The 288,358-nt window shown below is 47.4% G+C and overlaps 1 protein-coding gene across 1 annotated transcript; it reads left to right on the top strand.

Moving 5' to 3' along the window:
• The first annotated feature begins 88,457 nt into the window (after positions 1-88,457).
• On the top strand, positions 88,458-205,540 carry LOC137366248 (NACHT, LRR and PYD domains-containing protein 3-like). The gene is made up of 7 exons (XM_068028205.1): positions 88,458-88,663; positions 123,384-123,470; positions 192,917-192,972; positions 193,741-195,463; positions 201,328-201,414; positions 201,553-201,720; positions 201,874-205,540. The coding sequence occupies exons 1-7, from the start codon at positions 88,458-88,460 to the stop codon at positions 201,959-201,961; spliced, it is 2,415 nt and encodes an 804-aa protein (XP_067884306.1). The 3' UTR covers positions 201,962-205,540.
• The last annotated feature ends 82,818 nt before the right edge of the window (positions 205,541-288,358 follow it).

The following is a 288,358-nucleotide window of genomic DNA, read 5'->3' as shown; positions in this document are numbered from 1 at the left end:
GGTGAGAGTGTGTGTGTGTAGATTGATTAGAGGGTGAGAGTGTGTGTGTGTGGATTGATTAGAGGGTGAGAGTGTGTGTGTGTGGATTGATTAGAGGGTGAGAGTGTGTGTGTGTGGATTGATTCGAGGGTGAGAGTGTGTGTGTGTGGATTGATTAGAGGGTGAGAGTGTGTGTGTGGATTGATTAGAGGGTGAGAGTGTATGTGTGGATTGATTAGAGGGTGAGAGTGTGTGTGTGTGGATTGATTTTGAGGGTGAGAGTGTGTGTGTGTGGATTGATTAGAGGGTGAGAGTGTGTGTGTGGATTGATTAGAGGGTGAGAGTGTGTGTGTGTGGATTGATTAGCGGGTGAGAGTGTGTGTGTGTGGATTGATTTTGGGGGTGAGAGTGTGTGTGTGTGGATTGATTAGAGGGTGAGAGTGTGTGTGTGTGGATTGATTAGAGGGTGAGAGTGTGTGTGTCTGGATTGATTAGAGGGTGAGAGTGTGTGTGTGTGGATTGATTAGAGGGTGAGTGTGTGTGTGTGTGGATTGATTAGAGGGTGAGAGTGTGTGTGTGTGGATTGATTTTGAGGGTGAGAGTGTGTGTGTGTGGATTGATTAGAGGGTGAGAGTGTGTGTGTGTGGATTGATTTTGAGGGTGAGAGTGTGTGTGTGTGGATTGATTAGAGGGTGAGAGTGTGTGTGTGTGGATTGATTAGAGGGTGAGAGTGTGTGTGTGTGGATTGATTAGAGGGTGAGAGTGTGTGTGTGTTTATTGATTAGAGGGTGAGTGTGTGTGTGTGTGGATTGATTAGAGGGTGAGAGTGTGTGTGTGTTTATTGATTAGAGGGTGAGTGTGTGTGTGTGTTTATTGATTAGAGGGTGAGAGTGTGTGTGTGTTTATTGATTAGAGGGTGAGTGTGTGTGTGTGTGGATTGATTAGAGGGTGAGAGTGTGTGTGTGTTTATTGATTAGAGGGTGAGAGTGTGTGTGTGTTTATTGATTAGAGGGTGAGTGTGTGTGTGTGTTTATTGATTAGAGGTTGAGAGTGTGTGTGTGTTTATTGATTAGAGGGTGAGAGTGTGTGTGTGTGGATTGATTAGAGGGTGAGAGTGTGTGTGTGTTTATTGATTAGAGGGTGAGAGTGTGTGTGTGTTTATTGATTAGAGGGTGAGTGTGTGTGTGTGTGGATTGATTAGAGGGTGAGAGTGTGTGTGTGTGGATTGATTAGAGGGTGAGAGTGTGTGTGTGTGGATTGATTAGAGGGTGAGAGTGTGTGTGTGTGGATTGATTAGAGGGTGAGAGTGTGTGTGTGTTTATTGATTAGAGGGTGAGAGTGTGTGTGTGTGGATTGATTAGAGGGTGAGAGTGTGTGTGTGTTTATTGATTAGAGGGTGAGAGTGTGTGTGTGTGGATTGATTAGAGGGTGAGAGTGTGTGTGTGTGGATTGATTAGAGGGTGAGAGTGTGTGTGTGTGGATTGATTAGAGGGTGAGTGTGTGTGTGTGTGGATTGATTAGAGGGTGAGTGTGTGTGTGTGTGGATTGATTAGAGGGTGAGAGTGTGTGTGTGTGGATTGATTAGAGGGTGAGAGTGTGTGTGTGTGGATTGATTAGAGGGTGAGAGTGTGTGTGTGTGGATTGATTAGAGGGTGAGAGTGTGTGTGTGTGGATTGATTAGAGGGTGAGAGTGTGTGTGTGTGGATTGATTAGAGGGTGAGAGTGTGTGTGTGTTTATTGATTAGAGGGTGAGAGTGTGTGTGTGTGGATTGATTAGAGGGTGAGAGTGTGTGTGTGTTTATTGATTAGAGGGTGAGAGTGTGTGTGTGTGGATTGATTAGAGGGTGAGAGAGTGTGTGTGTGGATTGATTAGAGGGTGAGAGTGTGTGTGTGTGGATTGATTAGAGGGTGAGAGTGTGTGTGTGTGGATTGATTAGAGGGTGAGAGTGTGTGTGTGTGGATTGATTAGACGGTGAGTGTGTGTATGTGTGGATTGATTAGAGGGTGAGAGTGTGTGTGTGTGCATTGATTAGAGGGTGAGAGTGTGTGTGTGTGGATTGATTAGAGGGTGAGAGTGTGTGTGTGTGGGTTGATTAGAGGGTGAGAGTGTGTGTGTGTGGATTGAGTAGAGGGTGATAGTGTGTGTGTGTGGATTGATTGGATGGTGAGAGAGTGTGTGTGTGGATTGTAGAGTGCTGTCGAGAGGGACAAGTTTGGAGAGAGAGAGATTGATCTGATGGTTTGAAAGGGTGAATGTTCGATGTATTAATTTAGTATAATCCTTCTCTGCACAGAACTACAAGAGATAGGTATGGAGAGAGAAGCATCAGGAGAGCTCCAGAGGGAATATGCTCCAAATTAAACATCCATCAAGCCATTCCTCTGTGGGAACCATCACACCCTCATGATATTGGTTTTGGACATTTTGAAATCTATGTCCCCGCTTGTGGACCTCTGGGGTAAGGGAAATATGTCCTTACTATCCGCTCTATCGAGGCCCCTTATAATTTTATACACCTCAACTCAATCTCCACTCAGACTCCTCTTTTCCAAAGAAAACAATCCCAGATTGTCCAATCATTCGTTTGGATTTCTTTGCAATTTTGGAACTCTCTTCTGCTAACAGGGATTCATGCTGGTGTAATTGTTAATTTTTAAATTTTGTGATTGGTAGATTCTTGTTAACCAAAGGTATTAAGAGATAAGGGGCAAAGGTGGAATATATGGTGTTAGTTAGATCACAGATCAGCCCTGATCTCACCGAATTCAAGAGGGTTGAGGGGTTAAATTGCCTCCTCCTCTGCCTATGTCCGATGTTAAATATCCTTCTTTCACTCTGTCACCCTGTCTCTCTGTGTCTCTCTATTTCTCTCTTTCCATCTCTCTCTCTGTCTGTTTCGGACAGCACAGAGCGAGATTCACTCTGTATCCACCCCATGATGTTCCTGCCCAGGGAGACGTCCCTGCTTATGCTGAGTTTCACCCGGTCTCAGTTTGTACTGCACAAGACCATTTCTATGTTTATAATACAAAAGGCCCTGTCATTACTCTTTATCTAACCCCATGCTGCCCCTGCCCTGGGAGTCTGTGATGGGACAGTACAGAGGGAAATTTACCCTGTGTCTAACCCCACACTGTGCTTGGCTTGGGAGTGTTTAATGGGACAGTGTAGATGGAGCTTTACTGCGTATCCCTGGATTTTAGAAGGTTAAGTGGTGATTTGAACCCCTGTCCCCAGGCCATCAGGTTGGGCCTCTGGATTACGTGACCAGTGATGTTATCACGACACAACTGCCTCCCAAATGGATGTGGACACTGTCTGTCCCGTTATATCACTCACTGTAGTTTCTGGGCTGTAACCCTGAACATGGTCCCGAATCAGAGACTCAAAGTTCACATTTTAACTGGGAAAAGGCAGGAACAGAGTGAAATGGGATTGTTTTTGTCCCTGGATTCAGTGTCCACTGCAGACAGATCAGTTACATTTACAATAGAAATGCCAGGAGTGAACAAGGTCAATGCAATAATATGGAAAATGTTAATGACGCCTCTCAGAATTGCTATCTATCCAGTATGAGTACAGATTTCAGGTTTATTCCCGAGAGAGGTCTTCCTCAGAAACTGTCATTGACATTGAAATTATTGTGTTTAATCCACCACATTATTTACATCAGAGTCAAAGCTGCTGATGTAATGTGTTTGTTCAGGTGAGTGTCACAAAGAGCAATGATCAGGGGTATTACCGTGTCAGTGGAGACTTATCCCCTTTCGTGGGCATGATCAAAAAGATTGCAGGCGATACAAAAAAATGGCCGTGTGGTTGAGAGAGAGCAGAATAGCTGCAGACTGCAGGAAGATGTTAATGGACTAGTCAGGAGGGCAGACAAGTGGCAAATGGTATTCAACGCAGAGACGTGTGAGGTGATGAATTTGGGGAGGTCGAGCGAGGCAAAGGAATGCACAATTAATGGGAGAATCCTTCCAGGTGTAGAAGAAGTGTCGGACCTTGGAGTGAATGTTCACAGATCCATGAAGATAGCAGGGCAGGTCGCGAAGTGAGTTAAGAAGACATTGGGAATACGTTTCCTTTACAGGCCGAGGTGTAGAATAGGAGAGAGGTTATGCTGTAACTATTTACGTCATTGGTTGGGCCGAACCGTGAGTACTTTGTGCAGTTCCGGTTACCACATTACAGAAAGGATTTCATTGCACTAGAGAGGGTGCAGAGCACATTTACGAGGATGTTGCCAGGTCTGGAAAATAATTTTGCTGTGAGGAAATATTGGATAGGCTGGGGCTGTTGTGCTTGGAACAGAGAAGTCTGAGGTGAGGTTAGATTGAAATGTCGTAAGTTTTGAGGGGCCCGGATAGAGTGTACGTGATGGGCCTAATTACCTTCGCAGAGAGTTCAATGACAAGGGTGCATAGATGTAAAGTGAAATAAAAACAAGAAATGCTGGAAATACTCAGCAGGTCTGGCAGCATCTGTGGAGAGAGAAGCAAAGTTAACTTTGCATGATGGTGACCCCTCATGAGAACGTTCATCACTGACCTGAAACATGAGACAGGGAAGGTTGTAGGGGTGGAGGAGGTTACAGAGATCAGGAGTGTTGTAGGGCTGAGGACGTTACAGAGTTAGGGAAGGTTGTCGGGCCTGGAGGAGGTGACAGAGATAGGGAGGGTTGTCTTGGTGGAGGAGGCCACAGAGATCGAGAGGGTTGTCTTGGTGGAGAAGGTTTCAGAGATAGGGTGGCTTGTAGGGGCTGGAGGACGTTGAAGAGATAGGGAAGGCTGTAGGTGCTGGAGGAGATTAGAGATTCGGAGGGTTGTAGATGGTGGAGGAGATGACAGAGATATTGAGGGTTGTAGAGGCTGGAGCAGGTTAGAGAGATAGGAAGGAATATAGAGGCTGGAGGAGGTTACAGAGGTATGGATGGTATTAGGGGCTGGTGGGGGTTACAGAGCTACGCAGGGTTGTGGGGGCTGAGGAGGTTACAAAGAGAGGGAGGGTTGTAGGAACTGAGGAAGTAATAGCGATAGGGAGTGTTGCATGGGCTGGAGGATGTTACAGAGCTAGGGTGGGTTGTAGGGGCTGAGGAGGTTACAAAGAGAGGGAGGGTTGCAGGAGCTGAGGCAGTAATAGGGCTAAAGAGTGTTGTAGGGGCTGGAAGAGGTTACAGAGATAGGGAGGAAGTTACAGAAATACGGAGTGTTGTAGGGGGTGAAGGAGGTCACAGAGGTAGGGAGTGTCGTGGGCTGAAGAGGTAACAGAGATAGGGAGGATTATGGGGGATGAAGTAGGTTACAGAGGTAGGGAGGGTTGTCGTGGTGGAGGAGGTTACAGAGATCGGGAGGTTTGTAGGGGCTGGAGGAGGTTGCAGACATGGCGGGGGTGGGGGGTGTTCTAGGGGCTGCGGGGAATTAGAGAGATAGGAATCGATTTAGAGGCTGGAAGGGTTGACAGTTATACGAAGGACTGTTGGGGCTGGAGGAGGTTACCGAGATAGGGAGGGTTGTAGGGACTGCAGGAGGTTACAGTAATAGGAAGGGTTGTAGGGGCTGGAGGAGGTTACAGAGATAGGGAGGTTTGAAGGGGCTGGATGAGGTTACAGAGATAGGGAGGGTTGTAGGGGCTGGAGGATGTTACAGAGATAGGGAGGGTTGTTGAACTGGAGGTGGTTACAGATATAGGGAGAGTTGGACGGGCAGGAGGAGGTTACAGAGATAGGGAGGGTTGTAGGGGCTGGAGGAGGTGACACATATTAGGGAGGGTTGTAGGGGCTGGAGTAGGTGACAGAGATAGGGTGTGTTGGACGGTCAGGAGGAGGTTACAGAGATAGGGTGTGTTGTGGGCGCTGGGGGAGTTTACAGAGATTGGGAGCTTGGAGCGGCTGCAGGATGTTAGAGAGATCGGGAGGGTTGTATGTGCTGGAGGGGAGTACAGTGATAGGGAGAGTTATAGGCACTGGAGGCGGTGACAGATTTAGGGAAGCTTCTAGGGGATGGAGAACGTTACAGAGACAGGGGCAGTTGTTGGGTTGGAGGAGGTTACAGAGATATTGAGTGTTGTAGGGCTGGTGGAGTTTGGAGAGATAGGAAGGGATGTAGAGGCTGGAGGATGTTACAGAGATAGGGAGGATTGTAAGGGCTGGAGGAGTTGGCAGAGTTAGGGAGGGTTGTAGCTCTGGAGGAGGTTACAGCGATAGGGAGCGTTGTCGGGGCTTGAATAGGTGCCAGAGATAGGGAGGGTTGGAGGGGCTGGAGGAGGTTACGATGATAGGGAGGATTGTAGGAGGCTGCACAGATGGGGAGGGCTGTAGGGGCGAGAGGAGATTACAGAGTTAGGGAGGGTTGGAGGGGCTGGAGGAGGTTAGGGAGATAGGGAGGATTGTAGGAGGCTGCACAGATCGGGAGGGCTGTAGGGGCGAGAGGAGATTACAGAGATAGGGAAGGTTGTAAGGGCTTGAGGAAATGACAGAGATAGGGATTCCTCGAGGGGCTGGAAGACATAACAGAGTTAGGTAGTGTTGTAGGGGCTGAGTAGGTTACAGAGATAGGCAGGGTTATCAGGTTTGCAGTAGTTGACTGAGATCGGGAGAGATGTAAGGGCTGGAGGAGGTTACACAGATAAGCGGGAGGGGAGTTGTGCGCACTGGTGGAGGTCACAGAGATAGGGAGGGTTGTAGGGGCTGGAGGATGTTACAAGATAGGGATAGATGTGGGGACTGAAGGACATGGCAGAGATAGGGAGGTTTATGCGGTCTGGAGGAGGTTACAGAGATAAGGAGGGTTGTAGGGGCTGCAGGAGGTTACAGTAATAGGAAGGGTTGTAGGGGCTGGAGGATGTTACAGAGATAGGGAGGTTTGAAGGGGCTGGATGAGGTTACAGAGATAGGGAGGGTTGTAGGGGCTGGAGGATGTTACAGAGATAGGGAGGGTTGTTGAACTGGAGGTGGTTACAGATATAGGGAGAGTTGGACGGGCAGGAGGAGGTTACAGAGATAGGGAGGGTTGTAGGGGCTGGAGGAGGTGACACATATTAGGGAGGGTTGTAGGGGCTGGAGTAGGTGACAGAGATAGGGTGTGTTGGACGGTCAGGAGGAGGTTACAGAGATAGGGTGTGTTGTGGGCGCTGGGGGAGTTTACAGAGATTGGGAGCTTGGAGCGGCTGCAGGATGTTAGAGAGATCGGGAGGGTTGTATGTGCTGGAGGGGAGTACAGTGATAGGGAGAGTTATAGGCACTGGAGGCGGTGACAGATTTAGGGAAGCTTCTAGGGGATGGAGAACGTTACAGAGACAGGGGCAGTTGTTGGGTTGGAGGAGGTTACAGAGATATTGAGTGTTGTAGGGCTGGTGGAGTTTGGAGAGATAGGAAGGGATGTAGAGGCTGGAGGATGTTACAGAGATAGGGAGGATTGTAAGGGCTGGAGGAGTTGGCAGAGTTAGGGAGGGTTGTAGCTCTGGAGGAGGTTACAGCGATAGGGAGCGTTGTCGGGGCTTGAATAGGTGCCAGAGATAGGGAGGGTTGGAGGGGCTGGAGGAGGTTACGATGATAGGGAGGATTGTAGGAGGCTGCACAGATGGGGAGGGCTGTAGGGGCGAGAGGAGATTACAGAGTTAGGGAGGGTTGGAGGGGCTGGAGGAGGTTAGGGAGATAGGGAGGATTGTAGGAGGCTGCACAGATCGGGAGGGCTGTAGGGGCGAGAGGAGATTACAGAGATAGGGAAGGTTGTAAGGGCTTGAGGAAATGACAGAGATAGGGATTCCTCGAGGGGCTGGAAGACATAACAGAGTTAGGTAGTGTTGTAGGGGCTGAGTAGGTTACAGAGATAGGCAGGGTTATCAGGTTTGCAGTAGTTGACTGAGATCGGGAGAGATGTAAGGGCTGGAGGAGGTTACACAGATAAGCGGGAGGGGAGTTGTGCGCACTGGTGGAGGTCACAGAGATAGGGAGGGTTGTAGGGGCTGGAGGATGTTACAAGATAGGGATAGATGTGGGGACTGAAGGACATGGCAGAGATAGGGAGGTTTATGCGGTCTGGAGGAGGTTACAGAGATAAGGAGGGTTGTAGGGGCTGGAGGATGTGACAAGATAGGGATAGATGTGGGGATTGAAGGACATGGCAGAGATAGGGAGGTTTATGCGGTCTGGAGGAGGTTACAGAGATAGGGAGGTTTATGCAGGCTGGAGGAGGTTACAGAGATAGGGAGAATTGGAGTGCTGAGGAGGTAACAGAGCTAGGAGGGTTTTAGGAGCTGGAGGAGACCGCAGTGATTGGGAGTGTTCTGCGGCTGAGGAGTTAATAGAGATTGGGAGTGCTGTAGAGGATGGAGGCGGTTACAGAAATAGGGAGGGTTTTAGGGGCTGGAGGAAGTTACCAGGGTTGGGAAGATTGAATGGGCTGGAGCAGGTTACAGAAATAGTAAGTGTTGTAGGGGCTGGCGGAGTTGACAGAGATATGGAGTCTGGGTGCTCACTGGACACAGGTGTGATACTGGAGTATTGGAGAACAGCTGACATTGTACCTCTGTTTAAAAAGGGAGCGAAGGATACACCGATTAATTACAGGCCAGTCGGTATAACCTCAGTAGTGAGCAAATAATTGGAATATTTTCTGAGACAGGATAAACTGTCACTTAGAAAGGCATAGCTTAATCACGGATATTCAGCATTGATTCATTAAGGGAAGATCTTGTTTGACCAACCTGATTGAATTTTTTGAAGAAATAACAAGAAAGGTAGTGCAGTTGATGTGGTCTACAAGAATTTTAGCAAGGCTTTTGGTAAGGTCCCACAGCACAGACTGGTAAAAAAAAAAAAAATCCCATGGGATCGAGGGAAATGTAGCAACGTGGATACAGAAGTGTCTCAGTGGCAGGACACAAACGGTAATTGTTGACGGGCGATTTAGCGAATGGAGGGATGTTGCAGAGGCCTTCTGCAGGCCTCAGTACTGAGTCCCCTGCTTTTTGTGGTATATATTAAAGTTTTGGACGGAAATGTAGGGGGCATGACAAAGAAGTTTGCAGACGACACAAAGATTGGCCTTGTAGTAGATAGCGAGGAGTATAGTTTTCGGCTGCAGGAAGATATTGATGATCTGGTAAGATGAGCAGAAAAGTGGCAAATGGAGTTCAACTCAGAGAATTGTGAGGTGATGCATTTGGGGAGGTCAAACAAGACAACTGAATGTACGGTTTATGGGAAAATACTGAGAAGTATCGAGGGACCTTGGAGTGAATGTCCACAGATCCCTGAAGGTAGAAGGACAGATCAATAAGGTGGTTAAGAAGGCATATGGAATCCTTTCCTTTATTAACCGAGGTATAGAATATAAGAGCAGGGAGGTTATGCTGGAACTGTATAATTCATTAGTTAGGTCACAACTTGAGTACTGTGTGCAGTTCTGGTCGCGTTACTAAGAAAGGATGTAACTGCACTGGAGAGGGTACAGAGGGAATTTACGAGGATGCAGTCAGGACAGGAAAAATGCAGCTATGAGGAAAGATTGGATAGGCTGGGTTTGTTCTCCTTGGAACAGATCTGATTGAAATGTACAGAATGTTGAGGGGCCTTGATAGATTGGAGGTGAAGGTTCTATTGCCCTTAGCAGAGAGGTCAGTGACTCGGGGAATAGATGTAAAGTGATTGCCAAAATAATCAGAGGGGAGATGAGGCAAAATGTTTTCACCCAGAGGCTGATGTGGGCCTGGAACTCGCTGCCTGAAAGGGTAGTTGAGGCAGAGACCCTCATCTCATTCAAAAGGAGTCTGGATATGCACCTCAAGTGCTGTAATCTGCAGGGCTACAAAACAAATGCTGGAAGGTGGGATTAGAATAGATGGATCGTTTTTCGGCTGGCACAGACACGATGGGCCAAGTGGCCTCTTTCTGTGCGTTAAACTTTCTCTGATTCTATTTCAATGATTCAACGTTTCTGATCAATTAGCCAAGAACGGACGTTCTCTTGTTAATATTTAGCCGTCCAGCCAGAATAATACCTTTGCTCCAATAAATTTAGCATCGAATTCCAATGGTCAGTTCCAGCTCCTCTCTCTGGCCCAGGTAACAGACAGTTCCACAATTCGGGAATGAGCAACTCAGAACTCCCCCATTTCCAATGAGCATCACCAGCTTCTCTCTTTCTCTCTCTGTCTCTCTATCTAGTCCAGTAACATAGCAATTCCACAATGTGGGAATGAACATATATCAAAACTCCATTTAACTATGTAACCTGTTCTCTCTGGCCCAGAAAAAAGGCAGAGCTACAATGTGGCAATGTATGGATAACAAAAAAAAAGAGAGAGAGAGAGAGAGACGAAAGAGACGGGGTGCCAGACCGTATGGACGAAGGAGACAGGTTGTCAGACTGCATTCACGAAAGAGACGAGGTGACAGAGAGTGAGATAAAGAAAGCAGGCAGATTGATACAGAAATACAGAGAGGGAGTGAGAGGGAGGATTGAAGAGAGAGATAGAGAGAGTAGAAATGTACAGAGCATCAAACAGAGTGAGATACAGACGTGGACAGAGGGAATGAAAAATGGAATAAAAACACGAAATGCTGGAACCACTCAGCAGGTCTGGCTGCATCTGTGAAAAGAGAAGCAGAGTTAACGTTTCGGGTCAGTGACCCTTCATCGGAACTGACAAATATTAGAAAAGTCACAGGTTATAAGCAAGTGAGGTGGGGGTGCGGCAAGAGATATCAAAGGAGGTCTAGATTGGACCAGGCCACATAGCTGACCAAAAGGTCACGGAGCAAAGGCAAACAATATGTTAATGGTGTTTTGAAAGACAAAACATGAGTACAGATTAGCTGTTAATATACTGAATATTGAACAGCAGCAAGTGCAAACCTGAAAATAAACAGTGGGTAAGCAAACTGAACAAACTGAGATGAAATGAACTAAATGCAAAAAAAAGATTGTAAAAAATGTAAAAAAGAATGTAAGAAAAAAAGGAAGAAATAAATAACTAAAAATGAAAGTAAAATGGGGGGCTGCCATGCTCTGAAATTATTGAACTCAATGTTCAGTCCGGCAGGCTGTAGTGTGCCTAATCGGTAAATGAGATGCTGTTCCTTGAGCTTGCGTTGATGTTCACTGGAACACTGCAGCAATCCCAGGACAGAGATGTGAGCATGCGAGCAGGGGGGAGTGTTGAAATGGCAAGCAACCAGAAGCACGGGGTCCTGCTTGCGGACTGAGCGGAGATGTTCCGCAAAGCGGTCACCCAGTCTGCGCTTGGTCTCCCCAGTGTAGAGGAGACCACACTGTGAGCAGCAAATACAGTACACTACATTGAAAGAAGTACAAGTAAATCGCTTCTTCACCTGAAAGGAGTGTTTGGGGCCTTGGATAGCGAGGAGAGAGGAGGTAAATGGGCAGGTATTACACCTCCTGCGATTGCAGGGAAAGGTGCCATGGGATGGGTACGAGGTGGTGGGGTTAATGGAGGAGTGGACCAGGGTGTCGCGGAGGGAACAATCCCTTCGGAATGCTGACAAGGGAAGGGAGGGGAAGATGTGACTGGTAGTGGCATCACGCTGGATGTGGCAGAAATGGCGGAGGATGATCCTTTGGATATGGAGGCTGGTGGGGTGAAAAGTGAGGACAAGGGAAACCCTGTCACGGTTCTGGGAGGGAGGGGAAGGGGTGAGGGTAGAGGTGTGGGAAATGGGCTGGACACAGTTGAGGGCCCTGTCAACCACAGTGGGGGGAAATCCTCGGTTGAGGAAAAAGGAGGTCATATCAGAAGCACCGTCATGGAAGGTAGCATCATCAGAGCAGATGCGTCGGAGACGGAGAAACTGGGAGAATGGAATGGAGTCCTTACAGGAGGTAGGGTGTGAAGAAGTGTAGTCGAGGTAGCTGTGGGAGCCGGTGGGCTTATAATGGATATTACTAGACAACCTATTCCCAGAGATGGAGACAGAGAAGTCGAGGAAGGGAAGGGAAGTGTCAGAGATGGACCATGTAAAGGTGAGAGAAGGGTGGAAATTGGAAGCAAAGTTGATAAAGATTTCCATTTTGGGGCGGGAGCAGGAAACGGCACAGATACAGTCATCGATGTACCGGAAAAGGAGTTGGGAGAGGGGGCCTGAGTAGGACTGGAACAAAGAATGCTCGACATATCCCACAAAAAGACAGGCATAACTAGGACCCATGCAGGGACCCATAGCAACACCTTTTACTTGAAGGAAGTGCGTGCAGTTGAAGGAGAAGTTGTTCAATGTGAGAACAAGTTCAGCCAGGTGGAGAAGGGTGGTGGTGGATGGGGACTGGTTGGGCCTCTGTTCCAGGAAGAAGCGGAGAGCCCTCAAACCATCCTGGTGGGGGATGGAGGAGTAGAGCGATTGAAAAATGGAGATAGGCAGACGGAGTGTGTAGGAGAGACAGACAGGGAATGAGGTAGAGAGAGAAAAAACGAGAATGGAAGTGAGAGTGAGTCAGACAGAGCACAAAACCAAGAGATAGAGAGGTCAAGGGAGAGATCGAGAGAGAGGTCGAGAGAGAGGTTGCTAGAGAGAGAATGAGACAGACTGACAGTAGGAAGAGTGATAATTTGAGAGAGACAGGTTGGCAAAGAAAATGAGAGAGAAAGAGTGAGAGAGAATGAGAGGGAGAGAAAGAGGGCGAACGAAAGTTGGACAAGTAGAGCATGAAATAAAGAGAAAAAGACTGACGTGGCATGAGAGAGTTAATCAGACACGGAGAGAGACAGACATGGAACAAGTGAGAGAGGGGGGGAGTGACAGTGAGACAGACAGAGCATGGGAGAGAGAGAGACAGACACAGAGAGAAAGTCAGACAGATGGATCTGAATTTGTTCAACGTGAGTTTTGAGCTGAGGTTGGAATTGACATGTGTCACTGCCTCCCGAACATTTTCCAATTCCTGTGTGGGGCCTGTAAGGGGGATCAGACATTTTCAAACTGCAGTAATGTTCCCGACACGGGCTAAGAGTTAAATGTTTTACATCAACAAAACAGGTCCACTGGTCAAACTGGTTCTGTCCTCATTGTGCTGAATTAACATGTCAATGGACAGGACCTCGAGGAACATATTGAACAACATCCCAACGAGTAACATTTTTTTTTTCTTTCATAGGATGTGGGCGTCGCAGGCCATTTATTGTCCATCCCTAATTGCCCTTGTTCTGAGTGGCTTGCGAGGCCATATCAAGGGCAATTAAGAGTTAACCACATTGCTGTGGATCTGGAGTCACATGTAGGCCAGACCAGGTAAGGACAGCAGATTTCCTTCCCTAAAGGACATTAGTGAACCAGATGGGTTTTTACAACAATTAACAATGGTTTCATGGCCATCATTAGACCAGCTTTAAATTAAAACATATTCACTTGTGAAGCAAACTGTTGAGCTGGGTTGTGTCTGTGTGGAAAGGAATCCCCGTTCAAATCCCAAACCCTCTCCCTCCCTCTGTCTCCAGTGGAAAGGATATTTCTATCAGTCTGGTGTGTGTGGGTTGAGTGCTCGCATTCTGAGCTCAATTGATATCACTTTTGTTGTTTTACTTTCAAACCGGCATTTGTTTGTATTGGGATGTTACTGAGAGATTGTCAGTACAACTGAGAGAAAACAGTTTTTGGATCTTGCTGCAACTATTCTTGAGAATCTTTTCCTTTGTTTTATCCAATTTAATTTATTTTACTTCCCTGCTCCTGGGTTTTGTTTGTTTTACTTTGAAAACAATAAAGGCAATAAATGAAGAGAGTGAGAGAGTTTTGGGATGAGGAATATTATTGGACAGGCTGTCCATCCGCTTTGGGCAGTGTTCTTCACCCAGAGGCAGGATTCAATGTGTCTACCTGCATTTATGTCTGGCTTTTGATCCCTCATTTCAACATGCACCTGTTTGATTGTGGCCCTTGATTTTTAAAATGGAATAAAGTTTTGGTTAATTTATGTCTGGCCCGTCATTATGACATGAACATGTTAATCCTCGATGCAGTCGTTTAGGAAGGATAGGTGGAGGGGAAAAGGAGGTGTGATAACGCTGTTAATGCAGGACGAGACAGTACATTAGTGAGACAGTATCTTAGATCAAAGGAGCATGATGTAGAATCAGTTTGGGTGCTGCTAAGAAACAGGAAGGGGCAACAAACATTGGTGGGAGATGTTTTGTCGACCACCAAACTACAGTGGTAATGTTGGACTCGGTAAACATCAGGAAATTACAGCTGCATGTAACATGGGCAAGACAGTAACAATGGACATCTTCAATTTACAGATAGATTGCCTCATCCTAATTAGCACTAATTCTGTGGAGGATGAATTACCAGTATGTGTACGAGATGGATGCCTGGAGCAGTATGTTGAAGAACCAACTAGGGATCGAGCTATTTCAGATTTTGTATTTTGTAATGAGAAAGGGCTAATTAATAACCTTGTTGTAAAGGAGCCATTATGAAATCGTGACCACAATATGAAGGGCAAGTTGCCTATGGTGTACAGGGAAAATGCATTGAACGATTTGACAGTAGCCAGACAATGGCTAGTAGTTCAAAAGGTTATGTCACCGTTGACAACAAATGTACATCCCTCGAAGAAACAAAATCCCAACAGAAAAGGTGAATCAATCGTGGCTAACAAAATGAGTTAGTTATCATTAGGGGTCAAGTTAAATCACAGACAAAATAAACACTTCACCTGTCTGCCCCGGAATTAATAGCAAAATGTGTGGATATTTTATGTCTGTATTCAGACAATATAGACTGCAAAGAATGGTGGGATGCTGCAGTACGGTAGGGAAATCAACTTAAAAACAATTATTCACAAGTCTCGTCCAACTTAACTACAGATTAGACCCCGAAAAGTAATAAATGTCAGCACTCTTGAGTACCTTAAGCTTTACTCTGTATGGTTTTCAGAAATTAAACATGACACATGCACTACAAGATTAAAGGTTACACGTAGGTTAGGTGACATAGAATTCCAGTAAAATAGCACTAAATTTCCTGTGAATATTCCTGGAAAAATCAATGCTGGAAATGATCACCACAGACTCTCACCAAGTTCCCACTGATCACTGATCAGTCGTTCAGGAGGGACCTTCTTCCAATAGCTGGCCCGGCTATCTGGACTGCAGTGTCCGATAACGGAAAGGGACCTCTTATATCCAGGACTGGCCCTCAATCTCACCTCGTGCACCATGTCACTGGGCTCGGTGTTAGGGTCTTTCCCTGCATGAGCAAGCCCTCTGTGTGATCAATATATTTTTCTATACTGCCTGGACCACCCCACACACACATTGCATTTGCTTCTACATTCCAAGCCTCACCCGTACCTAATTTCTTGTCATTCAAAGACTCCATTTTATTCTACATATCCTGCCTTCTTGTAATTCCAGGCCTTTGGTCATTCACTGTCCATATCTTGTCTTAGGAATGCAGCACATGGGATATTCCAGACCCATTTCTGTTGAGTGTTTACTTGTAGAAGTGTATTTGCCATTTTAATATTTTTAACTTACTTAAACCTCGTCTTCCCACAAAGATCAAGCTCGCAAATTCAACAGTGTCCACTTTGACTTCATACCATCGTGTCTTATGTGCATTCTCACAGGATAGCAGGTATAACTGACCAGTGCTGTACTGCAGGGATCGGTGCTGGGACCCTTGCTGTTTCGAATGTACATTCATGATTTAGATGTGAATATAGGAGGTATGATCAGTAAGTTTGCAGACGCCACGAAAATTGGTAGTGCCGTAAATTGTGAGGAGGAAAGCCTTAGATTACAGGACAATACAGATGGGCTGGTAAGATGGGCGGAGCAGTGGCAAATGGAATTTAATCCTGAGAAGTGTGAGGTGATGCACTTTGGGAGGACGAACAAGGCAAGGGAATATATAATGGATGGTAGGACCATAGGAAGTACAGAGTGTCAGAGGGACCTTATTGCACTTGTCCACAAATCACTGATGGCATCAGCACAGGTTGATAAGGTGGTTAGGAAGGCATATGGGATACTTGCCTTTATTAGCTGAGTATAAGAGCAGGGAGGCTATGATGGAGCTGTGTAAAACACTAGTTCAGCCACAGCTGGAGTATTGTGTACAGTTCTGTTCAACACACTATAGGAATGATGTGATTGCACTGGAGAGGGTTCAAAGGAGATTCACCAGGATGTTGCCTGGGCTGGAGCATTTCAGCTATGAAGAGAGACTGGATAGGCTCGGGTTGCTTTCCTCAGAGCAGAGAAGGCTGAGGGAGGACATGATTGAGGGATACAAAATTATGAGGGGAATTGATAGGTTAGATAGGAAGAAACGTTTTCCCTTAGCGGAGGGGTCAATTACCAGGGGGCACAGATTTAAGGGTAAGGGGCAGGAAGATTAGAGGGCTTTTGAGGACAATTCCTTTCACCCTGCGAGTGGTTGGAATCTGGAATGTTCTGCCTGAAGAGGTAGTAGAGGCAGGAACACTCACAACATTAAAGACTTATTTAGATCTTCACTTGAAATGCCATAGCAGACAAGGCTACGGGCCAAGTGCTGGAAAATTGGACTAGAATAGGCAGGTGCGTGATGGTGGGCAGAAACACGATGGGCCGAAGGGCCTGTTACTGTGCTGTATAACTCTATGACTCTTGAACTGTCGTCATAGAATTCAGCTGACAATTGATCAGTTACATTGTTATTTCAGTCATTTCAGTCCATATTTACACTACACACGGTTCCTTACTGTTGTAATAAAGTAATATAGTGTTTATTCATCCCACTGGGGCAAAATTTCACTGGCTCAACATTCTCACCAAATACTAAAACATTCCACAATGCAAGTCTCACAAATTCAACACAAGTTTCCTTTTCTGAGTCTCGATGGTCTGTTCTGATTCTCTGAGGGATTACTGATGCTTATCCTGCACATGAGCAGTCGTCCTAATCCCGTGTGCCTGCCCAGCTCCCAAACCCGGCATCCGCTTACATTAAGGCAAGTGATACAGCAGTGTTTGAGTGACTGAGGCTGGTGAGTCTTGAGGCGGAGCCGGGGACAGTGAGTGACCCGGGTTAATCCGACACTCCAGGGAATGTTTAAATGGAGCTATACTCTGTATCTACCAAGTGCTGTACCTTCTCTGAGATTGTTAAATAGGGCAGTGCAGACGAGGAGACTTATTCCTTATCCACTTTATATATGGAGAAGTCATTCCTTCAAGTACATATCCAAGAGATTGTTTTAAATGTGATGAGGGTTTCTGCCTCTACCATCCTTTCAGGTAGTGAGTTCCAGACACCCACCAGCCACTGGGTGAAGAAACTATTGATGTGTTTCGTTCAGTTAAGTTTGATGTCAATGTTTCCACAGGATGTTGATGCTGGGGGATTCAGCGATGGGATAATGCTTTGAATGCCAAGGGGAGGTGGTTGGATTCTCTCTTGTAGCAGATGGTCATTGCCTGGCACTTGTGTGACGTGAATGTTACTTGTCACTGGTCGACCCAAGTCTGAATGTTGTCCGGGTCTTGGTGCATGTGGCTATGGATTGGTTCATTATCTGAGGCAAAATACTGTGTATGCTGGAAATCTGGAAACCATCGAGCTGAATCATTAACTCTGTTTCTCTTTCCACAGACCTGCTCAGTATTTCCAGCATTTCCTGCTGGTATTTCATTATCTGAAGAGGTGCGAATGGAACAGAACACTGTGCAATCATCAGTGAACATCCCTACTTCTGACCTTAGGATGGAGGGCAGGTCATTGATGAAGCAGCTGAAGATGGTTGGGCCTCGGACACTACCCTGATGAACTCCTGCAGTGATGTCCTGGGACTGAGATGATTGACCTCCAACAACCACAACCATCTTCCTTTGTGCTCGGTATGACTCCAACCAGCGGATTCCTACTGACTTCAGTTTTATTCGGGCTCCTCGATGCCACTCTCGGTCAAACGCGGCCTTGATGTTAAGGTCAGTCTCTCTTCCCAGTAGCAGACAGGAGGGACTCGGTCCCTTTGACCCGTTGTGTACTGAACATGCTCTGCTTCTTCACAGCCTGATACAGGACTGTACACGGCCGATTAATGTAGCCCATCAAACACTCCCTGAGCAGGTTCAGCACAGCTTAGGAACAGAATACAGTTCCTTCAACATTCTCTCTGTCTTCCTCTCTCCGTCTCTCCCTCCTGCTATCTCTGGCACTAGAGGGAGAGAGGGTTAGATATGCAGACAGGGAGAGTGCTGCAGAGAGGGACAAGGTTGGAGAGAGAGAGAATGTTGGGGTGGATTGAAAGGGAGAATGTAAGATATATTAATTTGATATAATTCTTCACTGCTGTGTGCACAGCCATATCAGAGATAGGTATGGAGAGAGAAACATCAGGAGAGATCCAGAGGGAATATCCTCCATTTTAAACATCCATCAAGCTATTACATTGTGGGAGCCATCACACCCTCATGATATTGGTTGTGGACATTTTGAAATCTATGTCCCCGCTTATGGACAATCTGTGCTAAGGGAAATAGGTCCTTCCTATCCACTCTATCGAGGCCCCTCACAATTTTATACACCTCAACTCAATATCCCTTCAGCCTCCTCTGTTCCAAAGAAAACAGCCCCAGCCTCTCCAATCATTCCTTTGGATTTTTTTTGCAATTTTGGAACTCTCTTCTGCAAATAGGGATTCATGCTGGCTTAATTGTTAATTTTTAAATCTGTGACTGATGGATTCTAGTTAACCAAAGGTATTAAGAGATAAGGGGGGGTGGGGGGATATATAGTGTGAGTTAGATCACAGATCAGCCCTGATCTCACTGAATGCTGCAACAGGGTTGAGGGGTTAAATTGCCTACTCCTCTTCCGATGTCCAATGTTAAATATCCTGCTTTCACTCTCAGTCACCCTGTCTGTCTGTGTCTCTCTATTTATTTCTTTCCATCTCTCTCTGTCTGCTTCGGAGAGTGTAGAGCGAGATTCACTCTGTATCCACCCCATGATGTTCCTGCCCTGGGAGTCGTCTTTGCTGATGCTGCATTTCACCCGGTCTCAGTTTGTACTGCACAAGACCATTTCTCTGTTTATAATACAATAGGCCCTGTCTTTACTCCTTATCTCACCCCATGCTGCCCCTGCCTTGGGAGTGTGTGATGGGACAGTGCAGAGGGAAATTTACTCTGTGTCGAATCCCACACTGTGCTTGGCTTGGGAATGTTTAATGGGACAGTGTAGACGGAGCTTTACTGAGTATCCCTGGAATGTAGAAGGTTAAGGGGTGATTTGATCAAAGTTTTCAGAATAATAAGGGAAAATGATAGAGGCCTTACTCAGAAAATGTCATTGACATTGAATTGATTGTGTTTTATCCACCACATTATTTACATCAGAGTCAAAGCTGCTGATGTAATGTGTTTGTTCAGGTGAGTGTCACTAATAGCAATGCTCAGGGATATAACCGTGTCAGTGGAGACTTATCCCCTGTCGTGGGCATGATCAAAAAGATTGCAGGCGATACCAAAAAATGGCCGCGTGGTTGAGAGAGAGCAGAATAGCTGCAGACTGCAGGAAGATGTTATGGACTAGTCAGGTGGGCAGACAAATGGAAAATGGTATTCAACGCAGAGACGTGTGAGGTGATGAATTTGGGGAGGTCGAGCGAGGCAAAGGAATGCACAATTAATGGGAGAATCCTTCCAGCTGTCGAAGAAGTGTGGGACCTTGGAGTGAACGTTCCTAGATCCATGAAGATAGCAGGACAGGTCGCTAAGAAAGTTAAAAAGACATAGGGAATACGTTTCCTTTATTAGCCGAGGTGCAGAATAGGAGAGAGGTTATGCTGTAACTATACAAGTGATTGGTTGGGCCGCACCGTGAGTACTTTGTGCAGTTCCGGTCACCACATTACAGAATAGATTTAATTGCACTAGAGAGGGTACAGAGCACATTTACGAGGATGTTGCCAGGTCTTGAAAAAATGTTGCTGTGAGGAAATATTGGATAGGCTGGGGCTGTTGTGCTTGGAACAGAGAAGTCTGAGGTGAGGTTAGATTGAAATGTCGTAAGTTTTGAGGGGCCCGGATAGAGTGTACGTGATGGGCCTATTTACCTTCGCAGAGAGGTCAGTGACAAGGGGGCATAGATGTAAAGTGAAATAAAAACAGGATATGCAGGAAATACTCAGCAGGTCTGGCAGCATCTGTGGAGAGAGAAGCAGAGTTAACTTTGCAAGTCGGTGACCCCTCATCAGAACCTTCATCACTGACCTGAAACATGAGACAGGAAAGGTTGTAGGGGTGGAGGAGGTTACAGAGATCAGGAGGGTTGTAGGGCTGATGACGTTACAGAGACAGGGTGGGTTGTAGAGCCTGGAGTAGGTGACAGAGATAGGGAAGGTTGTCGGGCCTGGAGGAGGTGACCGAGATAGGGAGGTTTCCCTTGGTGGAGGAGGCTACAGAGATCGAGAGGGTTGTCTTGGTGGAGAAGGTTACATTGATAGGGAGGTTTGTCGGGGCTGGAGGACGTTGAAGAGATAGGGAAGGCTGTAGGGGCTGGAGGAGATTACAGAGATTCGGAGGGTTGTAGCTGGTGGAGGAGTTTACAGAGATATTGAGGATTGTGGAGGCTGGAGGAGGTGACAGAGATCGGAAGGAATATAGAGGCTGGAGGAGGTTATAGAGAGTTGGATGGTTGTAGGGGCTGAGGAGGTTACAAAGAGAGGGAGGGTTGTAGGAGCTGAGGAAGTAATAGCGATAGGGAGGGTTGCAGGGGCTGGAGGATGTTGCAGAACTAGGGAGGGTTGTAGGGGCTGAGGAGGTTACAGAGCTAGGGAGGGTTGCAGGAGCTGAGGAAGTAATAGGGCTAAGGAGGGTTGTAGGGACTGGAGGAGGTTACAGAGATAGTTAGGGTTGTAGGGGATGGAGGAGCTTTCAGTGATAGGGAGTGTTGTTGGACTGGAGGTGGTTACACATATAGGGAGGGTTGTAGGGGCTGGAGGATGTGACAGAGATAGGGTGTGTTGGACGGTCAGGAGGAGGTTACAGAGATAGGGTGTGTTGTGGGCGCAGGGGGAGTTTACAGAGATAGGGAGCTTGGAGGGGGTGCAGGATGTTAGAGAGATCGGGAGGGTTGTGTGTGCTGGAGGGGAGTACAGTGATAGGGAGAGTTATAGGCACTGGAGGCGGTGACAGATTTAGGGAAGCTTCTAGGGTATGGAGGACATTACAGAGATAGGGACGGTTGTCGGGGTGGAGGAGGTTACAGAGATAGGGATGTTTTTAGAGGTTGGAGGAGGTTGCATTTATAGGGAAGATTGTCGGAGCTGGAGGAGTTGGTGGAGTTAGGGAGGGTTGTCGCTCTGGAGGAGGTGACAGCGATAGGGAGCGTCCTTGGGGCTTGAATAGGTGCCAGAGATAGGGAGGGTTGGAGGGGCTGGAGGAGGTTACGGAGATAGGGAGGATTGTAGGAGGCTGCACAGATCGGGAGGGCTGTCGGGGCTAGAGGAGATTACAGAGATAGGGAGGGTTGTAAGGGCTTGAGGAAATTACAGAGATAGGGATTCTTCTTGGGGCTGGAAGACGTAACAGAGTTAGGTAGTGTTGTAGGGGCTGAGTAGGTTACAGAGATAGGCAGGGTTATCAGGTTTGCAGTAGGTGACAGAGATCGGGTGGGGCCTGGATTGAGTGGAGGTGAAGGTTCTATTGTCCTTAGCAGAGAGTTCAGTGACTAGGGGGAATAGATGTAAAGTGATTGCCAAAATAATCAGAGTTGAGATGAGGCAAAATGTTTTCACACAGAGGCTGATGTGGGTCTGGAACTCGCTGCCTGAAAGGGTAGTTGAGGCAGAGATCCTCAACTCATTCAAAAGGAGTCTGGATAAGCACCTCAAGTGCTGTAATCTGCAGGGTTACGGACCAAATGCTGGAAGGTGGGATTAGAATAGGCGGATCGTTTTTGGGCTGGCACAGACACAATGGGCCAAGTGGCCTCTTTCCGTGCATTAAACTTTGTCTGATTCTATTTCTATGATTTAACGTTTCAGATCAATTAGCCAAGAACTGACGATCACTGATTAATATTTCTCCCCCCAGCCAGAATAACACCTTTGCTGCAATAAACGTAGCATCGAATTCCTGTGATCAGTCCCAGCTCCTCTCTCTGGTCCAGATAACAGACAGTTCCACAATTCGGGAATGAACAGTACAAAACTCCCCCATTTCCAATGAGCAAGCCCACCTTCTCTCTCTCTCTCTCTTGTTCAGTAACATAGGAATTCTGCAATTGGGGAATGGACATATATCAAAACTCCATTTAACTATGCAACCTGCTCTCTCTGGCCCAGAAAACACGCAGTTCGAAAAGATAAATGACAAAAGTCTACAGTGTGTCTTGTACAATGGGAGGTCCTCTCTCTGGACCAGATAAAAGGCAAAGTATGGATAACAAAAAAAAGAGAGTGAGAGAGACGAAAGAAACGGGGTGCCAGACCGTATGGACGAATGAGACGAGGTGACAGAGAGTGAGATAAATGAAGCAGACAGATTGATACAGAAATACAGACAGGGAGTGAGAGAGAGGATTGAAGAGAGAGCGAGAGAGAGTAGAAAAGTACAGAGCACCAAACAGGGTGAGGGAGAGACGTGGGGGGAGACGGGGGGAGAGACAGAAAGTGAGAGTATGTCAGACAGAGCACAAAACCAAGAGATAGATAGAGAGAGAGAGGGAGAGAAAGAGGGAGAATGAAAGTTGGACAGGTAAAGCATGAAATAAAGAGAGAGACTGACGTGGAATGAGAGAGTAAATCAGACACGGAGAGAGACAGACATGCAACCAGTGAGAGAGGGGGGGAGTGACAGTGAGACAGACAGAGCATGGGAGAGAGAGAGACAGACACAGAGAGAAAGTCAAACAGATGGATCTGAATTTGTTCAACGTGAGTTTTGAGCTGTGGTTGGAATTGACATGTGTTACTGCCTCCCGAACATTTTCCAATTCCTGTGTGGGGCCTGTAAGGGGGATCAGACATATTCAAACTGCAGTAATGTTCCCGCCAAGGGCTTAGAGTTAAATGTTTTACATCAACAAAACAGGTCCACTGGTCAAACTGGTTCTGTCCTCATTGTGCTGAATTAACATGTCAATGGACAGGACCTCAAGGAACATATTGAACAACATCACAACGAGTAACATTTTTTTTTCTTTCATAGGATGTGGGCGTCGCAGGCCAGGCCAGCATTTATTGTCCATCCCTAATTGCCCTTGAACTGAGTGGCTTGCGAGGCCATTTCGAGAGCATGTAAGAGTTAACCACATTGCTGTGGATCTGGAGTCACATGTAGGCCAGACCAGGTAAGGACAGCAGATTTCCTTCCCTAAAGGACATAAGTGAACCAGATGGGTTTTTACAACAATCGACAATGGTTTCATGGCCATCATTAGACTAGCTTTAAATTAAATCATATTCACTTGTGAAGCAAACTGTTGAGCTGGGTTGTGTCTGTGTGGAAAGGAATCCCAGTTCAAATCCCAAACCCTCACCCTCCCTCTGTCTCCAGTGGAAAGGATATTTCTCTCAGTCTGGTGAGTGTGGGTTGTGTGCTCGCATTGTGAGCATTTGTGTCTGGCTTTTGGTCCATTTCAACATGCGCCTGTTTGGTGGTGGTCCTTGTGTTTTAAAATGGATTAAAGTTTTTGTTAGTTTAGGCATGGCCCGTCATTAATACACGAACATGTTAATTCGAGATGCAGTCATTTAGGAAGGATAGGCGGAGGTGAAAAGGAGGTGCGATAGTGCTCTTAATGCAGGACGAGACAGTACATTAGTGAGACAGTATCTTAGATCAAAGGAGTGAGATGTTGAATCAGTTTGGGTGGAACTAATAAACAGCAAGGGGCAGCAAACATTGGTGGGAGATGTTTTGCAGACCACCAAACTACAGTGGTAATGTTGGACTCGGTACACATCAGGAAATTACAGTTGCATGTAATACGGGCAGTACAGTAACAATGGACATCTTCAATTTACAGATAGATTGCATCATCCTAATTAGCACTAATTCTGTGGAGGATGAATTCCTAGTATGTGTACGAGATGGATGACTGGAGCAGTATGTTGAAGATCCAACTAGGGATCGATCTATTTCTGATTTAGTATTTTGTAATGAGAAAGGGCTAATTGACAACCTTGTTGTAAAGGAGCCATTATGAAATCGTGACCACAATATGATAGAATTTTACATTTGAGAAAAAGGATATAGTTCATTCTGAAACTAGGCTTGTAAATCTGAACGAAGGAAACTATGAAGATATGAAGAGCAAGTTGCCGATGGTGTATTGGGAAAATGCATTAAACGATTTGACAGTAGCCAGGCAATGGATAATAGTTAAAGACGTTATTTCACGGTTGACAGCAAACGTATATTCCTCGAAGAAACAAAAACCCAACAGAAAATGTGAATCAATCGTGGCTAACAAAATGAGTTGATTATCATTAGGGGTCCAGTTAAATCACAGACAAAATAAACACTTCACCACAGGCATAAATAGCTAACTTTGTGGATATTTTATGTCTGTATTCAGACAAGATGAACAACAAAGTATATTATATTGTGGGATGCTGCAGTATGGTAGGAAAATCAACTTAAATACAATTGCTCACAAGTCCAGTCCAACTTAACTGCAGCTTCGACATGATGAGTTAATAAATGCCAACAATCTTCACCTTGTTGGAGTACCTTAAGCTCTACTCTGTATGGCTTTCAGAAATTAAACATTACACATATACTACAAGATTAAAGGTTACACGTAGGTTAGGTTACATAGAATTCCAGGAAAATAGCACTAAAATCCCAGTGAATATTCCTGGAAAAATCAATGCTGGAAATGATCCCCACAGACTCTCACCCAGTCTGTGTCTTTAATCTCACCAAGTTCCCACTGATCGAACGCTTGTGTTCCCAGACAGATCAAGCTCGCAAATTCAACAGTGTCCAATTGACTTCATCCCATCGTGTCTTGTGTACATTCTCACAGGATAGCAGGTATAACTGACCAGCGGTGTACTGCAGGGATTGGTGCTGGGACCCTTGCTGTTAGTAGTGTACATTAATGATTTAGATGTGAATATAGGAGGTATGATCAGTAAGTTTGCAGATGACACGAAAATTTGTGGTGTCATAAATAGTGAGGCCGAAAGCCTTAGATTACCGGAGAATATAGGTGGGCTGGTAAGATGGGCAGAGCAGTGGCAAATGAAATTTAATCCTGAGAGGTGTGAGATGACGCACTTTGGGAGGAATAACAAGGCAAGGGAATATATAATGGATGGTAGGACCATAGGAAGTACAGAGTGTCAGAGGGACCTTGGTGTACTTGTCCACAGCTCACTGAAGTCAGCAGCACAGGTAGATAAGTTGGTTAGGAAGGCATATGGGATACTTGCCTTTATTAGCCGAGGCTTAAAATATAAGAGCAGGGAGGTTATGATGGAGCTGTGTAAAACACTAGTTCGGCCACAGCTGGAGTACTGTGCACAGTTCTGGGCGCCACACGAGAGGATGGATGTGATTGCACTGGAGAGGGTGCAAAGGAGATTCACCAGGATATTTCCTGGGATGGAGCATTTCAGCTATGAAGAGAGACTGGATAGGCTGGGATAAAAACAGGAAATGCTGGAACCACTCAGCAGGTCTGGCAGCATCTGTGGAAAGAGAAGCAGAGTTAACGTTTCGGGTCAGTGACCCTTCATCGGAACTGACAAATATTAGAAAAGTCACAGATTATAAGCAAGTGAGGTGGGGGTGGGGCAAGAGATAACAAAGGAGGTCTCGATTGGACCACGCCACATAGCTGACCAAAAGGTCACGGAGCAAAGGCAAACAATATGTTAATGGTGTGTTGAAAGACAAAGCATTAGTACAGATTAGCTGTGAATATACTGAATATTGAACAGCAGCAAGTGCAAACCTGAAAATAAACAGTGGGTAAGCAAACTGAAGCTATCTCGACCTCCTTTGTTATCTCTTGCCCCATCCCCACCTCACTTGCTTATAATCTGTGACTTTTCCAATATTTGTCAGTTCCGATGAAGGGTCACTGACCCGAAACGTAAACTCTGCTTCTCTTTCCACAGATGTTGCCAGACCTGCTGAGTGGTTCCAGCATTTCTTGTTTTTATTTCAGATTTCCAGTATCCGCAGTATTTTGCTTTTATTTTACTGGATAAGCTGGGGTTGTTTTCCTTCGAGCAGAGAAGGCTGAGGGGGGACATGATTGAGGTATCCAAAATTATGAGGGGAATTGATAGGTTAGATAGGAAGAAACTTTTTCCCTTAGCGGAGGGGTCAATAACCAGGGGGCATAGATTTAAGGGTAAGGGACAGGAGGTTTCGAGAGGATTTGAGGACAATTTCTTTCACCCTGAGGGTGGTTGGAATCTGGAACGCTCTACCTGAAGAGATGGTAGAGGCAGGAACCCTCACAACATTTACGAAGTATTTAGATGAGCACATGAAATGCCATAGCATACAAGGCTACAGGCCAAGTGCTGGAAAATGGGATTAGAACAGGAAGGTGCTTGATGGTGGGCAGGAACACGATGGGCCGAAGGGCCTGTTTCTGCGCCGTATGACTCTATGACTCGAACTGTCGTCATAGTATTCAGTTGAAAATTGATCAGTTACATTGTTATTTCAGTCCATATTTACAGTACACACGGTACCTTACTGTTGAAATAAAGTCATATTGTATCTATTCATCCCACTGGGGCAAAATTTCACTGGCTCAACATTCTGACCAAGTACTAAAACATTCCACAATGCAAGAATCTGAATTCAACAAAAGTTTCCTTTTCTGAGTCCCGCTAGTCTGTTCTGACTCTCCGAGGGATTACTGATGCGTATCCTTCACATGATCAGTCGCCCGAATCCCGTGTGCCTGTCCTGCACCCAAACCCGGCATCCACTTCTTTTAAGGCAAGTGATACAGGAGAGTCTCAGTGACTGAGGCAGGTGAGTCTTGAGCCTGAGCCAGGCACAGTGAGTGACCCGGGTTAATCCAACACTCCAGTGAATGTTTAAACAGAGCTGTACTCTATATCTAACCCGTGCTGTACCTTCTCTGAGTGTATTCGATGGGACAGGGTAGATGTGCAGAAGTTATCCCTTCATTTCATCTCTGGGAAATTGGAGAAGCCAGGGTTGTTCTCTGTGTCTCTCTCTGTCCTCCTCTCCATCTCTCCCTCCTGCTATCTCTGACACTGGGAGAGAGACAGAGGGAGAGAGACAGAGGGAGAGAGGGTTAGATATGCAGAGAGAGAGAGGGCTGCAGAGAGGAACAAGGTTGCAGAGAGTGAGATTGATGGGATGGATTTAAAGGGAGAATGTGAGATATATTCATTTGATGTCATCCTTCACTACTGTGTACAGAAACAGAGAAAGGTCGGTGTAGAGAGTGAAATATTGGTAGAGAGGGAGAAATGTAAATGAAGTTGGGGCCCAGGCGGCCGGTTCTGATGATCCAGAAGGAAAATGCTCCTTTGTGAACCTTCAGCAAGCTATTCCACCATGGGAGCCATCACACCCTCATGATTTTGGTGTGGAAATCTTATAATCTAAGCCCCTGCTAAATCCAGCCTATCCAATCTTTACTCATCGTTAAAATTATCCATTCCTGACAACATCCTCTGTAAATCTCCTCTGTACCCTTTCGAGTGTGACCACATCCTTCCTGTAGTGTGGTCACCAGAACTGTACACAGTACTCTAGCTGTGGTCTAACTAGTGTTTATACAGTATTAACATAACCTCCATGCCCTTATATTCTGTACATCGGCCAATAAAGGAAAGTATTCCGTAAGCCTGCTTAACCACCTGATCCACCTGTCCTGTTACCCTCAGGAATCAGTGGACATTCACTCCAAGGTCCCTCTTTTCACAGACGGAGAGATTGTTCAGTTAGATTGTAAGAGCAAATGTAAAACATTATAATTTGATGTAATCCTTCACTGCAGTATACACAGACAATCGAGCGAGAGGCATGGAGTGTGAAAAATCGGGGTAGAGGGAGAAAAATAGACGGAGAGGCTAACAGATAGGAAAGGAGTGATCGGCACGGAGCGAGAGGTAATCTCTGGTAATATCTCTCGCTGGTAATCTCTCTCTGTGCCTATCTCTCTCTTCCCCTCTCTTCTACTCTCTGAAACCCTATTTCATCTCTCAGTTTATCATTTTCCAAGTGTCTCGCTCCCTTTTAGAACATCGAACACTACAGCACAGTGCAGGCCCTTGGGCCCACGATGTTGTGCCGAACATTTAACCTACTCAAACATCAAACTAACTACCTACTCTTCATTCTACTATCATCCATGTACCTATCCAAGAGTCGCTTAAATGCCCCGAATGTATCTGCTTCTGCTACCACCGCTGGCAACGCATAACACGCACCCACCACTCTCTGTGTAAAGAACCTACCTCTGACATCTCCCCGAAACCTTCCTCCAAATCACGTTAATATTATGCCCCCTGGTGATAGCCCTTTCAACCCTGGGAAAAAGTCTCTGACTATCCACTCTATCCTTGCCTCTCATCATCTTGTACCCCTCTATAAGTCACCTCTCATCATTCTTCGCTCCAACGAGAAAAGCCCTAGCTCCCTCAATCTTTCTTCATCGGACATGTCCTCCAGTCCAGGCAGCATCCTGGTAAATCTCTTCTGCACCCTCTCTAAAGCTTCCACATCCTTCCTATAACGAGGCGACCAGAACTGAACACAATATTCCAAGTGTGCCCTTACAGAGCTGCAGCATAACCTCGCCACTCTTAAACTCAATCTCAATCCCCCTGTTAATGAAAGCCAACACACCATACGGCTTCTTAACAACCCTATCACCTTGGGTGGCAACTTTGAGTGATCTATGGACATGGACCCCAAGATCCCTCTGTTCCTCCACACTACCAAGAATCATGTCTTTCAGCCTGTATTCCGCATTCAAATTCGACCTTCCAAAATGAATCACTTCACACTTTTCCAGGTTGAACTCCATCTGCCACTTCTCAGCCCAGCTCTGCATCCTGTCAATGCCCCGTTGCAACCTACAACAGCCTTCCACACCATCCACAACTCCAGCAACCTTCGTGTCATCGGCCAACTTGCTAGCCCAGCCTTCCACTTCCTCATCCAAGTCATTTATAAAAATCACAAAGAGCAGAGGTCCCAGAACAGATCCTTGTGGAACACCACCGGTCACCGAGCTCCAGGCTGAATGCGTTCCATCTACTACCACCCTCTGACTTCTATGGGCCAGCCAATTTTGTATTCAGACAGCCAACTTTCCTTGTATACCATGCCTCCTTACTTTCTGAATGAGCCTACCATGGTGAACCTTATCAAACCTTTTCTCTTTCTATCTCTCTCTGTACACGATCTCAGTCTCTCCCTCTTGCTCTCAGGATGGGAAGAGGTAGAAAGAGAGCAGAGAAAAGGTGTCGCAGGTAGTGAGAGAGGAGGAGAAATAGACAGAGGAAGAGTGAGGCTGGCATTGGGAGAGGGAGCTTTACTCAATATCTAACCCCGTTTTTTTTCTAACCCCATGCTGTTTGATGGGGACAGTGCAGAGGGAGCTTTACTCTGTATCTAACCCCTGTGTTTTTTTTCTTTTTTTGGGGAGCTTTACTCTGTATCTAACACCGTTTCTTTTTTCTAACCCCGTGCTGTTTGATGGGGACCGTGCAGAGGGAGCTTTACTCTGTATCTAACCCCGTTTTTTTCCTAACCCCGTGCTGTTAGATGGGGACAGTGCAGAGGGAGCTTGACTCTGCATCTAACCCCGTTTTTTTTCTGACCCCATGCTGTTTGATGGGGACAGTGCAGAGGGAGCTTTACTCTGTATCTAACCCCTGTGTTTTTTTCTTTTTTTGGGGAGATTTACTCTGTATCTAACCCCGTTTTTTTTCTAACCCCGTGCTGTTTGATGGGGACCGTACAGAGGGAGCTTTGCTCTGTACCTAACCCCGTTTTTTTTCTAACCCCATGCTGTTTGATGGGGACAGTGCAGATGGAGCTTTGCTCTGTATCTAACCCCTGTGTTTTTTTTTTTTGGGAGCTTTACTCTGTATCTAACCCCGTTTTTTTTTCTAACCCTGTGCTATTTGATGGGAACAGCGCAGATGGAGCTTTACTCTGTATCTAACCCCTGTGTTACTTTTTCTTTTTTTTGGGAGCTTTACTCTGCATCTAACCCCGTTTTGTTTGTGGTCTTTATACCCCAGGCCCCTTTTATATTTTTCATGATAAGGTGGCCTTTATTGCCCAGGCCCCCTGCAAACACATACTTATATTTTTTTTTTAATAACTTTATTAAAAACAGAAATAAACAAAAACTCAAATTAAAATGCCATTCTCGGCGTCGACAAAGCACTCCAGTCCCTGCGGTGCCCACCAGTCATGGAAGGCCTCAAGCATACCAGCGGACACCGCATGCTCCCTCTCCAGGGACACCCGGGCACGAATGTAACCGTGGAAGAGGAGCAGGCAATCGGGAAGGATGGACCCCCCGACGGCCCGCAGCCTGGACCTATGAATTGCCACCTTGGCCAGGCCCAGGAGCAGACCAACGAGGAGATCCTCCTCCCGGCCCACGCCCCTCCGCACCGGGTGCCCAAAGATCAGGAGCGTGGGACTGTAGTGCAGCCAGAACCTAAGGGGCAGCCCCTTCAAATACTCAAAGAGGTGCTGCAACCTTGCACACTCCATATATACATGGAACACGGACTCGTCCAGGCCGCAGAAAGTACAGGCAGCCTGGGAGTCCATGAACCTACTTTAAAGTCTATTGCACGGGACTGTCCTGTGCAACACCCTGCACCCCAGGACCCGATGTAAAGGGGGAAAGCTCCCGCATAGAGAGACCTCCATCGGGGTTTACCCTCGCCGCCAGATGGCAACCCAGACCGCCAAGGCGTGTCCGGCCAGCTGACGAGAGCGAGGAAGTGGAGAGTGTACAGGGGCAGCCCGTACAGGAAACCCCTCCGCGCCGATTGGAATGGTATGGAGGGCATTTCCGAGAGCCGGCTCAGGTTGTGCAGGACTGGCTCTCAAGGAGGGTTTCGGGGCCTGGGTCCGATGAGCAGTTCCGGCCAAGCGGGGGTCAGCTCGGCCGGGAGCGCTCTGCACTCCCAAGCCCCCTCGCCGCCCACAGTGAGAGGCGTCCCGGGGGCTTCGGCTACTCCTCCACCCGCCGGACCGTCCCCGGAGTCGGCCGCCCGGGCTGCCGAGGCGCTCAGCTCCGCCGGCGGGGGAGCACCCTGACTGGAGGCGACCATGTTCCAGACTGGGAATAGATCCCGGTAAAAGACAGGCAGCTCCCTCAGAGAAGCGTGGCTAACGGTCTCCACCGGGAGCTGCGTGTCGTCCTGAAGGCAGTGACACTGGTGGAAAAAATACATCGCCAGCGCTCACCAGCTAGGAGGACGCTCGACGTACAGGTATCTCTGCAGGGTCTGAAGGTGGAGAGTCGCAGGCTGGGTGCGGACGCACACCAGCGACTGGCCGCCCTCCTCAATCGGGTGGCTCAGGTCCCCGGCAGAGACCCAGTGTTTCCTCTTGCCCCAGAAGAAATCGACGAGTTTCTTCTGGGTCATGGTGGCAAATGCAGGGGGCGGGGCCAAAGTGACCAACCGGTAACACAACATGGAGGCCACCAGTTGGTTTATGACCAGCGCTCGGCCCCTGTAGGAAAGCACTCGTGGCAATCCTGACCAGCGCCCCAGCCGAGCGGTGACTTTCGCCTCCAACCCCTGCCAGTTTGCTGGCCAGGCTTCCTCAGCGGGGCTAAGGTGGACTCCCAGATAGAGGAGGTACCATATGCTCCACGCAAAAGATGTCATCTCCTCCGGCAGGGAGTCCACCCGCCAATGACCCAACAGGAGCCCGGAACATTTCTCCCAATTGATCCTCGCAGAAAAGGTCTGCTGGCAGTCGCACATCCTCTGCAAGCCAACGGGATCTGTGAATGCGAGGAGCACGACGTCAGCATAAGCCAAGAGGACGACCCGCATGGCCGGCTCGTGCAGAGCCAATCCCGTCAACATCCTGCAAAGCAGGCACAGGAAGGGCTCCACGCAGATGGTGTACAATTGGCCGGACATGGGGCATCCCTGACGCACTCCTCTCCCAAAGCGAAGGGGCGCCATCAAGGACCCGTTAACCTTGACTGAACACTCTGCGGCGGCGTATAAACGTCGGACCCGGGCCACGAAATGCGGCCCGAGCCTGAAAGCGCGCAGTGTCCCTCAAAGGTATTCGTGATCCACCCTGTCCAACGCATTCGCCCAATCGAGGGAGAGAAAGGCGACCGACTGACCAGTCCTCTGGGAAAGATGGATCAGATCCTGATCCAGGTGGATGTTGTCCTGGATGGACCGGCCCGGGACAGTGTAGGACTGGTCGGGGTGGATCATGTGGGCCAGCAGGGAGCCCAGGCGGGTAGACATAGCCCGGGCAAAATCTTATAATCCGTGCTGAGGAGGGAGACCGGGCACCGGTTTTTGGGCAGGCGGAGATCGCCCCTCTTCGGCAGCAGGACGATGACTGCCCTGCACCACGAGAGGGGCATTTCCCCGGTCGCCAGGCTTTCCCCCAGGACCCGCGCGTAATCGTCCCCAGTTCGTCCCAGAACGCCATGAGGAACTCCACGGTCTGCCCGTGCAGCCCTGGGGATTTGCCCCTCGAGAGCTGGTGGAGGGCGCCGGACAGCTCCGCCAACGTGCGCGCAGCCTCCAATCCTTCGGCGCCCTCCTGGCTGACCTGCGGCAGGTCCTCCCACAAAACTCTGCACGCGTCCTCGCTGGACGGATCCGGAGAGAACAACGCACTGTAATAAGTACGGACCAGGAGGCCCATTCTCTGTGGATCCATGATGGAGGTTCCGTCGTTGGCCAGCAGCTCAACGAGCTGCTTACAGATCCCCTGCCATTTTTCCAGCGAGTAGAAGAAGAGTGAGGCGTGGTCCAAATCTTCCAGGAGCTGGATCTGCGACCTCACGTACGCGCCTCTGGACCCTATGAGCTGCAGGTCCCTCAGCGCGCCCTTCTTCTCTTTGTACGCCTGCCACAGGGCCGGGTCCGTGACGGCATGACCGAGGCGGGACTCCAAGTCGAGCACCTCCCTCTCAAGGCGCCCGATCTCGGCTTCCCGCTTCCTGGTCACCCACCCTGCGTACTGCTGACAGAAGACGTGGATGTGAGTCTTGCCCACATCCCACCATAGCCTCAAGGAGGGGAAGCCCCGCTGCTTCCTTCTCCAGTCAGCCCAGAATCGACAAAACGAGTCCCAGAATTGCTCGTCTTCCAGCAGCCGTTTATTAAAGTGCCAGTATGCGGACCCCGCCAGCGTGCGGAGCGGAGTGAAGTCCGCCCACACCAGACAGTGGTCCGAGCACGGCACCAGCCGCATGGAGGACGCCGAGACGCGGGAGACGTATGCCTGCAAAACGTCGAGGTGGTCGATTCGCGAACAACCTCCTCCCGTCCTCCACATGAAGGCGCTGGAGTCGGGATGGAGATTCCGCCAGACGTCCACCAAGTTAAGGGTACTGATCAGTCCCCACAACATGCTGAAGCATTTGCAACAATCTTCAGCCAGAAGTGCCGAGTTGATGATCCATCTCGGCCTCCTCCTGAAGTTCCCAGCAGCACAGATGTCAAACTTCAGCCAATTCGATTCACTCCACGTGGTATCAAGAAACGACTGAAGGCACTGAATACTGCAAAAGCTATGTGGCCTGACAACATTCCGGCAATAGTACTGAAGACCTGTGCTCCAGAACTTGCTGCGCCCCCAGCCAAGCTGTTCCAGTACAGCTCCAACACTGGCATCTATCCTGCAATGTGGAAAATTGCCCAGGTATGTCCTGTACAAAAAAAGCAGGACAAATCCAACCCAGCCAACTACCGCCCCATAAGCCTACTCTCAATCATCAGTAAAGTGATGGAAGGTGTCATCAACGGTGCCATCAAGCGGCAATTACTTAGCAATAACCTGCTCAATAAACTGAACTGGACCAGCCATATAAATACCGTGGCAACAAGAGCAGGTCAGAGGCGAGGAATTCTGAGGCGAGTAACTCACCTCCTAACTCCCCAACGCCTGTCCACAATCTGCAAGGCACAAGTCAGGAGTGGAATGGAATACTCTCCACTTGCCTGGATGGGTGCAGCTCCAACAACACTCAAAAAACTCGACACCATCCAGGACAAAGCAGCCCGCTTGATTGGCACCCCATCTACAAACATTCACTCCCTCCACCACCGACGTCCAGTGTCAGCAGTGTGTACCATCTACAAGATGCACTGCAGCAATGTACCAAGGCTCCTTAGACAGCACCGTCCAAACCCGTGACCTCTACCAACTAGAAGGACAAGGGCAGCAAATACATGGGAACACCACCACCTACAAGTTCCACTCCAAGTCACACACCATCCTGACTTGGAACTATGTCGCCATTCCTTCACTGTCGCTGGGTCAAAATCCTGGAACTCCCTTCCTAACAGCACTGTGGGTGCACCTACACCACATGGATTGCAGCGGTTCAAGAAGGTAGCTCACCACCACTTTCTCAAGGACAATTAGGGATGGGTAATAAATGCTGGCCTGGCCATCGACGCCCACATCCCGTGAATGAATAAAAAAAAACTTCTGCACCGACGCTTGGCCGTGCTGGGGACCGGAGCGACTCCCCACCTCGAGGGTGCAGTTAAAATTCCCCCCGAGGATGCTGCACTCTCCGCTATCGATGGAGTTCAAGAGAGCGGACACTTCTTCAAAGAAGCACGCTTGCAACGCGCCGGGCCTGGGCGCGTACACGTTCACAAAGTGGAGCGGCACGCTACCCAAGCGAACGGCGAGGTGGAGAAAGCGGCCTGGCACTAGCTCCTTGACCCCCAAGATCTCCGGCTGAAAAGTAAGGGCCAACAAGATAGCCACCCCACTAGAAATAGGGCTGAGGTGACTTATGTAGACCCCACCTTGCCGCTCCAGGAGCCAGGTGACTTCGTCTCCCGGAACGGTGTGGGTTACCTGCAGAAAGCTCACTGCGTATCTGCCTTCCCTGAGGACTGAGAGATTGTGAAATCTGCAGTGAGACCCCCTGCTGCCGTTGATGTTGAGGCTGGCTATTGTTATCTTCATGTCAAAGGTACTTAAAACCGGTCACCAACACCTCACTGTGAGGAGGGAGTAGAAGTGCACCTGGCCTTCCACTCCCCAGCAACCCATTGAGGAACACATTAAAACTGCGCCTCTCAACCAGTTTCACGCCCGCGCTCTTGCCCGCTTTCTTCAGGACGGCACGGACGAACTGTATGATCAGCGCCAGGTTCGACCAACGGCCGAGGGACAGCTGAACTTTATTGTGGCAACCCCTGCAAGCCGTGAGGAAATCCCGGCGTTCCGCCGTGGGGAGGAGAGGACATTCATTGGGAGGCACGAAGGACTCCAGCACAGCACTGGTGATGGAATCAAGGTCGTCCTCCGTGCCCCACGCCGAATCCCCATCCTCCTCCGGGTCATCACAGCCAGTGGCTGATACATCCACCACACACTGGAGCGGACGTCCCGGCCGAAGTGGAGCTGGCGGTCTAGAGGTTGGGGCAGTTCTTACAAACATGACTCACCCCCTTGCAGATGTGGCACTGCGCCCCGTCCGAGGTCCAAAAGACGGGATAGGCCGTCCCCTGGAACTCTACGCTGAAGTGGCCGTCCAAGACCACTCCCCACGCCAGCTGCATGAACAGCTGGCGGCGGAAGGAGTAGACATGTCGGAGGCTGTTCTCCCGAAGACTGAGCGGGACTGGGATGATCCCCGACCTCACCTCCCCCAGATGGTGCAGGTGGGGGAGGAGGAGCTCATCAGGAATGAAGGGTGGGACGTTTGACAAGATTACCCGATGTGCAGTGGCCCCCAGATGGTCCACTGGCAGGAAAATCCCACCCAGTGTGAGCCCCGTACTTTGGACGAGGGACACCGCCTGCTCGGTCTTCAGGAAGATCGCAGCCTTCCCATACATCTTTGAGGCTGCCACAATGGCCGAGGGGCCGACAACCTCAGCCATTGCCTTAACACAAGCCTCAATAGTCATGGTAGGGTGGGTGTAACTCTTCACCTCATGGTTTGTTGTTAAGATTTTAAATGGTGATGGGGCCACAGGAGCGGCTGCCGCAGCTGCTGCAGCTTCGGAGGACCCCACCACCAGAGAGGACTGAGAAGTCATGGGGTAGAAGAGTTACACGCACTGTGTTTAGAGCAAAAAAAAAGAGCAAATACAATAATAAATCAAAAATGTAAACACTTAAATGATGTAACACAGGGGAAGAGGCTGAGGGAGAGGAAGGCCAAGAGGAATCAGTCTTTGTTGGTATTTGCACAAGTCTTTTAGCTGGTCCTTCAGTTGGGAGGGTGGGGTGATGTCTTCATCTGGGTCAGCTGTAAGCTGCCCAGGCACACGCCTCTTCCGATGTAGACATAATAAGTCTCTTCACCTGGGAAGCTCCAGCTGTCCCAGGCTTAGTAGTTGGGATGGGAAGGGAGCTCCCTATCCAAAGATGTTAAACACAGCAGCTCCCTATTGAACAATACAGCCCCACCCAAGGTCTTCAGGTCTCTTCTTTCCCCAACCCCAGCAATCAATGAAAACGACTTCAGTATAAAACAAACTCACAAAAGAGCTTCCAGTTCTTCCAGTTCTCTGCCTTCCTTCCTTTGTTGAAAAAGTGGAAAAACCTTTGTTTCAGTTTGAGTCTCTCCCTCTTGCAGCAGTCACACGGCCTACAGCCTCCAACGTCTGCACACAGCCATAGTCAGCTACACCTCGTTGATGCACTCAGGATCCCAAATCAGAGAGCAGCCAATCCCAGTGCTGTACCTGTCCTGGGAGTATTTGATGGGGACAGTGAAGAGGGAGCTTTACTCTGTATCTAACATTGACCAAGACACAGAAAGCAGAGAATAGTTGTGAACGGTTGTTTCTCAGACTGGGTAGAGATGTACAGCGGTACATCCAATCGTGCACAGCAAGCTCCCACAAACAGCAATGTGATAATAAGCAGAATCATGTTTCAGTGATTTTGGTTTTGTTATAAATATTGGCCAGGACACAAGGGAGAACTTCATTGAGCCCACACGGGTACGATGGGTGACTGGCCTCTTTCTGTGCTGGAGCAGTCTGTGATTCGGTGAGTTTACAGCGGACTGTCCTCGATCACATTTAAAAACTATTACCTCTGTTTTGTGATTCTCCCTCTTAGCTTAACCCTTGGAGTCCAGGTATCCTGCTACTCTCTTTATACCACCCAATATTTCACATTCATCCTTAACCACAACGTCTGCATCATCCCCCTCTTTTTTGGCTATTTCACAATATTGTTGCTCCTGTGTTTAAAGGGACAGTGACAGAGGGGTTGAGACATTGGGTAAGAGACAGAACACAGAGAGTTGTGGTGAATGGTTGTTTCAGACTGGAGGGAGGTATAGAGTGGTGTCACCCAGAGGTTTGTATTGGGACCACTGCTCTTTTTGATGTCTATTGATGACTTGGGTTTACAGAGCAGAACTTCAAAGTTTGCAGACGACACAAAACATTGGAAATGTAGTAAAGAGGGAAGAGAATAGTAGCAGACTTCAGGAAGCTATTGGCAGTCTGGTGAATTGGACAGACACATGGCAGGTTAACTTCAATGCTGAAAAATGTGAAGTGATGGATTTTGGAAGGAAGACTGCGGGAGAGGCAATCTAAACTAAATGGTACAATGTTAAAATGGGTGCAGGAACCGAGAGGCCTTACACATACAAGAGCTGACAGTCTCTCTCTCTCTCCCCCCCACCCCCCCCCCCCCCCCCCGCCATTTAACTCTCTCTCTTTCTCTTTCAATACGGATCCTGACTTTTCTCAGAATCCTTCTTGGTTGAATAGTACCCCGAAATGTTTCAGTCTCATTGTTACCAAGAACATGTCACATTTCTGTGGTATTTTCTATATCTTAATGATTCAATTTGGAGTTTGGATTGTGCCAGGTAAATGTGGTATCTCATTCAGACATTCCTGCATTGTGGAACTGTCAGTTATCTGTGCAGGGAAAGGATATCAGGTTGTTTGAATGGAGTTGAAGGTGTTGGTTGCTTGAACAGGGTGTGAATTAGATTGCGGATTGCGTCACTGAAGGTCTTTAAGCCGATGTCCTGAGAGAATGAAGTGGTTTACCAATGTCTGAATAACATCAAAGTCTTTAAACACGTGAAAGAACAGGATTGGGGATACAAAAGCTGAGACAGTCAAGTAACATTAGTAGGAAGGTGAATGTCTTTTACAGTTTGTAATCTGAAAGCCTGAGCCAATGACTGAAAAAGCAGGAGTCCAAATCCCACATTGGGCTCTTGTGAATTTGAATTTCTCTGAAAATAAAAAATAAGTCTGGAATAATAAATCCTCCAAGATGAAATGATTCAATCTCACTGCTCTGACACTGATTTACCTTCAAGTAGCTTTTTCCAGTCCACTTTTTCTAAATTACCTTCCACCAGCCCGGCTTCATTCCCTAAAACTAAGTGTAAAACTGATCCATCTCTTGTTGGCCTTGCTACGTACTGGCCTGAAAAAGTTCCCCTGAATTCACTTTTAGAATTCTGTATCCTCGATACCCTTTACACTAGTCTCAGTTATCAATGCATTAGTTAGGTCTGCACTACATCCCGTCTTTGTTGAGATTACACATGGCCCTGTATCTGCTATAAAAAATGTCTAAAAGAATGGAGAGAAAACCCGCCAATTTATACACAAGATTCTAAGAAATATGAGCAGGTGTAGGCCATTCAGCCCATCGAGCCTGCTTAGCCATTCAATACAATCATGACTGATCTGATAGTGACCCTAACTCCACTTAACTGCCTGCACCCCATCATCCTTGACTCCCTTGTCGATCATAAATCTATCGAACTCAGCCTTGAATATATTCAATGACCCAATCTCCACTGCTCTCTGGCGGAGAGAATTCCAAAGTCTAACCAGCGGCTGGGAGAAAGAAATCTTCCTAATCTCAGTCTTAAATGGCAGACCCCTTATTTTTAAACAGCACCCCCTAGTTCTAGACTCCCCCACAAGGGGAACATCCTCCCAGCATCCGCCCTGTAAAGTCCCCTCAGAATCTTGTATGTTTCAATAAGATCACCTCTCATTCTTATGAACTCCAATGAGTTCAGGCCCAACCTGTTCAACCATTCCTCATAAGACAACCCCTTCATCCCAGAAATCAGCAAGTGAACCTTCTCTGAACTGATTCCAATGATCCAAGCCTGACCATTTCTCCACTTTCAAAGAGACCAAACACCTTAATATTTCCCGCTCTCTCTGTTTATCCCATACAATATTTCACACTCTTTCTCTTTAACTACAATGTCTGCATCGTTCACGCTCTTTTATGAAGATAGGTACAAATTATTCATTATGAACCATGCCCACATCTCCCACCTCCGCACACACATTCCCTTTCTGGTACTTAATACTCTATCCTTAGTTATCCTTTTGCTCTGAATATATTTATAATGGATCTTTGTGATTTCCTTGACAATATTATTTTCCGGCCCTCGATTTGCTTTCCTAATTTGCTTTTTAATTTCAGCCCTGCACTTTCTTCACGCCTCTTGTCTTTCCGTGGTATTGAGCTCTCGGTATCTGACATAAGCTTCCCTTTTGTGCCTTATCCGATCCGGTTTGATCCTTGTTATCCAAGGGGCTCTAGATATGGGAGTCTCACCCTGTTTGTTTAGTTTTAGTTTAGTTGAGTGATACAGCACTGAAACAGGCCCTTCGAGACTGTGCTGACCATCAACCACCCATTTATACTAATCCTACCCTAATTCCATATTCCTACCACATCCCCACCTGTCCTTATATTTCCCTACCACCTACCTATACTAGGGGCAATTTATAATGACCAATTAACCTACCACCCTGCAAGTCTTTGGCATGTGGGAGGAAACCGGAGCACCCGGAGGAAACCCACACAGACACAGGGAGAACTTGCAAACTCCACACAGGCAGTACCCAGAATTGAACCCGGGTCACTGGAGCTGTGAGGCTGCAGTGCTAACCACTGCGCCACTGTGCCGCCCACTGTGTCTTTGTGGGAAAATATTTGTTCACAACCCTCACTAACTCTCACTGCTCTGACATTCATTTACCTTCAGGTAGCTGTTTCCAATCCACTTTGCTAAACCCTCCCCTCCCTGAAATTGCCATCTCCTCTGATCGCCCTGAAGGACCCTCACATCCTTCCTAATGTGTGGTGACCAAAACTGGATGCAACATTCTAGTTGTGGCCTAACCAGAGCTTTGTAAAGGTTCAGCAAATCTTCCATGCATTTGTACTCACAACACTTTATGAAGCCTAAGAAGCCACATGCATTGATGACTGCTCTCTCAATATGTCCTGCCACCTTCTAAGATGTATGTACATGTATTCCCAGGTCCCTCTGTCCCTGCACACTCTCTAGAATTGGGCCATTAAGTCTATATTGCCTCTCCCAATCACTTCTGCCAAAATACATCACTTCACTTTTCCCTGTATTAAATTCCATCTGCCACTTGTCTGCCCATTCTGCTCACCGATCTATGTCCTGTTGCAGTCGATTGCTATCATCCTCACTCTGCATCTCCTCCAAGTTTGATATCGTCGGCAAATTTCCTCAAACACTGAAACATTCCAAAACGCGAGGCTCTCAAATTTAACACAAGTTTCCTTTTCTGAGTCTCGCTGGTCTGTTCTGATTTTCTGTTGCATTGCATCAGCCTGGATTTTGTGTTCTGTCCTAAACGCACAAGCATATAACTCAGAGGCAAGATTATTACCCACGGAGCCACAGCTGGCTCCAATGTTCCCTGAAAATTTAGATGTTGTGCAGGGCCAGTTATTCTTGCGCTGTCCCTTTAAGAATCTTTGCAGACCTGTTATTTATCAGGGAACAGAACCTGCATGGTACCTTCCCGGCTGCTGCACACAGATTTGCAGGAACACTGAATGACATTCTCCATTGAAATCTCTTCCTTTTTCTCTCCGATAATCTCTCCCCATTGCTATACTTCCCTCTCTGTGTTATTCTCTCTGCATATCTATCCCTGTCTTTCTCACTGTTACTCTCCCCATGTGGATGGAGGAGGAGAAAAGGATGCATAAATAGTGGCACCTTTCCTCTGTACCTAGCCCCACACTGTACCTGCCCTGCGACTGTTTGATGGAACAGAGAAGACAGAGATTTACTCTGTAGATAACTTGGCTTGGCAGCATTTGATGGGACAGTGTAGACAGAGCTTGACGCTGTACCTTGGAGTTAAGAAGGGTAAGGATTGACTTGATCAAAGTTCACAAGATAATAGTGGAAACTGATTGGGTCGATAAAGAGAAACTCTTCTCACTGGTTGGGGGAGCCTTGGACGAGGCGGACTGTCTAAAAATCGAACATTTGTTGAAAAGCCATTCAAGGGTGAAATTTATTAACACTTCTGCACACAAAGGTGATGTAATTTTGGAACTGACTTCCACAAATAACCCCACCCGAACTCTGCCATCTCCTCCAGCTCCAAAATCACCCAATATTTGCGATCCACTAATTCTGATCTCTTGAGCATCCCCAATTTGAATCCGTCCACCATTGGTGGCCGTGCCTTCAAGCTGCCAAGGCCATAACTCTGGAATTCCTTTCCTAAACCTGGGGGTAGCTGTTGAACAGGCAGATACCGAGTGCAGAGAGTCTGTGAGGAAGGTTAGACAGTTGACAGGGCAAAGTTGCAGCCAGTATGATGGGTTGAAATGTGTCTATTTTAACGCAAGAAGTGTCAGGAATAAGGGTGATGAACTTTGAGCATGGATCTGTACTTGGGGCTACGATGTTGTGGCCATTACGGAGACGTGGATAACACAGGGGCAGGAATGGATGTTGGATGTTGCGTGGTTTAGATGTTTCAAAAGGAATAGGGAGGGAGGTAAAAGAGGTGGGGGAGTGGCATTGCTAATCAGGATAGTATCACAGCTGCAGAAAGGGAGGTCGTCGAGGAGGGTTTGTTTACTGAGTGATTATGGGTGGAAGTCAGAAACAGGAAAGGAGCAGTCACTTTGTTGGGAGTTTTCTATAGACCTCCCAATAGCAATAGAGACATGGAGGAACAGATTGGGAGGCAGATTTTGGAAAGGTGCAGAAGTAACAGAGTTGTTGTCATGGGTGAATTCAACTTCCCTAATATTGATTGGAACCTCCTTAGTGCAAATGGTTTGGATGGAGCAGTTTTCGTCAGGTGTGTCCAGGAAGGTTTACTGAGTCATTAAGTAGATAGGGGGGAGACTATGTTGGACTTGGTGCTTGGCAACGAACCAGGCCAGGTGGCAGATCTCTCGGTGGGAGAGCATTTCGGTGATAGTGATAACAACTCCCTGACCTTTACTATAGTCATGGAGAGGGACAGGAGCAGACGAGATGGGGGAGGGGGAATTACAATGCAATTAGGCAGGAACTGGAGAGCATAAATAGGGAACAGATGTTCTCAGGGAAATGCATGACAGAAATGTGGAGGTTGTTTAGGGAGCACTTGCTGCGACTGCTGGATAGGTTTGTCCCGATGAGGCAGGGAAGGGATGGTAGGGTGAAGGAACCTTGGATGACAAGAGATGTGGAACAGCTAGTCAAGAGGAAGAAGGAAGCTTACTTAAGGTTGAGGAAGCAAGGATCAGACAGGGCTCTAGAGGGTTACAAGGTAGCCAGGAAAGAACTGAAGCATGCACTTAGGAGAGCTAGAAGGGGACATGAAAAAGTCTTGGCGGGCAGGATTAAGGAAGATCCCAAGGTGTTCTGCACTTATGTGAGGAACAAGAGGATGGCCAGAGTGAGGGTAGGGCCGATCAGGAATAGTGGAGGGAATTTGTGCCTGGAGTCGGAGGAGGTAGGGGAGGTCATAAATGAATACTTTGCTTCAGTGTTCAGTAGTGAGAGGGACCTGGTCGTTTGTGAGGACAGCGTGGAACAGCCTGATATGCTCGAACAGGTTGAGGTTAAGAGGGAGGATGTGCTGGAATTTTTGAATGATATGAGGACAGATAAGTGCCCGGGGCCAGACGGGATGTACCCAAGGATATTACGGGAAGCGAGAGAAGAGATTGCTGCGCCTTTGGCGATGATCTTTGCGTCTTCACTGTCCAGTGGAGGAGAACCAGATGATTGGAGGGTGGCAAATGTTGTTCCCTTGTTCAAGAAAGGGAATAGGGATAACCCTGGGAATTATAGACCTGTTAGTCTTACGTCGGTAGTGGGCAAATTATTGGAGAGGATTCTGAGAGACAGGATTTATGATTATTTGGAAAAGCATAGTTTGATTAGAGACAGTCAGCATGGCTTTTTAAGGGGCAGGTCATGCCTCACAAGCCTTATTGAATTCTTTGAAGATGTGACAAAACACATTGATGAAGGACGAGTAGTGGATGTGGTGTATATGGATTTTAGCAAGGCGTTTGATAAGGTTCCCCATGGTAGGCGCATTCAGAAAGTAAGGAGGCATAGGATTCAGGGACAGTTGGCTGTCTGGATACAAAATTGGCTGGCCCATAGAAGACAGAGGGTGTTTGTTGATGGAACGTATTCAGCATGGAGCTCGGTGACCAGTGGTGTTCCACAAGGATGTGTTCTGGGACCTCTGCTCTTTGTTATTTTTATAAATGACTTGGATGAGGAAGTGGAAGGCTGGGTTAGCATGTTTGCCGATGACACGAAGGTTGCTGGAGTTGTGGATAGTGTGGAAGGCTGTTGTAGGTTGCAACTGGACATTGACAGGATGCAGAGCTGGGCTGAGAAGTGGTAGATGGAGTTCAACCTGGAAAAGTGTGAAGTGATTCATTTTGGAAGGTCGAATTTGAATTCAGAATACAGGCTTAAAGACAGGATTCTTGGTCGTGTGGAGAAACAGAGGGATCTTTTGGTCCATGTCCATAGACCGCTCAAAGTTGCCACCTAAGTTGATATGTTGTTAAGAAGGCGTCTGGTGTGTTGGCTTTCATTAACAGGGGGATTGAGTTTAAGAGCGGCGAGGTTATGCTGCAGCTCTATAAGGCCCTGGTTCGACTACACTTGGAATATTGTGTTCAGTTCTGGTCGCCTCATTATAGGAAGGATGTGGAAGCTTTAGAGAGGGTGCAGAGGAAATTTACCAGGATGCTGCCTGGACTGGAGGACATGTCTTATGAAGAAAGGTTGAGGGAGCTGGGGCTTTTCTCATTGGAGCGAAGAAGAATGAGAGGTGAGTTGATCGAGGGGTACAAGATGATGAGAGGCACAGATAGAATGGATAGCCAGAGACTTTTTCCCAGGGTGGAAAGGGCTATCATCAGGGGGCATAATTTTAAGGTGATTGGATTAAGGTTTGGGGAGATATCAGAGGTAGGTTCTTTACACAGAGAGTGGTGGGTGCGTGGAATGCGCTGCCAGCGGTGGTAGCAGAAGCAGATACATTAAGGGCATTTAAGCGACTCTTGGATAGGGACATGGATGATAGTAGAATGAAGGGTAGGTAGTTAGTTTGATCTTAGAGTAGGTTAAATGTTCGCCCCAAAATCGTGGGCCGAAGGCCCTGTACTGTGCTGTACTGTTCTATGTTTTATGTATGTAAACCTCTCCGTCTCACCAATGCTCTTTCCTATTTGATGACGCTCCCTAAATTCAAGCTCTTTGACCAAGATTTTGGTGCTGAAATCTGGAATTCTGTACCTCAGATTTGTGGAAGCCAGGTCACTAATTGTATTTAAGGAAGAGATAGATACATTTTTGAAATCGCGAGGTGTGGAGGGTTATGCGGAGCAGGCCTGAAAGACGAGTTGAGTCCTGGGACAGATCAGCAATGATATTATTGAATGGCAGGGCAGGCTTGAGGGGCTGAATGGCCAACTCCTGCTCCTACTTCTTATGTTCTTCTGTCTAGTTTAAGGTGCGTGGGGCAAAGTTTCGAGGGGATGTGCGAGGCAAGTTCTTTACGCAGCGGGTAGTGAGTGCCTGGAACCTGCTGCCGGGGCAGGTGGTGGAAGCAAGTAAGATATCGACGTTTAAGAGGCATCTTGACAAATACATGAATAGGATGGGAATAGATGGATACGGTCCCCAGAAGTGCCGAAGGTTTTAGTTTAGACAGGCATCAAGATCGGTGCAGGCTTGGAGGGCCGAATGGCCTGTTTCTGCGCTGTACTGTTCTTTGTTAGTCTAATATCTCCTTCAGTGACTTGCTGCCAAATCGTTATTATTCTTTATTCATGTGTTAGATGTGTGCGTTACTGGCTAGGCCAGCATTTATTGCCCATCATGAATTGCCCTTGAACCTTCTTGAACCACTGCAGTCCATGTGGGGTAGGTACACCCACAGTGCTGTTAGGAAGGGAGTTCCAGGATTTTGACCCAGTGACAGTGAAGGAACGGTGATATAGTTCCAAGTCACAATGGTGTGAGACTTGAAGGGAAACTTGCAGGTGGTGGTGATCCCACTTGTGTTTGCTGTTTGTTTGCTTTCTCTCAGCCTCCTTTTTACTAGACCTCCCTGTCCTCCTGTCCCTCTCTGTTACGAGAACCTAAGAACAGAGGAAAGTGGGTATAGGAACAGAGAGACCTGGGACATATGTGCACAAATTGAAGGTGGCAGGGAAAGTTGAGAAAGTGGTTAAAAGGCATATGGGATCCCAGGCTTTGTAAATCGAGGCTTAGAGTATAAAAGCAAGGAGGTGATGATAAAGCTTTATTAAACACTGCTGCATCCTCAAGTAGTATTGTAACCAATTCTGGACACCACACTTTAGGAAGGATGTGAGGGCATAAGACATGGTGCAGAAAAGGTTTACGAGCAAGGTTCCAGGGATGAGAGACTTAGTTATGTGGATAGATTGGAGAAGCTGGGGTTGTTATCTGTGTCTCTATCTCTGTCTTCCTCTCTCTGTCTCTCCCTCCTGCTATCTCTGACACTCGGAGTGAGACAGATGGAGAGAGGGTTAGCTATGAAGCCAGGAGAAAAAGACCAACAAATTCAGCAGCCATTTCAGCAGGATAAAAGCCTCTAACAAATTCAATAACATCAGAAGGGGGGAAAAAACACTGATAAATAGGGCAATGACACACGCTGTTGGAGGGACAGGAAATCGTTTGCGAAGGGATAGAGTATCTGATCACACCTTGGATGGTGTTGTTCTTGCCAACGCAGCCTATTTCAGCCTGCAATATGAAAAGGAGGGAACGGGAGCTGAGACGGAATGAGTTAATTTTGACTGAGTTAATGAGGGGGCAATGGCGTCCTGCGGCCCCCACAAGGCCGCGCGGCTGGCAAAAGCCCCTAACTGTGGTACGGGCCGCGCTGCACCCTGGGAGGAAGCTCTACACATGCGCATTTCGACAAGCCCGTTAACTGCCGCTTTTTACATTCTCCCGCGGCTCAGACTTTCAAGTTTCCTCCATTGAGATAGACAACTGAAGCCGCGTCTCCTTTTCCTTGCGGCTGCTTTCTGATGGAAATAAACAGCCGGCGGGACGTCACGCAAACATGGTGGCTGAAGACGCCGCGATCCCTCCACGCGCCTCACTGAGCCCTGATTGGCTGCGTCACTCCACGTGTTTGGAGGTCACAGGGGTCAAAAGCCTCCGCGCAGCCACGGTTTGGGCGGCATGTGACCACCCGGGGTGACGCAGGGGCCAGCACTCGACTCTTAAAGGGACCCTGCACCGCCAGAACTGTCCCAATCTCTTAAAGGGACCCAACATGGACAGACAGAGCAGCAAGAGAGTATGATGGGGAGAGAGAGAGAGTGATAAATGAGATTGAAAGTATAATAGAGAGATGGAGAGGCTCAGAGAAAATAGGTGATTGGAAGAGAGTGAGAGAGCAAGAGATGGTGAGAAATGGAGTTTCAGTGCTGTATCTCTAAACTAATTTCCTCAATTGGACAGAGATGGAGAGAGAGTGATAGAGAGATGTGAAGAGAGATCAAAGAGAAAGGAAGGTGGAGAGTGTGGGTGAGATAGATTTTGAGAGTGAGGAAACAGATCAATGGAGAGACAAAGGTGAGGAGAGAGAAAGAGAGCGAATGAGAGAGAGATGGTGAGAGAGTGGGAAGGAAAATGAGAAATTAGAGGAAAAGAGCAGACACTGGGTGTACAGAAAGTGTGAAAAATGAATGAGAGATAGAGTGCCCATCAGAGAGAGAGGGAAAGTCCGGGATAGATGTGGACAGAGAGAAAGGCAGATGTTATATGTGTGTGTGTGTGTATTGTATGTGTGTTGTCTCGACAAGGGAGAGATCAGCACACGTTCACAGTTAAGAAAGTCTTGCGGTGTCAAACAGTGATTTAATTGGGTGCACAACCAGACAAAATTAACTTTATTCCCCCCGCATAATGAGTGGAGTCAGACATATAAAAATAGATTGCAGGTTAATGCCCAGATAAGCTTTATTAAAGATTAAAAGTTGCAGAGAGAAATCACCCAATAATCCTGGTTGCAACCCATTGGACTCAATGCAATGGTCCAAAGATATTATCACTGCCAATCAAACAAATTCATCAGCTCAACAAAAAACAGTGAAATGATCCATAAACTGCAGTGTTCAATGATTCAAGGAAGATTAAAGAGCATGGTCGAGAACATGTAGACAGACACAGAGTATTTCTTTAGCTTCTCTGCCATTGTCCTATGATGAGAGGCTGAGTAAACTGGACCTGTATTCTCTGGAGTTGCGAAGAATGAGAGGTGATCTCATTGAATCATATTCTAAAGGTACTGGATAGGGTCGACACTGAGAGATTATTTCATTTGATTGGGAAAAGAAAGTCTCCCTTACCCCTTCCGAACCAGCTTATCCACCTGTCCTGTCAGCCTCAGCAATCAGTGAACATTCACTCCAAGGTCCCGCTGTTCATAGACACAGAGAGAATGTTGGAGACAGCCACGTTGTTAGATTAGATCGAAAGGGCAAATGTCAAATATAATCAGAGTTTGATGTAAACCTGAGTACACAGAGGTACAGGAAATAGGCATAGAGTGTGAAACATCAGGGGAGAGGGAAAAATATAGATAGAGAGAGTGCAACAGTGAGAAAGGGAGAGATAGGCATGGAGAGAGAAGTGGAGAGCTACTCTTACTGGTAATCTGTCTCCATCTCCTTCTTCCCCTCTCCCCTACTGATTCAGTCAGTAGTTTCCCTCACTGCGACACTCTCCATGAATGGGGCTGTTATTATAGTATCTCCACAGGGAGAGTAAATGAGTGGAAATGAAATAATAGACTCTCCGCAGGGAGAGTCACTGAGTGGGTCTGTTATTATAGTATCTCCAAAGGGAGAGTCACTGAGTGGGTCAGGTATTACAGTATCTCAACAGGGAGAGTCACTGAGTGGGTCTGTTATTATAGTATCTTCACAGGGGGAGACATTGAGTGGGTCTGTTATTATAGTATCTCCACAGGGAGAGTCTTTGAGTGGGTCTGTTATTATAGTATCTTCACAGGGAGAGTCACTGAGTGGGTCTGTTAATATAGTATCTCCACAGGGAGAGTCACTGAGTGAGTCTGTTATTCTAGTATCTCCACAGGGAGAGTCACTGAGTGGGTCTGTTATTATAGTATCTCCACAGGGAGAGTCACTGAGTGGGTCTGTTATTATAGTATCTCCACAGGGAGAGTCACTGATTGGGTGTGTTATTAAAGGATTTCCACACGGACAGTTGCTGAGTGGGTCTGTTGTAATATCTCCACAGGGAGAGTCACTGAGTGTGTCTGTCGTTGTAGTTTCTCCACAGGGAGAGTCTCTGAGTGGCACTGTTATTATAGTGCCTCCAATGGGCGAATCACTGAGTGTGCCTTTTCCCATAATAACTCCACAGGAAGAGGCACTGTGTGGGTCTGTTATTATTGTATCTCCACAGGGAGAGTCACTGAGTGGGTCTGTTACTATAATATTTCCACAGGGAGAGTCACTGAGTGGGTCTGTATTCATAGTATCTTCACAGGGAGTGTCACTGAGTGGGTCTGTTATTATAGTATCTCCACAGGGAGAGTCATTGAGTGGGTCAGTTATTACAGTATCTCCACAGGGGGAGTCACTGAGTGGGTCTGTTATTGTAGTATCTCCACAGGGAGAGTCACTGAGTGGGTCAGTTATTATAGTATCTCCACAGGGGGATGCATTTAGTGGGTCTGTTATTATAGTATCTCCACAGGGAGAGTCACTGAGTGGGTCAGTTATTATAGTATCTCCACAGGGAGAGTCACTGAGTGGGTCAGTTATTATAGTATCTCCACAGGGGGATGCATTTAGTGGGTCTGTTATTATAGTATCTCCACAGGGAGAGTCACTGAATGGGTCTGTTATTATAGTATCTTCACAGGGAGAGTCATTGTTTGGGTCTGTTATGATAGTATCTCCACAGGGAGAGTAAACGATTGTGTCAGTTGTTTTAGTATCTCCACAGGGAGATTCACTGAGTCATTCTGTTATTACAGTATCTCCAAAGGGAGAGTCACTGTGTGGGTCTATTATTATAGTATCTCCACAAGGAGAGTCACTGAGTTGGTCTGTTGTTGTCATTTCGCCTCAGGGAGAGTCACTGAGCGGGTTCGCTACAGTATCTCCACAGGGAGAGTCTCTGTGTGTCTGCTATAATGGTGTCTGCACAGGGAGAATCACTGAGTGGGTCTGTTGTAGTATCTCCACAGGGAACAGTCACTGATTGTGTCTGTTATTATATTGTCTCCAATGGGCTAGTCACGGATTGAGTGGGTCTTTTAGTATAGTATTCCCATAATGAGAGTCACTGAGCGGGATTGGGGTGGGGGCGGAATGGGATTTAGTTCCAGTGTTTGAAATCCTTCAGCTCTTTCTATGATTTCACTAATTTAACAATGAGATTGAGAGGGTATTTCAGCGCTTTCTTTAGCTCCTGTCTGAATTTAGTCTGGTTCACAGTGTAAATACATGTGTTGGTGCAGGAACTGAGAAGCTGCAGCATCTTTGATGTTTGATATGTGATCAAGAGAGGGTCAGTGGAGGAGTGAAGAAACTGAATATCTGCAATTCGCCTATAAATGTTAAACACAACCCGGGTCAACCATAACAGTATAAAACTGCCGGAGATACTGAACAGTAAAATAATTGATTTCCTGCGATTCTCCATCTCTGGGTCCTTGTGATTCTCTGCATTGCTGTGGCGCCGGAATCCCCTGCGGACTTTACTGGAGAATAAAATCCGTCTGACAGTCAGAACATTGAGCAGCACAATCAGAATAACAGGGACACAAGGGGTTAAAATGAGGTCAAACAATTCAAATGCCTTCCATAAGGGGGAATTAAAGAAGTTCAGTTTATAACCACAACCCATGGGAACATTATCAATAATGTATTGTTGTTTCAGTGTAAAGTACCAGGGGAGAGACTCTAAACAGCCCAGCACACTCACTGTTCCTACAACCACAGCCGCAGTTTTCTCGATGCAATATTTTGTTTTCAGCTTCTCACAACAAATGGCCACAAATCGATCAAAGGTGAAAGTGACTGTGAGCCAGACAGAAACAACTGTGGATGCAGAAATCAGAACGATAATGAGAGAACACACAGGAGTAATTCTCAGGAATGAATCTGGGAAATAAAATATAACAATCCATTCCAATATGGGATCAGTGATAACGACCAGGAGATCAGCCACTGCCATTCCCACCAGGTAGACAGTGATACATTTGGAGAGACCGCACTTTCCTCGGGACAGGATCACAATCGCCACCAAGTTAACTGGAAGAGAGAGAAGGAAGCAGAGAAATTACTGATCAAACCTGGAGACAAAGCAGCAGTTTGACAGGATCTGGGCTGAAATTTCCAGCTTTGTTGCTGCATCGAGCAGTGAAAACTGATTCATTGACCTGGGCAGTGCTTTGTCACAGTGAAATGTTTGAAAACACAATTATTAATAATGAATTGGGAAATGGATGCAGAAAGTGAATAAAGTCAGCACCGGATCTACTGGAAGTACTGAGTGAGGATGCAGTGTGAGTGGGGAAATGAGAAGGGCTTTTACAGAGAAGGAATCCAATGGGTTAATTGGGAATTTATCTCCAGACTGTTGGTTGGGAAGGTTTGGGGAGAGCGGGATGTGTAGCTGGTTTGTTGCTCTGGGTTCAGGGAACCGACAGGGACTGTTATCAAATGGGAAAAGGCTGAAAACTGCAGCGCTAAGTTTGAGGATCAGCCATGATCGAGAATGGCAGAGCAGGCAAGAAGGGCTGAATGGCCTCGTCCTGCTCCGATGTTCCTGTATTCCTATATGGTGGGACAAGGCAGCTGGATGTGGAGCCAGTGAGGGATATTGGGAGGGAGAGAAGGGAAAGGACATGTTGGAGCAGGAGGGGAGACTGGAGCAGATGTTTTGGGAAAGTGGATAAACTGAAGCAATGGATGAGGAGAATGAGGATTCAATATAGTGAGAGGAGAGGCTGGGATTCACAGGGAGAGACTGCAGCAAGAGTGTTAGAGGAAATCTAATCTATAGATCCGAGTAATACAACTCAATTAATACATACAAACAATAATCCCTGTGGTTATTAGAGTTGGAGAACAGTTTATTGTTTATACAATATGGTCAATATATTTAGATTGTACAGGCAATTAAATATAAATTTAAATATATTTCTGATATCAGCTTCGCTCTTTATTCAATTCAGCAGTCACAGAGATTTTAAAATTCAGTATTTAAATAATGAATTACCATAAGTGAAGAACTGATTTTATTCTGTTTATTCAGTCACTAAGTAAGGAATAGGAACTTTCTACAAAACAAAATGAGGAACTGACAGAAATCAACACAGAGGATCAAGTCCAACAGGAAAATGAGCACAATCTGACGACAGACAAGTTCAACTCCCAGTTTCTCTCACTAATTGTTCTGGACATTCCAGCACTTGATGATAGTGAATTATTTACACTGCTGCTTCTTTCTCTTTCTCTTTACTTCTGCCTATCTCTTTCCCTCGGTCTCGTTCTCCCTGCTCCTTTTCTCCTTCCATATTTCTCTGGAGCACTCACACCCTGTAAATTGTTACTTACTGCTACTTTTCACATATGATTTATTCCTAACATTCTGCGTCTGTGTTCTGTTCACCAGCCCCAGGTTCAATGATTCTATTCTCAGAGTCAGTTTGTTCAATGGTGAAACCTCTGTGAATAATTCAATGTATCTACAGGACACCCAAGTCTCCACCTGTTCACTTACACTCTTCACTTCATCTACAATACATGGAATAATCAGGATCGAAAGCTACTTCCAGACAAACCTCTCAATCATTGAAATTCCTTCCCCTGGAATTATAAAGTAATCTGTTAGAATGTGGGATTGTTTAATTAATAAAACAGCAACATCAGCGCTGCAGCTGATAATATACAGATAAATGGAAAGACTCTTGATTCCACCTGATAGAGTGAAAACCAATAAAACATCACATCGATACTTTCTATTTTACAATGTAGTGCAGTGACAGTGAAGGGTCCACAGTGAAGCAGAGAAGGAGAAGTGAAAGTGTTAGCAGCAAACTCAGTTCAGTAGCCAGACGTCTGAACCAGTGTCAGACACGCACATAATGAAATAATATTTGATAACAGTGATAATCAATAAACACATTGAAATCCCAGTTCAACTGAGCCATGTTATTGGGGAAGGAGGACATTGTTCTGTCCCCTTGTAACACTGAGACTGAGAGATGTCCCTTTATCAATCACTGCAAAAAAATCATAAAAATATTCCAGGACCGGTTAGATCCACATTATGAAACAGTTAAAAACTCCTGATAGTCTGATTATTTATCCAAACTGAAACATCTCATTCAAAAACATTCAATACCCAGAATAATCCAGTATTAATGCCACAGTTACTTAAAACAATGCCATTAAATACATAATACAACTCCTGCAAGAATGAAAGAGTAGACAATGAGGAGATTCAATCAGTAAGTTGCTGGAAAAGAACAAGCGGCTGTGTAACACACACAGAGGGAAATAATACCCAGTACAGCAGCACAGTTAACATCGATTTATACCATTAACTGCTGAGATACTGCTTACCAGGAACTCCAATTGCTGCAAGTATGGAATAGCAAATGTCTTGTATCTGATACATTACTGGATATCCCACTTCTGTGAGAAGCAGAGTCTTCTATTAGCCTGGAATCCACAGCTCCAGCAGGTACTCTGAGCTGATCCATTCCAATGGGTCCTGATTTATACAGGGGATAAGTCTCCACCGACACGGATATACCCCTGATCATTGCTATTAGTTACACTCACCTGACCAAATACATAACATTTGCAGCTTTGACTCTGATGTAAATAACGTTGTGGATAAAACACAATCATTTCAATGTCAATGACATTTTCTGAGTAAGACCTCTCCCGGAATAAACCTGAAATCGCTACTCATACTGGATGGATGGCAATTATGAGAGGCGTCATTTACATTTTCCATATTATTGATTGACCTTGTTCACTCCTGGCGTTTCTATTGTAAATGTAACTGATCTGTCTGCAGTGGACACTGAATCCAGGGACAAAAGCAATCCCGTTTCACTCTGTTCCTGCCTTTTTCCAGTTAAAATGTGAACTTTGAGTCTCTGATTTGGGACCATGTTCAGGGTTACAGCCTAGAACCTACTGTGAGTGATATTACAGGACAGACACTGCACACATCCATTTGGGAGGCAGTTGGGTAGTGATAACATCACTGGTCACGTAATCCAGAGGCCCAACCTGATGGCCTGGGGACAGGGTTTCAGATCACACCACGGCAGCGATATAAAACAGAGGGAGCTACCTCTCTGTGTATAAAGTAGAGGGAGCTCCGCCTCTACGTATAAAGTGGAGAAAACGCCCTCTCTATGTATAAAGTGGAGGGATCTCCCTCTTTATTTATAAAGTGGAAGGAGCACACTCTCTATTTATAAAGTTGGGGGCGATGAAGGAAAGAGCAGAGAGGGAAATGGAAACAAATGGGGAAATGGAGAGAGAGGGACAATGTGGAAGACAGTGAGAGACAGAAGAGATAGCGAAATGAGACCTTGACGGAACCCCAGTAACAATCCCCATTTTCTGCCCAGTCCGGTATTAGGGGTTTAATGTCAGGGTTTTAGGGATGAGTGTTAGATGAGTGTTTGATATTTTCAAACTGCATTGACATTCCCAACAAAAGCAAGAGTGAAAGATTCAAAATTAACCAAACAAATGGCTCAAAGCATTGCTGTCCATGTACCGAGGGACGGAGAGATGGAGGGTGTGAGACACAGACAGAGACAGACACAGACAGAGTAGGACAGAGACAGAGGGAGAGAGAGAGACAGAGCTAGAACGATGGAGAAAAAAGGAGAAACACAGACAGAGGGAGAGAGACAGAAAGGGAGGCAGGTAAATGCAGAGGGAGTGAGACAGGGAGAAAGATGCAGAGTGAGAAAGGGACAGTGAGAGAGAGAGGGATCGAGACAAACAGAGGGAGAAACAGAGACAGAGGGAGAGACAGACAGAGAGAGGGAGGGCGAGATTATAGGAAAAACTTTACATCCAATAATGTTGAAAAAAGATAGAATTAAAAAGTAAAACAGGCTGTGTGCCAGAACTAATTTTGAAAGGAAAGATCAGGGGTTTAGTTTGAGTGTTTTGGGGGACAGTGTTGGATCAGTGATTGATATTTTCAAACTGAAGTGACATTTAATATTATTGAAATACAGATTATTAAACGCTAACAAACTTTAGAAGCAGGGTAAATGGGATACAGTGTGTGAGAGGACCTTGACAGAACCTCAGTAACAATCCCCATTATCTGCACAGTCCTGTATTGGGGAATTAGTGTGAGAGTTTAGGAGGCAAGAGTTGATCAGTGTTTGATATTTTCAAACTGCAGTGACGTTTCCAGCAAGGGCAAGATTTACAGGTTCAAAATTAACCAAGAAATGGATAAAAACATTTCTGTCCAAGGAGAGAGAGATGGTGTTGGAGACAGAGTCATGGAAAGAGGCAGAGAAAGAGGGAGAGGGCGAGGGAGAGAGAGAGAGAGAGAGAGAGAGAGAGAGAGAGAGAGAGAGAGAGAAAGATGGGAAGAAACAGACATGAGAGAGAGAGACAGAGAGAGAGGATGAGACAAGTTGTAAAAATCATTAACATTCCTCATTATCTGCCCAGACCTGTTTTTGAAGGTTAGTGTGAGCGTTTTAGGGGTGAATGTTGGATCAGTGCTTCATATTTACAAACTGCAGTGATATTACCAACAAGGCTGTTAAAGTATATCAGAGCAGGGAGGTTATGCTGGAAGTGTATAACTCATTGCTTAAGCACCATAATGAGACCTCCCAGGGCAGGTACAGTGTGAGTTTAGATACAGAGTAAAGCAGTGGCTTTAGAGAAGGAGGGAGAGACGGGCAGAACGAGTGAGTAGATACGGGGAGGCAGTCACATTGTAGGAGAAACTTGACATCTAACCACGTGAAAAAAATAATTAAAAATTTAAATGGACTGCGCACTGAAAATACTGTCCGCACGCAACAACTAAAGTCACACACCATCCTAACTTGAAACCATATCGCCATTCCTTCACTGTTACTGGGTCAAAATCCTGGAACTCCCTTCTGAACAGCACTGTGGGTGTACCTGCCCTACATGGACTGCAGCGGTTCAAGAAGGAGGCTCAACACCACCTTCTCAAGGGCAGTTAGGGATGGGTAATAAATGCTGGCCTGGCCAGTAACGCACACATCCAACAAATAAATAAAGAAAATAAAAAGTTGTCACCGAGTCACTTAAAGAGATATTACACTAGACGAACATAAACTTGGTCAGAGGTTGGTTTGAGGGAGCGTTTTCAAAGAGGAAAGAGAATTAGTGAGACGGAGATGTTTAGGAAAGGAATTCCAGAGTTAGGGTCTTAGCAGCTTGAAGGCACGGCCACCAATGTGGGAACAATTCAAATTGGGGATGCCCAAGAGGCCAGAATTAGAAGATCGCAGAGATTGGTGGATTGTGGAGCTGGAGGAGATTGCAGAGATAGGGAGGGGTCATTTGTGGAAGACAATTCCAAACTTCTACCACCCTTTATATGTAGAAGTGTTTCTATAAATCATCTTTGAAAGGGCTTTCGACTTATTTTTGATTTTTAGACAGTGCCCCCCCCCCCACCCCGTCCGAAACTGTCCCCATCGAATACTCACAGGGCAGGTACGCACGGGATTAGATACAGAGTAAAGATCTATCTAACAATGCCAGACTCACTGTTCCTCTGTCTCTTTCTCCTCATCTCTCACTGCCTGCAAAACCATTTCTCTGCCTCTCTTTCTCCGTCTTCCCATCCTGAGAGCAAGAGGGAGAGATTGAGATAGTGTGCAGAGGGAGATAGAGAGAGAAATGGGAGATATGGACTTGGAAAGTGAGTAACAGAGAGAATAAATAGGGTTTCAGAGAGTCGAAGAGAGGGGAAGAGAGAGATAGAGATGGAGAGAGATTACCAGCAAGTGAGTTTACCAGAGATTACCTCTCTCTCAGTCCCAATCACTCCTTTCCAATTTGTTTCCATCTCCATCTATTTTTCTCCCTCTACCCCGATGTTTCACACTCGATGCCTCTCGCTCGTATGTCAGTGTGTACAGCAGTGAACGATTACATCAAATTATTATGTTTTACATTCGCTCTTTCAATCTAACCGAATAATCGCTATGTTTGGCAAAAGAGGGGCCTTGGCGTGACTGTACACTGATTCCTGAGGGTACCAGGACAGGTGGATAAGGTGGTTAAGAAGGCTTACGGAATACTTTCCTTTATTGGCCGATGTAGAGAATATAAGAGCAGGGAGGTTATGCAAGTACTTTATAAAACACTAGTTTGACCACAGCTAGAGTACTGTGTACTGTTCTGGTCACCACATTACAGGAAGGATGTGATCACATTAGAGAGGGTACAGAGGAGATTTCCAGAGAATGTTGTCAGGAATGAAGAATTTTAACTATGAGTAAAGATTGCATAGGCTGGAATTGTTTTCTTTGGAACAGAGAAGGTTGATGGGAAGATTTAATTGAGGTGGATAAATAATGTCGGGCAAGATAGAGTGGATAGGAAGGACCCATTTCCCTTAACAGAGGGGTCAATAACCATGGGCATAGATTTCCAGATTTCCACACCAATATCATGAGGGTGTGATGGCTTCCATGGTGGAATGCCTTGCTGGATGTTTACAATGGAACGTTTTCCTTCCTGATCATCAAAACTGGCCGCCTGGGCCCCAACTTCAACTACATTTCTCCCACTTTACCAATATTTCACTCTACATACCTATCTTTCTCTGTTTGCGAACACAGCAGTGAAGGATTACATGAAATGAAGATTTCTTACATTCTCTCTTTCAATCCACACCAACAATCTCTCTCCCTCCAACCTTGTCCCGCTCGACAGCCCTCTCTTTGCCTGCATATCTAAGCCTCTCTCCCTCTGTCTCCCTCTTAGTGTCAGAGATATCAGGAGGGAGAGAGAGAGAGAGGAAGACAGAGAGAGAGACAGAGAACAACCCCAGCTTCTCCAATCTATCCACGTACCTGAAGTCCTTCATCCCTGGAACCAGGCTTGTGAATCTTTTCTGCACCCTCTCTAATGCGCTCACATTCTTCCCAAAGTACGGTGTCCATAATTGGACAATGCTCCAGTTGAAGGCAAACCAGCATTTTACAAAGGTCATATTTTCCTTGCTTTTGTATTCAATGTGTCTATTTATAATCTCAGGACGCCTTATGCCATTTAACCACTTTCTGAACCTGTTTTGCCACCTTCAGATATTGGTGCACAAATACCCCCCAGATGTGTCCGTTCCTGCACCTCCTTTAGAATTGTATCCTTCACTTTATATTGTCTCTCCTCCTTTTTGTGAACCGTGGAGGCGGAAGATGCGGGCATGGTTCTTAATGAATACATTGCAGCTGTCTTCACAAAAGAGGGGACGACACAGACATTGTGGTCAATGAGGAGAGGCTGGAAATATTGAATGGGATAAACAGTGAGAGAGGAAATATTCAGGGGTTTAGCATCTTTGAAAGCTGATAATTCACCAGGCTCATACTGCTTAGAAGTGCAAGGGAGGAAATAGCAGAGGCTCTGACCATCATTTTTCAATCCTCTCTGGTTATAGTCGTGCTGCCAGAGGACAGGAGGATTACGTATGTTGTACTGTTGATTAACAAGAGAGAAAGTAATAGACTGAGTAATTACAGGCTACCCAGCCTAATCACAGTGGAGGGCAAATTATTGGGTATAAGGGAATGATTAATTCCTTTCTAGTACTGTGTGTCTCAGTGTCTCCATGTCTGTGTCTCTGTTACAATTTGAACACTACCCTTACATTGGTGAGGAGTCGGTCTCTGGAATAAATGTCCCAGTTACAGAGTTACAGTTACAGAGATACAGCACTGAAACAGGCCCTTCAGCCCACCGAGTCTGTGCCGAACATCAACCACCCATTTATACTAATCCTACACTAATCCCATATTCCTACCAAACATCCCCACCTGTCCCTATATTTCCCTACCACCTACCTATACTAGTGACAATTTATAATGGCCAATTTACCTATCAACCAGTGTTGTGGTAACATAAAATGGCCACCGAGAACCAGCCTAAAATGGCTGACTAATGTTTATGGATTTCCACAGATGTTTGAGAGAGGAGAGAGAGACAGACAGACAGACAGAAAGAGAGGCAAAGAAAGAGACACAGAACAAGACACAGAGTGTGGTAGCAAGATATTTGTCACTGGGCAGAGGAAGAGGAGGAGGCCATTTGGCCCTTCAACCCTCTTCTGTCATTCAATGAGCTCATGGCTGATGTGTGATCTAACTCCATGTCACTATATTGGCCCCTTAATAACTTTGGTTGACAAAAATCTATCAAACTCAGATTTAAAAACTAACAAGTGTCTCAGCATCAATTGCCGTTTGTAGAAGAGAGTTCCAAACTGATACCACACCTGGTGTGTTGATGTGTTTCTTCATTTCAATCCTAAATGGTTTTTAGACTGCGTTTAGATTTTTAGACGATGCCCCCAAGTTCCTGACTCCGCAGCGAGTGGGAATTGTTACTCTCTGTCCACCCATCCGGTTTCCCTTATTATCTTGAAACCATTCATCAAATCACCCCATAAACTTCTAAATTCCATGAAGGCTCCACAGCAGGAGGGGAGAATGGAGCAGATGGTTTGGGATAGTGGATAAAATGAAGCAATGGATGAGGAGACTGAGGAGACAATACCAGTGAGAGGAGAGGCTGAGATTCACAGGGAGAGACTGCAGCAGTGTGTTAGAGGAAATCTAATCTATAGATCCCAGTAATACAACTCAATTAATATATTCAAACGATAATCCCTTTGGTTATTGGTGTTGGAAAACAGTTCATTGTTTCTACAATATGGTCAGTATATTTAGTTTGTACAGGCAGTTAAATATAAATTTAAATATATTTCTGATATCAGCCTCGCTCTTTATTGAACTCAGCAGTCACAGAGATTTTAAGGTGCAGTATTTAAATAATGAATTACCATCAGTGAAGAACTGATTCTATTCAGTTTATTCAGTCACTAAGTAAGGAATAGGATCTTTCTGCAAAACAAAATCTGGACCTGACAGAAATCAACACAGCAGATAAAGTCCAACAGGAAAATGAAAACAATCTGACAACAGACAACTTCACCTCACAGTTTCTCTCACTCATTTTTCTGGACAATACTGCACTTTATGATAGTGAATTATTCACACTGCTGCTTCTTTCTCTTCACTTCTGCTTTTCTTTTTCCATCGGTTTCGTTCTCCCTGCTGCTTTTCTCCTTCCCTATCTCTCTGGAGTGCTCACACCCTGTAAATTGTTACTTAATGCTGCTTTTCACATATGATTTATTCCTAACATTCTGCATCTGTGTTCTGTTCACCAGCCCCAGGTTCAATGATTCTATTCTCAGAGTCAGTTTGTTCAATGGTGAAATTTCTGTGAATAATTCAATGTATCTACAGGACACCCAAGTCTCCACCTGTTCACCTGCGCTCTTCACTTCATCTACAATGCATGGAATAAACAGGATCGAAAGCTTCTTCCAGACAAACCTCACAATCATTGAAATTCCTTCCCCTGGAATTATAAAGTAATCTGTTAGAATGTGGGATTGTTTAATCAATAAATCACCAACATCAGCGCTGGAGCTGATAATCTACAGATAAATGGAAAGACGCTTGATTCCAACTGATAGAGTGAAAACCAGTAAAACATCACATCAGTACTTTCTATTTTACAATGTAGTGCAGTGACAGTGAAGGGTCCACAGTGAAGCAGAGAAGGAGATGTGAAAGTCTTAGCAGCAAACTCAGTTCAGTAGCCAGACTTCTGAAGCAGCGTCAGACACACAAATAATGAAATAATATTTGATAACTGTGATAACCAATAAATACATTGAAATCCCAGTTAAACTGAGCCATGTTATTGAGGAGAAACGACATTGTTCTGTCCCCTTGTAACACTGAGACTGTGAGATGTCTCATTCTCAATCACTGAAAAACAATAGTCATCAAAATATTCCGGAACCGGGTTAGATCCACTTCATCAAATTGTTAAAAGCTCCTGATGATCTGATTCTTGATTCTCTCTGATTTGATATACACAGAACGATCAGTAACAATGCCAATTTCTTAAAACAATAATACTCAAGACATAATCTACCTTCTGCAAGAATGAAAGAGTAGACAATGAGGAGATTCCATCAGTAAATTGCTGGAAATGAACAGGTGGCTGTCGAACACACACCGTAAGAATTAATACCCAGTACAGCAGCACAGTTAACATCGATTTACACCATTAACAGCTGAGATACTGCTTACCAGGAACTCCAATTGCTGCAATTACCGGATAATAAATGTCTTCTATCTGATCCATTACTGGATATCCCACTTCTGTGAGAAGCAGAGACTTCTGTTAGCCTGGAATCCACAGCTCCACCAGGCACTCTGAGCTGATCCATTACAATGGGTCCTGATTTATACAGGGGATAAGTCTCCACTGACACGGTTATACCCCTGATCATTGCTATTAGTTAAACTTACCTGAACAAACACATTACATCAGCAGCTTTGACTCTGATGCAAATAATGTTGTGGATAAAACACAATCATTTCAATGTCAATGACATATTCTGAGTAAGACCTCTCTCGGGAATAAACCTGAAATCTGTACTCATACTGCACGGATGCTACAATTATGACAGGCATCATTTACATTTTCCATATGATTGTATTGACCATGTTCACTCCTGGTGTTTCTATTGTAAATGTAACTGATCTGCCTGCAGTGGACACTGAATCCAGGGACAAAAGCAATCCCGTTTACCTCTGTTCCTGCCTTTGCCCAGTTAAAATGTGAATTTTCAGTCTCTGATACCGGGCCATGTTCAGGGTTACAGCGCAGAAACTACTGTGAGTGATATTACGGGACAGACACTGCACACATCCATTTGGGAGGCAATTGGGTAGTGATAATACCTCTGGTCAAGTAATCCAGAGGCCCAACCTGATGTGATGGGGACAGGGCTTCAAAACCGACCATGGCAGCTGATTAAATAGAGACAGCTCCCTCTCAAAGTATAAACGGGACGGAGCCCCCACGCTATGCATGAAGTGGAGGGAGCTCCCTCTCTATGCAGAAAGTGGAGGGAGCTCCCTCGCTATGCATAACTTGGAGGGAGCTCCCTCTCGATGCATAAAGTGGAGTTAGTTTCCTCGCTATGCAAAAAGTGGAGTTAGCTCCCTCTCCATGAATTAAGTGGTGTTAGCTCCCTCTATCTGCATGAAGTGGAGGGAGCTCCCTCTCTATGCATGAAGTGGAGGGAGCTCCCTCTCTATGCATGAAGTGGAGGGAGCTCCCTCTCTATGCATGAAGTGGAGGGAGCTCCCTCTCTATGCAGGAAGCGCAGGGAGCTCCCTTTCTATGCAGGAAGCGCAGGGAACTCCCTCTCTATGCATGCAGTGGAGGGAGCTCCCTCTCCAAGCATGAAGTGGAGGGAAGTCCCTCTCTTTGCAGGAAGTGGAGTTCGCTCCCTCTCTATGCATGAAGTGGAGGGAGCTCCCTTTCTATGCATAAAGTGGAGGGATCTCCCTCTCTATGCATAAAGTGGTTGGAGATCCCTCTCGAGGCTTTAACTGGATGGAGCTCCCTCTCTATGCATAAAGTGGAGGGAGCTCCCTCTCTCTGCATGAAGTGGAGTGGAACTCCATCTCTATGCATGAAGTTGAGGGAGCTCCCTCCCCACGCAAAAAGTTGAGGGAGCTCCCTCACTTTGCATAAAGAGGAGGGAGCTTCCTCTCTATGCATAAAGTGGAGGGAGCTCCCTCTCTATGCATAAAGTGGAGGGAGCTCCCTCTCTATGCACAAGGTGGATGCAGCTCCCTCTCTATGCATAAAGTGGATGCAGCTCCCACTCCATGCATAAAGTGGAGGGAGCTCCCTCTCTATGCATAAAGTGTAGGGAGCTCCCTCTCTATGCATAAAGTGGAGGGAGCTCCCTCTCTATGCATAACGTGTAGGGAGCTCCCTCTCCATGCATCAAGTGGAGGGCGCTCCTGCTCTATGCATAAAGTGGATGGAGCTCCCTCTCTGTGCTTTAACTGGATGGAGCTCCCTCTCTATGCATAAAGTGGAGGGAGCTCCCTCTCTATGCATGAAGTGGAGGGAGCTCCCTCTCTATGCATGATGTGGGGGGAGCTCCCTCTCTAAGGATAAAGTGGAGGGAGCTCCCTCTCTCTGCATAAAGTGGAGTTAGCACCCTCTCTCTGCATAAAGTGGAGGGATCTCCCTCTCTCTGCATGAAGTGGAGGGAGCTCCATCTCTATGCATGAAGTGGAGGGAGCTCCCTCTCTATGCATGATGTGGTGCGGGCTCCCTCTCTATGCATGAGGTGGAGGGAGCTCCCTCTCCATGCATGAAGTGAAGGGAGCACCCTCTCTATGCATGATATGGAGTGAGCTCCCTCTCTATGCATGAAGTGGAGGGAGCTCCCTCTCTATGCATGAAGTGGAGGGAGCTCCCTCTCTATGCATAAAGTGGACAGCTCCCTCGCTATGCATAAAGTGGAGTTATCTCCCTCTCTATGCATAAAGTGGAGTTAGCTCCCTTTCCATGGATGAAGTGGGGTGTGCTCCCTATCTTTGCATGAAGTGGAGGGAGCTCCCTCTCTATGCATGAGGTGTAGGGAGTTCCCTTTCTATAAATGAAGTGGAGTGAGCTCCCTATCTCTGCATGAAGTGGAGGGAGCTCCCTCTCAATACATGAAGTGGAGGGAGCTTTATCTCTAGACATGAAGTGGAGGGAGCTCCCTCTCTATGCAGAAAGAGGAGGGAGCTCCCTGTCTATGTATAACGTGGAGGGAGCTCCCTCCCTATGCATAAAGTGGATAGCGCTCCCTCTCCATGCATAAAGTGGATGGAGCTCCCTCTCGATGCATCATGTGGAGTGAGCTCCCTCTCTATGCAAGAAGTGGAGTGAGCTCCCTCTCTATGCATGAAGTGGAGGGAACTTCCTCTCTATGCATGATGTGGGGGGAGCTCCCTCTCTAAGGATAAAGTGGAGGGAGCTCCCTCTCTCGGCAGAAAGTGGAGTTAGCGCCCTCTCTCTGCATAAAGTGGAGGGATCTCCCTCTCTCTGCATGAAGTGGATGGAGCTCCCTCTCTCTTCATGAAGTGCAGGGAGCTCCCTCTTTATGCATGATATGGATTGAGCGCCCTCTCTATGCATGAAGTGGAGGGAAATCCCTTTCCATGCACGAAGTGGAGGGAGATCCCTCTCTATGCATGAAGTGGAGGGAGCACCCTCTCCATGCATGAAGTGGAGGGAAGTCCCTCTCTGTGCAGGAAGTGGAGTTAGCTCCCTCTCTATGCTTGAAGTGGAGGGAGATCCCTATCTGTGCATGAAGTTGAGGGAGCTCCCGCTCGACGCATAAAGTTGAGGGAGCTCCCCCTCTTTGCATAAAGAGGAGGGAGCTCCCTCTCTATGCATAAAGTGGAGTGTGCTCCTCTCTATGCATAAATTGGAGGGAGCTCCCTCTCTATGCAAAAAGTGGAGGGAGATCCCTCTCTATGCATAAAGTGGAGGGATCTCCCTCTCTATGCATAAAGTGGATCGAGCTCCCTCTCTATGCATCATGTGGAGTGAGCTCCCTCTCTGTGCATGAAGTGGAGTGAGCTCCCTCTCTATGCATGATGTGCAGTGAGCTCCCTCTCAATGCATGAAGTGGAGGGAGCTCCCTCACTATGCATGAATTGAAGGGAACACCCTCTCTCTGCATGAAGTGGAGGGAGCTCCCACTCGATGCATGATGTGGAGGGAGCTCCCTTTCCATGCATGAAGTGGAGGGAAGTCCCTCTCTATGCATGAAGTGGAGTTAGCTCCCTCTCTATGCATGAAGTTGAGGGAGCTCCCTATCGATGCATTTAGTGGAGGGAGCTCCCGCTCTATGCATAAAGTTGAGGGAGCTCCCCTTCTTTGCATAAAGAGGAGGGAGCTCCCTCTCTATGTATAAAGTGGAGTGGGCTCCCTCTCTATGCATAAATTGGAGGGAGCTCTCTCTCTATGCAAAAAGTGGAGGGAGCTCCCTCTCTGTGCATCAAGTGGAGGGATCTCCCTCTCTATGCATAAAGTGGTTGGCGATCCCTCTCTATGCAGAAGGTGGAGTGAGCTCCCTCGCTATGCATAAAGTGGAGGGAGCTCCCTCTCTATGCATAAAGTGGATATAGCTCCCTCGCTATGCATAAAGTGGATTTAGCACCCTCTCTATGCATAAAGTGGAGTTAGCTCCCTTTCTATGGATGAAGTGTGGGAGCTTCCTCTCTTTGCATAAAGTGGAGGGAGCTCCCTCTCTATGCATGAAGTGGAGGGAGCTCCCTCTCTCTGCATGAAGTGGAGGGAGCTCCCTCTCTATGCATGAAGTGGAGGGAGCTCCCTCTCTATGCACAAAGCGGATATAGCTCCCTCGCTATGCAGAAAGTGGAGTTAGCTCCCTCTCTATGCATAAAGTGGAGTTAGCTCCCTTTCTATGGATGAAGTGTGGGAGCTTCCTCTCTTTGCATGAAGTGGAGGGAGCTCCCTCTCTATGCATGAAGTGGAGGGAGCTCCCTCTCTATGCATGAAGTGTAGGCAGTTCCCTCTCTATGCATGAAGTGTAGGGAGTTCCCTGTTTATGCATGAAGTGGTGGGAGCTCCCTATCTATGCATGAAGTGGAGGGAGCTCCCTCTCTATGCATGAAGTGTAGGGAGTTCCATCTCTATGCATGAAGTGGAGGAAGCTCCCTCTCTATGTATGAAGTGGAGGGAGCTCCCTCTCTATGCATGAAATGAAGGGAGCTCCCTCTCTATGCATAAAGTGGAGGGAGCACCCTCTCTATGCATGAAGTGGAGGGAGCTCCCTCTCTATGCATGAAGTGCAGGGAGTTCCATCTCTATGCATGAAGTGGAGGGAGCTCCCTCTCTGTGTATGAAGTGGAGGGAGCTCCCGCTCCATGCATGAAGTGGAGGCAGCTCCCTATCTATGCTTAAAGTGGAGGGAGCTTCCTCTCTATGTATAACGTGGAGGGAGCTCCCTCTATGCATAAAGTGGAGGGCACTCCCTCTCCATGCATAATGTGGATGGAGCTCCCTCTCTGTGCTTTAACTGGATGGAGCTCCCTCTCTATGCATAAAGTGGAGGGATCTCCCGCTCTATGCATAAAGTGGAGTGAGCTCCCTCTCTATGCATAAAATGGAGGGAGCTTCCTCTCGATGCATGAAGTGGGGGGAGCTCCCTCTCTCAGAATAAAGTGGAGGGAGCTCCCTCTCTCTGCATAAAGTGGAGTTAGCTCCCTCTCGATGCATAAAGTGGAGGGATCTCCCTCTCTATGCATGAAGTGGCGGAAGCTCCCTCTCTATGCATGATGTGGAGTGAGCTCCCTCTCTATGCATGAAGTGGAGGGAGCTCCCTCTCTATGCATGAAGTGATGGGAGCATCCTCTCTATGCATGAAGTGGAGTGTGCTCCCTCTCTATGCTTAAATTGGAGGGAGCTCCCTCTCTATGCAAAAAGTGGAGGGAGCTCCCTCTCTATGCAAAAAGTGGAGGGAGCTCCCTCTCTATGCATCAAGTGGAGGGATCTCCCTCTCTATGCATAAAGTGGTTGGAGATCCCTCTCTATGCTTTAACTGGATGGAGCTCCCTCTATGCATAAATTGGAGGGAGCTCCCTCTCTATGCTGAAGGTGGAGTGAGCTCCCTCGCTATGCATAAAGTCGAGGGAACTCCCTCTCTATGCATAAAGTGGATATAACTCCCTCGCTGTGCATAAAGTGGAGGTAGCTCCCTCTCCATGCATAAAGTGGAGTTTGCTCCCTTTCTATGGATGAAGTGGGGGGAGCTCCCTCTCTTTGCATGAAGTGGAGGGAGCTCCCTCTCTATGCATGATGTGGAGGGTGCTCCCTCTCAATGCATGAAGTGGTGGGAGCTCCATCTCCATGCATGAAGTGGAGGGAGCTCCCTCTCTATGCATAAAGTGGAGGGTGCTCCCTCTCTATGCATAAAGTGGAGGGAGCTCCATCTCTATGGATAAAGTGGATGGAGCTCCCTCTCTATGCATAAAGTGGAGGGAGCTCCCTCTCTATGCACAAAGTGGAGGGAGCTGCCTCTTTATGAATAAAGTGGAGTTAGCTCCCTCTCTATGCATAAAGTGGACTGAGCTCGCTCTATGCATAACGTGGAGTTCGCTCCCTCTCTGTGCATGAAGTGGGGGGAGCTCCCTCTCTATGCATTAAGTGGAGGGAGCTCCCTCTCTATGCATGAAGTGGAGGGAGCTCCCTCTCTATGCATGAAGTGAAGGGAACACCCTCTCTCTGCATGATGTGGAGTGAGCTCCCTCTCTATGCATGATGTGGAGGGAGCTCCCTCGCTATGCATGAAGTGAAGGGAGCACCCTCTCTATGCATGAAGTGGAGGGAGCTCCCTCTCTATGCATGAAGTGGAGGGAGCTCCCTCTCTCTGCATGAAGCGGAGGGAGCTCCCACTCTATGCATGAAGTGGAGGGAGCTCCCTTTCCATGCATGAAGTGGAGGGAAGTCCCTCTCTATGCATGAGGCGGAGTTAGCTCCCTCTCTATGCATGAAGTTGAGGGAGCTCCCTATCGATGCATTTAGTGGAGGGAGCTCCCGTTCTATGCATAAAGTTGAGGGAGCTCCCCCTCTTTGCATAAAGAGGAGGGAGCTCCCTCTCTATGAAGAAGTGGAGTGGGCTCCCTCTCTATGCATAAATTGGAGGGAGCTCCCTCTCTATGCAAAAAGTGGAGGGAGCTCCCTCTCGATGCATCAAGTGGAGGGATCTCCCTCTCTATGCATAAAGTGGTTGGCGATCCCTCTCTATGCAGAAAGTGGAGTGAGCTCCCTCGCTCTGCATAAGTGGAGGGAGCTCCCTTTCTATGGATGAAGTGTGGGAGCTCCCTCTCTATGCAAAAAGTGGAGGGAGCTCCCTCTCTATGCATCAAGTGGAGGGATCTCCCTCTCTATGCATAAAGTGGTTGGAGATCCCTCTCTATGCTTTAACTGGATGGAGCTTCCCCCTCTGTGCATAAATTGGAGGGAGCTCCCTCTCTATGCTGAAAGTGGAGTGAGCTCCCTCGCTGTGCATAAAGTCGAGGGAGCTCCCTCTCTATGCATAAAGTGGATATAACTCCCTCGCTGTGCATAAAGTGGAGTTAGCTCCCTCTCCATGCATAAAGTGGAGTTCGCTCCCTTTCTATGGATGAAGTGGGGGGAGCTCCCTCTCTTTGCATGAAGTGGAGGGAGCTCCCTCTCTATGCATGAAGTGGAGGGTGCTCCCTCTCAATGCATGAAGTGGTGGGAACTCCATCTCTATGCATGAAGTGGAGGGAGCTCCTTCTCTATGCATAAAGTGGAGGGTGCTACCTCTCTATGCATAAAGTGGATGGAGCTCCCTCTCTATGCATAAAGTGGATGGAGCTCCCTCTCTATGCATAAAGTGGAGGGAGCTCCCTCTCTATGAATAAAGTGGAGTTAGCTTCCTCTCCATGCATAAAGTGGACTGAGCTCGCTCTATGCATAACGTGGAGTTCGCTCCCTCTCTATGCATGAAGTGGGGGGAGCTCCCTCTCTATGCATGAAGTGGAGGGAGCTCCCTCTCTATGCATGAAGTGGAGGGAGCTCCCTCTCTATGCATGAAGTGAAGGGAACACCCTCTCTATGCATGATGTGGAGTGAGCTCCCTCTCTATGCATAATGTGGAGGGAGCCCCCTCTCTATGCATGAAGTGGAGGGAGCTCCCTCTCTATGCATGAAGCGGAGGGAGCTCCCACTCTATGCATGAAGCGGAGGGAGCTCCCACTCTATGCATGAAGTGGAGGGTGCTCCCTCTCAATGCATGAAGTGGTGGGAGCTCCATCTCTATGCATGAAGTGGAGGGAGCTTCCTCTCTATGCATAAAGTGGAGGGAGCTCCTTCTCTATGCATGAAGTGGAGGGAGCTCCCTCTCTATGCATAAAGTGGAGGGAACTCCCTCTCTATGCATGAAGTGGAGGGAGCTCCCTCTCTATGCATAAAGTGGAGGGAACTCCCTCTCTATGCATAAAGTGGAGGGAACTCCCTCTCTATGCATGAAGTGGAGGGAGCTCCCCCTCGATGCATGAAGTGTGGGGAGTTCCCTCTTTATGCATGAAGTGGAGGGAGGTCCCTATCTATGGATAAAGTGGAGGGAGCTCCCTCTCTATGCATGAAGTGTCGGGAGTTCCATCTCTATGCATGAAGTGGAGGTAGCTCCCTCTCTGTGTATGAAGTGGAGGGAGCTCCCTCTCTATGCATGAAATGGAGGGAGCTCCCTCTCTATGCATAAAGTGGAGGGAGCACCCTCACTATGCACGAAGTGGAGGGAGCTCCCTCTCTATGCATGAAGTGCAGGGAGTTCCATCTCTATGCCTGAAGTGGAGGGAGCTCCCTCTCTATGCATGACGTGGAGGCAGCTCCCTATCTATGCATAAAGTGGAAGGAGCTCCCTCTCTATGCACAAGGTGGATGCAGCTCCCTCTCTATGCAGAAAGTGGACGGAGCTTCCTCTCTATGTATAACGTGGAGGGAGCTCCCTCTCTATGCATGAAGTGAAGGGAACACCCTCTCTCTGCATGATGTGGAGTGAGCTCCCTCTCTATGCATGATGTGGAGGGAGCTCCCTCGCTATGCATGAAGTGAAGGGAGCACCCTCTCTATGCATGAAGTGGAGGGAGCTCCCTCTCTATGCATGAAGTGGAGGGAGCTCCCTCTCTCTGCATGAAGCGGAGGGAGCTCCCACTCTATGCATGAAGTGGAGGGAGCTCCCTTTCCATGCATGAAGTGGAGGGAAGTCCCTCTCTATGCATGAGGCGGAGTTAGCTCCCTCTCTATGCATGAAGTTGAGGGAGCTCCCTATCGATGCATTTAGTGGAGGGAGCTCCCGCTCTATGCATAAAGTTGAGGGAGCTCCCCCTCTTTGCATAAAGAGGAGGGAGCTCCCTCTCTATGAAGAAGTGGAGTGGGCTCCCTCTCTATGCATAAATTGGAGGGAGCTCCCTCTCTATGCAAAAAGTGGAGGGAGCTCCCTCTCGATGCATCAAGTGGAGGGATCTCCCTCTCTATGCATAAAGTGGTTGGCGATCCCTCTCTATGCAGAAAGTGGAGTGAGCTCCCTCGCTCTGCATAAGTGGAGGGAGCTCCCTTTCTATGGATGAAGTGTGGGAGCTCCCTCTCTATGCAAAAAGTGGAGGGAGCTCCCTCTCTATGCATCAAGTGGAGGGATCTCCCTCTCTATGCATAAAGTGGTTGGAGATCCCTCTCTATGCTTTAACTGGATGGAGCTTCCCCCTCTGTGCATAAATTGGAGGGAGCTCCCTCTCTATGCTGAAAGTGGAGTGAGCTCCCTCGCTGTGCATAAAGTCGAGGGAGCTCCCTCTCTATGCATAAAGTGGATATAACTCCCTCGCTGTGCATAAAGTGGAGTTAGCTCCCTCTCCATGCATAAAGTGGAGTTCGCTCCCTTTCTATGGATGAAGTGGGGGGAGCTCCCTCTCTTTGCATGAAGTGGAGGGAGCTCCCTCTCTATGCATGAAGTGGAGGGTGCTCCCTCTCAATGCATGAAGTGGTGGGAACTCCATCTCTATGCATGAAGTGGAGGGAGCTCCTTCTCTATGCATAAAGTGGAGGGTGCTACCTCTCTATGCATAAAGTGGATGGAGCTCCCTCTCTATGCATAAAGTGGATGGAGCTCCCTCTCCATGCATAAAGTGGAGGGAGCTCCCTCTCTATGCATAAAGTGGAGGGAGCTGCCTCTCTATGCATGAAGTGGGGGGAGCTCACTCTCTATGAATAACGTGGAGTTAGCTTCCTCTCTATGCATAAAGTGGACTGAGCTCGCTCTATGCATAACGTGGAGTTCGCACCCTCTCTATGCATGAAGTGGGGGGAGCTCCCTCTCTATGCATGAAGTGGAGGGAGCTCCCTCTCTATGCATGAAGTGAAGGGAACACCCTCTCTCTGCATGATGTGGAGTGAGCTCCCTCTCTATGCATAATGTGGAGGGAGCTCCCTCTCTATGCATGAAGTGGAGGGAGCTCCCTCTCTATGCATGAAGCGGAGGGAGCTCCCACTCTATGCATGAAGCGGAGGGAGCTCCCACTCTATGCATGAAGTGGAGGGTGCTCCCTCTCAATGCATGAAGTGGTGGGAGCTCCATCTCTATGCATGAAGTGGAGGGAGCTTCCTCTCTATGCATAAAGTGGAGGGAGCTCCCTCGCTATGCATGAAGTGAAGGGAGCACCCTCTCTATGCATAACGTGGAGTTCGCACCCTCTCTATGCATGAAGTGGGGGGAGCTCCCTCTCTATGCATGAAGTGGAGGGAGCTCCCTCTCTATGCATGAAGTGAAGGGAACACCCTCTCTCTGCATGATGTGGAGTGAGCTCCCTCTCTATGCATAATGTGGAGGGAGCTCCCTCTCTATGCATGAAGTGGAGGGAGCTCCCTCTCTATGCATGAAGCGGAGGGAGCTCCCACTCTATGCATGAAGCGGAGGGAGCTCCCACTCTATGCATGAAGTGGAGGGTGCTCCCTCTCAATGCATGAAGTGGTGGGAGCTCCATCTCTATGCATGAAGTGGAGGGAGCTTCCTCTCTATGCATAAAGTGGAGGGAGCTCCTTCTCTATGCATGAAGTGGAGGGAGCTCCCTCTCTATGCATAAAGTGGAGGGAACTCCCTCTCTCTGCTTAAAGTGGAAGGAGCTCACTCTCTATGCATGAAGTCGTGAGAGCTCCCTATCTTTGCATTACGTGGAGGGAGCTCCCTCTCCATCCATAAAATGGAGGGAGCTCCCTCTCTATGCATAAAGTGGATGCAGCTCCCCCTCTATGCTTTGACTGGATGGAGCTCGCTCTCGATGCATGAAGTGGAAGGAGCTCCCTCTCTGTGCACAAAGTGGAGGGAGCTCCCTCTCCATCTATAAAGTGGAGGGAGCTCCCTCTCTATGCATAAAGTGGAAGGAGCTCCCTCTCTCTGCATCAGGTGGAAGGAGCTCCCTCTCCATCCATAAAGTGGAGGGAGCTCCCTCTCTATGCATAAAGTGGATGCACCTCCCTCTCTGTGCTTTAACTGGATGGAGCTCCCTCTCTCTGCATAAAGTGAAGGGTGCACCCTCTCCATGCATGAAGTGGAGGGAGCTCCCTCTCTATGCATGAAGTGAAGGGAGCACCCTCTCTATGCATAAAGTTGAGGGTGCTCCCTCTCTTTGCATAAAGAGAAGGGAGCTCCCTCTCGATGCATAAAGTGGAGGCAGCTCCTTCTCTTTGCAGAAAGAGAAGGGAGCTCCCTCTCTCTGCATGAAGTGGAGGGAGGTCATTCTCTATGCATAAAGTGGAGGGAGCTCCCTCTCTATGCAAAAAGTGGAGGCAGCTCCCTCTCTATGCTTGAATTGGAGGGAGCTCCCTCTCTATGCATGAAGTGCAGGCAGCTCCTTCTCTATGCATGAAGTGGAGTGAGCTCCCTCTCTATGCATGAAGTGCAGGCAGCTCCTTCTCTATGCATGAAGTGGAGGGTGCTCCCTCTCTATGCATGAAGTGGAGGGAGCTCCCTCGCTATGCATGACGTGGAGGGAGCTACCTCGCTATGCATAAAGTGGTGTTAGCTCCCTCTCTCTGCATAAAGTGGAAGGAGCTCCCTCTCTATGCATAAAGTGGAAGGAGCTCCCTTCTTATGCATAAAGTGGAAGGAGCTCCCTCTCTCTGCATCAGGTGGAAGGAGCTCCCTCTCTCTGCATAAAGTGGAAGGAGCTCCCTCTCTATGCATGAAGTCGAGGGAGCTCCCTATCTTTGCATTACGTGGAGGGAGCTCCCTCTCCATCCATAAAGTGGAGGGAGCTCCCTCTCTATGCATAAAGTGGATGCAGCTCCCTCTCTGTGCTTTAACTGGTTGGAGCTCCCTCTCTATGCATAAAGTGAAGGGAGCACCCTCTCCATGCATGAAGTGGAGGGAGCTCCCTCTCTATGCATGAAGTGAAGGGAGCACCCTCTCTATGCATAAAGTTGAGGGTGCTCCCTCTCTTTGCATAAAGAGAAGGTAGCTCCCTCTCTATGCATAAAGTGGAGGCAGCTCCTTCTCTTTGCAGAAAGAGAAGGGAGCTCCCTCTCTTTGCATGAAGTGGAGGGAGGTCATTCTCTATGCATAAAGTGGAAGGAGCTCCCTCTCTATGCAAAAAGTGGAAGCAGCTCCCTCTCTATGCTTGAATTGGAGGGAGCTCCATCTCTATGCTTGAATTGCAGGCAGCTCCCTCTCTATGCATGAAGTGCAGGCAGCTCCTTCTCTATGCATGAAGTGGAGGGTGCTCCCTCTCTATGCATGAAGTGGAGGGAGCTTCCTCTCTATGCATGACGTGGAGGGAGCTACCTCGCTATGCATAAAGTGGAGTTAGCTCCCTCTCTCTGCAGAAAGTGGAGTTAGCTCCCTCTCTCTGCATAAAGTGGAGGGAGCTCCCTCTCTATGCATGAAGTGGAGTGAGCTCCCTCTCTCAGCATGATGTGGAGGGAGTTCCCTCTCTATGCATAAAATGGAGGGAGCTCCCTCTCTATGCTTGAATTGGAGGGAGCTCCCTCTCTTTGCATGAGGCACAGGGATCTCCCTCTCTATGCATGCAGTGGAGGGAGCTCCGGCTCTATGCATGAAGTGGAGGGAGCTCGCTCTCGATGCACGTTTTGGAAGGTGCTCACTCTCTGTGCATGAAGTGGAGTTAGATCCCTCTCTATGCATGAAGTGAATGCAGCTCCCTCTCTATGCTTTAACTGGATGGAGCTCCCTCTCTATGCATAAAGTGGAAGGAGCTCCCTCTCTATGCATGAAGTGGAGGGAGCTCCCTCTCTACGCACAAAGTGGAAGGAGCTCCCTCTCTGCGCATAAAGTGGAAGGAGCTCCCTCTCTATGCATAAAGTGGAATCAGCTCCCACTCTATGCATAAAGTGGAGGGAGCTCCATCTCTACGCATAAAGTGGAGGGAGCTCCCTCTCTCCACATAAAGTGGATGGACCTCCCTCTCCACGCATACTGTGGAGGGCGATTAAGGACAAAGGAGAGAGGGAAATGTAAACAAATGGATAGAGGGACGAAATGAAAGTCAGTGGGAGACAGAAGATACAGTGAAATGAGAGCTTGACAGAATCCCAGTAACAATCGCCATTGTCTGACAATTGTGGTATTGGGTATTTACTGCGACTGTTTCAGGGCTGAGTTTTGGCTCAGTGTTTGATATTTTCAAACTGCAGTGACATTCCCAACAAGGGCAAGAGTTACAGATTCAAAATTAATAACGGAATGGCTCGAAGCATTGCTGTCCAGGGAGAGAGGGAGGGGGTGATGGAGGGAGTCAGACACAGACATAGTGGGACAGAGACATTGGTGGGGAGAGAGAGTGAGTTAGAGGGAGAAAGCCAAAGAGAGAGACAGATACAGAGGGAGAGAGACCAACAGAGAAAAGGAGAGTGAAAGACAATGGTTGAAACAGAGACTGAGGGGGACACAGACAGAGAGTGTGTGACAGGGTGAGATTATAGGAGAAACTTTAGATTTAACAATGTTTGAAAAAAGATAAAATTAAAAACTAAAACTCGCTGTGAGCAAAAACTAAATCTGAAAGGAAACGTTGGGGGTTTAGTGTGAGTGCTTTGGAGGCAACTTTTGGATCAGTGTTTCATATTTTCAAACTGCAGGGACATTTATTGTTGTTGACTATAGATTATCAAAAAATGACAAACTTTATAAGCAGGGGAGAGGGGAGACAGGGTGTGAGGGGACCTTGACAGAACCGCAGTAACAGTCCCCATTATCTGCACAGTCCTGTATTGGGGGTTTAGTGTGAGAGTTTAGGGGGCGAGTATTGATCAGTGTTTGATATTTTCAAACTGCAGTGACGTTCCCAGCAAGGGCAAGATTTATAGGTTCAAAAGTAACCAAGAAATGGATTAAAACATTCCTGTCCAAGGAGAGATAGAGGGAGAGATTGTGTGAGACAGGTGCAGGCACAGTCATCGACTGAGGTGGAGAAAGAGGGAGAAGAAGATAGAGGGAGAGAGAGAGAGATGGAGAGAGACAGACATGAGAGACTGAGACAGATAGAGGATGAGACAAGATGTAACAGTCAGTAACAATCCTCATTATCTGCCCAGTCCTGTATTGAGAGTTTAGTGTGAATGTTTTACGTGTGAGTGTTGGATCAGTGTTTGATATTTTCAAACTGCAGTGACCTTTCCAGCAAGAGCAATAAATAAAAGAATAAAAGAGCAGGGAGGTTATGCTGAAACTGTATAACTCATTGGTTAGACCACAACTTGAGTACTGTGTGCAGTTCTGGTCTCCTCACTACAGAAAGGATGTAATTGCACTAGAGAGGGTACAGAGGAGATTTTCGAGGATGTTGCCAGAACTGGAGAAATGCAGCTATGAGGGAAGCTTGTACAGGCTGGGGTTGTTCTCTCTGGAACAGAGAAGGCTGAGGGGAGATCTGATTGAAATGTGAGGGGCTTGGATGGAGTGGAGCTGAAGGGTCTATTCACCTTGGCAGAGAGCTCAGTGACGAAGGGGCATAGAATTAAAGTGATTGGTAGAAATATTGGAGGGGAGATGAGGAAAAACTTTTTCACCCAGAAGGTGGTGAGGGTGTGAAATGCACAGCCTGAAAGGGTAGATGAGGCGGAAAACCTCAACTCATTCAAAAGGAGTCTGGATATGCACCTCAAGTGCCGTAATCTACAGCGCTACGGACCAAATGGTGGCAGGTGGGATTAGAATAGGTGAGTCGTTTTTCGGCTGGCACAGACATGATGGGCCAATTGGCCTCTTTATTTGCCTTAAATTTTTCTATGATTCTAAAGGAAAGAGTTACTGGTTCAAAATTAACCAAGAAATGTCTGAAAGCATTGCTGTCCTGGGAGAGAGAGAGGAAGGGAGAGATGAAAAGAGAGAGAGAGAGAGAGAAAGAGAGAGAGAGAGACAGGCAGAGAAAGAGGGAGAGACAGAGAGAGAGGGAGACACAGACAGATCGGGAGGGGAGACAGAGAAAGAGCGAGAGGGAGAAACAGAGACAGCGAAGGCGGGAGATACAGAAACAGGGGAGATAGAGACAGGGGAGACAGAGGGGAGGGAAAGACATACAGAGAGGGAGTGGGAGAGAGAGAGAGGGACCAGTAGAGTGATAGAGAGGGAGGCACAGAGGGAGAGAGAAAGACATACAGAGGGACAGATGGAGATGGAGATGCAGAGTGAGAGAGGGAATGATTGGGAGAGACAGGGAGTGTGGGAGACAGGGATAGAAGGAGAGACAGAAACAGAGAGAGAGGGGAGAGACAGGGATTGGCAGAGAGAGAGACAGGGAAAGAGGGAGAGACCGAGAGAGAGAGAGGCAAAGCGAGAGAGAGAGAGAGAGAGAGGGAGGGACAGAGGGAAGGACAGAGGGAGGGACAGAGGGAGGGACAGAGAGAAAGATGGGGAGACCGAGAGAGAGAGACAGGACAAAGAGAGAGAGAGAGATTGAAAGAGAGTAAAGATAGAAACATAGAGAGAGACAGTGACAGAGAGTGGGGAGACTTCAGCAGCAACTTTAGGTCAGTTATTTTAACTTCGGTGGTGGAAAAGATTTAGAAAAAATAATTCGGGTTAATATCAATAGTCACATGGACAAATGTGAGTTAATTAAGGAAAGGCAGTATGGATTTCTTAAGGGAAAATCATGTTTAACGAACTGGCTGGAGTTTTTTGAGGAGGTAACAGAGAGGGTTGATGAGGGCAATGGTGTCGATGTGGCGTACATGAACTTCCAAAAGGCGTTTGATACAGTGCCACACAACAGACGTGTGAGAAAACTTGTAGCTCATAGAATAAATGGGATGGTAGCAACATGGATATGGAATTGGCTGAGTGACAAGAAACAAAGAATAGTGGTTAATGGATGCTTTTCAGTCTGGGGGAAGGTTTGTAGTGGAGTTCCCCAGGGGTCAGTGTCGGGACCCTGGCTTTTCCTGACCTAGACCTTGGTGTACAGGGAACAATTTCGAAGTTTGCTACGAAACTTGGAAGCATTGTGAACTGTGAGGAGGACAGTGACGAACTTCAAAAGGGTATCGACAAGTTAGTGGAATGGGCAGGCAGGTGGCAGATGACGAACAATGCATAGAAATGTGAAGTGAATCATTTGGCAGGAAGAACATGGAGAGACAATATAGAATAAAGGGAATAATTCCAAAGGGTGTGCAGGAGCAGAGGGACCTGGGTGTATATGTGCATAAGTCATTGAAAGTGGCAGGACAGGTTGAGAGAGCAGTAAATAAAGCATACAGTATCCTGGGCTTTATTAATAGGGGCACAGAGTACGAGAGCAAGGAGGTTATGTTGAATCTGTATAAGATACCAGTTCGTCCTCAGTTGGAGCATTGCGTCCATTTCTGGATGCCACACTTCAGCAAAGACGTGAGAGCATTGGAGAGAGTACAGAAGAGATTCACGAGAATGATTCCAGGGATGAGGAATTTCAGTTATGAAGATAGACTGGAGAAGTTAGAACTGTTTTCTTTGGAGAAGAGAAGGCTGAGAGGTGACTTGATCGTGGTATCAAAAATCATGAGGGGTCTGGACAGAGTAGATGGAGAGACACTGTTCCCACATATGAAAGGATCCAGAATCAGAGGACACAGATTGAAAATATTTGCTAAGGGAAGCAAAAGTGACATGAGGAAAAAAATGTTCATGCAGTGAGTGGTTCATGTCTGGAATGTGCTGCCTGAGAACGTGGCGGAGGCAGGTTAAATTGAAGCATTCAAATGGGAATGAGACTGTTATACGAAAAGGAAGAATGTGCAGGGTTATGGGGACAAGGTGAGGAATGGAACTGAGAGAATTGCATCTCGGAAAACCACTGCAGACATAATGGGACGAATGGCCTCGTTCTGCACTGTAACAATTCTGAGACAGGCAGAGAAAGAGAGACAGAGAGAGGCAGAGAGAGAGAGTGTGCGAGAGCGACAGAGAGACAGAGACAGAAAGGGAGAGACAGAGGGAGGGAGACGCTACAGCAAAGATAGAGAAGGAGAAGCAGAGCATGTGGAGATAATATAAAAACGGATCCATTCAGTGACTCTTCCTGTTGAAATAGTAAAACAACAACCCCCCTCAGTGACTCTCCCTGTGGAGACACTATAATAACAGACCCACTCAGTGACTCTCCCTGTGGCGATATTATTATAACAGACCCACTCATTGACTCTCCCATTGTGGAAATACTGTCATAACAGACCCACTCAGTGAGTCTCCCAGTGGCGATACTTTAATAACAGGCCGACTCGGTGACTCTCCCAGTGGAGATACTAGAATAAAAGACCCAGTCAGTGACTCTCCCTGTGGAGATTCTATAATAACAGATAAATCAGTCACTCTCCCTGCGGAGTTACTGTAATAACAGACCCACTCAGTGACTCTCCCTGTGGAGATACTACAACAACAGACCCAATCACTGACACTCCCTGTGGAGATACTAGAATAACAGACCCACACAGTGAGTCTGCCTGTGGAGATACTAAAACAACAGACCCACTCATTGACTCGCCCTGAGGAGATAATATTATAACCGACACACTCATTGACTCTCCCTGTGGAGATACTACAACAACAGACCCAACCACTGACACTCCCTGTGGAGATACTATAATAACAGACCGAGTCAGTAACTCTCCCTGTGGAGATTATATATTAACAGGCCCACTCATTAACTCTCCCTGTGGAGATACGAAGACAACAGATCCACTCAGTGACTCTCCCTATGGAGATACTATAATAACAGAACAACTCAGTGTCTCACCCTGTGGAGATACGATAATAACAGTCCCACTGATTGACTCTCCCTGAGGAGATACGATAATAACAGAACCACTCAGACACTCTCCCTGTGGAGATACTGTAATAACAGACCCACTCATTGACGCTCCCTGAGGGGATACTATAATAACAGACCAACTCAGTGACTCTCCCAAGGGAGGTACTGTAACAGCAGATCCACTCAGTGACTCACTCTGTGGAGATACTATAATAACAGATCCACTCAGTAACACTCCCTGTGGAGATACTACAATAACAGACCCGCTCAGTGACTCTCACTGTGGAAATACAACAACAACAGACCCACTCAGTGACACCCCCACTGGATATACTATTACAACAGGCACACTCAGAGACTATCCTAGTTGAGATACTATAATAACAGACCCACTCAGAGACCCTCCCTGTGGGATACTATATATCAGACCCACTCAGTGACTCTCCCTGAGGAGATGCAATAATAACAGACCCACTGAGTGAATCTCCATGAGGGATACTTTAATAACAGAGACACTCAGTGACTCTCCCTGTGGAGATAATATTATAACCGTCACACTCAGTGACTGTCCCAGTGGAGGTACTATAATAATATACCCAGTCAGTGACTCTCCCTGTGGAGATACGAGGACAACAGACCCACTCAGTGACTCTCCCTATGGAGATACTAAAACAACAGACCCACTCAGTAACTACCCCTGTGCAGATATTGTAATAACAGACCCTGTCAAAACTCTCCCTGTGGAGATTATACATTAACAGACTCACTCATCAACTCTCCCTGTGGAGATACGAAGACAACAGACCCACTCAGTGACTGTCCCTGTGGAAATCCTATAATAACAGAACAACTCTGTGTCTCTCCCTGTGGAGATAATAGAATAACAATGCTATTCAGTGACTCTCCTTGTGGAGGTACTATAATAACAGAACCACTCAGTGACACTCTCTGTGGAGGTACTATGATACCAGACCAACTCGGTGTCTATCCCTGCGGAAATACAATAACATCAGACCCGCTCAGTGACTCTCCATGTGGAGATACTAGAATAACAGACGCACTCAGTGTCAATCCCTGTGGAGATACTATAATAACATACCCACAAAGTGACTCTCCCTGTGGAGATACTAAAACAACAGACCCACTCATTGACTCTACCTGAGGAGATAATATTACAACCGAAACACTCAGTGACTGTCGCAGTGGAGATACTATAATAACAGACCAAGTCAGTAATTCTCCCTGCATAGATTATATATTAACAGACCCACTCATTAACTCTCCCTGCGGAGATACGAAGACAACAGACAGACTCAGTGACTCTCCCTGTGGAGATCCTATAATAACAGAACAACTCAGTGTCTCTCCCTGTGGAGATACTAGAATAACAATACTACTCAGTGACTCTCCCTGTGGAGATACTATAATAAAAGACCCACTCAGTGACTTTCCCTGTGCAGATACAATAGTATGAGACCCACACAGTGACTCTTCCTGTGGAGATCCTATAATAACAGAACAACTCAGTGTCTCTCCCTGTGGAGATACTAGAATAACAATACTACTCAGTGACTCTCCCTGTGGAGATATTGCAATAAAAGACACACTCAGTGACTTTCCCTGTGGAGATACTATAGTATCTTTCCAAATATCGACTGGAAATACCATAGTTCGAGTACTTTAGATGGGTCAGTTTTTGTCCAGTGTGTGCAGGAGGGTTTTCTGACACAGTATGTAGACAGGCCAACCAGGGGCGATGCCACATTGGATTTGGTACTGGGAAATGAACCCGGCCAGGTGTTAGATTTAGATGTTGGTGAGCACTTTGGTGATAGTGATCACAATTCGGTTAGGTTTACCTTAGCGATGGGCAGGGACAGGTATATACCGCAGGGCAAGAATTATAGCTGGGGGAAAGGAAATTATGATGCGATTAGGCAAGATTTAGGATGCGTAGGATGGGGAAGGAAACTGCAGGGGATGGGAACAATCGAAATGTGGAGCTTATTCAAGGAGCAGCTACTGTGTGCCCTTGATAATTATGTACCTGTGAGGCAGGGAGGAAGTTGTTGTGCGAGGGAGCCGTTGTTTACTAAAGAAGTTGAAGCGCTTGTCAAGAGGAAGAAGAAGGCTTATGTTAGGATGAGACGTGAACGCTCAGTTAGGGCGCTTGAGAGCTACAAGCTAGCCAGGAAGGATCTAAAGGGAGAGCTAAGAAGAGCAAGGAGAGGACACGAGAAGTCATTGGTGGATCGGATCAGGGAAAACCCTAAGGATTTCTATAGGTATATCAGGAATAAAAGAATGACTAGAGTTAGATTAGGGCCAATCAAGGATAGTAGTGGGAAGTTGTGTGTGGAATCAGAGGAGATAGGGGAAGTGTTAAATGAATATTTTGCGTCAGTATTTACAGTAGAGAAAGAAAATGTTGTTGAGAATACTGAGATTCAGGCTACGAGGCTAGATGGGATTAAGGTTCACAAGGAGGAGGTGTTAGCAATTTTGGAAAGTGTGAAAATAGATAAGTCCCCTGGGCCAGATGGGATTTATCCTTGGATTCTCTGGGAAGCCAGGGAGGAGATTGCAGAGCCTTTGTCCTTGATCTTTATGTCGTCATTGTCGACAGGAATAGTGCCGGAAGACTGGAGGATAGCAAATGTTGTCCCCTTGTTCAAGAAGGGGAGTAGAGACAGCCCTGGTAATTATAGACCTGTGAGCCTTACTTCGGTTGTGGGTAAAATGTTGGAAAAGGTTAGAAGAGACAGGATTTATAATCATCTTGAAAAGAATAAGTTCATTAGCGATAGTCAGCACGGTTTTGTGACGGGTAGGTCGTGCCTCACAAACCTTATTGAGTTTTTCGAGAAGGTGACCAAACAGGTGGAGGAGGGTAAAGCAGTGGATGTGGTGTATATGGATTTCAGTAAGGCGTTTGATAAGGTTCCCCACGGTAGGCTATTGCAGAAAATACGGAAGTATGGGGTTGAAGGTGATTTAGAGCTTTGGATCAGAAATTGGCTAGCTGAAAGAAGACAGAGGGTGGTGGTTGATGGCAAATGTTCATCCTGGAGTTTAGTTACTAGTGGTGTACCGCAAGGATCTGTTTTGGGGCCACTGCTGTTTGTCATTTTTATAAATGACCTGGAAGAGGGTGTAGAAGGGTGGGTTAGTAAATTTGCAGATGACACTAAGGTCGGTGGAGTTGTGGATAGTGCCGAAGGATGTTGTAGGGTACAGAGGGACATAGATAGGCTGCAGAGCTGGGCTGAGAGATGGCAAATGGAGTTTAATGCGGAAAAGTGTGAGGTGATTCACTTTGGAAGGAGTAACAGGAATGCAGAGTACTGGGCTAATGGGAAGATTCTTGGTAGTGTGGATGAACAGAGAGATCTTGGTGTCCAGGTGCATAAATCCCTGAAGGTTGCTAACCAGGTTAATAGGGCTGTTAAGAAGGCATATGGTGTGTTAGATTTTATTAGTAGGGAGGTCGAGTTTCGGAGCCACGAGGTCATGCTGCAGCTGTACAAAACTCTGGTGAGACCGCACCTGGAGTATTGCGTGCAGTTCTGGTCACCGCATTATAGGAAGGATGTGGAAGCTATGGAAAGGGTGCAGAGGAGATTTACTGGGATGTTGCCTGGTATGGAGGGAAGGTCTTACGAGGAAAGGCTGAGGGACTTGAGGTTGTTTTCGTTGGAAAGAAGGAGGAGGAGAGGTGACTTAACAGAGACATATAAGATAATCAGAGTGTTAGATAGGGTGGATAGTGAGCGTCTTTTTCCTCGGATGGTGATGGCAAACACGAGGGGACATAGCTTCAAGTTGAGGGGTGATAGATATAGGACAGATGTGAGAAGTAGTTTCTTTACTCAGAGAGTAGTAAGGGCGTGGAACGCCCTGCCTGCAGCAGTAGTAGATTCGCCAACTTTAAGGGCATTTAAGTGGTCATTGGATAGACATATGGATGAAAATGGAATAGTGTAGGTCAGATGGTTTCACAGGTCGGCGCAACATCGAGGGCCGAAGGGCCTGTACTGCGCTGTAATGTTCTAACTATAGTATGAGACCCACACAGTACTCTCCCTGTGGAGATACTGTAATAACAGACCCACTCATTGACTCTCCCTGAGGAGATACGATAATAACAGACCCACTCAGTGACGCTCCCAAGGGAGGTACTGTAACAGCAGATCCACTCAGTGACTCACTCTGTGGAGATACTATCATAACAGACCTACTCAGTTACACTCACTGTGGAGATTCGAGAATAACAGACCCACTCAGTTACTCTCACTGTGGAGATACTATAATAACAGACCCACTAGGTGTTACTCCATGATGAAATACTATAATATCCGACCCACTCAGTGTCTCTCCCTGAGGATATACTATAATAACAGCCGCACTCATTGACTGTCCCAGTGGAGATACTATAATAACAGACCCACTCGGTGTTACTCCATGATGAAATACTATAATATCCGACCCACTCAGTGTCTCTCCCTGAGGATATACTATAATAACAGCCGCACTCATTGACTGTCCCAGTGGAGATACTATAATAACAGACCCACTCAGTGACTCTCCCTGTGGAGATCCTGTAATAACAGACTCTCTCAGTGACTCTTCCTGTGGAGATACAATATTAACAGACCCACTCAGTGACTCTCTCTGTGGAGATACTATAATAACAGACCCATTCGGTGTCTCTCCCTGAGGAAGTCCTATAATAACAGCCGCACTCATTGACTGTCCCAGTGGAGATACTATATTAACAGACCCACTCAGTGACTCTCCCTGTGGATATACTATAATAACAGACCCACTCAGTAACTCTCCCTGTGGATATACTATAATAACAGACCCACTCAGTGACTCTCCCTGTGGATATACTATAATAACAGACCCACTCAGTGACTCTCTCTGTGGATATACTATAATAACAGACCCACTCAGTAACTCTCCCTGTGGATATACTATAATAACAGCCGCACTCATTGACTGTCCCAGTGGAGATACTATAATAACAGACCAACTCAGTGACTCTCCCTCTGGAGATCCTGTAATAACAGACCCACTCAGTAACTCTCCCTGTGGATATACTATAATAACAGCCGCACTCATTGACTGTCCCAGTGGAGATACTATAATAACAGACTATCTCAGTGACTCTTCCTGTGGAGATACTATATTAACAGATCCACTCAGTGACTCTCCCTGTGGAGATCCTGTAATAACAGACTATCTCAGTGACTCTTCCTGTGGAGATACTATAATAACAGACCCACTCAGTAACTCTCCCTGTGGATATACTATAATAACAGACCCACTCAGTGACTCTCTCTGTGGATATACTATAATAACAGACCCACTCAGTAACTCTCCCTGTGGATATACTATAATAACAGACCCACTCAGTGACTCTCTCTGTGGATATACTATATTAACAGACCCACTCAGTGACTCTCCCTGTGGATATACTATAATAACAGACCCACTCAGTAACTCTCCCTGTGGATATACTATATTAACAGACCCACTCAGTGACTCTCCCTGTGGATATACTATAATAACAGACCCACTCAGTGACTCTCTCTGTGGATATACTATAATAACAGACCCACTCAGTAACTCTCCCTGTGGATATACTATAATAACAGCCGCACTCATTGACTGTCCCAGTGGAGATACTATAATAACAGACCAACTCAGTGACTCTCCCTCTGGAGATCCTGTAATAACAGACCCACTCAGTAACTCTCCCTGTGGATATACTATAATAACAGACCCACTCAGTAACTCTCCCTGTGGATATACTATAATAACAGCCACACTCATTGACTGTCCCAGTGGAGATACTATAATAACAGACTATCTCAGTGACTCTTCCTGTGGAGATACTATATTAACAGATCCACTCAGTGACTCTCCCTGTGGAGATCCTGTAATAACAGACTATCTCAGTGACTCTTCCTGTGGAGATACTATATTAACAGACCCACTCAGTGACTCTCACTGTGGAGATACTTTAACAGACCAACTCATTAACAAGCCCTGTGGAGATACTATAATAACAGACCCACTCAGTGACTCTCTCTGTGGAGATACTATAATAACAGACCCATTCTGTGTCTCTCCCTGAGGAAGTCCTATAATAACAGATCCAGTCAGTGACTCTCAATGTGTAGATATTATAATATCAGAACCACTCAGTGAGTCTGCCAGTGGAGAAACTATCATAACAGACCCACTCATTAACTCTCCCAGTGGAGATACTACAACAACAGACCCACTCAGTGACACCCCCACTGGAGATACTCTCATAACTGACCAACTCTCTGACACTCCCTGTGGGGATAATAAAACAACAGACCCACTCAGTGGCTCTCCGTGTGGAGATACTAAAACAACAGACCCACTCATTGACTCTTCCTGAGGAGATACTATAATAACAGACCCACTCACTGACCCTCCCTGTCGAGATACCAGAACAACAGACCCACTCAGTGATTCTCCCTGTGGAGTTAGCATAATAACTGAGCCACTCAGTGGCTGAATTCTCTCTCACGCACTGAATTCTCTCTCGCACACTTAATCTCTCTCTCACTCAATCTCTCTCCCTCACTTTGTGTTTCTGTCTCTGTTTCTCTCTCTGTTCCTCAATCTCTCCCGCTCTCCCTCACTTTGTGTTTCTATTTCTGTTGCTCTCTCTCTCTGTTCCTCAATCACTCTCTCTCTGTTTTTCTCCATCTCTGAGTTCCTCCATCTCTCTCTCTCTCTCTCTCTCTCTGCCTCACTTTGTGTTTCTCTGTCCTCTCTCTCAATCTCTCTGTGATTCTCTGTGCCTTCCTCACTGGCTTTCTGTCTGTCTCTTTGGTGCCTGCAATTTCTTTGTGGCTCTGTTCTTTCCATTCACTTTTTTCCCTCCTCTTTTTCTCTCTATTTCTGTCCTTTTTCAATTTCTGACTTTCTGTCTTTTCTCTATTTCTGACTATTTCTATCTTTTCTCTATTTCTGTCTCTCTGTCTTTTCTCTATTTCTCTGACTTTCTCTCTCTTTTCTGTTTCTGTCTCTTTCTATGTTTTCTATCTTTTCTCTTTCTATTTCTATCTTCTCTCTTTCTCTCTTCTCTATTTCTATCTTATCTCTCTTTCTTTTACTCTCTTTCTTGTCACTTTCCATCTTTTCTCTCTTTTTCTACGTCTCTTTCTATCATTTCTCTCTCTCTCTCTCTCTTTCCGATCTTTTCTGTCTTTTTCTGACCTTCCCCCCCCCCCTGCAATTTATTTACACACACCCCCACTCCCGCAATTTTTATCCACCACGCAAATCTTTTCCCCTGCAATATTTCCCCCCCCCTGGAAACATCCCCCCTTGTACAGACCCCCCAATCTAAATAATCCCCCCCGAACAAGCTCCCATCTAAATACCCCCCAGGAACAAACTCCCATCTAAATACCCCCAGGAACAGACCTCCATCTAAATACAACCCCCCCAGGAACAGACCCCCATCTGAATACCCCACTGCTATGAAGAGACCCCCATCTAAATACCCCCAGGAACAGACACCCATCTAAACACCCCCGGCATTAACTAACCCCAATCTAATTCTGCCCCCTACCTTCCACTGTAAACACTCCCCCTTTATAAATACCCTCCCTGTCCTGTAAAAGCCCCCCTCTACTAATTCCACCCTGTATCATCTCCTCCGTGAACAGCCCCCACCCCCACCGTGTTATTCCCACCTCCATCACTTTCCTGGGTTTGGCTCCATCTCCCGACAATCTTTGATTCACTTTAATTCCGAATCTGGATAAGCCACTGGAATTCCATCAACTGGCTCCCAGACCCCCGGCACCTTTAACCCCTGTCTGGCCAAAATCAGGGCCGGGCATAGAGCAAGGACCTCCTGCGGCTAATTGGCATTCTGAGCTTTTAACGCACAGGAAAATCCCAGCCCCAGACACAGCCCTCTCTGCAGAAAGGTGTTTCACCCGTTCTCCCCATCGGCTTCAGGAAATCAAACAGAGGGAGACACACGCAAACACACACACACTGACTGGCACAGGGACGGGAGGAGGCATTTCAGCCCTTTGAGCCTGTCCCACCCATGTTAGATCATGGCTGACTTGTCCCTTCCCCCATTGAGCCACAAGGAGACAGGCAGAGACAGTCGGGGAGCAGATACACAGAGAGTCAAAGAAACACTGGCTGGACTCGGACTTGGTGCCAATGGTGCAAACCAGGGTGGAGGGGAGGAGAGTGGTTGTGTATCGGCTGTCCGTTCAGCAACTCTCCCCTGTTTTTACCTCAATGGGAGCAAAACCCACCCCCAAACAGAGGTACAGAGATTCAGAAAACAGATCCCGGCATTAGGACAGAACAGAGAGAGAGAGAAATAAATAAAAAAAGAGCTGGAGAATGAGATGCAGGGAGTCCGAAATCAGTGAGAGAAATGGAGAACAGAGGGTCAGAAATACTGAGAAAGGCAGAAAGAGAGAGAGAAATGGAGACATACACAGAGATGTAGATATTGAGAAAGAACCCAGACCAACAGAGAGATGCAGAGACAGAAAGAAGTGGAGGGGCAGAGATACAAAGTAAGATGTGTTTACAGAATAGAGAGGAGTGTCCCGGGATGGGGGAAATGCAGAGATAATCTTGCAGGAAAGGAGGAGCAGAGATGGAAAGATTCAGGCATTTGGAAGTGAGTGAGGGAAGAAATGGACAGAGAGAGACAGATAAAGATGCAGAGAGTCGCAGAAAGAGAGTGACAATGGAAACCTGTGAGACTCCAGAGAGAGGCAGAGATGTTGAGAGGTACAGAGAAAGGGATTTAAAGATGTGAAGAAACAGAGCTGGGAGCAAGAAGGAAGGTACAGAGAACAAGTGGCAGCAAGAGATGGGGAGAGGGAAATCTACGGGATTACATTGACAGTTCTGGAGCAGCGCTTCCCAAACTATTCCCTTCAGGAGCGCCCTCCAGCCCCCTCCCTATTGGTAACAAATCCACAGACCCCCGAAAACACAAAATCAAAATACTGCGGATGCTGGAAATTTGAAATAAAAACTGTTAGAAATACTGAGCATTTCCAGCACTTTGTTTTTCTATCAGCCCCGAAAACGCACACAGTCTTCTTTTCTGTATTTAGAAATGAATTTGACAATGATAAATATATATTTATTATTATTTTCCCTCCCTGGTTAAAGCTCTTGTCTGTGAATTCCACGTGGCCAAAAGATTCTCCCGCTGCATCTTCACAGCTGCAGCTTCCGAAAAGTTTCTCCTTGAGAATAAGAGAAATAAATTTGATTCAAACAAAGCAAAGCATTTTTGAACAGAAATAAAACACAGCAAGAGCCCAGGGCTCTTTCTCTCACTCACTGACATAAAACAATCTCTCAGTGACTCCCCATCGGACAAACACATCCCCCGACACAGAGCCAGAGACTGGGAAGTGTGGATGTGTTTACCCTGTCATTTCCTGCTCTCTCTCTCTCTATTCCTCTCTCTATTTCTCTGTGTGTCTCTCAACATCTGTTTCAGCCTCATTGTAAAAACACACACACACTGGTGACCCCCATCCCCTCTCCTGCAGAAGGATAGAGAGAGAAATCCACATTCCCATCCATGAAAATCTGAATTCAAATGGTTCCCAGGTGATTCATTTCACTGTCAAATTCAGCCCACAGCCCAAAACACCAGCATTATTCGGGAATGAGAACAAGCCTTTAGAAACCTTGACATTTCACCCATTTCATTGCTGATTCACAAAAGTATTTGACACTCAATGAATTAATTTTTAAAGTGGTCGGCAATGTTGGAACTGCTGTAGGCCATTGGTGCACAGCAAGATCCCACAAGCTGCAGTGTGATATCAGTCGGCTATCCCTCCTCTCCCCCTCTGATTTCCTCCATGTTTCCCTCATTCTCCTGCGTATCTCTCCCTCCTGTTACTCTCATTCAGAGAGACAGATGGGGAGAGCGAGAGAAATTCATGGCACAGCCCAAAACACCAGCATTATTCAGGAATTATACCGACTTCAAGCTCAGGGCTTTAATTCCAGGCCTTCAGGAGAGCTTTACACACAATGAATTCACTTCTAAAATGCAGTCACTGCTACAATGCAGTGAATTCTGCAGGCAAGCTGTGTACAGCAAGATCCCAGCAATGGTGACACTTTCAACATTCAGATTACCAAGGTTTTGAGTTTGGATTTCTCTCTCTCTCTTTCTCTCTCTCTCTGTCTTTCTCCATCTTTCTCTGCCTTCGCTCCCTCACCCAAACTCCACCCCTCTCTCTCTCTCTCTCTGTTTTACCTGTCACCTCCAGCTGTTTCTCACTCTCCCTCTTTTTCTCTCCATCTGTTTCTGCCTCATTGTTGTAAGGCAGGAATTGATGCAGGGAATGTATGCACAGCAGGATCCCACAATGTGGTCTTAGCCAGATATCCCATCACAATCCTCAGAAAATGCTAAACTCCATCTTTAAACTTCTAACAAGCCTTTATACAGCTTCACGTTCAGCTCTTGTAAGTATTGGCCCTCAGGAGCAGTTGACACTCAATGAATTAATTTTTAAGGTGGTTGTCACTGTTAAAATGCAGGAAATCTGCAAGCAATTTGAGCACAGCAAGATCCCACAGAAAGCATTATGACAATATGCAGATAATCTGTTTTTAGTGATGTAAGTTTAGAGATCCCAGAGGGAGGAACATTCCTGCAGTTTGAAAATCTCAAACACCCCTCTCCCTGTCTTTCTCCTGCTCCCGCTCTGCAGCCATCTACATCTGTTTCTTTTTCTCTCGATCTGGGATTTAAGCTAGATTGAAACGTCCTCTGAAGTATTTCTGCCACCGTTTAAAATAACCACACGACACATTGTGGCTCCTATTGATTAATGGTTAAAATAGAGAGACTGCAGGGGGAGAGAAAAGCAGAGGAAGATGGAGAGAAAACACCGCGAAATCCACACTCAGATCCTCAGGAAACTGAATTTTAAAGTGTCCTCATTGTTGTCATGTAGGGAATGCTGCAGGGCAATAGATGCACAGCAAGATCCCACAAGCAGCAATGTGACTATAGTTAGATTTCACCTCAGCCACCAGAAAGGGGGAAACTCCCTCTTTAAACTGGGAACGATCCATCTGTGCACAGCAAGATCCCACAAGCAACAGGGTGATAACAACTGCGACCCATCTCATTCCCTGCATGTTTCCCTCAGTATCCTGCGTCTCTCTCCCTCATGTTGCTCGCATTCAGAGAGACAGATGGAGAAAGAGAGACAGAAAAATCCACTCTCAGAACCTCACTCTGAATTCAAATGACTGCTGCACATTTCATTTCACCTGAAATTCACGGCACTGCCCAAAACACCAGCATTATTCTGGAATTATACCGGCTTCAAGCTCAGGACTTTAATTCCAGGCCTTCAGGAGAGCTTTACACACAATGAATTCACTTTTAAAATGTTGTCACTGTGACAATGCAGGGAATTCTGAGGGCAAGCTGTGCACAGCAAGATCCCAGCAATGGTGACACTTCAAAATTCAGTTAACCAAGGATTTGATTGTGGATTCCTTTCTCTCTGCCTCTCTCTCTCTCTCTCTCCATCTTTCTCTGCCTTCCCTCCCTCACCCACACTCCGCCTGTTTCTCTCTCTCTGCGTTTAACCTGCTACCTCCAGCTGTTTCTCATCTCCCTCTTTTTCTCTCCATCTGTTTCTGCCTCAGTGTTGCAATGTAGGATTTGATGCAGGGAATGCACAGCAGGATCCCACAATCTGATAAAAAGCCAGATATCCCATCACAGTCCTCAGAAAATGCTAAACGCCATCTTTAAACTTATAACAAACCTTTATACAGCTTCACGTTCAGCTCTTGTAATTATTGTAAAATCCTTGTAAAAACACAGAGAAATCAACTGTCAGATCCTCAGGAGGCTGAATTTTAAAGTGTCCTCATTTGTGTCAGGTAAGAAATATTGCAGGGCACTAGATGCACAGCAAGATCCCACAAGCAGCAATGTGATAATAGCCGCATTTCCCCTCAGTCCTCAGCAATGGCTAAACCCCCTCTTTAAACTGGGACAAGCTGCTGATTCTGTCTCACCATTTCAAATAATGACAATACACATTTCTGTGTGTGGCATTTTTTTAATTAAACGTTTAAATGGAGAAGGCGAATGTGTAACAGAGACAGAGAAGAGAAAGCATGGGGGGAGATAGAGACACAGGGAAAGAATGTGCAGACAGAGAGAAAGATAACCTCAGAACTGCAGTAAAATGAATTAAAATAGGCACCGTGCACCTTATTTCACTGTAAGTTTCATAGCATTGCCCAGCAAACCTCACAGCCAGGGCTGCAAGGAGCAAGTGGCAAATGGGACTCCCTCCTGTGGCTGCTCCTTTAACCCCAGGCTTTCAACCTGTTTCAAACTCCAGGGCCCCAATCCGACAAGATCTAGTTAACCCAGGGCTCCAGAGAGGAAATTAAACCTCGGGCGTGTAAACAGGCACAACTCACGGGGCCCACTGGATGCAGCCTGTGGACAAGGCCTCAGTCCGTCCTCTCTGGAGGAAGGACCTGTCCAAGGATTCCTCTTCCCAAACTTTCCCTCTTTTCATCTTCACGATGCAGTTTTCAAAAAGTAAATTTTTGAAGGCAAGAGAGAGACAGAGAAAATTGATTAAAAGGCATTGTTAATCAAAATAGCACAGCAAGAGCCCAGCAATTGCCCTCGGTGACACAGATAATCTCTCAGCAACACCCAAATACAGACAAATCACAGTTAACAAAGCAGAGGCTGAAAGGATTCAGACAGTTCCCCCCACCAACGTGTGTCTGTGTGTCTGTCTCTTTATCCCTCTCCGTGTCACTGTTTCTCTCTCTCTCTCTCTGTTCCTATCTCAGTCGCCCCTGTGTCCCTCTCTCTTGCTCACCCTCTCTGTCCATATTGGGTTCTTCCCCTCTATTTCATTTCTTATGTTAATTGAAATGAGCTATGAAATATTTCTGTCACCATTGAAAACAACAACAAATCATATCGCAGTGTGTGGTTTTAACTATTAAATGTTTAAAGAGAGAGACAGAGGGAAAGAGAGCTGGAGAGAGACAGAGAGAGAAATATCAACTCAGACCTTCAGTAAAATGAATTGAAATGGACTCTGTACATCTTATTTAACAGTAAAGTTTCAGAGAATTGCCCAAAGTGCACGGATTATTCTAGAATTATAACAAGCCTTTAGAACCTGTCATATTTGTGATTTAATTCCTAGCTTTTGACGCTCAATGATTTACTTTTTAAAGTGGTTGTCACTGTTGCAATGTTGAAAATGCTGTCGGCCATTGATGCACAGCAAGATCCCACAAGCAGCAGTGTGATAACAGCCCTTCCTCTCTCCCTCTGATTCCCTCCATGTTTCCTCACTCTCCTACATCTCTCTCCCTCCTGTTACTCTCATTCAGAGAGACAGATGGAGAGAGAGAGAGAGAGAGAGAGAGGTAGAGAAATCCACTCTCAGAACCTCACTCTCAATTCAAATGGCTGCTGCACATTTCATTTCACCCTCAAATTCACAGCACTGCCCAAAACACCAGCATTATTCGGGAATTATAACAAGCCTTTTGACAACTACACCTTTCAGATGTTTAATTTAGTCTTGCGAGGTGGGCCCCAGAGAGGAAATTATACCTGGGAGTAATAAACAGTCACAACTCAAGTGGGCACTTTGGATACAGCCTGTGGACAAGGTCTCAGTCCATCCCCTCTGGAAGAAGCTCCTGTCCAAGGATTCCTCGTCCCAAACTTTCCCTCTTTTCACCTTCATGGTGCAGTTTTCAGAATGAAAATTCCTCAAGGGAAAGAAGGAGAAAAAAATTGGATTAAAATACAAAGCGGGGATATTTTTGAACAAAATAGCACAGCAAGAGCCCAGGGTTTACTCTCTCAGTTACACAATCAGCAATATTCAAATACAATGTATTCAAATAGGGGCGGCACAGTGGCGCAGTGGTTAGCACTGCAGCCTCACAGCTCCAGGGACCTGGGTTCGATTCTGGGTACTGCCTGTGTGGAGTTTGCAAGTTCTCCCTGTGTCTGCGTGGGTTTTCTCTGGGTGCTCCGGTTTCCTCCCACGAGCCAAAAGACTTGCAGGTTGGCAGGTAAATTGGCCATTATAAATTGTCACTAGTATAGGTAGGTGGTAGGGAAATATAGGGACAAGTGGGGATGTTTGGTAGGAATATGGGATTAGTGTAGGATTAGTATAAATGGGTGGTTGATGGTCGGCACAGACTCGGTGGGCCGAAGGGCCTGTTTCAGTGCTGTATCTCTAATCCTAATCCAATCAAATCACAGTTGGAAACCAGATTGAGACAGAGAGAACACACACACACACTGAACCAGACTGGGGAATGTGTCCACTATCGAGAGAGACACAGTGAAAGGTGGGTTTTGTGATTGGAACTGAGATCTTCCGACCCAGTTATATCCTGAGTGAGCTGTTTGCAAACTCCACCCCTTGAGCTTCTGACAGTTGGGCTGTCTCTCAATTTCCTGCCTCGGGCGCCTGTCCATTGATATGTTAATCCCAGGACAGGACCTTCCTGACTCTTCCAGTCCATTGATATGTTAATCCCAACACAGCAATGCTTTCAGCCATCTCTTAGTCAACTTTAAACCTGTAATTCTTTCCCTGCAGTTTGAAAATATCAAGCACCGATCTAACACTCACCCCTGAAACCTTCACACTAAACCCGCAATATAGGACTGGGCAGAGAATGGGGATTGTTACTGAAGTTGTGTTTGGGGACTTTTACTGACATCAGTGTGAATTGTAAAGTATCTCCCCTTCCCTCACTTCTAAAGTCTCTCAGGGTTGTTGTTGTGCACTGACAGTTTTTTCAGTGTCCAGTCCCTTTCAAATTTTAATAAAATCTGTGGTACACAAATAAATGTAACGTTTCTCCTACAAGCTGTTTTGTCCTCCCTCTTCCACTGTCTCTCTGAAACTCCTTATCTCTCTCTGTGTCTCTCTCAGGACTGGGCAGACACTGGGGATTGTTACTGAGGTTCTGTTGGCCATTTGTACTGTCATCAGTGTGGATTGTATAACCTGTGTGTGTGTGAGTGTGTCTGTGTGTGTGCGTCTGTGCGTGTGTAAGTCTATGTGTGTGTGTGTCTGCATGTCCCTTTATGTGTGTCTCTGTGTGTGTCTGCATGTTTGTGTGTGTGAAAGAGAGAATCGCAGGGACACCTCTCTGCATATCTATCTCTCCTTCTCTCTCTCTTTTTCCTTCTCTCTCTACCTCTCCCTTTCTCTGTCTGCCTCTCTCATAGAAACATAGAAAACAGGAGTAGGCCATTCAGCCACTCGGGACTGCTCTGCCATTCAATAAGGATCATGACAAATGGTCTAATTCAGTACCCTGTTCCCACTTTCTCCCCATAGCCCTTGATCCCTTTGGCATTAATAAGTATATATCTCTCCTCCTTGAATATATTTAATGACATGGCCTCCACTGCCTTCTGCGGTTAGAGAATTCCACAGGATCACCACCCCCTTCCCCATCTCTCACTCACCCTCTATCCCCACCTTCTATCTCTCACTCCCCATCTATCTCCCTCTCCCCCTCTATCTCCCTCTCCCCCCATATCTCTCTCCCCGTCTATATCTCTCTCGTCATCTATCTCCCTCTCCCCGTCTATATCTCCCTCTCCCCCTCTATCTCTCCCTCTCCCCCTCTATCTCTCCCTCTCCCCCTCTATCTCTCCCTCTCCCCCTCTATCTCTCCCTCTCCCCCTCTATCTCTCCCTCTCCCCCTCTATCTCTCCCTCTCCCCTCTATCTCTCCCTCTCCCCTCTATCTCTCTCTCCCCAACTCCCTCTATCCTTCTATCTCCCTCTCTCCCTCTCCTCCTCTATCTCCCTCTCCCCCTCTATCTCCCTCACTCCCTCTATCTCCATCTCCCCCCTCTATCTCCCTCTCCTGTCTATCTCCCTCTCCCCCTCTATCTCTCTCTCCCCCTCTATCTCTCTCTCCCCCTCTATCTCTCTCTCTCGCCCCACTCTCTCCCAATCCCCCTCTATCTCCCTCTCCCCCTCTATCTTCCTCTCCCCCATATCTCTCTCCCCGTCTATCTCCCTCTCCCCCTCTATCTCCCTCTCCCCCTCTATCTCCCTCTCACCCTCTATCTCCCTCTCACCCTCTATCTCCCTCTCACCCTCTATCTCTCTCTCACCCTCTATCTCTCTCTCACCCTCTATATCTCTCTCACCCTCTATATCTCTCTCACCCTCTATATCTCCCTCTCTCCCTCTATCTCTCTCTCCCCAACTCCCTCTATCCCTCTATCTCCCTCTCTCCCTCTCCTCCTCTATCTCCCTCACCCCCTCTATCTCCCTCACCCCCTCTATCTCCCTCACCCCCTCTATCTCCATCTCCCCCCTCTATCTCCATCTCCCCCCTCTATCTCCATCTCCTGTCTATCTCCATCTCCCCGCTCTATCTCTCTCTGCCCCTCTATCTCTCTCTCCCTTCTCTTTCTCCCTCTTGGACTCTATCTCTCTCTCCACCCTCTATCTCCCTCTGCCTGTCTATCTCTCTCTCCCCCTCTATTTCCCTCTCCTGCTCTCTCTCTCCCTCTTCCCCTTTATCTCCCTCTCCCCCCTCTGTCTCTCCCTCCCCCTCTAGCTCACGCTCCCCCGCTATCTCTCTCTCCCCCACGATCTCCCTCTCCCCCTCTCTCTCATGCCCCTCTCTCTCCCTATCCCCCTCTATCTCCCTCTCCCCTCTATCTACCTCTCCCCTCTATCTACCTCTCCCCCCTATCTACCTCTCCCCCTCTATCTCCCTCTCCCCCTCTATCTCCCTCTCCCCCTCTATCTCCCTCTCCCCCTCTATCTCCCTCTCCCCCTCTATCTCCCTCTCCCCCTCTATCTCTCTCTCCCCCTCTATCTCTCTCTCCCCCTCTATCTCCCACCCCCCTCTCTCTCCCTCTCTCCCGCTATCTCCCTCTCCCCCTCTATCTCTCTCTCCCGGTCTATCTCTCACTACCCCTCTCCCTCTCTCTCTCGCCCCACTCTCTCCCAATCCCCCTCTATCTCCCTCTCCCCCTCTATCTTCCTCTCCCCTCTATCTCTCTCCCCCCATATCTCTCTCCCCGTCTATATCTCTCTCGTCATCTATCTCCCTCTTTTCCTCTATCTCCCTCTTTTCCTCTATCTGCCTCTCACCCTCTATCTCTCTCTCCCCCCTCTATCTCCCTCCCCCACTCTCCCTCCCTCCCCCTCTATCTCCCTCTCCCCCGCTATCTCTCTCCCCCTCTATCTCCCTCTTCCCTCTATCTCCCTCTTCCCTCTATCTCCCTCTTCCCTCTATCTCCCTCTTCCCTCTATCTCCCTCTTCCCTCTATCTCCCTCTTCCCTCTATCTATCTCTCCCCCTCCATATCTCTCTTCCTCTCTATCTCTCTCTCTCTCTCCTCCCTACAACTCTCTCTCCCCCATCTCCCTCTGTCGTTGTCTTTCGCTATCACTGTCTCTGTCCCTCTCTCTCACTGCCGCTCCCTCTCTCTCTGTTTCTCTCTCCGTCTCTCTCTCTCTCTCTATCTATCTATCTATCTATCTATCTATCTATCTATCTATCTATCTATCTATCTATCTATCTATCTATCTATCTCTGATAATCTCTCTCTCTCTTTGCCTCTATCCATGATTCTATTTGTGTCTCTCTCACAGCATCTCTGCCTCTCTCTATATATCTCTAGCTCTCACTGTCTCTGTATCTCCCTCTCTATATCCCTGTCTCCCTCTCTATTTCTGCCTCTTCCTCTCCGTCTCGCTCTTGGTCCCTCCTTCTGTCTTTCCCTCTGTCACTCCCTCTCTCTCCTCTCTCTGACTCCTGCTCTCTCCTCTGTTTGTCTCTCTCTCTGTCCCTCCATCTGCCTTTCCCTTTCTGTCACACCCTCTCGTCTTCTCTCTGTCTCTCCCTCTCTCTCCTTCGCTCTCTCTGACCCTCCATCCGTCTTTTCCTCCCTGTCACTCTCTCTCTCTCCTTCTATCTCTGTCTCTCCCTCTCTCCCTCTCTTTCTCTGCCTCTGTCCATAACTTTGTCTGTGTCTCTAAGACACCACTTCTCCCTTTCTGTTTCCGCCTCTCTCTCTCGTTTCATCTCGCCCTTCCTCCCTCGAACCCAGGACAGCAATGGTATCAACTATTTCTCCTTCTTTCTTTATCCCTCTCTCTCTGTCCCACCCTCTCCTTCTATCTCTTTCTCTTTCTCTCTCCATCCCTCCATCTTTCTTTCCCTCCCTGTCACTCCCACACTCTCCTTCTATCTCTGTCTCTCTCTCTGTCCCTCCATCTGTCTTTCCCTCTCTGTCTCTCCCTCTCTCCTTCTATCTCTGTCGCTCCCTCTCTCTCCTTCTCTCTCTGTTCCCTCCATCTGTCTTTCGCTCCCTGGTACTCCCTCTCTCTCCTTCTATCTCTGTCCCTCTCTCTGTCCCTCTCTCTGTCCCTCTCTCTGTCCCTCTCTCTGTCTTTCCCTCCCTCTCACTCTCTCTCTCTCCTTCTATTTCTGTCTCTCCCTCTCTCACTCTCTTTCTCTGCCTCCGTCCATAACTCTGTCTATGTCTCTAAGGCACCATTTCTCCCTTTATCTTTCCTCCTCTCTCTCTCTCTTTTCATCTCGCCCATCGTCCCTCGCTCCCAGGACAGCAATGGTTTCAACCATTTCTCCTTCTTTCATTATCCCTCCCTCTCTGTCCCAGTGCAGCAGCTTTTTCGGGAGCAGCGTGTGAGCGAGTGAGCAGCTGGGAAAGTCAGTTTGAAAGTAAATTTAATTTCCTTTTGTTTTTCGGCGGAGGCCAGGGGGCTGCTGGGTAAGTAAAACACTATATATTTGGGCGGTTTCTGAACCCGAGACACCATACTTGTAGTGTCTCCCACCCGCCCTCCTCCTCTAACCAAAAAAAAAGGACTCGGTGGGGTGTTTATAAGGTAAGGCTTTTTCGATTTCTCTGGTTTTATTGTGATTGGTAAAAACTTTTCGTTCCTTTTTCATTTAACTAAGTTTAAACTTAAGATTAAAAATGTCAGGAGATCTCAGACCCGTATCATGCTCCTCTTGCTCAATGTGGGAGCTCAGGGACATGGCTGATGTCCCTGACTCCTTCACGTGCAGGAAGTGTGTCCAGCTGCAGCTCTTGTTAGACCGCATGACGGCTCTCGAGCTGCGGATGGACTCACTTTGGAGCATCCGCGATGCTGAGGAGGTCGTGGATAGCACGTTAGTGAATTGGTCACACCACAGATTAGGATTGCTGAGGGAGAAAGGGAATGGGTGACCAAAAGGCAGAGAAAGAGCAGGAAGGCAGCGGAGGAGTCCCCTGCGGTCATCTCCCTCCAAAACAAGTATACCGTTTTGGATACTGTTGAGGGAGATGGCTCACCAGGGGAAGGCAGCAGTAGCCAGGTCCATGGCACCGTGGCTGGCTCTGCTGTTCAGAAGGGCGGGAAAAAGAGTGGAAGGGCTATAGTCGTAGGGGATTCGATTGTAAGGGGAGTAGATAGGCGGTTCTGTGGTCGAAAACGAGGCTCCCGAATGGTATGTTGCCTCCCAGGTGCACGGGTCAGGGACGTCTCAGATCGGCTGCAGAACATTCTAAAGGGGGAGGGTGAACAGCCAGTTGTCATTGTGCACATAGGCACTAATGATATAGGTAAAAAACGGGATGAGGTCCTACATGCAGAGTTTAGGGAGTTAGGAGCCAAGTTAAAAAGTAGGACCTCAGAGGTAGTAATCTCAGGATTACTACCAGTGCCACGTGATAGTCAGAGTAAAAATGAAAGAATAGTCAGGATGAATGCGTGGCTTGAGAGATGGTGCAGGAAGGAGGGGTTCAGATTTTTGGGACATTGGGACCGGTTCTGGGGGAGGTGGGACTATTACAAATTGGACGGTCTGCACCTGGGCCGGACTGGAACCAATGTCCTTGGAGGTGCTTTTGCTAACGCTGTTGGGGAGGGTTTAAACTAATGTGGCAGGGGGATGGGAACCAATTGAGGTCAGTTGACAGTGAGGAGGTAGTAACAAAAGCCTGTAAGAAACTAGATAATGAAGTCAGTGTGACTAAGGGGAAGAGCAGGCAGGGAGCAGATGATGAATATAAAGGGACTGGTGGTCTGAGGTGCATTTGTTTTAATGCAAGAAGTGTAGTTGGTAAGGCAGATGAACTTAGGGCTTGGATTAGTACCTGGGAGTATGATGTTATTGCTATTACTGAGACTTGGTTGAGGGAAGGGCATGATTGGCAACTAAATATCCCAGGATATCGATGCTTCAGGCGGGATAGAGAGGGAGGTAAAAGGGGTGGAGGAGTTGCATTACTGGTCAAAGAGGATATCACAGCTGTGCTGAAGGAGGGCACTATGGAGGACTCGAGCAGTGAGGCAATATGGACAGAACTCAGAAATAGGAAGGGTGCGGTAACAATGTTGGGGCTGTACTACAGGCCTCCCAACAGCGAGCGTGAGATAGAGGTACAAATATGTAAACAGATTATGGAAAGATGTAGGAGCAACAGGGTGGTGGTGATAGGAGATTTTAATTTTCCCAACATTGACTGGGATTCGCTTAATGTTAGAGGTCCAGATGGAGCAGAATTTGTAAGGAGCATCCAGGAGGGTTTTCTAGAGCAGTATGTAAATAGTCCAACTCGGGAAGGGGCCATACTGGACCTGGTGCTGGGGAATGAGCCCGGCCAGGTTGTTGAAGTTTCAGTAGGGGACTACTTTGGGAATAGTGATCACAATTCCGTAAGCTTTAAAATACTCATGGACAAAGACGAGAGTGGTCCTAAAGGAAGAGTGCTAAATTGGGGGAAGGCCAACTATACCAAAATTCGGCAGGAGCTGGGAAATGTAGATTGGGAGCAGCTGTTTGAAGGTAAATCCACATGTGATATGTGGGAGGCTTTTAAAGAGAGGTTGATTAGCGTGCAGGAGAGACATGTTCCTGTGAAAATGAGGGATAGAAATGGCAAGATTAGGGAACCATGGATGACAGGTGAAATTGTGAGACTAGCTAAGAGGAAAAAGGAAGCATACATAAGGTCGAGGCGGCTGATGAAAGACGAAGCTTTGAAAGAATATCGGGAATGTAGGACCAATCTGAAACGAGGAATTAAGAGGGCTAAAAGGGGTCATGAAATATCTTTAGCAAACAGGGTTAAGGAAAATCCCAAAGCCTTTTATTCATATATAAGGAGAAAGAGGGTAACCAGAGAAAGGATTGGCCCACTAAAGGACAAAGGAGGAATGTTATGCTTGGACTCAGAGAAAATGGGTGAGATTCTAAATGAGTACTTTGCATCGGTATTCACCGAGGAGAGGGACATGTCGGATGTTGAGGTTAAGAACAGATGTTTGATTACTCTAGGTCAAGTCGGCACAAGGAGGGAGGAAGTGTTGGGTATTCTAAAGGGCATTAAGGTGGACAAGTCCCCAGGTCCGGATGGGATCTATCCCAGGTTACTGAGGGAAGCGAGAGAGGAAATAGCTGGGGCCTTAACAGATATCTTTGCAGCATCCTTAAACACGGGTGAGGTCCCGGAGGACTGGAGAATTGCTAATGTTGTCCCCTTGTTTAAGAAGGGTAGCAGGGATAATCCAGGTAATTATAGACCGGTGAGCCTGACGTCAGTGGTAGGGAAGCTGCTGGAGAAGATACTGAGGGATAGGATCTATTCCCATTTGGAAGGAAATGGGCTCATCAGTGATAGGCAACATGGTTTTGTGCAGGGAAGGTCATGTCTTACCAACTTAATAGAATTCTTTGAGGAAGTGACAAAGTTGATTGATGACGGAAGGGCTGTCGATGTCATATACATGGACTTCAGTAAGGTGTTTGATAAGGTTCCCCATGGCAGGCTGATGGAGAAAGTGAAGGCGCTTGGGGTCCAAGGTGTACTAGCTAGATGGATAAAGAACTGGCTGGGCAACAGGAGACAGAGAGTAGCAGTAGAAGGGAGTTTCTCAAAATGGAGACGTGTGACCAGTGGTGTTCCACAGGGATCCGTGCTGGGACCACTGTTGTTTGTGATATACATTAATGATTTGGAGGAAAGTATAGGTGGACTGATTAGCAAATTTGCAGACGACACTAAGATTGGTGGAGTAGCAGATAGTGAAGGGGACTGTCAGAGAATACAGCAGAATATAGATAGATTGGAGAGTTGGGCAGAGAAATGGCAGATGGAGTTCAATCAGGGCAAATGCGAGGTGATGCATTTTGGAAGATCCAATTCAAGAGTGAACTATACAGTAAATGGAAAAGTCCTGGGGAAAATTGATGTCCAGAGAGATTTGGGTGTTCAGGTCCACTGTTCCCTGAAGGTGGCAACGCAGGTAAATAGAGTGGTCAAGAAGGCATACGGCATGCTTTCCTTCATCGGACGGGGCATTGAGTACAAGAGTTGGCAGGTCATGTTACAGTTGTATAGGACTTTGGTTCGGCCACATTTGGAATACTGCGTACAGTTCTGGTCGCCACATTATCAAAAGGATGTGGATGCTTTGGAAAGGGTGCAGAGGAGGTTCACCAGGATGTTGCCTGGTATGGAGGGCGCTAGCTATGAAGAGAGGTTGAGTAGATTAGGATTATTTTCATTAGAAAGACGGAGGTTGAGGGGGGACCTGATTGAGGTGTACAAAATCATGAGAGGTATAGACAGGGTGGATAGCAAGAAGCTTTTTCCCAGAGTTGGGGCTTCAATTACTAGAGGACACGAGTTCAAAGTGAAAGGGGAAATGTTTAGGGGGGATATGCGTGGAAAGTTCTTTACGCAGAGGGTGGTGGGCACCTGGAACGCATTGCCAGCGGAGGTGGTAGATGCGGGCACGATGGAGTCTTTTAAGATGTATCTAGACAGATACATGAATGGGCAGGAAGAAAAGAGATACAGAAGCTTAGAAAATAGGCGACATGTTTAGAGAGAGGATCTGGATCGGCGCAGGCTTGGAGGGCCGAAGGGCCTGTTCCTGTGCTGTAATTATCTTTGTTCTTTGTTCTTTGTTCACTCTCTCCTTCTATCTCTATCTCTGCCTCTCTCACTCTCTCTCTCTCTCTGTCACTCCATCTGTCTTTCCCTCTCTGTCACTCCCTCTCTCTCCTTCTATCTCTGTCTCTCTCTTTCCATCCCTCTATCTGCCCTACCCTCCCTATCACTCCGTCTCCCTTCTTCTCTCTCTGTCCCTCCATCTGTCATTCCCTCCCTGACACGCCCTCTCTCTCTTTCTATCTCTGTCTCTCTCTCTGTCCCTCAATCTGTCTTTCCCAGTCTGTCTCTCCCTCTCTCTCCTTCTGTCTCTGTCTCTCACCCTATCCCTCCATCTGTCTTTCCCTCTCTGTCACTCCCTCTCTCCTTCTCTCTGTCTCTCCCTCTCTCTGCGTCTCTCTCTCTCTGCCACTCCATCTATCTTACAACCCTCTGTCACTTCCTCTCAGTCCATCTACCTCTGTCTCTCTCTCTCCATCCCTCTATCTGTCCTTCCCTCCCTGTCACTCCATCTCTCTCCTTCTCTCTCTGTCTCTCACTCTGTCCATCCATCTGTCTTTCCCTGCCTGTCACTCCCACTCACGCCTTCTCTCTCTGTCTCTCTCTCTCTGTCCCTCCATCTGTCTTTCCCTCCCTGACACTCCCACTCTCTCCTTCTATCTCTGTCTCTCTCTGACCGTCCATTTGTCTTTCCCTCCCTGTCACTTCCTCTATCTCCTTCTATCTCTGCCTCTCTCTCTGTCCCTCCATCAGTCTTTCCCTCTCTGTCACTCCCTCTCTCCTTCTCTGTGTCTCTCTCCCTCTCTCATTCTCTCTCTCTGTCCCTCCATCTGTCTATACATCCCTGTCGCTCCCTCTCCCTCCTTCGATCTCTGTCTCTCTCTCTCTCTGTCTGTCTCTCTCTGTCCCTCCATCTGTCTTTCCCTCTCTGTCACTCCCTCTCATTCCTCTCTCTGACGCCCTCTCTCTCCTTTCTTTGTCTCTCTATCTGTCCCTCCATCTGTCTTTCCCTTTATGTCTTTCCCTCTCTCTCCTTCTCTCTCTCTCTGTCCCTGCATCCGTCTTTCCCGTCCTGTCACTCCCTCTTTCCTTCTCTGTGTCTCTCCCTCTCTCTCATTCTCTCTCTCTGTCCCTCCATCTGTCTATCCCTCCCTGCCGCTCCCTCTCTCCTTCTCTCTGTCTCTCCCTGTCTCTACTTCTCTCTCTCTCTGTCCCTGCATCTGATTTCCCCCCCCCCGTCACTTCCCCTCTCTCTCCTTCTATCTCTGTCTCTGCAACTCTCTCTGTTTCACTCTCTGTCCGTCCATCTGTCTTTTCCTCCCTGTCACTCCCTCTCTCTCCTTCTATCTCTGTCTCTCTCTCTCTGTCTGTCTGTCTCTCTCCCTCCATCTGTCTTTCCCTCTCTGTCACTCCCTCTATCTCCTTCTATCTCTGCCTCTCTCTGTCACTATCTCTGTCTCTCCTTCTATTACTGGCTCTTCCTCTATTCTTGCCTTTCTCTCTCTCTGTCTCACCTTCTCTGCCAATCCCTGTCGCTCCCAATCCCTGTCTCTCTCCCTCTGTGTCTCCATCTCTCCCTCTCTCTGACACTCTTTCTGTCCCTCCATCTGTCTTTCCCTCTCTGTCACTCCCTCTCTCTCCTTTCTCTGACGCCCTCTCTCTCCTTTCTTTGTCTCTCTCTCTGTCCCTCCTTCTGTCTTTCCCTCCCTGTCACTCCCTTTCCTTCTCTCTGTCTCTCCCTCTCTCTCCTTCTCTCTCTCTCTCTGTCCCTGCATCTGTCTTTTCCGCCCTGTCACTCCCTCTCTCACCTTCAATCTCTGTCTGTGCCTCTCTCTCTGTTTCGCTCTCTGTCCCTCCAACTGTCTTTCCCTCCCTGTCAATTCCTCTGTCTCCTTCTATCTCTGTCTCGCTCTGTCCCTCCATCAGTCTTTCCCTCTCGGTCACTCCCTCTCTCCTTCTCTGTGTCGCTCCCTCTCTCTCATTCTTTCTCTCTGTCCCTCCATCTGACTTTCCCTCTCTGTCACTCCCTCTATCTCTTTCGATCTCTGCCTCCCCCAATCATTATCTCTGTCTCTCCATCTATCACTGGCTCTTCCCCTATTCTTGCCTCTCTCTCTCTCTCTCTCTCTCTCTCTGTCTTACCTTCTCTGCCAATCCCTGTCTCTCCCAATTCCTGCCCCTCTCCCTCTGTGTCACCCTCCCTTCCTCTCTCTCAGTCTGTCTCTTTCTCTCCCTCTTTCTTTATCCCTCCCTATCTGTCCCATTCTCTCCTTCCATCTCTCTGACTGTCTCTGTGTCCTTCCATCTGTCTTTCCCTCTTTGTCATTCCCTCTCTCTCTCCTTCCATCTCTGTCTGTCTCCGTCCCTCCATCTGTCTTTCCCTCTCTCTCACTCCCTCTATCTCCTCTCTCTGTCTCTTTCTCTGTGTCTCCATCTGTCTATCCCTCTCTGTCACACCCTCTTTCCTTCTCTCTGTCTATCCCTTTCCCTCTTCTCTCGCTCTCTGTCCGTGCAACTGACTTTCCCTCCCTGTCTCTCCCTCTCTCTCCTTCTATCTCTGTCTCTCTCTCTATCCCTCCATCGGTCTTTCCCTCTCTTTCACTCCCTCTCTCCTTCTCTCTGTCTCTCCCTCTCTCTCTGTCTCTCTCTCTCTGTCCCTCCGTCTGTCTATCCCTCTCTCTCGCTCCCTCTCTCTCCTTCTATCTCCGTCTCTCTCTGTTTCTGTCTCTCTCTCCTCCATCTGTCTTTCCCTCTCTGTCAGTCACTCTATCTCTATCTATCTCTGTCTCTCACTCGCCCTCTGTCTCTGTCTCTCCCTCTCTCCCTCTCTTTCTCTGTCCATGACTCTGTCAGTGTCTCTAAGACACCATTTCTCTATTTCTCTTTCCCCCTCTCTCTCTTTTCATCTTGTCCTTCCTCCCTCGCTCCCAGGACAGCAATGGTTTCAACCATTTCTCCTTTCTTTATCCCTCCCTCTCTGCCCATTCTCTCCTTCTATCTCTGTCTCTCTCTCTCTCATTCTTTCTCTCTGTCCCTCCATCTGTCTATCCCTCCCTGTCGCTCCCTCTCTCTCCTTCTATCTCGGCCTCTCTCTGTCATTATCTCTGTCTCTCCTTCTATCACTTGCTCTTCCTCTATTCTTGCCTTTCTCTCTCTCTGTCTCACCTTCTCTGCCAATCCTTGTCTCTCCCAAACCCTGTCTCTCTCCCTCTGTGTCTCCATCTCTCCCTCTCTCTGTCTCTCTCTCTCTGTCCCTCCATCTGTCTTTCCCTCTCTGTTACTCCCTCTCTCTCCTCTCTCTGACGCCCTCTCTCTCCTTTCTTTGTCTCTCTCTGTGTCCCTCGATCTGTCTTTCCCTCCCTGTCACTCTCTCACTCTCCTTCTATTTCTGTCTCTCCCTCTCTCTCTGCCTCTGTCCATAACTCTGTCAATGTCTCTAAGACACCATTTCTCCCTTTCTTTCCCCCCCCCTCTCTCTTTTCGTCTCGCCCTTCCTCCCTCGCTCCCAGGACAGCAATGGTTTCAACCATTTCTCCTTCTTTCTTTATCCCTCCCTCTCTGCCTCACACTTTCCTTCCATCTATGTCTCTGCCTCTCTCTCTTTCACTGTCAGTCCATCAATCTTTCTCTCTCTGTCACTCCCTCTCTCTGCATCTATCTCTGTCCCTCTCTCTCCATCCCTCTATCTGTCCTTCCCTCCCTGTCACTCCATCTCTCTCCTTCTATCTCTGTCTTTCTCTTTGTCCCACCATCTGTCTTTCCCTCTGTCACTCCCTCTCTCCTTCTCTCTGTCTCTCCCTCTCGGTCCTTCTTTCTCTCTCTGTCCCTCCATCTGTCTTTCCCGCCCTGTCACTCCCTCTCTCTCCTTCTATCTCTGTCTCTCTGTCTGTCTCTCTCCATCCCTCCATATGTCTTTCCTTCGCTGTCACTCCCTCTATCTCCTTCTTTCTCAAGGCAGTCTATGAAAGAATCAGGAAGGAAGGATAACTCAGGAGTTATTATTAGAGATGTTGGAGATCATGAGGCTAAGAAAGCTAGCATAAAGGCACTTTACCTGAATGCTCATAGCATTCGTAACAAGGTTGATGAGTTAATGGCACAAATAATCGTGAATAAATATGATTTGGTAGCCATTACGGAGAAATGGTTACAGGTTGGTCACGACTGGGAGTTAAATATCCAGGGGTACCAGACCATTCGGAAGGACAGACAGGAAGGTAAGGTGTAGCTCTGATACTCAAGGACGACATCAGGGCGGTGCTGAGAGATGATATAGGTTCTATGGAGAATGAGGTTGAATCCATTTGGGTGTTAATTAGAAACTCTAAGAAGATAGTCATTGATAGGCGTAGGCTATTGGCCACAAAATAATAACATCACTTTGGGGCGGGCAATATACAAAGAAATAACTAATGCCTGTAAAAATGGTACGGCTATTATCATGGGGGATTTTAATCTACATGTAGATTGGTCGAACCAGCTCAGTCAGGGTAGCCTTGAGGAGGAGTTCGTTGTGTGTATCCGTGATAGTTTTCTTGAACAGTATGTAATGGAACCGACGAGGGAGCAAGCTATCCGAGATCTAGTCCTGTGTAATGAGACAGGAATAATTAATGACCTCATGGTTAGGGATCCTCTTGGAAGGAGTGATCACAGTATGGTTGAATTTAGAATACAGATGGAGAGTGTGAAGATAAAATCCAATACCAGGGTCCTGTGCTTGAACAAGGGGGACTACAATAGAATGAGGGAGGACTTGGCTAAAGTGAACTGGAAACAAAGATTTTATGGTGGGACAGTTGACGAGCAGTGGAGGGCTTTCAAGGCAATTTTTCAAAGTGCTCAGCAAAAGTATATTCCAGTGAAAAGGAAGGACTGGAAGAAAAGGGGTAATCTACCATGGGTGTCTAAGGAAATGTGGGAGGCTAGCAAATTGAAAGAGAAGCCATACAAAGTGGCCAAAAGCAGCATGGAACTAGAAGATTGAGAAAACTTTAAAGGTCAACAGAAAGCTACAAAAAGAGCTAGAAAGAAAAGTAAGATAGAACATGAGAAAAAACTAGCACAGAATATAAAGACAGATAGCAAAAGTTTCTATAAATGTATAAAACGAAAAAGAGTGGCTAAAGTAAACGTTGGTCCTTTAGTGGATGAGAAGGGGAATTTAGTTATGGGATATGATGAAATGGCCGAGGCATTGAACAGGTATTTTGTATTGGTCTTCACAGTGGAGGACGTTAATAACATGCCAGTAATTGACAAAGAGGCGAACGTAGGTGAGGACCTGGGAACAATTATTATTATGGAAGAAGTAGTGTTGGGCAAGCTAATGGAGCTAAGGATTGATAAGTCTCCTGGCCCTGATGGAATGCATCCCAGGGTACTAAAAGAGATGGCGGGAGAAATAGCAGGTCAACTGACGGTAATTTTCCAAAATTCGCTGGATCTGGGGTAGTCCCAGCTGATTGGAAAATAGGAGATGTGACACCACTGTTTAAAAAGGGAGGTAGACAAAAGATGGGGAATTATAGACCGGTTAGCTTAACCTCTGTAGTGGGGAAGATGCTTCAGTCTATTATCAAGGAAGAAATAGCAGGGCATCTCGATAGAAATTGTCCCGTTGGGCAGACGCAGCATGGGTTCATGAAGGGCAGGTCATGCTTGACAAATCTTTTGGAATTCTATGATCACATTACGAGCAAGGTGGACAATGGGGACCCAGTGGATGTGGTGTACCTAGATTTCCAAAAGGTCTTCGACAAGGTGCTGCACAAGAGGCTGCTGCATAAGATAAGGATGCATGGCGTCAGGCGTAAAGTATTAGCATGGATAGAGGATTGGTTGACTAACAGGAAGCAGAGAGTGGGGATAAATGAGTGCAATTCTGGTTGGCAATCAGTCACTAGTGGTGTGCCTCAGGGATCGGTGTTGGGACCGCAATTATTTACAATTTATATAGATGATTTGGAGTTGGGGACCACGTGTAGGGTGTCAAAGTTTTCAGATGACACTAAGATGAGTGGCAGAGCAAAGTGTGCAGATGACTGTGAAACTTTGCAGAGGAACATAGATACATTGAGTGAGTGGGCAAAGGACTGGCAGATGGAATACAATGTTAATAAATGTGAAGTCATTCATTTCGGTAGGAGTAAGAGGAAAAAGGATTATTACTTGAATGGTAAAAAGTTGCAGCATGCTGCTATGCAGAGGGACCTCGGTGCCCTTGTGCATGAATCGCAGAAGGTTGGTCTGCAGTACAGCAAGTAATTAGGAAGGCAAATGGAATTTTGTCCTTCATTGCTAAAGGGATTGAGTTTAAAAGCAGAGAGGTTATGTTGCAGCTGTATAAGGTACTGGTGAGGCCGCACCTGGAGTACTGTGTGCAGTTTTGGTCTCCTTACTTGAGAAAGGATGTACTGGCACTGGAGGGGGTGCAGAGGAGGTTCACTAGGTTGATTCCGGAGTTGAGGGGGTTGGCTTATGAGGAGAGACTGAGTAGATTGGGATTATATTCATTGGAGTTCAGAAGAACGAGGGGGGATCTTATAGAAACATATAAAATCATGAAGGGAATAGATAAGATACAAGTAGAGAGGATGTTTCCACTGGCAGGTGAAGCTAGGACAAGAGGGCATAGCTTCCAGATTAGAGGGAGCAGATTTAGGACTGAATTAAGAAGGAACTTCTTCACCCAGAGGGTTGTTAATCTATGGAATTCCTTGCCCAGTGAAGTAGTTGACGCTACTTCAGTAAACGTCTTTAAAGCTAAGGTAGATATCTTTTTGAACAATAAAGGAATTAAGGGATATGGTGGGAGCGCGGGTAAGTGGATCTGAGTCCACAAAAAGATCAGCCATGATCTTATTGAATGGTGGAGCAGGCTCGAGGGGCCGGACAGCCTACTCCTGCTCCTAGTTCTTATGAACCAATGTTTTAGAGAAGGTTCATCATAACTTCCTTGCTTTGTACTCTGTGACTCTCTTTATAAAGCCTAGAATCCCACATATTTCTTCAATGACTTTCTCAACCTGCCCAGTCACCTTCAACAATTTGTTCACATACACTCCCAGGTCTTTCTGCTCATGCCGACCCCTGGGGAACACCACTGTATACCTTCATCCAGTCTGAAAAATAATCGTTCACCATTACTCATTGTTTGTCATTCAGCCAACTTGGTATCCATGCTGCCAACGTCCTTTTCATTCCATGGGCTTCAAATTTGCTGATAAAGTCTATTACGTGGCACAGTCTCAGTCTTGAATAAACTCATCTACTGAGTGTCCACAGCAATCTGGGCTAGAGAGTTCCAAAGATTTACAACACTCGGATCGAAGAGGTTTCTGCTCATCTCAGTCCTAATGGACTACCCCTTACCTTGCTACTATGACTACTAGTTCTGAACTCTCCAGCTGGGGAAACAGTCTCAACGTCTACCCTGTCAAGCCCTCGGAGAATGTTATAAGTTTCTACGAGATCACCTTTCATTCTTCTAAACACCAAAGAGCATAGGCCTATTCTACTCAATCACTCCCCATAGGACAGTGCACCCATCACAGGAATCAACCCAGTGAACCTTCAATCCACCCCCTAAGGCTAGTATATCTCGATCCCCCAATCCCTTAGACTACAATGTTTACCAGTCTTTCACCTCTAAAAAAAAAAAAGACTGCTTTTCAATTCTTCTGCCCAAAGTGAGTAATTGCTTGCCCAAACACTGAAGGGGTCTACATTCCTTTGTAGCCTCTTTGCGTCCTCTTCAGTTTACATTCCCACCTGGCTTTCTATCGGCAGAACTTGGTCCTCTTGTCCAAGTCATTGATATAGATTGTAAGTAGCTGAGGCCCAAAGACTGATCCTTGCAGTACTCCCAGAGTTACAGCCAACCCTGAAGTGTTTCACTTACTCTTACTTGGTCTTCAGCCTGTTATGCAATATTCAATCCGTGCTAATATATTCTCCCTAATCCCAGAAGCCCTAATCTTGTACAACAATCTCCTGTGTGGTATCGTGTCAAATACCTTCTGAAAATCCAATTAGACTACATCCACTGATCTCCCTTATCCACCCTACCAGTGACACCCTCAAAAAAAAAACTTAGTCAAGCATAACTTCCCTTCCAAAAATCCATGTTTACTTTGCCTCATCATATGATTCTCTCTTTCCCCCCTCCGCACAGTTACAATTGCTACCTTCTAATCTGAGGAGACCATTTTAACTTTTACCCAACTTCTGTCTCAGAATTGCCGCACTTTTGCAACATTTAAAGTAACTTTGCGCAGTCTACTGCCCTCCGCCCACCACTGCTGTGATTGAGACCTCAGTCCCCAGCCTGCTGCAGTTTTCCAGTGAACATCAACGCAAGCTCGAGGAACAGCATCTCATTTACCGATTGGGCACTCGACAGCCTTCCGGACTCAATATTGAGTTCAATAATTTGAGACCATGAGCCCCATTATTTTTTGAGATTATACATATATAAACAAAATAATGCAAACTATAAATATATTTAACCATGTGCTCGCCAAACTTATTTTTCATGTTTTCGCTTTTGTACAGAGCTGTTCATTATTCTGCCATTAACACTCTCTCTGAACTCGCGCTGTCTTTTTGTACAACTATGTCGCACTCAATTTGCATTCTGTTCCATAACATCTGTCATTTAATCTCTCTCTCCCCCTCCATCCTTTCACAGTCCTTCCTTCTTGTCCGTCTTGTCTCCTGCTGACTCTGTGGCTGGTCGCTGGCTATACTGGTTTTTCAGCTTCAGTCGGATTGTTGGCTGGAATATCACTTACCTGGGTTTTAATGGAGTCCTCCAACTTTGCCATCACCTTTTTATCCTGCAACTGACTCTGTACACCTCCAGAGGATCTCCATTCCTAGGAAATACCTGTATCTATGCATCCTGATACTCTATCTTCAAACTTGCTTTATCTGTCTCCAAACTCACAGAACAGCTCATTGATGCTCCATGCTGATTCCAACCATTCCAAGTCATCATTATTCCACCACAGGTTCTCAGACTAACTCTGAACTCCTTCCTAATATCCCCATCTAATTCCCCTTTACTATCATGTTTTCATGCAACTAGACTGATTTAACTGGAGCTCTCCCGGTGTCCATGTTAGCTGCCATCCAAATTCGAGCCGATCAATCTATTTCCACTTTGGCTCTTTCCCTTAAACTTCTTTTCTCTTTACCCCTCCAAAAGCTCTTGTATTGCCATCCCTCTTTTCACTTCCCCACTCTCACACACACTGCACTCCCTACCCCAACCCTTCAGGACTCAACGTTCCTGTCGTCCCAGGCTCGAGTCCCATTCCGATAAGCTGGCAATTTAGCACAGTGCTTCTCTTGGCATCCTCTGATGACCTCACTGAGGCATCGGGTGCTTCCTCATTCGAAGCAGCAACCCAAGTGTCCATCCCACTCTCCTCTCCCTTCCCATCCAGTGCGACCACTAGGGACTGATCATACCAATCTTCACCCTGTTCAACTCACTGCTGACCCTGTGGACTGACCGTTCTCACCACTCCATCTACACATTTTCCTCCAGAATGTCCATTCACGTGTCATCCATGACCTTACTGTGCGTCGACATCATGGCCTTAAAGGAAAGCTGGCTGAGGGGTGATGACACCACGCCACTTAATGAAGCCTCCCCGCCTGGTTACATCATCCATCACCTGCCCTGCTAAGACCATCGCTGTGGCTGTGTCGCTCTCATCGCCAGATCACACCTTGGACTGACACTTCCCCACCCCCCCCCCCCCCACCCCCACCACCCCACTCCTCTGGCCCTTTCTCCTCCTTTGAGCATCTCACCTTGTTCCACCCCATCACCTCTCGATCAAAACCATTGTTCTGTACTGCCTTCAATTCCAATAAAGAGTTTTATCGCGGAGATACCTTCACTGCTTTTCTCCCTCAGCCTCTGCGCTGAAAGAATTCTCATCCTCAGTGATTTCAATCTCCATCTCAGCTCATCATGTTCTCACTCTCTCCTGAGTTCATGGCCCTCTTATCCTCTCTCAATCTCGCTCTTCACGTAAATAGCCAAACCCGGCCATTTTCACGGCCACCCCCTCGACCTTGCCGACTCACGTGACCTTGCTACTCCCACTGCACAAGTTACAGAAAAGGCCATCTCATGATCACTTCCTTGCCTCACTCTGCACCCACATCCCTTTCCCACACTCCAACTCCACCTCCTTCTGTATCCATCCCTGGATAAATACAATCCCCCTAGTTACTTACAACTACACTTTCAAAATCTCAACGATCTACCCTTTGGCCCTCAGACATTTTCGGCAGCTACTGATTTGCACAACTCACCTCCACCTTTGTCCCCAGTAAACAGATCAATCTCTCACCCTGGCCCTGCCCCCTGGTACAGCCCTAATCTCCACTGCCTTATGTCTAAGGGATGCAGACGTGAATGGACATGGCAAACAACTGGTTTAGCCATCCAGCTGGACAACCTAAAACACCGTCAGGTCCTGCTCTCATCGACAAAAACTGATCATCCTGGATTGCAAGGATAACCCCTGGCTTCCTTTCTCTATTACAAACTGTCTTCTTAAACCCCTCTACCCTCACCTCTGACAATAAATGTGAGCAACTCACAGACTTCTTTGTCACTAAGATCAAGACCTGCCTATCAGCTGCCCCTGCCATTTCCTTCTTCTCATTAGCCCAATGGCCAAACTTCCTATAACGCTGCCTCCTTCCCTCGCCCTGAACTCACACCCATCTCCCCTCATGCCCTGTCTGAACTCATCTTGTCCACAAGACCCACCTCCTGTCCCCTCGATCCTATTCCCTACAATCAGGTTTCCACAACCGCCATAGTACTGAAACACTTCCTATCAAGTCACAATGACATCCACTGTGACTGTGACTGTGGTACACGTTCCCTCCTCCTCCATCTCGATCTGACTGCACCCATTGACATGGTTGACCACACCATCCTCCTCCAACACCTCTCCACTGTCATCCAGCTGGGTGGGACTGCTCTCACTCTTATTTATCTCATTGTAACCAGAGAATCACTTATAATGGCTCTCTTCCTGCTCCTGCACTGTTACCTCTGGTGTCTATCCGATCTATCCTTGGCCCCCCTCCTAATTCTAATCTGCATGCTGCCCCTCGGCGACATCGAAAAGCATAGCTTTAGTTTTCATAACGTATGCTGATGACACCGAGCTCTATCTCGCCAGTTCCCTCCAGTCCGCCACTGTTGCGAAATTATCAAACTCATTCTCCGACATCCAGAATGAGAGAAATGTCCTCCAATCAAATATCAGGAAGACTGAAACCGTTGTTGCAAACTCTGTTCATTAGCTACTGACCCTTCCCCTGGTCACAGTCCAAGATTAAGCCAGTCTATTCACACAGTTGGTGTCCCATCACGCCACCACTAAGACCACCTATTTCCATTTCTGGAGCATCACCCAACTTTGCCCCCGTCTCAGCACATCTGCTGCTGAAACCCTCATTCTTGCCTTCGTTCCCTCTCGACTTGATTATTCCAACACACTCCTGGCTGGTTTCCCACATTCTACTCTGTAAACCTGAGATTACTACCTTTGAGGTCCGACTTCTTAAATTTATGTCCGAACTCCCTATATTCAGCTTGTAGGACCTGATTCCCTTTTTTTAAAAACCTATGTCGTTGGTACAAATATGTACCAAGACAACTGGCTGCTCGCGCTCCCCCCTCAGCATTCCCTGCAGTCGAGACATCCTTGACCCTAGCACCAGGGAGACAACATACCATCCTGGAGTCTCTTTTGTGATCACAGAAACGCCTGACTGTTCCCCTTACGATTGAATCCCCAATCACTAAATCCCTGTCACTCTTCTTCCTTCCCTCTTGTGCGACAGAGCCACACATGGTGCCATGAACTTGTCTGTTGCTGCTATCCCCTGAGCCATCTCCCCCAACAATATTCAAAGCGGTATATCTGTTAGAGAGAAGGGGTTGGCCACAGGGGACTCCTCCACTAACTGCCTTCCTCTACTCCGCCTGCTGGTCACCCACTTCCTTTCTGCCTTTGCAGCATTTTTCTGCAGTGACCACCTCGCTAAACGTGCTATCCATGACGTTTTCAGCATCGCGGATGCTCCACAGTGAAACCACCCAGAGCTCCAGCTCCGTAATGCTGGTAGCCAGTAGCTGCAGATGGATACACTTCCTGCACACACGGACATCAGGGACACTGGAAGCGTCCCTGATTTCCCACATAGCGGAGGAGGAGCAGATCACGGGGCTGAGCTCTCCTGTCATGACTTACCCTTAGATTGATTAGTTAATCCCTGAATTCAACAATACTAATCACGCTCGGGGACTTGTTCTACTCCAAACACGACCCACTACAATCTAAAGTCCTTACCTTTACTTTTGAAGTTGCTGATAAATCCTACTAAAAATTAATATAGTTCATTAGTTAAAATAAATCTCACTCAAAAAACGTTACTCACTTGTTCCTTATTATTCAACTTTTTACTGCACTAACCCGGCTATTTAAGAGTTATTCCCACAGCATTTACTCACCAATCACCCTGCATCTTTCCTGTTACATCACTGCTCACTTTGTTTTCCAACTCTGGCGTGCTTGGACTCCTCTCCCGGAAGGCAAGTGCTCCAGAAACCTCCAACATATCTGTGCTGCCCAAATTCTGGCCTCTTATGCATCCCTGATTTTAATCGCTCCACCATTGCTGGCTATGTTTTCAGTTGCCTCAGACCCAAGCTCTGGAAGCCCCTCCCTGCATCTCTTCAACTCTCTGTTTTGCTCTTTTAAGACACTTTTTAAAAAACCTACCTCCTTGACCAAGCTTTTTGTCATTTAACCCTCCTTTTGTGGCTTGGTGTTATACTTTGTTTTATAATGCTCCGGTGAAACACCTTGGGATGTTTTATGAAATTAAAGGCGCTGGAAAATACAAGTTGTTGTTGGAAGTCTGGAAGATCAAAACCTGTGTGTCCACGATCACTGCAGCAAGCTCCTTGAATCCAGCAGGGGACAGGCCCTCTGGTCCAGGGCATGTGTCAGCTTTCAGTCCCTTGAGTACCCCAGACTGTATTCTTACCCGGTTCGGTCCGTTCGCTGGAGTTTCTATCCCGGACCAGCCCCTGTATTCTTACCCGGTTCGGTCCATTCCCTGGGGTTTCTATCCTGGTGCAGCCCCTGTATTCTGACCCGGTTCGGTCCATTCCCTGGGGTTTCTATCCCGGACCATCCCCTGTATTCTGACCTGGTTCAGTCCGTTCCCTGGGGTTTCTATCCCGGACCAGCCCCTGTATTCTTACCCGGTTCGGTCCATTCCCTGGGGTTTCTATACTGGTGCAGCCCCTGTATTCTGACCCGGTTCGGTCCATTCCCTGGGGTTTCTATCCCGGACCAGCCCCTATAATCTGACCTGGTTCAGTCCATTCCCTGGAGTTTCTATCCCGGACCATCCCCTGTATTATGATCCGGTTCAGTCCATTCCCTGGGGTATCTATCCCGGACCATCCCCTGTATTCTGATCTGGTTCAGTCCATTCCCTGGGGTTTCTATCCCGTACCAGCCCCTGTATTCTGACCCGGTTCAGTCTATTTCCTGGGGTTTCTATCCCGGACCATCCCCTGTATTCTGATCTGGTTCAGTCTATTCCCTGGGGTTTCTATCCCGGACCAGCCCCTGTATTCTGACCCAGTTCAGTCCATTCCGTGGGGTTTCTATCCCGGACCATCCCCTGTATTCTTACCCGGTTTGGGCCATTCCCTGGGGTTTCTATCCCGGACCATCCCCTGTATTCTGACCCAGTTCAGTCCATTCCCTGGGGTTACTATCCTGGACCAGCCCCTGTGTTCTGACCCAGTTCAGTCCATTCCCTGGGGTTACTATCCTGGACCAGCCCCTGTATTCTGACCCAGTTCAGTCCATTCCCTGGGGTTACTATCCTGGACCAGCCCCTGTGTTCTGATCCAGTTCAGTCCATTCCCTGGGGTTACTATCCTGGACCAGCCCCTGTGTTCTGATCCAGTTCGGTCCATTCCCTGGGGTTACTATCCTGGACCAGCCCCTGTATTCTGACCCAGTTCAGTCCATTCCCTGGGGTTACTATCTTGGACCAGCCCCTGTATTCTGACCCAGTTCAGTCCATTCCCTGGGGTTACTATCTTGGACCAGCCCCTGTATTCTGACCCAGTTCAGTCCATTCCCTGGGGTTACTATCTTGGACCAGCCCCTGTATTCTGACCCAGTTCAGTCCATTCCCTGGGGTTACTATCCTGGACCAGCCCCTGTGTTCTGACCCAGTTCAGTCCATTCCCTGGGGTTACTATCCTGGACCAGCCCCTGTATTCTGACCCAGTTCAGTCCATTCCCTTCCCTGGGGTTACTATCCTGGACCAGCCCCTGTGTTCTGATCCAGTTCAGTCCATTCCCTGGGGTTACTATCCTGGACCAGCCCCTGTATTCTGACCCAGTTCAGTCCATTCCCTGGGGTTACTATCCTGGACCAGCCCCTGTGTTCTGATCCAGTTCAGTCCATTCCCTGGGGTTACTATCCTGGACCAGCCCCTGTGTTCTGACCCAGTTCAGTCCATTCCCTGGGGTTACTATCCTGGACCAGCCCCTGTGTTCTGATCCAGTTCAGTCCATTCCCTGGGGTTACTATCCTGGACCAGCCCCTGTATTCTGACCCAGTTCAGTCCATTCCCTGGGGTTACTATCTTGGACCAGCCCCTGTATTCTGACCCAGTTCAGTCCATTCCCTGGGGTTACTATCTTGGACCAGCCCCTGTATTCTGACCCAGTTCAGTCCATTCCCTGGGGTTACTATCCTGGACCAGCCCCTGTATTCTGACCCAGTTCAGTCCATTCCCTGGGGTTACTATCCTGGACCAGCCCCTGTATTCTGACCCAGTTCAGTCCATTCCCTGGGGTTACTATCTTGGACCAGCCCCTGTGTTCTGACCCAGTTCAGTCCATTCCCTGGGGTTACTATCCTGGACCAGCCCCTGTATTCTGACCCAGTTCAGTCCATTCCCTTCCCTGGGGTTACTATCCTGGACCAGCCCCTGTGTTCTGATCCAGTTCAGTACATTCCCTGGGGTTACTATCCTGGACCAGCCCCTGTATTCTGACCCAGTTCAGTCCATTCCCTGGGGTTACTATCCTGGACCAGCCCCTGTGTTCTGATCCAGTTCAGTCCATTCCCTGGGGTTACTATCCTGGACCAGCCCCTGTGTTCTGACCCAGTTCAGTCCATTCCCTGGGGTTACTATCCTGGACCAGCCCCTGTGTTCTGACCCAGTTCAGTCCATTCCCTGGGGTTACTATCCTGGACCAGCCCCTGTATTCTGACCCAGTTCAGTCCATTCCCTGGGGTTACTATCTTGGACCAGCCCCTGTATTCTGACCCAGTTCAGTCCATTCCCTGGGGTTACTATCTTGGACCAGCCCCTGTATTCTGACCCAGTTCAGTCCATTCCCTGGGGTTACTATCCTGGACCAGCCCCTGTATTCTGACCCAGTTCAGTCCATTCCCTGGGGTTATCCTGGACCAGCCCCTGTATTCTGACCCAGTTCAGTCCATTCCCTGGGGTTACTATCTTGGACCAGCCCCTGTATTCTGACCCAGTTCAGTCCATTCCCTGGGGTTACTATCCTGGACCAGCCCCTGTATTCTGACCCAGTTCAGTCCATTCCCTGGGGTTACTATCCTGGACCAGCCCCTGTATTCTGACCCAGTTCAGTCCATTCCCTGGGGTTACTATCCTGGACCAGCCCCTGTATTCTGACCCAGTTCAGTCCATTCCCTGGGGTTACTATCCTGGACCAGCCCCTGTATTCTGACCCAGTTCAGTCCATTCCCTGGGGTTACTATCCTGGACCAGCCCCTGTGTTCTGATCCAGTTCAGTCCATTCCCTGGGGTTACTATCTTGGACCAGCCCCTGTATTCTGACCCAGTTCAGTCCATTCCCTTGGGTTACTATCTTGGACCAGCCCCTGTATTCTGACCCAGTTCAGTCCATTCCCTGGGGTTACTATCTTGGACCAGCCCCTGTATTCTGACCCAGTTCAGTCCATTCCCTGGGGTTACTATCCTGGACCAGCCCCTGTATTCTGATCGAGTTCAGTCCATTCCCTGGGGTTACTATCCTGGACCAGCCCCTGTATTCTGACCCAGTTCAGTCCATTCCCTGGGGTTACTATCCTGGACCAGCCCCTGTGTTCTGACCCAGTTCAGTCCATTCCCTGGGGTTACTATCCCGGACCAGCCCCTGTATTCTGACCCAGTTCAGTCCATTCCCTGGGGTTACTATCCTGGACCAGCCCCTGTGTTCTGACCCAGTTCAGTCCATTCCCTGGGGTTACTATCCTGGACCAGCCCCTGTTGTCCTGTGAACTACCTCCCTCCCTCTTGTGTTGAAAATACTGGAGCTGAGCTGACGTCACAGCCGGAGCCCCCGCCCCTGTAACCCGGGCAACCAAACTCTTTAGACGTTGGTCAGAGGCCGCGCGCCATCGAAGTTGAAACGGGCACGTCACTGGAAATGCCCGGATGAGCGGCAGCAGTGCGCCTGCGCGCGGGAGCCGGGCTGTTGCCGGAAGTCGTGTTGTTTCATTTCCGTGCTCCGGCGATGAGCGAAGGAAAATAAAGAGAAAATATTCAGCAGGTCCGGCAGCATTTGTGGAGAGAGAGAGAGAGTTAACGGGGCAGGTCTGCCATCTTGACTGAGTAAGCGGGGTGAGTGTTGCGCTGACGCTGGCGCCGCCCCTTTCTCCTGTTTTTTTTAACTGAGACTCCCGCATCCGCTTGAACGGCCGAGCCACGTGACCTGCGGATTCGTGGGCGGGGCTTTGAGCGACGCGTATCCTAATTGGATGTCAATTGACCAATGGGTGAAGCGGATTCGTGGGCGGGGCTTTGAGCGACGCGTATCCCAATTGACCAATGGGTGAAGCGGATTTGCTGAGGGACGTTAATTTATGCAGAGATTTGGTCTGACCGAAGCCGGGGAAGTTTTTCAGGTCCGGGAAGAGGCCGCTCGGCCCATCATGTCTGTGCCGGCCCCCAAAAACAACCCACCATCCACCCAGTCTAATCCCACCTCCCAGCATTTGGTCCATAGCCCTGCAGATTAACGGCACTTGAGGTACATATCCAGACTCCTTTCTGAATGAGTTGAGGGTCTCTGCCTCAACTATCCTTTTCAGACCATCACCATCCTCTGGGTGAAAAGGTTTTTCCTCATCTCACCTCTAATCTTTCTACCGATTACTTTAAATCTATGCCCCCCACCCCCCTCCCCTCCCCCCATCACTGACCTCTCTGCTAAGGTGAATAGACCCTTCACCTCCACTCTATTCAGGTCCCTCACAATTTTGTACATTTCAATCTGATCTCCCCTCAGCCTTCTCTGTTCCAAGGAGAACAACCCCAGCCTATCCAATCTTTCCTCATAGCTGCATTTTCCAGTCCAGACAACATCCTGGTAAATATCGTCTGCACCCTCTCTAGTGCAATTACATCATTTCTGTAATGAGGTGACCCGAACTGCACACAGTATTCAAGTTGTGGCCCAACCAATGAGTGATACAGTTCCAGCAGAACCTCCCTGCTCTTGTATTCGAGACCTCAGTTAATAAAGGAAAGGATTCCATATGCCTTCTTAACCACCTTACCGACCTGTCCTGCTACCTTCAGGGATCTGTGGACATTCACTCCAAGGTCCCTCACTTCCTCTACACTTCTCAGTATTTTCCCATTAATCATGTATTCCTTTGCTTTGTTTGACCTCCCCAAATGCATCACCTCACACTTCTCCAGGTTGAATTCCATTTGCCACTTTTCTGCACATCTGACCAGACCATCAGTATCTTCCTGTAGCCTACAGCTATCCTCCTCGCTATCTACCACACAGCCAATCTTTGCGTCGTCTGCAAACTTCTTAATCATGCCCCCTACATTTACGTCCAAATCGATAATATATCCCACAAAAAGCAGGGGACCCAGTACTGAGCCCTGTGGAACGTCACTGGAAACAGCTGTCCAGTTACAAACAAACCCGTCAACAATTACTCTTTGTTTCCTGCCATTGAGCCAATTTTGTATCCACCTTGCTGCATTTCCCTGGATCCCATGGGATTTTATTTTTTTAACCAGTCTGCCATGTGGGACCTTGTCAAAAGCCTTGCTAAAATCCGTGTATACCACATCAACTGCATAACCCCCATCTATCTTCCTTGTTACTTCTTCAAAACATTTGATCAAGTTGGTCAAACAAAATCTTCCCTTAACAAATCCATGCTGACTATCCATGATTCACCTGTGCCTTTCTAAGTGACAGTTTATCCTGTCTCTCAGAATAGATTCCAATAATTTGCCCACTACTGAGGTTAGACTGACTGGCCTGTAATTATTCCGTCTATCCTTCGATCCCTTTTTAAACAGAGGTACAACGTTAGCAATTCTCCAACACCACACCTGTATCCAGTGAGGACTGGAAAATGATGGTCAGACCCTCTGCTATTTCCTCTCTTGCTGCTTTTAACAGTCTAGGATACATTTCATCTGGCTCTGGTGGTTTATCAACTTTCAAGGATGCTACTCCTATTAATACTTCCCCTCTCCCTATGTTTATCACATCCAATGCTTCACACTCTTCCTCCTTAACTATAATATCTGCAACGCCCCCCTGTTTTGTGAAGACAGACGCAAAGTATTCATTAAGAACCATACCAATATCTTCCACTCCTACACATAGGTTACCTTTTTGGTCTTTTATGGGCCCTACTCTCTCCTTAGTTACTCTTAATGTATTGATAAAACATCTTTGGGTTCATCTTGATTCTGCTTGCCAATATTCTTTCATGCCCTCTGTTTGCTTTTCTAATTTCCTTTTTGATTTCACCCCTCCACTTTCTATCCTCCTGCTGGCTTTCTGTAGTATTGAGTTCTCGGTGTTGGACATAAGCTTTCCTTTTCTGCCTTATCTTACCCTGTAGGCTCCTTGCCATCCATAGGGCTCTAGATTTGGCCGCCTCACCCTTTTTCTTTGTAGGAACATGTTTACCCTGAACCCCTTGAATCTCCCCTTTGAATGCCTCCCACTGTTCTGACACTGATTTACCTTCAAGTATCTGATTCGGTCCACTTTCACTAAATCACTCCTCAGTTTAGTCAAATTGGATTTGCCCAATTGAGAACTCTAACTCCTGTTCTATCTATGTCCTTTTCCACAATTCTGTTACAACTGACTGAATTATGATCACTATCACCAAAATGCTCTCTCTCCCACTGCCAATCCTTCCATCTGCCCATCTTCATTTCCTAAAACTAAGTCTCAAACTGCGCCCTCTCTTGTTGGACTTACTACATACTGGGCAAAAAAGTTCTCCTGAAAGAATTCTGCTCCCTCAATTCCTTTCACATTAAAACTATCCCGGTTAATATTGGGGGAGTTAAAATCGCCTACTATTACTGCCCTATTGATCTTGAACTTCTCAGAGATTTGCCTACATATCTGCTCTTCTATCTCCCTCTGACTGGGGGTCTATAGTACACACCTAGCAGTGTCATTGCCCCTTTTTTGTTCTTTCGCTCAATCCATATGGTCTCATTTGATGAACCTTCCAACATATTATCCCTCCTCACAATAGTTTCTTTGACCTAAAATGCCACTCCTCCTCCTTTCTTATCCCCCTCCCTATCGCATCTGAAAAGCCTGTAACTATCAGCTGCCATTCCTGTCCCTCCTTAAGCCATGTTTCTGTAATAGCTATGATATCATACTGCCACATGTCTATTTCTGCCCTCAGCTCATCTGCTTTATTTGCTATACTTCTTGCATTGAAGTAGATCCCCTGAGCACTGCCAAATTTTTTTATTTTCTAACCCTCATTTCCTCTGTCTTCCAGACCCATCCATTAATTTTCCACCTTCCATTTTCATTTCTGATTTTGTCCCAACTGAGTCCACCCTCAGGTCCCCATCCCCCTGCCAAACTAGTTTAAACCCTCCCCAACAGCACTGGCAAAATGTCCCGTAAGGAACTCAGTTCAGGTGCAACCCGTCCAGGTCTCATCTCCCCCCACAGCCGGTCCTATTGTCCCAGAAATCTGAAGCCCTCCCTTCTGCACCATCTTTCCAGCCACGCATTCATCTGTCTTATCCTTCTATTTCTATACTCACTAGCACGTGGCACTGGGAGTAATCTGGGGTTTACTACTTTTGAGGTCCTGCTTGCTAATTTCTTACCAAGCTCCCTAAATTCTGACTGCAGGACCACATCCCTCTTTCTACCTGTGTCGTTGGTTCCGATGTGGGCCATGACTGCTGGCTGTTCACCCTCCCCCTTCAGAATGCTCAGTGACCCTAGCACCAGGGAAGCAACACACCGTCCTGGATTCATGTTTGCGGCCACAGAAACGCTGGTCTGTTCCCCTGACTATTGAATCACCTGTCACTATGGCTCTTCTAGTCTTCCCTGTACCCCCCTGTGCAGCTGAGCCACCCATGGTGCCATGGACTTGATTCTGGCTGCACTCCCCAGGTGAAGCATCACTTTCCTCAGTTTTCAGAACTGAATACCTGTTGGAGAGTGAGATGAACTCAGGGGTTTCCTGCACTACCTGCCTGATTCTTTTTGACTGTCTGGTGGTCACCCATTCCCTCTCTCCCTGCAAACTCTTAGCTGTGGGGTGACCACATCTATAAAAGTGCGATCCACGTAGATCTCATCCTCATGAATACACTGCAGTGTCGCTAGCTGCTGCTCAAGTTCCAAAATCCGGAGCTCAAGCTGCTTCAATTGACGACACTTCCTGCACAAATGTTTCTCCAGGATATGGGAACCGTCCTGGAGCTCCCACATAGCACAGGAGGTGCACTCTTGAGGTTGTAGCAACCCTGCCATACCTTTTATTTATAAGTTGACCCTTTACTATTGCTTAAAAAAAAACCTTACTAATACTATAACAGCTTAGAATTATTAATAAACCTTACGAGAACTGATAAATCCTACTAAAAATCAATGCAATTCACTAGTTAAATAAACCTAACTCAAAAAAAGAAGCAGCTACTCACATGTTCCTTATTATTAAGTTATTTACACACACACACCTGAACAGTACTGTCCCAACCCAACTAGTTCGAGTTATTCCCACAGCAGTTGCTCACCTTGCAGCTTTCCTGCAACGTCACTGCTCACTTTGTTTTCAAACTCTGATGTGCCTGGACTCCTCTCCGCTGCTCTCCCGGAAGGTAAGTTCTCTCGGCCGCAATCCTCAGACTCTATTTATTGGCTCCCCATTCCGTGCTCTTCCCGCAGGCCCGCTGCTCTCCCGGAAGGTAAGTGCTCGAGGCCACGATCCTCAGGCTGTATTTATCGGCTCCCTCCTCGTGCTCTCCTGGAAGGTATGTGCTTTCTATTATTAGGGGATGCTTTTAGTGTGTTCCACTGTGAAGACAGATACAAAGTATTTGTTCAAAGTCTCTGCAATTTCCTTCTTCCCATTACTTATTCCCCAGTCTCAACCTTTATCATGACCAGGTCCATATTTCCCTGCAGAATATTCTCTACCTCACGGATGATAATAAATCTCATCAATGAATGCTCCCAGTGCGGAGTCTCGGCCAATGGGATCCTGTCTGCAAATGGGTTCCAGAGATCAGCAGGTTCACTAGATTTCACTGAGCAGCCTCTGATGTGGAGAGTTGATCATAACACCTGGGAAAGGCTTGGCCTCAGAACTAACAGCTGCTGTACTGATGGAGGGCGAAGGACTGATACCATATTTAACAAGGCAACGGTCTCCTTCTAATATTACCGTTCCACCCTCTTATTAATATTGTATTTATTACAGAACATCAGGATCTGGGAACGCCTGTCACCACCGAAGGTCCAAGCGGAGGAGCAGATCGAACACCTTCAAGAATGAGATTGAGCACAGGTAAGTTCACAAATCTCTTCAAATACAAACTCTGCCCTGACAAATGGTCCTTCGCTCCTTGAAGAATCTTCAGCTCACACAAGCAGAGCACACAGTACAGGGGTTTAATAGGAAGAGGGGCATCACACAGCTGGAGGGAACCCCTGAGCACCAGAACAGAGCAATAGATATCTGGTATAGGGGACTGTAAACTGGGTAGAGACAGTCATTCAGTGAAGAATATGTTTCTGAGCAACAGTGTGACCGCAAAGAGCAGGAAGCCACCCAACGCTGGACAGGATGAGAAACAGGTGAGGCACAGGAATAGGTGAGAGATCATGGTGAGATATTGTGTATTCGGTGGAACAGAAAATATCCTCTGTTGCCCTGAGCAGGCCCCGAATGGGATGTTGAGTTGCTGGTGCCAGAGGGAAGAGGCTGTGGATGAAAGTAACAGTCAGTAAGATCAATGTTCAGATCCACTGTGAAACCCCATACACACCTGGCAGGATCCTGATCCACTGTGAAAACCCCATACACACCTGGCAGGATCCTGATACACTGTGAAAACCCCATACACACCTGGCAGGATCCTGATACATTGTGGAAACCCCATACACACCTGGCAGATCCTGATACACTGTGGAAACCCCATACACACCTGGCAGGATCCTGATACATTGTGGAAACCCCATACACACCTGGCAGATCCTGATACACTGTGAAAACCCCATACACACCTGGCAGATCCTGATACACTGTGAAAACCCCATACACACCTGGCAGGATCCTGATCCACTGTGAAAACCCCATACACACCTGGCAGGATCCTGATCCACTCTGAAACCCCATACACACCTGGCAGGATCCTGATACATTGTGGAAACCCCATACACACCTGGCAGGATCCTGATACATTGTGGAAACCCCATACACACCTGGCAGATCCTGATACACTGTGAAACCCCCATACACACCTGGCAGGATCCTGATCCACTGTGAAACCCCCATACACACCTGGCAGATCCTGATCCACTGTGAAAACCCCATACACACCTGGCAGATCCTGATCCACTGTGAAAACCCCATACACACCTGGCAGGATCCTGATCCACTGTGAAACCCCCATACACACCCGGCAGATCCTGATACACTGTGAAAACCCCATACACACCTGGCAGATCCTGATCCACTGTGAAAACCCCATACACACCTGGCAGATCCTGATACACTGTGAAAACCCCATACACACCTGGCAGGATCCTGATCCACTGTGAAACCCCATACACACCTGGCAGGATCCTGATACACTGTGAAAACCCCATACACACCTGGCAGGATCCTGATCCACTGTGAAAACCCCATACACACCCGGCAGGATCCTGATACACTGTGAAACCCCATACACACCTGGCAGGATCCTGATCCACTGTGAAAACCCCATACACACCTGGCAGGATCCTGATCCACTGTGAAACCCCATACACACCCGGCAGGATCCTGATACACTGTGAAAACCCCATACACACCTGGCAGGATCCTGATACACTGTGAAACCCCATACACACCTGGCAGGATCCTGAGACACTGTGAAAACCCCATACACACCTGGCAGGATCCTGATACACTGTGAAACCCCATACACACCCGGCAGGATCCTGATACACTGTGAAAACCCCAGACATACCCGGCAGGATACTGATCCACTGTGAAACCCCATACACACCTGGCAGGATCCTGATACACTGTGAAAACCCCATACACACCTGGCAGGATCCTGATACACTGTGAAAACCCCATACACACCCGGCAGGATACTGATCCACTGTGAAACCCCATACACACCCGGCAGGATACTGATCCACTGTGAAACCCCCGTACACACCTGGCAGGATCCTGATCCACTATGAAAACCCCATACACACCTGGCAGATCCTGATCCACTGTGAAAACCCCATACACACCTGGCATGATCCTGATACACTGTGAAAACCCCATACACACCTGGCAGGATCCTGATCCACTGTGAAATCCCCATAAACACCTGGCAGGATCCTGATACACTGTGAAAACCCCATACACACCTGGCAGGATCTTGATCCATTGTGAAAACCCCATACACACCCGGCAGGATCCTGATACACTGTGAAAACCCATACACACCTGGCAGGATCCTGATCCACTGTGAAAACCCCATACACACCTGGCAGGATCCTGATACACTGTGAAAACCCCATACACACCCGGCAGGATACTGATCCACTGTGAAACCCCATACACACCTGGCAGGATCCTGATCCACTGTGAAACCCCCATACACACCTGGCAGAATCCTGATACACTGTGAAACCCCATACACACCTGGCAGGATCCTGATACACTGTGAAAGCCCCATACACACCTGGCAGGATCCTGATAAACTGTGAAACCCCATACACACCTGGCAGGTTCCTGATACACTGTGAAAACCCATACACACCTGGCTGGATCCTGATCCACTGTGAAACCCCCATACACACCTGGCAGGATCCTGATCCACTGTGAAAACCCCATAAACACCTGGCAGATCCTGATACACTGTGCAAACCCCATACACACCTGGCAGGATCCTGATCCACTGTGAAACCACCGACACAACTGGCAGATTATGTTACACTGTGAAACCCCCATACAGGCCTGGCCGGATCCTGATACACTGTGGAAACCCCATACACATCTGGCAGGATCCTGATACACTGGGAAACCCCCATACACACCTGGAAGGATCCTGATACACTGTGAAAACCCCATTCACACCTGGCAGGATCCTGATGCACTGTGAAACCCCCATACACATCTGGCAGGATCCTGAGACACTGTGAAAACCTCATACACACCCGGCAGGATCCTGATACACTGTGAAATCCCATACACACCTGGCAGGATCCTGATACATTGTGAAAACCCCACACACACCTGGCAGGATCCTGACACACTGTGAAACCCCATACACACCTGGCAGGATCCTGATACACTGAGAACACCCCGTACACAACCGGCAGGATCCTGATACATTGTGAAAACCCCATATACACCTGGCAGGATCCTGATCCACTGTGAATACCCCATCCACACCTGGCAGATCCTGATCCACTGTGAAAACCCCATACACACCTGGCAGGATCCTGATACACTGTGAAAACCCCTTAAACACCTGGCAGGATCCTGATACACTGTGAAAGCCCCATACACACCTGACAGGATCCTGATCCACTGTGAAATCCCCATAGACACCTGGCAGGATCCTGATCCACTGTGAAACCCCCATACACACTTGGCAGATCCTGATACTCTGTGAAAACCCCAGACACATCTGACAGGTTCCTGATCCACTGTGAAACCCCCATACAAACCTGGCAGATCCTGATACAATGTGAAACCCCCATACACACCTGGCAGATCCTGATACTCTGTGAAAACCCCATACACACCTGGCAGGATCCTGATACTCTGTGAAAACCCCATACACACCTGGCATGATCCTGATCCACTATGAAAACCCCATACACACCTGGCAGATCCTGTTACACTGTGAAACCCCCATACACACCTTGCTGGATCCTGTTACACTGTGAAACACCCATACACACCTGGCAGGATCCTGATACACTGTGAAAACCCGTACACACCTGGCAGGATCCTGATACACTGTGAAAACCCCACAAACACCTGGCAGATCCTGATACACTGTGAAACCCCCTACACAACTGGCAGATCCTGTTATACTGTGAAACCCCCATACAGGCCTGGCCGGTTCCTAATACACTGTGGAAACCCCATACACATCTGGCAGGATCCTGATAAACTGTGAAATCCCCATTCACACCTGGCAGGATCCTGATGCACTGCGAAACCCCGTTCACATTTGGCAGGGTCCTGATACACTGTGAAACCCCCAAACACATCTGGCAGGATCCTGATCCACTGGGAAAACCCCATACACACCTGGAAGGATCCTGATCCGCTGTGAAAACCCTATTCACACCTGGCAGGATCCTGATGCACTGTGAAACCCCGTTCACATTTGGCAGGATCCTGATAAACTGTGAAACCCCATACTCACCTGGCAGGATCCTGATACACTGTGAAAACCCCATACACACCTGGCAGGATCCTGATACACTGTGAAAACCCCATACACACCTGGCAGGATCCTGATTCACTATGAAACCCCCATACACACCTGGCAGGATCCTGATAAACTGTGAAACCCCCATCCACACCTGGCAGGATCCTGATCCACTGTGAAACCCCCATCCACACCTGGCAGGATCCTGATAAACTATGAAACCCCTATACACACCTGGCAGGATCCTGATAAACTGTGAAAATCCCATACACACCTGGCAGGATCCTGATAAACTATGAAACCCCCATACACACCTGGCAGGATCCTGAGAAACTGTGAAAATCCCATACACACCTGGCAGGATCCTGATACACTGTGAAAACCCCATACAAACCTGGCAGGATCCTGATAAACTGTGAAACCGCCATACACACCTGGCAGAACCTGATACACTGTGAAAGCCCCATTCACACCTGGCAGGAACCTGATGCACTGTGAAACCCCGTTCACATTTGGCAGGATCCTGATACACTGTAAAACCCCATACTCACCTGGCAGGATCCTGTTACACTGTGTAAACCCCATACACACCTGGCAGGGTCCTGATACACTGTGAAAACCCCATACACACCTGGCAGGATCCTGATACACTTTGAAAACCCCATACACTCCTGGCAGGACCCTGATTCACTATGAAACCCCAATACACACCTGGCAGGATCCTGATAAACTGTGAAATTCCCATACACATCTGGCAGGATCCTGATACACTGTGAAAACCCCATACACACCTGGCAGGGTCCTGATACACTGTGAAAACCCCAGACACACCTGGCAGGATCCTGATACACTGTGTGAACCCCATACACACCTGGCAGGGTCCTGATACACTGTGAAAACCCCATACACACCTGGCAGGATCCTGATACACTTTGAAAACCCCATACACTCCTGGCAGGATCCTGATAAACTGTGAAACCCCCATCCACACCTGGCAGGATCCTGATAAACTATGAAACCCCCATACACACCTGGCAGGATCCTGATAAACTGTGAAACCCCCATCCACACCTGGCAGGATCCTGATAAACTATGAAACCCCCATACACACCTGGCAGGATGCTTAGAAACTGTGAAAATCCCATACACACCTGGCAGGATCCTGATACACTGTGAAACCCCGTTCACATTTGGCAGGATCCTGATAAACTGTGAAACCCCATACTCACCTGGCAGGATCCTGATACACTGTGAAAACCCCATACACACCTGGCAGGATCCTGATACACTGTGAAAACCCCATACACACCTGGCAGGATCCTGATTCACTATGAAACCCCCATACACACCTGGCAGGATCCTGATAAACTGTGAAACCCCCATCCACACCTGGCAGGATCCTGATCCACTGTGAAACCCCCATCCACACCTGGCAGGATCCTGATAAACTATGAAACCCCCATACACACCTGGCAGGATCCTGATAAACTGTGAAAATCCCATACACACCTGGCAGGATCCTGATAAACTATGAAACCCCCATACACACCTGGCAGGATCCTGAGAAACTGTGAAAATCCCATACACACCTGGCAGGATCCTGATACACTGTGAAAACCCCATACAAACCTGGCAGGATCCTGATAAACTGTGAAACTGCCATACACACCTGGCAGAACCTGATACACTGTGAAAGCTCCATTCACACCTGGCAGGATCCTGATGCACTGTGAAACCCCGTTCACATTTGGCAGGATCCTGATACACTGTAAAACCCCATACTCACCTGGCAGGATCCTGTTACACTGTGTAAACCCCATACACACCTGGCAGGGTCCTGATACACTGTGAAAACCCCATACACACCTGGCAGGATCCTGATACACTTTGAACACCCCATACACTCCTGGCAGGACACTGATTCACTATGAAACCCCAATACACACCTGGCAGGATCCTGATAAACTGTGAAAATCCCATACACACCTGGCAGGATCCTGATACACTGTGAAAACCCCATACACACCTGGCAGGGTCCTGATACACTGTGAAAACCCCAGACACACCTGGCAGGATCCTGATACACTGTGTAAACCCCATACACACCTGGCAGGGTCCTGATACACTGTGAAACCCCCATCCACACCTGGCAGGATCCTGATAAACTATGAAACCCCCATACACACCTGGCAGGATCCTGATAAACTGTGAAACCCCCATCCACACCTGGCAGGATCCTGATAAACTATGAAACCCCCATACACACCTGGCAGGATGCTTAGAAACTGTGAAAATCCCATACAGACCTGGCAGGATCCTGATACACTGTGAAACCCCCTTACACACCTGGCAGGATCCTGATAAACTGTGAAACCCCCATACACAACTGGCAGGATTCTGATAAACTGTGAAACCCCATACACATCTGGCAGGATCTGGATAGACTGTGAAACCCCATTCACACCTGGCAGGATCCTGATAAACTGTGAAACCCCCATACACACCTGGCAGGATTCTGATAAACTGTGAAACCCCCATACACATCTGGCAGGATCTGGATAGACTGTGAAACCCCATTCACACCTGGCAGGATCCTGATAAACTGTGAAACCCCCATACACACCTGGCAGGATCCTGATAAACTGTGAAACCCCCATAGACACCTGACAGGATTCTGATACACTGTGAAAACCCCATTCACACCTGGCATGATCCTGATAAACTATGAAACCCCCATACACACCTGGCAGGATCCTGATAAAATTTGAAACCCCATACTCATCTTTCAGGATCCTGATACACTGTGAAAACCCCAGACACACCTGGCAGGATCCTGATCCACCGTGAAAACCCCATACACACCTGGCAGGATCCTGATAAACTATGAAACTGCCATACACACCTGGCAGATCCTGATACACTGTGAAAACCCCATTCACACCTGGCAGGATCCTGATGCACTGTGAAACCCCGTTCACATTTGGCAGGATCCTGATACACTGTGAAACCCCATACTCACCTGGCAGGATCCTGTTACACTGTGTAAACCCCATACACACCTGGCAGGGTCATGATACACTGTGAAAACCCCATACACATCTGGCAGGATCCTGATACACTGTGAAAACCCCATACACACCTGGCAGGATCCTGATTCACTATGAAACCCCCATACACACCTGGCAGGGTCATGATACACTGTGAAAACCCCATACACATCTGGCAGGATCCTGATACACTGTGAAAACCCCATACACACCTGGCAGGATCCTGATTCACTATGAAACCCCCATACACACCTGGCAGGGTCATGATACACTGTGAAAACCCCATACACACCTGGCAGCATCCTGATACACTGTGAAAACCCCATATACACCTGGAAGGATCCTGATAAACTGTGAAACCCCCAAACACAACTGGCAGGATCCTGATAAACTGTGAAACCCCATACACATCTGGCAGGATCCTGATAGACTGTGACATCCTACTCACACCTGGCAGGATCCTGATAAACTGTGAAAACCCCAAGCACACCTGGCAGGATTCTGATAAACTGTGAAACCCACATACACACCTGGCAGGATCCTGATAAACTGTGAAAATCCCATACACACCTGGCAGGATCCTGATCCACTGTGAAACCCCCATCCACACCTGGCAGGATCCTGATAAACTATGAAACCCCCATGCACACCTGGCAGGATCCTGAGAAACTGTGAAAATCCCATACACACCAGGCAGGATCCTGATAAACTGTGAAACCCCCAAACACAACTGGCAGGATCCTGATAAACTGTGAAACCACATACACATCTGGCAGGATCCTGATAGACTGTGACATCCTACTCACACCTGGCAGGATCCTGATAAACTGTGAAACCCCCAAGCACACCTGGCAGGATTCTGATAAACTGTGAAACCCACATAGACACCTGGCAGGATCCTGATAAACTGTGAAAATCCCATACACACCTGGCAGGATCCTGATCCACTGTGAAACCCCCATCCACACCTGGCAGGATCCTGATAAACTATGAAACCCCCATGCACACCTGGCAGGATCCTGAGAAACTGTGAAAATCCCATACACTCCTGGCAGGATCCTGATACACTGTGAAAACCCCATACACACCTGGCAGGATCCTGATAAACTGTGAAACCCCCATACACAACTGGCAGGATTCTGATAAACTGTGAAATCCCATACACATCTGGCAGGATCTGGATAGACTGTGAAACCCCATTCACACCTGGCAGGATCGTGATAAACTGTGAAACCCCCATACACACCTGGCAGGATTCTGATACACTGTGAAACCCCCATACACACCAGGCAGGATCCTGATGAACTGTGAAACTCCCATAGACACCTGACAGGATCCTGATACACTGTGAAAACCCCATACACACCTGGCATGATCCTGATAAACTATGAAACCCCCATACACACCTGGCAGGATCCTGATAAACTTTGAAACCCCATACTCATCTGGCAGTATATTGATACACTGTGAAAACCCCATACACACCTGGCAGGATCCTGATCCACCGTGAAAACCCCATACACACCTGGCAGGATCCTGATAAACTATGAAACCGCCATACACACCTGGCAGATCCTGATACACTGTGAAAACCCCATTCACACCTGACAGGATCCTGATCCACTGTGAAAACCCCTTCCACACCTGGCAGGATCCTGATAATCTATGAAACCCCCATAAACACCTGGCAGGATCCTGATAAACTGTGAAACCCCCATACACACCAGGCAGGATCCTGATAAACTATGAAACCGCCATACACACCTGGCAGGATCCTGATACACTGTGAAAACCCCATACACACCTGGCAGGATCCTGATAAACTATGAAACCCACATACACACCTGGCAGGATCCTGATAAACTGTGAAACCCCCATACACACCTGGCAGGATCCTGATAAACTGTGAAAATCCCATACACACCTGGCAGATTCCTGATATACTGTGAAAACCCCATACACACCTGGCAGTATCCTGATAAACTGTGAAACCCCCATACACATCTGGCAGGATCCTGACATACAGTGAAAACCCCATACACACCTGGCAGGATCCTGATAAACTGTGAAACCGCCATACACACCTGGCAGGATCCTGATAAACTATGAAACACCCATACACACCTGGCAGGATCCTGATACACTGTGAAAACCCCATACACACCTGGCAGGATCCTGATAAACTGTGAAACCCCCATACACACCTGGCAGGATCCTGATAAACTGTGAAACCCCATACACATCTGGCGGGATCCTGATAGACTGTGAAACCCCATTGACACCAGGCAGGATCCTGATACACTGTGAAACCCCCATACACACCTGGCAGGATCCTGATACACTGTGAAACCCCCATACACACCTGGCAGGATACTGATTAACTGTGAAACCCCATACACATCTGGCAGGATCCTGATACACTGTGAAAACCCCCAAAACACCTGGCAGTGTCCTGATCCACTGTGAAACCCCCATACACACCTGGCAGGATCCTGATAAACTATGAAACCCCCATACACACCTGGCAGGATGCTGATAAACTGTGAAACCCCCATCCAAACCAGGCAGGATCCTGATACACTGTGAAAACCCCATACACACCTGGCAGGATCCTGATGCACTGTTAAAACCCCATACACTCCTGGCAGGATCCTGATGCACTGTGAAAACCCCATACACACCTGGCAGGATCCTGATACACTGTGATAACCCCATACACACCTGGCAGGATCCTGATCCACTGTGAAAACCCCATACACACCTGGCAGGATCCTGATGCACTGTGAAACCCCCATACACACCTGGCAGGATCCTGATAAACTATGAAACCCCCATACACACCTGGCAGGATGCTGATAAACTGTGAAACCCCCATCCAAACCAGGCAGGGTCCTGATACACTGTGAAAACCCCATAGACACCTGGCAGGATCCTGATGCACTGTGAAAACCCCATACACACCTGGCAGGATCCTGATGCACTGTTAAAACCCCATACACTCCTGGCAGGATACTGATAAACTGTGAACCCCCATACACACCTGGCAGGATCCTGATGCACTGTGAAAACCCCATACACACCTGGCAGGATCCTGATACACTGTGATAACCCCATACACACCTGGCAGGATCCTGATGCACTCTGAAAACCCCATACACACTTGGCAGGATCCTGATCCACTGTGAAAACCCCATACACACCTGGCAGGATCCTGATAATCTATGAAACCCCCATACACACCTGGCAGGATCCTGATAAACTGTGAATCCCCCATACATACCAGGCAGGATCCTGATACACTGTGAAAACCCCATAGACACCTGACAGGATCCTGATACACTGTGAAAACCCCCATACATACCTGGCAGGATCCTGATACACAGTGAAACCCCATTCACATCTGGCGGGATCCTGATACACTGTGAAACCCCATACACACCTAGCAGGATACTGATGCACTGTGAAAACCCCATACACACCTGGCAGGGTCCTGATACACTGTGAAAACCCCATTCACACCTGGCAGGATCCTGATACACTGTGAAAACCCCATACACACCTGGCAGGATCCAGATACACTGTGAAACCCCCATACACATCTGGCAGGATCCTGATTCACTGTGAAACCCCCATACACACCTGGCAGGATCCTTATAAACTATGAAACCCCCATACACACCTGGCAGGATCCTGATCCACTGTGAAACTCCCATCCACACCTCGCAGGATCCTGATAAACTATGAAACCCCCATACACACCTGGCAGGATCCTGATAAACTGTGATAATCCCATACACACCTGGCAGGATCGTGATACACTGTGAAAACCCCATACACACCTGGCAGGATCCTGATAAACTGTGAAACCCCCATACACACCTGGCAGGATCCTGATAAACTGTGAAAAACCCATACACACCTGGCAGGATCCTGATAAACTATGAAACCCCCATACACACCTGGCAGGATCCTGATAAACTGTGAAACCCCATACACATCTGGCAGGATCCTGATACACTGTGAAAACCCCATGCACACCTGGCAGGATCCTGATCCACTGTGAAACCCCCATAAACACCAGGCAAGATCCTGATAAACTATGAAACCCCCATACACACCTGGCAGGATCCTGATAAACTGTGCAACCCCCATAGACACCTGACAGGATCCTGATACACTGTGAAAACCCCATTCACACCTGGCAGGATCCTGATCCACTGTGAAACCCCCATACACACCTGGAAGGATCCTGATACACTGTGAAACCCCATACACACTTGGCAGGATCCTGATATATTTTGAAAACCCCATACACACCTGGCAGGATCCTGATAAACTGTGCAGCCCCCATAGACACCTGACAGGATCCTGATACACTGTGAAAACCGCATACACACCTGGCAGGATCCTGATAATCTGTGAAAACCCCATACACAACTGGCAGGATCCTGATAATCTATGAAACCCCCATCCACACCTGGCAGGATCCTGATAAACTGTGCAACCCCCATAGACACCTGACAGGATCCTGATACACTGTGAAAACCCCATTCACACCTGGCAGGATCCTGATCCACTGTGAAACCCCCATACACACCTGGAAGGATCCTGATACACTGTGAAACCCCAAACACACCTGGCAGGATCCTGATATATTTTGAAAACCCCATACACACCTGGCAGGATCCTGATACACTGTGAAAACACCATACACACCTGGCAGGATCCTGATGCACTGTGAAAACCGCATACACACCTGGCAGGATCCTGATAATCTGTGAAAACCCCATACACAACTGGCAGGATCCTGATAATCTATGAAACCCCCATCCACACCTGGCAGGATCCTGATAAACTGTGAAACCCCCAAACACACCAGGCAGTATCCTGATACACTGTGAAAATCCCATACACACCTGGCAGGATACTGATGCACTGTGAAAACCCCATACACACCTGGCAGGATCCTGATATATTGTGAAAACCCCATACACACCTGGCCGGGTCCTGATGCACTGTGAAAACCCCATACACACCTGGCAGGATCCTGATCCGCTGTGAAAACCCCTTCCACACCTGGCAGGATCCTGATAATCTATGAAACCCCCATAAACACCTGGCAGGATCCTGATAAACTGTGAAAACCCCATACACACCAGGCAGGATCCTGATACACTGTAAAACCGCCATAGACACCTGACAGGATCCTGATACACAGTGAAAACCCCATACATACCTGGCAGGATCCTGATACACTGTGAAACCCCATACACACCTGGCAGGTTCCTGATCCACTGTGTAAACCCCACACACACCTAGCAGGATCCTGATGCACTGTGCAACCCCCATCCACACCTGGCAGGATCCTGATAAACTGTGAAACCGCCATACACACCTGGCAGGATCCTGATAAACTGTGAAACCCCATACACATCTGGCGGGATCCTGATAGACTGTGAAACCCCATTCACACCTGGCAGGATCCTGATAAACTGTGAAACCCTATACAAATCTGGCAGGAGCCTGATACACTGTGAAAACCCCAAACACACCTGGCAGGATCCTGATCCACTGTGAAAACCCCATACACACCTGGCAGGATCCTGATTAACTATGAATCCCCCAGACACACCTGGCAGGATCCTGATACACTGTGAAAACCCCATACACACCTGGCAGGATCCTGATAATCCGTGATACCCCCATACACACCTGGCAGGATCCTGATACACTGTGAAAACCCCATACACAACTGGCAGGATCCTGATGCACTGTTCAAACCCCATACACACCTGGCAGGATCCTGATAAACTGTGAAACCCCCATCCAAACCAGGCAGGATCCTGATACACTGTGAAAACCCCATACACACCTGGCAGGATCCTGATGCACTGTGAAAACCCCATACACGCCTGGCAGGATCCTGATGCACTGTGAAAACCCCATACACACCTGGCAGGATCCTGATACACTGTGATAACCCCATATAAACCTGGCAGGATCCTGATGCACTCTGAAAACCCCATACACACTTGGCAGGATCCTGATCCACTGTGAAAACCCCATACACATCTGGCAGGATCCTGATAATCTATGAAACCGCCATAGACACCTGACAGCATCCTGATACACAGTGAAAACCCCATACATACCTGGCAGGATCCTGATACACAGTGAAACCCCATTCACAACTGGCGGGATCCTGATATACTGTGAAACCCCATACACACCTGGCAGGATCCTGATACACTGTGAAAACCCCATACACACCTGTCAGGATCCTGATACACTGTGAAACCCCCATACACATCTGGCAGGATCCTGATTCACTATGAAACCCCCAAACACACCTGGCCGGATCCTGATAAACTATGAAACCCCCATGCACACCTGGCAGGATCCTGATAAACTGTGAAAATCCTATACACACCTGGCAGGATCGTGATACACTGTGAAAAGCCCATATACACCTGGCAGGATCCTGATAAACTGTGAAACCCCCATACACACCTGGCAGGATCCTGATAAACTGTGAAACACCCATACACACCTGGCAGGATCCTGATCCACTGTGAAATCCCCATACACATCTGGCAGGATCCTGATACACTGTGAAAACCCCATACACAACTGGCAGGATCCTGATGCACTGTTAAAACCCCATACACACCTGGCAGGATCCTGATAAACTGTGAAACCCCCATACACACCTGGCAGGATCCTGATGCACTGTGAAAACCCATACACACCTGGCAGGATCCTGATACACTGTGATAACCCCATATAAACCTGGCAGGATCCTGATGCACTCTGAAAACCCCATACACACTTGGCAGGATCCTGATCCACTGTGAAAACCCCATACACATCTGGCAGGATCCTGATAATCTATGAAACCCCCATACACACCTGGCAGGATCCTGATACACAGTGAATCCCCCATACACATCTGGCGGGATCCTGATACACTTTGAAACCCCATACACACCTGGCAGGATACTGATGCACTGTGAAAACCCAATACACACCTGCCAGGGTCCTGATACACTGTGAAAACCCCATTCACACCTGGCAGGATCCTGATACACTGTGAAACCCCCATACACATCTGGCAGGATCCTGATTCACTATGAAACTCCCATACACACCTGGCAGGATCCTGATAAACTATGAAACCCCCATACACACCTGGCTGGATCCTGATCCACTGTGAAAATCCCATACACACCTGGCAGGATCGTGATACACTGTGAAAACCCCATACACACCTGGCAGGATCCTGATAAACTATGAAACCCCCATACACACCTGGCAGGAACCTGATGCACTGTGAAAACCCCATACACACCTGGCAGGATCCTGATCCACTGTGAAAACCCCTTCCACACCTGGCAGGATCCTGATAATCTATGAAACCCCCATAAACACCTGGCAGGATCCTGATAAACTGTGAAACCCCCATACACACCAGGCAGGATCCTGATACACTGTAAAACCGCCATAGACACCTGACAGGATCCTGATACACAGTGAAAACCCCATACATACCTGGCAGGATCCTGATAAACTGTGAAACCCCCATACACACCAGGCAGGATCCTGATACACTGTAAAACCGCCATAGACACCTGACAGGATCCTGATACACAGTGAAACCCCCGTACACACCTGGCAGTGTCCTGATACACTGTGAAAAACCTATTCACACCTGGCAGGATCCTGATACACTGTGAAAACCCCATACACACCTGTCAGGATCCTGATACACTGTGAAACCCCCATACACATCTGGCAGGATCCTGATACACTGTGAAACCCCCATACACATCTGGCAGGATCCTGATTCACTATGAAACCCCCATACACACCTGGCAGGATCCTGATAAACTATGAAACCCCCATACACACCTGGCAGGATCCTGATAAACTGTGAAAAGCCCATATACACCTGGCAGGATCCTGATAAACTGTGAAAACCCCATACACAACTGGCAGGATCCTGATAAACTGTGAAACCCCCATACACACCTGGCAGGATCCTGATTCACTATGAAACCCCCATACACACCTGGCAGGATCCTGATATACTGTGAAAATCCCATACACACCTGGCAGGATCGTGATACACCGTGAAAAGCCCATATACACCTGGCAGGATCCTGATAAACTGTGAAACCCACATACACACCAGGCAGGATCCTGATAAACTGTGAAACACCCATACACACCTGGCAGGATCCTGATAAACTGTGAAACCCACATACACACCTGGCAGGATCCTGATAAACTATGAAACCCCCATACACACCTGGCAGGATCCTGATAAATTGTGAAAATCCTGTACACACCTGGCATGATCCTGTTACACTGTGAAAACCCCATACACACCTGGCAGGATCATGATAAACTGTGAAACCCCCATACACACCTGGCAGGATCCTGATAAACTGTGAAACCCCATACACATCTGGCGGGATCCTGATAGACTGTGAAACCCCATTCACACCTGGCAGGATCCTGATAAACTGTGAAACCCCCATGGACACCTGACAGGATCCTGATAGACTGTAAAAAATCCATACACATCTGGCAGGATCCTGATAAACTGTGAAACCCCATACACACCTGGCAGGATCCTGATAAACTGTGAAACCCACATACACACCTGGCAGGATCCTGATAAACTATGAAACCCCCATACACACCTGGCAGGATCCTGATAAACTGTGAAACCCACATACACACCTGGCAGGATCCTGATAAACTATGAAACCCCCATACACACCTGGCAGGATCCTGATAAATTGTGAAAATCCTGTACACACCTGGCATGATCCTGTTACACTGTGAAAACCCCATACACGCCTGGCAGGATCCTGATAAACTGTAAAACCCCCATACACACCTGGCAGGATCCTGATAAACTGTGATACCCCATACACATCTGGCGGGATCCTGAGAGACTGTGAAACCCCATTCACACCTGGCAGGATCCTGATAAACTGTGAAACCCCCATGGACACCTGACAGGATCCTGATAGACTGTAAAAAATCCATACACATCTGGCAGGATCCTGATAAACTGTGAAACCCCATACAAATCTGGCAGGATCCTGATACACTGTGAAAACCCCAAACACACCTGGCAGGATCCTGATCCACTGTGAAACCCCCATACACACCTGGCAGGATCCTGATCCACTGTGAAAACCCCATACACACCTGGCAGGACCCTGATAATCTACGAAACCCCCATACACACCTAGCAGGATCCTGATGCATTGTGAAAACCCCAGACACACCTGGCAGGATCCTGATGCACTGCGAAAACCCCAGAAACACCTGGCAGGATCCTGATCCACTGTGAAAACCCCATTCACACCTGGCAGGATCCTGATCCACTATGAAAACCCCATACACACCTGGCAGGATCCTGATAAACTGTGAAAATCCCATACACACCTGGCAGGATCCTGATCCACTGTGAAACGCCCATACACACCTGGCAGGATGCTGATAAACTGTGAAAATCCCATGGACACCTGGCAGGATCCTGATAAACTGTGAAAATCCCATACACACCTGGCAGGATCCCTGATACACTGTGAAACCCCCATACACACCGAGCAGGATCCTGATGCACTGTGAAAACCCCAGATACTCCTGGCAGGAACCTGATGCACTGTGAAAGCTCCATACACACCTGGCAGGATCCTGATCCACTGTGAAAACCCCATACACACCTGGCAGGATCCTGATAATCTATGAAACCCCCTTACACACCTGGCAGGATCCTGATAAACTGTGAAAACCCCATACACACCTGGCAGGATCCTGATACACTGTGAAAAACCCATACACACCTGGCAGGATCCTGATCCACTGTGAAAACCCCATACACACCTGGCAGGATCCTGATGCACTGTGAAAAACCCATACACACCTGGCAGGATCCTGATCCACTGTGAAAACCCCATACACACCTGGCAGGATCCTGATAATCTATGAAACCCCCATACACACCTGGCAGGATCCTGATACACTGTGAAAACCCCATACACAACTGGCAGGATCCTGATGCACTGTTAAAACCCCATACACACCTGGCAGGATCCTGATAAACTGTGAAACCCTCATACAAACCAGGCAGGATCCTGATACACTGTGAAAACCCCACACACACCTGGCAGGATCCTGATGCACTGTGAAAACCCCATACACACCTGGCAGGATCCTGATACACTGTGATAACCCCATATAAACCTGGCAGCATCCTGATGCACTCTGAAAACCCCATACACACTTGGCAGGATCCTGATCGACTGTGAAAACCCCATACACATCTGGCAGGATCCTGATAATCTATGAAACCCCCTTACACACCTGGCAGGATCCTGATAAACTGTGAATCCCCCATACACACCTGGCAGGATCCTGATACACAGTGAAACCCCATTCACATCTGGCGGGATCCTGATACACTTTGAAACCCCATACACACCTGGCAGGTTCCTGATACACTGTGTAAACCCCATACACACCTAGCAGGATACTGATGCACTGTGAAAACCCAATACACACCTGCCAGGGTCCTGATACATTGTGAAAACCCCATACACACCTGGCAGGATCCTGATACACTGTGAAACCCCCATACACATCTGGCAGGATCCTGATTCACTATGAAACTCCCATACACACCTGGCAGGATCCTGATAAACTATGAAACCCCCATACACACCTGGCTGGATCCTGATCCACTGTGAAAATCCCATACACACCTGGCAGGATCGTGATACACTGTGAAAACCCCATACACACCTGGCAGGATCCTGATAAACTATGAAACCCCCATACACACCTGGCAGGAACCTGATAAACTGTGAAACCCCATACACATCTGGCAGGATCCTGATACACTGTGAAAACCCCATACACACCTGGCAGGAACCTGATCCACTGTGAAACCCCCATAAATACCTGGCAGGATCCTGATAAACTATGAAACCCCCATACACACCTGGCAGGATCCTGATAAACTGTGCAACCCCCATAGACACCTGACAGGATCCTGATGCACTGTGAAAACCCCACACATACCCGGCAGGTTCTTGATACACAGTCGAACCCCATTCACACCTGGCAGGATCCTGATCCACTGTGAAAACCCCATACACACCTGGAAGGATCCTGATACACTGTGAAACCCCATACACACTTGGCAGGATCCTGATACACTGTGAAACCCCAAACACACCTGGCAGGGTCCTGATACACTGTGAAAACCCCATACACACCTGGCAGGATCCTGATGCAATGTGAAAACCCCATACACACCTGGCAGGAACCTGATCCACTGTGAAAACCCCATACACACCTGGCAGGATCCTGATGCAAGGTGAAAACCCCATACACACCTGGCAGGATCCTGATCCACTGTGAAAACCCCATAAACACCTGGCAGGATCCTGATAATCTATGAAACCCCCATACACACCTGGCGGGATCCTGATAAACTGTGAAACCCGCAAACACACCAGGCAGTATCCTGATAGACTGTGAAAACCCCATACACACCTGGCAGGATACTGATAATCTATGAAACCCCCATAAACACCTGGCAGGATCCTGATAAACTGTGAAACCCCCATACACACCAGGCAGGATCCTGATACACTGTAAAACCCCCAAAGACACCTGACAGGATACTGATACACAGTGAAAACCCCATACATACCTGGCAGGATCCTGAAACACAGTGAAACCCCATTCACAACTGGCGGGATCCTGATACACTGTGAAACCCCATACACACCTGGCAGGTTCCTGATCCACTGTGTAAACCCCATACACACCTAGCAGGATCCTGATGCACTGTGAAAACCCCATACACACCTGGCAGTGTCCTGATACACTGTGAAAATCCCATTCACACCTGGCAGTATCCTGATACACTGTGAAACCCCCATACACATCTGGCAGGATCCTGATTCACTATGAAACCCCCATACACACCTGGCAGGATCCTGAGAAACTATGAAACCCCCATACACACCTGGCAGGATCCTGATCCACTGTGAAACCCCCATCCACACCTCGCAGGATCCTGATAAACTATGAAACCCCCATACATACCTGGCAGGATCCTGATACACAGTGAAACCCCAAACACACCTGGAAGGATCCTGATACACTGTGAAACCCCAAACACACCTGGCAGGATCCTGATCCACTGTGAAAACCCCATACACACCTGGCTGGATCCTGATAATCTATGAAAACCCCATGCACACCTGGCAGGATCCTGATCAACTGTGAAAACCCCCATACACACCTGGCATGATCCTGATGCACTGTGAAAACCCCATACACTCCTGGCAGGATCCTGATGCACTGTGAAAACCCCATACACACCAGGCAGGATCCTGATCCACTGTGAAAACCCCATACACACCTGGCAGGACCCTGATAATCTACGAAACCCCCATACACACCTAGCAGGATCCTGATGCATTGTGAAAACCCCAGACACACCTGGCAGGATCCTGATGCACTGTGAAAACCCCAGAAACACCTGGCAGGATCCTGATCCACTGTGAAAACCCCATTCACACCTGGCAGGATCCTGATCCACTATGAAAACCCCATACACACCTGGCAGGATCCTGATACACTGTGAAAGACCCATACACACCTTGCAGGATCCTGATAAACTATGAAACCCCCATACACACCTGGCAGGATCCTGATAAACTGTGAAAATCCCATACACACCTGGCAGGATCCTGATCCACTGTGAAACCCCCATCTACACCTGGCAGGATCCTGATAAACTATGAAACCCCCATACACACCTGGCAGGATGCTGATAAACTGTGAAAATCCCATACACACCTGGCAGGATCGTGATACACTGTGAAAACACCATACACAACTGGCAGGAACTGGATAAACTGTGAAACCCCCAAACACACCTGGCAGGATCCTGATATACTGTGAAAACCCCATACACACCGGGCAGGATCCTGATAAACTGTGAAAACCCCATACACACCGGGCAGGATCCTGATAAACTATGAAACCCACATACACACCTGGCAGGATGCTGATAAATTGTGAAAATCCCATACACACCTGGCAGGATCCTGATACACTGTGAAAACCCCATACACAACTGGCAGGATCCTGATAAACTGTGAAAACCCCATACACACCAGGCAGGATCCTGATAAACTGTGAAACCCCCATAGACACCTGACAGGATCCTGATAGACTGTGAAAACCCCATACATAACTGGCAGATTCCTGATACACAGTAAAGCCCCATTCACATCAGGCGGGATCCTGATCCACTGTGAAACCCCATACACACCTGGCAGGATCCTGATACACTGTGAAACCCCCATACACACCTGGAAGGATCCTGATACACTGTGAAACGCCATACACACCTGGCAGGATCCTGATAAACTGTGAAAACCCCATACACACCTAGCAGGATCCTGATGCACTGTGAAAACCCCAGATACTCCTGGCAGGAACCTGATGCACTGTGAAAGCTCCATACACACCTGGCAGGATCCTGATCCACTGTGAAAACCCCATACACACCTGGCAGGATCCTGATAATCTATGAAACCCCCTTACACACCTGGCAGGATCCTGATAAACTGTGAAAACCCCATAGGCAACAGGCAGGATCCTGATACACTGTGAAAACCCCATACACACCTGACAGGATCCTGATGCACTGTGAAAAACCCATACACACCTGGCAGGATCCTGATCCACTGTGAAAACCCCAGACTCACCTGGCAGGATCCTGATGCACTGTGAAAACCCCAGAAACACCTGGCAGGATCCTGATCCACTGTGAAAACCCCATTCACACCTGGCAGGATCCTGATACACTGTGAAAGACCCATACACACCTGGCAGGATCCTGATAAACTATGAAACCCCCATACACACCTGGCAGGATCCTGATAAACTGTGAAAATCCCATACACACCTGGCAGGATCCTGATCCACTGTGAAACCCCCATCCACACCTGGCAGGATCCTGATAAACTATGAAACCCCCATACACACCTGGCAGGATGCTGATAAACTGTGAAAATGCCATACACGCCTGGCAGGATCGTGATACACTGTGAAAACACCATACACAACTGGCAGGAACTGGATAAACTGTGAAACCCCCAAACACACCTGGCAGGATCCTGATATACTGTGAAAACCCCATACACACCGGGCAGGATCCTGATAAACTGTGAAAACCCCATACACACCGGGCAGGATCCTGATAAACTGTGAAAACCCCATGCACACCGGGCAGGATCCTGATAAACTATGAAACCCCCATACACACCTGGCAGGATGCTGATAAATTGTGAAAATCCCAGACACACCTGGCAGGATCCTGATACACTGTGAAAACCCCATACACAACTGGCAGGATCCTGATAAACTGTGAAACCCCCATACACACCAGGCAGGATCCTGATAAACTGTGAAACCCCCATAGACACCTGACAGGATCCTGATAGACTGTGAAACCCCATACATAACTGGCAGATTCCTGATACACAGTAAAGCCCCATTCACATCAGGCGGGATCCTGATCCACTGTGAAACCCCATACACACCTGGCAGGATCCTGATACACTGTGAAACCCCCATACACACCTGGAAGGATCCTGATACACTGTGAAACGCCATACACACCTGGCAGGATCCTGATAAACTGTGAAAACCCCATACACACCTAGCAGGATCCTGATGCACTGTGAAAACCCCAGATACTCCTGGCAGGAACCTGATGCACTGTGAAAGCTCCATACACACCTGGCAGGATCCTGATCCACTGTGAAAACCCCATACACACCTGGCAGGATCCTGATAATCTATGAAACCCCCTTACACACCTGGCAGGATCCTGATAAACTGTGAAAACCCCATAGGCAACAGGCAGGATCCTGATACACTGTGAAAACCCCATACACACCTGACAGGATCCTGATGCACTGTGAAAAACCCATACACACCTGGCAGGATCCTGATCCACTGTGAAAACCCCAGACTCACCTGGCAGGATCCTGATGCACTGTGAAAACCCCAGAAACACCTGGCAGGATCCTGATCCACTGTGAAAACCCCATTCACACCTGGCAGGATCCTGATACACTGTGAAAGACCCATACACACCTGGCAGGATCCTGATAAACTATGAAACCCCCATACACACCTGGCAGGATCCTGATAAACTGTGAAAATCCCATACACACCTGGCAGGATCCTGATCCACTGTGAAACCCCCATCCACACCTGGCAGGATCCTGATAAACTATGAAACCCCCATACACACCTGGCAGGATGCTGATAAACTGTGAAAATGCCATACACGCCTGGCAGGATCGTGATACACTGTGAAAACACCATACACAACTGGCAGGAACTGGATAAACTGTGAAACCCCCAAACACACCTGGCAGGATCCTGATATACTGTGAAAACCCCATACACACCGGGCAGGATCCTGATAAACTGTGAAAACCCCATACACACCGGGCAGGATCCTGATAAACTGTGAAAACCCCATGCACACCGGGCAGGATCCTGATAAACTATGAAACCCCCATACACACCTGGCAGGATGCTGATAAATTGTGAAAATCCCAGACACACCTGGCAGGATCCTGATACACTGTGAAAACCCCATACACAACTGGCAGGATCCTGATAAACTGTGAAACCCCCATACACACCAGGCAGGATCCTGATAAACTGTGAAACCCCCATAGACACCTGACAGGATCCTGATAGACTGTGAAACCCCATACATAACTGGCAGATTCCTGATACACAGTAAAGCCCCATTCACATCTGGCGGGATCCTGATCCACTGTGAAACCCCATACACACCTGGCAGGATCCTGATACACTGTGAAACCCCCATACACACCTGGAAGGATCCTGATACACTGTGAAACCCCATACACACCTGGCAGGATCCTGATAAACTGTGAAAACCCCATACACACCTAGCAGGATCCTGATGCACTGTGAAAACCCCAGATACTCCTGGCAGGAACCTGATGCACTGTGAAAGCTCCATACACACCTGGCAGGATCCTGATCCACTGTGAAAACCCCATACACACCTGGCAGGATCCTGATAATCTATGAAACCCCCTTACACACCTGGCAGGATCCTGATAAACTGTGAAAACCCCATAGGCAACAGGCAGGATCCTGATACACTGTGAAAACCCCATACACACCTGGCAGGATCCTGATCCACTGTGAAAACCCCAGACACACCTGGCAGGATCCTGATGCACTGTGAAAACCCCAGAAACACCTGGCAGGATCCTGATACACTGTGAAACCCCCAAACACACCTGGCAGGATCCTGATATACTGTGAAAACCCCATACACACCGGGCAGGATCCTGATAAACTGTGAAAACCCCATACACACCGGGCAGGATCCTGATAAACTGTGAAAACCCCATACACACCGGGCAGGATCCTGATAAACTATGAAACCCCCATACACACCTGACAGGATGCTGATAAATTGTGAAAATCCCATACACACCTGGCAGGATCCTGATACACTGTGAAAACCCCATACACAACTGGCAGGATCCTGATAAACTGTGAAACCCCCATACACACCAGGCAGGATCCTGATAAACTGTGAAACCCCCATAGACACCTGACAGGATCCTGATAGACTGTGAAAACCCCATACATAACTGGCAGATTCCTGATACACAGTAAAGCCCCATTCACATCTGGCGGGATCCTGATCCACTGTGAAACCCCATACACACCTGGCAGGATCCTGATACACTGTGAAACCCCCATACACACCTGGAAGGATCCTGATACACTGTGAAAGCTCCATACACACCTGGCAGGATCCTGATCCACTGTGAAAACCCCATACACACCTGGCAGGATCCTGATAATCTATGAAACCCCCTTACACACCTGGCAGGATCCTGATAAACTGTGAAAACCCCATAGGCAACAGGCAGGATCCTGATACACTGTGAAAACCCCATACACACCTGGCAGGATCCTGATGCACTGTGAAAAACCCATACACACCTGGCAGGATCCTGATCCACTGTGAAAACCCCATACACACCTGGCAGGATCCTGATAATCTATGAAACCCCCATACACACCTGGCAGGATCCTGATAAAATGTGAAACCCCCATACACACCTGGCAGGATCCTGATAAACTGTGAAAACCCCATACACACCTGGCTGGATCCTGATAAACTGTGAAAACCCCATACACACCTGGCAGGATCCTGATAAACTGTGAAACCCACATACACACCTGGCAGGATCCTGATAAACTATGAAACCCCCATACACACCTGGCAGGTTCCTGATCCACTGTGTAAACCCCATACACACCTGACAGGATCCTTTTAAACTATGAAATCCCATACACACCTGGCAGGATCCTGATCCACTGTGGAAACCCACATCCACACCCCGCAGGATCCAGATAAACTATGAAACCCCCATACACACCTGGCAGGATCCTGATAAACTGTGAAAATCCCATGCACACCTGGAAGGATCGTGATACACTGTGAAAACCCAATGCACACCTGGCAGGATCCTGATAAACTGTGAAACCCCCATACACACCTGGCAGGATCCTGATAAACTGTGAAACCCACATACACACCTGGCAGGATCCTGATAAACTATGAAACCCCCATACACACCTGGCAGGATCCTGATCCACTGTGAAACCTCCATCCACACCTCGCAGGATACTGATAAACTATGAAACAACCATACACACCTGGCAGGATCCTGATATACTGTGAAAATCACATGCACACCTGGCAGGATCGTGATACACTGTGAAAACCCCATGCACACCTGGCAGGATCCTGATAAGCTGTGAAAACCCGATACACACCTGGCAGAATCCTGATAAACTGTGAAAACCCCATACACACCTGGCAGGATCCTGATAAACTGTGAAACCCACATCCACACCAGGCAGGATCCTGATAAACTGTGAAACCCCCATTGGCAACTGACAGGATCCTGAAACACTGTGAAAAACCCATACACACCTGGCAGGATCCTGATAAATTATGAAAGCCCCCATACACACCTGGCAGGATGCTGATAAACTGTGAAACCCCATACACATCTGGCAGGATCCTGATACACTGTGAAAACCCCATACACACCTGGCAGGATCCTGATCTACTGTGAAACCCCCATACACACCTGGCAGGATCCTAATAAACTATGAAACCCCCATACACACCTGGCAGGATCCTGATAAACTGTGAAACCCCCATAGACACCTGGCAGGATCCTGATACACAGTGAAACCCCATTCACACCTGGAAGGATCCTGATACACTGTGAAACCCCTATACACAGCTGGAAGGATCCTGGTACACTGTGAAACCCCATACACACCTGGCAGGATCCTGATATATTTTGAAAACCCCACACACACCTGGCAGGATCCTGATCCACTGTGAAACCCCCATCCACACCTGGCAGGATCCTGATAAACTATGAAACCCCCATGCACACATGGTAGGATCCTGATATACTGTGAAAACCCCAGCCACACCTGGCAGGATCCCGATAAACTGTGAAACCCGCATAGATACCTGACAGGATCCTGATACACTGTGAAACCCCATACACACCTGGCAGGATCCTGATACACTGTGAAATCCCATACACACCTGGCAGGATCCAGATAAACTGTGAAACCCCCATACACACCTGGAAGGATCCTGATACTCTGTGAAACCCCATACACACCTGGCAGGATCCTGATAAACTGTGAAAACCACATACACACCTAGCAGGATCCTGATGCACTGTGAAAACCCCAGACACACCTGGCAGGATCGTGATCCACTGTGAAAATCCCAGACACACCTGGCAGGATCCTGATAATCTATAAAACCCCCATACACACCTGGCAGGATCCTGATCCACTGTGAAAAACCCATTCACACCTGGCAGGATCCTGATCCACTGTGAAAACCCCATACACACCTGGCAGGATCCTAAGACACTGTGAAAGCCCCATACACACCTGGCAGGATCCTGATCCACTGTAAAACCCCCATACACACCTGGCAGGATCCTGTTAAGCTGTGCAAATCCCACGCACACCTGGCAGGATCGTGATACACTGTGAAATCCCCATACAGACCTGGCAGGATCCTGATAAACTGTGAAACCCCCATACACACCTGGCAGGATCCTGATATACTGTGAAATCCCCATACACACCTGGCAGGATCCTGATAAACTATGAAACCCCCATACACACCTGGCAGGATCCTGATCCACTGTGAAACCCCCATCCACACCTCGCAGGATACTGATAAACTATGAAACAACCATACACACCTGGCAGGATCCTGATATACTGTGAAAATCCCATGCACACCTGGCAGGATCGTGATACACTGTGAAAACCCCATGCACACCTGGCAGGATCCTGATAAGCTGTGAAAACCCGATACACACCTGGCAGAATCCTGATAAACTGTGAAAACCCCATACACACCTGGCAGGATCCTGATAAACTGTGAAACCCACATCCACACCAGGCAGGATCCTGATAAACTGTGAAACCCCCATTGGCAACTGACAGGATCCTGAAACACTGTGAAAAACCCATACACTCCTGGCAGGATCCTGATAAACTATGAAAGCCCCCATACACACCTGGCAGGATGCTGATAAACTGTGAAACCCCATACACATCTGGCAGGATCCTGATACACTGTGAAAACCCCATACACACCTGGCAGGATCCTGATCTACTGTGAAACCCCCATACACACCTGGCAGGATCCTAATAAACTATGAAACCCCCATACACACCTGGCAGGATCCTGATAAACTGTGAAACCCCCATAGACACCTGGCAGGATCCTGATACACAGTGAAACCCCATTCACACCTGGAAGGATCCTGATACACTGTGAAACCCCTATACACAGCTGGAAGGATCCTGGTACACTGTGAAACCCCATACACACCTGGCAGGATCCTGATATATTTTGAAAACCCCACACACACCTGGCAGGATCCTGATCCACTGTGAAACCCCCATCCACACCTGGCAGGATCCTGATAAACTATGAAACCCCCATGCACACATGGTAGGATCCTGATATACTGTGAAAACCCCATCCACACCTGGCAGGATCCCGATAAACTGTGAAACCCGCATAGATACCTGACAGGATCCTGATAGACTGTGAAAACCCCATACATACCTGGCAGGATCCTGATACACAGCAAAACCCCATTCACATCTGGCGGGATCCTGATACACTGTGAAACCCCATACACACCTGGCAGGATCCTGATACACTGTGAAATCCCATACACACCTGGCAGGATCCAGATAAACTGTGAAACCCCCATACACACCTGGAAGGATCCTGATACTCTGTGAAACCCCATACACACCTGGCAGGATCCTGATAAACTGTGAAAACCACATACACAGCTAGCAGGATCCTGATGCACTGTGAAAACCCCAGACACACCTGGCAGGATCGTGATCCACTGTGAAAATCCCAGACACACCTGGCAGGATCCTGATAATCTATGAAACCCCCATACACACCTGGCAGGATCCTGATCCACTGTGAAAAGCCCATTCACACCTGGCAGGATCCTGATCCACTGTGAAAAGCCCATTCACACCTGGCAGGATCCTGATCCACTGTGAAAACCCCATACACACCTGGCAGGATCCTGATCCACTGTGAAAACCCCATACACACCTGGCAGGATCCTGAGACACTGTGAAAGCCCCATACACACCTGGCAGGATCCTGATCCACTGTAAAACCCCCATACACACCTGGCAGGATCCTGTTAAGCTGTGCAAATCCCACGCACACCTGGCAGGATCGTGATACACTGTGAAATCCCCATACACACCTGGCAGGATCCTGATAAACTGTGAAACCCCCATACGCAGCTGGCAGGATCCTGATATACTGTGAAATCCCCATACACACCTGGCAGGATCCTGATAAACTATGAAACCCCCATACACACCTGGCAGTATCCTGATAAATTGTGAAAATACCATCCGCACCTGGCAGGATCCTGATGCACTGTGAAAACCCCATACACACCTGGCAGGATCCTGATAAACTGTGAAACCCCCATACACACCTGGCAGGATCCTGATAAACTGTGAAACCCCATACACATCTGGCAGGATCCTGATAGACTGTGAAACCCCAGTCACACCTGGCAGGATCCTGATAAACTGTGAAAATCCCACGCACACCTGGCAGGATCGTGATAAACTGTGAAATCCCCATACACACCTGGCAGGATCCTGATAAACTGTGAAACCCCCATACACACCTGGCAGGATCCTGATAATCTGTGAAACCCCCATACACACCAGGCAGGATCCTGATAAACTGTGAAACCCCCATAGACACCTAGCAGGATCCTGATAAACTGTGAAACCCCCATACACACCAGGCAGGATCCTGATAGACTGTGAAAACCCCATACATAACTGGCAGATTCCTGATACACAGTAAAACCCCATTCACTTCTGGCGGGATCCTGATAGACTGTGAAACCCCAGTCACACCTGGCAGGATCTTGATAAACTGTGAAACACCCATAGACACCTGACAGGATCCTGATAAACTGTGAAACCCCCATACACACCTGGCAGGATCCTGATAAACTGTGAAAATCCCACGCACACCTGGCAGGATCGTGATAAACTGTGAAATCCCCATACACACCTGGCAGGATCCTGATAAACTGTGAAACCCCCATACACACCTGGCAGGATCCTGATAATCTGTGAAACCCCCATACACACCAGGCAGGATCCTGATAAACTGTGAAACCCCCATAGACACCTGGCAGGATCCTGATCCACTGTGAAACCCCATACACACCTGGCAGGATCCTGATACACTGTGAAACCCCCATACACACCTGGAAGGATCCTGATAGACTGTGAAAACCCCATACATAACTGGCAGATTCCTGATACACAGTAAAACCCCATTCACATCTGGCGGGATCCTGATCCACTGTGAAACCCCATACACACCTGGCAGGATCCTGATACACTGTGAAACCCCCATACACACCTGGAAGGATCCTGATACACTGTGAAACCCCATACACACCTGGCAGGATCCTGATAAACTGTGAAAACCCCATACACACCTAGCAGGATCCTGATGCACTGTGAAAACCCCAGATACTCCTGGCAGGAACCTGATGCACTGTGAAAGCTCCATACACACCTGGCAGGATCCTGATCCACTGTGAAAAGCCCATTCACACCTGGCAGGAACCTGATCCACTGTGAAACCCCCATACACCACTGGCAGGATCCTGATCCACTGTGAAAACCCCATACACACCTGGCAGGATCCTGATAATCTATGAAACCCCCTTACACACCTGGCAGGATCCTGATAAACTGTGAAAACCCCATAGGCAACAGGCAGGATCCTGATACACTGTGAAAACCCCATACACACCTGGCAGGATCCTGATGCACTGTGAAAAACCCATACACACCTGGCAGGATCCTGATCCACTGTGAAAACCCCATACACACCTGGCAGGATCCTGATAATCTATGAAACCCCCATACACACCTGGCAGGATCCTGATAAAATGTGAAACCCCCATACACACCTAGCAGTATCCTGATAAACTGTGAAAACCCCATTCACACCTGGCAGGATCCTGATTCACTATGAAACCCCCATACACACCTGACAGGATCCTGATAAACTATGAAATCCCATACACACCTGGCAGGATCCTGATCCACTGTGGAAACCCACATCCACACCCCGCAGGATCCAGATAAACTATGAAACCCCCATACACACCTGGCAGGATCCTGATAAACTGTGAAAATCCCATGCACACCTGGAAGGATCGTGATACACTGTGAAAACCCAATGCACACCTGGCAGGATCCTGATAAACTGTGAAACCCCCATACACACCTGGCAGGATCCTGATAAACTGTGAAAACCCCATACACACCTGGCAGGATCCTGATAAACTGTGAAACCCACATACACACCTGGCAGGATCCTGATAAACTATGAAACCCCCATACACACCTGGCAGGATCCTGATCCACTGTGAAACCCCCATCCATACCTCGCAGGATACTGATAAACTATGAAACAACCATACACACCTGGCAGGATCCTGATATACTGTGAAAATCCCATGCACACCTGGCAGGATCGTGATACACTGTGAAAACCCCATGCACACCTGGCAGGATCCTGATAAGCTGTGAAAACCCGATACACACCTGGCAGAATCCTGATAAACTGTGAAAACCACATACACACCTGGCAGGATCCTGATAAACTGTGAAACCCACATCCACACCAGGCAGGATCCTGATAAACTGTGAAACCCCCATTGGCAACTGACAGGATCCTGAAACACTGTGAAAAACCCATACACACCTGGCAGGATGCTGATAAACTGTGAAACCCCATACACATCTGGCAGGATCCTGATACACTGTGAAAACCCCATACACACCTGGCAGGATCCTGATCCACTGTGAAGCCCCCATACACACCTGGCAGGATCCTAATAAACTATGAAACCCCCATACACACCTGGCAGGATCCTGATAAACTGTGAAACCCCCATAGACACCTGACAGGATCCTGTTACACTGTGAAAACCCCATACATACCTGGCAGGATCCTGATACACAGTGAAACCCCATTCACACCTGGCAGTATCCTGATCCACTGTGAAACCCCCACACACACCTGGAAGGATCCTGATACACTGTGAAACCCCATACACACTTGGCAGGATCCTGATACACTGTGAAACCCCCATACACAGCTGGAAGGATCCTGGTACACTGTGAAAACCCATACACACCTGGCAGGATCCTGATATATTTTGAAAACCCCATACACACCTGGCAGGATCCTGATGTACTGTGAAAACCCCATGCACACCTGGCAGGTTCCTGATAATCTATCAAACCCCCATACGCACCTGGCAGGATCCTGATAAACTGTGAAACCCACATCCACACCAGGCAGGATCCTGATAAACTGTGAAACCCCCATTGGCAACTGACAGGATCCTGAAACACTGTGAAAAACCCATACACACCTGGCAGGATCCTGATAAACTATGAAAGCCCCCATACACACCTGGCAGGATGCTGATAAACTGTGAAACCCCATACACATCTGGCAGGATCCTGATACACTGTGAAAACCCCATACACACCTGGCAGGATCCTGATCCACTGTGAAACCCCCAGACACACCTGGCAGGATCCTAATAAACTATGAAACCCCCATACACACCTGGCAGGATCCTGATAAACTGTGAAACCCCCATAGACACCTGACAGGATCCTGTTACACTGTGAAAACCCCATACATACCTGGCAGGATCCTGATACACAGTGAAACCCCATTCACACCTGGCAGTATCCTGATCCACTGTGAAACCCCCACACACACCTGGAAGCATCCTGATACACTGTGAAACCCCATACACACTTGGCAGGATCCTGATACACTGTGAAACCCCCATACACAGCTGGAAGGATCCTGGTACACTGTGAAACCCCATACACACCTGGCAGGATCCTGATATATTTTGAAAACCCCATACACACCTGGCAGGATCCTGATACACTGTGAAAACCCCATACACACCTGGCAGGATCCTGATGTACTGTGAAAACCCCATGCACACCTGGCAGGTTCCTGATAATCTATCAAACCCCCATACGCACCTGGCAGGATCCTGATAAATTGTGAAACCCCCATACACACCAGGCAGGATACTAATACACTGTGAAAACCCCACACACACCTGGCAGGATCCTGATACACTGTGAAAACCCCATACACTCCTGGCAGGTTCCTGATGCACTGTGAAAACCCCATACACACCTGGCAGGATCCTGATCCACTGTGAAATCCCCATACACACCTGGCAGGATCCTGATAATCTATGAAACCCCCATACACACCTGGCACGATCCTGATAAACTGTGATACCCCCATACACACCAGGCAGGATCCTGATACACAGTGAAACCCCATTCACATCTGGCGGGATCCTGATACACTGTAAAACCCCATACACATTCTGGTAGTTTCCTGATACACTGTGAAACCCCCAAACACATCTGGAAGGATCCTGATACACTGTGAAACCCCATACACACCTGGCAGGATCCTGATAAACTGTGAAAACCACATACACACCTAGCAGGATCCTGATGCACTGTGAAAACCCCAGACACACCTGGCAGGATCCTGATACACTGTGAAAACCCCATACACACCTGGCAGGATCCTGATCCACTGTGAAAACCCCATACACACCTGGCAGGATCCTGATACACTGTGAAAGCCCCATACACACCTGGCAGGATCCTGATAAACTATGAAACGCCCATACACACCTGGCAGGTTCCTGATAAACTGTGAAAGTCCCATACACACCTGGCAGGATCCTGATCCACTGTGAAACCCCCATCCACACCTGGCAGGATCCTGATAAACTATGAAACCCCCATGCACACATGGTAGGATCCTGATAAACTGTGAAAACCCCATACAAACCGGGCAGGATCCTGATAAACTGTGAAACCCCCATACACAGATGGCAGGATCCTGATAAACAATGAAACCCCCAAACACACCTGGCAGGATCCTGATATACTGTGAAAACCCCATCCACACCTGGCAGGATCCCGATAAACTGTGAAACCCCCATAGATACCTGACAGGATCCTGATACACAGCAAAACCCCATTCACATCTGGCGGGATCCTGATACACTGTGAAACCCCATACACACCTGGCAGGATCCTGATACACTGTGAAATCCCATACACACCTGGCAGGATCCAGATAAACTGTGAAACCCCCATACACACCTGGAAGGATCCTGATGCACTGTGAAAACCCCAGACACACCTGTAAGGATCCTGTTAAACTGTGCAAATCCCACGCACACCTGGCAGGATCGTGATACACTGTGAAATCCCCATACACACCTGGCAGGATCCTGATAAACTGTGAAACCCCCATACACACCTGGCAGGATCCTGATATACTGTGAAAACCCCATACACACCTGGCAGGATCCTGATAAACTATGAAACCCCCATACACACCTGGCAGTATCCTGATAAATTGTGAAAATACCATCCGCACCTGGCAGGATCCTGATACACTGTGAAAACCCCATACACACCTGGCAGGATCCTGATAAACTGTGAAACCCGCATACACACCTGGCAGGATCCTGATCAACTGTGAAACCCCATACACATCTGGCAGGATCCTGATAGACTGTGAAACCCCAGTCACACCTGGCAGGATCTTGATAAACTGTGAAACACCCATAGACACCTGACAGGATCCTGATAAACTGTGAAACCCCCATACACACCAGGCAGGATCCTGATACACTGTGAAAGCCCCATACACACCTGGCAGGATCCTGATCCACTGTAAAACCCCCATACACACCTGGCAGTATCCTGTTAAACTGTGAAAATCCCACGCACACCTGGCAGGATCGTGATACACTGTGAAATCCCCACACACACCTGGCAGGATCCTGATAAACTGTGAAACCCCCATACACACCTGGCAGGATCCTGATATACTGTGAAAACCCTAGACACACCTGTCAGGATCCTGATAAACTGTGAAACCCCCATACACACCTGGCAGGATCCTGATAAACTGTGAAACCCACATACACACCTGGCAGGATCCTGATAAACTATGAAACCCCCATACACACCTGGCAGGATCCTGATCCACTGTGAAACCTCCATCCATACCTCGCAGGATACTGATAAACTATGAAACAACCATACACACCTGGCAGGATCCTGATATACTGTGAAAATCCCATGCACACCTGGCAGGATCGTGATACACCGTGAAAACCCCATGCACACCTGGCAGGATCCTGATAAGCTGTGAAAACCACATACACACCTGGCAGGATCCTGATAAACTGTGAAACCCACATCCACACCAGGCAGGATCCTGATAAACTGTGAAACCCCCATTGGCAACTGACAGGATCCTGAAACACTGTGAAAAACCCATACACACCTGGCAGGATCCTGATAAACTATGTAAGCCCCCATACACACCTGGCAGGATGCTGATAAACTGTGAAACCCCATACACATCTGGCAGGATCCTGATACACTGTGAAAACCCCATACACACCTGGCAGGATCCTGATCCACTGTGAAACCCCCATACACACCTGGCAGGATCCTAATAAACTATGAAACCCCCATACACACCTGGCAGGATCCTGATAAACTGTGAAACCCCCATCCATACCTGGCAGGATCCTGATACACAGTGAAACCCCATACACACTTGGCAGGATCCTGATACACTGTGAAACCCCCATACACAGCTGGAAGGATCCTGGTACACTGTGAAAACCCATACACACCTGGCAGGATCCTGATATATTTTGAAAACCCCATACACACCTGGCAGGATCCTGATGTACTGTGAAAACCCCATGCACACCTGGCAGGTTCCTGATAATCTATCAAACCCCCATACGCACCAGGCAGGATCCTGATAAACTGTGAAACCCCCATTGGCAACTGACAGGATCCTGAAACACTGTGAATAACCCATACACACCTGGCAGGATCCTGATAAACTATGAAAGCCCCATACACACCTGGCAGGATCCTGATCCACTGTGAAACCCCCATACACACCTGGCAGGATCCTGATAAACTGTGAAACCCCCATAGACACCTGACAGGATCCTGTTACACTGTGAAAACCCCATACATACCTGGCAGGATCCTGATACACAGTGAAACCCCATTCACACCTGGCAGTATCCTGATCCACTGTGAAACCCCCACACACACCTGGAAGCATCCTGATACACTGTGAAACCCCATACACACTTGGCAGGATCCTGATACACTGTGAAACCCCCATACACAGCTGGAAGGATCCTGGTACACTGTGAAACCCCATACACACCTGGCAGGATCCTGATATATTTTGAAAACCCCATACACACCTGGCAGGATCCTGATACACTGTGAAAACCCCATACACACCTGGCAGGATCCTGATGTACTGTGAAAACCCCATGCACACCTGGCAGGTTCCTGATAATCTATCAAACCCCCATACGCACCTGGCAGGATCCTGATAAACTGTGAAACCCCCATACACACCAGGCAGGATACTGATACAGTGTGAAAACCCCACACACACCTGGCAGGATCCTGATACACTGTGAAAACCCCATACACTCCTGGCAGGTTCCTGATGCACTGTGAAAACCCCATACACACCTGGCAGGATCCTGATCCACTGTGAAATCCCCATACACACCTGGCAGGATCCTGATAATCTATGAAACCCCCATACACACCTGGCACGATCCTGATAAACTGTGATACCCCCATACACACCAGGCAGGATCCTGATACACAGTGAAACCCCATTCACATCTGGCGGGATCCTGATACACTGTAAAACCCCATACACATTCTGGTAGTTTCCTGATGCACTGTGAAACCCCCAAACACATCTGGAAGGATCCTGATACACTGTGAAACCCCATACACACCTGGCAGGATCCTGATAAACTGTGAAAACCACATACACACCTAGCAGGATCCTGATGCACTGTGAAAACCCCAGACACACCTGGCAGGATCCTGATACACTGTGAAAACCCCATACACACCTGGCAGGATCCTGATACACTGTGAAAGCCCCATACACACCTGGCAGGATCCTGATACACTGTGAAAGCCCCATACACACCTGGCAGGATCCTGATAAACTATGAAACGCCCATACACACCTGGCAGGATCGTGATAAACTGTGAAATCCCCATACACACCTGGCAGGATCCTGATAAACTGTGAAACCCCCATACACACCTGGCAGGATCCTGATAATCTGTGAAACCCCCATACACACCAGGCAGGATCCTGATAAACTGTGAAACCCCCATAGACACCTGGCAGGATCCTGATAAACTGTGAAACCCCCATACACACCAGGCAGGATCCTGATAGACTGTGAAAACCCCATACATAACTGGCAGATTCCTGATACACAGTAAAACCCCATTCACTTCTGGCGGGATCCTGATAGACTGTGAAGCCCCAGTCACACCTGGCAGGATCTTGATAAACTGTGAAACACCCATAGACACCTGACAGGATCCTGATAAACTGTGAAACCCCCATACACACCTGGCAGGATCCTGATAAACTGTGAAAATCCCACGCACACCTGGCAGGATCGTGATAAACTGTGAAATCCCCATACACACCTGGCAGGATCCTGATAAACTGTGAAACCCCCATACACACCTGGCAGGATCCTGATAATCTGTGAAACCCCCATACACACCAGGCAGGATCCTGATAAACTGTGAAACCCCCATAGACACCTGGCAGGATCCTGATCCACTGTGAAACCCCATACACACCTGGCAGGATCCTGATACACTGTGAAACCCCCATACACACCTGGAAGGATCCTGATAGACGGTGAAAACCCCATGCATAACTGGCAGATTCCTGATACACAGTAAAACCCCATTCACATCTGGCGGGATCCTGATCCACTGTGAAACCCCATACACACCTGGCAGGATCCTGATACACTGTGAAACCCCCATACACACCTGGAAGGATCCTGATACACTGTGAAACCCCATACACACCTGGCAGGATCCTGATAAACTGTGAAAACCCCATACACACCTAGCAGGATCCTGATGCACTGTGAAAACCCCAGATACTCCTGGCAGGAACCTGATGCACTGTGAAAGCTCCATACACACCTGGCAGGATCCTGATCCACTGTGAAAAGCCCATTCACACCTGGCAGGAACCTGATCCACTGTGAAACCCCCATACACCCCTGGCAGGATCCTGATCCACTGTGAAAACCCCATACACACCTGGCAGGATCCTGATAATCTATGAAACCCCCTTACACACCTGGCAGGATCCTGATAAACTGTGAAAACCCCATAGGCAACAGGCAGGATCCTGATACACTGTGAAAACCCCATACACACCTGGCAGGATCCTGATCCACTGTGAAAACCCCATACACACCTGGCAGGATCCTGATAATCTATGAAACCCCCATACACACCTGGCAGGATCCTGATAAAATGTGAAACCCCCATTCACACCTGGCAGGATCCTGATTCACTATGAAACCCCCATACACACCTGACAGGATCCTGATAAACTATGAAATCCCATACACACCTGGCAGGATCCTGATCCACTGTGGAAACCCACATCCACACCCCGCAGGATCCAGATAAACTATGAAACCCCCATACACACCTGGCAGGATCCTGATAAACTGTGAAAATCCCATGCACACCTGGAAGGATCGTGATACACTGTGAAAACCCAATGCACACCTGGCAGGATCCTGATAAACTGTGAAACCCCCATACACACCTGGCAGGATCCTGATAAACTGTGAAAACCCCATACACACCTGGCAGGATCCTGATAAACTGTGAAACCCACATACACACCTGGCAGGATCCTGATAAACTATGAAACCCCCATACACACCTGGCAGGATCCTGATCCACTGTGAAACCCCCATCCATACCTCGCAGGATACTGATAAACTATGAAACAACCATACACACCTGGCAGGATCCTGATATACTGTGAAAATCCCATGCACACCTGGCAGGATCGTGATACACTGTGAAAACCCCATGCACACCTGGCAGGATCCTGATAAGCTGTGAAAACCCGATACACACCTGGCAGAATCCTGATAAACTGTGAAAACCACATACACACCTGGCAGGATCCTGATAAACTGTGAAACCCACATCCACACCAGGCAGGATCCTGATAAACTGTGAAACCCCCATTGGCAACTGACAGGATCCTGAAACACTGTGAAAAACCCATACACACCTGGCAGGATGCTGATAAACTGTGAAACCCCATACACATCTGGCAGGATCCTGATACACTGTGAAAACCCCATACACACCTGGCAGGATCCTGATCCACTGTGAAACCCCCATACACACCTGGCAGGATCCTAATAAACTATGAAACCCCCATACACACCTGGCAGGATCCTGATAAACTGTGAAACCCCCATAGACACCTGACAGGATCCTGTTACACTGTGAAAACCCCATACATACCTGGCAGGATCCTGATACACAGTGAAACCCCATTCACACCTGGCAGTATCCTGATCCACTGTGAAACCCCCACACACACCTGGAAGGATCCTGATACACTGTGAAACCCCATACACACTTGGCAGGATCCTGATACACTGTGAAACCCCCATACACAGCTGGAAGGATCCTGGTACACTGTGAAAACCCATACACACCTGGCAGGATCCTGATATATTTTGAAAACCCCATACACACCTGGCTGGATCCTGATGTACTGTGAAAACCCCATACACACCTGGCAGGATCCTGATGTACTGTGAAAACCCCATGCACACCTGGCAGGTTCCTGATAATCTATCAAACCCCCATACGCACCTGGCAGGATCCTGATAAACTGTGAAACCCACATCCACACCAGGCAGGATCCTGATAAACTGTGAAACCCCCATTGGCAACTGACAGGATCCTGAAACACTGTGAAAAACCCATACACACCTGGCAGGATCCTGATAAACTATGAAAGCCCCCATACACACCTGGCAGGATGCTGATAAACTGTGAAACCCCATACACATCTGGCAGGATCCTGATACACTGTGAAAACCCCATACACACCTGGCAGGATCCTGATCCACTGTGAAACCCCCAGACACACCTGGCAGGATCCTAATAAACTATGAAACCCCCATACACACCTGGCAGGATCCTGATAAACTGTGAAACCCCCATAGACACCTGACAGGATCCTGTTACACTGTGAAAACCCCATACATACCTGGCAGGATCCTGATACACAGTGAAACCCCATTCACACCTGGCAGTATCCTGATCCACTGTGAAACCCCCACACACACCTGGAAGCATCCTGATACACTGTGAAACCCCATACACACTTGGCAGGATCCTGATACACTGTGAAACCCCCATACACAGCTGGAAGGATCCTGGTACACTGTGAAACCCCATACACACCTGGCAGGATCCTGATATATTTTGAAAACCCCATACACACCTGGCAGGATCCTGATACACTGTGAAAACCCCATACACACCTGGCAGGATCCTGATGTACTGTGAAAACCCCATACGCACCTGGCAGGATCCTGATAAATTGTGAAACCCCCATACACACCAGGCAGGATACTAATACACTGTGAAAACCCCACACACACCTGGCAGGATCCTGATACACTGTGAAAACCCCATACACTCCTGGCAGGTTCCTGATGCACTGTGAAAACCCCATACACACCTGGCAGGATCCTGATCCACTGTGAAATCCCCATACACACCTGGCAGGATCCTGATAATCTATGAAACCCCCATACACACCTGGCACGATCCTGATAAACTGTGATACCCCCATACACACCAGGCAGGATCCTGATACACAGTGAAACCCCATTCACATCTGGCGGGATCCTGATACACTGTAAAACCCCATACACATTCTGGTAGTTTCCTGATACACTGTGAAACCCCCAAACACATCTGGAAGGATCCTGATACACTGTGAAACCCCATACACACCTGGCAGGATCCTGATAAACTGTGAAAACCACATACACACCTAGCAGGATCCTGATGCACTGTGAAAACCCCAGACACACCTGGCAGGATCCTGATACACTGTGAAAACCCCATACACACCTGGCAGGATCCTGATCCACTGTGAAAACCCCATACACACCTGGCAGGATCCTGATACACTGTGAAAGCCCCATACACACCTGGCAGGATCCTGATAAACTATGAAACGCCCATACACACCTGGCAGGTTCCTGATAAACTGTGAAAGTCCCATACACACCTGGCAGGATCCTGATCCACTGTGAAACCCCCATCCACACCTGGCAGGATCCTGATAAACTATGAAACCCCCATGCACACATGGTAGGATCCTGATAAACTGTGAAAACCCCATACAAACCGGGCAGGATCCTGATAAACTGTGAAACCCCCATACACAGATGGCAGGATCCTGATAAACAATGAAACCCCCAAACACACCTGGCAGGATCCTGATATACTGTGAAAACCCCATCCACACCTGGCAGGATCCCGATAAACTGTGAAACCCCCATAGATACCTGACAGGATCCTGATACACAGCAAAACCCCATTCACATCTGGCGGGATCCTGATACACTGTGAAACCCCATACACACCTGGCAGGATCCTGATACACTGTGAAATCCCATACACACCTGGCAGGATCCAGATAAACTGTGAAACCCCCATACACACCTGGAAGGATCCTGATGCACTGTGAAAACCCCAGACACACCTGTAAGGATCCTGTTAAACTGTGCAAATCCCACGCACACCTGGCAGGATCGTGATACACTGTGAAATCCCCATACACACCTGGCAGGATCCTGATAAACTGTGAAACCCCCATACACACCTGGCAGGATCCTGATATACTGTGAAAACCCCATACACACCTGGCAGGATCCTGATAAACTATGAAACCCCCATACACACCTGGCAGTATCCTGATAAATTGTGAAAATACCATCCGCACCTGGCAGGATCCTGATACACTGTGAAAACCCCATACACACCTGGCAGGATCCTGATAAACTGTGAAACCCGCATACACACCTGGCAGGATCCTGATCAACTGTGAAACCCCATACACATCTGGCAGGATCCTGATAGACTGTGAAACCCCAGTCACACCTGGCAGGATCTTGATAAACTGTGAAACACCCATAGACACCTGACAGGATCCTGATAAACTGTGAAACCCCCATACACACCAGGCAGGATCCTGATACACTGTGAAAGCCCCATACACACCTGGCAGGATCCTGATCCACTGTAAAACCCCCATACACACCTGGCAGTATCCTGTTAAACTGTGAAAATCCCACGCACACCTGGCAGGATCGTGATACACTGTGAAATCCCCACACACACCTGGCAGGATCCTGATAAACTGTGAAACCCCCATACACACCTGGCAGGATCCTGATATACTGTGAAAACCCTAGACACACCTGTCAGGATCCTGATAAACTGTGAAACCCCCATACACACCTGGCAGGATCCTGATAAACTGTGAAACCCACATACACACCTGGCAGGATCCTGATAAACTATGAAACCCCCATACACACCTGGCAGGATCCTGATCCACTGTGAAACCTCCATCCATACCTCGCAGGATACTGATAAACTATGAAACAACCATACACACCTGGCAGGATCCTGATATACTGTGAAAATCCCATGCACACCTGGCAGGATCGTGATACACTGTGAAAACCCCATGCACACCTGGCAGGATCCTGATAAGCTGTGAAAACCCGATACACACCTGGCAGAATCCTGATAAACTGTGAAAACCACATACACACCTGGCAGGATCCTGATAAACTGTGAAACCCACATCCACACCAGGCAGGATCCTGATAAACTGTGAAACCCCCATTGGCAACTGACAGGATCCTGAAACACTGTGAAAAACCCATACACACCTGGCAGGATCCTGATAAACTATGTAAGCCCCCATACACACCTGGCAGGATGCTGATAAACTGTGAAACCCCATACACATCTGGCAGGATCCTGATACACTGTGAAAACCCCATACACACCTGGCAGGATCCTGATCCACTGTGAAACCCCCATACACACCTGGCAGGATCCTAATAAACTATGAAACCCCCATACACACCTGGCAGGATGCTGATAAACTGTGAAACCCCCATAGACACCTGACAGGATCCTGTTACACTGTGAAAACCCCATACATACCTGGCAGGATCCTGATAGACAGTGAAACCCCATACACACTTGGCAGGATCCTGATACACTGTGAAACCCCCATACACAGCTGGAAGGATCCTGGTACACTGTGAAAACCCATACACACCTGGCAGGATCCTGATATATTTTGAAAACCCCATACACACCTGGCAGGATCCTGATGTACTGTGAAAACCCCATGCACACCTGGCAGGTTCCTGATAATCTATCAAACCCCCATACGCACCTGGCAGGATCCTGATAAACTGTGAAACCCACATCCACACCAGGCAGGATCCTGATAAACTGTGAAACCCCCATTGGCAACTGACAGGATCCTGAAACACTGTGAAAAACCCATACACACCTGGCAGGATCCTGATAAACTATGAAAGCCCCATACACACCTGGCAGGATCCTGATCCACTGTGAAACCCCCATACACACCTGGCAGGATCCTGATAAACTGTGAAACCCCCATAGACACCTGACAGGATCCTGTTACACTGTGAAAACCCCATACATACCTGGCAGGATCCTGATACACAGTGAAACCCCATTCACACCTGGCAGTATCCTGATCCACTGTGAAACCCCCACACACACCTGGAAGCATCCTGATACACTGTGAAACCCCATACACACTTGGCAGGATCCTGATACACTGTGAAACCCCCATACACAGCTGGAAGGATCCTGGTACACTGTGAAACCCCATACACACCTGGCAGGATCCTGATATATTTTGAAAACCCCATACACACCTGGCAGGATCCTGATACACTGTGAAAACCCCATACACACCTGGCAGGATCCTGATACACTGTGAAAACCCCATACACACCTGGCAGGTTCCTGATAATCTATCAAACCCCCATACGCACCTGGCAGGATCCTGATAAACTGTGAAAACCCCATACAAACCTGGCAGGATACTGATACACTGTGAAAACCCCATACAAACCGGGCAGGATCCTGATAAACTGTGAAAACCCCACACACACCTGGCAGGATCCTGATACACTGTGAAAACCCCATACACACCAGGCAGGATACTGATACACTGTGAAAACCCCACACACACCTGGCAGGATCCTGATACACTGTGAAAACCCCATACACTCCTGGCAGGTTCCTGATGCACTGTGAAAACCCCATACACACCTGGCAGGATCCTGATCCACTGTGAAATCCCCATACACACCTGGCAGGATCCTGATAATCTATGAAACCCCCATACACACCTGGCACGATCCTGATAAACTGTGATACCCCCATACACACCAGGCAGGATCCTGATACACAGTGAAACCCCATTCACATCTGGCGGGATCCTGATACACTGTAAAACCCCATACACATTCTGGTAGTTTCCTGATGCACTGTGAAACCCCCAAACACATCTGGAAGGATCCTGATACACTGTGAAACCCCATACACACCTGGCAGGATCCTGATAAACTGTGAAAACCACATACACACCTAGCAGGATCCTGATGCACTGTGAAAACCCCAGACACACCTGGCAGGATCCTGATACACTGTGAAAACCCCATACACACCTGGCAGGATCCTGATACACTGTGAAAGCCCCATACACACCTGGCAGGATCCTGATACACTGTGAAAGCCCCAAACACACCTGGCAGGATCCTGATAAACTATGAAACGCCCATACACACCTGGCAGGTTCCTGATAAACTGTGAAAGTCCCATACACACCTGGCAGGATCCTGATCCACTGTGAAACCCCCATCCACACCTGGCAGGATCCTGATAAACTATGAAACCCCCATGCACACATGGTAGGATCCTGATAAACTGTGAAAACCCCATACAAACCGGGCAGGATCCTGATAAACTGTGAAACCCCCATACACAGATGGCAGGATCCTGATAAACAATGAAACCCCCAAACACACCTGGCAGGATCCTGATATACTGTGAAAACCCCATCCACACCTGGCAGGATCCCGATAAACTGTGAAACCCCCATAGATACCTGACAGGATCCTGATACACAGCAAAACCTCATTCACATCTGGCGGGATCCTGATACACTGTGAAACCCCATACACACCTGGCAGGATCCTGATACACTGTGAAATCCCATACACACCTGGCAGGATCCAGATAAACTGTGAAACCCCCATACACACCTGGAAGGATCCTGATGCACTGTGAAAACCCCAGACACACCTGTCAGGATCCTGTTAAACTGTGCAAATCCCACGCACACCTGGCAGGATCGTGATACACTGTGAAATCCCCATACACACCTGGCAGGATCCTGATAAATTGTGAAACCCCCATACACACCTGGCAGGATCCTGATATATTGTGAAAATACCATCCGCACCTGGCAGGATCCTGATACACTGTGAAAACCCCATACACACCTGGCAGGATCCTGATAAACTGTGAAACCCCCATACACACCTGGCAGGATCCTGATCAACTGTGAAACCCCATACACATCTGGCAGGATCCTGATAGACTGTGAAACCCCAGTCACACCTGGCAGGATCTTGATAAACTGTGAAACACCCATAGACACCTGACAGGATCCTGATAAACTGTGAAACCCCATACACACCAGGCAGGATCCTGATCCACTGTAAAACCCCCATACACACCTGGCAGTATCCTGTTAAACTGTGAAAATCCCACGCACACCTGGCAGGATCGTGATACACTGCGAAATCCCCACACACACCTGGCAGGATCCTGATAAACTGTGAAACCCCCATACACACCTGGCAGGATCCTGATATACTGTGAAAACCCTATACACACCTGTCAGGATCCTGATAAACTGTGAAACCCCCATACACACCTGGCAGGATCCTGATAAATAATGAAACCCCCATACACACCTTACAGTATCCTGATAAATTGTGAAAATACCATCCGCACCTGGCAGGATCCTGATATACTGTGAAAACCCCATACACACCTGGCAGGATCCTGATAAACTGTGAAACCCCCATACACACCTGGCAGGATCCTGATAAACTGTGAAACCCCATACACATCTGGCAGGATCCTGATGGACTGTGAAACCCCAGTCACACCTGGCAGGATCTTGATAAACTGTGAAACCCCCATACACACCTGGCAGGATCCTGATAAACTGTGAAACCCCCATACACACCTAGCAGGATCCTGATAGACTTTGAAATCCCCAGACTCTCCTGGCAGTATCCTGATACACGGTGAAAACCACATACACACCTGGCAGGACCCTGATACACTGTGAAAACCCATACGCACCTGGCAGGATCCTGATGCACTGTTAAAACCCCATACACACCTGGCAGGATCCTGATACACTCTGAAACTCCCATACACATCTGGCAGGATCCTGATTCACTGTGAAACCCCCATACACACCTGGCAGGATCCTGATCCACTATGAAACCCCCACACACACCTGGCAGGATCCTGATAGACTGTGAAAACCCCAAACACATCTGGCAGGATCCTGATACACTGTGTAACTGCCAAACGCATCTGGCAGGATCCTGATTCACTGTGAAACCCCCATACACACCTGGCAGGATCCTGATCCACTGTGAAACCCCATACGCATCCAGCAGGATCCTGATAGATTGTGAAACCCCATTCACACCTGGCAGGATCCTGATAATCTGTGAAAACCCCATACACACCTGGCAGGGTCCTGATCCACTCTGAAACCCCCATACACACCTGGCAGGATCCTGATAAACTATGAAACACAAATACAGACCTGGCAGGATCCTGATAAACTGTGAAAACCCCATTCACACCTGGCAGGATCCTGATCCACTGTGAAACCCCCGTACACACCTGGCATGATCCTGCTATACTGTGAAAACCCATACACACCTGGCAGGATCCTGATCCACTGTGACAACCCCATTCACACCTGGCAGGATCCTGATCCACTGTGAAAACCCCATACACACCTGGCAGGATCCTGATACACTGTGAAAGCCCCATACACACCTGGCAGGATCCTGATACACTGTGAAACCCCCACAGACACCTGGCAGAATCCTGATACACTGTGAAAACCTCATACACACCTGGCAGTATCCTGATACACTGTGAAAGCCCCATACACACCTGGCAGCATTCTGATACTCTGTTAAATGCCCAGATACACCTGGCAGGATCCTGATCCACTGTGAAAACCTCATACACACCTGGCAGGATCCTGATAAACTGTGAAAACCCCATACACACCTGGCAGGATTCTGATACACTGTTAAAAGCCCAGACACACCTGGCAGGATCCTGATACACTGTGAAAACCCCAGACACACCTGGCAGGATCCTGATACACTGTGAAAACCCCAAATTCAACTGGCAGGATCCTGATACACTGTGAAAACCCATACACACCTGGCAGGATCCTGATACACAGTGAAACCCCATCCACACCTGGCAGGATCCTGATCCACTGTGAAACCCCCATACACACCTGGCAGGATCCTGATCCACTGTGAAAACCCCATTCACACCTGGCAGAATCCTGTTCCACTGTGAAACCCCATTCACATCTGGCAGGATCCTGATCCACTGTGAAACCCCATTCTCACCTGGCAGGATCCTGATCCACTGTGAAACCCCATTCACATCTGGCAGGATCCTGATACACTGTGAAACCCCATAAACACCTGGCAGGATCCTGATCCACTGTGAAACCCCATACACACCTGGCAGGATCCTGATCCACTGTGAAAGCCCCATGGACACCTGGCAGGATCCTGATGCACTGTGAAATCCCCATGCACACCTGGCAGGATCCTGATGCACTGTGAAAACCCCAAACACACCTGGCAGGATCCAGATACACTGTGAATACCCCGTAAACACCTGGCAGGTTCCTGATCCACTGTGAAACCCCATACACACCTGGCAGGATCCTGTTCCACTGTGAAACCCCATTCACATCTGGCAGGATCCTGATACACTGTGAAAACCCCATACACAGCTGGCAGGATCCTGATGCACTGTGAAAACCCCAAACACACCTGGCTGGATTCTGATGCACTGTGAAACCCCCATACACACTTGGCAAAATCATGATACACTTTTAAAACCCATACACACCAGGCAAGATCATGATGCACTGTGAAAACCCATACACACGTGGCAGGATCCTGACAAACTGTGAAAACCCATTCACATCTGGCAGGATCCTGATACACTGTGAAAACCCCATACATACCTGGCATGATCCTGATACACAGTGAAACCCCATTCACATGTGGAGGGATCCTGATACACTGTGAAACCCCATACGCACCTGGCAGGATCCTGACAAACTGTGAAAACCCATTCACATCTGGCAGGATCCTGATACACTGTGAAAACCCCATACATACCTGGCATGATCCTGATACACTGTGAAACCCCATAGACACCTGGAAGGATCCTGATACACTGTGAAACCCCATACACACCTGGCAGGATCCTGATAAACTGTGAAACCCCATACACATCTGGCAGGATCCTGATAGACTGTGAAACCCCCATACACACCTGGCAGGATCCTGATCCACTGTGAAACCCCATACACATCTAGCAGGATCCGGATAGACTGTGAAACCCCATTCACACCTGGCAGGATCCTGATAAACTGTGAAAACCCCATACACACCTGGCAGGGTCCTGATCCACTGTGAAACCCCCATCCACACCTGGCAGGATCCTGATAAACTATGAAATCCCAATACACACCTCGTAGGATCCTGATAAACTGTGAAACCCCCATACACACCAGGCAGGATCCTGATACACTGTGAAACCCCCATAGACACCTGGCAGGAGCCTGATCCACTGTGAAACCCCATTCACACCTGGCAGGAACCTGATGCACTGTGAAAACCCCAAACACATCTGGCAGGATCCAGATACACTGTGAAAACCCCATAAACACCTGGCAGGATCCTGATCCACTGTGAAACCCCATACACACCTGGCAGGATCATGATAAACTATGAAAACCCCATTCACATCTGGCAGGATCCTGATACACTGTGAAAACCCCATACATACCTGGCATGATCCTGATACACAGTGAAACCCCATTCATATCTAGCGGGATCCTGATACACTGTGAAACCCCACACACATCGCAGGTTCCTGATCCACTGTGAAACCCCCATACACACCTGGAAGGATCCTGATAGACTGTGAAACCCCAGTCACACCTGGCAGGATCTTGATAAACTGTGAAACACCCATAGACACCTGACAGGATCCTGATAAACTGTGAAACCCCCATACACACCAGGCAGGATCCTGATACACTGTGAAAGCCCCATACACACCTGGCAGGATCCTGATCCACTGTAAAACCCCCATACACACCTGGCAGTATCCTGTTAAACTGTGAAAATCCCACGCACACCTGGCAGGATCGTGATACACTGTGAAATCCCCACACACACCTGGCAGGATCCTGATAAACTGTGAAACCCCCATACACACCTGGCAGGATCCTGATATACTGTGAAAACCCTATACACACCTGTCAGGATCCTGATAAACTGTGAAACCCCCATACACACCTGGCAGGATCCTGATAAATAATGAAACCCCCATACACACCTTGCAGTATCCTGATAAATTGTGAAAATACCATCCGCACCTGGCAGGATCCTGATATACTGTGAAAACCCCATACACACCTGGCAGGATCCTGATAAACTGTGAAACCCCCATACACACCTGGCAGGATCCTGATAAACTGTGAAACCCCATACACATCTGGCAGGATCCTGATAGACTGTGAAACCCCAGTCACACCTGGCAGGATCTTGATAAACTGTGAAACCCCCATACACACCTGGCAGGATCCTGATAAACTGTGAAACCCCCATACACACCTAGCAGGATCCTGATAGACTTTGAAATCCCCAGACTCTCCTGGCAGTATCCTGATACACGGTGAAAACCACATACACACCTGGCAGGACCCTGATACACTGTGAAAACCCATACGCACCTGGCAGGATCCTGATGCACTGTTAAAACCCCATACACACCTGGCAGGATCCTGATACACTCTGAAACTCCCATACACATCTGGCAGGATCCTGATTCACTGTGAAACCCCCATGCACACCTGGCAGGATCCTGATCCACTGTGAAACCCCCATACACACCTGGCAGTATCCTGATAAACTATGAAACCCCCACACACACCTGGCAGGATCCTGATAGACTGTGAAAACCCCAAACACATCTGGCAGGATCCTGATACACTGTGTAACTGCCAAACGCATCTGGCAGGATCCTGATTCACTGTGAAACCCCCATACACACCTGGCAGGATCCTGATCCACTGTGAAACCCCATACGCATCCAGCAGGATCCTGATAGATTGTGAAACCCCATTCACACCTGGCAGGATCCTGATAATCTGTGAAAACCCCATACACACCTGGCAGGGTCCTGATCCACTCTGAAACCCCCATACACACCTGGCAGGATCCTGATAAACTATGAAACACAAATACAGACCTGGCAGGATCCTGATAAACTGTGAAAACCCCATTCACACCTGGCAGGATCCTGATCCACTGTGAATACCCCCAAACACAACTGGCAGGATCCTGATCCACTGTGAAACCCCCGTACACACCTGGCATGATCCTGCTATACTGTGAAAACCCATACACACCTGGCAGGATCCTGATCCACTGTGACAACCCCATTCACACCTGGCAGGATCCTGATCCACTGTGAAAACCCCATACACACCTGGCAGGATCCTGATACACTGTGAAAGCCCCATACACACCTGGCAGGATCCTGATACACTGTGAAACCCCCACAGACACCTGGCAGAATCCTGATACACTGTGAAAACCTCATACACACCTGGCAGTATCCTGATACACTGTGAAAGCCCCATACACACCTGGCAGCATTCTGATACTCTGTTAAATGCCCAGATACACCTGGTAGGATCCTGATCCACTGTGAAAACCTCATACACACCTGGCAGGATCCTGATAAACTGTGAAAACCCCATACACACCTGGCAGGATTCTGATACACTGTTAAAAGCCCAGACACACCTGGCAGGATCCTGATACACTGTGAAAACCCCAGACACACCTGGCAGGATCCTGATACACTGTGAAAACCCCAAACTCAACTGGCAGGATCCTGATACACTGTGAAAATCCATACACACCTGGCAGGATCCTGATACACAGTGAAACCCCATTCGCATCTGGCAGGATCCTGATACACTGTGAAACCCCATCCACACCTGGCAGGATCCTGATCCACTGTGAAACCCCCATGCACACCTGGCAGGATCCTGATCCACTGTGAAAACCCCATTCACACCTGGCAGAATCCTGTTCCACTGTGAAACCCCATTCACATCTGGCAGGTTCCTGATACACTGTGAAACCCCACTCACACCTGGCAGGATCCTGATCCACTGTGAAACCCCATTCTCACCTGGCAGGATCCTGATCCACTGTGAAACCCCATTCACATCTGGCAGGATCCTGATACACTGTGAAACCCCACTCACACCTGTCTGGATTCTGATACACTGTGAAACCCCATAAACACCTGGCAGGATCCTGATCCACTGTGAAACCCCATACACACCTGGCAGGATCCTGATCCGCTGTGAAAGCCCCATGGACACCTGGCAGGATCCTGATGCACTGTGAAATCCCCATGCACACCTGGCAGGATCCTGATGCACTGTGAAAACCCCAAACACACCTGGCAGGATCCAGATACACTGTGACAACCCCGTAAACACCTGGCAGGTTCCTGATCCACTGTGAAACCCCATACACACCTGGCAGGATCCTGTTCCACTGTGAAACCCCATTCACATCTGGCAGGATCCTGATACACTGTGAAAACCCCATACACAGCTGGCAGGATCCTGATGCACTGTGAAAACCCCAAACACACCTGGCTGGATTCTGATGCACTGTGAAACCCCCATACACACTTGGCAAAATCATGATACACTTTTAAAACCCATACACACCAGGCAAGATCATGATGCACTGTGAAAACCCATACACACGTGGCAGGATCCTGATACACTGTGAAAACCCCATGCACACCTGGCAGGATCCTGATGCACTGTGAAAACCCCAAACACACCTGGCAGGATTCTGATGCACTGTGAAACCCCCATACACACCTGGCAAGATCATGATGCACTGTGAAAACCCATACACACGTGGCAGGATCCTGACAAACTGTGAAAACCCATTCACATCTGGCAGGATCCTGATACACTGTGAAAACCCCATACATACCTGGCATGATCCTGATACACAGTGAAAACCCATTCACATGTGGAGGGATCCTGATACACTGTGAAACCCCATTCACATGTGGAGGGATCCTGATACACTGTGAAACCCCATACGCACCTGGCAGGATCCTGACAAACTGTGAAAACCCATTCACATCTGGCAGGATCCTGATACACTGTGAAAACCCCATGCATACCTGGCATGATCCTGATACACTGTGAAACCCCATACACACCTGGCAGGATCCTGATACACTGTGAAACCCCATACACACCTGGCAGGATCCTGATAAACTGTGAAACCCCATACACATCTGGCAGGATCCTGATAGACTGTGAAAACCCCAAACACATCTGGCAGGATCCTGATACACTGTGAAACTCCAATACACATCTGGCAGGATCCTGATTCACTGTGAAACCCCCATACACACCTGGCAGGATCCTGATAAACTGTGAAACCCCATACACATCTGGCAGGATCCTGATAGACTGTGAAAACCCCAAACACATCTGGCAGGATCCTGATACACTGTGAAACTCCAATACACATCTGGCAGGATCCTGATTCACTGTGAAACCCCCATACACACCTGGCAGGATCCTGATCCACTGTGAAACCCCATACACATCTAGCAGGATCCGGATAGACTGTGAAACCCCATTCACACCTGGCAGGATCCTGATAAACTGTGAAAACCCCATACACACCTGGCAGGGTCCTGATCCACTGTGAAACCCCCATCCACACCTGGCAGGATCCTGATAAACTATGAAATCCCAATACACACCTGGTAGGATCCTGATAAACTGTGAAACCCCCATACACACCAGGCAGGATCCTGATAAACTGTGAAACCCCCATAGACACCTGGCAGGAGCCTGATCCACTGTGAAACCCCATTCACACCTGGCAGGAACCTGATGCACTGTGAAAACCCCAAACACATCTGGCAGGATCCAGATACACTGTGAAAACCCCATAAACACCTGGCAGGATCCTGATCCACTGTGACACCCCATACACACCTGGCAGGATCATGATACACTGTGAAAACGCCATACACACCTGGCAGGATCCTGATAAACTATGAAAACCCCATTCACATCTGGCAGGATCCTGATACACTGTGAAACCCCACACACATCGCAGGTTCCTGATCCACTGTGAAACCCCCATACACACCTGGAAGGATCCTGATACACTGTGAAACCCCATACACACCTGGCAGGATCCTGATACACTGTGAAACCCCATACGCACCTGGCAGGATCCTGATACACTGTGAAACTCCCATACACATCTGGCAGGATATTGATTCACTGTGAAACCCCCATACACACCTGGCAGGATCCTGATCCACTGTGAAAACCCCATACACACCTGGCAGGATCCTGATAAATTATGAAACCCCCATACACACCTGGCAGGATCCTGATAAAATGTGAAAATCCCATACACACCTGGCAGGATCCTGATAAAGTATGAAACCCCCATACACACCTGGCAGGATCCTGATCCACTGTGAAAACCCCATACACACCTGGCAGGATCCTGAATCACTGTGAAACCCCATACGCACCTGGCAGGATCCTGATGCACTGTGAAAACCCCATACACACCTGGCAGGATCCTGATACACTGTGAAACTCCCATACACACCTGGCAGGATCCTGAAAAACTATGAAACCCCATACACACCTGGCAGGATCCTGATGCACTGTGAAAACCCCATACACACCTGGCAGGATCCTGATCCACTGTGAAAACCCCATGCACACCTGGCAGGATCCTGAAAAACTATGAAACCCCCACACACACCTGGCAGGATCCTGATCCACTGTGAAAATCCCATTCACACCTGGCAGAATCCTGATCCACTGTGAAACCCCATACACAGCTGGCAGGTTCCTGATACACTGTGAAACCCCACTCTCCCCTGGCAGGATCCTGATCCACTGTGAAACCCCATTCACATCTGGCAGGATCATGATCCACTGTGAAACCACATTCACATCTGGCAGGATACTGATACATTGTGAAAACCCCACTCACACCTGGCAGGATCCTGATCCACTGTGAAACCCCATTCACATCTGGCAGGATCCTGATCCACTGTGAAACCCCATTCACATCTGGCAGGATCATGATCCACTGTGAAACCACATTCACATCTGGCAGGATACTGATACATTGTGAAAACCCCACTCACACCTGGCAGGATCCTGATCCACTGTGAAACCCCATTCACATCTGGCAGGATCGTGATCCACTGTGAAAACCCATTCACATCTGGCAGGATCCTGATCCACTGTGAAACCCCATTCACACCTGGCAGGATTCTGATACACTGTGAAACCCCATACACACCTGGCAGGACCCTGATCCACTGTGAAAACCCCATACACACCTGGCAGGACCCTGATCCACTGTGAAAACCCCATTCACACCTGGCAGGATCCTGATACACTGTGAAACTCCCATACACATCTGGCAGGATCCTGATTCACTGTGAAACCCCCATACACACCTGGCAGGATCCTGATCCACTGTGAAACACCCATACACACCTGGCAGGATCCTGATAAACTATAAAACCCCCAAACACACCTGGCAGGATCCTGATAAACTGTAAAAATCCCATACATAGCTGGCAGGATCCTGATAAACTGTGAAAACCCCATACACACCTGGCAGGATCCTGATGCACTGTGAAAACCACATACACATCTCGCATGATCCTGATACACTGTGAAGCCCTATACACACCTGGCAGGATCCTGATACACTGTGAAAACCCCATACACACCCGACAGGATCCTGATCCACTGTGAAAACCCATAAACACCTGGCAGGAGCCTGATCCACTGTGAAAACCCCATTCACACCTGGCAGGATGCTGATACACTGTGAAAACTCCATACACACCTGGCAGGATCCTGATACACTGTGAAAACCCCATACACACCTGGCAGGATCCTGATAAACTGTGAAAACCCCATACACACCTGGCAGGATTCTGATACACTGTGAAAAGCCCAGACACACCTGGCAGGATCCTGGTACACTGTGAAAACCCCAGACACACCTGGCAGGATCCTGATCCACTGTGAAAACCCCATTCACACCTGGCAGGATCCTGATCCACTGTGAAACCCCATACACACCTGTCAGGATCCTGATACACTGTGAAACCCCCATGCACACCTGGCAGGATCCTGATACACTGTGAAACCCCATACACACCTGACTGGATCCTGATACACTGTGAAACCCCATACACACCTGGCAGGATCCTGATCCCCTGTGGAAACCCCACATTCACCTGGCTGGATCCCGACTCACTGAAACCTAATACTAATCTGCTCCGTGCTGCACCGACACTGTGACTGCACCAGTGTAGAACTTGAGCCTGATGTTAAAGGCTGCCTGCAGTCCGAGGAATCAGTCCGACCACAATCTGTTTGGGTAGATGTGGTTCACAGCACAGAATAAGAGATCAGAAAGTGTTTGACTTGATTGAAGAAGCTGTACAGCTATCAACACAATAGAACATTAATCCCTGAAGGAATTTAAGAAAATCACAATGTTCCGAGACTATGAAGGTATTTGCTCGCTTCCCAATGGCAGTGAAAGAGAGTATCTTATTGAATTAGAAAAAAAAATGTCCTTCATTTGGAAGTATTTTTACACCCAATGTGATGACTGGTGGAAACATATCAATAATTTCTCAAATCTACAGAAAACCGAGACTAAATTGAAACAATAGATGATAATTATCCGTAGAACCGTTAAAAAGGATTATGAATGTTTTCTGCTCTGACATTGCACTGAGTCTAACAAGATTGTAATCAAAATATGAATGTAGGTGTAAAACTGCTGAAAAACCATTGACAATTTCTGAAACACAATTCATTGATCTGGGACAGGGAATGGCCATTTAGCTTCAATAAGTCTGACTGTGTGACGGAGCTGAGCCCACCTACCCTTCTTCTCATTGTATCCACAAAAACATCGTCACATGCCTCTAGGCCCCATTTAATACTGCCACTGTAGTGTCCTTCCCTGGTAACTATTCCCTGCTTTATTATCCTTTGGGTGAAAATAATATCCTGATGTCCCTTTTATTGCTTCTGACTTTCAATTTTCTCTGTTACTCATTATTTTGGTTAAGGTTGAGCCTGTTTCATGCACTAAATGTTGTGAATTCCTTTAAAACATTTCAATACTGATGTATCTTGCCCAAACAAAATACATCAAACCCCTTCACCCTTCCCTCAACCTAAACTCCTAACACCTTGAATCATCAATAAAGAGCGCATGGATGAATTACAACAATTGTTCATTCCTGTCTGGCGCAAAAATAAAACAGGAAGGGTGGCTCAACCGTGGCTTACAAAAGAAATTAGGGAAAGTATTAGATCCAAGGAGGAGAAATATAAAATGGCCAGAACAAGCAGCAAACCCCAGGATCGGGAGCAGTTTAGAATTCAATAAAGGAGAACAAAGGGATTGATAAAGAAGGGGAAAATAGAGTATGAGAGTAAGCTTGCAGAGAACATAAAAACTGACTGTAAAAGCTTCTATAGATATGTGAAGAGTAAAAGATTAATTAAGACAAATGTGGGTCCCTTACAGTCAGATATGTCAGAATTTATATAAAAGGGAAATACTGCCGATGATGGAAATCTGAAATATAAACAAGAAATGCTGGAAATACTCAGCAGGTCTGGCAGCATCTGTGCAGAGAGAAGCAGAGTTAACATTTCAGGTCAGAGACCCTTCTTCAGAACGGGGGAATTTATAATGGGGAACAAAGAAATGGCAGACCAATAAAATACATACTTTGGTTCTGTCTTCACAAAGGAGGACACTAATTCCTTCCCTGAAATGTTGGGGAACTGTCTGAAATCAGTATGAGTAGGGAAATGGTGTTGGGGAAATTGATGGGATTGAAGGCCGATAAATCCCCAGAGCCTGATAATCTACATCCCAGAATACTTAAGGAAGTGGCCCTAGAAATAGTAGATGCATTGCTGGTCATTTTTCAAAATTCTATAGACTCTGGAACAGTTCCAACAGATTGGAGTGTAGCTAATGTAACCCCACTATTTAAAAAAGGAAGTAGAGAGAAAACAGGGAATTATAGACCAGTCAGCCTGACATCAGTAGTGGGGAAAATGCTAGAGTCCATTATAAAAGATGTAATAGCAGAGCACTTGGAAAACAATGACAGGATCGGACAAAGTCAACATGGATTTACGAAGGGGAAATCATGCTTGACAAATCTACTGGAATTATTTTGAGGATGTAACTAGTGGAATAGATAAGAGAGAACCAGTGGATATGGTATATTTGGACTTTCAGAAGCTTTTGATCAGGTCCCACATAAGAGATTAGCATGCAAAATTAAAGCACATGGGATTGGGGGTAAGGTACTGACATGGATAGAGAACTGGTTGGCAGTCCTGCTCAGGTCAGGAAAAAAGTACCTGACCGAACCACCATGGACCCAAGTCCGACCCGGCCCGAGACCCTCCGATTTTGCCCCGAGCCCGATCCGACCCGAACTCGACACTGCCCAAGCCCGACCCGACCGTCCCTTTACTGACCATCCGACTGAGAAGCTCCACGAAGCTACAGCACATGCGTGATGATGTCATAGTGACGTCACTCACTCACTGCACAGATTCAGTTTCCTCCCTGACTCCCAGCTCGGGTAAGTTTTAAAAAAAAATTTCAATATTTACCAGCAGAGCACTTAACGTGTGTGTTCGGCCTGACCTGACCCGACCCGACTTGACCTGGACTCGGCCCAAACGCCGTACCCTGTCATCGTTTGGTCCCGTCAGGTTTGGGTCAGGTAGCAGGCCTCTAGTTGGCAGACAGGAAACAAAGAGTAGGAATAAACGGGTCCTTTTCCAAGTGGCAGGCAGTGACTAGTGGGGTAGCGCAGGGATCAGTGCTCGGACCCCAGCGGCGGCGCAGTGGTTAACACCGCAACCTCACAGCTCCGAGGACCCTGGTTCAATTCCGGGTACTGCCTGTGTGGAGTTTGCAAGTTCTCCCTGTGTCTGCGTGGGTTTACTCCAGGTGCTCCGGTTTCCTCCCACATGCCAAAGACTTGCAGGTTGATAGGTTAATTGGCCATTATAAAATTGCCCCTAGTATAGGTAGGTGGTAGGGAAATATAGGGACAGGTGGGGATGTGGTAGGAATATGGAATTAGTGTAGGATTAGTATAAATGGGTGGTTGATGGTCAGCACAGACACGGTGGGCCGAAGGGCCTGTTTCAGTGCTGTATCTCTAAACTATTCACAATATATATTCATGATATAGATGAGGGAATTCAATATAATATATTCAGGTTTGCAGATGACACAAAGCTGGGTGGGAGTGTGAGCTGTGAGGTGGATGCAGAGAAGCTCCAGTGTGATTTGGACAGATTGAGTGAGTGGGCAAATACATGGCAGATGCAGTATAATGTGGATAAATGTGAGGTTATCCACTTTGGCAAAAACAGAAAGGCAGATTATTATCTCAACGGCGATCGATTGGGAAAGGGGGAACCTGGGTGTCCTTGTGCACCAGTCACTGAAAGTAAGCATGCAGGTGCAGCAGACAGTTAAGAAGGCAAATGGTATGTTGGCTTTCAGAGCAAGAGGATTTGAGTGCAGGAGCAAGGATGTCTTGCTGCAGAAAGAGAAGGTCATGGAAGCTCGTGAGTTCAAGGGAGGGAACAGCGATATCCTGGAGCATGTCAATATTACAAAGGAGGAGGTGTTGGAGGTTTTGAAGTGCATTAAGGTGGATAAATCCCCAGGGCCTGACCAGGTGTATCCTAGGATGCTATGGGATGCAAGGGAGGAGATTGCTGGGGCCCTGGCTGAGATTTTTGTATCGTTATCGACGGGTGAGGTACCGCAAGACTGGAGGATAACTAATGTTGTGCCTTTATTTAAGAAGGGCAGCAGCGATAAGCCAGGGAACTACAGGCCAGTGAGCCTTACATCAGTGGTGGGAAAGTTATTGGAAGGGAATCTGAGAGACAGGATTTATATGCATCTGGAAAGGCATGGTCTGATTAGGGATAGTCAGCATGGCTTTGTGCGTGGGAAATCATGTCTCACGAATTTGATTGAGAAAGTGACCAAGAGGATTGACGAGGGCAGGGCGATGGACTTTGTCCACATGGACTTTAGCAAGGCCTTTGACAAGGTCCCGTTTGGTAGGCTGATCCAGAAGGTTCGAACACATGGGATCCAGGGTGAGCTTCCAATTGGATACAAAATTGGCTTGGTGATGGGAGGCAGAGGGTGGGAGTGGAGGGTTGTTTTTGAGATTGGAGGCTGGTGACCAGTGGTGTGCCGCAGGGATCGGTGCTGGGCCCTCTGTTGTTTGTCATATATATTAATGACTTGGATGTGAATGTAAGGGACATGGTTAGTAAGTTCGCAGATGACACCAAAATTGGTGGTATAGTGGACAGTGAAGAAGGTTGTCTAAGGTTACAACAGGATATAGATCAACTGGGAAAGTGGCAAGGGATTGGCAAATGGAATTTAACGCAGACAAGTGCGAAGTGATGCATTTTGGGAAGTTAAACCAGGGCAGGACATATACAGTGAATGTCAGAGCCCTGGGGAGTGTTGTTGAGCAGAGAGACCTCGGGGTGCAAGTAAATAGTTCCCTGAAAGTGGCAACACAGGTAGACAGGGTGGTGAAGAAGGCGTATGGCATGCTTGCCTTCATCGGCCGAGGCATTGAGTACAAGAGTTGGGACGTCATGTTACAGTTGGACAGAACATTGGTTAGGCCACATTTGGAGTACTGTGTGCAGTTCTGGTTACCGCACTACAGGAAAGATGTGATTAAGCGAGAGAGGGTGCAGAAAAGATTCACAAGGATGTTGCCTGGTTTGGAGGACTTGAGTTAGAGAGTCATAGAGAGAAACAGCACTGAAACAGGCCCTTCGGCCCACCGAGTCTGTGCCGATCAACAACCACCCATTTATACTTATCCTACATTAATCCCATATTCCCATCATTCTCCTAACACCTACCTACACTAGGGGCAATTTACAATGGCCAATTTACCTATCAACCTGCAAGTCTTTGGCTGTGGGAGAAAACCGGAGCACCCGGCAGAAACCCACGCGGTCACAGGGGGAACTTGCAAATTCCGCACAGCAGTACCCAGAGCCGAACCCGAGTCGCTGGAGCTGTGAGGCTGCAGTGCTAACCACTGTGCCGCCCGAGAGATTGGATAGGCAGAGTCTGTTTTCCCTTGAGCGAAGGAGGCTGAGAGGGGACATGACAGAGGTATATAAAATTATGAGAGGCATAGATAGGGTAGATAGCCAGAATCTGTTTCCCATGGTAGGGGTGACTAAAACTAGAGGGCATAGATTTAAGGTGAAAGGGAGGAGGTTTAAAGGGGATCAAAGGGGTAAATTTTTCACACAAAGAATAGTGGGTATCTGGAATGAGCTGCCAGAGGAGGTGGTGGAGGCAGGAACAGTAGTGACATTTAAGAGGCATCTGGACAGGTACTTGAATGAGCAAAGTATAGAGGGATATGGAATTAATGCAGGCAGGTGGGATTAGTATAGATAGGCATTGTGGTCAGCTTGGACGTGGTGGGCCGAAGGGCCTGTTTCTATGCTGTATGACTCTATGACTCTAATTATACAAGGCCTTGGTGAGACCACATCTGGAGTATTGCGTGCAGTTTTGGTCTCCATATGTGTGGAAGGATGTTCTTGTTATGGAGGGAGTGCAGCAAAGGTTCACCAGACTGATTCCTGGGATGGCAGGACTGACGTATGAAGAGAGATTGGGTCGATCAGGCTTGTATTCGCTAGAGTTTAGAAGAATGAGAGGGGATCTCATAGAAACCTACAAAATTCTAACAGGACTGGACAGACGAGATGCAGGAAGGATGTTCCCGATGGCGGGGGAGTCCAAGACCAGGGGTCACAGTCTAAGGATAAGAGGTCAGCTATTTAGGACTGAGATGAGGAGGGATTTCTTCACCTAGAGAGTGGTGAACCTGTGGAATTCTCTACCACAGAAAGCAGTTGAGGCCAAATCATTAAATATATTCAAGAAAGAGTTAGATATAATTCTTAGGGCTAAAGGGATCAAGGGATACGGGGAGAAAGAGGGAACAGGGTACTTAGTTTGGTGATCAGCCATGATCGTATTGAAGGGCCGAATGGCCTACTTCTGCTCCTATTTGTTTTCTATCTTTATGAATCCTCTCTGCACCTTCAGAATGGCAGTAACCTTTACCTATGACCATGTGACTGTAAAAGCGAACACAGTACGCCAGAGAACTTACCCAAGTCCTGAAACAATAGCAATGTATCTCCTGGCTGTTCAGAGTCTGTCCATCTGTCCGTCCACACAATACACCAGATAACCTGCTCAAGCTCTGATACAATAACTGTGCAATTTCTATTTACAGTTAGAGAGGTTTCAGAAGGTAATTTTACAGCTTAGGTCAAAGTCAGTTGAAGGAATGGTTGTTCTTCATAGAATGATGAAATTTGGGAACGTGGAAGAGGCAGAACTGGAGGTTAAAGACAAAGGTTTGGGGCGAGGCCATGGTGGGATCTGAAAACAAGAATGAGAATTTTTAAATCGAGGCATTGCCAGACCAGCAGCCAATGTTGGTCAGCGAGTACAGGGGTGATAGTTGAACGAGACTCAGTGTCAGTCGGATATGGGTAGTAGAGTTTAGTATGTGCTCAAGTTTATGGAGGGAGAAAGGTGGGAGGCTGGCCAGGAGAACATTGGAATAGCTGAGTCTAGAGGTCAGACATTGATTTTAGTTTAGTTTAGAGATACAGCACTGAAACAGGCCCTTCGGCCCACCGAGTCTGTGCCGACCATCAACTACCCATTTCTACTAATCCTACACTAATTCCATGTTCCTACCACATCCCCACCTGTCTCTATATTTCCCTACCACCTACCTATACTAGGGGCAATTTATAATGGCCAATTTACCTATCAACCTGCAAGTCTTTGGTGTGTGGGAGGAAACTGGAGCACCCGGAGGAAACCCACGCAGACACAGGGAGAACTTGCAAACTCCACACAGGCAGTACCCGGAATTGAACCTGGGTCGCTGGAGCTGTGAGGCTGCGGTGCTAACCACTGCGCCACAGTGGGTCACAGCAGCAAATGAGCTGAGGAAGGGGCAGAGATGGGCGATATTATGGAGATGGAAGTAAGTGTTCTTTGTACTCGGGAGGATATTTGGTCAGAAACTCAGTTATGAGTCAGATCAAATGCCGCTTGGAACTTTTGTACATTCTGTCTGACCCTCTCCCAATGCACACAGTATCCCAAATAATCTGTCTAAGGCCGAATATATTAACAATGTGACTCCTGACTGTTCACAATCTGAACCCCTCCCACTGATATCCAATGACCTGTTTTGCATTTATACAGAAGGGAAGCACGACTGACAGTTTCACAGATTGATCCATTGGAACAAGGTGTCCAAACTTTTCGCGTTGGGGACCGTGAGATGAGAGTAACTGCCCGTGATATCAGGGCAGCGTTTGACCAATCAAGGAACCTTCGTGAAACTGGAGTGAATGGGAGTCAGGGGGAAAACTCTCTTCTGGTTAGAGTCGTACCTTGTCCAAAGGAAGATGGTTGTGGTATGTGGAGGTCAATGATCTCAGTCCCAGGACATCACTGCAGGCATTCCTCAGGGTAGTGCCCTCGGCGCAACCACCTTCATCAATGACCTTTCTTCAATCATAAGGTCAGAAGTGGGGATGTTCGCTGATGATTGCACAATGTTCAGCACCATTCGTGACTCAGATACTGAAGCAGTCCGTGTAGAAATGCAGCAAGACCTGGACAATATCCAGGCTTGGGTTGGTAAGTGGCAAGTAACATTCGCACCACACAAGTGCCAGACAATGATCATTTCCAACAAGAGTGAATTTAACCATCTACCCTTGACATTTAATGGCATTGCCATCGCTGAATCCCCCACTATCAACATCCATGGGGCTACCATTGACCAGAAATTGAACTGGAGTAGCCATATAAATACCGTGGCTACAAGAGCAGGTCAGAGGCTAGGAATCCTGCAGCGAGTAACTCGCCTCCTGATTCCGCAAAGCCTGTCCACCACCTACAAGGCACAAGTCAGGAGTGTGATGGAATACTCTCCACTTGCCTGGATGGGTGCAGCTCCAACAACACTCAAGAAGCTCGACACCATCCAGAAGAAAGCAGCCCACTCAATTGGCACCCCATCTACAAATATTCACTCCCTCCACCACTGACACACAGTGGCAGCAGTGTGTACCATCTACAAGATGCACTGCAGCGACACACCAAGGCTCCATAGACAGCACCTTCCAAACCCAAGACCTCCACCACATGGAAGAACAAGGGCAGCAGATGTAAGGGAACACCACCACCTGCAAGTTCCCCTCCAAGTCACACACCATCCTGACTTGGAACTACATCACCGTTCCTTCACTGTCGCTGGGTCAAAATCCTGGAACTCCCTTCCTAACAGCACTGTGGGTGTACCTCCCCCACATGGACTGCAGTGGTTCAAGAAGGCAGCTCACCACCACCTTCTCAACAGCAATAAATGCTCTCCAGCCAATGAAGCCCACATCCCAGAACTAAATAAAAAAAAATACAATTTTTATCTTGCATAGGGGACGAGCGAGACAGTTTCGGAAAGATAAAGGCTTAAAAATGTATCTTGCTATTAATCAAAACACAAATGTACATTTTTGTGAATGGTTTTAAATGAGCAGGCTAATTTATTGACTTACTTTCTCTTCACTATGTCAGACACTGATTTAATGAGATACCTGGCATTTTTCTGCTTGCACGAGTAGTCAGTGTTTGCCCGCACGCTTGTTATAGTGATGTGGAGCATTCCAGATAGATGTTCATCTGTCAGGAGTGATCTTCATTGCCCCTCTGTGTCCCCACCCCCCTCCCCACTCTGCATCTCCCCTGTCTGCATTCTCTCCCGCGTTCCCCCCTCTGCGTCACTCTCCCCACTCTGTGTCTGTCCACTGTGTCTGTCTGTCTGTGTGTGTCCCTCGTGTGTGTGTGTCCTGTGTGTCCCTCGTGTGTGTGTGTGTGCCCTGTGTGTCCCTCATGTGTGTGTGTCCCTCGTGTGTGTGTGTCCCTCGTGTGTGTGTGTGTGTCCCTCGTGTGTGTGTGTGTGTGTCCCTCGTGTGTGTGTGTGTGTGTCCCTCGTGTGTGTGTGTGTCCCAAGTGTGTCCCTCGTGTATGTGTGTGTGCGTCCCTCGTGTGTGTGTGTGTGTGTCCCTCGTGTGTGTGTGTGTGTGTGTGTCCCTCGTGTGTGTGTGTGTGTGTCCCATGTGTGTGTGTGTGTCCCATGTGTGTGTCCCTCGTGAGTGTGTGCGTGTGTCCCTCGTGTGTATGTGTGTGTGTGTCCCTTGTGTCTGTGTGCGTGTGTCCCTCGTCTGTGTGTCCCTCGTGTGTCTGTGTGTCCCTCGTGTGTCTGTGTGTCCCTCGTGTGTCTGTGTGTCCCTCGTGTGTCTGTGTGTCCCTCGTGTGTGTGTGTGTGTCCCTCGTCTGTGTGTGTGTCCCTCGTGTGTGTGTGTGTGTGTGTGTGTGTATGTGTGTGTGTGTCCCTCGTGTGTGTGTGTGTGTGTGTGTGTGTGTGTGTCCCTCGTGTGTGTGTGTGTGTGTGTGTCCCTCGTGTGTGTGCGTCCCTCGTGTGTGTGTGTGCCCCATGTGTGTGTGTGTGTGTGCCCCTCGTGTGTGTGTGTGTGTCCCTCGTGTGTGTGTGTGTGCCCCTCGTGTGTGTGTGTGTGTCCCGTGTGTGTGTGTGTCCCGTGTGTGTGTGTGTCCCGTGTGTGTGTGTGTGTGTCCCATGTGTGTGTGTGTGTCCCATGTGTGTGTCCCTCGTGAGTGTGTGCGTGTGTCCCTCGTGTGTATGTGTGTGTGTGTCCCTTGTGTCTGTGTGCGTGTGTCCCTCGTCTGTGTGTCCCTCGTGTGTCTGTGTGTCCCTCGTGTGTCTGTGTGTCCCTCGTGTGTGTGTGTGTCCCTCCTGTGTGTGTGTGTGTGTGTGTCCCTTGCGTCTGTGTGTGTGTCTCCCTCGTGTGTGTGTGTGTGTGTCCCCCATGTCTGTGTCTGTGTGTCCCTCGTGTCTGTGTCCCTCGTGTGTGCTTGTGTGTCCCTCGTGTGTGTGTGTGTGTGTGTCTGTGTGTGTGTGTCCCTCGTCTGTGTGTCCCTCGTGTGTCTGTGTGTCCCTCGTCTGTGTGTCCCTCGTGTGTCTGTGTGTCCCTCGTCTGTGTGTCCCTCGTGTGTGTGTGTCCCTCGTCTGCGTGTGTGTGTGTGTCTGTCCCTCATATGTGTGTGTGTGTGTGTGTGTCCCTCGTCTGTGTGTGTGTGTGTCCCTCGTCTGTGTGTGTGTGTGTGTCCCTAGTCTGTGTGTGTGTGTCCCTCGTATGTGTGTGTGTGTTCCCCGTGTCTGTGTGTCCCTCGTGTGTGTGTGTGTGTGTCCCTCATGTGTCTGTGTGTGTCTGTGTGTGTGTGTGTCCCTCGTCTGTGTGTCCCTCGTGTGTCCCTCGTCTGTGTGTGTCCCTCGTCTGCGTGTGTGTGTGTGTCCCTCGTGTGTGTGTGTCCCTCGTCTGTGTGTGTGTGTCCCTCGTCTGTGTGTGTGTGTGTGTCCCTCGTCTGTGTGTGTGTGTCCCTCGTCTGTGTGTGTGTGTGTGTCCCTCGTGTGTCTGTGTGTGTGTTCCTCGACTGCGTGTGTCCCTCGCCTGTGTGTCTGTGTGTGTGTGTCCCTCGTCTGTGTGTGTGTGTCCCTCGTCTGTGTGTGTGTGTCCCTCGTCTGTGTGTGTGTGTGTCCCTCGTGTGTGTGTGTGTGTCCCTCGTCTATGTGTGTGTGTGTCCCTCGTGTGTGTGTGTGTGTGTCCCTCGTGTGTGTGTGTGTCCCATGTGTGTGTCCCTCGTGTGTGTGTGCGTGTGTCCTTCGTGTGTATGTGTGTGTCTGTGTGTGTGTGTCCCTTTTGTCTGTGTGTGTCCCTCGTGTGTGTGTGTGTCTGTGTCTGTGTGTCCCTCGTGTCTGTGTGTGTGTCCCTCATGTGTGTGTGTCTGTGTGTCTGTGTCCCTCGTCTGTGTGTCCCTTGTGTGTCTGTGTGTCCCTCGTCTGAGTGTCCCTCGTGTGTGTGTGTGTGTCCCTCGTCTGTGTGTGTGTGTCCCTCGTCTGTGTGTGTGTGTGTGTGTCCCTCGTCTGTGTGTGTGTGTCATTCGTGTGTGTGTGTGTGTGTGTGTGTGTCCCTCGTGTGTGTGTGTCCCATGTGTGTGTCCCTCGTGTGTGTGTGTGTGTGTCCCTCGTCTGTGTGTGTGTGTGACCCTCGTGTGTGTGTCTGTGTGTGTGTGTGTGTCTGTGTGTGTGTGTGTCCCTCGTGTGTGTGTGTGTCTGTGTGTGTGTGTCCCTCGTGTGTGTGTGTGTGTCCCTCGTGTGTGTGTGTGTGTCCCTCGTGTGTGTGTGTGTGTCCCTCGTGTCTGTGTGTCCCTCGTGTCTGTGTGTCCCTCGTCTGTGTGTCACTCGTGTGTCTGTGTGTCCCTCGTCTGTGTGTCCCTCGTGTGTGTGTGTGTCTGTCCCTCGTCTGTGTGTGTGTGTGTGTGTGTGTGCGTGTGTGTGTGTCCCTCATCTGTGTGTGTGTGTGTCCCTCATCTGTGTGTGTGTGTGTCCCTCATCTGTGTGTGTGTGTGTGTGTGTCCCTCGTCTGTATGTGTGTGTGTCCCTCGTCTGTATGTGTGTGTGTCCCTCGTCTGTGTGTGTGTGTGTCCCTCATCTGTGTGTGTGTGTGTCCCTCATCTGTGTGTGTGTGTGTGTGTCCCTCATCTGTGTGTGTGTGTGTGTGTCCCTCATCTGTGTGTGTGTGTGTGTGTGTGTGTGTGTGTGTGTGTGTGTGTCCCTCGTCTGTGTGTGTGTGTGTGTCCCTCGTCTGTGTGTGTGTCCCTCGTCTGTGTGTGTGTCCCTCGTCTGTGTGTGTGTGTGTGTCCCTCGACTGTGTGTGTCCCTCGTCTGTGTGTGTGTGTGTGTGTCCCTCGACTGTCTGTGTCCCTCGTCTGTGTGTGTGTGTCCCTCATCTGTGTGTGTGTGTGTGTCCCCCGTGTCTGTGTCTGTGTGTCCCCCGTGTCTGTGTCTGTGTGTCCCCCGTGTCTGTGTCTGTGTGTCCCTCGTGTCTGTGTGTCCCTCGTGTCTGTGTGTCCCTCGTGTCTGTGTGTCCCTCGTGTGTCTGTGTGTGTCCCTCGTGTGTCTGTGTGTGTCCCTCGTCTGTGTGTGTGTGTCCCTCGTCTGTGTGTGTGTGTCCCTCGTCTGTGTGTGTGTGTGTCCCTCGTCTGTGTGTGTGTGTGTTCCTCGTCTGTGTGTGTGTGTGTGTGTGTCCCTCGTCTGTGTGTGTGTCCCTCGTCTGTGTGTGTGTCCCTCGTCTGTGTGTGTGTCCCTCGTCTGTGTGTGTGTGTGTGTCCCTCGTCTGTGTGTGTGTGTGTGTCCCTCGTCTGTGTGTGTGTGTGTGTCCCTCGTGTGTCTGTGTGTGTTCCTCGACTGTGTGTGTCCCTCGTCTGTCTGTGTGTGTGTGTCCCTCGTCTGTGTGTGTGTGTCCCTCGTCTGTGTGTGTGTGTCCCTCGTCTGTGTGTGTGTATCCTCGTCTGTGTGTGTGTGTCCCTCGTCTGTGTGTGTGTCCCTCATCTGTGTGTGTGTGTGTGTCCCTCATCTGTGTGTGTGTGTGTGTGTGTCCCTCGTCTGTGTGTGTGTGTGTGTGTGTGTGTGTCCCTCGTCTGTGTGTGTGTGTCCCTCGTCTGTGTGTGTGTGTGTGTGTGTCCCTCGTCTGTGTGTGTGTCCCTCGTCTGTGTGTGTGTCCCTCGTCTGTGTGTGTGTCCCTCGTCTGTGTGTGTGTGTGTGTCCCTCGACTGTGTGTGTCCCTCGTCTGTGTGTGTGTGTGTGTCCCTCGACTGTGTGTGTCCCTCGACTGTGTGTGTCCCTCGACTGTGTGTGTGTCCCTCGTCTGTGTGTGTGTGTCCCTCGTCTGTGTGTGTGTGTGTGTCCCCCGTATCTGTGTCTGTGTGTCCCCCGTGTCTGTGTCTGTGTGTCCCCCGTGTCTGTGTCTGTGTGTCCCTCGTGTCTGTGTGTCCCTCGTCTGTGTGTGTGTGTCCCTCGTCTGTGTGTGTGTCCCTCGTCTGTGTGTGTGTGTCCCTCGTCTGTGTGTGTGTGTCCCTCGTCTGTGTGTGTGTGTGTCCCTCGTCTGTGTGTGTGTGTGTCCCTCGTCTGTGTGTGTGTGTGTTCCTCGTCTGTGTGTGTGTGTGTGTGTGTGTCCCTCGTCTGTGTGTGTGTCCCTCGTCTGTGTGTGTGTGTGTGTCCCTCGTGTGTCTGTGTGTGTTCCTCGACTGTGTGTGTCCCTCGTCTGTCTGTGTGTGTGTGTCCCTCGTCTGTCTGTGTGTGTGTGTGTCCCTCGTCTGTGTGTGTGTGTCCCTCGTCTGTGTGTGTGTGTCCCTCGTCTGTGTGTGTGTCCCTCGTCTGTGTGTGTGTCCCTCGTCTGTGTGTGTGTCCCTCGTCTGTGTGTGTGTATCCTCGTCTGTGTGTGTGTGTCCCTCGTCTGTGTGTGTGTGTGTGTCCCTCGTGTGTCTGTGTGTGTGTGTCTCTCAACTGTGTGTGTCCCTCGTCTGTGTGTGTGTGTGTGTGTCCCTCGTCTGTGTGTGTGTGTGTGTGTCCCTCGTCTGTGTGTGTGTGTGTGTGTCCCTCGTCTGTGTGTGTGTGTGTGTCCCTCGTCTGTGTGTGTGTGTGTGTCCCTCGTCTGTGTGTGTGTGTGTGTCCCTCATCTGTGTGTGTCTGTGTGTGTGTCCCTCGTCTGTGTCTGTCTGTTCCCTGTGTGTGTGTGCGCGTGTGTGTGTGTCCCCTCTGTGTGCGTGTGCGCATCTGTGTAAGAGTCCTGTCTGTATGTTTGTGTGTCCTGTCTGTATGTTTGTGTGTGTATGTCCCCACTGCGTGTGTGTGTCCTCTATGTGCGTTTGTGTATCCCCACTGTGTGTGCGTGCGTCCCTTCTGTGTGCGTGCGTGTGTGTGTCCCCTGTGTGTGATGTGTGTATCTGTGTGTGTGTCCCCTCTGTGTGCATGTGTGTCTGTGTATGTGTCCTGTCTGTATGTTTGTGTGTTCTGTGTGTGTGTCTCCCCACTGCGTGTGTGTGTCCTCTATGTGCGTTTGTGTATCCCCTCTGTGTGCGTGCATCCCCTCTGTGCGTGTGCGTCCCTTCTGTGTGCGTGTGTGTGTATCCCCTCTGTGTGCATGTGTGTATCTGTGTGTGTGTCCCCTCTGTGTGCGTGTGTGTCTGGGTATGTGTCCTGTCTGTATGTTTGTGTGTTCTGTGTGTGTGTGTGCGCGCATGTGCATGTGTCCCCACTCTGTGTGTGTGTGTCTCTCCTCTGTGTGTTGTGCGTGCGCCCATCTGTGCGGGCCCCACCCTGACTGCACCACCTGCCTATGTGCGCCCTCCACCCCCTCTGAGCGCCCCCACCCCCTCCCCCCAACCCTCGACGTGTCTCGCCCCTCCCCCACCCCCATGCCCACTTCTCTCTCTCTCTCTCTCGCTCTGTTTCCCTCCCCTCTCTCTGTCTATCTCCCCCTTTCACTCTTACCCTCTCTGTCCTCCTTTTTCTCTCTCTGTCAGTTGCAGAGAGTGAGAAAGCTCAGTTGATGTTTTTTCAGTGTATTTAAAAAATCGAAAGTCTGTTACACAGCTGACAGGTGCTGACAGTGGGAACTGCAGTTTCCCAACTTCGGACAGATTTGGGGCTTTCCAGTGGGTACTGACTGTATTTTTAAAAAGCCCACCAGAAAACCACAAACTTGTCCGATGTTGGGAAACCACAGTTCCCACTGTCAGCTTCGAAACTGACTTGGGATTTTTTTTTTTTTAAAGCTGGTCTGCAGGAAGAAGCCAGTGCAGAATTTCTCATCTCCAGTCACAGATTCCTGGTGAGGATGAGGAACAGCCTGGTCTAGTTTACATCTACAGGCTGCATGGAAACCATTGGTGGGTCAGATCCTGGCCCAGGGGCTGTATGTTGGATAACACTGCACGAGAACATCTTGTGTCATAAAACCTGTTAGTTAGAGATACAGCACTGAAACAGGCCCTTCAGCCCACCGAGTCTGTGCCGACCATCAACCACCCATTTATCCTAATCCTACATTCCTACCACATCCCCACCTGTTCCTATATTTCCCTACCACCTACCGATACTAGGGGCAATTTTTATAATGGCCAATTTACCTATCAACCTGCAAGTCTTTGGCTGTGGGAGGAAACCGGAGCACCCGGAGGAAACCCACGCCGACACAGGGAGAACTTGCAAACTCCACACAGGCAGTACCCGGAATCGAACCCGGGTCGCTGGAGCTGTGAGGCTGCAGTGCCAACCACTGCGCCACTGTGCCGCCCACCATGTGTCAATTTGTATTGAGATGCCTGTCGGATGGGGTAGACTGGATAGTATTAAGCATCAGAGGGAAAATATCACCACCTTCGAAGAGTCCACGTTCAGCAATTATTAGAATCAAGTGAGAATTTTTCACTTTCAAGCAGGGTTTACCATTTCCAGGGTTTTAATTTCTACACACATCTCTATCTAAGCTGTTAATTAAATCACAATATTTCACTGAATAATAAAATGATACTGTAAAGCTGTTTTTAAGTCATTGCAACTGACATAGAGAACCGCTTTCTGTCTGTTCTATTTGAAGATGTTCAACAGAAACACAAGGAAACACTCCGGATACAAACTGAGTCACTGAGAGTGAACACTATCCTAATAAAGGAGAAGGTTAAGATTTTCCAGCTGGTTGATCGATACGCTGAGCGAACGGTCATTTCTACTGTTCGAGATCAGACACTTGTAGAACATGAGCTGCTGGCAAGAGGCCGAGACCATGAAGACTGCAGAGAGAAACATCTCCAGAGAGAACTGGAAAAAATCCAAACTGATCAGTTGTTCCAGAGCAGTTTTTCCCAAAGAAAATCCAAATCTGGGAGTTTAGCAGTGGTGCGTGGAGTCCCGGGAATTGGAAAGACAACATTGGTACAAAAGATTGTTTATGACTGGGCCACTGGGAAAATATACCCAAAATTTCAATTTGTTTTCAGTTTTAAATTCCGTGAGTTGAACGCTATTAACTGTAGAATAAACCTGAGGAAACTAATACTGGATCTGTATCCTTACTTTGAGAATCTTCTGGGAGAGCTCTGGAAGAATCCAGAGGGATTACTGTTTATATTCGATGGTTTGGATGAATTCAAGGACAGGTTCGATTTTGCTGACAATCGGAGAAATACAGAAGCTCAGTCCATGTGTACAGATCCCGAATGCTGGTGTGAAGTGTCTGACATTGTGTACAGTTTAATACAGCACAAGCTGCTCCCAGGTTGTTCAGTGCTAGTGACCAGCCGTCCCACTGCTTTACATTTATTGGAAAAGGCTGAGATCAGTGTCTGGGCTGAAATCCTGGGATTTGTTGGTGATGAACGGAAGGAATATTTCAACAAGTTTTTTGAAGATCGGACGGTGGCAGCAGCTGTTTTCAAACACGTGGAGGAGAACGAGATCCTGTACACCATGTGTTACAACCCTTCCTACTGCTGGATTCTCTGTCTGTCACTGGGTCCCTTCTTTACACAAAGAGACAGGAAACAGCAGCAAGTTCCCAAGACCATCACCCAAGTTTATTCTTATTATATTTATAACATTCTGAAAAACCATGGCCGAGAGATTGAAAGCCCTTGTGATGTATTACTAAAGATTGGTCAGATGGCCTTCACAGGAGTCTCTGAGAAGAAGATTGTGTTTAGAAATGAAGATTTGATCGAGTACAGTCTGCAACCTTCCCACTTCCTGTCTGGGTTCATAATGGAACTTTTGGAGAGAGATGATTCTGTTCAGAGGGTGGTTTACACATTCACACACCTCACCATCCAAGAGTTTGTAGCCGCAATCCCACAATTCTTGACTCCTGATCCCGGGAACATCCCGAAACTCCTGAATGAAGCCCACAGCAAGGAGGATGGGAGGTTTGAGATATTTCTCCGTTTTGTTGCTGGTCTCACCTCCTCACACTCAGCTCAGCCCCTACAGGAGGTTCTGGGTCCATTTTCTCATCAAACAACCTGCCAAGTGATTGACTGGGTGAAGGAGAAGATTGAAGGACAAATTGGAAACACAGAGGGTAAAAGAAACCTCCTGAACACATTGTACTACCTGTTTGAGTCTAAGAATAAAGCACTGGTTCAGGCCACAGTCGGATCGGTGGAAACATTTCGTGGATTGGACCTGAAACCAATTGACTGTGCGGTCCTGTCTCATGTCATTGCACTCTGTGATACAATAAAAGAATTTGATCTGGAGTCCTGCAACATACAGTTTGAAGGACTCCAGCGGCTGAGACCTTCACTTCACAAATGCCAGGTGTTGAGGTAATTATTTATTTGTCTCCAACTGTTGGATGAATTGTAGAACAAAGAACAGTACAGCACAGGAACAGGCCATTCGGCCCTCCAAGCCTGCGCCGATCATAATGTCTGTCTAAGCTAAAACCTTCTGCACTTCCGAGGTCCGTATCCCTCTATTCCCATCCTATTCATGTATTTGTCAAGATGCCTCTTAAACGTCTCTATGGTACCTGCCTCCACCACCTCCCCCAGCAACAAGTTCCAGACACTCACCACCCTCTGTGTAAAGAACTTGCCTCGCACATCCCCTCTAAACTTTGCCCATCGCACCTTAAACCTATGTCCCCTAGTAACTGACTCTTCCACTCTGGGAAAAAGCTTCTGACTATCCACTCTGACCATGCCACTCATAACTTTGTAAATCTCTATCATGTCACCCCTCCACCTCCGTCATTCCAGTGAAAACAATCCGAGTTTCTCCAACCTCTCCTCATAGCTAATGCCCTCCAGACCAGGCAAAATCCTGGTAAATCTCCTCTGTACCCGCTCCAAAGCCTCCACGTCCTTCTGGTAGTGTGGCGACCAGAATTGCACGCAATATTCTAAGTGTGGCCTAACTAAGGTTCTGTACAGCTGCAACATGACTTGCCAATTTTTATACTCTATGCCCCGACCAATGAAGGCAAGCATGCCGTATGCCTTCTTGACTAGCTTATCCACCTGCGTTGCCAGTTTTAGTGACCTGCGGACATGTACGCCCAGATCTCTCTGCCTGTCGATACTCCTAAGGGTTCTGCCATTTACTGTATACTTCCCACCTGCATTAGACCTTCCAAAATGCATTACCTCACAATTGTCCGGATTAAACTCCATCTGCCATTTCTCCGCCCAAGTCTCCAACCGATCTATATCCTGCTGTATCCTCTGACAATCCTCATTACTATCCGCAATTCCACCAACTTTTGTGTCGTCCGCAAACTTACTAATCAGACCAGCTACATTTCCCTCCAAATCATTTATATATAATACAAACAGCAAAGGTCCCAGTGCTAATCCCTGCGGAACACCACTAGTCACATCCCTCCATTCAGAAAAACACCCATCCACTGATACCCTCTGTCTTCTGTGACCGAGCCAGTTCTGTATCCATCTTGCCAGCTCACCTCTGATCCCGTGTGACTTCACCTTTTGTACCAGTCTGCCGTGAGGGACCTTGTCAAAGGCTTTACTGAAGTCCATATAGATAACATCCACTGCCCTTCCTTCGTCAATCATCTTTGTCACTTCCTCAAAAAACTCCATCAAGTTAGTGAGACACGACCTCCCCTTCACAAAACCATGCTGCCTCTCGCGAATAATTCAATTTGTTTCCAAATGGGAGTAAATCCTGTGCCGAAGAATCCTCTCCAATAATTTCCCTAACACTGACGTAAGGCTCATCGGCCTGTAATTTTCTGGATTATCCTTGCTACCCTTCTTAAGCAAAGGAACAACATTCTCCAGTCCTCTGGGACCTCACCTGCAGCCAATGAGGATACAAAGATTTCTGTCAAGCCCCCAACAATTTCCTCCCTTGTCTCCCTCAGTATTCTGGGGTAGATCTGATCAGGCCCTGGGGACTTATCTACCTTAATGTTTTTCAAGACGCCCAACACCACCTCCTTTTTGATATCGGCATTACCCAGACTATCTACACTCCCTTCCCTGGACTCATCATCCACCAACTCCTTCTCTTTGGTGAATACTGATGCAAAGTACTCATTTAGTACCTCACCTATTTCCTCTGGATCCACACATAGATTCCTTCCTTTGTCCTTGAGTGGGCCAACCCTTTCCCTGGCAAACCTGTTGCTCTTTATATACGTATAAAAAGCTTTGGGATTCTTCTTAATCAATCGTGACAACAGACATAGATTCTGTTGTTGCTCCATAATGAAGGGAAGCAAACAGTTCAGCTCAATGAGAGAGGCAGATCCAACACAAAGATGACCAATAATAAAGGGATGAGTTAGTAATTCTCTCAGGACTAGAGAACCCAAAATGGATCCTTGTGAACTATTAAGGATTTTACAGTCTTCATATGATCAGTCATACAGGTCACAGGAAAGGGCTGATAGTTTAATTATGAAAAATCATTATCGATTGCTGTTTTTCTTCTTGTCTGTGATACATCCATTGAAGAGACACGTAGGCCAGCAGTCCGTGTACACAGAGCATCACACCCTCTTCTCGATGTGTACCATTAAGTGACGGTTACTGAAGTGTCAGCTCCCATAAGATGTGGAAGTTGGAACTGCAAACATTCAGTAACTAAGAGCAGAGCATCCGGGCAGTGACCAGCTGGTGGGAGAGCTGACCTTTCCCCACAGGGTCTTGTTACATTACCTTAAAGCATCAATGACCCAGCAAATACAGGTCACTCAAATAGACTCTTCTGACTCAGGTGGGAGTCCTGGCTGAAGGTCATGGAGTCAGGCCCCCTTTCTCATCATCCAGGCCGATACTTCAGTGAATTTGGGAGCTCAAATCAGCTGGGATAAAGGTTTAAATCGAACAGGTGGTGGGGTATTGGTCCTGAAGTACTGTCACATACAGGCCAGCGGTGGGGCTTCACACAAAGTTGGTGGCTCCTGGGTAAACTAGGGTAGTAAACCCAGTAGTTTCCCAGAATTGGTCCACTGTGTATGAGGTCCCGCTCGGAGGAAAGTTCCAAAAATTCTCCCAAAACTCTGGACCAGTTGAAATAAATAGAGAGCTAGTTTGATGAGGAATGAAGTGAGAGACTACCTTCCCCTATAAACTAAGAGAGCAGGGATATTTAAAACTTGTAACGGGACAGAATAAACTCTCCTTGTTAGATAAAATACTGGGGAGCAGAGTTTACAGCAGCAGGTAGCACTGTTTCACAATGTAACTAACCCTGAGGTATCATACAGATTAACATTGTATACAGAGTATAAAGTACAAGGAATCACCACTTTGTCATTTAGTTCAGGGAAAATCACCCTATTCCCCTAAAATCTGGGCCTTTAGCATCAGTAGAAATCAGACAAGTTTCTCCAACCATGACTGTGCCAGTTTCATAGTTCGACAGAATGAGATTCAACGTCAGTTAGAGGAAAATCTGGCTATTAGAATGAGAACATTACAGCGCAGTGCAGGCCCTTCGGCCCTCGATGTTGCGCCGACCTGTGAAACCATCTGACCTACACTATTCCATTTTCATCCATATGTCTATCCAATGACCACTTAAATGCCCTTAAAGTTGGCGAGTCTACTACTGTTGCAGGCAGGGCGTTCCACGCCCCTACTACTCTCTGAGTAAAGAAACTACCTCTAACATCTGTCCTATATCTATCACCCCTCAACTTAAAGCTATGTCCCCTCGTGTTTGCCATCACCATCCGAGGAAAAAGACTCTCACTATCCACCCTATCTAACCCTCTGATTATCTTGTATGTCTCTATTAAGTCACCTCTCCTCCTCCTTCTTTCCAACGAAAAAAACCTCAAGTCCCTCAGCCTTTCCTCGTAAGACCTTCCCTCCATACCAGGCAACATCCTAGTAAATCTCCTCTGCACCCTTTCCAAAGCTTCCACATCCTTCCTATAATGTGGTGACCAGAACTGCACGCAATACTCCAGGTGCAGTCTCACCAGAGTTTTGTACAGCTGCAGCATGACCTCGTGGCTCTGAAACTCGATCCCTCTCCTAATAAAAGCTAACACACCATATGCCTTCTTAACAGCCCTATTAACCTGGGTAGCAACTTTCAGGGATTTATGTACCTGGACACTAAGATCTCTCTGTTCATCTACACTACCAAGAATCTTCCCATTAGTCCAGTACTCTGCATTCCTGTTACTCCTTCCAAAGTGAATCACCTCACACTTTTCCGCATTAAACTCCACTTGCCATCTCTCAACCCAGCTCTGCAGCCTATCTATGTCCCTCTGTACCCTACAACATCCTTCGGCACTATCCACAACTCCACCGACCTTAGTGGCATCCGCAAATTTACTAACCCACCCTTCTACACCCTCTTCCAGGTCATTTATAAAAATGACAAACAGCAGTGGCCCCAAAACAGATCCTTGCGGTACACCACTAGTAACTAAACTCCAGGATGAACATTTGCCATCAACCACCACCCTCTGTCTTCTTTCAGCTAGCCAATTTCTAATCCAAAGCTCTAAATCACCTTCAACCCCATACTTCCGTATTTTCTGCAATAGCCCACCGTGGGGAACCTTATCAAACGCCTTACTGAAATCCATATACACCACATCCACTGCTTTACCCTCATCCACCTGTTTGGTCACCTTCTCGAAAAACTCAGTAAGGTTTGTGAGGCACGACCTACCTTTCACAAAACCGTGCTGACTATCGCTAATGAACTTATTCTTTTCAAGATGATTATAAATCCTGTCTCTTGTAACCTTTTCCAACATTTTACCCATAACCGAAGGAAGGCTCACAGGTCTATAATTACCAGGGCTGTCTCTACTCCCCTTCTTGAACAAGGGGACAACATTTGCTATCGTCCAGTCTTCCGGCACTACTCCTGTCGACAATGATGACATAAAGATCAAGGACAAAGTCTCTGCAATCTCCTCCCGGGCTTCCCAGAGAATCCTAGGATAAATCCCATCTGGCCCAGGGGACTTATCTATTTTCACACTTTCCAAAATTGCTAACACCTCCTCCTTGTGAACCTCAATCCCATCTAGCCTAGCAGTCTGAATCTCAGTATTCTCCTCGACAACATTTTCTTTCTCTACTGTAAATACTGACGAAAAATATTCATTTAACACTTCCCCTATCTCCTCTGATTCCACACACAACTTCCCACTACTATCCTTGATTGGCCCTAATCTAACTCTAGTCATTCTTTTATTCCTGATATACCTATAGAAAGCCTTAGGGTTTTCCTTGATCATATCCGCCAATGACTTCTCGTGTCCTCTCCTTGCTCTTCTTAGCTCTCCCTTTAGATCCTTCCTGGCTAGCTTGTAACTCTCAAGCGCCCTAACTGAGCCTTCACGTCTCATCCTAACATAAGCCTTCTTCTTCCCCTTGACAAGCGCTTCAACTTCTTTAGTAAACCACGGCTCCCTCGCTCGACAACTTCCTCCCTGCCTCACAGGTACATACTTATCAAGGACACGCAGTAGCTGCTCCTTGAATAAGCTCCATATTTCGATTGTGCCCATCCCCTGCAGTTTCCTTCCCCATCCTACGCATCCTAAATCTTGCCTAATCGCATCATAATTTTCTTCCCCCAGCTATAATTCTTGCCCTGCGGTATATACCTGTCCCTGCCCATTGCTAAGGTAAACCTAACCGAATTGTGATCACTATCACCAAAGTGCTCACCTACATCTAAATCTAACACCTGGCCGGGTTCATTACCCAGTACCAAATCCAATGTGGCATCGCCCCTGGTTGGCCTGTCTACATACTGTGTCAGAAAACCCTCCTGCACACACTGGACAAAAACTGACCCATCTAAAGTACTCGAACTATAGTATTTCCAGTCAATATTTGGAAAGTTAAAGTCCCCCATAACAACTACCCTGTTACTCTAGCCCCTGTCTAGAATCATTTTCGCTATCCTTTCCTCTACATCTCTGGAACTATTCGGAGGTCTTTGGAAGACTCCGAACAGCGTGACCTCTCCTCTCCTGTTTCTAACCTCGGCCCATACTACCTCAGTAGACGAGTCCTCAAACGTCCTTTCTGTCGCTGTAATACTCTCCTTGATTAACAATGCCACACCCCCTCCTCTTTTAAGTGTCTTCAATGTTTCCTGGGAAAAGCAAGTGAGAAAAATGATATCAGATCCAGGGTTTGATTCAGTTTGTTTCTCATTCTCTGTTTGTGTTTAGACTGAGGGGCAATAACGTGGGAGATTCAGGAGTGAAACTACTGTCTGAAGCTCTGAGGAACACTGACTGTAAAATGCAGAAACTGGAGTAAGTACCAGATGGTATTACTTTGTTTATACTAACTGGATATTGAAAATTGTATATTGTTATCAGTAACAGTAATAGTGTCATTATTTAACACTGATTAACCCTGATTCCTCTTATTTCTCTCACTGTAATCCCCAGTCTATGGGATGTCGGCCTGACTGATTCTTGTATTGAGGATCTCGCCTCTGCTTTCAGTACAAATCAGTCACTAACTGGTCTGAACCTGGGATCAAACACCTTCACAGACCGATCTGTCCCCGCTCTCAGCTGCCTCATAATGAACTGCAGGCGTCTGGAGCAGATCTGGTGAGAGTCTGTGTTATTGTTCAAATGTCTTTCAGTCACTTTTAGGGGTAACAATTGTCTGTGATTATGATTGAAATATTAATCCCAGTCTTCCTGTCATTTACGCTGTTGTTCAATCTGTCTAATTCCGCTTTAACTCGTAATCTGTTTCAGGCTTGTGGAGAATCGCTTCAGTTCAGTCCGAAAGAATCAGCTGAAGTCACTGCAAGACACAAGACCAAGGCTGAGAGTGACTGTGTGAACATTTTGATTTATAATTATTTATAATGGACATTTTTGGTTGATTTTTCTGTCCCTCCACTTTCAGCAGCTGTGCTTCAGGTTTAAATCCTATTGGATATTTAACTGGTTCCAGCTCGAGCTGAGTGAGCTTCATCTCCCATGGTGACGTCAAAAGGCCCAAGAACAGGGTCAGGAGACTGTGGTATTGACAGGACAGAGGTTCCTACAACTCTTCCAACTAGGAAAAGAAAGTGGTATTGATGTATCAGACCCACTCTCTGATTTCAATATGGAAGAATTTGTTAGTAAATTTAACTATGATATTGATTTTACTTGAACTAGAAACTCAGGTTAAAATAACCAAATTACTGAAATGATCTTGATGTAACTCAGCATGTATGGTGGGAATTAAAGCAGACAAAGTGAATTTAGAAAATTCCACCACATTATCCTGTGGTGGAAAGCATTATGGAATTGGGGAACTGCAGCCGAGATAAATCCTTGGATAAGAATCATTTCTCATGTCTAGCTCATAATCCAGTCAATCATTGTGATCCACTTAATCCGGAGGAGAAAAGACAGCAGCTGAAGAGCGAGCAGCCGTTAATCTGTGAGTCGAGTTGTTTAACCGCCAAACCGATAGTGTGTGCGGCCCTGTCGTTTCAGAGGTCAGACCACATCCAATGACAGTGATCCTCTTGTGATTGGGCGAGCTCACAGTAAGTGACTGCATCCCTGGTCACATTCTCCAGGAATACCTTCTGCATCCCGTGAGTAACTCGCGCCTTGAGCCCGAGATCCGCTTGACACCGTCACAGGAGAACAACCCCAGCTTCTCCAATCTATCCATGTCACTGAACCTCCTCATCCCCGCAGCCATTCTTGAGAAGCTGTTCTGCACTCTCTCTAATGCCTTAACACCCTTCCGAAAATGTGGCGTCCAGAACTAGACCCAATACTTGAAGCGAGGCCGGACCAGCTTTTTATAACTTCCTTTCTTTTGTACTCTATGCCCCTATCCATAAAGCCCAGGATCCCGAATGCTTTTACAACCTGCCCTGCCATCTACAATGATTTGTGGATATATACCCCCAGGTTGCTTTGCTCCTGAACTCCTTTAGAATTATACCCTTTTTTTTGCAGAAAACCTGCAAAGTCCTATTTTTACCTGGAACAATTCTATTGGAGAGACAGAAGATGCAGTCTCATCTCTTATTGATATACCAGAGATGGACATAGTATTAATCTCACATTCAGGGGCAATGCCAGCCAGTGATAAATTCCATATTTAACCCTCTCTTGCCTGTAGAAATCTCCGCAGTCCAGCAGCTCAGGGTTGCTGGCTATTCTTCCCTCTCAGTGACAGATTGTCAGATATTAACTATTGCACTATCCCAGCAAAGCCAGCCACTGCCTTCGCTCCTCCTGTGTCTCTGCACGATTGCTTTGTGAGGGCAGGTTTGTCAACAGCAAAAACCCTGCACGGAATGATCCCAAATTGAACTTCTTTAAGAGTCAAACCCCCAGCTTTCACCAATTCTCTGGCCTGTCCCCAAGTCCCAGTTCCTATGCTCAGATACTGATCAAAGTTAATTGCAGAACATTTCCATTAATTTTTGGCTGAATGAGTTCAGAGTTCCGCACAGTCCTGCTCCTGTCCCCTTGTAAGTGAGAGGCACGCAGTGTCCCCTCTCCCCCCCTACTGCCTGCAAACTCCATTCACTCAGTGTGCGGCAAAACATCTGCCAGTGGAGAGATCAAGGTCCCCGGGGAAAGGAGAAAACAGCAGCCTCCTTCCAGCAGTGCATTGCAGATGGGCTCAGAGATCAGCATTGAGGCTGCCGCAAGTTCAAGGGGAATCGGGGATGTGAGTAAGAGGCGGAGTGGAGCAGGATCTGGTTCTTGAACATGGAGGGAGTGGAGGGGGAAGGGAAGGGAGAGGACATTCGCGGGATGTGTATAAGAGGCGGAATGGAGCAGCATGTGATCCTGGAACACGGAAGGAGGGAAGGCAGAGGGCATTCCTGGGCTGTGTGTAAGAGGCGGAGTGGAGCAGGATCTGGTCCCGGAGGGAAGGGAGTGAGCAGAGCGAAGAGAAATGACATTCTTGGTTAAGGCCTGCCCGGGTCTGCAAATGAGACCTGACCCGAGCCCGACAGAACCCCATCCAACCCGGCCCGAGTCCTTCAATTTTTTCCCATGCCCAACCCGACCATCACTTAACTGACCTTCCGGGTTTCACTTTGTTTCTTACCTGCACAAGCTTAAAATAACTAACAAAACCACCTTTAAAGTCCAAAAAGTAAAGTAACATTAAAGTCACTTACCTGAGGTTGTGATAGAGTGTGTCCGAGCCGATCCGACCCGAATGCCGGACCTGGAAGTGTGAGCTGACCTGACCTGAACCCGACACGTCATCGGGTTCAGGTCTGGTTGTTGGCCTTTAAGAATGGCCAATTTGCTTATCAGCCTGCGGGTCTTTGGCTGTGGGGGAAGGCCGGGGCAGCTGGCGGAGGCCCACGCGTTCACAAGGGGAGCTTGCGGGCTCCGAGCGGGCGGTGCCCAGGGCTGAACCCGGGTTGCTGGAGCTGTGAGCCTGTGGTGCTAGCCACTGCCTGTGTCACCCCGCGAGAGATGGATGTATATTGGAAACAAAGTTGGCGAAATTTTCCAGTTCAGGACGAGGGCACGAAACGGCACCAATACAGTCATCAATGTATCAGGTGAGGAGGGGGTCTGAGTAGGAATGGAACAAAGAATGTTCCATATATCCCACAAAGACAGGAAGAACTCCGACCTATCCAGGTATCCGTAGCAATACCTTTTATTTGGAGGAAGTGAATGGAGTTAAAGGAGAAGTTGTTCAATGTTTTTACCCCAGATTCCTTCTGTGGCAGAATGTGTCCCATTGATGGCTGCAGGGGCCGAGTGCACATGCTCAGCACAGGTTTTACACTGAGCATGTGCAGAGTGATCGCACTCTGCTCAAAGGAGCTGGAGAACTGAACCCAGCCAGTGTAGAGGGATGGAGAAAACTGGCAGTGGAGGGAAGAAATGGTGCAGATGGTGCCATGGGTTTGGATTTCAGCGCAGGGAGGAGGGAAAGTGTGTGGGACAGGGATTTACAGCTTTGGGGGGAAGAGGAGAGGAAAGAATGATTTTTGGAGAGGTGACTAAAGTAGTGCACAGGGGAATGTCTATGGATGTTATTTATGTGGATGTCCAGAAGGTACTTGATAAACTCCCTCAAAAAAGCCTGTTTGCTGAAACTGAAGCCCATGGAATTGAAGACAGGTCAGGTTAGGAAATGAGCTGAGCTGCGGGAAACAGAGAGCAGGAATAATGAGCAGGTAATCGATTTGGCAGGATGTGAAGTAAGGAGGTAAATCCTCAACCCAAGATAGACTGTGCACTGCAACAACGACAGGCTGCAGCCAGCTGCAAGACATCAGGCCTGTGAGCATCAGCAACAAGACTAAACGACACACTGAATGGGCTAGGGTCCCTTTATCAAACACACATTAGGATAGACAGGGTGGGTGGTGTTTTTATAGCCAAGATAGAGTAGAAATGGTTTCACTGTTGGTTTTTGTTTAATAAATACGCTTGATTGATTCATCACATACCTATATATATATATGGGAATATACAATGGATGGTAGGACCCTAGGAAGTACAGAGGGACCTTGGTGTACTTGTCCATAGATCACTGAAGGCAGCAGCACAGGTCGATAAGGTGGTTAGGAAGGCATATGGAATACTTGCCTTTATTAGTTGAAGCATAGAATATAAGAGCAGGGAGGTTATGATGGAGCTGTATAAAACGCTAGTTAGGCCACAGCTGGAATACTGTGTACAATTCTGGTCACCACACTATAGGAAGGATGTGATTGCACTGGAGAGGGTGCAGAGGAGATTCACTAGGATGTTGCCTGGGCTGGAGCATTTCAGCTATGAAGAGAGACTGAAAAGGCGAGGGTTGTTTTCATTAGAGCAGAAAAGGCTGAGGGGGGACATGATTGAGGTATACAATATTATAAGGGGCATTGATAGGTTAGATGGGAAGAAACTTTTTCCCTTAGCGGACGGGTCAAGAACCAGGTGGCATACGCACTGCCTGAAGAGGTGGTAGAAGCAGGAACCCTCACAACATTTAAGAAGTATTTAGATGAGCACTTGAAATGACATAGCATACAAGACTATGGCCCAAGTGCTGGAAAATGGGATTAGAATAGATAGGTGATGGCTGGCACAGACATGATGGGCCAAAGGGCATGTTTCTATGCTGTATAACTTAATGACTCGATTTGTGTGTGAGAGGCTGAGTGCGGCAGGATCTGGTCCCAGAACATGGAGTGAGTGGAGGGGGAAGGGAGAGAACATTCCCGAGCTGTGTCTAACAGGCGGCGTGGAGCAGGATCTGGTCCCAGAACATGGAGTGAGTGGAGGGGGAAGGGAGAGAACATTCCCGAGCTGTGTCTAACAGGCGGCGTGGAGCAGGATCTGGTCCCAAAACATGGAGTGAGCCGAGGGAGGAGACATTCCCAGGATGGGTCTGTGTCCTGAACATGGAGTGAGCGGAAGGAAGGGAAAGGACGTTCCCGGGCTGTGTGTAAGAGGCAGAGTGAAGCAGGATCGGGTCCCGGAACATAAGAGTGAGCAGAGTGGAGGGAAGGGAGAGGACATGCCCGGGCTGTGTGTAAGAGGCAGAGTGGAGCAGATTCAGGTCCTGGAACATGGAGCGAGACAAGGGAGAGGAAATTCCTAGGATGGGTGTAAGAGGCGGAGTGGAGCAGGATCAGGTCGCAGAACATGGAGGGGGGGGGGGTGGCAGGGTGTGGACATTCCCGGGCTGTGAGTAAGAGGTGGAGTGGAGCAGGATCTGGTTCCCGAACATGGTGTGAATGGAAGGTGGAAGGGAGAGGACGTTCCTAGGCTGTGAATAAGAGGGAGTGGAGCGGGATTTGGTCCCAGCACATGGAGTGAGTGCTGGGGTGGGGCGGGGTTTGGTCATTCCCGGGCTGTGAGTAAGAGGCGGAGTGGAGCAGGATCTGGTCCCGGAACATGGAGTGAATGGAGGGGGATGGGAAAGAACATTCCCAGGCTGTGAATAAGAGGTGGAGTGGAGCAGGATTTGGACCCAGCACATGGAGTGAACGGAAGGTGGAAGGGAGAGGACATTCCCAGGTGTGTGTAAGAGGTGGCGTGGAGCAGGAACTTGTTCCAGAACATGAAGTGAGCAGGAGAAGAGAAAGAACATTTCTGGGATGTGTGTAAGAGGTGGAGTGGAGCAGGATCTGGTCCCGGAACATAGAGTGAGTAGAGGGAGGGGACGTTCCCGCGATGTGTGTAAGAGGCAGAGTGGAGCAGGATCTGGGCCCAGAATATGGAGTGAGCGTAGTGGAGGGAAAGGAAAGGACATTCCCGGGCGGTGTGTGAGGCAGAGTGGAGTGGGATTTGGTCCCGGAACATAAAGTGAGCGGAAGGGGGAATGGAGAAGACATTCCTGGTTGTGTGTAAGAGGCAACGTGGAGCAGGAACTTGTTCCAGAACATGGAGTGAGTGGGAGAAGGGAAAGAGCATTCCAAGGCTGTGTGTAAGAGGCAGAGTGGAGCAGGATGTGGCCTCAGAATATGGAGTGAGCAGACGGAGTGGAAGGGAGAGGACATTCCAGGGCTGTGTGCAAGAGGTGGAGTAAAGCTGGATCTGGTCCCGGAACATGGAGTCAGCAGAGGCGGCGAAAGGAGAGGACATTCCTGGGCTTCGTGCAAGAGGCAGAGTGGAGCAGGATCTGGTCCCGGACCATGGAGTGAGCGGAAGGTGGAAGGGAGAGGATGTTCCCGGTTGTGTGTAAGAGGCAACGTGGAGCAGGAAATTGTTCCAGAACATGAAGTGAGCAGGAGAAGAGAAAGGACATTCCCAGGATATGTGCAAGAAGCCAAGTGGAGCAGGAATTGGTTCCAAAACATGAAGTGAGCGGGAGAAGGGTAAGGACATTCCCGGGATGTGTGTAAGAGGCGCAGTGGAGCAGGATGTGGTCCTGCCACATGGAGTGATTTGGGGGGGTGTGCGGGGAGGTGGAAGGGAGGGGACATTCCCGGGCTGTGTGTAAGAGGTGGAGTGAAGCAGGAACTGGTCCCGGAATATGGAGTGAGCAGAGAAGGGAAGGGAAGGGAGAAGACATTCCCGGGATCAGAGTAAGAGGCAGAGTGGAGCAGATTCTAGTCCTGGAACATGAAGCAAGCAGAGTGCAGGGAAGGCAGAAGGCATTCCTGGGCTGTGTGTAAGAGGCAGAGTGGAGCGGGTTCTGGTCCCGGAACATGGAGTGAGCAGAGGGATGCAAGAGAGAGGATATTGCCAGGATGTGTGAAAGAGGCGGAGTGGAGCAGGATCTGGTGCCAGAACATGGAGTGAGTGGAGGGGGGTGGAAGGGAGAGGACATTCCCATGCTATGAATAATAGCTGAAGTGGAGCAGATTCTGGCCCTGGAACATGGAGTGGAGGCGGAATGGCGAGGACATTCCTGGGCTCTGTGTAAGAGGCGGAGTGGAGCAGGATCTGGTCCAGGAACATGGAGTGAGCGGAAGGTGGAAAGGAGAGAGCATTCCCGAGTGTATGCAAGAGGTGGCATGGAGCAGGAACTGGATCTAGAACATGGAGTGAGCTGGAGAAGAGAAAGGACATTTCCGGGCTGTGTGTAAGAGGTGGAGTGGAGCAGATTGTGTCCCGGCCCATGGAGTGAGCAGAAAGGTGAAGGGATAGGACATTTCCGGGCTGTGTGTAAGAGGCGGAGTGGAGCAGATTGTGTCCCGGCCCATGGAGTGAGCAGAAAGGTGAAGGGATAGGACATTTCCGGGCTGTGTTTAAGAGGTGGAGTGGCACAGGAACCGGTCCCGGATCATGGAGTGAGTGAATTGTGTGTGAGGGATTTTACTGACTAGGGGAAGGAGGTGCTCTTTGGTCTCCTTTTCTTTTTTGCTTTTTCAGCCTCCACAGTACAGGGGAAGAAGCTGATTGGCAAGTAATTGGTAAGTTATTCTACTTATTACATTAGATTTTTTTTTTTGTAAAGCTGAGGTATGGTAGGACAGATCGACCAAGTAGATTAAGCCTCCTGTGGTATGTGTGAAGTCATGGATGCACCATGTGTCCTTGACAAACACATCTGCAGCAAGTAACACCAGCTGCAGAAGCTTGAGCTCTGGGTTTCGGAACTCAAGCGGCGGCTGGAGTCACTGTGGTGCATTCACGAGGGAGAGAACGACATGGATAGCACATTTCAGGAGAGAGTCACCCCGGAGCTTAAGAGTGCACAGGCAGAGAGGGACTGGGTGGCTGTCAGACAGACAGGAAGGTCAAGGCAGGTAGGGCAGGAGACCCCGGAGAGCATCCTACCTTCTAACCGGTATTCAGGTCTGAGTACCAATGGTTCCTCTGGAGAGTACAGAAAGAGTTATGACCAGAACACCATGGGTGGCTCAGCTGTGCAGGGAGGGAGGAGAAAAGACAAGAGAGCAATAGTGGTAGGGGATTCTTTAGATAGACAAACAGATATGCGTTTCTATGGTCACAGACGTGATTGCTGGATGGTATGTTGCTTCCCTGGTGCAAGGGTCATGAATATCACCAAGCAGCTGCAGAGCATTCTGGAGGGTGAGGGTGCACAGCCAGAGGTCGTGGTCCACATTGGTACCAATGATATAGGACGAAAGAGGGATAAGGTCCTGAAGGCTGAGTTTAGGGAGTTAGGAAAGAGTTTAGCAAGCTGGAACTTAAGGGTAGTAATCTTTGGATTACTTGCAAGGCCACGTGCTAGTGAGTATAGAAATAGGAGAATACACCAGATTAATGCATGGCTCGAACGATGGTGCAGTGGGGAGGGCTTCAGATTTGTGGGACATTTGGACCGGCTCTGAGGAAGGTACAAACCAGACGATTTACACCTGAACAGGACTGGGACAAATATCCTTGCGGGAAGGTTTCCTAGTGCCGTTGGGGATGGTTTAAACTAGACTAGCAGCGGGTTGGGAACCTGAGGGCAGTTTCAGATAGGACAATTTCAGGCCAGGGAACGGAAGGCAGAAAATTAGCGAGTGACTCAGAAAGACAGAGAAATAAAGGTGAAAAAGTGTGCAGTATAGGAATTTGGCAATGTTAAAAGGTATTTATATAAATGCAAGGAGTATACTAAATAGAGCCAATGAGCTGAGGGCACAGATAGACACATGGCAACACAATATTGTTTTTATAACAGAAACTTGGCTTAAGGTGGGTCAAGAATGGCAGCTCAACAACCCTGGATATAGAGTTTTCAGGCGGGATATAGAGCAAGATAAAAAAGGAGGGGGTGTGGCATTATTAGTTAAGGAATCAATAAAAGCTTTGAGAACGAATGATATGCTAAATGAACCATCAAATAAGGCCATATGGGTGGAGATTAGAAATAAAAAAGGGGCAGCCGTACTACTAGGAGTGTACTATAGACCCCCAGATAGTGAGAGGGAGATAGAGGGACAAATATGTAGGCATGTTTCTGAGTGTAAAAATTATAGGGCAATAATAGTTGGGGATTTCAGCTACCCCAATATCAACTGGGATACAAGCAGTGTGAAGGACACAGAGGACACAAAATTCTTGAACTGCATTCAAGAGAACTTTTTTAGCCAGCACATAACAAGTCCAACGAGAAGGGGTGCAATTCTAGATTTAGTCTTTGGTAATGAAGCTGGGTAAGTAGATAAAGTAGCAGTGGGTGACTATTTTGGAGATAGTGATCATAATACAGTTAGTTTTAGCATAATCATGGAAAAGGACAAAGAAAAGAGAGGGGTTAAAGTTCCAAATTGGTGGAAGGTAACTTTTACCAAACTGAGAGGCGATCTGGCAAAAGTGGACTGGATACAGCTACTGGAAGGAAAATCAGTGGCAAATCAGTGGGAGGTATGCAAAAGAAAAATACTACAGGCACAGTCTAGGCATGTCCCTGCAAAGATAAAGGGTGGTACTGCCAAGTCTAGAGCCCCCTGGTTATCGCGAGGTTTACAGGGTATGTTGAAGCAGAAAAAGAAAGCTTATGACGATCACCAAAAACTCAATACTCTAGAAAGCCTAGAGGAGTATAAAAAGTGTAGGGTGAAGTGAAAAAGGAAATTAGAAAAGTAAAGAGAGGACATGATATTGGCAGGTAAAATCAAGGAAAACCCAAAGATGTTTTATCAGTACATTAAGAGCAAGAGGATAACTAAGGAAAGGGTCGGGCTATCAGAGATGTACCAGGGAACTTACATGTGAATGCAGATGATGTGAGCAGGGTTCTTAATGAGTTTTTTGCCTCTGTCTTCACAAAAGAGAGGGATGATGCAGATATTGTAGAAGAGGAGGAGTGTGAAATATTAGATTAGATAAGCATAATGAGAGAGGAGGTACTAGAGGGTCTGACATCCTTGAAAGGATAAATCACCAGGGCTGGATGGATTACATCCCAGGTTATTAAAGGAAGCCAGGGAGGAAATAACGGATGTGCTGAGGATCATTTTCAAATCCTCACTAGATACAGGCAAGGTGCCAGAGGATTAGAGGTCTGCGAAAGTTATACCATGTTTAAAAAGGGTGCGAGGGATAGGCCAAATAATTATAGGCTGGTCAATCTGACCTCGGTGTTGGGTAAATTGTTGGAACCTTCTGAGGGACAGGATAAACTGCCACTTAGAAAGGCTAGAAATGTTCAGGGATAGTCAGCATGGATTTGTTAAGGGGACGCCATGTCTTACTAACTTAATTGAATTATTTGAGGAAGTAACAAGGAGAATTGATGAGGATAGTGAAGTGGATGGATTTTAGTAAGGCATTTGACAAGGTCCCGCATGCCAGCCTGGTCAGTAAAATGAAAGCCCATGGGATAGAGGGAAATGTGGCGAGTTGGATCCAAAATTGGCTCAGTGACAGGAAGCAAAGGATAAAGCTGTTTCCAGTGGTGTTCTGCAGGGTTCAGTGTTGGGTACCCTTGCTGTTTGTGTTATATATGAATGATTTGGAATTAAATATGGAAGGCATGATTTGGAAATTTGCTGACGACACACAAATTGGCCATGTAGCTGATAGTGAAGAAGATAGCCGTAGACTCCAAAATGATATCAATGGTTTGTTTGAGTGGGCGGAAAAGTGGCAAATGGAATTCAATCCAGATAACTGTGAGGTAATGCACTTGGGGAGGGCAAATAAAGAGAGGGAATACGCAGTAAATGGGAGGATATTGAGAGGGGTAGAAGTAATGAGAGACCTTGGAGTGTATGTCCACATGTCCTTAAAGGTAGCAGATCAAGTAGATAAAGTATGTATGTGGAATGCTTTCTTTTACTGTCTGAAGTATTGAATACAAAAGCAGGGATGTGATGCTGGAACTGTATAAAACGCTGGTTAGGCCACAGCTGGAATATTGCGTCTCGTTCTGGTCACCACAGGAAGGACATAATTGCTCTGGAGAGAGTACAGAGGAGATTTACAAGAATGTTGCCAGGGCTTGAAAGTTACAGCTATGAGGAAATATTGGATAGACTAGGGTTGTTCTGCTTAGAACAGAGGCGGCTGAGGGGTGACTGAATTGAGGTGTATAAAATTATGAGGGGCCTAGAAAGAGAAACAGGTAGGACCTGTTTCCCCTAGCGGAGAAGTCAATTACCAGGGGGCACAGATTTAAGGCGATTGGTAGAAGAATTAGAGGGGACATGAGGAAAAACTTTTTCACCCAAGGGGTGGTGGGTTTCTGGAATTCACTGCCAGGAACGGTCCTATCCCTTCCTTTCCTTTTCCTTTTGGCCTCCTTGTCTCAAGAGACAATGGGTAAGCACCTAGAGGTGGTCAGTGGTTTGTGGAGCAGCGCCTGGAGTGGCTATAAAGGCAAATTCTAGAGTGACAGACTCTTCCACAGGCACTGCAGGTAAAGTTGGTTGCTGGGGCTGTTACACAGTTGGCTCTCTCCTTACACTGTTGTCTCTTTTCTTGCCAAATGATGAGTCTCTTCGACTCGCCTCTCTTTAGCCCCGCCTTTATAGCTGTCCGCCAGCTCTGGCAATTGCTGGCAACTGGCTCCCATGACTTGTGGTCAATTTCGCAAGACTTCATGTCTTTAAACCGGAGACAAGGACGGCCGGTGGGTCTGATACCAGTGATGAGCTCACTGTACAATGTGTCCTTGGGGATCCTGCCATCTTCCATGTGGCTCACATGGCCCAGCCATCTCAAGCGCCGCTGGTTCAGTAGGGTGTACATGCTGGAGATGTTGGCTGCCTCAAGGACTTCTGTGTTGGAGATACGGTCCTGCCACCTGATGCCAAGTATTCTCCGGAGACAGCGAAGATGGAATGTGTTGAGATGTCACTCTTGGCTGACATACCTTGTCAGGGCCTCGCTGCCGTAGAGCGAGGTACTGAGGACACAGGCTTGATACACTCAGACTTTTGTGTTCCATGTCAGTACGCCATTTTCCCACACACTCTTGGCCAGTCTGGGCATAGCAGCAGACGCCTTTCCCGTGCGCTTGTTGATTTGAGCATCGAGAGACAGGTTACTGATGATAGTTGAGCACAGGTAGGTGAACTCTTGAACCACTTCCAGAGCGTGGTTGCTGATATTGATGGATGGAGCATTTCTGACGTCCTATCCCATGATGCTCGTTTTCTTTAAACTGATGGTTAGGCCAAATTTGTTGCAGGCAGCTGCAATCCTGTCGATGAGTCTCTGCAGACACTTTCCTTGTGGGATGTTAATGCAGCATCGTCAGCAAAGAGGCGTTCCCTGATGAGGACCTTCCGTACTTTGGTCTTTGCTCTAAGACGAGCTGAGAAGATGTTTCCCCTCGTGGGGAAGTCTCGAACTAGGGGACACAGTTTAAAACTTAGGGCTCTCCCATTTAAGACAGAGATGAGGAGATTTTATTTTTCTCAGAGGGTGGTTAGTCTGTGGAATTCTCTTCCATAGAGAACGGTGGAGGCTGCATCATTGAATATATTCAAGGCTGAGTTAGATAGATTTTTGATCAATGATGGAGTCAAGGGTTATCTATGCAGTCTGGAAAGTGGAGCTGAGGACATAATCTGATCATCTTATCGAATGGCAGAGCAGGCTCGAGGGGCCGAATGGCCTACTCCTGCACCTAATTCTTTTATTGTTGTGTGTTACATTCAACCAGACTGCCTCTATCCTCCTGAAGTCTGCTACTATTCCCTTCCCTGTTCATTACATTGCAGATAACACAAACCCTGGCAAACATTGAAATTATGCCCTATAAACCCAAGTCCCAGTCATTTATATATATCAAAAAGAGCAGTAGCCCTAATATGAACAGCAGTGGTTTGTGGGGGGAGGGGAATGCCACTGTTTACCTCCCTACAATTTGAAACAACCATTGATACAACATTGGCCAAAGCGTTATCAACTCAGCCACTGCCCCTTTAATCTACGGAGCACCAATATTGCTAACTGGTCTATTATGAGGCACCATCAAGTCCTCCCCATAAGCACACTGGTCCCAGACCTCTCTGTTTGCACTGTCCCATCAAAATTCCCCAGACAGGTACAGCATGAATTGGATAGGGAGTAATGATCCTTCCACACTGTCCCATCCAATCGTCCCAGGGCAGGAACATCATGGGGTGGGTACAGAGTGAATCTCCCTCTACAGTGTCCAAAACAGAGAGAGAGAGAGACAGAGAGAGAGAGACAGACCACCAGGGTGACTGAGAGTGCAAGAAGGATATTTAACATAGGACATAGGAAGAGGAGGAGGCAAGTTAACCTGTCAACCCTGTTCCGGCATTCAATGAGATTATGGCTGATCACAGAATCACAGACTTGATACAATACAGAAGGAGGCCATTCGGTCCATCGTGTCTGTACCAGCTCTCTGAATGAACAATTCACCCAGTGCCATTCCCCTGCCTTTTCCCCATAACTTTGCACATTCTTCCTTTTCAGATAACATTGAACCTGCCTCATCCAGACTGTCAGGCAGTGCATTCCAGACCTTCACCACTCGCTGCGTGAAAACATTTTCTCATGTCGCTTTTGTTACATTTCCAATCAATTTAAATCTGTGCCCTCGCGTTCTCAATCCTTTCACGAGTGGGAACAGTTTCTCCCTGTCTTCTCTGTCCAGACCCCCTCATAATTTTGAATACCTCTATCAACACATCTCTCATCCTTCTCCTGTCCAAGGAAAGCAGTCTTAACTTCTCCAATCTATCTTCATAACTGAAGTTCCTCATCCCTGGAACCAATCTTGTCAATCTTTTCTGTACTCTCTCCAATGCCTTCACATATTTCCTGGATGCAATATTCCAGCTGAGGTCGAACTAGTGTCTGATACAAGTTGAACATTACTTCCTTGCTCTTGTACTCTATGCCCCTATTAATAACGTCCAAGAACTGTATGCTTAATGAACCACTCTCTCAAACTGTCCTGCCACCTTCAATCACTAATGAACATATACACCCAGGTCCCTCTGCTCCAGCATCCCTTTAGAATTGTGCCCTTTACTTTATGCAGTCTCTCCATTTTCTTCCTACCAAAAGGAATCACTTCACATTCTCTACATTGAACTTCATCTGCCACTTGTCCACCCATTCAACCAATTTGTCTATGGTATTTTGAAGTTCTACACTAGCTCCTCACAGTTTGCAATGCTCCTAAGTTTCATAACATTCTCAAATTTTGACATTGTACCCTGTACATCAAGGTCTTTGTCATTAATATATAATCAGGAAAAGCAAGGGTCCCAACACTGATCTCTGGGGAACTCCAATACAACCCGTCCTCCAGCCCAAAAAACATCCATTAACCACTACTATTTGTTTCCTGTCATTCAACCAATTTTGTATCCATGTTGCTACGTCCATTTTATTCCATGAGCTATAACCTTGCTCACCAGTCTGTCGTGTGGCACTGTATCAGATGCCCTCTGGTAGTACATGTACACCAAAGGGATAGAGGAAGAGGAGGAGGCCATTTAACCCCTCAACCCTGTTCCAGCATTCAGTGAGATCATGGCTGATCTTTGGTCAAACTAACACCATAAAACCTGCCTCTGCCCCATATCCCGTACTACCTTCGTTTAACTAAAATCTATTAATCCCAGATCTGAAAATGAACAATTAAACCGGCATGAATTACTATTTACAGACGAGAGTTTCAAAGTTATGAAGAAATCTAAAGCAAAGATTGGAGAGGCTGGGGTTGTTTTCTTTGGAACAGAGGATGCTGAGGGGAGATTGAGTTGAGGTGTATAAAATTATGAAGGGCCGAGATAGAGTGGATAGGAAGGACCAATTTCTCTTGGCACAGATGTCCCTAAGCAGGGAAATAGATTTGAAAATTTCCACAATGAATGTCGTGGTGGTGTGATGGCTCCCATAGTGGAATAGCTTGGATGTTTAAAATGGAGGGTATTCCTCTGGATCATCAGAAGTGGCCGCCTGGGTCCCAACTTCATCTACATTTCTCCCTCCTTTCCGCTGTTTCTCTCTCCATACCGATCTTTTATATGTTTGTGCACACAGCAGAGAAGGATTACATGAAATTAATATATCTTAGATTCTCCTTTTCAATCCACCCCAACAATCTGTCTCTACCCCCAACCTTATCCCTCTCTTCCTCCCTCTCTCTTTGCATATCTCACCCTCTGTCTCTCTTCTAGACTTAGTGATAGCAGGAGGGAGAGAGAGAGAGAGAGGAAGACAAAGAAAGAATATTGAAGGCACTATACTCTGTTCCTAAGTTGTGCTGAATCTGCTCTGGGAGTGTTTGATGGCCTACATTAATCGTCCATGTACAGTCCTATATCAGGTTGTGAAGAAGCAGAGCTTGTTCAGTACACAACGGGTCAAAGGGAACGATTCACTCCTGTCTGCTACTGGTAAGAGAGACTGACCTTATCATCAAGGCAACGTTTGACTGAGTGTGGCATCGTGGAGCCCGAGTAAAATTGAAGTCAGTGGGAGCCAGGGAGAAAACTCTCTGCTGATTGGAATCATACTAAGCACAAAGGATGATGGTTGTGGTTGCTGGAGCTCAATCATCTCAGCCCCAGGACATCACTGCAGGAATTCTGCAGGGTAGTCTCCAAGGTCTAACCATCTTCAGCTGCTTCATCAATGACCTTCCCTCCATCATAAGGTCAGAAGTGGGCATGTTCACTGATGATTGAACAATGTTCAGTTCCATTCACACCTCCTCAGGTAATGAAATCCCAGCAGAAAATGCTGGAAATACTGAGCAGGTCAGGCGGCATCTGTGGAGAGAGGAACAGCTCGATGGTTTCCAGATTTCCAGCATCCACAGAGATTTTGCCTCGGATAAAGGGCCCCGACCCTGCACTGTCAAAACTGTCCAAACCTTTTAACCTGTCTGGCCACCTCGTGATGTTGAACATCTCTGTCAAATCTCCTCTCAAGTTTTTCTTCTCTTTTTTTTAATTCCTTTATGGGATGTGAGCATCGCTGGCTAGGCCAGCATTTATTGCCCATCCCTAAGTGCCCTCGAACTGAGTGGCCATTTCAGAGGGCATGTAAGAGTTAACCACATTGCTGTGGGTCTGGAGTCACATGTAGGCCAGACCAGGTAAGGACAGCAGATTTCCTTCCCGAAACGACATTAGTGAACCAGATGGGTTTTTACAACTATTGAGAATGGTTTCATGGTCACAATAGACTAGCTTTTTTAAAATTCGAGATTTATATTAACTGAATTCAAATTTCAACATCTGCCATGGTGGGATTTGAACCCATGTCCTCAAAGCAGTAGCCTGGGCCTCTAGGCTACCAGTCCAGTGACGTTACCACTACTCCACCGCCTCCCCAATATGGAGAACACCACCAGCTTCTCCATTCTATCCACCTAACTGAAGTCCCTCATCCCTGGAACCATGCTCATGAATCTTTTCTGCACCCTCTCTAATGCCTCCACTTACTTCCGAAAGTGCAGTGCCCAGAATTGGACACATTACTCCAGATGACGCAAAACCATTGTTTTACAAAGGTCTGTCATAACCTTCTTGGTTTTGTATTCTATGTCTCTACTTAGAAAACCCAGGACCCTTTATGTCTTTTAACCATGTTCTCAATCTACCCTGCCACCTTCATTGATTTGAGCACATATACCCTCCGATCTGTCTGTTCCTGCACCCCCTTTAGAATTCTATCCTTTGGTTTGAATTTCTTCTCCTCTTTCTTCCTGCCTGTGGAGATGGAAGATGTGGACATGGTTCTTAATGAATTCATTGCATCTGTCTTCTTCACAAAAGAGGGGACGATGCAGATATTGTCATCAAGGAGCAGGAGTTTGAAAAATTGAATGGGATAAACATGTTGAGAGGAAATATTAATGGGTTTAGCATCTTTTAAAGCTGATAATTCACCAGGCTCAGGTTGTTAAGAGAAGCAAGGGAGGAAATATCGGAGGCTCTGACCATCATTTTCCAATCCTCTCTGGTTACAGGCGTGGTGCCAGAGGACTGGAGGACTGCTAACATTGTACCATTAATTAAAAAGGGAGAAAGGGATAGACTGAGTAATTATAGGCCACTCTTCCTAACCTCAGTGGAGGGCAAATTATTGGGAAAAATTCTCAATACATAAAGAGCAGAAGGATAGCAAAGGAAAGACTAGGGTCAAATAGGGACCAAAAGATTAACAGTCTGTGGAGGTGGAAGGTCTGGGCATGGATCTTAATGAATACATTGTGTCCAATTCTGGGATCACACTTTAGGAAGGACATGGACACTTTAGTGAATGTACAGAAGAGATTTATTGGAACGGTTACAGAGATGAGATTATTACAGTTATGCTGATAGATTGGAGAAGTTGGGGTTGTTCTCCATAGAGATTGAAGCTTAAAAGGAGATTTCATAGAGGTGTTTAAAATCATGAAAGGGTTAGATAGAGTTGACAAAGAGAAACTGTTTCCAGTGGCTGAAGGATCGATACACAGAGGGTTCAGATTTATGTGATTGGGTAAAGAATCGGCTTAAGTGTTCATATCAGCCATAATCTAGAATGGCAGAACAGGCTCGAAAGACTGAATGGCCTCTGCCCGCTCCTATGTTCCGATATTCCTATCAGGTTGGACAAGGCAGCTGGACATTTAGCCAGTGAGTGAGGTTGGAGAGAGAGAAGGAAAAGGACATGTTGGAGCTGGAGGGGAGACAGGTGCAGATGGTTGGGGGGAGGGGGAGCAGCCCCAAGTCGTGGTCCACATAGGCACCAACTTCATAGGTAGGAAGAGGGATGGGGATTTAAGGCAGAAATTCAGGGAGCTAGGGTGGAAGCTTAGAGCGAGAACAAACAGAGTTGTTATCTCTGGGTTGTTGCCCGTGCCACGTGATAGCGAAGTGAGGAATAGGGAGAGAGAGGAGTTGAACACGTGGCTGCAGGAATGGTGTAGGAGGGAGGGTTTTGGTTTCCTGGACAATTGGGGCTCTTTCTGGGGTAGGTGGGACCTCTACAAACAGGCTGGTCTTCACCTGAACCAGAGAGATACCAACATCCTGGGGGGGAGATTTGCTAGTGCTCTTCGGGGGGGTTTAAACTAATTCAGCAGGGGAATGGGAACATAAATTGTAGTTCCAGTGTACAGGATGTTGAGAGTAGTGAGGTCAGGGATAAGGTGACAAGGACGCAAGAGGGCACTGGCAAGCAAGAACTTGGTTTAAAGTGTGTCTACTTCAACGCCAGGAGCATCGGAATAAGGTGGGTGAACCTGCAGCATGGGTTGGTACCTGGGATCTCGATGTTGTGGCCATTTCGGAGACATGGGTAGAGCAGGGGCAGGAATGGATGTTGCAGGTTCCGGGATTTAGATGCTTCAGAAAGAACAGAGAAGATGGTAAAAGAGGGGGGGGGGGGGTGGCATTGTTAATTAAGGAGAGTATTACAGCGGCAGAAAGGACGTTTGAGAACTCGTCTACTGAGGTGGTATGGGCCGAGGTTAGAAACAGGAGAGGAGAGGTCACCCTGTTGGGAGTCTTTTATAGACCTCCAAATAGTTCCAGAGATGTAGAGGAAAGGATAGCGGAGATGATTCTCGACAGGAGCGAGAGTAACAGGGTAGTGGTTATGGGGGACATTAACTTTCCAAATATTGACTGGAAATACTATAGTTCGAGTACTTTAGATGGGTCTGTTTTTGTCCAGTGTGTGCAGGAGGGTTTTCTGACACAGTATGTAGACAGGCCAACCAGGGGCGATGCCACATTGGATTTGGTACTGGGTAATGAACCCGGCCAGGTGTTAGATTTGGATGTAGGTGAGCACTTTGGTGATAGTGACCACAATTCGGTTAGGTTTACCTTAGCGATGGGCAGGGACAGGTATATACCGCAGGGCAAGAATTATAGCTGGGTGAAAGGAAATTGTGATGCGATTAGGCAAGATTTAGGATGTGTAGGATGGGGAAGGAAACTGCAGGGGATGGGCACAATCGAAATGTGGAGCTTATTCAAGGAGCAGCTACTGCGTGTCCTTGATAAGTATTTACCTGTGAGGCAGGGAGGAAATTGTCGAACGAGGGAGCCGTGGTTTACTAAAGAAGTTGAAGCGCTTGCCAAGTGGAAGAAGAAGGCTTATGTTAAGATGAGACGTGAAGGCTCAGTTAGGGCGCTTGAGAGTTACAAGCTAGCCAGGAAGGATCTAAAGGGAGAGCTAAGAAGAGCAAGGAGAGGACACGAGAAGTCATTGGCGGATAGGATCAAGGAAAACCCTAAGGCTTTCTATAGGTATATCAGGAATAAAAGAATGACTAGAGTTAGATTAGGGCCAATCAAGGATAGTAGTGGGAAGTTGTGTGTGGATTCAGAGGAGATAGGGGAAGCGTTAAATGAATATTTTTCGTCAGTATTTACAGTAGAGAAAGAAAATGTTGTCGAGGAGAATACTGAGATTCAGATTACCTGGCTAGATGGGATTAAGGTTCACAAGGAGGAGGTGTTAGCAATTTTGGAAAGTGTGAAAATAGATAAGTCCCCTGGCCCAGATGGGATTTATCCTAGGATTCTCTGGGAAGCCAGGGAGGAGATTGCAGAGCCTTTGTCCTTGATCTTTATGTCGTCATTTTCGACAGGAATAGTGCCGGAAGACTGGAGCATAGTAAATATTGTCCCCTTGTTCAAGAGGGGAGTAGAGACAGCCCTGGTAATTATAGACCTGTGAGCCTTACTTCGGTTGCGGGTAAATGTTGGAAAAGGTTATAAGAGACAGGATTTATAATCATCTTGAAAAGAATAAGTTCATTAGCGATAATCAGCAAGGTTTTGTGAAGGGTAGGTCGTGCCTCACAAACCTTATTGAGTTTTTCGAGAAGGTGACCAAACAGGTGGATGAGGGTAAAGCAGTGGATGTGGTGTATAAGGATTTCAGTAAGGCGTTTGATAAGGTTCCCCACGGTAGGCTATTGCAGAAAATACGGAAGTATGGGGTTGAAGGTGATTTAGAGCTTTGGATCAGAAATTGGCTAGCTGAAAGAAGACAGAGGGTGGTGGTTGATGGCAAATGTTCATCCTGGAGTTTAGTTACTAGTGGTGTACCGCAAGGATCTGTTTTGGGGCCACTGCTGTTTGTCATTTTTATAAATGTCCTGGAAGAGGGTGTAGAAGGGTGGGTTAGTAAATTTGCAGATGCCACTAAGGTCGGTGGAGTTGTGGATAGTGCCGAAGGATGTTGTAGGGTACAGAGGGACATAGATAGGCTGCAGAGCTGGGCTGAGAGATGGCAAATGGAGTTTAATGTGGAAAAGTGTGAGGTGATTCACTTTGGAAGGAGTAACAGGAATGCAGAGTACTGGGCTAATGGGAAGAATCTTGGTAGTGTAGATGAACAGAGAGATCTTGGAGTCCAGGTACATAAATCCCTGAAAGTTGCACCCAGGTTAACAGGGCTGTTAAGAAGGCATATGGTGTGTTAACTGTTATCAGTAGTGGGGTCGGGTTTCGGAGCCACGAGGTCATGCTGCAGCTGTACAAAACGCTGGTGAGGCCGCACCTGGAATATTACATGCAGTTCTGGTCACCACAATATAGGAAGGATGTGGAAGCTTTGGAAAGGGTGCAGAGGAGATTTACTAGGATGTTGCCTGGTATGGAGGGAAGGTCTTACGAGGAACGGCTGAGGGACTTGAGGTTGTTTTCGTTGGAGAGAAGGAGGAGGAGAGGTGACTTAATAGAGACATATAAGGTAATCAGAGGGTTAGATAGGGTGGATCGTGATAGTCTTTTTCCTCTGATGGTGATGGCAAACACGAGGGGACATAGCTTTAAGTTGAGGGGTGATAGATATCGGACAGATGTGAGAGGTAGTTTCTTTACTCAGAGAGTAGTAGGGGCGTGCAACGCCCTGCCTGCAACAGTAGTAGACTCGCCAACTTTAAGAGCATTTAAGTGGTCATTGGATAGACATATGGATGAAAATGGAATAGTGTAGGTCAGATGGTTTCACAGGTCGGCGCAACATCGAGGGCCGAAGGGCCTGTACTGCGCTGTAATGTTCTAAATGTTCTAAATATTTGGGAAAGTGGATAAACTGAAGCAATGGATGAGGAGATTGAGGATTCAATACAGTGAGAGGAGAGGCTGAGATTGACAGGGAGAGACTGCAGCAGAGTGTTAGAGGAAATCTAATCTATCGATTGCAGTAACACAACTCAATTCATACATTCAAACAATAATCCCTGTGGTTATTGGTGTTGGAATACAGTTCATTGTTTACGCAATATAGTCAATACATTTAGTTTCTACAGGCAATTAAATATCAATTTAAAAATTTCTGATATCAGCCTCACTCTTTATTCAATTCAGCAGTCACCGAGATTTAAAAGTGCAGTATTTAAATAATGAATTACCATCAGTGAAGAACTGATTTTATTCTGTTTATTCAGTCAGTAAGTAAGGAATAGGAACTTTCTACAAAACAAAATGAGGACCTGACAGAAATCAACACAGAGGATCAAGTCCAACAGGAAAATGAACACAATCCAACAACAGAGAACTTCAACTCACAGTTACTCTCACTAATTGTTCTGGATATTCCAGCACTTTATGATAATGAATTATTTACACTGCTGTTGCTTTCTCTTTCCCTTTACTTCTGTTTAATTCTTTCCCTCGGTTTCGTTCACCTGGCTCCTTTTCTCCTTTCCTATCTCTCTGTTACTTCATGCTACTTTTCACATACGATGTATTCCTAACATTCTGCACCTGTGTTCTTTTCACCAGCCCCCGGTTCAATGATTCTATTCTCAGTCAGTGTTCAGTGGTGAAACCTCTGTGAATAATTTAATATATCTACAGAACATCCAAGTCTCCACCTGTTCACTTACACTCTTCACTTCATCTACAATGCATAGAATAAACTGGATGGAAAGCTTCTTCCTGTCAAACCTCAGAATCATTGAAATTCCTTTGCCTGGAATTATAAAGTACACCGTTAGAATGTAAGATTGTTTCATTAATAAAACAACAACCTCAGCACTGCAGCTGATAATCGACAGATAATTGATTCCAACTGATAGAGTGTAAACCAATAAAACATCACATCAATACTTTCTATTTTACAATGTACTCCAGTGACAGTGAAGGTTCCACAGTGAAACAGAGAAGATGTGAAAGAGACAGCAGTAAACTCAGTTCCGTAGCCAGACCTCTGAAGCAGCGTCAGACACACACAGAATGAAATACTATTTTATAACAGTGATAACCACTAAATACATTGAAATCCCAGTTAAACTGAACCAAGTTAGTGGGGAGGAAGGACTTTGTGTTGTCCCTTTATAACACTGAGACCATGAGATGTCTCATTATCAATTACCGAAAACAACATTCATAAAAATATTCCAGGACCGGTTAGATCCACGATATGCACCTGCTAAAATCTCCTGATGGTCTGTTTCTTGGTTTGAACCAAGACACTTTATACAAGTACACTCAATACACAGAATAATCCAGTAACACTACCAGGGTTACTTAAACCGAAACGATTCAAGACATAGTACAACTCCTGCAAGACTGAAGGAGTAGACAATGAGGAGATTCCATCAGTAAATTGCTGGAAAAGAAGAGGCAGCTGCGTAAAACACACAGTGAGTATTAATACCAAATCGAGCAGCACAGTTAACATCGATTTACATCATGAAGAGCTGAGATACAGGTTTACCAGGAACTCTAATTGTTGCAAGTGCAGGATAATACATGCTTACAATCTGATTGATTACTGTGTATCCCATTTCTGTGAGAAGCAGAGACTTCTGTTAGCCTGGAACCCACAGCTCCGGCAGGCATTCTGAGCTGATCCATTCCAATGGGTCCTGATGTATGCAGTGGATAAATCTCAACTAACACGGCTATACCCCTGACCATAGCTATTAGCTACACTCACCTGAACAAACACATTACATCAGCGGCTTTGACTCTGATGTAAATAATGTGGTGGATAAAACGCAATCACTTCAATATCAATGCCATTTTCTAGGTAAGACCTCTCTCAGGAATAAACCTGAAAACTGGTCTTTTACTTCTGGTTTTTAGTTTTAGTTTTAGATTTAGAAATACAGCTCTGAAACAGGCCCTTCGGCCCACCAAGTCTGTGCCAACCACCCATTTATACTAATCCTACACTAATCCCATATTCCTACCACATCCCCAACTGTCCCTATATTTCCCTACCACCTACCTATACTAGCGACAATTTATTATGGCCAATTTACCTACCAACCTGCAAGTCTTTTGGCTGTGGAGGAAACCGGAGCACCCGAAGAAAATCCACGCAGACACAGGGAGAACTTGCAAACTCCACACAGGCAGTACCCAGAATTGAACCCGGGTCGCTGGAGCTTTGAGGCTGCGGTGCTAACCATTGCACCACTACTTTCGATCAGAGAGAATAGCTTTTGTCTGGTTTGCAAAACAGGTTCCAGCCCAAATTGGTTTGGTCTTGCGAAAAGACAAACTATCTCTCCGCAGCAGCCAGTTATGTGACAGTCATTTCTCTCTGCTGAATGGCTTGGAAAAATAGCTTGCCTTGCAACTGCCCCACCTTGTTCAGCATTCACTGTTCTCAGAGAAAACTATTTTGTCAGTCTTAAAGGCACACAGGCAACTGTTGTAACAATATGCACATAGGAATTAGGAGCAGTAGTAGTCCAGTTGGTCCCTCGAGCCTGCTACACCATCCTACAAGATCATGGCTGATCTGCTATTAGTCTCAATCCTACTTTCCTGCCTACCAGCGATTCCCTTTGACTACCTTGTTTGTCAAGAATCTGCCTACCTCTACCTTAAAATATTCAATGACCCTGCCTCAACCGCTTTCCGGGGAGAGATGTTCCATAGACCTAAGACCTTCTGAGAGAGAAGATAATCTCCTCATCTCTGCCTTAAATGGGAGACCCCTTATTCTTAAACAGTGTCCCCTAGTTTAGACTCTCCCACAAGGGGAAACATCCTTTCAACATCCACCCTGTCACGTCCCCTCAGGATCTTATATGTTTCAATAAGATCACCTCTCTTTCTTCTAAACTCCAATGAATACAGACACAACCTGTCCAACTTTTCCGCATAAGATAACAGTCTTACTCCATGAATTAGTCGAGCGAACCTTCTCTTAACTGCTTCCAATGCAATTATAATCCTTTCTTAACTCAGGTAACCGAAATTGTACACAAGACTCCAGATGTGGGTCTCACCAGTGCCCTGTACAGCTGCAGCAAAACAGCCCTACCATTATATTAAATTACCCTTGAAATAAACGACAACATTTCATTTGCCTTCTTAATTACTTGCTGTACCTGCATACTAACGTTTTGTGTATAATCTACGAGGACACACAGATCTCTCTGCATCTCAGAGTTGTGCAGTTTGTCTCCCTGTAAGTAATATGTTGCTTTTCTATTCTTCTAGCTAAAGTGGACAAGCTCACACTTTTCCAGATTATCTTCCAAATATGTTCCCACTCACAACCTATCTATGTCCATTTGCAGCCTCTTTCTGTCCTCTTCACAACTTGTTCTCCTACCTATCTTTGTGCCATCAACAAATAAACCAAGCATACACTCTTTCCCTTCATCCAAGTCATTGATATGTATTGAAAATAGTTGACGACCCAGCACTGATCTCTGTGACATTCCAATAGTTACAGCTTGCCAACCTGATAACGACCCAGTTGTATCTAATCTCTGTTTCCTGTTAGCTAACCAATACTCTATCCATGTCAGTATGTTACCCACTATACCATAGGCTCTTGTTTTGTTTAGTAACCTTTGATGCATCACTTTGTCAAATGCCTTCTGGAAATCCAAGTACACCAATCCCAGGTTCTCCTTGATCCACGTTGCTTGTTTCTTCCTCAAAGATATCCGATAATTTAGTTAAACACGATTTCCCTTTTACAAAACCATGTTGAACCTGCTTCACTGCATTGAGAGTTTCTTCATGAAATCCGTAATAATAGATTCCAGCATTTCCCAATGACAGATGTTAAGCTAACTGGCCTGTAGTTTCCTGCTTTCTGTCTTCATCCTTCCTTGAATAGCAGAATTACATTGACTTTTTACCAATCTGATGGGACCTTTCCAGAATGTAGTGAAGTTTGGAAAGTTAAAGCAAACGCTTCTAATATCTCAGCAGTTACCTCTTTGAAGACCCGAGGATGAAGTCAATCAGGACCAGGAGACTTGTCAGCTTTTAGTTCTAATAATTTCCTCAGTATCTTTTCCCAGGTGATGCTTTTGTTTTAAGTTCCTCCATCCCTTTCAACTCTTGATTCACAATTATTTCTGAAATGCCTACGGCACAGTGGCGCAGTGGTTAGCACCGCAGCCTCGCAGTTCCAGGGACCCGGGTTCGATTCTGGGTACTGCCTGTGTGGAGTTTGCAAGTTCTCCCTGTGTCTGTGTGGGTTTTCTCCGGGTGCTCCGGTTTCCTCCCACAAGCCAAAAGACTTGCAGGTTGATAGGTAAATTGGCCATTATAAATTGTCACTAGTATAGGTAGGTGGTAGGGAAATATAGGGATAGGTGGGGATGTTTGTTGGGAATATGGGATTAGTGTAGGATTAGTCTAAAATGGGTGGTTGATGTTTGGCACAGACTCGGTGGGCTGAAGGGCCTGTTTCAGTGCTGTACCTCTAATCTAATCTTTTCCATTGAAGGCAGATACAAAGAATCACTTCAATTCCTCCGTCATTTCCCAATTTTCCATTATTAACTCCCCACAATCACTGTCTGGAGGATCAATGCTCACTTTATTTACTCTCCCCTTTTTAAACACCTATAGAAAATCTTACTATCAGTTTTAACATGTCTAGCTAGCTTTCTCTCGTACTCTAATTTCTCTCTCATTATTCTTTTGGTCATTCTTTGTTTTTAAAAAAATATTATGTCCAATCTTCAGAGCTGCCACTGCTCTTCACTGAATTGTACGCTTTCTCTTTCAATTTGATACTATATTTAATTCCTTAGTTAGCTCAGCATCGTGGGGAAAGTCTTTGCTCGAGTCGCTCTGAACAGCGAAATATATTCGAAATTAAAATGTCATCCATGATCGAGAGAATAATATATTTCTCGAGAATGTTTTTCTTCGAAAAAAAGTGAGGTAAAGTGACCCACCTCAGAATATTTGGCTCCGCCCCTTGGAGACAAGCAAAGAAATTAACCTGGCTGCAGCTTGGACGTTATTAAATTTCCAATTTCTAAATTGGCATATAATTGGACAAATGAACCCATTGGGCTCAGAGGCAGAGCCTTATTGGATTATTTGTGTTTTTTTTAACTAGATGACGGTAAGTTCCAAGGCCACATGAGAACTGAGGCCACAGCAAGAGATCCAGCAGTTTTAAGAATTTAGGAACATCACTGTGGACAGCAAATGTCACAACATCTTTATCTATGAGACAAAGTGCTGAGAAGGAGAGATAGATGCAAGCACTTCTGCCTTTAATGTAAAAAAAAATCAATACCTCCAAGTCTGAGCATAGGACGGCACAGTGGCGCAGTGGTTAGCACTGCAGCCTCACAGCTCCAGTGACCCGGGTTCGATTCCGGGTACTGCCTGTGTGGAGTTTGCAAGTTCTCCCTGTGTCTGCGTGGGATTTCTCCGGCTGCTCTGGTTTCCTCCCACAAGCCAAAAAGACTTGCAGGTTGATAGGTAAATTAGCCATTAGCAATTGTCACTAGAATTGGTAGAGAAATATAGGGACAGATGGGGATGTTTGGTAGGAATATGGGATTAGCATAGGATTAGTATAAATGGGTGGTTGATGGTCGGCACAGACTCGGTGGGCCGAAGGGCCTGTTTCAGTGCTGTATCTCTAATCTAAAAAAAAATCTAATCTAATCAGGACATAAATAAAGTTAAATTGATATGAATGGTTATTTAAAGCACTCATAGGAACAGTCTAGGTGGTTACTAAGTATAAAAAAATGTTTCTTTTGGGGAGTTATTAAATGGAACATTAATAAAACTTGGCAATGCAGCAACACTTTATCTGAATTTGGAATGATTTGAGATGGCAAAAATCCAGTGTAATTTAGGAAGTTACTTTCAAGAAATTAAAATGTCATCCATGATAGAGAGAAAAACAAACAAAATATGGTAATGCCTGGAATCAAATGGGGATGTTTGATTTCTGTTTTGAAAGAATTATGACTACACAGTTTCTCCATGGTTCATGAATGAAATAAAATTATAATTAATGGGAATTGGCAATTAGATCTGGCTGATGCAGGAGCTAATCCGGAATTCAAACCTTTAAATTAATATAGTGTAGAATTTGTAAGAAGTCTAGAACTTTCCAGTGAAAGTCAGGAGAGTGCAGATGAGACTGGTACTCTGATAGTTTTCCCTTGGAGGTATCCGTATCCTTGTCTATGAATTTCTTTTTAAAGAGAGCGACATTTGAAAGTCTGGCCATGAGCCGAGACATCAGGACCCAGCAGGGAGAGGTAAGCAAAGCTCTCAGACGGACACGACCAGCCCCCCACCTCCCTCCACCCCCACCCCACCACCCCCTCCCCCCCCACCACCACCACCAGCACCCCAGCATTTGATATTTTGATAAGATCACCTGAAAATTGACAATATGTGGCATGATATTGGGATAGCGGTGTAAGTGTGCAGATGTGATTTGTTACATCTAGAGCAACTGAACTAATGACAGGAAGGGTGATGAGACTGCCAGGGTATGTTGCAGCAGGTAGTGAGGAAGTAGGGCCCGCACGATTTAAAAGATTTGCAAAAGAACTGTGCAAACAACTGCAAGAGCGAAAACAGGAGGTCAGAGATCAGCAGTTAATAGAAGATATAAGAATGGACATGAAAGAGAAACAGGAGAAGTTGCCGAGTGTGGGAGATAAAGTAATGGTAATGGTCATGCCTGAGAAACCAGGATTTGCACCTAGGTGGATAGGACCCTATGCAGTAATAATGACCAGTGATACCTGTGCCTGTGTGGACATTAGAAGGAAGGGACTCTGGGAACACTGGACGCAACTGAAACGTGTAACTGACTGATTTTGTTTTGTAGAATTTAATCGTGGCTGCCCAGTGACGACTGGAAGGCCCATTTTATCTTACAGAGTGTTACCCACAATATTGATGCTCCTGGGAATGGGAATCAGCAAAGGTTCAACCTGCCAAGCGACAAACGGATCGTACTACAATAGCTCAACAGACCTCAAGACCATAGGGATAAACGGTCAGAACACTGACACCAAGGACACAATTAACCCCCACCCCCACATCACGCACCCCCTGGCTTGCCCAATACTAAACCATGAGCCAGAGAATGGGCTCGTGTTAGCATAGACTAGTAAGACTTTGTATGATAATGTTCACCATGAGCTGGTACCCGCTGATCTATACGTTTCCGACATTAAATTACCTCAGTGGTGTCCGGTGGAAAGCCAAACGTGAAATGAGGCTTTAGTAAAACAAGTAATAACGCAGGCATCATGGGTCAATGCAGGGGGGCGACCAAGGCGAGCACTCCCCACTCTGAGGAGGTACCGATGAAAATGTAATCTATTGATGGATGCTGCCACGTTACTTAACATGGGAACTTTAGTCATGAATTCGATTTTTAAAAATTCATTCACGGGATGTGGGCGTCGCTGGCCAGGCCAGCATTTATTGCCCATCCCTAATTGCCCTTGAGAAGGTGGTAGTGAGCTGCCTTCTTGAACCGCTGCCGTCCATGTGAGGTAGGTACACCCACAGTGCTGTTAGGAAGGGAGTTCCAGGATTTTGACCCAGCGACAGTGAAGGAACGGCGATATAGTTCCAAGTCAGGATGGTGTGTGACTTGGAGGGGAACTTGCAGGTGGTGGTGTTCCCATGTGTCTGCTACCCTTGTCCTTCTAGTTGGTAGAAGTCGCGGGTTTGGAAGGTGATGTCTAAGGAGCCTTGGTGCGTTGCTGCAGTGCATCTTGTAGATGGTACACACTGCTGCCACTGTGCGTCGGTGGTGGAGGGAGTGAATGTTTGTACATAGGGTGCCAATCAAGCGGGCTGCTTTGTCCTAGATGGTGTCGATCTTCTTGAGTGTTGTTGGAGCTGCACCCATCCAGGCAAGTGGAGAGTATTCCATCACACTCCTGACATTTGCCTTGTCGATTGTGGACAGGCTTTGGGGAGTCAAGAGGTGAGTTACTCGCCTCAGGATTCCTAGCCTCTGACCTGCTCTTGTAGCCATGGTATTTATATGGCTACTCCAGTTCAGTTTTCGGTCAATGGTAGCCCCTGGGATGTTGATAGTGGGGGATTCAACGATGGTAATGCCGTTGAATGTCAAGGGGTGATGGTTAGATTCCTTTTGTTGGAGATGGACATTGCCTGGCACTTGTGTGGCACGAATGTTACTTGCCACTTATCAGCCCAAGCCTGGATATTGCCAGGTCTTGCTGCATTTCTGCACAGACTGCTTCAGTATCTGAGGAGTCGTGATTGGGAGTCACGAATTGACTTGGCTTCAGTGAGCCAAAAAGGTCTGGATGCTAAGCTCCCAACTGAAAGTCATCCTCAGACAGGGACAATTGATCCAGAGTGAACGGCTCGATGTGGGTCAGACTCTGACATGGGCAGTTCGGGATTTGGTTGTAGTCCTTGAGAGTCATGCATGGACCATTAACAAGCTAATTGGTGAAGGGCGTAACATCTCAGAGGATGTGGTTAGGAACGATGTCTGCAGCACTTATGGATCTTGGATGCTTGAGCAAACTCAGGAGAGCTTGAGACAGCTCCATGCGGGTGAAGTTCCCCTGTAGATAACAAATACTCACTTATCTAACTTGTCCCGTCACCAGAACCAGAACCTGACTGGTTGCCAGCTCAGAGGTTTAACACGTGTGTATAAAACTGATGAGAAATGTATTGTCAATAACAGCCTACTGATGGGTGTGGTCTTGGAAATCCCAGTTATACCAGAATCAATACATAGTAAAACCCTAAACAAAGTAGAAAATATTGGGGTTAATAACGGAAGATTATTATGCAAAATGTCAACGTATGCTGCCGTATACTGTAGAAATAGAGGGGGGAATTGGTAGGTACCACCTTATATAGATGTAGTGTAGGAGCCTCTGCTGTAGTGTGCCCATACCCAATATATATAACTGAAGAGGCAAAATATGTCAATTGTACAATGCAAGCTATACAGGCAGTAATGGAACTGACTCACATTGTATATGGAGGAAAAGGGAGATATTGTCTGACCATGACACGATGAGGATATCAGTACAGACACAACCGATCCTGTCCTATAAATAATGACACGGTGCGTTTACACCCACAAGTACCAGCGAGAGTGGGAAAGATAGAACTGGTGGAGATATATAAAAGAGAAACTGTCAACCTGCAGATCACCGAGAGCATAAAGGAAGACCTTATACAGTATTTGAGGAAGTTCTCATACTCCATCCCACCGCTGCCCACACACCTCACCGGCATCCATGAGGGGTTACAGCAGGTACATAGGGTGTGTTACATATTACAACAACAAACTTAGGCGCTGGAAGAAGAGGTCGAACAGATCGATGATACCACATGGTGGGAGAACCTGTGGAATTGGAGTTCGAACTTCCAGATACCCCGCTGGGTCAGGATCATCTCCCACATCCCTGGTTATTGCCCAAGGAGTGATGGTTGTATATTTGACGTGTTTAGTCTACAGGGTCAGGAGGACACACAAGGGGAAGCCAGTAGAATGGGAACATGAGAACTCAAGGGTTAGGGAAGCTGTTTGTGAGCCCTTACTGCAGGGCCGACCCACACAGTCGGTGCAGTCAATTGCCTTTGCAACTCTAAGCTGGATGCCTGGCCAGTCTCAAAGAGTGGCGAAGAGGAATGAGAGTTGAGCACATCACTGTTCAGGTCTGCTGATCATCTTGGGCTGGGCCAAAGGCCAAATTGGGGGACTCAAGGGGTGAAGTAGAAACAAGTCGAGTTTTGGAAAAGCATCTCAGCAGAATTTAACAGTCTGGTTGAGAAATGAAGCTAACATGCTGCTGGGATAAGGGATAGGATTAGAGTGCAAAGTTTAGAGCTGGGGTCTCGAGGCCACTGTTTCCGTGGAATGGGAAAAAAGGAGATAATAGTCTCAGATGGAGCCATCTGGTATGTGTACTGTTAAGGTTGAAGATGTGTGTTCATTGGAATGTGTAATCAATCCCTATTGTTTTATGATCTATCCTTTCAATCATCCATTGTTTGAACACATTGTATGATAGGAACGGTATATAAGTTAGTGCTTCTGAATGTAAAGTTAGAGTATTACCTCAGAATACCTGAGGCTGTGTCTCTCCCTGTGTAGGCCTGAATAAATTGATTGGACCTGTACCTGAGTCTCCTGTTCGATGCATCAACAAAGCTGGAAATTTCAGCCCAAATCCTGTCAAACTGTTACTTTGTCTCCAGGTCTGATCAGTAATTTATCTGCATCCTTTTCTATCTCTTCCAGTTAACTTGGTGGCGATTGTGATCCTGTCCCGAGGAAAGTGCGGTCTCTCCAAATGTATCACTGTCTACCTGGTGGGAATGGCAGTGGCTGATTAGAATTAGAATTAGAACATTACAGCGCAGTACAGGCCCTTCGGCCCTCGATGTTGCGCCGACCTGTGAAACCATCTGACCTACACTATTCCATTTTCATCCATGTGTCTATCCAATGTCCACTTAAATGCCCTTAAAGTTGGCGAATCTACTACTGCTGCAGGCAGGGCGTTCCACGCCCTTACTACTCTCTGAGTAAAGAAACTACCTCTCACATCTGTCCTATATCTATCACCCCTCAACTTGAAGCTATGTCCCCTCGTGTTTGCCATCACCATCCGAGGAAAAAGACGCTCATTATCCACCCTATCTAACCCTCTGATTATCTTATATGTCTCTATTAAGTCACCTCTCCTCCTCCTTCTCTCCAACGAAAACAACCTCAAGTCCCTCAGCCTTTCCTCGTAAGACCTTCCCTCCATACCAGGAAACTTCCTAGTAAACCTCCTCTGCACCCTTTCCATAGCTTCCACATCCTTCCTATAATGTGGTGACCAGAACTGCACGCAATACTCCAGGTGCGGTCTCACCAGAGTTTTGTACAGCTGCAGCACGACCTCGTGGCTCCGAAACTCGACCCCCTTACTAATAAAAGCTAACACACCATATGCCTTCTTAACAGCCCTATTAACCTGGTTAGCAACCTTCAGGGATTTATGCAGCTGAGCACCAATATCTCTCTGATCATCTGCACTACCAAGAATCTTCCCATTAGCCCAGTACTCTGCATTCCTGTTACTCCTTCCAAAGTGAATCACCTTGCACTTTTCCGCATTAAATTCCATTTGCCATCTCTCAGCCCAGCTCTGCAGCCTATCTATGTCCCTCTGCACCCTACAACATCCTTCGGCACTATCCACAACTCCACCGACATTAGTGGCATCCGCAAATTTACTAACCCACCCCTCTACACCCTCTTCCAGGTCATTTATAAAAATGACAAACAGCAGTGGCCCCAAAACAGATCCTTGCGGTACACCACTAGTAACTAAACTCCAGGATGAACATTTGCCATCAACCACCACCCTCTGTCTTCTTTCAGCTAGCCAATTTCTGATCCAAAGCTCTGAATCACCTTCAACCCCATACTTCCGTATTTTCTGCAATAGCCTACCATGGGGAACCTTATCAAAGGCCTTACTGAAATCCATGTACACCACATCCACTGCTTTACCCTCATCCACCTGTTTGGTCACCTTCTCGAAAAACTCAATAAGGTTTGTGAGGCACGGCCTACCCTTCACAAAACCGTGCTGACTATCGCTAATGAACTAATTCTTTTCAAGATGATTATAAATCCTGTCTCTTATAACCTTTTCCAACATTTTACCCACAACCGAAGTAAGGCTCACAGGTCTATAATTACCAGGGCTGTCTCTACTCCCCTTCTTGAACAAGGGGACAACATTTGCTATCCTCTTGTCTTCTGGCACTATTCCTGTCGACAATGACGATGTAAAGATCAAGGACAAAGGCTCTGCAATCTCCTCCCCAGATTCCCAGAGAATCCTAGGATAAATCCCATCTGGCCCAGGGGACTTATCTATTTTCACACTTTCTAAAATTGATAACACCGCCTCCTTGTGAACCTCAATCCCATCTAGCCTCGTAGCCTGAATCTCAGTATTCTCCTCGACAGCATTTTCTTTCTCCACTGTAAATACTGACGCAAAATATTCATTTAACACTTCCCCTTCCTCCTCTGATTCCACACACAACTTCCCACTACTATCCTTGATTCGCCCTAATCTAACTCTGGTCATTCTTTTATTCCTGAAATACTTATAGAAAGCCTCAGGGTTTTCCCTAATCCTATCCGCCAATGACATCTCGTGTCCTCTCCTTGCTCTTCTTAGCTCTCCCTTTCGATCCTTCCTGGCTAGCTTGTAACTCTCAAGCGCCCTAACTGAGCCTTCACGTCTCATCCTGACATAAGCCATCTGCTTCCTTTTGACAAGCGCTTCAACCACGGCTCCCTCGCTCGACAACGTCCTCCCTGCCTCACAGGTACATACTTATCAAGGACACGCAGTAGCTGCTCCTTGAATAAGCTCCACATTTCGATTGTTCCCATCCCCTGCAGTTTCCTTCCCTATCCGACGCATCCTAAATCTTGCCTAATCGCATCATAATTTCCTTTCCCCCAGCTATAATTTTTGCTCTGCGGTATATACCTGTCCCTGCCCATCGCTAAGGTAAACCTAACCGAATTGTGATCACTATCACCAAAGTGCTCACCTACATCTAAATCTAACACCTGGCCGGGTTCATTTCCCAGTACCAAATCCAATGTGGCATCGCCCCTGGTTGGCCTGTCTACATACTGTGTCAGAAAACACTCCTGCACACACTGGACAAAAACTTACCCATCTGAAGTACTCGAACTATAGTATTTCCAGTCGATATTTGGAAAGTTAAAGTCCCCCACAACAACTACCCTGTTACTCTCACGCCTGTCGAGAATCATCTTCGCTATCCTTTCCTCTACATCTCTGGAACTATTTGGAGGTCTATAAAAGACTCCCAACAGGGTGACCTCACCTCTCCTGTTTCTAACCTCGGCCCATACCACCTCCGAAGACGAGTCCTCAAACGTCCTTTCTGTCGCTGTAATAATCTCCTTGATTAACAATGCCACACACCCCCCCCCCCCCCCACCCCGCCCCTCTTTTACCATCTTCTCTGTTCTTACTGAAATATCTAAATCCCGGAACCTGCAACATCCATTCCTGCCCCTGCTCTACCCATGTCTCAGAAATGGCCACGACATCGAGATCCCAGGTACCAACCCATGCTGCAAGCTCACCCACCTTATTCCGGATGCTCCTGGCGTTGAAGTGGACACACTTTAAACCAGGTTCTTGCTTGCCAATGCCCTTTTGCGTCCTTGTAACCTTATCCCTGACCTCACTACTCTCAACATCCTGTACTCTGGCACGACATTTTAGGTTCCCATTCCCCTGCTGAATTAGTTTAAACCCCCCCCAAAGAGCACTAGCAAATCTCCCCCCCAGGATATTGGTACCCCTCTGGTTCAGGTGAAGACCATCCTGTTTGTGGAGGTCCCACCTACCCCAGAAAGAGCCCCAATTATCCAGGTTACCAAAACCCTCCCTCCTGCACCATCCCTGCAGCCACGTGTTCAACTTCTCTCTCTCCCTTTTCCTCGCTTCGCTATCACGTGGCACGGGCAACAACCCAGAGATAACAACTATGTTTGTTCTCGCTCTAAGCTTCCACCCTAGCTCCCTGAATTTCTGTCTTAAATCCCCATCTCTCTTCCTACCTATGTCGTTGGTGCCTATGTGGACCAAAACCTGGGGCTGCTCCCCCTCCCCCTTAAGGGTCCCAAAAACACGATCCGAGACATCACGAACCCTGGCACCTGGGAGGCAACATACCAACCATGAGTCTCTCTCGTTCCCACAGAACCTCCTATCTGTTCCCCTAACGATGGAGTCCCCAATGACTAATGCTCTGCTCCTCTTCCCCCTTCCCTTCTGAGCAACAGGGACAGACTCTGTGCCAGAGACCTGCACCCCATTGCTTACCCCTGGTAAGTCGTCCCCCGCAACAGTATCCAAAACGGTATACCTGTTGTTGAGGGAAACGGCCACAGGGGATCCCTGCACTGCCTGCTGGTTCCCTCTCCTTCCCCTGACGGTAACCCATCTGCCTACTTCTTTTACCTGAGGTGTGACTACCTCCCCATAACTCCTCTCAATAACCCCTCCGCCTCCCGAATGATCCGAAGTTCATCCAGCTCCAGCTCCAGTTCCCGAACGCGGTTCTCGAGGTTGAGGAGTTGTGTGCACTTCCCGCAGATGCAGTCAGCAGGGACACTCTTGGCGACCCTTACCTCCCACATTCTGCAGGAGGAACATACAACTGCCTTAACTTCCATTTCCTCTATTCTAAATTCCCAACAAATCTACTGAAAAACCAAAAAAAAAATGTCAAAACTTGTTCGGTTAGCAATCCAACGAACAGAACTTCTGTAATAAAAAGCTTACCTTATCAACACAACAGAGTCCTTTTTTTTGGTTAGAGAAGGAGGGTGGGTGGGAGACACGACACGTGTAGTGACTCGGGTACAGGTACCACCCAAATATATAGTTTTTGCTTACCCAGCAGTCCCCTGGTCCTCCAAAAACAAAAGGGAATTAACTTTTCAAATTCCACTGAAATTGACTTCCCAGCTGTCAGCCCGCTCTCGCACCTCCGCTACTGTCAAGCTGCAGTCACCAAAACTAAAAGAAAGAGATTTTAAACCACCCAAATATATAGTTTTTTACTTACCCAGCAGTCCCCTGGTACTCCGAAAACAAAAGGGAATTAACTTTTAAATTTCCACTGAAATTGACTTCCCAGCTGTAAGCTCGCTCTCGGACCTCCGCTACAGTCAAGCTGCAGTCACCAAAACAAAAAGGATGCTGCTCCTTCAGAGGGTCAGTACTGAGGGAATGCCTCATTGTTGTTGAGTCAGTACCGAGGGAGCGCTGCCCTCTCAAAGTGTCTGCACTGAGGGAGTGCTGCACTGTCAGAGGTTCAGTACTGAGGGAGTGCCGCATGGTCAGATGGTCAGTACTGAGGGAGTGCCATCCTGTCGGATTGTCAGTACTGAGGGACGGCCGCACTGTCGGAGGGTCAGTACTGAGGGAGTGCTGCACTGTCAGAAAGTGGGTGATGAGGGAGTGCTGCACTGTGAGAGGATCAGCACTGAGGTAGCGCTGCACTGTCAGATGGTTAGTACTGAGGGAGCTCCTCATTGTTGTTGAGTCAGTACTGAGGGAGAGCCGCACCGTCGGACGGTCAGTACTGAAGGAGTGCCATACGGTCGGAAGGTCAGTAATAAGAGAGTGCCATTCTGTCGGAGTGTCAGTACTGAGGTAGAGCCGCACTGCCGGAGGGTCAGTACTGAGGGAGTGCCATACTGTCAGAGCGTTAGTACTGAGGGAATACCATACTGTCGAATTGTCCATATTGAGGGAGCGCCGCATTATCGGAGCTTCTTACTGAGGGAGTACATCACTGTCGGAGTGTCAGTACTGATGGAGTGCCGCACTGTCGGAGGGTCACTACTGATGGAGTGCCGCACTGTCGGAGCGTCATTACTGAGGGAGTGCCGCACTGTTGGAGGGTCAGTATTGATTGAGTGACATAATGTCGGAATTTCAGTACTGAGGGAGTGCCATGCATTCGGAGAGTCAGTACTGAGGGAGTGCTGCACTGTCAGAAAGTTGGTGATGAGGGCATGATGCACAGTCATGTGGATCAACACTGAGGGAGTGATGCCCTTTTGGAGCGTTTGTCCTGAGTGAGTACTGCCTTGTCAGAGGGTCAGTACTGAAGGAGTGCCGCAGTGTCGGATGTTCAGTACTGATGTAGAGCCGCACTGCCGGAGGGTCAGTACTGATGGAGGGACAGTAATGACAGAGTGCCAAACTGCCGGAAGGTATTGTGTGAGTGCCGCACTGTCGGAGGGTCAGTACAGAGATAGTGCCATACTGTTGAAGGATCAGTACTGATGGAGTGCTGCAGTGTCGGATGGTAAATACTGAGGGACTGCCATGCTGTCGGTGGCTCCGTACTGAGGGATTGCCATACTGAAGAGGGTCAGTACAGTGCGACACTGTTAGAAGTTCAGTACTGAGGGAGTGCTGCCTATTTGGAGCGTTAATACTGATGGAGGGCTCCACTGTCAGATTGTCAGTACTGAGGGAGAGCTGCATTGATGTTGAGTCAGTACTGAGGGAATGCTGCACTTGCAGTGTTTCAGTACTGAGGGAGCGCATCACTGTCAGAGGGTCAGTACTGAGAGAGTGCTGAATTGTTGTTCAGTCAGTACTGAGGGAGTGCTGCACTGTCAGAGGATCAGTATTGAGGTCGTGCAAAACTGTCGGAGGGCCATTACTGAGGCAGTGCCGATCTTTCGGAGGATCAGTACTGATGGAGTGCCAGACTGTCGGAGGGTCAGTACTGAGGGAGTGCCATACTGGCAGAGGGTCAGTACTGAGGGAGTGCCGCACTGTCGGATGGCCAGTACAAAGGGAGTGCTATAGTGTCGGAGGGTCAGTACTGAGGGAGTGCCGCCATGTCGGACGGTCAGAACTGAGGGAATGCTGCACTGTCAGGAAATTGGTGCTGAGGGCGTGCCACACTGTCGGAGGATCTGTACTGAAGGACTGCTGTACATTTGGTGCGTCAGTACCGACGGTTTGCTGCACTGTCATATGGTCAGTTTTGAGGGAGTGCTGCATTGTTGTTCAGTCAGCACTGAGGAAGAGCTGCACTGTCTGATTGTCAGTAATGAGAGAATGCTGCATTCTCAGAATGTCAGTACTGAGGGAGTGCTGCAATGTTGGAAGGTCAGTACTGAGTGTGTGCCATACTGTCGGATGGTCATTACTGAGGGAGTGCCAAGCTGTCGGAGGGTCAGAACTGAGTGAGTGAAGCGCTGTCGGAGGTTCAATACTGAAGGAGTGCCATAATGTCGGAGGGTCAGTAGTGAGGGAGTGCCGCACTGTCGGTGGCTGAGTAATGAGGGAGTGCCATACTTTCGGAGTGTCATTACTGAGGCAATGCCATACTGTCGGAGGGTAAGTACTGAGGGAGTGCCGCTCCGTCGGAAGATAAGTACTGAGAGAGTGCTGTACTGTCGGAGGATCAGTACTGAGGGAGTGCCGTACTGTCGGAGGGTAAGTACTGAGTTAGTGCCATAGTGGCAGAGGGTTAGGACTGAGGGAGAGCAGCACTTTTGGATGGCCGGGACAGAGTGAGTCCCAAAATGTCGGAAGGTCAGTGGTGAGGGAGTGCCAAAATATTGGAGGGTAGGTAATGAGAGACTGCCATACTGTCGGAGTGTCAGTACTGAGGGTGTACCGCACTGTCGGAGGGTCATTACTGATGGAGTGCCATACTGTCAGAGGGCCAGTACTGTGGGAGTGCTGAACTGTCAGAAAGTTGGTGATGAGGGAGTGACGCACAGTCAGAGGTTCCGCACTGAGGAAATGCTGCAACTTTGGAGCGTTACTACTGATGGAGGGCTGCACTGTCAGATGTTCAGTACTGAGGGAGCGCCTCATTTTTGTTCAGTCAGTACCGAGGGAGCGTTGCCCTTTCAGAGTGCCAGCACTGAGGGAGTGCTGCACTGTCAGAGGTTCAGTACTGAGGCAGTGCCCCAATGATGGAGATTCAGTACTGAGGGAGTGCCGCAGTGTAGGAGGTTCAGTGCTGAGAGATTGCCATACTGTAACAGTATTAGTACTGAGGGTGTGTCATACTGTCGGGCGGTCAGTACTGAGGGAGTGCCGCACTGTTGGAGCATCAGTAATGAGGGAGAGCCATACTGTCGCAGGGTCAGTATTGAGGGATTGCCATACTGTCGGAGTGTCAGTACTGAGGGTGTGCCGCACTGTCGGAGGGTCAGTACTGAGTGAGTGCCATACTGTCGGAGTCAGTAATGAGGGAATGACATACTTTCGGAGGGTCAGTCCTGAGGGACTGCTGCACTGTTAGAGGTTGAGTACTGAGGGAGTGTTGCACTGTCAGAAAGGTGGTACAGAGGGAGTGCTGGGCTGTCGGATGGTCAGTACAGAGGAAATGCCATACTGTCGGGGGGTCAGTACTGATGGAGTGCTGCACTGTCAGATGCTCAGAAATGAGGGAGTGCCATAACGTCGGAGTGTCAGTACTGAGGGAAAACCATACTGGTGGAGGGTCAGCACAGTGGTAGAGCTGCACTGTCAGATAATCAGTACTGAGGGAGTGCTGCACTGTCGGACGATCAGTACTGAGGAGGGCCATAATGTCGGAGAGTCAGTACTGAAGGTGTGCCATCCTGTCGGAGGGTCAGTCCTGAGGGAGTACTGAATTTCTGGCGCACCAGTACTGAGGGACTGCTGCACTGTCAGATGATCAGTACTGAGAGAATGCTGCATTGTTGTTGAGTCAGGACTGAGGGAATACTGCACTCTCAGAGTTTCAGTACTGAGGGAGTGCTGCACCCTCAGAGAGTTTGTACTGTGTGAGTGCTGCACTGTCAGAGCGTCAATACTGAGGGAGTGCTGCACTGACAGTGGGTCAGTTCTGAAGGAGCACTGCATTGTTGTTGAGTCATTACTGAGGGAGCGCTTCGCTCTCAGAGTGTAAGTATTGAGGTAAGTTGCACTGTCTGAGGGTCAATGCTGAGGGAGCGCTGCAATGTTGTGGTATCAGTACAGAGGGAGAGCTGCACTGTCAGAGTGTCAGTACTGAGGGAATGCTACACAGTCAGAGCGTCAGTACTGAGACAGTGCCGCACAGTCGGAAGGTCTGGACAGAGGGAGTGTCATACTGTTGGAGTGTCAGTACTGAGGAAGTGCCATACTGTCGGAGGGTCAGTACTGAGGGAGTGCCATACTGTCAGAAGGTCAGTGCTGAGGGAGTGCAATATTGTCGGATGGGCAGTACTGAGGGAGTGCTGCACTAATGGCAGTTCAGTACTTAGGGAGTGCCATACTGTTGGAGAGTCAGTAATGAGGGAGTGCTGCAGTGTTGGGGGTTGAGTACTGAGGGAGTGCCATACTGTTGGAGGATCAGTAATGATTGATTGCCATACTATTGGAGGCTCACTACTGAGGGAGTGCCGAACTATTTGCGTTTCGGTACTGAGGGAGGGCTATACTGGTGGAAGGTCAGTACTGAGGGAGTGCTGCAATGTCGTAGGATCAGTACTGAGTGAGAGCTGCACTGTTTGAGGGTCAGAACTGAGGGAGTGTCGCACTGTCAGAGGGACAGTACTGAGGGAGTGCCATGCTGGCGGAGGCTCGATACTGAAGGAATGCCATACTGTTGGAGGGTCAGTACTGAGTGAGTACCATACTGGTGGAGTGTCAGTGCAGAGGTAGAGCTGCACTGTCGGAGGATCAGTACTGAGGGAGTGCTGCCCTGTCGGAGGGTCAGTACTGAGGGAGAGCTCCACTGTCGGACGATCAATACTGAGGGAGGGCTGTGCTGTCGGAGGGTCAGTATTGACGGTATGCCTTACTGTCGGAGGGTACGTACAGAGGGAGTGCTGCACTTTTGGTGCGCTCGTACTGAGGGACTGCTGCACTGTCAGATGATCAGTACAGAGTGAGTGCTGCATTGTTGTTGAGTCTGTACTGAGTGAGTGCTGCACTGTCAGAGGGTCAGTACTGTGGGAGTGCTGCATTGTTGTTGAGTCTGTACTGAGTGAGTGCTGCACTCTCAGAGAGTCAGTACTGAGGGAGTGCAGCACTGTCATAGGGTCAGTTCTGAAGGAGCACTGCATTGTAGTTGAGTCATTACTGAGGGAGCGCTTCACTTTCAGAGTGTCAGTATTGTGGTATGCTGCACTGTCAAAGGGTCGGTTTGGAGGGAGCGCTGCATTGTTGTTGAGTTAGTACAGAGGGAGCGCTGCATTGTCAGAGGGTCAATACTGAGGGGCTGCTGCACTCTCAGAGTGTCAGCACTGAGGGAATGCTGCACTGCCAGAGGATCAGTACTGAGGGAGTGCTCCACTTTTGAAGGGTCACTACTGAGGGCGTGCTGCAATGTCGGATGGTCAGTACTGAGGGAGTGTCAAACTGTCAGAACGGTGGTGGTGAGGGAGTGCCACAGTTTCAGAGGATCAGGACTGAGGAACTGCCATACTGGCGGAGGGTACGCATGGCAGGAGGGCCATACTGTCGGAGGGTAGGTACTGAGGGAGTGTTGCACGTTTGGAGCGCCAGTACTGAGGGACTGCTGCACTGTCAGATGGTCAGTCCTGAGAGAGTGCTGCATTGTTGTTGTGTCAGTACTGAGAGAGTGCCGCACTGTTGGAGGGTCAGTACTGAGGGAGTGCCATCATGTCGGACCGTCACTCCTGAGGGTGTGCCATACTGTCGGAGGGTCAGTACTGAGGGAGTGCTGCACTTTTGGAGCGCCAGTACTGAGACACTGCTGCACTGTCAGATGGTCAGTCCTGAGAGATTGCTGCATTGATTTTTTTTTTTTTAGAATTAGAATATTACAGCGCAGTCCAGGCCCTTCGGCCCTCGATGTTGCGCCGATCATCTGACCTACACTATTCCATTTACATCCATATGTCTATCCAATGACCACTTAAATGCCCTTAAAGTTGGCGAGTCTACTACTGTTGCAGGCAGGGCGTTCCACGCCCCTACTACTCTCTGCGTAAAGAAACTACCTCTGACATCTTTCACCCCTCAACTTAAAGCTATGTCCCCTCGTGTTTGCCATCCTCATCCGAGGAAATAGACTCTCACTATCCACCCTATCTAACCCTCTGATTATCTTGTATGTCTCTATTAAGTCACCTCTCCTCCTCCTTCTCTCTAATGAAAACAACCCCAAGTCCCTCAGCCTTTCCTCGCAAGACCTTCCTTCCATACCAGGCAACATCCTAGTAAATCTCCTCTGCACCCTTTCCAAAGCTTCCACATCCTTCCTATAATGTGGTGACCAGAACTGCACGCAATACTCAAGGTGCGGCCTCACCAGAGTTTTGTGCAGCTGCATCAGGACCTCGTGGCTCCGAAACTCGATCCCCCTACTAATAAAGGCTAACACACCATATGCCTTCTTAAGAGCCCTATTAACCTGGGTGGCAACTTTCAGGGATTTATGTACCTGGATACCAAGCTCTCTCTGCTCATCTACACTACCAAGAATCTTCCCATTAGCCCAGTACTCTGCATTGCTGTTACTCCTTCCAAAGTGAATCACCTCACACTTCTCCGCATTAAACTCCATTTGCCATCTCTCAGCCCAGCTCTGCAGCCTATCTTTGTCCCTCTGTACCCTACAACACCCTTCGACACTATCCACAGCTCCACCGACCTTCGTGTCATCTGCAAATTTACTAACCCACCCTTCTACACCCTCATCCAGGTCGTTTATAAAAATGACAAACAGCAGTGGCCCCAAAACAGAACCTTGCGGTACACCACTAGAAACTAAACTCCAGGATGAACATTTGCCATCAACCACCACCCTCTGTCTTCTTTCAGCGAGCCAATTTCTGATCCAAAGCTCTAAATCACCTTCAACCCCATACTTCCGTATTTTCTGCAATAGCCTAAGGTGGTGAACCTTATTAAACGCCTTACTGAAATCCATATACACCACATCCACGGCTTTACCTTCATCCACCTGTTTGGTCACCTTCTCGAAAAACTCAATAAGGTTTGTGAGGCAAGACCTACCTTTCACAAAACCGTGCTGACTATCGCAAATGAACTTATTCTTTTCAAGATGATTATAAATCCTGTCTCTCATAACCTTTTCCAACATTTTACCCACAACCCAAGTAAGGCTCACAGGTCGATAATTACCAGGGCTGTCTCTACTCCCCTTCTTGAACAAGGGGACAACATTTGCTTTCCTCCAGTCCTCCGGCACTACTCCTGTCGACAATGACGACATAAAGAACAACAACAACGGCTCTGCAATCTCCTCCCTGGCTTCCCAGAGTATCCTAGGATAAATCCCATCTGGCCCAGGGGACTTATCTATTTTCACTCTTTCCAAAATTGCTAACACCTCCTCCTTGTGAATCTCAATCCCATCTGGCCTAGTAGGCTGTATCTCAGTAATCTCCTCGGCAACATTTTCTGTTTCTACTGTAAATACTGACGAAAAATATTCATTTAACGCTTCCCCTATCTCCTCTGAATCCACACACAACTTCCCACTACTATCCTTGATTGGCCCTGTTCTAACTCTTATCATTCGTTTATTCCTGATATACCTATAGAAAGCCTTCGTGTTTTCTTTGATCCTATCCGCCAATGACTTCTCGTGTCCTCTCCTTGCTCTTCTTAGCCCTCCCTTTAGATCCTTCCTGGCTAGCTTATAACTCTCAAGCGCCCTAACTGAGCCTTCACGTCTCATCCTAACATAAGCCGCCCTCTTCCTCTTGACAAGCACTTCAACTTCTTTAGTAAACCACGGCTCCCTCGCTCGACAACTTCCTCCCTGCCTGACAGGTACATGCTTATCATGGACACGCATTAGCTGCTCCTTGAATAAGCTCCACATTTCGTTTGTGCCCATCCCCTGCAGCTTCCTTCCCCATCCTACACATCCTAAATCTTGCCTAATCGCGTCATAATTTCCTTTCCCCCAGCTATAATTCTTGCCCTGCGGTATATACCTGTCCCTGCCCATCGCTAAGGTAAACCTAACCGAATTGTGATCACTATCGCCAAAGTGCTCACCTACATCTAAATCGAGCACCTGGCCGGGTTCATTACCCAGTACCAAATCCAATGTGGCATCGCCCCTGGTTGGCCTGTCCACATACTCTGTCAGAAAACCCTCCTGCACACACTGGACAAAAACAGACCCATCTAAAGTCCTCGAACTATAGTATTTCCAGTCAATATTTGGAAAGTTAAAGTCCCCCATAACCACTACCCTGTTACTCTCGCTCCTGCCGAGAATCATCTTCGCTATCCTTTCCTCTACATCTCTGGAACTATTTGGAGGTCTATAGAAAACTCCCAACAGGGTGACCTCTCCTCTCCTGTTTCTAACCTCGGCCCATACTACCTCAGTAGACGAGTCCTCAAACGTCCTTTCTGCCGCTGTAATACTTTCCTTGATTAACAATGCTACACCTCCCCCCCCCCCTCTTTTACCCTCTTCTCTCTTCTTACTGAAACATCTAAATCCCGGAACCTGCAACATCCATTCCTGCCCCTGCTCTACCCATGTCTCTGAAATGGCCACAACATCAGGATCCCAGGTACCAACCCATGCTGCAAGCTCACCCACCTTATTCCAGATGCTCCTGGCGTTGAAGGAGACACACTTTAAACCAAGTTCTTGCTTGCCAGTGCCCTCTTGTGTCCCTGTAACCTTATCCCCTACCTCACTACTCTCAACAGCCTGTACACTGGAACTACAATTTAGGTTCCCATTCCCCTGCTGATTTACTTTAAACCCCCCCGAAGAGCACTAACAAATCTCCCCCCCAAGGATATTGGTACCCCTCTGGTTCAGGTGAAGACCATCCTGTTTGTAGAGGTCCCACCTACCCCAGAAAGAGCCCCAATTATCCAGGAAACCAAAACCCTCCCTCCTACACCATCCCCACAGCCACGTGTTCAACTCCTCTCTCTCCCTATTCCTCTCTTCGCTATCACGTGGCAGAGGCAACAACCCAGAGATAACAACTCTGGTTGTTCTTGCTCTAAGCTTCCACCCTAGCTCCCTGAATTTCTGCCTTAAATCCCCATCTCTCTTCCTACCGATGTCGTTGGTGCATATGTGGACCACGACTTGGGGGTGCTCCCCCTCCCCCTTAAGGATCCCAAAAACACGATCGGAGACATCACGTACCCTGGCACCTGGGAGGCAACACACCAACCGTGAGTCTCTCTCGTTCCCACAGAACCTCCTATCTGTTCCCCTAACTATGGAGTGTCCAATGACTAATGCTCTGCTCCTCTTCCCTTTTCCCTTCTGAGCAACAGGGACAGACTCTGTGCCAGAGACCTGCACCCCATTGCTTACCCCTGGTAAGTCCCCCCCCCAACAGTATCCAAAACGGTATACCTGTTGTTGAGGGAAACGGCCACAGGGGATCCCTGCACTGCCTGCTGGTTCCCTTTCCTTCCCCTGACGGTAACCCATCTACCTACTTCTTTTACCTGAGGTGTGACTGCCTCCCTATAACTCCTGTCAATAATCCCCTCCGTCTCCCGAATGATCCGAAGTTCATCCAGCTCCAGCTCCAGTTCCCTAACGCGGTCTGCGAGGAACTGGAGTTGGGTGCACTTCCCGCAGATGCAGTCAGCAGGGTTACTCTTGGCGACCCCTACCTCCCACATTCTGCAGGAGGAACATACAACTGCCTTTACCTCCATTCCCACTATTCTAGATTCCCAATAAATCTACTGAAAAACCAAACGAAAAAAAAAAAGTCAAAACTTGTTCGCTTAGCAATCCGACGGACTGAACTTTTTAAATAAAAAGCTTACCTTATCAACACACCAGAGTCCTTTTTTTTGGTTAGAGGAGAAGGGTGGGTGGGAGACACTACACGTGTAGTGTCTCGGGTACTGCCACTGCCCAAATAAATAGTTTTCCCCTTCCCAGCAGTCCCCTGGTCCTCCGAAACAAAAGGGGATTAACTTGGAACTTACTGAAATTGACCGCTCAGCTGAAAGTCCGCTCCGCACCTCGTTCTGTCAAAGCTGCTCCTCGCAAAAGACAAAGATTTTAAAACTGCCCAAATAAATAGTTTTCCCCTACCCAGCAGTCCCCTGGTCCTCCGAAACAAAAGGGGATTAACTTGTAACTTACTGAAATTGACCGCTCAGCTGAAAGTCCGCTCCGCACCTCGTTCTGTCAAAGCTGCTCCTCGCAAAAGACAAATATTTTAAAACTGCCCAAATAAATAGTTTTCCCCTCCCCAGCAGTCCCCTGGTCCTCCGAAACAAAAGGGGATTAACTTGTAACTTACTGAAATTGACCGCTCAGCTGAAAGTCCGCTCCGCACCTCGTTCTGTCAAAGCTGCTCCTCGCAAAAGACAAAGATTTTAAAACTACCCAAATAAATAGTTTTCCCCTACCCAGCAGTCCCCTGGTCCTCCGAAACAAAAGGGGATTAACTTGCAACTTACTGAAATTGACCGCTTAGCTGAAAGTCCACTCCGCACCTCGTTCTGTCAAAGCTGCTCCTCGCAAAAGACAAAGATTTTAAAACTGCCCAAATAAATAGATTTCCCCTACCCAGCAGTCCCCTGGTCCTCCGAAACAAAAGGGGATTAACTTGTCACTTACTGAAATTGACCGCTCAGCTGAAAGTCCGCTCCGCACCTCGTTCTGTCAAAGCTGCTCCTCGCAAAAGACAAAGATTTTAAAACTGCCCAAATAAATAGTTTTTCCCTACCCAGCAGTCCCCTGGTCCTCCGAAACAAAAGGGGATTAACTTGTAACTTACTGAAATTGACCGCTCAGCTGAAATTTCCGCTCCGCACCTCGTTCTGTCAAAGCTGCTCCTCGCAAAAAAAAAAGAGAGTGCCGCACTGTTGGAGGGTCAGTACTGAGGGAGTGCCATCATGTCGGACCGTCACTCCTGAGGGAGTGCCGCAATGTCCGAGGGTCAGTCCTGAGCGAGTGCTGCACTGTTAAATGTTCAGTACTGAGGGAGTGCTGCACTCTCAGTTGGTCAGTACTGAGGGAGTGCCATACAGTTGGAAGTTCTGTATTGAGGGAGTGCCACACTGTCAGACGGTCTGCACTGATGGAGTGCCATACTGTAGGACGGTCAGTACTGAGGAAGTGCTGCACATTCGGAGGGTCTGTAGTCCGGGAGTGCCACATTGTTGTTAATTCTGTCCTGAGATAATGCTGCACCCTCAGATTGTCACGACTGAGAGAGTGCTGCACTGTCGGAGGATCATTACTGAGTGACTGCTGCACTGTCAGAGGGTCAGTACTGAGCGAGTGTTGCACTGTCAGAAGGTCGGTACTGATTGAGTGTTGCACTGTCGGAGAGTCAGTACGAAGGGAGTGCCGCACTGTCGGAGGGTCAGTACTGAGGGAGTGCCATACTGTCGGAGGCTCAGTACTGAGGGAGTGCTGCACTGTCAGATGGTCAGTTCTGAAGGAGCGTTGTCTTGTTGCTGAGTCAGTACCGAGGGCGCGCTGCACTCTCGTAGTGCCAGTATTGAGGGATGCGGCTCTGTCAGAGCATAAGTGCTGAAGGACTGCTGCATTGTTTCTGAGTCAGTACTGATGGAGCGCTGCACTGTCAGAGGGTCAATACTGAAGGAGTGCTGCACTACCAGAGTGTCAGTACTGAGGGAATGCTGCCCTGCCAGAGCATCAGTACTGTGGGAGCGCCGCACTGTCAGAGGACCAGTACTGAGGGACTGCTGCACTGTTGAATGGTCACTACTGAGGGAGTGCTGTTGTGTCGGAGGGTCAGTACTGAGAGAGTGCCATACTGTCAGAGGGTCGGTACTGAGGGGTGCAATGCTGTCGGAGGCACAGTACTGGGGAGTGCTGCACTGTTGGGGGTTAAGTACAAAGGGAGTGCCTGAATGTCGGAGGGTCAGTACAGAGGTAGTACCATACTGTCGCAGGGTCCGTACTGAGGGAGTGCCGTGCTGTTGGAGGGTCAGTTCTGACTGAATGCCATACTGTGGAGGCTCAGTACTGAGGAGCAGCTGCATTGTTGTTGAGTCGGTACTGAGGGATTGCGGCATTCTCAGAGTCCAAGGGTCAGTCCCGAGGGAGTTCCATATTGTCAGAGTGTCAGTACTGAGATGGGCTGCACTCTCAGAGTGTCAGTACTTATGGAATGCTGCACTGCCAGAGGATCAGTACTGAGGGAGTGCCATACTCTTTGAGTGTTAGAACTGAGGGAGTGCAATACTGTCGGAGGGTCAGTACTGAGGGAGTGCCGCAATGTCGGAATGTCAGTACTGAGTGAGTGCCATACTGTCGTAGGGTAGGCACTGAGAGACAGCCGCACTGTTGGAGGATCAGTACTGAGGCTGTGCTGCACTTCCAGAGGCTCTGTTCTCAGGGAGTGCAAAACTGTCGGAGGGTCAGTAAAGAGGGAATGCCATACTGTCGGAGGGTCAGGACTGAGGAATTGCTGCACTGTCAGATTCTCAGTGTTGAGGGAGTGCCATAAGTTCAGAGGGTCAGTGCTGAGTAGCCGCTGCATTGTTATTGAGTCAGTACTGAGGGATTGCGGCATTCTCAGAGTCCTAGGGTCAGTACCGAGGGAGGTCCATACTGTCACAGGGTCATAACTGAGGGAGTGCCATACTGTCGGAGGGTCAGCTCTGCGGGAGTGCTGCACTGTCAGAGGGTCAATACTGAGGAAGTGCTGGACTGTCGGAGGGCTGGATCTGAGGGAGTGCTGCATTTTTGGATCGTCAGTACTGAGGGAGTTCTGAACTTTCAGAAGGTCAGTACTGAGGGAGAGCTGCATTGTTGTTGAGTCTGCACTGAGGGAATGCAGCACTGTCAAAGCATCGGTAATGAGGGAGTGCTGCATTGTTGTTGAGTCAGTACTGAGGGAGCGCTGCATTCTCAGCACTGAGTGAGTGCTGCACTGTCACAGGGTCAGAAATGAGGGAGTGCTGCAGCCTCAGAGTGTCAGTGCTGAGGGAGTGCTGCACTGTCAGTGTGTCAGTACTGAGGGAGTGCTGCATTGTTGTCGAGTCAGAACTGAGGGAGCGCTGCACGTTCTGTTTGTCGGTTCTGAAAAAGCGTTGCAGTGTTCCTGAGTCACTACTGAGGGAGCGCTGCACTCTCAGATTGTCAGTATTGAGGCATGCTTCTCTGTCAGATGGCAGGTACTGAGGGACTGCTGAATTGTTGTTGACTCAGGACTGAGGGTGTGATGCACTGTCACAGGATCAGTATTGAGGGAGTGCTTAATTGTTGTCGAGTCAGCACTGAAGGAGCGCTGCACTTTCAGATCGTCAGTTCTGAAAAAGCGCTGCATTGTTGCTGAGTCAGTACTGAGGGAGCGCTGCACTCGCAGATTGTCAGTATTGAGGGATGCTGTTCTGTCAGATGGTAGGTACTGAGGGACTGCTGCATTGTTGTTGAGTCAATAGTGAGGGAGCGCTGCAATGTCAGAGTGTCAGTACTGTGATGGGCTGCACTCTCAGAGTGTCAGTACTGATGGAATGCTGCACTGCCAGAGGATCAGTACTGACGGAGTGCCATACTCTCGGCGTTTCAGAACTGAGGGAGTGCAATGCTGTCGGAGGGTAAGTACTGAGGGAGTGCCGCACTGTCGGAGGGTAGGTACTGAGGGACAGCCGCACTGTTGGAGGATCAGTACTGAGGCTGTGCCGCACTTACAGAGGCTCTGCACTCAGGGAGTGCCAAACTGTCGGAGGGTCAGTAAAGAGGGAATGCCATGCTGTCGGAGGCTCAGGACTGAGGGAGTGCCACACTGTTTGATGGTCAGTACTGAGGGAGTGCCGTACATGTGGAGGGTCTGCACTGAGAAAGTGCTGCCGTTTTAGAAAAAAAAACAAAGAACAAAGAAAATTACAGCACAGGAACAGGCCCTTCGGCCCTCCAAGCCTGCGCCGATCCAGATCCTCTACCTAAACATGTCGCCTATTTTCTGAGCGTCTGTATCTCTTTGCTTCCTGCCCATTCATGTCTCTGTCTCGATACATCTTAAAAGACGCTATTGTGTTCGCATCCACCACCTCCGCTGGCAAAGCGTTCCATGCACCCACCACCCTCTGTGTAAAGACCTTTCCACGCATATACCCCCTAAACTTTACCCCTTTCACTTTGAACTCGTGTCCCCTTGTAATTGAATCCCCCACTCTGGGAAAAAGTTTCTTGCTATCCACTCTGTCTACACCTCTCATGATTTTGTACACCTCAATCAGGTCACCCCGCAACCTCCGCCTTTCTCATGAAAATAATCCTAATCTACTCAACCTCTCTTCATAGCGAGCGCCCTCCATACCAGGCAACATCCTGGTGAACCTCCTCTGCACCCTCTCTAAAGCATCCACATCCTTTTGGTAATGTGGCGACCAGAACTGCACGCAGTATTCCAAATGTGGCCGAACCAAAGTCCTATACAACTGTAACATGACCTGCCAAATCTTGTACTCAATCTCCCGTTCGATGAAGGAAAGCATGCCGTATGCCTTCTTGACCACTCTATTGACCTGCGTTGCCACCTTCAGGGAACAATGGACCTGAACACCCAAATCTCTCTGTACATCAATTTTCCCCAGGACTTTTCCATTTACTGCACAGTTCACTCTTGAATTGGATCTTCCAAAATGCATCACCTCGCATTTACCCTGATTGAACTCAATCTGCCATTTCTCTGCCCAACTCTCCAATCTATCTATATTCTGCTGTATTCTCTGACAGTCCCCTTCACTATCTGCTACTCCACCAATCTTAGTGTCATCTGCAAACTTGCTGATCAAACCACCTATACTTTCCTCCAAATCATTTATGTATATCAAAAACAACAGTGGTCCCAGCACAGATCCCTGTGGAACACCACTGGTCACACGTCTCCATTTTGAGAAACTCCCTTCCACTGCTACTCTCTGTCTCCTGTTGCCCAGCCAGTTCTTTATCCATCTAGCCAGGACACCCTGGATCCCATGCGACTTCACTTTCTCCATCAGCCTACCATGGGGACCCTTATCAAACGCCTTACTGAAGTCCATGGATATGACATCTACAGCCCTTCCCTCATCAATCAACTTTGTCACTTCCTCAAATAATTCTATTAAGTTAGTAAGACATGACCTTCCCAGCACAAAACCATGTTGCCTATCACTGATAAGCCCATTTTCTTCCAAATGGGAATAGATCCTATCCCTCAGTATCTTCTCCAGCAGCTTCCCTACCACTGACGTCAGGCTAACCGGTTTATAATTACCTGGATTATCCCTGCTACCCTTCCTAAACAAGGGGACAACATTAGCAATTCTCCAATCCTCCGGGACCTCACCCGTGTTTAAGGATGTTGCAAAGATATCTGTTAAGGCCCCAGCTATTTCCTCTCTCGCTTCCCTCAGTAACCTGGGATAGATCCCATCCGGACCTGGGGACTTGTCCACCTTAATGCCCTTTAGAATACCCAACACTTCCTCCCTCCTTATGCCGACTTGACCTAGAGTAATCAAACATCTGTTCCTAACCTCAACATCCGTCATGTCCCTCTCCTCGGTGAATACCGATGCAAAGTACTCGTTTAGAATCTCACCCATTTTCTCTGAGTCCAAGCATAACATTCCTCCTTTGTCCTTTAGTGGGCCAATCCTTTCTCTAGTTACCCTCTTTCTCCTTATATATGAATAAAAGGCTTTGGGATTTTCTTTAACCCTGTTTGCTAAAGATATTTCATGACCCCTTTTAGCCCTCTTAATTCCTCGTTTCAGATTGGTCCTACATTCCCGATATTCTTTCAAAGCTTCGTCTTTCATCAGCCGCCTAGACCTTATGTATGCTTCCTTTTTCCTCTTAGCTAGTCTCACAATTTCACCTGTCATCCATGGTTCCCTAATCTTGCCATTTCTATCCTTCATTTTCACAGGAACATGTCTCTCCTGCACGCTAATCAACCTCGCTTTAAAAGCCTCCCACATATCACATGTGGATTTACCTTCAAACAGCTGCTCCCAATCTACATTCCCCAGCTCCTGCCGAATTTTGGTATAGTTGGCCTTCCCCCAATTTAGCACTCTTCCTTTAGGACCACTCTCGTCTTTGTCCATGAGTATTTTAAAGCTTACGGAATTGTGATCACTATTCCCAAAGTAGTCCCCTACTGAACCTTCAACCACCTGGCCGGGCTCATTCCCCAACACCAGGTCCAGTATGGCCCCTTCCCGAGTTGGACTATTTACATACTGCTCTAGAAAACCGTCCTGGATGCTCCTTACAAATTCTCCTCCATCTAGACCTCTAACACTAAGTGAATCCCAGTCAATGTTGGGAAAATTAAAATCTCCTATCACCACCACCCTGTTGCTCCTACATCTTTCCATAATCTGTTTACATATTTGTACCTCTATCTCACGCTCGCTGTTGGGAGGGCTGTAGTACATCCCCAACATTGTTACCCGACCCTTCCTATTTCTGAGTTCTGTCCATATTGCCTCACTGCTCGAGTCCTCCATAGTGCCCTCCTTCAGCACAGCTGTGATATCCTCTTTGACCAGTAATGCAACTCCTTCACCCCTTTTACCTCCCTCTCTATCCCGCCTGAAGCATCGATATCCTGGGATATTTAGTTGCCAATCATGACCTTCCCTCAACCAAGTCTCAGTAATAGCAATAACATCATACTCCCAGGTACTAATCCAAGCCCTAAGTTCATCTGCCATACCTACTACACTTCTTGCATTAAAACAAATGCACCTCAGACCACCACTCCCTTTATATTCATCGTCTGCTCCCTGCCTGCTCTTCCCCTTAGTCACACTGACTTCATTATCTAGTTCCTTACAGGCTTTTGTTACTAGCGCCTGACTGTCAACTGACCTCAATTGGTTCCCATCCCCTGCCACATTAGGTTAAACCCTCCCCAACAGCGTTAGCAAAAGCACCCCCAGGGACATTGGTTCCAGTCCGGCCCAGGTGTAGACCGTCCAATTTGTAATAGTCCCACCTCCCCCAGAACCGGCCCCAATGTCCCAAAAATCTGAACCCCTCCTTCCTGCACCATCTCTCAAGCCACGCATTCATCCTGACTATTCTTTCATTTTTACTCTGACTATCACGTGGCACTGGTAGCAATCCTGAGATTACTACCTCTGAGGTCCTACTTTTTAACTTGGCTCCTAACTCCCTAAACTCTGCTTGTAGGACCTCATCTCGTTTTTACCTATATCATTGGTGCCTATGTGCACAATGACAACTGGCTGTTCACCCTCCCCCTTTAGAATGTTCTGCAGCCGATCTGAGACATCCCTGACCCGTGCACCTGGGAGGCAACATACCATTCGGGAGCCTCGTTTTCGACCACAGAACCGCCTATCTACTCCCCTTACAATCGAATCCCCTACGACTATAGCCCTTCCACTCTTTTTCCCCATCTTCTGAACAGCAGAGCCAGCCACGGTGCCATGGATCTGGCTACTGCTGCCTTCCCCTGGTGAGCCATCTCCCTCAACAGTATCCAAAACGGTATACTTGTTTTGGAGGGAGATGACCGCAGGGGACTCCTGCGCTGCCTTCCTGCTCTTTCTCTGCCTTTTGGTCACCCATTCCCTTTCTTCCTCAGCAATCCTAATCTGCGGTGTGAACAATTCACTAAACGTGCTATCCACGACCTCCTCAGCATCGCGCATGCTCCAAAGTGAGTCCATCCGCAGCTCGAGAGCCGTCATGCGGTCTAACAAGAGCTGCAGTTGGACACACTTCCTGCACGTGAAGGAGTCAGGGACATCAGCCATGTCCCTGAGCTCCCACATTGAGCAAGAGGAGCATGACACGGGTCTGAAATCTCCTGCCATTTTTAATCTTAAGCTTAATTAGTTAAATGAAAAAGGAACGAAAAGTTTTTACCAATCACGATAAAACCAGATAAATAGAAAAAGCCTTACCTTATAAACACCCCACCGAGTCCTTTTTTTTTGGTTAGAGGAGGAGGGCGGGTGGGAGACACTACAAGTGTGGTGTCTCGGGTTCAGAAACCGCCCAAATATGTAGTGTTTTACTTACCCAGCAGCCCCCTGGCCGCCGCCGAAAACAAAAGGAAATTAAGTTTACTTTCAAACTGACCTTCCCAGCTGCTCACTCGAACACACTCTGCTCCCGAAAAAGCTGCTGCAATGAAAGGAAAGTTCTTTTCAACCGCCCAAATATATAGTGTTTTACTTACCCAGCAGCCCCCTGGCCTCCACCGAAAACAAAAGGAAATTAAGTTTACTTTCAAACTGACCTTCCCAGCTGCTCACTCGCTTACACTCTGCTCCCGAAAAAGCTGCTGCAATGAAAGAACATTGGTTTTAGAAACAGATGGATACCTTGGAACTGGGAGAATTTATGTACTTTAAACTGTGAAAAATAAATGCCATCACAAACGATTGTGCAACGTATAAATGCAGTATGCATATTTTATGAATGCAAGAAAATGCCTTCTTTGTAATTTGTGCTAGCAGCTTACAAAATACTTTTTTTTAGATAATTGGGATCTCTCTTAATTTAATTGTTATACTAAAAGTCTTAATACATGAAATCTTATCGTGTAATTATATAAATTAATTGGTGTGTTCATATCTCTTATTTGCTCATATTGCCAATCTCACAGTTGGCTTAAAATATTGTATGTGCAAAGATGTGCGTAACTGGAGGGTTTGTAAAAGTCGAGTGAGGGGTCGCTCTGCAATTACTGAGAAACAGGTACAACTCAAACTTACACAACTTTCTCGAGTTTGCAGCTGTATGGATCACTTTTTCAAGGTTCGCATCAGTCTCTCAAACTGTTCATCTCGGCCACTGGGGTATGAGTTTCCAGTGAATGAGGCCAGGTATTTCACAAATGTAGAGAACTCAGCACCCATCAAATGGGGGTCGGTTGCGCTTCTAACCATTGGAGGTACTCCAAACAAAACGTTCATTGATGTCGAGGTAACTACTTCCACGACTGCAAATATGCTGTAGTCAGTGACAACCAGCAAATTCTCATCAGTAGACAACTTTGCGAAACCGACAATAACCTCAGCACATCGGCCTGCAGTGAGCTCAGACATGTTCAGTGGATCACGAAGATTTGAAATTATACTTGCTTGGCATGACTAATTTTCACTGTGATCAGTTCCCAGAGGCGTTCATGCCAATTCCCTGGTGAATCTCGTTTGACTTTCCACAACACATTATATCAATAACTGCGAAAGAACAATGTAGTTGCCACCTAACACGAGATCAAAAGTTCTTCGAATTTTCAGCTCACTTCCAACATTGTGATGACATGCAACATGCGAGTTATTTCATTTGTAGATGGTCTCACAATGACTTAGCGCCCCTTTTGTGATTTCCTCGTTGTCATAAAAAGCTGCAATGCTTCATCTTGTTTTATTGCCACTTTGATGACAGTTAATTTCAGTGACTTTGACATCATGCTTACATAAGTAAGATTTTGTTCGGCAGTTTATTCCATGCGACTGCAAGGATTGAGTGCCGGCAATGGATGACACAAAATGTAATCAGCTGGGTTAAACTTGCCTAGACGATACTATAATCTTAGGATGGAGAGAGGAGCAATGCACAGTTAACTGAGCCCCATCACTCCACAGGACGTAACATATTATTTATTGTTTCCCACCTAACCAGAAAATAGCCATATTAGCCACTTTAATAACCTGCAGAATAATATATAAATATATATACACAAAACACAGGTATCTTGAAGCAGCAACAAATTAACTATTTATTCATAAACTAAATCTTAACAATATTAGGATTAATTTATGTTTAAAGACCTTATAAATTCTTATTTAACCTAACCCCCATTGTCACAGATATACATTCAAAAACTGACGTTAACCGGTTTTTAAAATGGTGTAAAAAAAGCCGTATGTTCAGAATTAATAAATTACTGGGTTGTAAGTATTTCTGGGTTACGTCCCCGATGAGTGAGTTATCCCAGTGTGAAAAAAAATCAAATCAGATGTCACTCGAAATCTCCAGATGTTTTGATGAACAGTCTTTACTTGATAGGCATTCAAATCACTTCGGCTGCAGCAGGAGTTTCTCAGTTCTTCTAACACGGGGTATAAGGACAGGTCTATGTTTGCTTTTAAAACTGGTCGTCTTTCATTGGAAACTTTACTGCGGATTCCAGAAAATACTATCAGTCGAGAGTCAATCTGAGATTGTAAGGAAAGAAAAGAAATCGTGTTACCTCCGGCAATATGAATGTTCTTTTAAAAATGTTTCTTTTTCACTCCTTACTTCAACAAACATAGCCTGCATCTCATTGCAGAATTGCTACGGAAAGAATTCTCTTCCTTCAAGGCAAGCATACTTTCTGGTGCATTTCTCTAGTTCAAACCAGTTTTAGCTGTCTTTATTACACACAGCTAAAAGTCACAGTACAACAGGTGACCACTCCACTTTCCTGCTGTGGCACAGAGAGCAGGTGCAGCGTTGGGACACTTTGCCTCATAGTTTTTAAAGGCACACTGTTTTAGAAATAGTCTTAAAGACACACGATTTTAATCAGAGGAGAAGAAACAAAGTAGTTTCCTGACGCTAGAAAGAATTGGTACACTTGCAGTTTGAGTATACAAAAAAACTGATTTGAGTTGGTAGCATTTCACGTGGATTGTTGGCAGACTCACAAGTGGCTTATGACCGGTAATCACTTCGAACTCCCTTCCATACAAGTAGCGAACAAGATTGTAGGATGCAAAATAATGTTATTGATTGGACACTTCAATGAAACACATATGCATTGTCGGATATTGAGCAGGGAAATTAAACTAACTAGATTGCTCAAAGGAGAGCTGGGATAGACTCCATCGACTAAATGGCCTCCTTCTGTCTGGTACATGTGTCTATGAATCATTGAAACATTCGATTCCCTGCTGAATGTTGTGCAAATCTGATGGTTCACACCCTGGGTGCGATACTGAGGCCCGCACACTGACACTCAATCCACAATTTAGTATTGAGATGGTCTGACACCTCAACACTGACCGTGGTGCTGAGCACTGCACACTCACACTCAATCCCCGATCTAGCGCTAAATCAGAATGATCCCAACCCACTGTATAATGCTCACATACACACACTCAACTACACGCCTAGTGCTGAGCTATTCTGATCCCTCACTCCGAGTTTGGTACTGAAGACCAGACATTGACACTCAATGTCACATAACATGCTGGGTTAGTCTACTCCTTTGACACCGACTATGGTAGTGATTCCCACACAATCACATTCAATCCCCAGCCCAGTGCAGAGTCAATCTAATCCCTTTAGCCTGTGTGGTATTGAGGTTCAGACATTCACTCACAATCTCCAAGCTAATGTTGAGCTAGTCTGATCCTTCATCCCGACTGTTCCGGTGAGTTTAGCTTCCAAAATGCCTCTTCCAGCTATGGTGAAGTTGCACAGAACTTAGTTTATACACACACACTCACTGAATCACCAGCTGAGTGTTGCATTATGCGCACCTCTCAAACTCGAGTATTGTGCTGAGGACTATACACTAACACTCCAAAGACGGCTTAGTGTTGCGGCAATGCACAATCCATATCAAGCTGTAGTGAGTGGTTCATTCCATTGGAATGAACCCTGTACAGAGGGGTTTTCCCCCTGGCGTCTGCTTAAACTTGAAATGTTGAGCGGTCCCTGACCACAGATACTCTATTTAATTATGTTTAACAATGCTGACTTTCTTTGCACTGGAATGCTGACTTGGTTTGCATTAGAGTGCTATGATGGAAGTTTGTCAACTGAGGATAATTAAGGGTTAATTTTATCTTAAAACTAATCTGTCTTTTATTTAGCAGATTAACTGAACAGTTGCTTTTAAGGTTGGAGACGCTGAGTTTTAGACCAGCTTAAACAGGGTTCACTCAGGCTCTGCTTGCAGCTGCAATTTGTTAATTAGAGAATTGGCCTAAACCGGTTTTCAGGGGCTAGAGTCAGTCAGTATAAAAGTGAGCTATCTTACAGTGTTGACTTTATTAGCACTGGAGTGCTGAATTGGGTTGCATTCGAGAGTGATAGTGGAAGTTTGGTAACTGAGGAAGTTCGGTGAGGAGGGAGTGAGGAGCCCCTTTCATTTCCTACCTTTCCTCAGAGTGAGTGGAGCCGAGAGCTTCCAAAGAGCACAGCTGATTGGGAGGAGACTCGGAGGGTGGAGTTCCAGACAGGTAAGTATAAAAAACTTACCTCTGGTAAAAAAAATGAAAGTGACGTCACAGGAATTGCGTGACCTGATTGGCTGGTAGGAATTTTTTACTGAATTCGAAAGTAAAACATTGATAAAAATTGATTGAAACCCGAATTAACTAATTAATAAGTAGAGTAACTAAACCAGAGGGAGGAGATCACTGTATTTAGTTCGCATTTAATATTTATAGTGGGAATCGAGCACTAGGGACCATGTAGTTAATTATAACAATTCAGAAAGGACTTAATAAGTATTTATTTATTTGAAATTAATTTATTAATTAGTACGAGAAATGTCAGTTAGAGGGGTGAAGTGCTTCACGTGTGAGATTTGGGAGGTCCATGACGCTTCCAGTATTCCGGACGACGACATCAGCAGGAGGTGTACCCAGTTGCAGCACCTCACAGACCACATGGATCGGTTGGAGCGGCAACTGGATGCACTTCGGAGCATGCAGGTGGCAGAAAGCGTCATGCACAAGAGTTTCAGAGAAGTGGTTACACCCAAGGTGCAGGCAGATAGATGGGTGAACGCTAGAAGGGGCAGGCAGTCAGTGCAGGAATCCCCTGTGGCTATTCCCCTCTCCAACAAGTATACCTTTTTGGATACTGTTGGGGCGGATGGCCCATCAGGGGAAAACAGCAGCAGGCAGAGCAGTGGCACCACGGCTGCCACTGTTTTCAGCAGGGAGGGACAAAGCGCAGAAGAGCAATAGTTATAAGGGACTCTATAGTCAAGGCACAAATAGGCGCTTCTGAGGACGTGAAACAGACTCCAGGATGGTATGTTGCCACCCTGGTGTCAGGGTCAAGGATGTCTCTGAACGGACAGGGGGCATTCTGAAGGGGGAGGGTGAAAAGCCAGAGGTTCTGGTAAGCATCGGTACAAAACGACATAGGCAGGAAGAGTGACGAGTTCCTGCAGCAGGGAGTTTAGGGAGTTAGGTAGAAAGTTAAAAGACAGGACCTCTAGGGTTGTAATCTCGGGATTACTCCATGTGCCACGTGCCAGTGAGGCTTGAAATAGTAAGCTTGTGCAGCTAAACACGTGGATGAATAGCGGGTGTAGAAGGGAGGGTTTCAGATATCTGGACCATTGGGATCTCCTCAGGAACAGATGGGACGTGTACAAGAAGGACGGGTTGCATCTAAACTGGAGAGGCACAAATATCCTGGCTGCGAGGTTTGCTAGCGTCACTCGTGAGGGTTTACACTGGTGTGGCAGGGGGGTGGGAACCAGAGCAGTAGGACAGCTAGTGAAATGCATGAGGGGGAACTAGTAAATAAGGCCATTAAGACTAAGAGGAAGAGCAGGCAGGGAGATGTTGCGGAGCAAGCGGGACTGGTGGTCTGAAGTGCAATTGTTTCAATGCGAGAAGTATAACAGGTCAGGCAGATGAACTCAGAGCTTTGATTAGTACTTGGATCTACGATGTTGTTGCTATTACAGAGACTTGGTTGAGGGAAGGGGAGGATTGGCAGCTAAATGTTCCAGGATTTAGAAGTTTCAGGCGGGAGAGAGGGGGATATAAAAGGGGTGGGGGAGTTGCATTACTGGTTAAGGAGAATATCACAGCTGTAATGCGGGAGGACACCTAGGAGGGGTCATGCAACGAGGCAATATGGGATAGGAAGGGTGTTTTCTACTGGCCTCCCAACAGCCGGCGGGAGGTCGAGGAGCAGAAATGTAGACAGATTCTGGAAAGATGTAAAGGTAACAGGGTTGCAGTGGTGGATGACTTTAACTTCCCCTATATTGACTGGGACTCACTTAGTGCTAGGGGCTTGGATGGGGCAGAATTTGTAAGGAACATCCAGGAGGGCTTCTTGAAACAATATGAAGAGAGTACAACTAAGGATGGGGACATACTGGACCTGTTATTGGGGAATGAGCCCAGCCAAGTGGTCGAAGTTTCAGTCTTGGAGCATTTCGGGAACGGTGACCTCAATTCCATAAGTTTTAAGATACTTGTGGGTAAGGATAAGAGCAGTCCTCGGGTGAAGGTGCTAAATCGGGGGAAGGCTAATTATCACAATAATAGGCAGGAACTGAAGAATTTAGATTGGGGGTGGCCATATGAGAGTAAATCAACATCTGACATGTGGGAGTCTTTTAAACGTCAGTTGATTAGAATCCAGGACCAGCATGTTCCTGTGAGGAAGAAGGACAAGTTTGGCAAGTTTCAGGAACATTGGATAACGCGGGATATTGTGAAGCTAGTGAAAAAGAAAAAGGAAGCAGTCGTAAGGGCTGGAAGGCTGGGAACAGACACATCCCTTGAGGAACAGAAGGACAGAAGGAAGGAACTTAAGCAAAGAGTCAGGATGGATAAAAGGAGCCATGAAAAGTAATTGGCAAACAGGATTAAGGAAAATCCCAATGCTTTTTATACGTATATAAAGAGCAAGAGGGGACTATGGAAAGGGTTGGCCCACTCAAGGACACAGAAGGGAATCTATGCGTGGAGCAAGAGGAAATGGGCGAGGTACTAAATGAGTACTTTAGATCAGTATTCACCAAAAAGAAGCACTTGGTGGATGATGAGCCCAGGGAAGGGAGTGTAGATCGTCTCAGTCATCTCATTATCAAAAAGGAGAAGGTGTTGGGTGTCTTGCAAAGCATTATGGTACATAAGACCCCAGGGCCTGATGGGATCTACCCCAGATTACTGAAAGAGGCAAAGGAAGAAATTGTTGGGGCCATGACTGAAATCTTTGCATCTCATTGGCTACAGGTGAGGTCCCAGAGGACTGGAGAATAGCCAATGGTGTTCCTTTGTTAAAGAAGGGTAGCAAGGATAATCCAGGAAATTATACGCCTGTGAGCCTTATGTCAGTGGTAGGGCAGTTATCAGAGAGGATTCTTCGGGACAGGGTTTACTCCCATTTGGAAACAAACGAAATTATTAGCGAGAGGCAGCATGGTTTTGTGAAGGGGAGGTCGTGTCTCACTAATTTGATTGAGTTTTTTGAGGAAGTGACAAAGATGATTGATGAAGGAAGGGCAAATGATGTTATCTATATGGACTTCAGTAAAGCCTTTGACAAGGTCCCTCGTGGCAGACTGATACAAAAGATGAAATCTCACGGGATCAGAGGGGAGCTGGCAAGATGGGTACAGAACTGGTTCTGTCCAGGAAGACAGAGGGTAGCAGTGGAAGGATGCTTTTCTGAATAGAGGGATGTGACTGTGTTCCGCAGGGATAAGTGCTGGGACCTTTGCACTTTGTAGTATTTATAAATGATTTGGAAGAAAATGTAGCTGGTCTGATTAGTAAGTTTGCGGATGACACAAAGGTTGGTGGAGTTGCGGATAATGATGAGGATTGTTGGAGGATACAGCAGGATATAAATCATTTGGAGACTTGGGTGGAGAAATGGCAGATGGGGTTTAATCCAGACAAATGTGAGCTAATGCTTTTTGGAAGGTCTAATGCAGGCGGGAAGTATACAGTAAATGGCAGAACCCTTCGGAGTATTCACAGGCTGAGAGATCTGGGTGTACAGGTCCACAGGTCACTGAAAGTGGCAACGCAGATGGATAAGGTAGTCAGGAAGGCATCTGGCATGCTTGCCTTCATCGGTCGGGGCATAGAGTATAAAAATTGGCAAGTCTTGCTGCAGTTGTACAGAACGTTAGTTAGGCCACACTTTGAATATTACGTGCGATTCTGGTTGCCACTCTACCAGAAGGAGATGGAGGCTTTGGAGAGGGTGCAGAAGAGGTTTACCAGGTTGCTTCCTGGTCTGGAGGACATTAGCTATGAGGAGAGGATGGATAAACTAGGATTGTTTTCACTGGAACGATGGAGGTGGAGGGGCGACATGATAGAGGTTTACAAAGTTATGCGCGACATGGACAGAGTGGATAATCAGAAACTTTTTCCTTGGTGTGGATGTGTCAGTTACGAGGGGACACAGGTTTAAGGTGAGAGGGGCAAAGTTTAGAGGGGATGTGCGAGGCAAGTTCTTGACACAGAGGGTGGTGAGTGCCTGGAACATGTTGACGGGGGAGGTGGTGGAAGCAGGTACGATAGCGACGTTTAAGAGGCATCTTGACAAATACATGAATAGGATGGGAATCGAGGGATACGATCCCTGGAAATGCAGTAGGTTTTATTTTAGGCAGGCATCTAATTCCGTGCAGGCTTGGAGGTCCGAATGGCCTGTTCCTGTGCTGTACTGTTCTTTGTTCTTTGTTGTTCTTTGACAGTTTTGGTAACAGGCACACTGCCCCCAACACGCTCCCCGATCCAAGGCCCTGTGCTCAATAATGTAACTGTCCAGGTTTTCTCCCAGGCTCTGTATTTAAACTTTCCAATGTTGGGTTTCACCCTAGCCACTCGCATTCCAGCTTCCACGGTCCAATGTTCCCCCAGCGCCACAGCCCCTATATTTATGGCTCTCCAATGTTTCTCCCAGACCCTGTGTTAAAAGTTATGACCATCCATGAATTCCCATTTCACCACCTTGCCAGACACAGTGCTTAAATTTGTGACTGCCTAGGATTCATTTCAGGCCATGCGTTTAAATTGGTTGCTCTCCAGTGTTTCCCCTCGTCCCTGTGATTAGATTTGTGACTTTTTAGATTCCCCCAGGCCCACTACATAAACTAAGTTCTGTGCAACTTCACCATAGCTGGAAGAGGCATTTTGGAAGCTAAACTTGCTTCTGTCTCGCGTGCACCAGGAGCTGCTGGAGCTCACGTTCTTCGCTGCCTGGGAGAGGGAAGAAGCGAACAGATTAATATCATAGATCTTCGTCATCAGTTTTGACAACCATTTTACATCTTCTACTAAAATATCAGTTTCCGTTCTTATAGAGTGACTTGTAATCTCTAACAGATTCCTTCATGCAACAGAGCAAGGACAGCACACATAAGATACAGAGCAAAACTCCCTCTACATTGTTCCATGAATCACTTCCATGGCAGGTGGAGCATGGGTTACAGTGGAAGTCAGGCACCCACTGCACACTTCTGCCAATATTGCAAGTTGGGTACAGTGAGACTGGTGGAGAGGATACAAGAGCAGTCTGGAGTTCAAGAGCACAGCGAGTTGAGGTGAGATTGTTAAAAGTGCGGCTCGGAGATGCACACTCAAAAAGGCAGGACATATGGAAGGCCGACCTGAAGAGCGAGAGCACAGCGAGACTGGCGAGGACGATAACCAGTGACCCAGAGAGCGACAAAATAGTAACCTGGTCAGGCGGGAAAAAAAGAAAGTTCTAGCAAGGGTTCAGAGCAGATTCACTGTGCAACATTTCTGCTTTTGTGGGAACAAGTGTCTTTTTTCTTTCGTATCAGATGTGAGGGTTTAAAAATCGAACCAGTGCAGTGGGAGAAGAAACTCTGAATGGTGTCTTCTTTACTGTCGTACAGCGGGCGCTCTAAAGAGCCAATTGACGGGCCCCTCTTTAATTATGTAGGCCGACTATCGTCTCCTGCCCTTTCCCCACTTCTGCTTGGAAAGTGACGCCTCCTGCCAGTGTCATTGTAGTCTTCCAGCTGTTCGTCACATTTTTCCTGTTCCTCAAAGAACTTTGGCGTTTCTGACTTACTGTTCCACCCACTTTGCTTTCACGCCTCTGCTTGGTAGCTCTTGCCCATTACTCACTGGATCTTTGGGATGCTCTCGGTAAGGTTATTTATGAATTAATTGAATAATTGATGTTACCGGATATTTCAATGCCTTCTTGAACTGCTCTCTGAACTTGGACTGCGTCGCCCCATAAATAAATGTGTTTGTACAGCAACTTAAATTTGACAGCATAAATCCAACTTGTCCAAACATAAACCAAGATTCATAATCGCTAATCTGTGTGACATTAAAGTAATATAAAACAAATACGAACCACAGAAGTATGAAGCTGCCAGATATGGTAAAGAGCAAAATTACAGACTTCCTTCTGCTCTCCATCTCTGAGTCACTGCGATTCTCTCCCTTGCTCTGACCCCTCAGAGCCTTACGGACACGACTGGCCACTAAAATGTATCTAACTGTCAAAGCGTTGAGCAACAGAATTAAAGCGAATGGGAGTAAAGGGGTTAAAACCGTATCAAACTTGGCAAATCCCAGCCATCCGGGCTCAGAATAATAGCTTGGCTTTGTATAGCAGAACCACGGAACATTGTCTCTTATCTCTGCAGGTTCATAAGCAAAGTAGAAAGGGATGTTTTTTAAACAGAGGAAAATGCAGGTTGTTGCGAGAACTGCCACTGCCGTTTTCTTGGTACAATATTTTGTTTTCAGCTTCTGGAAACAAATGGCGACAAATCGATCAAAGGTGAAAGTGACGGTGAACCAGATAGAACAGTCTCTGGCTGCACAAGTCAGGACAAGGATAACACTACACACAGGAGTGATGTCCAAGAAAGATACCGGAAAATAATAATATTTGATGTAGTTCAGTATGACTTCAGTGATAACGACCAGCAGATCAGCCGTTGCCATAGCCACCAGGTAGCAAGTGGTGCAGGTGGAGAGGCCGCACTTTCCCTGGGACAGAATCCCAATCGCCATTAAATCTACTGTAAGAGAGAAGAAAAAAAAGACTGCAAATTGCGGATCAAACATTCTCTGTCTCTCAGCCCAGCAGTTAACTCTATATTTGGAAGGACATCAGGGATTAAATAAAACTAAACACCTCCAACCATCCGTCTTCCACGTTTTGCAGAGCCGGAGGACGTATGAGCAGCAGAATGCTCACAGGAGATGGTTCAGCATGTTAACTACTTTAAAATGGCTGACAGTGACTCATGCACGTGGTGACCAGGTTTATTATTGGCCAACGGGTTTTCTCATCAGATCTTACCCCACTATTGGAACTGATAATTGGATCAACCAATCAGGGTTTGCACCATTTCCAGGGACAGGAAACACACGACTCACTGAGACCACTCCCAGGGATAGGAGACACCCAGTACCTGAACCACTCCTCGGTATAGGGTACCCGCTTAAACTAGGGCAACCTTCAAGATAGAAGACCGCGCTGGACACAGACCATTCATCGGAAAAGGAGATCACCATGGATTCGCACCATTGCCTCGAATAGGACAAGTCCTGGCTAGCACCAGACTCCTGGAAGGGAGACCATGCCCCTAGACTCAGACCATTCCCATTGTAGGAGACCATACACACGCACTCGAACCACATCCAGGATAGGAGAAGTCCCAAGACTCAGACCACTTCCCAGGATAGAAGACGTCATTCCAGACCAAGGTTACTGTCTGGTATTGGAGATCATGCTCGACTCAGACTACTGATGAGATAGGAGACTTCGGACGCAGACTACTTCAGGGAAATGTGACAGCTTCCAATTTGCACATACACCAGTGTCGGAGACTCACCATTCTCGGACGATTAGCCAGGTTGAAGACTCTACCACAGAACCAGACCACTGTGCAGGCTGGAAGATGTCTGAACTCAGAAGGTATAGGACAGCCCAGGGTCACAACACTCGCCATGGTAGGAGGTGCCCTGAACTCTGACTACATTCCAGGATAGGAGACCACCCTAGACATGGCACACTACCTGGGAAGGAGACATTTCAGAACTCGGTGATTTTGTAGGAAAGGAGACCCACCCCCTCCCGCCCACCCCCAGTCTTGTACCATTCACTGGTGTAGGTAACATCCACTGACACTCTCTACTCCCCGGGATAGAAGATCAATCCCTGTAGTAAAATAATTAACCAAGATAGAAGACGTTCCCACCCCTAGATCCGACAACGCCCCGAGAGAGGAGACTTTTTGACTTTTTACAGACTAGTAGTAGTCCTTTGGATAGAAGAACCTATCCAGGCTTGGACCAGTTGCTGAGATACGGGACCACCTAGTTTAACAACACCCCCAAAAACTGGAAACAGCTCATACTCAGAATACTCCAAGTGATTGATCTACTGGATGATTCTCCAGGATAGAATACCGTGCCGCCTCCATGTTCAGCCTCTCCCTGAGATTGAAGAAATCCCCTGGACTTAGACCACACTCTAGGATAGGAGATGACTCACTGACTCAGATCACATCATAGTACAGAATGCCTGCTGAACCCGGCAAACTCCACGTGATAGGAGAAACCACCCCCACACACCGAAACACTGCCCCCCCCGAAAAAATCGGACCGCTTACCTGGGATAGCTAATACCCACAAACTCTCTCTGCTTCCCGGTATACGGAGCTTTTCCTGAACACGGAGCTGGGATAGGAGAGATATCGAAATCGGATAATACTATTACTTAAGACACCCCTGGACAACCGTTTGGGATAATGGACACACAGACACAGAAAGCCTGCAAGGAAAAGGGCCCCGCCAGACTCGGACCACTCCTCATGAAAGGACACCCTCGCTGGTACTTCTTATGTTTTCTGGACATGCCACCATCTGGACTTGGAAAACAGTTCAGACCGGAAGTGCCTTGGACCTAAAACACAAACTACATTAGGAAACCTCCTTGGACTTGGAATGCTACCTGGGGAGGAAAGCCTCCTGCATGTTTATTGATTGTCGTCCAGGAAAGCAGAGCACGCACACTCAGACCACTTCCCTGGATAGGAGGCACCTGGTCTCAGAAACTCCAAGGGATAGGCGATCCCTGACTCACTCCTCTTCTGTTGATCAGAGTACCCTGGAGTAGGACCACTGCCTGGGATAGGAGGCGAACAGAGACAACTCCCCAGGCTAGGGCGCCTTGCTCCAGCTTCACAATTCGTCAAGAATGTATGTCATAGAAGGATAGAAAATGGAGCAGGAGTTAGCCATTCGGCCCAACGAGACTGCTCCACCGATCATTATGTTCTTGTCTCATCATCCAACTCAGTAGCCTGTTCCCGCTTTCGGGCCATACACTGTGATCCATTTAGACCCAAGAGCTGTATCTAACTCCTTCTTGAAAACATATAATGTTTTGGCCTCTACTGCTTTCTGTCGTAGCGAATTGCTCAGGCTCCCCATTATCAGGGTGAAGAAATTTCTCCTCATATCAGTCCTAAAAGGTTTACCCCGTGGCCTTAGACTATTACCCATGACTATGGACTTCTCCACCATCGGAAATCTCCTTCCTGCATCTACCCTGTCAAGTCCTGTTAGCATTTTATAGGTTTCCATGAGATCCCCCCTCGCACTTCTGAATTCCAGCGAATATAATGCTAACGGACTCAATCTCTCCTCATAGTCAATCCCATCATCCCAGGAATCAGTCTGCTGAACCTTCGCTGCACTACCTCTATAGCAAGAACATCCTTACTCAGGTCAGGAGACCAAAACTGCAAACAATATTCCAGGTGTGACCTCACCAAGGCCCTGTATAATTGCAGCAAGACATCACTGCTGCTGTACTCGAATCCTCTCGCTTTGAAGGCCAACATATCATTTGCCCTTTTTACCTGGTACGCTGTTGCACCAGCATGCTTCCCTTCAGCGACTGGTGTTCGTGAACCCCACTTCTCACTGCATATTCCCTGTCTAAGTATATATCCGTTCAGATAATAATCTGCCTTCCTGTTTTGCTACCAAGGTGGATAACCTCACATTTATCCACAATATACTGCATCTGCCATGCATTAGCCCACTCACTCAACTTGTCCAAATCACACTGAATCCTCTCTGCAGCCTCCTCACAACTCACCCCCCCCCCACTACCCCCACCCCGCCCCCCGCCCAGTTTTGTGTCATCTGCAAATTTGGAGATATTACATTTTGTTCCCTCATCTAAATAATTAATGTATATTTTGAGTAGCTGGGGTCCTAGCAACGATCCATGCGGTACCTCACTAGTCACTGCCTGCCATTCAGAAAAAGACCCATTTATCCCTATTCTTTGTTTCCTGTCCGCTAACCAAATTTCTATCTTTCACAGCACAATACATTACCCCCAATCCCATGCGCTTTAATTTTACACGCTAATCTCTTATGTGGGACTTTGTCAAAAAAACCCTGTAAGTCCAAATAAACCACACCCACTGACTCCCCCTCATCAACTCTACTAGTTGCATCCTCAAAGAATTCCAGTAGATCTGTGAAGCATGACTTCCCTTTCGTAAATCCATGTTGACTCTGCCCGATTCTGCCACTGTTCTCTACGTGCTCTGCTATCTAATCTTTGACAATGGACTCTAACATTTTCCCCACTACTGAGGTCAGGCTGACTGGTCTATAATTCCCTGCTTTCATTCCACATTCCTTTTAAAATAGTGGGGTTACATTACCTACACTCCAATCTGTATTAACTGTCCCAGGGTCTGTAGAATCTTGGAAGATGACCCCGAATGCATGCATTATTTCTGTGGCCACGTCCTCAAGTACTTTGGGATGCATACCATCAGGCCCTGGAGGTTTTCGTCTCATCAATCTCATCAATTTCTCCAACAGCATTTCTCTACCAATACTGACTTCTTTCAGTTCCAGTCTCTCACTGAGCCCTGTGTTCACCAACATTTCTGGTATAATATTTGTGTCCACCTTTGTGAAGAAATAAGTAATGTATGCATTAGTAGGTCAGCCATTTCATTATTCCCCATAACACATTCCGCTTGTTTCAGACTATAAGCAACCTACATTTGTCTTCAACAGGCTATTTCTCTTCACATACCTGTGGAACATTTTACAGTCATATTTTATGCTCCCTGCAAGCTTGCTCTCGTACTCTATTTTCCCCTTCATAATCAATGCCTCGGTCCATGAATGGGCAGGAAGAAAAGAGATACAGACCCTTAGAAAATAGGCGACATGTTTAGATAGAGGATCTGGATCGGCGCAGGCTTGGAGGGCCGAAGGGCCTGTTCCTGTGCTGTAATTTCCTTTGTTCTTTGTTCTTTGTTCCTCCTTTGATGAATTCTAAACTGCTCCCAATCCTCAGGTCTGTTGTTTTTCCTGGCAAATGTATATGCCTCTTCCTTGGATCTAATGCTATCTCTAATGTTCTTGAATGCCATGGTTTAGCTCCCTTTGCCGTTTTACTTTTGCGCCAGACAGGGATAAAAATGTTTTTGCAGTTCATCCATACGCTCTTTAAATGTTTGCCATTGCCTAGCCACAGTCATACCTTTAACTAACGTTTGCCATACCGTCATGGCCAACACGAGCCTCATACATTCGTCGTTCCCTTGACAAAGATTCAGAAACCTGTCTCAGAATCAACTACGTCACTCTCCATGTTGATGAAGAATTCGATCATATTTTGGACGCTCGCCCTCAAGGGTTCTCCCAACACACCAGATTGTCAATTGTTCCTCTCGCATTACATAATGTCCAATCTAGGATGGCCTGTTCTCTAGTTGGCTCCTCAACGGATTGATGCACTCAAACAATTCCCAAATACACTCCAACAATTCCTCTCAACTGCATTGTGACTAATTTGATTTTCCCAATCTATATGCAGATTAAAATCACCCATAATTACAGATGTTCTTTTGTCGCATGCATCTCTAATTCTCTCTAATATCCCCCCCAGACTTAATACAATCTCCAGGATTGGAAACCCTGAACTCGTCAAAATCGATGTGACAGGAGACTCCCTGTATCGGAGCACTTCCTGGATTAGGAAAACACCCGGAATGCGGACAACCTCGCCCTGGACTCAGACCACGCACCTCGATTGGCGATCCTCCCATGGTCTTGGGGTGTAGCAGAGTCCGACAACTCCCTGGGATGGGAGAAAACCATCTGAACTCGGACCACTTCACTAGCTAAGAGACAACCTAGATTCGGAGCAGTCATCGAGGATGGAGTTCCTGCCACGGGACTCAGTGCATTCTCCAGAATATGTTGACTGTACCTGATGACTAGACCACTCCTAGGTAGGAACCTCTTGATATAAAAGTTCGCTTGGATATATGTCACTCTCTATTTTAGAAGATCCTCGCATACTCAATCTTTCCCCGGTTCGGGAAGCTTCTGAATTCATTGCACTTCAGGTTTAGCACAGCTGTGCCCCAGAATCAGGCACCTGGTGGCAATGGACAACCCTAGAATCGCAGTACTCACTGTGAACGGAGAACATCAACATACCAAGACCACCCCCTGGGAAAACAATCTGCACTCATCCATGCAAGTGGAGAATATTTCATTATACTCCTGACTTGTGCCTCGTAGATAGTGTAGAGGCTTTGGGAGTCAGGAGGTGGGTTCCTGGCCGCACAATTTATAGTCTTTGAACTGCTCCTGAAGCCTCAGTATTTATGTGGCTGTTCCAGTTCAGTAACCGGTCACTGGTAACGCGTATGATGTTGATGTCAGGCGATTCAGCGATGGAAATGCGGTTGAAGGTCAAAGGGAGATAGTTCGATATTCTATTTTGTTTGAGATGGTCATTGCCGGGCACTTGTGTGCAGTGAATTTTACTTTAAACTTACCAGCCCAAGCCTGAATGTTGCCCAGGTGTTCCTGCAAGTGAACATGGACTGCTTCAGTACCTATGGATTCGTCAATGGTAGCGACCATTGTAGAATTATCAGTAAGCAACGTCCCAGGTACCCTGACACAGACCACTCACTGGAAAAATAGAATCATCACTGGACGTGGATCACTGCCTGGCATAGGAGATCCTCACTTGGACCTGGATCGCAAACGATGAAAGGAAACCACCCGAGCACAGATCACTCCCCAAGATACGGGGCCCAAACGCAGAGTCGGACCTCACCACTACATAAACCCACAGATTGGGACCACTCCTGGGAAAAAGAGCCATTCAGTACTGAAGCAGGCCCGACAGCCCAACGAGTCTGTGCCGACCATCAACCATCCATTAATACTAACATTAATCCCAGTTCCACCACCACATCCTCACCTTCCCAAAATTCTTTTACCACCTACCTATACTCGGGCAATTTACAATGACTAATTTACCTCGCAAGATGCAAGCGTTTGGCTGGAGGAGGAAACGTAGGCAGTCATAGGGAGAACTTACAATCTCCACACAGGCAGTACCTAGAACGAACCCGGGTCGCTGGAGCTGTGAGGCTGCAGTGCCAAGCACTACGCCACTGTGCCAAGATCCGGGAGCTTTGACCACTCCTGTTACTATGAGAAAACGCAGAACTTGAACAACATCCCAGGAAAGGGGAGCGCCCCCACCGCTCGACTCAACACACTCCCCAACATAGGGCACCCTCTCTCGGTCTTTGAATGTTGTATCAGTAGAAGGTGAGATTGATTACCCTCGATACGAAGACATTTGGCTGAGTGTGACAACAAGCGTCCCTCGGCAAACGGAAGTCAATGTAAATCATGGGGGAAATCCCGATTAGTTCGAATCTTGCCATTCACGAAGTAAGATCATAGAAAGTTTTGGAGGTCAGCTATCTGGGACCCAGCACATTGTTGCAGGATTTCCTCACGGTCATGTCCTAGGCCCAAACATCTTCATATGCGTAATCAATTATTTTTCCTTCATCATTTAGTCATAAGTGTGATGATCACTGATGATTCCACAATTTTAGAATCATTTGCGACTCCTCAGGTACTCAAGCAGTTCTAATGCAGCAAGACCTGGGTAACATCCAGACTTGGGCTGATAGGTGGCAAGTAACATTTGCTGCACACAAATGACAGGCGATGACCATCTGCCCAAAACTGTGATTATTTCCCTCTGACATGCAATGGCCTTGCGACCGCTGAGTCTCCCACCATCAACATCGTAGGCGCTATCAATGAGTAGAAACTGAACTATAACAGCCACATAAATACTGTTGCTACAAGAGCGGGTCAGAGACTGAATTGTGGGGTGAGGAACAGATCTCCTGACTCCCAAAGCCTATCCACCATCTACAAGGCACAAGTAAGCAGTGTAATTAAATACTCTCCATTTGCCTGGATGAGTGCGGCTCCAACAGCATTCAGGAAGCTCTACAATATCCAGAACAAAGTACCCCCCCTTGATCAAAACTACATCCACCACCATAAACAGCGCAGCAGCGTGTTACAGAAATAACATGCACAGCAGCAGCGTACCATGACTCCTTCGACAGCACCTTACAAACATGGTGCACCCAGAAGGGCAACGAAAGCAAAAGCATGGGAACACCAACACCTAAACATTCCGTTCCAAGCCACAAACCATCCCGATTTGGAGCTATATCGCTGTTCCTTTATTGTCGGTGGATCAAAATTCTGGAACTCCCTCCCAAACAGTATTGTGAGTATATTCGCAATGGAGCGACTCAAGCCCTGCAAGGAAAAGCTCACCAGCACCTCATCACGGTAATAAGGAATGATCAGCAAATCTGGCCTTGCCAGCAACGCCCAAGCCCCATGAAACGAATAATAAAAAGTAAGCAATGGATTCTGTCAGAGAATTGCCCCCACTGAGGTCGGCTTCAACAGTACATTGTTAGAAAAAGACAGCTGGTTGATAATACAGTGACCCCTTGTGTTGCAAACCGATTCTTATTTACAATTGTGGCAATGTAATAATCCCACAGAGATAACTCCATACATTAGACTTGATAAATTGTATCGCTAATTGGGTAATTGCACCTGGGTAACTCGTGGATCACACGTAAAATTATGAGCCACACGCACATGCACACACAGCTATCTTGCACAGACTTGAATGGTTTTCGTTACTTACCAGGAACACCAATGATCGCAAGGATCATGTAGTATATTTTCGCGAAACTGTCAATTGAAGTATACATTTTCTGTGCGATGTGTTCTGACCATTCGTACTCAAGGAAATCTCTCTAAATTAAACTCTGATGTGATACATTCCCAGAGCCTTTCATTTATACAGTGCGGGATCTCCACTGGGATATTGAGGTTGCAACATTGTTGTTGTTTTTTTCATCCAATTTTGAAAAGACATGTTACGACAGATGAGTTAAGTCCCTGTTGTGATAGAATATATTTAGTACTGAAGTTGAATTGGAAAACCGCAAAGATTGGGCAAATCTGATTCCATGAAATAAACAATGATCAATGGACGCTGTATTCACCCAACAACGTTGTTATTTCTTCAAAGGCCATCAGTCCCGACTCAAGATATCATACTGTAATCGTTCAAACATTCAATTTCCAACGTTAGATTGTTTTCTCAGTGCAATCATCTGAAATGTAGCTGACATCTTTCACTATTAAAGTGGGTGATTGGCGTTAATGAATTGCAGACGTTAACTTCATACAACACCTCAGATTAAGATAGCAGCTCACATTATTACTGCACCTTCAACTGACACATTCCCTACAACCAAAACACTCCCTTTAACGGACACAGCCTCTCCCACCAACAGAACCCCTCCTGCAAAACTTCCCTCAAAACAAGGTAGACCACCATATTAAGAATGCAACACAATCTAGGAAAGGCCTTCAAACAAATATAAGCCCTCAAACCAATAAAATGCCTGAATCTTACACAATCCCTTAAACTAATGCAATCCATCAAGCCAATAGAGTCCCTTAAATGTGTGCAGTCTGCCATTATTATACGTCTCTCAATCAAATGCAATCTGTCTTTCTAATAAAAACATGAAACGGATACAATCCCTCAAACTAATACAGCCCCTCAAACTAATACAATATATCACACTAATACACAATCTAAAGTAAATTCCAACCCTCAGACTAATACAACACCTCACACTAATAAGCACCACAATATAAGACATCACCCCAAACTCACTTAGACCGGAAAGGGACGGCAATCCGTCAAACACATACCGCCTTTCAAGCTAATATGACAACTGCACATCAAAGTAATATCGTTTCCAAAAATAATACATCTCCTCAACCAAGTACAGAACAACAAACTAGTACAGTTCCACAAACTAACACAGTACCGCAAACTAATACAACCACGCAAAAAATGCACCCGCATAAACTAATGCAGCTAATGCAACTTTGAAATTAATACACACCCTCAAACGTATACATAACCTTAAACTAATGCATTCTGTCAAACCGATACAGACCTTCAATCTAATACAATCCCTCATACTAATACGGATCGTCGAAATAATCGTGCCACACTAATGCAGCCCCTCAAACTAATACAACATCTCAAACTAAATACAGTGCGGCAATCTAATACAGAATCTAAAGTAATTCCAACTTAAATCAACTCCTAAAATGCGAAAGCATTTCAAACACACACAACACCTCAAAACTATTCTGAATAATACAGTAAATCATTACCTAAAAGCTTCCTACATCTAAATTCGTTCATCAAAGGAACAGACCACCTCAAGGTTTTACGTGTATACAGCTGCACGGCAAGATGCCTCACAAAATATTTTCTCTGAAATGATCAAGCAAGCAAGCAACTCATCTGATGAACGGGGATTACTAAATATGTATATTAGGATCAGAATGTATGGAGGCAAATGGGTTACTGATAGATCTAATTAATCATTGTTTCTGGGAGGGAAATGAAGGACAATCTATTCTGATGAATGGGCAAGGAAAGATGTCTGTGTTTTTTTTCAGAAACGAGGTTTATAATGGGAAGCATTAATGAAAAGAAACCCGGAGTGGAGGAAAGCCTTTGAAAAACATGAAAGGGGAGCATTTGCACAGCACAAATACGACTGTGGAAGAATACAAGGAGTAAAGGTAGTTATGGAATGAAAACTTGAAAACAACCCTGCTCATACAATGAATTTTCCCCAAAAGAAGCAAAGAGGGATTGACAGGTAGCTGTAAAATCTCCCTTAGATCATGGAATGTTAAGACCTCTGGCAACAAATGAAAATTCACTGATTTGCCCTGTTAAGGAACCAGATGAATCATGGAGGTTGACAATATGATATAAAATAATCATCTTCCAACATGTGTCACAATGGTCACTGCGATCACAGATTTGATTGGCAGTATAACACGTTCTCTCAATGTAGACTGTATTAGGTGTTTCAAATGGGTGTTGGTCTATTCCAATGAGGAATGAAAACCAGTAGATATTTCTCTTCAATGTTACCAGGAAATATGAACATTTATGCAACCGGTGTTTCCCAATCGCTCATCAATATTCCATCAGCAAAGGTTGAAGTGTTTCGAATGGTTCTCTGGAAGGGAGAATGTGTTCCACTATTTGGCTGATTTGATAATATTCAGAAAGGCTCTTGTGGAGCATATGGTACTGTTGAAAGCTTTTTTCTTCTGCAACTCCTAACACAATACAGATGAAAGACAAACCCGAAACAAGGTCTAGATGAGACAAAATAAGGTATCTTTCATGAAGTTTACAGTAAAATCTGCATTCCATACTCCAATTCATGCATATATAGCAAAAAAGCAGTACAATTACCAGCACGAATCCGTGAGGAAGACCATTGCCTACCAGCCACTAGTCTGAGAAAATAATATAATTTACCACGAGTCGTTGTCTTCTGTCCTTTAGCCTTTTTTTCATCCAACTGTCCCTTCTATTCCATGAGTCTCAAATTTGTTACCCAGCGTTTTATGTGGTACTCTGTCAAATAATGTCTTCAAATCCATATAGAAAACATCCACCACATTCCATTTCAACATTATCCTCTGTTACTGCATCCAAAGATCAATTAGATTAGTCAAGTATTATCTGCCTTTTACACATCCGTGCTGACAATCCTTAATTTACTGAAACCTCTCTAATTGTCTGTCGATTTTTTATTTTTTTTTGCCTGATTATAGTTTCTAAAACTGTAACCACCACTGATGATAAACTAACTGGTCAGGTGTTGATAGAAATGTTCTTACACACTTTCTTGAATGACGATGTCACATGTACCAATTTACCATCTCCTGGCATCACCACCGTGCTAGCGAAGAGTGGAAGATTATGGTCAGCCCTTCCACTTACTTCAGCAACCTGTAATGTAATCCATTCAGAGCAGTTGAAATATGTACCCTAGGCCGAGCCATCCTTCCCACTAACTCGGCACTCTCAACCTTTACCCTATCCATTGCCTGTACTCTCCCCACTTCAAATGATATTTGGCATATTCCTCTTCCTTTGTTATCACTGATGCAAAGTACTCATTAAGTGTTATAGCCTTGCCCTTTACTTCTATGCATGCATAATCCACTTGTCCCAGACCTTTCTGTTTATATTTATTGTTAGCTCCTCAGAGCGCACCTTACACACCCGCGACCTCTACCACTTTGGAAAGCCAAGGACAGCAGATGCATGGCCACTCCACCACCCACAAGTTCCCCTCCAAGCCACACACCAGCCTGACTTGTAACTCTATCGCCATTCCTTCAATGTCAGTAGGATAACATCCTGGAACTCCCCTCCTAACCAAACTGTGGGTTTACCATATCCGCATGGATGCAGCGGTTGAAGGCAGTGAGGGATAGATTACATAATTACAGGCGAGTCAGTCTAACCTCCGTTGTGGGCAAATTATTGGAATCTATTCCGAGAGACAGGATAAAGTGTCACTTAGAAAGGCATAAGTTAATGAAGGATCGTCAGCATGGATTTGTTAAGGGAGAATCTTGTTTGACCCACTTGATCGATTTTTTTGAAGAATTATCAAGGAAGAAATATGAGGGTAGTGCAGTTGACAAGGATTTTAGCAAGGCTTTTGACAAAGCAGACTAGTTAAAAAAAGTCCTATGGGAGCCTGGGCAATGCAGCAAAGTGGGTACAAAATTGGCTCAGTGGCAAGAAACAAAGGTTAATTGTTGACAAGTGTTTTAGCAGCTTGAGGGCTGTTTCTAGTGGCGTTCCACGGGGTTCAGTACTGCGTCACATGCTTTTTGTGGTATAGATTAACGTTTTGGATGTACATGTAGGGGGCATGAACAAGAAGTTTCCAGCTGTCTTAAAGATTGGTGTGGTAGTAATGCGGAGGATTGTTGTAGGCTACAGGAAGAGACTGAAGGGTTGGTCAGATGAGCAGAAAAGTGGCAAATGGAATTCAACCTGGAGAAGAGCGAGGTGATGCAATTGGGGAGGTCAGACAAGGCAGATGTATACATAATTAACTGGAAAATACTGAGAAGTGTAGAGGAAGTAAGGAAACATGGAGTGAATGTCCACTGATCCCTGGCGGTCGCAGGACAGGTCAATAAGATGGTTAAGACTATCCGTAGTTTGAGTGGGAGTGTGTGTTCCTCAGGGCCACACTCATCGCTCAGGTAAACAGAATCACAGAATCCTTACAGTGCAGAAGGAGGCCATTTGGCCGATCCTGACTGCACCGGCTCTATGAAAGAGCAACTCCCTCAGTTCCAATCCCCTGCCTTCTCCCCATAACCCTGTCCATTCTTTTGTTTCATACAACTGTCTAATTTCTCTTGAAATGCTTCAACTGGACGTCATGTGAATGTGTGGCTCGCAGTAGCAAAATTGTGGATGTGGGCCCAGTGTAGCTCAGCACGTGGGATTACATAGAGAAAGTGTCTGCCTCAGTACCACATTGAGTAGTGCGTAAAGTGAATGACTAAGCACTAGGCGTGAGATTGACTGTGATACTGCACTATGGGTGAGGGTTCAATCAAACTCGGCAATGCTTGCGATTGAGTGTCAGTGTGGGGGTCTCAGTACCACACTCGGAGCTGTGGGATAAGACTATCTCAGCACTAGGCTGCAAGCAGAATATAGGATTGGTCTCAGTACGATAAACGATAGTCACTGCTCAGACTGGTTCAGCTCGAGACTGTGGAATGAGTGCTTATGTGTGGGCCTCAGTGCAAAACTCGTGGTGTGAGTTAAAATTAGTTCTGCATGAGGTTGGTAATGGAATTTGAGTGTGAAGATCTCAGTACCACACTTGAGATGAGGAATCTGCTAGCTCACCACGATTCTGGAGAGTTCAGTTCAAGTGTATGGGCTTCAGTATTTTAGAAAAGGATTCAAATAGCTCATCTTCAGGCATTGCATTACTTCTGTGAGTGTGGGATGGGCGGGATGGGTGGGTGGGGGGATCAGACGTACGCACAGTGCAGGGCGATACGAGTGTCTCAGGATGGATCTAGGGAATGATGGTTAGTGTGTGGTCATCAGCATCACACTAGGAGGGGATGAGGAATCAAACTGGCCCAGCACTACACAAGGAGTCAGGTGTGTCCATGAAGGTTTCCTAACTCAATATGTAGATAGGCCGACTAGAGGGGAGACTATGTTGGACTTGGTGCTTGGCAACGAACCAGGCCAGGTGGCAGATCTCTCGGTGGGAGAGCATTTCGGTGATAGTGATCACACCTCCCTGACATTTACGATAGTCATGGAGAGGGACAGGAGCAGACGGGATGGGAAAATATTTAATTGGGGGAGGGGGAATTACTCTGCTATTAGGCAGGATTTGGGGAGCATAAATTGGGAACAGATGTTCTCAGGGAAATGCACGACAGAAATGTGGAGTTTGTTTAGGGAGTACTTGCTGCGACTGCTGGATAGGTTTGTCCCGATGAGGCAGGGAAGGGATGAAAGGGTGAAGGAACCTTGGATGACAAAAGATGAGGAACAGCTAGTCAAGAGGAAGAAGGAAGCTCACTTAAGGTTGAGGAAACAAGGATCAGACAGGGCTCCAGAGGGTTACAAGGTAGCCAGGAAGGAACTGAAGAATGGACTTAGGAGAGCTAGAAGGGGACATGAAAAAACCTTGGCGGTTTGGATTAAGGAAAATCCCAAGGCGTTCTACTCTTATGTGAGGAACAAGAGGATGGCCAGAGTGAGGGTAGGGCCGATCAGGGATCGTGGAGGGAACTTGTGCCTGGAGTCGGAGGAGGTAGGAGAGGTCCTAAATGAATACTTTGCTTCAGTATTCACTAGTGAGAGGAACCTGGTCGTTTGTGAGGGCAGCGTGGAACAGGCTGATATGCTTGAACAAGTTGAGGTTAAGAGGGAGGATGTGCTGGAAATTTTGAATGATATGTGAATGACAGATAACTCCCCGGGGCCAGACGTGATATACCCAAGGATATTACGGGAAGCGGGGGAAGAGATTGCTGCGCCTTTGGCGATGATCTTTGCATTTTCACTGTCCACTGGAGTCGGAACGGATGATTGGAGGGTGGCAAATGTTGTTCCATTGTTCAAGAAAAGGAATAGGGATAACCCTTGGAATTATAGACCAGTCAGTCTTACGTCGGTAGTGGGCAAATTATAGGAGAGGATTCTGAGAGATAGGATTTATGATTATTTGGAAAAGCATGGTTTGATTAGAGACAGTCAGCACGGCTTTGTGAGGGGCACGTCATGCCGCACAAGCCTTACTGAATTCTTTGAAGAAGTGACAAAACACATTGATGAAGAGGCAGCAGTGGATGTGGTGTATATGGATTTTAGCAAGGCGTTTGATAAGGTTCCCCATGGTCGGCTCATTCTGAAAGTAAGGAGGCATGGGATACAGGGAAAGTTGGCTGTCTGGATACAAAATTGGCTGGCCCATAGAAGTCAGAGGGTGGTAATAGATGGAAAGTATTCAGCATGGAGCTCGGTGACCAGTGGTGTTCCACAAGGATCTGTTCTGAGATCTCTGCTCGATGTGATTTTTATAAATGACTTGAATGAGGAAGTGGAAGGCTGGGTTAGCAAGTTTGCCGATGACACAAAAGTTGATGGAGTTTTGGATAGTGTGGAAGGCTGTTGTAGGTTGCAACGGGACTTTGACAGGATGCAGAGCAGGGCTGAGAAGTGGCAGATGGAGTTCAACCTGGAAAAGTGTGAAGTGATTCAATTTGGAAGGTCGAATTTGCATGCGGAATACAGGCTTAAATACAGGATTCTTGGTAGTGTGGAGGAACAGAGGGATCTTGGGGTCCATGTGCATAGATCGCTCAAAGTTGCCACCCAAGTTGAAAGGGTTGTTAAGAAGGCGTATGAGGTGTTGGCATTTATTAACAGGTGGATTGAGTCGAAGAGCCACGAGGTTATGCTGCAGCTCTATAAGGCCCTGGTTCGACCACACTTGGAATATTGTGTTCAGTTCTGGTCGCCTCATTATAGGAAGGATGTGGAAGCTTTAGAGAGGGTGCAGAGGAGATTTACCAGGATGCTGCCAGGACTGGAGGGCATGTCCTACGAAGAAAGGTTGAGGGAGCTAGGGCTTTTCTCACTGGAGCGAAGAAGGATGAGAGGTGACTGGATAGAGGGGCACAAGATGATGAGAGGCATAGATAGACTGGATAGTCAGAGACTTTTTCCCAGGGTGGAAAGGGCTATCACCAGGGGGCATAATTTTAAGGCGATTGGAGGAAGGTTTCGGGGAGATGTCAGAGGTCGGTTCTTTATGCAGTGAGTGGTGGGTTCGTGGAATGCGCTGCCAGCGGTGGTAGTGGAAGCAGATACATTAGGGGCATTTAAGCGACTCTTGGATAGGTACATGGATGATAGCAGAATGAAGGTTAGGTAGTTAGTTTGATCTTAGAGTAGGTTCAATGTCCGGCACAACATCATAGGCCGAAGAGTCTGTAGTGTGCTGGACTGTTCTATGTTCTGTGTTCTGTCGGCCAGTGAGCCTTACGTCAGGGGTCGGGAAATTATTAGAGAGGATTCTTCGGGACAGGACTTACACCCATTTGGAGACAAATGGTCTTATTCGCGAGTGGCAGCATGGTTTTGTGAAGGGGAGGTCGTGCCTCACTAATTTGATTGAGCCTTTTGAGGAAGTGACAAAGATGATTGATGAAGGAAGGGCAGTGGATCTTATCTATATGGCCTTCAGTAAAGCCTTTGACAAGGTCCCTCATGGCAGACTGATAAAAAAGGTGAAGTCACACGTGATCAGAGGGGAACTGGCAAGATGGATACGGAACTGGCTCGGTCACAGAAGACAGAGTGTCGCAGTGGAAGGGTGCTTTTCTGAATGGAGGGATGTGACTAGTGGTGTTCCGTCGGGATCAGTGCTGGGACCTTTGTTGTTTGTAGTACATACAAATGATTTGGAGGAAAATGTGTATGGTCTGATTAGTAAATTTGCGGACGACAGAAAGGTTGGTGGAGTTGCGGTTAATGATGAGGATTGTCAGAGGATACAGCAGGATATAGATCAATTGGAGACTTTGGCGGAGAAATGGCAGATGGCGTTTAATTCGGACAAATGTGAGGTAATGCATTTTGGAAGGTCTAATGCAGTTGGGAAGTATACAGTAAATGGCAGAACCCTTAGGAGTATTGACAGGCAGAGAGATCTGGGCATACAGGTCCAGAGGTCACTGAAAGTTGCAACGCAGGTGGATAAAGTAGTCAAGAAAGCATACGGCATGCTTGCCTTCATCAGTCGTGGCTTGGAGTATAAAAATTGGCAAGTCATGTTGCAGCTGTACAGATCCTTAGTTCGGCCACACTTCGTGAATTGCGTGCAATTCTGGTCGCCACACTACCAGAAGGAAGTGGAGGCTTTGGAAAGGGTACAGAAGAAATTTACCAGGATGTTGCCTGGTCTGGAGGGCATTAGCTATGAGCAGAGGTTGGATAAACTCGGATTGCTTTCACTGGAACGACGGTGGTGGAGGGGCGACATGATAGAGGTTACAAAGTTATTAGCAGCATAGACAGAGTGGATAGTCAGAAGCTTTTTCCCAGGGTGGAAGAGTCAGTTACTAGGGGACATAGGTTTAAGGTGCGAGGGGCAAAGTTTAGAGGGGATTTGCGAGGCATGTTCATTTCACAGAGGGTGGTGAGTGCATGGACCATGTTGCCGGTTGAGGTGGTGGATGCAGCTAGCATAGAGACGTTTCAGAGCATCTTGACAAATCCATGAATAGGATGTGATAGAGGGATATCGACTCCGGAAGTGCAGAAGGTTTTAGTTTAGACAGGCATCAAAATCGGCGCAGGCTTGGAGGGCCGAATGGCCTGTTCCAGTGCTGTACTGTTCTTTGTTCTTTGTTCTACTCTATAAATTTGAGTGATCTATATGTTTGAGGGATAGTATTAGCTTTAGGAACTGTCGACGTTTGGGGGCTGTATTACTGTGGAGGCTGTATGAGTTTGAGCTGTTGCATTTTATTGAGGGATTGCATTAGTTTCAGGGACTGTATTAGTTTAAGAGGCTTTAATAGAGTGATATGATGTATTAGTTTGAGGTAGCATATTAGTTTGAGGAACAGTATTAGTTAAGGTGATGGGTTAGTTTGAGCTTTTGTGCACTGTCCTTTTTGTGGCTGTATTAGTTTGAGCAGCTTAATTAGTTTGATGGGCAATATTAGTTTGACGAATTGTATTACTTTCAGAAACTGTATTTGTTGCAGGTGGTTTATTAGTTTGAGATGTTGTCTTACTTTTGAAGGCACTATTAGTTTACGTGACTTTATTAGTTTCGGTGAATGATTAAGTTAAGGGATTGTATTATTTTGACAGGCCGTTTTAGTTTGGCAGGCAATACTATTTGAGGTAATTAATTAGATTGAGTTGTTGCATTATTTTGATATGCAATATTTGTTTGACGTGCCTCATTTGAAGTTTTTATGTAAATGTTTGCAATCATTAACAATGTTTTCTTCAGCTCACCACAACCTTCTCAAGAGCAATTTGGGATTGGCAGTAAATGCTGGCCTCGCCAGCGACGCCCACATCCCATGAATACATAAAAAAGCACATTTGTTGCCAATTGTTCATAATGCAGAAGATTATTAAAGAACATACAGAACAAAACGAATTTATTGGAGACGCTTTAGAAAAAAATACAAATTCCTTATCTTGAACAAAGCAATTGTGCTTCTGGAAGATGAGTTGTCTAATAATGTGCTGCATACACAATTGTAGACTTTAATCGATTGAAAGAATAGAAAAAGTTAAAGAGTGCAGTCACATCCCAGAATGCAGTACAGCAGCCCTGCGAAAGTCACTTTCACATTTGGAAATTACTTAGAGGAAATAGAGAGTTAAAGAAGACAGCCACGACTCAGAGTGCAGTGGCGAAATCCTGAGAAAGGCACTCTGACATTTACAATTTAATTACTGTACATCCATAGGTAATCACTTCAGCCACATCCAAACAATGAAGTATAGCAGTCCGGAGAGAGGCACTTTAACAGTAGGAAATTAATTACTCAATGGTCACAGCACAGAGAAGGATATAAGCTAAATAATATGAGATCAAGATGACCGTGACTGCGTTTGAAAGCACAAGCTCATTAGCGAGAGAGTACAGCTTGACATTTTCATTACTTAATTAAAGTGGAAATAATGGTCCACACTGTGGGGTTTCGCAACTCAATTTCAGCACAAAATACGTTCCAGGACATCAGGGAATTAACTCGGCGGTCATAATCTGTTTGATCCATGGTTTGAAATAACATTTGAACCATGTTGAACCCTCATTGTCCCTGTGGAGATCTCACAGGCTGTAAAATGAAGGTTCTGGGAATTTTTTGTCTCAGAGTGTAATTCTGAGAAACTGGCTGCAACACGAAGTACAGATCGCTTCACACAGAGAATGCGTGGAACATTTCAGATTATTGACAAAATATGCTATATAATAATTGCTGTCATTGGTGTTCCAGGTAACTGACTCTAACCATTCATGTTGTGTAAATGGAATTAGAAGTTGGTCTGTGGTATTACACTGTGACTGATGTTACATGTGGAACTAGCGTTCATCACTATAGAGACACGTGACCAGTAATAACATTTCATTAAGCCAAAATGTCCTGACTTACTTATGCAGTTATACAGGCCTCACTTTGTAGCTCAAACTCGCTGAATGATGAAGTTACTGTCTTTACTGAAATATTGTGTACTGCTGAACTAGATCTCTGAGTCAAGTTATTAGGGGAAGTATCTGTCACTGTATAATTATACGCAGTGTGTGTCATTAACCAGAGTGGAATATTTGAACCCAGTGACGATATGTTACTGGAATTATCTGTCATTGCAGAATTATACAGAGTGTGGATCGCTAATCAGAGTGCAACAAGCGATTCTACTAAAGATCATCATTCCAGGAGATTGATCTCTCCACTTCATGGAGCTGACTCCATGATTTATGTCAAATGGAAAGTTTTATGCTCCTGGTTGAAACATGTCCATAATAAGGAATTCATTGATTATTCTTCTTCAAAGTGGAATTTCTGTCAACACTTTCTCTCACTGATGCATTTCCATTCCCAGTATGGCCACGAACATTTGTGAACTTTGAATTTGAATTTTGTGATTGTGCTGTGACGCAGGATGAATATTGTGTTTCTGTTTATTGACTTGTCTGGAAGTACGTTAAGACCACGGTTCTTCTTAACATATGTCAATAACCTAGACTTGGGTGTAGAGGGAGCAATTTCAATTTTCTGCGAGGTGGAAAACCTGGAAGTTTTGTGAACTCTAAGGATGATAGTGAAAGACGTCATAAGGATGCATGCAGCGTTTTGGGACAGGCGGACAAGTGGCAGACACAATTTATTACAGAAAAATGTGAATTGATACTTTTTAGTCAGAAGGATGAGAGAAGGCAATATAAAACAAAGTATTCATTTATAAAGGCAGTGCAGGGGCAGTGAGACCTGGGTGCATGCTGCACAATTCATTGCAAGTGGCAGGGCAAGAAGGACGGGTTGCATCTAAACTGCAGGATGACCAATATCCTTGCGGGGAGGTTTCTGAGTACAACTCTGGAGGGTTTAAACTAGTCTTGCATGGAGGTGGGACCCAAACCAGTAGTCTCTCAGGTGAGGTAGTTGAGGCAAATGTAGAGATTAGCGCAAGCACGTCCAGTAGGCAGGCCAGACACGGGCAGGACAGGGAACGTGGAAGGTCTGGTAGGTTAAACTGCATTTACTTTAATGCAAGAAGCCTTTCAGGTGAGGCAGATGAACTCACAGCATGGATTAGTACATGAGATTGTGATATTATAGCTATTACGGAAACATGGTTGAGGGATGGGCAGGACTGGCAGTTCAATGTTCCGGGGTACTGATCTTTCCAGCGTGACAGAGGTGGAGGTAAGAAAGAAGGGGGAGTTGCACTATTGATCAGGGAGGCCATCAAGACCGTACTTAGAGAGGATATCTCGGGTGGAATGTCCAGTGAGGCCATATGGGTAGAACGTAGAAATAAGAAAGGGGTGATCACTTTGTTGCGATTATACTATAGACCCTCAATAGTCGGAGGGAAGTGTCCATATATGTGGAGAAATCACAGATTGGTGTAGGAATTATAAGATTGCAATAGTAGGTGATTTTATCTTCCCAATTATTGACTGGGACTGTCTTAGTGCTAAGGGATCAGATGGGGAAGAATTTGTTAAGTGTGTCCAGGATAATTATCTGAAGCAGTATGTGGATGGCCCTACTAGAGAAGGGGCTACATTCGACACCCCCCCTGAAGAAATGAGGCTGGGCAGGTGGTTGATGTGTCAGTGGGGGAGCACTTTGGGACCAGTGGCCATAACTCTGTTAGCTTCAAGAAAGTTTGGGAAAAGGATAGAACTGGTCCACAATTTGATGTCCTAAATTGGGGGAAGGCTAATTTCGATGGCATCAGACAGAACCTCCCAAAAGCTGAATGGGCGAGGCTGTGTACAGGTAAAGTGACGTCTGGCAAGGGAGATAGGAAGAGTTCAGGGTCGGCATGTTCCTGTTAGATGGAAGGCCAAGGCTGGCAAGTTCAGGGAACCTTGGTTGACGAGGGATATTGAGGGTCTGGTCAGGACAAAGAAGGAGGCATATGTCAGGTATAGGCAGCTGGGATCGAGCGAGTCCCTCGAGGAGTATAGGGATGTAGGACTACACTTAAGAAGGAAATTAGGAGGGCAAAATGGGGCCATGAGAATTCCCTGGCAGATGAGATAAAGGAGAATCCTAAAATAATCTATAAGTATATTAAGAGTAAAAGTGTAGATAGGGAGAGAGTAGATCGCCTTAAAGAGCAGTGTTGTAATCTATGTGTGGAGCCACGGGAAATGGGCGAGGTGTTAAGTGAATATTTCTCACCCGTATTTACCGTGGAGAAGGTCATGGACGCTATTGAGTTCAAGGGAGGGATCAGCGATATCCTGGAAAATATCAACGTTACAAAGGATGAAGTGTTGGAGGTTTTGAAGCGCATTAGGGTGGATAAACTCCCAGCACCTGACAGGTATATCCTAGGTTGAAATGGGAAGCAAGGAACGAGATTGCTGGGGCCCTGCCAGAGATTTCTGTATCATCGTTAGCCACGGGTGAGGTACCAGAGGACTGGAGGATAGCTAATGTTTCGCCTTGATTTAAGAAGGGCAGCAGGGATAATCCAGGGAACTATAGGCTGGTCAGCCTTACATAAGCGGTGGGAAAGTTATTGGAAGGGATTCTGAGAGACAGGATTTATATGCATCTGGAAAGGCATGGTCTGATTAGGGATGGTGATCGTGGTTTTTTGCGTGGGAAATCATGTCTCACGGATTTTATTGAGTTTTTCGAGGAGGTGACCAAGAGGATTGACGAGGGCAGGACGGTGGACGTTGTCTACATGGACTTTAGCAAGGCATTTGACAAGGTCACGAATGGTAGGCTGATCCAGAAGGTTCGAACACATGGGATCCAGGGTGAGCTAGCAAATTGGACGCAAAATTGGCTTGGTGATAGAAGGCGGAGGGTGGTAGTGGAGGGTCGTTTTTCAGATTGGAGGCCGGTGACCAGTAGAGTGCCTTAGGGATCGGTGCTGGGCCCTCTGTTGTTTGTCATATATCTGAACAACTTGAATGTGAATATAACGAGCATGATTAGTAAGTTTGCAGTTGACACCAAAATTAGTGGCATAGTGGGCAATGAAGAAGGTTGTCTAAGGTTACAACAGGGTATAGATGAACAGAAAAAGTGGGCAAGGGAGTGACAAATGGAATTTAACGCAGACATTTGTGAAGTGATGCATTTTGGGAAGTTAAACCAGGGCAGGACTTATACAGTGAATAGCAGGGCCCTGAGAAGTGCTGTTGAGCAGTGAGACCGGGGGGTGCAAGTACATAGTTCCCTGAAAGTGGCAATACAGTTAGAGAGGGTGGTGAAGAAGGCGTATGACATGCTTGCCTTTATTGTCCGAGGCATTGAGTACAAGAGTTGGGACGTCATGTTACAGTTGTACATAACTTTGGTTAGGCCACATTTGGACTAATGTGTGCAGTT

The sequence above is a fragment of the Heterodontus francisci genome, unplaced genomic scaffold (assembly GCF_036365525.1).
Source record: "Heterodontus francisci isolate sHetFra1 unplaced genomic scaffold, sHetFra1.hap1 HAP1_SCAFFOLD_586, whole genome shotgun sequence".
Taxonomy (NCBI): domain Eukaryota; kingdom Metazoa; phylum Chordata; class Chondrichthyes; order Heterodontiformes; family Heterodontidae; genus Heterodontus; species Heterodontus francisci.
The sequence above is the reverse complement of the archived record's forward strand: the minus strand, read 5'-3'. Positions and strand labels throughout refer to the sequence as shown.

Excerpts from the sequence above, each read along its gene's own strand:
- LOC137366248 (XM_068028205.1), top strand. The coding sequence starts at position 88,458 with ATGGCACAGCCCAAAACACCAGCATTATTCAGGAATTATACCGACTTC. Across the intron at positions 123,471-192,916 it reads AAGAATGAGATTGAGCACAG|CTGGTCTGCAGGAAGAAGCC; the intron begins GTAAGTTCACAA and ends TTTTTTTTAAAG. Across the intron at positions 195,464-201,327 it reads CACAAATGCCAGGTGTTGAG|ACTGAGGGGCAATAACGTGG; the intron begins GTAATTATTTAT and ends GTTTGTGTTTAG.